General features: G+C 43.6%; 16 protein-coding genes and 1 long non-coding RNA gene across 42 annotated transcripts; 9 read left to right on the top strand and 8 right to left on the bottom strand.

The window, feature by feature from the left end:
• The first annotated feature begins 1,767 nt into the window (after window positions 1-1,767).
• LOC139421506 (uncharacterized) lies at window positions 1,768-5,844 on the top strand. Its single transcript, XR_011635639.1, has 5 exons — window positions 1,768-2,288; window positions 2,592-2,701; window positions 2,882-2,953; window positions 3,375-3,512; window positions 5,610-5,844. It is a non-coding gene; the product is annotated as an uncharacterized lncRNA (long non-coding RNA).
• Window positions 5,845-15,263: 9,419 nt separating this feature from the next.
• On the top strand, window positions 15,264-21,772 carry LOC139421499 (glutamate-rich WD repeat-containing protein 1-like). Its single transcript, XM_071172458.1, has 7 exons — window positions 15,264-15,510; window positions 15,713-15,830; window positions 16,029-16,194; window positions 16,349-16,559; window positions 16,848-16,993; window positions 17,204-17,395; window positions 21,288-21,772. The coding sequence occupies exons 1-7, from the start codon at window positions 15,297-15,299 to the stop codon at window positions 21,594-21,596; spliced, it is 1,356 nt and encodes a 451-aa protein (XP_071028559.1). The 5' UTR covers window positions 15,264-15,296; the 3' UTR covers window positions 21,597-21,772.
• Window positions 21,773-26,735: 4,963 nt separating this feature from the next.
• Window positions 26,736-31,476, bottom strand: LOC139421488 (uncharacterized). Of its 2 annotated transcripts, XR_011635637.1 has the most exons (3): window positions 31,333-31,476; window positions 28,655-30,062; window positions 26,736-28,610 (listed from the first exon to the last, which is right to left on the bottom strand). XR_011635637.1 is itself a non-coding variant. In XM_071172441.1 (2 exons), exons 1-2 carry the CDS (start codon window positions 31,382-31,384, stop codon window positions 29,092-29,094), a joined length of 1,023 nt encoding a protein of 340 aa, XP_071028542.1. In that variant the 5' UTR covers window positions 31,385-31,476; the 3' UTR covers window positions 26,736-29,091. The 2 variants fall into 2 exon arrangements, 1 of the variants encoding a protein (XP_071028542.1); XM_071172441.1 differs by having other exon boundaries at window positions 26,736-30,062.
• Window positions 31,477-34,150: 2,674 nt separating this feature from the next.
• Window positions 34,151-53,091, top strand: LOC139421410 (leukocyte receptor cluster member 8 homolog). Of its 2 annotated transcripts, none has more exons than XM_071172281.1 (16): window positions 34,151-34,473; window positions 37,334-37,475; window positions 41,609-41,764; window positions 42,047-42,130; window positions 42,789-43,242; window positions 43,395-43,551; window positions 43,775-43,945; window positions 44,777-45,022; window positions 45,300-45,464; window positions 45,814-46,105; window positions 46,203-46,304; window positions 46,406-46,474; window positions 46,605-46,734; window positions 46,858-47,065; window positions 47,185-49,987; window positions 50,030-53,091. In XM_071172281.1, the coding sequence occupies exons 1-15, from the start codon at window positions 34,433-34,435 to the stop codon at window positions 47,345-47,347; spliced, it is 2,580 nt and encodes an 859-aa protein (XP_071028382.1). In that variant the 5' UTR covers window positions 34,151-34,432; the 3' UTR covers window positions 47,348-49,987; window positions 50,030-53,091. The 2 variants fall into 2 exon arrangements, with proteins under 2 accessions (XP_071028382.1, XP_071028392.1); XM_071172291.1 differs by having other exon boundaries at window positions 34,172-34,473; window positions 47,185-48,015; window positions 51,482-53,091.
• A 4,884-nt stretch (window positions 53,092-57,975) lies between these two features.
• On the bottom strand, window positions 57,976-72,057 carry LOC139421421 (RNA binding protein fox-1 homolog 1-like). 16 transcript variants are annotated; one of them, XM_071172341.1, is made up of 12 exons: window positions 71,590-72,057; window positions 66,928-67,164; window positions 62,549-62,728; window positions 62,358-62,411; window positions 62,138-62,230; window positions 61,983-62,052; window positions 61,294-61,377; window positions 60,799-60,931; window positions 60,640-60,679; window positions 60,472-60,539; window positions 59,478-59,559; window positions 57,976-59,294 (listed from the first exon to the last, which is right to left on the bottom strand). In XM_071172341.1, the coding sequence occupies exons 1-12, from the start codon at window positions 71,674-71,676 to the stop codon at window positions 59,250-59,252; spliced, it is 1,173 nt and encodes a 390-aa protein (XP_071028442.1). In that variant the 5' UTR covers window positions 71,677-72,057; the 3' UTR covers window positions 57,976-59,249. The 16 variants fall into 16 exon arrangements, with proteins under 16 accessions (XP_071028442.1, XP_071028480.1, XP_071028455.1 ...); XM_071172379.1 differs by having other exon boundaries at window positions 61,318-61,377; XM_071172354.1 differs by having other exon boundaries at window positions 60,640-60,694; window positions 61,306-61,377; window positions 61,995-62,052.
• Window positions 72,058-72,584: 527 nt separating this feature from the next.
• Window positions 72,585-75,287, top strand: LOC139421401 (small ribosomal subunit protein uS4). The gene is made up of 5 exons (XM_071172269.1): window positions 72,585-72,841; window positions 73,468-73,579; window positions 73,675-73,797; window positions 74,134-74,320; window positions 75,054-75,287. The coding sequence occupies exons 2-5, from the start codon at window positions 73,483-73,485 to the stop codon at window positions 75,229-75,231; spliced, it is 585 nt and encodes a 194-aa protein (XP_071028370.1). The 5' UTR covers window positions 72,585-72,841; window positions 73,468-73,482; the 3' UTR covers window positions 75,232-75,287.
• Window positions 75,288-87,246: 11,959 nt separating this feature from the next.
• Window positions 87,247-90,434, top strand: LOC139379486 (leukocyte receptor cluster member 1 homolog). The gene is made up of 4 exons (XM_071122306.1): window positions 87,247-87,737; window positions 87,976-88,173; window positions 88,649-88,962; window positions 89,652-90,434. Exons 1-4 carry the CDS (start codon window positions 87,606-87,608, stop codon window positions 89,869-89,871), a joined length of 864 nt encoding a protein of 287 aa, XP_070978407.1. The 5' UTR covers window positions 87,247-87,605; the 3' UTR covers window positions 89,872-90,434.
• A 628-nt stretch (window positions 90,435-91,062) lies between these two features.
• LOC139419128 (uncharacterized) lies at window positions 91,063-131,573 on the top strand. Its single transcript, XM_071169083.1, has 18 exons — window positions 91,063-91,198; window positions 93,764-93,897; window positions 96,318-96,465; window positions 97,423-97,442; window positions 98,217-98,276; window positions 98,894-99,012; window positions 118,023-118,110; window positions 119,017-119,165; window positions 119,285-119,369; window positions 119,996-120,117; window positions 120,468-120,617; window positions 120,895-123,626; window positions 124,380-127,657; window positions 127,806-127,960; window positions 128,236-128,369; window positions 128,535-128,878; window positions 129,022-129,106; window positions 129,942-131,573. Exons 1-18 carry the CDS (start codon window positions 91,111-91,113, stop codon window positions 130,073-130,075), a joined length of 8,025 nt encoding a protein of 2,674 aa, XP_071025184.1. The 5' UTR covers window positions 91,063-91,110; the 3' UTR covers window positions 130,076-131,573.
• Window positions 131,574-132,040: 467 nt separating this feature from the next.
• LOC139421395 (U4/U6 small nuclear ribonucleoprotein Prp31) lies at window positions 132,041-136,401 on the top strand. Its single transcript, XM_071172258.1, has 13 exons — window positions 132,041-132,164; window positions 132,696-132,908; window positions 133,189-133,249; window positions 133,515-133,598; window positions 133,696-133,793; window positions 133,906-134,012; window positions 134,460-134,629; window positions 134,714-134,871; window positions 134,962-135,051; window positions 135,130-135,257; window positions 135,369-135,441; window positions 135,542-135,841; window positions 136,014-136,401. Exons 2-13 carry the CDS (start codon window positions 132,696-132,698, stop codon window positions 136,128-136,130), a joined length of 1,599 nt encoding a protein of 532 aa, XP_071028359.1. The 5' UTR covers window positions 132,041-132,164; the 3' UTR covers window positions 136,131-136,401.
• Window positions 136,402-139,628: 3,227 nt separating this feature from the next.
• LOC139421363 (CCR4-NOT transcription complex subunit 3-like) lies at window positions 139,629-150,784 on the bottom strand. 5 transcript variants are annotated; one of them, XM_071172172.1, is made up of 19 exons: window positions 150,636-150,784; window positions 150,055-150,109; window positions 149,813-149,880; window positions 149,639-149,713; window positions 149,415-149,504; window positions 145,948-146,076; window positions 145,699-145,794; window positions 144,925-145,222; window positions 144,525-144,658; window positions 144,339-144,395; window positions 143,333-144,218; window positions 143,114-143,219; window positions 142,893-143,034; window positions 142,260-142,373; window positions 141,521-141,620; window positions 141,143-141,341; window positions 140,916-141,048; window positions 140,688-140,813; window positions 139,629-140,564 (listed from the first exon to the last, which is right to left on the bottom strand). In XM_071172172.1, the coding sequence occupies exons 2-19, from the start codon at window positions 150,077-150,079 to the stop codon at window positions 140,466-140,468; spliced, it is 2,877 nt and encodes a 958-aa protein (XP_071028273.1). In that variant the 5' UTR covers window positions 150,080-150,109; window positions 150,636-150,784; the 3' UTR covers window positions 139,629-140,465. The 5 variants fall into 5 exon arrangements, with proteins under 5 accessions (XP_071028273.1, XP_071028293.1, XP_071028284.1 ...); XM_071172192.1 differs by having other exon boundaries at window positions 145,003-145,222; XM_071172183.1 differs by having other exon boundaries at window positions 144,925-145,216.
• A 155-nt stretch (window positions 150,785-150,939) lies between these two features.
• LOC139421381 (TCF3 fusion partner homolog) lies at window positions 150,940-153,804 on the bottom strand. Of its 2 annotated transcripts, none has more exons than XM_071172222.1 (7): window positions 153,696-153,804; window positions 153,092-153,193; window positions 152,702-152,848; window positions 152,257-152,327; window positions 152,057-152,126; window positions 151,645-151,797; window positions 150,940-151,372 (listed from the first exon to the last, which is right to left on the bottom strand). In XM_071172222.1, the coding sequence occupies exons 1-7, from the start codon at window positions 153,702-153,704 to the stop codon at window positions 151,298-151,300; spliced, it is 627 nt and encodes a 208-aa protein (XP_071028323.1). In that variant the 5' UTR covers window positions 153,705-153,804; the 3' UTR covers window positions 150,940-151,297. The 2 variants fall into 2 exon arrangements, with proteins under 2 accessions (XP_071028323.1, XP_071028334.1); XM_071172233.1 differs by lacking the exon at window positions 153,696-153,804 and adding an exon at window positions 153,398-153,576.
• LOC139421389 (NADH dehydrogenase [ubiquinone] 1 alpha subcomplex subunit 3-like) lies at window positions 153,720-155,280 on the top strand. Its single transcript, XM_071172245.1, has 4 exons — window positions 153,720-153,855; window positions 154,630-154,704; window positions 154,917-154,994; window positions 155,084-155,280. Exons 1-4 carry the CDS (start codon window positions 153,720-153,722, stop codon window positions 155,173-155,175), a joined length of 381 nt encoding a protein of 126 aa, XP_071028346.1. The 3' UTR covers window positions 155,176-155,280.
• Window positions 155,281-157,571: 2,291 nt separating this feature from the next.
• On the bottom strand, window positions 157,572-173,779 carry LOC139421355 (BAR/IMD domain-containing adapter protein 2-like). Of its 2 annotated transcripts, XM_071172148.1 has the most exons (15): window positions 173,192-173,779; window positions 169,471-169,600; window positions 169,208-169,283; window positions 168,898-168,984; window positions 165,283-165,344; window positions 165,122-165,193; window positions 164,843-164,980; window positions 163,041-163,193; window positions 162,779-162,955; window positions 161,911-162,565; window positions 161,590-161,794; window positions 161,368-161,433; window positions 160,532-160,787; window positions 160,403-160,443; window positions 157,572-160,259 (listed from the first exon to the last, which is right to left on the bottom strand). In XM_071172148.1, exons 2-15 carry the CDS (start codon window positions 169,516-169,518, stop codon window positions 160,187-160,189), a joined length of 2,109 nt encoding a protein of 702 aa, XP_071028249.1. In that variant the 5' UTR covers window positions 169,519-169,600; window positions 173,192-173,779; the 3' UTR covers window positions 157,572-160,186. The 2 variants fall into 2 exon arrangements, with proteins under 2 accessions (XP_071028249.1, XP_071028258.1); XM_071172157.1 differs by lacking the exon at window positions 173,192-173,779 and having other exon boundaries at window positions 163,041-163,166; window positions 169,471-169,602.
• Window positions 173,780-181,060: 7,281 nt separating this feature from the next.
• On the top strand, window positions 181,061-196,969 carry LOC139379464 (neuronal pentraxin-1-like). Of its 3 annotated transcripts, none has more exons than XM_071122296.1 (5): window positions 181,061-181,112; window positions 183,338-184,217; window positions 185,278-185,892; window positions 194,175-194,354; window positions 195,334-196,969. In XM_071122296.1, exons 2-5 carry the CDS (start codon window positions 183,531-183,533, stop codon window positions 195,541-195,543), a joined length of 1,692 nt encoding a protein of 563 aa, XP_070978397.1. In that variant the 5' UTR covers window positions 181,061-181,112; window positions 183,338-183,530; the 3' UTR covers window positions 195,544-196,969. The 3 variants fall into 3 exon arrangements, with proteins under 3 accessions (XP_070978397.1, XP_070978381.1, XP_070978389.1); XM_071122280.1 differs by having other exon boundaries at window positions 185,275-185,892; XM_071122288.1 differs by lacking the exon at window positions 181,061-181,112 and adding an exon at window positions 182,102-182,150 and having other exon boundaries at window positions 185,275-185,892.
• An 8,613-nt stretch (window positions 196,970-205,582) lies between these two features.
• On the bottom strand, window positions 205,583-211,343 carry LOC139421347 (cytohesin-2-like). Its single transcript, XM_071172136.1, has 12 exons — window positions 211,165-211,343; window positions 209,384-209,534; window positions 208,872-208,938; window positions 208,522-208,640; window positions 208,351-208,431; window positions 208,090-208,202; window positions 207,865-208,013; window positions 207,456-207,567; window positions 206,307-206,383; window positions 206,060-206,131; window positions 205,819-205,973; window positions 205,583-205,701 (listed from the first exon to the last, which is right to left on the bottom strand). The coding sequence occupies exons 1-12, from the start codon at window positions 211,229-211,231 to the stop codon at window positions 205,614-205,616; spliced, it is 1,251 nt and encodes a 416-aa protein (XP_071028237.1). The 5' UTR covers window positions 211,232-211,343; the 3' UTR covers window positions 205,583-205,613.
• A 7,655-nt stretch (window positions 211,344-218,998) lies between these two features.
• On the bottom strand, window positions 218,999-238,541 carry LOC139421340 (sphingosine kinase 2-like). The gene is made up of 8 exons (XM_071172122.1): window positions 238,441-238,541; window positions 230,494-232,191; window positions 226,345-226,494; window positions 225,487-225,581; window positions 225,284-225,399; window positions 222,882-223,085; window positions 220,415-222,026; window positions 218,999-220,010 (listed from the first exon to the last, which is right to left on the bottom strand). The coding sequence occupies exons 2-8, from the start codon at window positions 230,954-230,956 to the stop codon at window positions 219,948-219,950; spliced, it is 2,703 nt and encodes a 900-aa protein (XP_071028223.1). The 5' UTR covers window positions 230,957-232,191; window positions 238,441-238,541; the 3' UTR covers window positions 218,999-219,947.
• A 410-nt stretch (window positions 238,542-238,951) lies between these two features.
• Window positions 238,952-248,746, bottom strand: LOC139421333 (large ribosomal subunit protein eL18). The gene is made up of 7 exons (XM_071172110.1): window positions 248,680-248,746; window positions 247,866-247,952; window positions 247,548-247,655; window positions 241,642-241,740; window positions 241,146-241,269; window positions 240,762-240,831; window positions 238,952-239,084 (listed from the first exon to the last, which is right to left on the bottom strand). The coding sequence occupies exons 1-7, from the start codon at window positions 248,680-248,682 to the stop codon at window positions 239,009-239,011; spliced, it is 567 nt and encodes a 188-aa protein (XP_071028211.1). The 5' UTR covers window positions 248,683-248,746; the 3' UTR covers window positions 238,952-239,008.
• Between the last annotated feature and the right edge of the window lie 251 nt (window positions 248,747-248,997).

Genomic DNA, 248,997 nt, shown 5'->3' with positions numbered 1-248,997 from the left:
CAGTACCACGAGGCTTTGTTCAAATTCATGCCCTGTGTTTGTTTTTTTTACTGTGTATGTATATAATGATTGAGCAAATTAGGGAGTATTATAACATACATTTTTGTGTGTAGTTATACTTCTACTCTTGCACTGCATCTCAGTGCAAGAGGCGTCACTACAGTCCCTGGTTCGAATACAGGCTGTATCACATCCGGCCATAATTGGGAGTCCTATAGGGCGGCGCACAATTGGCCCAGCGTCGTCCTAGTTTGGCCGGGGTAGGCCGTCATTGTAAATAAGAATTTGTTATTAACTGACATGCCTAGTTAAATGAAGGTTAAACATTTTTAATTAAAGTTCTTTAGAAAGAGTGGGTGAAATTTGAGCTTTAAAAAATATAGAAATAGAATGTACCAGTGAATCATACCTACTTAAAGTGTGTTTTCAACACAGAACAAAGAAATACAGTTGGTTACACATGACCCAGTCGATGATTGATTTGATATTGTAAACTGTAGGCCAGCCCACTGGTGGAACGTTAGGTCATATAATATAGTAGAGTAGACAATAAAACAAAGTTACAGACGCAGAAATATCATACCCCCAAGAGATGCTAACCTCTCACCATTACAATAACATGGGAGGTTAGCATTTTATATCATACCCCCAAGACATGCTAACCTCTCACCATTACAATAACATGGGAGGTTGGCATTTTTGGGGTGTATGATATTTGTGCGTCTAACTTCCTCAATCATCATTATTTACAATTAATTCAGGATTATCCGGAATCATGGTAGCATCCACATTAATTTAGAAGTGTTTAGAAACATATTATATTCTTATTTACAATGGAAGTGACTCAATGAGACAAAACATTATTATTTGCCATTCGTTTCTATTGGGCACAAAATAATCTGAAACACAACCAAAACAAACCACAAATGCATCCAACAAGATCGTTAAGTCACAAGCTTGTAATCATTGAATGCAAAGAATATGGGACCAAATACTAAACTTTTGACTACTTTAATACACATAAGGGAATTTGTCCCAATACTTTTGGTCCCCTAAAATGGGGGGACTATATACAAAAAGTGCTGTAATTTCTAAACAGTTCACCCGATATGGAGGAAAATACCCACAAGTTAAAGCTGACAGTCTGCGCTTTAACCTCATAGTCATTGTATCATTTCAAATCCAAAGTGTTGGAGTATAGAGCCAAAAGAAAACATGCATCACTGATCCAATAATTACGGAGTGCACTGTATATACACTCTGGGTAGAAGCTCTTAGACACAGATCTAGGACCATCTTATCCTTACCACATCCTAACCTGAACCATAAATGAAGAATATGCTAAACTGACCTGAAGATAATTCTTGATTTATGAGATCCTCTGGTGACTCAACAGGGTGAGTATTACTAACTGGCTCACTGGAGACAAGGAGGCAGGCACACGCTCAGGCACACATAGGGGGGATTGAAAACATATGGCATGACTTAAACCTTCTGGGGACTCATTTGGATTGGGAGTGACAGAGAGAGAGGAACTTTTGTGAGTGTAATATTTACTGTTTATTTTGTATAGTTTACTTGACTTTTGTTTATCTATTTCACTTGCTTTGGCAATGTTAACATATGTTTCCCATGCCAATAAAATCCCTTGAATTTAATTTCATTTAATTGCGTGGGAGAGGGGGCTTGGTCAGTCAATAGGGAGGTGAAATGACTGGTGGTGGGAGGGGCTGAGAGATTTACAGGGAGCAGATATCAAGCACTTTCACTTTCAGGCTAGCCTCTGCCTGAGCTCACACAGACAGACTGCCCAGAGGGCGAGAGAGAGATAGTGGGTCTGTTTCTCTCACTCTGTCCATTAGCCATTTAAAGGGTGAGAAGAGAGTGAGGTCTGTAATATACTGGGTCAACAGGGGAGAGAGAGAGAGACTGACAGACAGACAGACAGAGAGAGAGGGAGGGGGAGAAAGAAAGGGAAAGGCTGCAGTTTGACAAACTGGGAGGTGGGAAAATCCAAAGTGAGAGCACAGTGCAGATTGAATGAGAGAAGGGGGTGTGGAGATTTGGAAAGTACCAGGGAGACAAAAGGAGGAATTCTAAAAAAAGAGGTCGACTAAGCTGGAGTCTCAACAGTAGAGGAAAAAGAAAAGACACACACTTGACGGAACCGCTGAGGAAACTTTGCCTAGTCAGACCAAAGGACTTATTTCAGCTGCGTATTGCATGCTTTCAAACACAGAAATGGAGAAGTGGCCTTTCTCATGAAGATAAAAGGATGTCACGATCAGGTAAGAGGAATTCAGTGATGACATAAATTCAGAGTATGCAAAAGTTAATTGATTGATTCGTGGATTTGTAATTGTTTAATTCATTTGACAACATTACCATTGTACTGTAATTCATATAGTGGTTCTGTAATTTGGATTTGTAGTTAATTTGCTCAAACTATTAATTAAAGCAACAAGTTAACATGAAGTCATGATGTTTCTCATTAAGCATGTGGCTGGAACCACATGGGCAGGACACATACATTTTTCATCCATTAACCTGCTGCATCTCTCTCTCTCTCTCTTTACTTCGATCTCTCACAGTTTTTCTGTTGCTATCAATATTGACACTCCAAGGTAGCGGATGTGATTACTTTTTGAGGGGGGTTGTCGATAATCTTCAAACCACCCTTAACTCAGACCACGCTGGATTTGTGAGTTGAACGTTGTGGCTATTCTTTTGTATCTGCATGCACCCTGAGTAATGACAGTGGTTTAAACAAATATGCGTTCACTTCCTAGTGGTTACATTTTTTTATCAATTCGATTTTTTGTCTATTGGCATAGATACTCTTGTGAATACTGTGATTCCTGAACCAGTTTTTTCCTCCAAGCGTAAGGTGTTCCCTAAAGACTATAGGATTTCCCACCACTACAATGTCAACCTGCTGTGCAACACTGATCCGGTGAGGCACCATCTATTGATTAAATGACACCATTTTAATAAATGATTTATTCTCGTGTTTTATACAAACATGTCACACTTAGTGTATCTGCTATGTCTATCATTAAATCCTTAATTCTGATTCTCTGTTGAGCAATGCGGGAGGACCGGCTCGTGGTAATGGCTGGAGCGGAGTTTGTGGAATGGTATCAACCATTCGCTCCCTTCCAAACATTTTATGAGCCGTCCTCCCCTCCGCAGCCTCCACTGGTTCCAGCACTCTAAAGTCTAAATTTGTGTTGTTGTCAGCGTTACTGGGCAGGATCATCAATAGCCTCTGATTAGCACAATGATGATCAGCTCTGTGTGGTGCTCCGTCTATTCAAATCATCAGCGTAACCTCTGTGTCTAAAATCCTGCTTCTGCCTCGGCTGTCCCTCCAGTGTTGTGTGTTCCGAGCTGCGACTGTTCTCTCTGACTCCTGGCTCCAGCTCCGCAGCCAGCTGTGGCCAGAGCATCATAGCTTCGAATTCATCTCCAACCTTATACAAGCCCTGGGTGACAGGGGTATGACAAAATGGGTAGGTATAACCTTACCATGTCGTGGACATACTCTAGTCATAGCCGCGGGATGTTTGGGGCCGAGGGTCCCCCCCACTTTTTTACTAAAGTCGTGCATTGGTCCTGTATTAGCGAAACAATATAGCCGTCTGTATTGCCGGAAAATCTTTCTTCCCCAAACTACTTTCCGAGGCTATGACTCTAGTAGTCTAAATGAACTGTTTTGGATAGATAGTGTACTGTAGGTTGCCAGTGGGGGTGAACAAGTAGCAGCATGTACTCAAAAGAGACGGACACAGCAGCCTTAAACATTTTGGACTAAGTTATGTAAAACATAAAACAACTATGCCCTAGCAAATGCAACAAAACACTATAAAGATGCCATGTTGTTGTAGTAAAAAAATGACAGAAAATGGTTAAAACAGGGGAGAATAACGTTTTTTCAAGGCTTAGCCAACCGTTCACATAACAGAATGCAGCACCCGACTGAAGAGAGAAGAGACAACAACCGGCAGGTTGGCAGGTTGCAAGTTCATTTACAGCAGCGCATCCCCTGAACGATAACGAGATGTAGGTGAGAAGCCTGACCACGGGGGTGAGAAGGTGATGAAGTGTACTTCATGAGCTGTAACCGAAAAACAACTGGTATTTGGAAAGTTTGAGGTGAGGGAGAAAGTGTGGTGAAACAAATATTTTAAGTATCTTGCTAACGTTAGCTGTATCGAATTACCCGTTAGCTAGCCAGGGAAATGTTGAGCAACATTAGCCAACTTAACTGATCAAATAATTGAGTTTATGGTGTGAAAATTAGCTGGCTAATGAAGTCAGACAGCTACAACATCAGATGAGCTAACGTTAGTAACCTAACCAGTTACCAGTATTAACTGGTAACTTTATACGACTCCTTGCCGTTCCTCAAGTTATAAAACGTTAGTTGCTTACTGGACTCTGGCAATTTGAAACGTTATCGTTAACTAGAAAACGAACTAACTACTATCTGTGAACTAATATTTTCCCTCTACAGTACAGTATGTGGTTAATTTTCAGAATAGGAGAATTAGGTGAAAATGAGGCGCTACTTGTTAATTAAGCAGTTAAGTGGAGCTGAAGCTGGGCCTGTTTTAAACTGGATGTCACTATAGAGGTGAATGGAACACCACACACTTTCTCACTTTTTCAATCCGGCGCCAGTGGATAAAAAGGGCTATGCCAGGTGTAGTACTCTGCCTGAAAGAGATCAATTATGCCAACAAAAGGTATCATGCTCTGCTGGCACATTGAAGAACAGATGTACTCAGGCAGAAAGTGTACAGTGTATTAATGTGCAGTGTAGCCCAAAGATATTGCTTTTGTTGTGTTGAATTTAACAGTAACAAACTGTGTGAGTGAGTGGGGATTATTTAATTTTTTACTCAGTGAACGTTATTTTTGCACACATGTAGCCTTGTGCACTGGATCAATGTCTACCATAGTGGCCGCTATAATAGAGCAAAAATAGAATGCCTGTTTGTTTCTTTCTATTTGTACTAAATATGTTTGTTTTTTTCCTAAGTGCAATGTTTAGATGTGTGTGTGGTCACAAGCATTCCATTATAAAGGCTGTCATGGCTAACTGCAATATTAGTATATTGTTTTTTTCTCAAGACTTAAGTGTCATTTGCAGTAAAGTCTAGGCAACAAATAACATTGGATTTCTTGCTTTACATTTTTTTAGCTGTGAGTTAGGTTCACTTTAACCACTTTTTTTATTTTGCACACAGTGACTGATCATGTAGATCATATTATTTGTTGTTTAATTAGTTTAAACCTGCATTTCCCCCCAGCAGGGATTTTTTTTGCATGTTTCAGGGAGGGGGGGAAAGTTTCACCTTTTTGGGCCCTCACCAGTTTGCATCCCTGTTTTTTTCCTGACCATGTGGCTTGACTATGCAATGACCGGTGCATAGTTTTCCTGTTTAGGTCACCTATAATGTATGCAATGTATATCACAGAGGTTAACTCCCCAGAGAACCGGCTATCAATCAATGACAGTGCTTGCACTGTATGTTTGTTTAATAACAACTCCTCTCCTCCCTTATCCCCCTTTCCTCTCCTCCCTTATCACATCCCTCTCACAGAGATTTGAGGATCCTGACCCTTCAGTTCTTCCCTCTGTCTCCTCCTCTCCAGAGAAACTTCTCAACTTCACTTCATCTGTTTTCTCCAAATGGCTGGAGCTGGGGTGCTCGACCCCGGTGGACACTTGTCCCTTCCCCACTCTGGCCTCTCCTGCTGGGGAGGAAGAAAGGGCAGCTCTGGAAAGTAAAAAAGTGAGGTTATTAACCACACGAGCAGTTCACATGGAGAATGAAGGGGAAATAGGGATGAGGTTACACACACCTCCACCAACCAATAGGAGCCCACCATCCAAAGGTGGGCTCCTATTAGTTCTTTCTGGATCTTTTTTTTTAAACCTTTATTTAACTAGTCAAGTCAATTAAGAACAAATTCTTACTTACAATGACGGCCTACATTGGAGCCTCCTGTTATGTGGACTGCCTGGATGCTACTGTAGAGCTGTTGCTAAAGTTACTGAAGTGGATCTCTAATGGCGCACACAAAATGGTTTGGAGCACTTGTTGGCTTTTTCTTCTCAATCTGTCCATTCTAGCTGTTCTAATACAGTAAGCTTTGTCAATCAAGTGACTGACATGCACACTTAATTGTTGCACTGAATGTACAACTGCAGTCAAGATTATGTATAGAATAACAACCTTTTAATTTACTGTCTGCACACCAGAGTTCTATTATCTCCATAATAAACCATTACGTACAGCATAGCCATATGTATAAAAAGCCATATTCTATGAAAGCTAACTAAACACTAACAAGTGTTTTATATTGAGCAAGATACAGAACATAAATTATTGTCCAATATTTCTGATCAAATTCATATGATGTTTACATTGCAGTGGAATTTGAATATTTGTTTGTTGGTCTTCAATGAATGTTTTTTTTTTCTATGAACTTTTGTACATACTGCATCTTGTAAATAAAAACCATGCAGCCGTTATGAGTTTCTCTGATGTAATCTTGTGTAGAGATCCCTGAGTGCTGACTGTTACCATCCCCAGTGTGGGGAGTATTTTGCAATTGCTGCAGAGCTGCACTGCTGTCTGATTCTCAACAGCTATCCTTTTTCTTTCTGTTTCCTACAGGAAGACTTCTGTCATAAGTAAGTTGTAGTTCAATTTAATATTTATGTCTGCAGCTACTGGGTAGGCCTACAACTGAGCCAAATCACTCATATTAATTACACACATCAACTATATGTACAGTGGAGCAAAAAAAGTATTTAGTCAGCCACCAATTGTGCAAGTTCTCCCACTTAAAAAGATGAGAGGCCTGTAATTTTCATCATAGGTACACTTCAACTATGACAGACAAAATGAGAAAAAAAAATCCAGAAAATCACATTGTAGGATTTTTAATGAATTTATTTGCAAATTATGGTGGAAAATAAGTATTTGGTCAATAACAAAAGTTTATCTCAATATTTTGTTATATACCCTTTGTTGGCAATGACAAGAGGTCAAACGTTTTCTGTAAGTCTTCACAAGGTTTTCACACACTGTTGCTGGTATTTTGGCCCATTCCTCCATGCAGATCTCCTCTAGAGCAGTGCTGTTTTGGGGCTGTTGCTGGGCAATACGGACTTTCAACTCCCTCCAAAGATTTTCTATGGGGTTGAGATCTGAAGACTGGCTAGGCCACTCCAGGACCTTGAAATGCTTCTTACGAAGCCACTCCTTCGTTTGCCCGGGCGGTGTGTTTGGGATCATTGTCATGCTGAAAGACCCAGCCACGTTTCATCTTCAATGCCCTTGCTGATGGAAGGAGGTTTTCACTCAAAATCTCACGACCCATTCATTCTTTCCTTTACACGGATCAGTCGTCCTGGTCCCTTTGCAGAAAAACAGCCCCAAAGCATGATATTTCCACCCCCATGCTTCACAGTAGGTGTGGTGTTCTTTGGATGCAACTCAGCATTCTTTGTCCTCCAAACACGACAAGTTGAGTTTTTACCAAAAAGTTATATTTTGGTTTCATCTGACCATATGACATTCTCCCAATCTTCTTTTGGATCATCCAAATGCTCTCTAGCAAACTTCAGACGGGCCTGGACATGTACTGGCTTAAGCAGGGGGACACGTCTGGCACTGCAGGATTTGAGTTCCTGGCGGCGTAGTGTGTTACTGATGGTAGGCTTTGTTACTTTGGTCCCAGCTCTCTGCAGGTCATTCACGAAGTCCCCCCGTGTGGTTCTTGGACTTTTGCTCACCGTTCTTGTGATCATTTTGACCCCACGGGGTGAGATCTTGTGTGGAGCCCCAGATCGAGGGAGATTATCAGTGGTCTTGTATGTCTTCCATTTCCTAATAATTGCTCCCACAGTTGATTTCTTCAAACCAAGCTGCTTACCTATTGCAGATTCAGTCTTCCCAGCCTGGTGCAGGTCTACAATTTTGTTTCTGGTGTCCTTTGACAGCTCTTTGGTCTTGGCCATAGTGGAGTTAGGAGTGTGACTGTTTGAGGTTGTGGACAGGTGTCTTTTATACTGATAACAAGTTCAAACAGGTCCATTAATACAGGTAACGAGTGGAGGACAGAGCAGCCTCTTAAAGAAGAAGTTACAGGCCTGTGAGAGCCAGAAATCTTGCTTGTTTGTAGGTGACCAAATACTTATTTCCCACCATAATTTGCAAATAAATTCATTAAAAATCCTACAAATGTGATTTTCTGGATTTTTTGTCATAGTTAAATATATGATGAAAATATGATGAAAATTACAGGCCTCTCTCATCTTTTTAAGTTGAGAACTTGCACAATTAGTGGCTGACTAAATACTTTTTTGCCCCACTGTATGTATGCCAATATATGCACACACACACTTTAGACAGAACACTTGCAAAATCTTTGATACAAAAAGAAGGGGCCCCTTTTTTCCTGCTGTTTAAGACAACTTCCATTAAACTCAGCCAGGTGCTTTCTTTAATGCACACAAACTTTTAAAAAACAAGGCTCAGAGACCAACAACAATACCCCCAAGGCATGTCTCACATCCTTTTGTAAATGGAGAGGTAGCAGAATGAGCATCAGCCTTTCTGAGAAACTATGATAAACCTCTGCAGACACAGTTGAGAGAGTAATGGTGAAGGTGTAAACTCGGCAGTAGAAAGCCTAAACAGTATATTTGACCTTTCAGCTTCCCTATCAAATCTAAAAATGTCAAACAGACAACCTCCTAGAAGTTGAAGTGAAATGTCTACTATTTGCTGATGATCTGGTACCCTTCTGTACCCAGTCAAGGAGGACCTACAGCAGCACCTAGATCTTCTGCACAGATCCTGTCAGACCTGGGCCCTGGCCTCCCGAGTGGCGCAGTGGTCTAAACTGTGCCACTAGAGATCCTGGTTAGAGTCCAAGCTCTGTCGCAGTCGGCCACAACCAGGCGACCCATTGGGCGGCGCACAATTGGCCCAGCGTCGTCCGGGTTAGGGGAAGGTCTGGCCGACAGGGACGTTCTTGTCCCATTGCGCACTACCGACTCCTGTGGCGGGCCGGGCGCAATGCACGCTGACACGGTTGCCAGGTGTTTCCTCCGTCACATTGGTGCGGCTGGCTTCTGGTTTAAGCGGCCGTTGTGTCAAGAAGCTGGGTTGTGTTTCGGATGACGCACGGCTCTCGACCTTCGCCTCTCCCGATGTGAAAAGACTGTAACTACCAATTGGATACCACGAAATTTGGGAGAAAAGGGGTTAAAAAAAGAAAGACTTGTGCCTTGACAGTACATTTCAGTAAAACAAAAATAATGGTGTTTTAAAGTAAGGTCCAGTTGCCAGGACCACAAATACATATTCCATCTAGACACTGTTGCCCAAGAGCAAACGAAAAACTATACCTACCTCAGCCTAAACATCAGCACCACAGGTAACTTCCACAAAGCTGTGAACGATCTGAGAGACAAGGCAAGAAGGGTCTTCTACGTCATCAAAATAACATACAATTCGACATCCCATTTATGATCAAGCTAAAAATTATTGAATCGGTTATAGAACCCATTGCCTTTCAATGTTGTGAGGTCGGGGTCTGCTCACCAACCAAGAATTCACTAAATGGGACTTTGCATGCAGAATTCTGCAAAAACATCCTCCATGTACAACGTAAAACACCAAATAATGCAGAATTAGGCCGTTACCCGCTAATGATTAAAATCCAGAAAAGAGCTGTTAAATTCTACAACCATCTAAAAGGAAGTGATTCCCAAACCTTCCATAACAAAGCTTTCACCTACATAGAGATTAAGGTAGAGAAGAGACCCCTAAGCAAGCTGGTCCTGGGGCATTGTTCACAAACACATACAGAAAACCACTTGTTCCTTTCCCACTCTGGATTCTCCTGCTTGTGAGTTGAACATTGTGGCTATCCTTTTGTACCTGCATACACCCTGAGTAATTGTCACACCCTGACCTGTTTCATCTGTCTTTGTGCTTGTCTCCACCCCACTCCAGGTGTCGTCCATCTTCCCATTATCTTGTGTGTATTTATCCCTGTATTCTCTGTTTGCCAGTTTGTCTTGTCTTGTCAGGTCTTACCAGCATTCTTTCTCACCTTCCTGTTCCTCTAGTTCTGTTTCCTAGTTTTTCCCGGTTATGACCATTCTGCCTGCCTTGACCCTGAGCCTTCCTAGCGTCCTGTATCTGCCTGACTCTAACCTGAACACAAACCGTGTTTCTAATGAATCATGTGAGAACTGTACTATCCGCCTCCCGTGTCTGCATCTGGGTCATATCCTGAGTCGTGATGAGTCGTACAAACTGGCCATGACTGACCTAGCAGACTCCGATCAGCTCCGCAACGCCATCTCCTCCCAGGGAGCCACCATTGGAAGACACTTCAAGAGTTACTTCAAGGTCTTATGGAAGGATTCTAGACCTTGGCGGAACGCCAGGATTGTGCCTTCAACATATTGCTGGAGCAATTCCGAGGATTGTCTGTGATGCAGCCCGCCACTACAGTAACCCCCCAGACTGTCAATTACCCCACTACCAGTGGCGTTTCTCCCCAATCTACCCTGCCTTCCCAAGAACCTCTCTTACCTCCTCCTGAGCACTATGCTGGAGATCCCGGAGATTGGCTTGGGAAAAACCTTAGCTCCACAGAATGAGTAGGGTGGGCTATAACTCCACAGACTGGCCCCTAGAATGAGTAGGGTGGGTTATAGCTCCATAGATCTCTCTGCCGTTCCCACGGAGTACCAGGACTTAAAGGAGGTTTTCAACACTGCCCAAGCCACATCTCTTCCACCGCATCAACCCTATGACTGTGCTATCAATCTTCTCCCGGGGCACCGCACCGCCTCGAGGGAGACTTTATTCCCTTTTGGGTCTAGAGACCAAGGCGATGGAGGGGTATATTGAGGACTCTCTCACTGCAGGAATATGCGTCCATCTTCCTCCACTGCCGGCGCAGGGTTCTTCTTTATGGAGAAGAAGGACAAGATCTTGTGTCCGAGTATCGACTACCGGGGTCTCAATGACATTATGGTTAAAAACCGTTACCTGCTACCACTCATCTCCTCAGATTTCGAGCCTCTCCAGGGGGCGATCATCTTCTCCAAGTTGGACCTTCGGAACGCCTACCATCTGGTTCAGCTACGGGAAGGAGATGAGTGGAAGACTGCCTTTAACATGGCTAGCGGGCACTATAAGTACCTGGTGATGCCATTTGGACTGACCAACTCTCACGCAGTGTTCCAGACCCTGGTCCGTGATGTGCTCCGAGACATGCTGTGAACCGATTTTTGTTTGTCTACCTCGACGACATCCTCATTTATTCACGGTCAGCTCAAGAGCACGTCCTCCATGTCCGACAGGTCCTCCAGCGTCTCCTGGAGAACCAGCTTTTCGTGAAGGCGGAGAAATGTGAGTTCCATCGCTCCACCATCTCCTTCCTAGGATACATCATCACTGCAGGGAATATTCAGATGGACCCTGACAAGGTGAGAGCGGTGGAAGATTGGCCTCAACCCACATCCAGAGTGCAGCCGCAACATTGACAAAACGCTGATAGGCTTGACGAGACAAAATGAACTGGCAACAGACAAACAGAGAATACATGTATAAATGCACCCGGAAGATGGGTGACACCCGGAGGGGGGCACAAAGACACGTGAAACAGATCAGGGTGTGACAGTGTCATTCTCTGCTCAGCTTCATGACTGATTCCTGTGAGTAACACACTGACTGAACAGTTGCAGCTGCAGAGCTGAAGAAAGGAGCTGTTGGGAAAGCACTTTGGATGGAATGTAGCTTCACAACTCAATTATAGGGGCTCTTCTCACACAAACACAAATCGCTCATGCCCATGCATGCACCCATCCTGACCCACCCAGACATGCACATGCACATACACACTTTAGACAGAATATTTGATACAAAAAGAAGGAGCCCCTTTTTTCCTGCTTAAGGCAGAACTCCCATTAAACTCAGCCAGGCGCTTTCTTTGCACAAAAACTTTAAAAAGCAAGGCTCAGAGACGGACAACAATACTCCCAAGGCATGTCTCACTTCCTTTTGTAAATGTAGAGGCAGCAGAATGAGCATCAGCCTTTCTGACAAGCTATGATAAACCTCTGCAGACACAGTTGAGAGAGAGAGAGACACAGTTGAGAGAGCGAGAGAGACAGAGAGAGAGAGAGGATGTTGCACAACATCGAAACAGACAGTGAGAGTCAAACAAACAGATGCACACAGATAATGTTTGCTGTCCTATTATGAGGAGAGGACAACCACAGAGAGGACAGAGAGAGAGTTTTCAGTTTTTCTTTCTGTTTTAATTAACTGTTTCATAGCCCCGGGTGTTGGGAAATAACATAAGACAGCAAAAATACACATTTACGAAAAATAAGGTCTGTGGTAAATACAGGCTTAGGAGATTTGATACATTTTGTTCTATGAGGTAATCTTCATCAGCTAACGGCACTTTTTGTGAATTTTGAAGCATTTATGTGATCAAAAATGCACTTCAAGCACATAAAAGACTTCATAATTCATAAAGGTTGTGTTAACTGACTGATATCTCATAGAACAAAAAGTATAAGATCTCTGATCTTCAAAGCTTGTGTTAACCTTATTTTCGGCATTTATTACAAAACCTTATCCTTTCCCCATTCATTTTCCCAATAGAAATGGCTCAAGGAACCTGAGGTAACTCATTTCTGTTTTTGAGGACTACAAGCTGGCGAGCTCTATGGCGCTGCCTGTGTTAATACAACCTTTTGGCCACTAGAAGCCTCAATCATTCTCCATGGTAAATACCCATCACCATTACACCAGAAGTAAACATGATGATACGTAGTATAGTATTGATATTGTATGACTGAAATTGCAATGATAATGCTCAGGCTCAGCAATGCAAGTGGCTGGAGTTTGGACAGGAGGCTCAGTGGCGATTTTAGTATGTAAATCTTGGTGGGGCAAACTCCCCAAAAATGTTTTTGATGCATGCCAGCAAAGCCACAACACTAACAATACATTCATTCCACTATAACGGTAACAAACGGTGCCACAAAAACTGTTAGGGCCTACATAAAGCTGTCCCAATAGCAGAGCCTTCCTTTCAGCACCATGGAGTGAATCCTTACGACCGTAACACCTGGCTATCAGCTGTGCCTTGTCTGGCAGCGAAGCAGTTAATTCAGCCTAATTTACTGCCTTTAAAAAAAACATAGCTGATATGGCTGACTTGTTTAAACAAATGTGGTTTCTACTGACAATTGAGATGTACAAACTATGGCATAAGGGAACGATAAGCGGATAAGAGGCTATGGTAATTTCGATTAAGACATTAATGAGTGAGCTAAGATGGATGTCATCAATATAACTATTTGTTCAGCAATTTTGAAATGAAGAGCCAAAGAATTCAGAACATGGGCCGTTCTTACAGTATTTTTCCTGTACACCAAGTCAGAACTGTAAGATAAATAAAGGGGGCATACTGTATAAGCAGACAATGAAAGCTCTTAAAATATTAAATGATTACATCTGTCTAAAACAGGCTATACACTACATGTGCACCACCAAGTCAGAACAGTAGGCTAAGTTATGAGGTGGAAAGGGACCAAGTTATTAGTGTGAAGCACATGGGCTGCTAACAGCTTACTACACAACATACACTTAGTATTACTTTCTTAGCTACAGTATACATATGTCCCTGTCATATTACATCATTTATGCAGCAGCATAAAATACATTTTTGGACTCACTATTATGCTGTGCTCACTTGAACAGGAAGGTGGCACGGGGGTCCTTCTTGTGGGCAAATCTTGTCTGGCATTCTCTGGATTTATGGTTCTTTCAAGACAACTGGGAACTCAGAAAAAAACAAGGTTGAATCAGGACGTCAGTGATCTTCAGGTCGGAGCTCCCGACATGGAATTGCGAGTTGGATGACCGTTCAAAACGTATTTTCCCAGTTGGAGCTTGTTTTTTTTCCCAGAGTTCCCAGTTGACTTGAACTCACTAAAGTCTGAGATTTCCCAGTTCCGAGTTTCCAGTTGTTTTGAACACGGCAGAAGTCATTCTGGATTGACAGCATGGACAATGTTTTCAGCCTTTTCTGGCCTATTGTGTTGCGTGTGAATGTTTATTCGTTTAAGTTTGGAAAAGATACTCTTAAACCCAGACTTGGACTACACACCCTCTCCAACAAATAGAAGGCTAGTGATTGCTTTGCAACACTTGCAGTTAGCCACTGATTCCTTCCAAACCACTCATTGTTGAATTTGCGATTTCCAACTTTCTGTGTAATGTTTATGTCCAATGGCCGATGAGCACTGATACGTTTTTTCTATAATTTCTCTTCATATGACAAGAATTGAAAAGGATTTGCCAGTAGATTGTCGACTTAATTAATGATGATGACTGCTTGTCTAACTTGCTAGCTAAGATTTTTTTAAAGTATGATGTTGATTTTTAAAGTATGATCAGTCCAATCAAAGCTGCGGTAGATATAACGTGATTTGACGTCATTTTATCTGTGGCCAAGTGAAACAGTATTACTTTAGACCGTCCCCTCGCCCATACCCGGGCTCAAACCAGGGACCCTCTGCACACATCAACAACAGTCACCCACGAAGCGTCGTTACCCATCGCTCCACAAATGTATGGCACCACCCAAGGGGCTTGAACTTTCTAGCTCTACCTGTAGCTTTTGTGGTGATGTAGTGTCCCTATGAGTGACAGAACACTGAGCAAATCATGGCACAACTAGAGAAGATTACCAACTCCTACGCTCTGGCTGCCCCTCCACCACACAAAGCACTAAGCTATGCTGAAACACCTGCATTTCTGATCTGCCTTACTCAAGAAAGCAAAAAAGAGACCATGTTTGTATTATTTTTTACACTGTTTGCAAACTGATATGTGACACGTAGTAATGACAAAATAACATGTGAAACAGGGGAACAAATATTTCAGCGAAACAGGTGGGGCTCAAAAACCCACCTGCCTTGAATGTTCGCTTTACATTTTGTAATACTTTTTGTTTATCCATAAGATTACAGTAATTCCTTCCTTGGTTAGATGCTTTTAGAATTAGTGGACTTTACTGGCAGTAGCAAGGGTCAGGAAAAATTCCAGGCTGTCTGCCAATGAGGTCAGGAATAGAGGGGGCTCATCAGCTGAATTATCGCAAATGAGCGAGCGAGAGACAAACCACGTGATCAATCCACCGGAAGTAAGCAAAGCCTGGCCCCTCTCAAAATGTCGGCGCCCGGAGAAGACACGCTTCCGAACGAAGATGGAGAGATGGAAGAAATGGAAGGGGGTGGCAGCGACGAAGACGAAATGGAAGAAGAGGGAAAGGATGGAGAACAGGAAACTCAAGTTTATGTCCCCGGAAAACAGCCTCTCCAACCCGGAGAGGAGCTCGAGATGGACCGGTCGGCTTACCGCATGTACCACGAGTGTCAGACAGGTTGGTCCAACAGTTAACTAGCTAATAGAGTTATTTTATTGCCCATCAAACAAATTAATTAGAATGTTTTAAACGTACAATGTCACGAACTGTTATTTCAAATGTATTGGATAGCTTGTTTGCTAACGTTATAGCATTAGTTTGTAATTCACCAAAGATTGATCTAGATGGGCACTTGCTGATTGTTTTGCTCTGTCACCAGGTGCTCCTTGCCTGAGCTTCGACGTGTTGAGAGATGCGAATGGAGACGGCAGGGAACAGTATCCCCTCTCTATGCTGCTCTGTGCAGGCACACAGGCTGACGCTGCCCTCAGCAACAGGTAGCTGTCACACCCACCGATCCATAACAATGACACTCAGCATACACTCAGATTGCCTTCCTATTGTGAGGCTGATGTGAAGGGATCCCCAAATACTTACATTGAATATACTTTTTGCACACCCCGCTATTGGTAGTCCTTCATTGCCCAGGCCTCATTGACTTATCCTACCATACCTTTTCTCCTCCTTCCTCTAAGACTGCTTCTCATACGCATGCACAACCTCCACGGTACTACAGAGAAAGTGAAGGAGGGGGACGAGAGCAGTGATGGAGAGAGTGATGAAGAGGATGATGATGAAGATAAGAAGCCACAGATGGAGTTGGCCATGATGCCTCACTACGGAGGGATCAACAGAGTCCGAGTGAGTTTAACTGTTCTCATTGTCTGAGAGTATCTGAATATCTCTTGCACCCTCAGTTTGTTCTTCTGTACATGCGCCCTGATTGGACTGTGTGTGATGTGAGGCAGCAGTGGTTTGAAAGGCTCAACATTAACGCTGTCTATTTTCCCACCAGGTGACCCATCGTGGAGATCAGTCATTGGCTGCTGTCTGGTCAGAGAAAGGTCAGGTGGAGATATTTGACCTCCGATCCCAGATGGAAGCCGTCCACAGTTCAGCTGCCATGTCAACCTTTGTTAAACAGCAGAAGGAAGCCACACCCCTCTTCAGTTTCTCGGGTCACATGAGTGAGGGCTTTGCCATTGATTGGTCGCCCAAAGTACCCGGTGAGTCGGTCCATTGCCACGTCTGATGTTTTGGTACGTCTAAAGCAGAGTGCATATTCCTCACCATCCGCTGTGTAGATACTGTTCTATGTATAAGGGGACGTCTACTATGTTGGCTTCCATCCGAAATTAATGAGAATGACTGGCTCAATCTAATTACCTTGATGATAAATTAGATTTTTTTTTGTACAGGACTAGTCTTAATGTGGTTCTGGGAAACTGTCCCTAAATAAATGTGAATACAAGAGTAGAATAATAAGCTCATTTATTAGTATGTTTTGTCTAAAGGTCGGCTGGTCAGTGGCGACTGCAAAAAGAACATCCATGTGTGGGAACCACAGGAGGGAGGGACTTCCTGGCAGATCGACCAACGGCCTTTCAGTTCTCACACCAAGTCCGTGGAGGACCTGCAGTGGTCACCCACAGAAGCCACGGTATGATGGGAGAAGCAGTGGGATGTTAGGCTGAGTGACAATATCAGTAGATGTAAAGAAACTTTACTTTTTTAATGTCAGAAGAAGCAGACATGAAATGAGGTCAGTTGCAGAATTATAGCTAAAACTGCAACTTTCTTTCTCGTTGTCATCTTTTTCTCCCTCCTCCCTCTTTTCTCCCTCCTCCCTCTCTTTCATCCTACCCCCAAGGTTTTTGCGTCCTGCTCTGTGGATCAGTCCATCCGGGTCTGGGACACCAGAGCCCCGCCCAACTCCATGCTCTGTGCCAAGGAGGCACACTCCTCAGACGTCAACGTCATCAGTTGGAACAGGACTGAACCATTCCTCCTGTCTGGCGGGGATGACGGACTTCTGAAAGTTTGGGACTTGAGGCAGTTCCAGGTAAGAACTGCAGTGGGGTTAATTTGCCCCTAGACTTAGACATTAGTCTAAGGTTGGGATTTAGGGAGAGTCAGCTGATCCTACGGTACCAACCAGGGCAAGTTTATTTTGGGAAACTGAAGGCTAAGTTTATCGTTAGAACCTTTGTAGGAGTATCATTACATCTCAGAGCTGTTTCCCAAAACCATCATTGCTAAAGTTGCACTTGAAAACATTTGTTATTTAGCATTTAAAGGCAGAGACCGTACAGGTGCATTAAAGCTGGGACTGAGAGACTGTAAAATAGCTGCTTTCTCTAGGCCATCAGACTGTTTAAATAGTCACCATTAGGGTTGCACATTTTAGGGAATATTCAGAGGTGAACATTTTCTGTGGGAATTAACAGAAATTAATATTAATACCATTTAAATGTAGATGTTTTTTTGCTTTGGATATACACTACCGTTCAAAAGTTTGGAGTCACTTAGAAATTTCCTTGTTGATGCTGGCCTTCTAGGCAGAGTTGCAAATAAAAATCCATATCTCAGACTGGCCAATAAAAATAAAATATTAAGATGGGTAAAAGAACAGACACTGGACAGAGGAACTTAGCATCCCCGAGTCGCCTCTTCACTGAAGCTGACAATTGGCGTCAGTACGCCTATGTAGATATTCAATTTACAACATTAACAATGTCTACACTGTATTTCTGATCAATTTAATATTATTTTAATGGACAAAAAAATTGCTTCTTTAAAAAAAACGAGGACATTTCTAAGTGACCCCAAACTTTTGAACAGTAGTGTATTTTCCATAAATGGAGACAGAAACATATACCTTTTACCTTATCATAAGTAGACATAATTGCAAATTATTAAATACTTCCAATAGACATTTTTAAAATGATTTAGTTGTGAATTGAACTTTTTAATTAAATGAGTTCACTGAATAACAAAAGAAAAGGAATATTTAATGGTCCCCAATGATCCATTGTAACCAAAAATGTTTTCAACATACATCTGTAAAATGATATTCTAGAAACAAAATCTTTGGTTGTCTTCCTCTCAGGCTTCCATCTCTTCTCCCTGAATCTCATCAATGTTCACCTCTTGAACATCAGACTGAGGCCTCATCTTCACTTTCACTTTCCAACCTTGTTGAGGATGGCTAGTTGTCAGGCTCAAAAAGCCTCGGATTTGCCTGGATGACCACCAATTTTTCAACCCTTGTATTGGTCAGCCTATTGCGTGCTTTGGTGTGTGTGTTCCCAAACAAGGACCAGTTGTGCTCTGAGGTGGCTGATGTTGGTGGGATTTGGAGTATGATGGAGGCAACAGGGGAAAGAGCCTCGGATCCACAAAGTCCCTTCCACCACGTGGCTGATGAGATATGTTGGCACGACTGCCATATTGCATCTCCATCCCAAAGCCCTTGCTTGGAAGTGTACTTCGCCAGACTGCCAAGAATCTTGCCCTCATCCAAGACAAGGTGGCGAGACACGGTAGTGATGACACCATAGGCCTTGTTGATCTCTGCACCAGACCAGATGCTCTTGCCAGTGTACTTGGGGTCTAACATGTACTCTGAGGCGAGTATGGGCTTCAGGCAGATGTCTTCACGCTTTTTAATGTATTTCAGAACTGCAGTTTCCTCTGCTTGGAGAAACAGTGAAGTGGGTAGGGCAGTGGATTTCTTCTCTTACATCTGCAAGCAGTCTGAACATCAGACAGGACGGCATTGTCTCCCTGAATCCGTGCAATGGCTTCTGCTATAGGTTTCAGGAGTTTCAAGCTGTTACCACCCTCTCCCAAAATACATAATCCAGCACGATCCTCTTGATGGGGCTTGTCCATATCGGCAGGCTGTGATATGGCCATTTCTTGGAGAGACTCCTTCCCCTCCAGGAGACTGTCAAACATGATGACAACACCAACGGGTGTTGCTGGGCAGCTTCAATGTGGTGCTCTCATTCTTATCACATTGCTTGGTGAGGTAGATTTCTGCTAAAACTTGATGACCCTTCACATACACTCTACAAGAGAGCCAAGGAAATGGTTAGGTATCTATTGTTTTCAATGCCATGGTGTCATTGAGGAGAAGCGAGGCGGCCATCTCTGTCGGCGCCGGAAGTATTTCAACCACCCATCAGAGATGATTGCAATAGTCTGCTTTCTCGATGATTTGCTTGACCTTCACTTGAACTCTGTTGAGCTCTGCATCCAGCAAATGAGTAGATAAAGCATGTCTGGTTGGGGGGGTGTATGCTGGGCAAAGAACATTCAGAAATCTCTTCTAAGACACATTGCCTGTGAGCATCAGAGGAACCAGTTGCATACACAGCTCGATCAAGACATTCATCAGCATTTCTCTGACTACGTTCCTCCATTGAGTCAAAAAAAACAAATGATTCCAGGAGGACCATGAGCTGTTGCTATCGGTAAGGTGTCTGATTCATAATTTTCACCTCAAATAGAAGTAGAGGGACTTTTGTCAACTGTTGCTTGTTGTGAGCGCTGAGAGAACTTTATGCACTTGGCCAGATGATTCTGCATCTTTGTTGCATTCTTCACATATGATTTGGCACAGTATTTGCAAATCTACACAGCTTTTTCTTCTTCATTAGCTGCAACTTTAAATAGCATTTCCGGGTTGAACAGGAATACCAGGATGGTTGCAATTTTCTCAAAGGTATTTTTAAAGATTTTCTGGAAAATATTGAACCCATAAAAAGTAATGGAAGGATGGCAAATACCGTAAATGCCATCTTTGCATCATTATTGCACCATCTGGGTTGGTTTGTTTGGGTTTAAAATGGCTGCAGTCCCAACACTCTTAACAGATTAATTGTCACTGCAGGCCACTGCTGCTGAACAATCACACACTGCCATCAATCTCTACCTGTGTTTTCTGTGCATCGGACAATAATCAAATACAATTTTATTGGTCACATACACATGGTTAGCAGATGTTAATGCAAGTGTAGTGAAATGCTTTTGCTTCTAGTTCTGACCGTGCAGTAATATCTAACAATTTCACAACAACTACCTTGTGCACACACAAGTGTGAAGGAATGAGTAAGAATATGTAAGTATAAATATATGGATGGCCGTGCGGCATAGGCAAGATGCAGTAGATGGTATAGAGTACAGTATATACATATGAGATGAGTAATGTAGGGTATGTAAACATTATATAAAGTGACTTGTAACACATTTATTACATCCAATTTTATATTATTAAAGTGGCTAGAGATTTGAGTCAGTATGTTGGCAGCTGCCACTCATTGTTAGTGATGGCTGATTAATATTCTGATGGCCTTGAGATAGAAGCTGTTTTTCAGTCTCTCGGTCCCAGCTTTGATGCACCTGTACTGACCTCGCCTTCTGGATGATAGCAAGGTGAACAGGCAGTGGCTTGGGTGGTTGTTGTCCTTGATTATCTTTTTGGCCTTCCTGTGACATCGGGTGGTGTAGGTGTCCTGGAGGGCAGGTTGTTTGCCCCTGGTGATGCGTTGTGTGATAAGTCCTCTGGTCTCCCCCGCCCCTTCTCTACACCCACGGCAATCCTGTCCTTTCCTGTATGATGGCATTTCAAGATGTGGGTGGAATGTAGAGGAAAAGTTGGCTCCCACACACTGGCCCTTTTATTTTATTTATTTTTAGCTTCGAGGTTTAGAGATTTGATATTTCTCTGAAGTGCTGGAGGAGCACCAAATCGACAGTGATTACATGGTCTGACTCGTATTGCGCTTTAGAACCCTTGGGAGGTCGCCCATGGGACTGGTCTGGGGTCAGTGTGTGTTTGACAAGGCAGATCTTAGAGATGGTTATGCAGTTATTCTAAACCAGAATGCACACAACGGAAGTGAGGAGAGATGATGCTAAACCGTAATATTATCTACCTGTGCTTTCAGTCGGGCCGGCCGGTGGCTAACTTCAAGCAGCACAGCGCGCCAGTGACATCAGTAGAATGGAACCCTGTGGACTCCAGCGTGTTCGCCGCCTCTGGAGCGGACGATGTAGTCAGCCAATGGGACCTATCAGTAGAGTCAAGTGATGTGGGTGCGAGGGCGGAGGGGGTGAAGGACCTGCCCCCCCAGCTGCTGTTCCTGCACCAGGGTCAGACAGAGGTCAAGGAAATCCACTGGCACCCGCAGATACCTGGAGTGATGGTCTCTACTGCTCTGTCAGGCTTCAATGTGTTCAGGACTATCTCTGTATAGTTGTGTGTGTGTGTGTGTGTGAGGGTCTAAGTGTGTGTGCCTGTGTTTTTTACTTCTCAGTCCCCTCACTGCTCTGTTGGCATGCATTTACCATGTACTGTGCATGTATGTTATTCCTTCTGGCCTTCACAAGTAGCATGTGTACCAACATGTTCAAAATAAAAGACTTTACCAAATTACTGTTTTGGTGTATATTTTTTCTCAACCCAACAAAATGCCTGTTGGTTGACATGAAGGAATGAGATCATGAGCTATTCATTTCCATTGATGTACGCCCCCCTATGTCTTTATTTCTAGAGTGATGCTAATATTACATTTTGCTTTTAGATCAAAGGGTTTAGTACAGTGTCACCTTTTATTTGAGGGTATTTTTATATTCAGCTGTGGAAAAGATGAAGAGACCACTGCAAAATGATCAGTTTCTCTGGTTTTACTATTTATAGGTGTGTGTTTGGGTAAAATTATTATTTTTTTGTTTTATTCTATAGTCTTCTGACAACATTTCTCCCAAATTCCCAATAAAAATAGAATTTAGAGCATTTATTTGCAGAAATGACAACTGGTCAAAATAACAAAAAGATGCAGTGTTGTCAGACCTCGAATAATGCAAAGAAAACAAGTTTGTAATCATTTTTAAACACCATACTAATGTTTTAATTTAGGAATATTTGGTGGAATAACCCTGATTTTAAATCACAGCTTTTATGCGTCTTGGCATGCTCTCCACCAGTCTTTCACATTGATGTTGGGTGACTTTTTTCCACTCCTGGCGCAAAAATTCAAGCAGCTTGGCTTGTGACCATCCATCTTCCTCTTGATCACATTCTTGATCTGGTGGTCCTCCATCCACACCTTGATTGACCTGGCTGTGTGGCATGGAGCATCGTCCTGCTGGAAAAACCAATCCTCAGAAACCAATCCTTGCATCACCGATCCTCCACCAAGTTTCACAGTGGGTGCGAGACCAGGAGAGGCCTACAAGCCACAGTGTCTCACACCCACTGTGAAATTTGGTGGAGGATCGGTGATGATCTGAGGGTGCTTCAGCAAGGCTGGAATCAGGGAGATTTATTTGTCTTAGTGAAGGACGCACGAATCAAGCCACGTACAAGGTTGTCCTGGAAGAAAACTTGCCTAATTCTGCTCTGACAATGTTCCCCAACTCTGAGGATTGTTTTTTCCAGCAGGACAATGCTCCATGCCATACAGCCAGGTCAATCAAGGTGTGGATGGAGGACCACCAGATCAAGACCCTGTCATAGCCAGCCCAATCTCCAGACCTGAACCCCATTGAAAACCTCTGGAATGTGATCAGGAGGAAGATGGATGGTCACAAGCCATCAAACAAAGCGAGCTGCTTGAATTTTTGTGTCAAGAGTGGCATAAAGTCACCCAACATTAATGTGAAAGTCTGGTGGCTAGCATGCCAAGATGCATGAAAGCTGTGATTGAAAATCAGGGTTATTCCACAAAATATTGATTTCTGAACTCTTCCCAAGTTAAAACATTAGTATTGTGTTTAAAAATTAATATGAACTTATTTTCTTGCATTATTCAAGGTCTGACAACACTGCATATTTTTTATTTTGACCAGTTGTCATTTTCTGTAAGCAAATGCTCTAAATGACAATATTTGTATTTTGGAAGAAATGTTGTCAGTAGTTTATAGAATAAAACAAAAATGCTCATTTTATTCAAACACATACCTATAAATAGTGACACTGATAATTTTGCAGTGGTCTCTTAATTTTTTCCAGAGCTGTATATGCACACAGTAGTCTTGTCCAAATACCCATAGTAGCATACTACATACTTAAACTCCATGCTATTCACTCACCGTTTCGTTCTATTTAGCATGTACCGTTTAGTAAAAAGTATGCAGTATGCCACAGCTGCAACTCAGTAGCGGCTCCTGATTGGCTGAATAGGTGGGGCGGGGCAGAATGTGGGTGGATTTTTTCCAAATTCAACAGACATGCATTACATTAACCAGCCTGATAATAGTTCATTTCCAATTTGATTCATTTCTCTAAACTCTGAATAAAATAGGAATGGAGTTATAGGCCTACTCAGGCTGGTTATAGGAAGACTCACATTTGACCTAGACCATATAGCTCATCTATCCTATTTAAGGACTGAAGACAAACTAATTTGGTTCCATTTCAACAAAGTGCTGTAACAGAAAATAATGAAATCAAACAGCCTAGTAGTACACACAAACGTTTAAAATGTTCAAATCAAAGGGCTATTGCACATAACACGTGGACAGTCGGGTGCATGCAAATTCAGAACTGCTGGACAGCACCATAAACTGAAGTTGGGCTGAGGCTTGATCCATTCATTAAATAGATAGCCACGCCTACAACACAAAAACAATCCATATGTTCAAATCAAAAGGCCTGATTAATATGACATCAATAACACAGCCACATACCAAGTCCCTGGTGCCTACACATTCACTAATCAAAAGATGGTTTAGTATTTAAAAGCACCGACGAAAGCCAAGAGAACAAGAAACACTTTTCAATTAGAAAACATAAATCCACGTAGTTTTTAAGGAGAAAAAAGTATACGATGCGATACTCGTGATCATTGTAAGAACAAAAACGGCATTTGAACACCACCGCAAACAACCTGGTCTCAGAGCATTTTGTAGTATTCTGTATTTAAAGCAGATACACTCCATTTAGAACGATGTTACGTTTCGTATTGTATGTATTAATTTTTGGATGTCCATTACACATTTCATAGCTTACGAATTTGCAAAACGTATGATATGTTACGAATTCTAGCTAGGTGGCTAATATTAGCTGGGATGGGCGTTCGGGTTAACAGAAGGGTTAGATAACATGCTAAGTAGTTGCAATGTAGCTCAAAAGTAGTTGAAAAGTTACTAGACGTTCACGTTATACGCCAACCCATCCTATCCACACGACCAACCACCCTCCTTTTGTTTTTGACTGAAGTAACCATCTGTCTTATGTAACCATACCAGACGTAACATATACTAAATGGAGTGTCCCGGATTTATATACACAATAATATCAAATGTTCTAAGACCAGGTTTCCGCAGAAGCTTGCTATTGGGCATCTTCCCAATTAATAATAGCCTAGTTTTGTTGAAAGAGAACTCGGGGCTTATCACTCGCAGCCCACCTCTTCCAATGCATTGTGGAAACGTGTGCATCGAATTCTACTATATGAAGAGCCAAAATTAGCATAACATATTGGCATTTAAACCATACACGATTTAAGAAAATTCACATAATATAAAACGTTCTATTGTCGCATAATGAGAATGCGTCATGCTGGACTGCATGGTTTCGCATTTGTGACTAATTTCGGTAGCACATCCCTATTGATTATCAGCTGTTGTCAAAGCCGAAATGAGTATGACATCTGCACATTTAAAGTATACTCGATTTTTGAAACGTCACATACTGTAAAAATATATATATATATATGCATACTCAAACGTCCTATTAGCAGTTGTGGAAAAAGTACCCAATAGCCATACTTGAGTAAAAGTAAAGATACCTTAATAGAAAATGACTCAAGTAAAAGTGAAAGTCACCCAGTAAAATACTACTTGAGTAAAAGTTTAAAAGTATTTGATTTTAAATATACTTAAGTATCAAAAGTAAATGTAATTGATAAAATGTACTTAAGAATCAAAGTAAAAGTATAAATAATTTCAAATGTCTTATATTAAGCAAAAGAGATGGTACCATTTAATTTTTTTATTTACTGATAGCCAGGGGCACACTCCAACACTCAACAGACAACATTTACAAACCAAGCATTTGCGTTTAGTGAGTCCGCCAGATCAGAGGTAGTAGGATGACCAGGGATGTTCTCTTGATAAGTGTTTGAATTCGATCATTTTATTGTCCTGCCAAGCATTCAAAATGTAACGAGATGTAACAACAACAACAACATGTAACAAAAATATAAATAGTAAAGTAAAGTACAGATACCCCAAAAAACTACTTTAAAGTATTTTTACTTAAGGATGAAGCAGTTATAGAATGCTTAGGCTCGTTGATATAGGCTGTAGCAAAAGCTAGCCGAAATATCAATTTTACTGGTTGAAGTATAATGCAGTGCATTTGCGATGATGACACAAACATTATATTAAGAAGGACATTCATACGAGCCTTAAAATCCAATCATAATCCAAAAGTAGTGTGAAAGGCACTCATAAACTACATGTAAATAGGCTTTTGTTTTTGCTGGTGTTCGATAAGAACTCCCCCTTGTTCTGCCACCAACTTGCACAGCATGCGCACAGCGCACTCATGCGGCACTATTTGTAAACACAGCTTGTTTTGGTTGTGTTTTGGATGATGTTTCTCCAATAGGAAGTGAATGGTGAATAATGTACTGTCATTTGAGACACTTTTATCGTAAGTTAAGGTGTTTGTGAACACCTACATGAATAAGAATGATACCATGATTATAGATATGTGAATGGTGAGTGAGAAAGTTAGAGGGATGAAAATCATACCCCCACCAAAAAATGCTCATCTCCCCCATTATTGGTAATGGTGACAGGTTTGCATGCTTTGTTGGAGCCTAACTTTCACACTCATTATTCATGAATGATTTTTCTTAATCATGGTATTATCAGGATTGATTTAGAAGTGTTCAGAAACATTGTATCTACTCACTTAGAAAATGACTCACGTCATCATTCAGTTTCTATTAGGCAAAACAAAAACAAAACAAACTGCAAATGCATCCAATGAGTTTGTAGTCACAATTTTGATGTAGTCAATATGTGCTAGGAATTCGGGACCAAATATTAAACTTTTGACTACTTTGGCAGACTAGAAGCGACATTTGTCCAAATGCTTGACATCTACAAATGAGGGGGGGGGGGGAGAGACTAGATCTATAAAGTGCTTTCATTTCTAAACAGTAAAATACCCTCAAATAAAAAGGTGACATTCTGTCCTGTCATCTCATATGAAACATTATCTCATATCCAAAATGCTGGAGAACATAGCCACATTTTAAAGGTTGGCATCCCTGTCCAAATACAGACGTAGTAGAGTGTTTTCTCGCATTAATATTCCTGCCATCTTTCCACATAAAGTTAACGAGTACACTGACACAAGGAAACACTTTGCTGAAACATTACGCTGTAAGGAAATATGTTTATTGAAGTAACCAGCATATCCAAGAGGATCCATCACGAGATAAAGAACATGTCCAGAGACAATTCTTTCCAGACCCCCTTCTCTTCTCCCTACAGCATTACTTGTAAGGGGAAAGGGGGATACCTAGTCAGTTGTACACCTGAATGCATTCAACCCAACCCCGTTGTACAATGTTGGTCCAAAAGAAGCATTAAATATAAGGTCATACATGCTTTGCAACTGAAATTCAAAACATGAGATGAAGCACATCAATTTCAGAGATTGTCAGTGGTTGTTAAAAACAAAACTAAGAACTTCTGTAATTTGACTACACAGGCTAAATGCATTCAAATAAAAATAGGCCTACATTGGATGTAATTTAGGTCAGAAAAATTCTGACGTGAGAAATTAAATATTGGAATGTGAACAGTTCACAGTTTTAAAAAAATAGGAATGACAGATTTATTTAATGAAAACACCATAGATATTAAAGCTCTAAATAAGAGGAAATTCTTAAAATGAGGTATCCATAAACAGAGTAGGGTTGTTCAATGAAATTAGTTGCTTTTGCATCCTTTGATATTTTAAGTAGAAATTGTGCACCAATATTGGATTTAAAAGCCTGTTATATTAAATGGCTATTAAGTAGATTCTATAAATCAGATTTTTTTTATGAATAAAATTCAGCATTGACATGTCCCTCTGTGCACTGACTTCTCAGAAGATTTTAACCCACTTCACCCCAAAATTGTAAAACCCTAGTTATTCTGTTGCTTTTCATTTCTGAAGATAATTTATTTATTGAGTTTAGTGATTCATTAAGGTAAAAAAAATAATTTAAATATTAAAAAAATAAATAAAGATAAGTCACTCATTTTAAGGTCAACCCTGTTACGTGAACTGAACTTGTCTTAATATCGTAAAACTACTCATTTTTAAATATTTTTTTCAAATAAACTAATAGTCAAATCATAGTGTAAACGAGAGCTGGTTTTACTCTTTTTGGCAATTTTCTGGTGTTTTGTGGTGAAAAACTGAGTGGGTCGAGCTTTAACTCGTCAACCCTGCTACAGGCTAATAATGTTTAACTTAATAAAATGTTTTGAACCTTGCATTCAATTGCCCCTCCCTTTTGCAAGCAACAAGCTTCCATTCCCCCTGTCACAAGGTGATTTATGGCTGATTTAAGATGAAATCATTAACCCTGTTACAGTCAACACTTATTTTATTTGGCAGTTATAGTATATTGAGCTGGGAAAACATGTTTTATTAAGTTGAAAATGTGCTCATCATTACAGAATGTAACATTTTTGGTGAAATATATATTTTTTAACCAAGTTACACTACCTTAAAAGGACTACTTTCGTGGAACAACCCAGTGGCATTTAACAATAAAATCACTCAGGAAAAAAACAACACTTTCCATGCATTAGGTGGAGAAACAGGTGGCAAAAAAATCTATATGTCCTAAAAAGGCTGATTCATTTAGTTTGTTTCTAAAGAGCATTAAGATGCAATGCAAAACGGACAACAAAGCAATTTGCTCTGAGCAAGACATGATATGAAAATACAACATAAAGAAGGAAGACATGGCTATGGTGAGTTAAAGCACAGGGATATGAACAATAACTCCCTTTAAGGCACCTTCAGCATAAGATACTAGTCTTTCTGTATCATATGCACTTTCTCTTAAGAAACACCTTTGACCTGGTAAAAACTAAAACATGTTAGTTAAAACACTTCAATTTGCCTTAATCATTGTCATTTAAAAAACAGTCATTATATTTTACTGAGCACTGATTTAACAGTAAAGCTTCCAGTTTCTTGAAATGAATTAAAGTGCTGCAAACTAGGCTATTTATTCACTGAAAACCTGCTTGGCCTAAAACAATACTAGGCTATTTATTCACTGAAAACCTGCTTGGCCTAAAACAATACTAGGCTATTCTTTGTATTTTCAATTGAGACATAATAAATTGAAGTACAGTGTCTGTTAAAAATGTAGCATTTCAAATCTGATGTCAATACATAGGTGGCTATTTCAAAGGTCATATTTTTCTGTCCATCAATTGGAGCTTATAAGATTGATTCAATGAAACGGATTCCTGTAGTAACTGTTTACTAACTGCATGTCTATGACTGAGGATCCAAAGGAGCAATTTGGTCCCAAAAAACATTTCAACAGAGACTCTTAAAATATCCAGTTCTTCTGAAATACTTAGCTTTGGTTAAACCTCCCTTTTGAAGGATAATTTGCAGAACAATGCATAGAGGAAGTAAACTGTACATAGTTCACAACCAACGAGGAACCATTTTATCCTCTCATTGATTGACGTAAGACACTCTTAGCACTCTTATAGGCCGATTTCATCATCAAAATCATCTTCAAATGTGTAGCCCCGTCCATTGTCTCCCCCTTCCTCCTCCTCCTCCTCGGAATCAGTCTCTGAGTGACAGTTGTCAACCCTCCTCCTGTCCAATGGGGTGACACCCTCATACCCTGAGCTGTGTGAGGAGGCGGGACTGGAAGGTGAATCCGCCTTGTGGTTGGTGGGCTGTACCTCTATTCCCATGATTGGCAAGCTGATGACGTTGTTCCCTCTCTCTCGATCTTCTTCGGTGGGACTCACATGCTCTTCCTCAACATCTAACCCCTGACCTTCCTCCTCTGACGCTTGGCGAATGATCTCCTCTCGTTTGTCGCTGAATCTCACCTTCGGCCTCTGGCCTTTGGCCTTGAGCCCTCCAGTCCCCTCTATTATCCTTCCATGTCCCACCTCATCTCCCTCGATCTCTAAAAGCTTCTTCTCATTCAGCTCGTTCCTTATGCTGACAGACTGATCCTCCGCCGCCATTTTAAAATTCTCCACTTCAACGACAAGACTTTTGCTTGGACTGGAGACGTCTTCCTCATTAGCGCGAGTCCTAGTCCAGTCTGAGTTCAGCCCCAGTCCATCCATCACCCCCAGCACATCACCCATGATGGATGGGCCCAGGTCGAAATCCATATCGAGTGTGAAAGACGACACCGACTCGGAATGCTGAAGCTCACTGTTCAGTGGGCTTCCGAAGCCATCCGTGACATCATCAGTGTGGTTAAGTGGCGTCTCGGAATCAACGGGCGCCATTGAGTCGTTTGTTGCCGTGGCACCCGGAGACCCAGGGTCAGGGCTGGGGCCGACGGTAGCCAGGAAGGAGGTGTCACCGAAAGCATCTCCGCCCCTCCCGATGTGCATGGTGTGGCGGAAGTCCCCCAGCGGAGCTGAGATCATGGTGGGGTCCAGGCGAGGCGCCTTGTGGGACGACTTGTGGAGTGGCATGACAGCTGAGAGAGGGAGAAAGAATTATGGAGAAAGGAGGCAAGAGGGAAAGAGAAGATGGGGTACAGAGGGAGAGAAAAAGTGGTGTAAAGAAGAGAGGGTGAGAAAAAATGAAAGAGTGACAGAAAGAAAGAATGAGGCCAGAGACGGGGAGAAAAGAAAACCAGTTGGGTGAGACAACACATCAAGCAGAAACACTTCTATGCATCAGAAAACAAAATGGCAGACTAAATGAAACTACTAACGACCTACCTTGATGTTCTTACTTTGACGTGATCTATTTATGCGGACACTGAGCCAAGTTCAGTCAGTGTGAGACAAATATCAACTCAATAAACCTATTTAGAAGACACATAACAGAAATAAAATACCTTCACAAAAAGGTATTTTGACAGTATATAAACCTACAGTGAACAGAGAAGTCCATTCTAGACTGTCAACATAGATAACAGAGAGAAAGTGAATGTGAGGGGCCCTGAGCCAAGCTGTCACTGAGGGGCCATTTCCCTTGATTAGTGTCACTGTACAGGGCAGACTTCTATGGTCTTATATACAGTGACCTGTCATGACAGGCCTACATGAAAACATCGCTGTTGTGCAAGAGTGTGAGAAACCAACTAGTCTTTGGCATTGATATTTATGCCAAGGCCATGCTGGGACTTGCAAGTGAAACATACTTCTGCCTGGATTCCTTCCCTCGGGGTAGGGGACTTTAAAGCCACAGACAAACACTATATAGGGCAATATTAAAAGCAATTACAATGATTCACTATTGCATTGAATTGAAAACTATATTGAAAATGGACTCAACCCGGTGTTACTGAGCTTTTAAAAACAATGAGGTAGCCTACATTTAAAAAGCAGTCTGTCATTAGTTTACTATTTACCAATAACTTCCATCAGAGGATGAAACAGTAAGCGGTTGAAAGTTAATTAGTCCCTATGTGCGTCCCCTTGTCCTTGCAGGTGATATGCCTAATCAAAGCAAAATCAAAAACTCCTCATAAAACTGATCGCTTTTATGCGGCAGGGCAGGCTACATTAATTATGTCAAACTTACTGCCAGCCATAGCTCGGGACCCCATTTCAACAAATAATAATGGCTGCTTATTGAACTCTAAAACGTATCATATAGATTGCCCAGGAGTACTAGTCTATGGAAGGCCATAATGAGTGATGTAGATGGGGAGGGAGGAAAGGGGACAAAACTTGCGCTCCGCCGATCAAGTTTCTGAGGGGAGTGTTTCCAAAGCAGAAAAAGTATGGAAAACTTACTTTGATTACGCTCGTGTTTCTCTTCCTCCCGCCTCACTATCCCTCTTTTCATCGGTCTTTTCTTCTTTATCCTTTATTCTGGCTTCTTCTCGCTCTTTCCCAGCGTCGTTCGTCCCTTTCTAATATTTCTTTTTCTAAGGGATTGGCAAGGAAGTGACGCGATATTTTATTAGGGAGTGTTTTATGGAGGGAGAATGACGGGGTCTAGGGTCCACATCAAGTGCACACATGATCAAACAATCAATAACTAAATGTTTTTGATACAAGGTTACAAGTATGTAGCATAAGGGGCTCCCGAGTAACGCAGCGGTCTAAGGCACTACATCTCAGTGCAAGAGGTGTCACTACAGTAACCTGGTTCGAATCCAGGCTGTATCACATGCGGCCGTGATTGGGAGTCCCATAGGGTGGCCCAGCGTCGTCCGGGCTTGGCCGGCGTGGGCCGTAATTGTAAATAAGAATTTGTTCTTAACTGACTTGCTTAGTTAAATAAAATACAAATAATTAAGCTACATTAATGAGAGATCTTCTCTCTCTCTCCTTCAGCCAACTCCCTTAAAGCTGAGGGTGGCAGTCAGAGGTTGGTGTCATTCCTTTACATGATAGAAACTTAGCTAATTACTATGGGTGTAAGAAATTGGCTACAATTCCTCCCTTTTCGGGAATGCTGTCAGGCAAGTCAGTCGTCATACTCAACCACTGAGCAGCACAACATGCTTTGTCCTACAGCGCACTGCCTGTGGTGTCTAACACTCAGTTCCTCTTCGCTAATTTGGGTCAGTCCCGCTATTATCCTTCTTGAAAGGGGACTTTGAGGAAATCCTGGATCTAGGTAATCAGAATGCTGACCGCTGCTGTAGGAAGACCTTCCGCTTGTTGTGGGACAAGAGAAACTATCTCTGAGCGCCCATTCAGCGCCATCTCATACTTCAGGGAATCACAGAATGGTGAGGCATGGAAGTGACTCACTGTTTTGTGGGATATCGTCACCCAAGGTTTACGTAGCTGTGGGAGGACGTGTCTAAAGGTTAAATTGAATGGGGGTCTTCTACTACTGTGAGGATTGAAAATATGCTTGGCCTATCATGAGGGTGTCTGTATGTTAAAAGCAACATTTTGCAACATATGATGTGACTAGCGGAAAGGCTGTGGCTGGCCTTGAGGTATAGGTAGTTATCATGAGTTGTGGGAGACACGTACAAGACGTAGGCAGTTAAACATACTGTATTTTGTTAGAACTCAAACTTAGCAGTAACAAGAACCAGAAGTGAGATAACGGTGAGCGCATAGATATTCTACCCAGAAACAACTACACCTGCCAATGGGAGCGCCCGGGGGCTGGGACCAGTTGGGGCGCCAACAATCAACATAGATTGAGTAAATTTAAACCACACTTGATCTCTTCTCTGACAGGCCAGCTCAGAAGCAGGAACTACTACTGTCAGAGTATTGTCAGAAGATATCTTTAGGGTGTTGGCCAGTTCTCTGTTTGCCCTGCGTGGTGTTACAGCGGACGCGCATATACGAAAATTGCATTTACCACTTATTACTTAGCTAATAAAAAATACATAGCATAAAATCGGTGACTCAGTGTCATACTTATCCTGATACCAGATTTGATCAGCGCAACCCTTTACACTACCCATCAAGTCCCAAATACAACCCCTGGATGAACCAGTAGACTAACAGGAACCAGTGAAGGTGCTTGTGGTCACACTGATGAGTGCCTATGGGAATGTTTTTATTTTTTTTATTTAACATTTATTTTACTTACAGTGCCTTGCGAAAGTATTCGGCCCCCTTGAACTTTGTGACCTTTTGCCACATTTCAGGCTTCAAACATAAAGATATAAAACTGTATTTTTGTGTGAAGAATCAACAACAAGTGGGACACAATCATGAAGTGGAACGACATTTATTGGATATTTCAAACTTTTTTAACAAATCAAAAACTGAAAAATTGGGCGTGCAAAATTATTCAGGGGCACCCTCAGCATACCTACTTCCCACAGCTATATGCAGATCAATTTCCCAAAACCTAATAATTATTATTTATTTGTAATTCAGGAACTCTGTCGGGGTCTTGAATTACTATTTAGAGTTAGAATAGTAGAATACACAAGGTGCAATTTCGAAATTTGGTTGTGGATCAGCAGTTTTTCTCTTGTCAAGTTAGTCACTACACAGTCACTCAATTAGCTCATGTCAGATAACATTTTTTAGATTGGTCAATTATTCGAGCCAGCTATCTAAACTTGAAGTAATCATGGTCGAATTACCGACTGGGCGGCCACCCACTCTCACTTAGGGCCCCCAAAAGGCTATGGCCGGCTCTGACTGCACGTGTGGGTATGGATCTGGGTACAAAGACCAGCAAGCTACTGCGCCCCTCATGATGAGTTCAGATTTTTTTGTGGCCCCCACTCCCATCAAAGTTGCCCATCCCTGGTTGAGACTATCTTATCACATTCACCTTGCTTGACAGTTATGTGGTGGAGGATGAAGAGTCTTTTTATATATATATATATATATATATATATATATATATATATATATATATATATATATATATATATATATATATTACTTGTAACAGCTTTTCACCAGCAGGGAGAGTAAAAACATGTTTTATTCAATATTATTCTGCAACATCAAGGGTTACAGTGTTTAACAGCAATAACTTAATTATGCAAGTGTAGGAGCAATAGTAGTAATTAGGAGGCAAAACTTACTTTGAAATCTAGGAACAAAGTTAAGTATTTTACTCCAATGAGAGGAGGCGAGGCAAAGGAAACGGAAGGCGAGGCATACTTTGTATATCTAATACAACTGCCATTTTGTTTTTCAGTTGAAGATCCAATGCAGCTACGGTTGTTCTTGTGAAAATGGCTTTATTCGACGTTTAGATATTGCTTTTAGTGTTTTTTTCTTAAATTGAAAAACTGTCTTGTTGAGAAGTAGTGGATGGTAGAGTAAAAGACCGAAGGACCAACTTTCCTTGTATATTGTGATTTAATTGTTCATGTTTACGTTAGGGTCTTCTGGCCTACAACGTTCTATTAGATTGGTACTGTAGCTAGCTAGTTATCTCGGTGGCAAAATGGCGGCGAATACGACCCAGACAGCTCCAGCTGCTAACTGGTAAGACCTACAATTATCAAGTTAAACATATCGAGCTTTCGAATATGTTCTCACTTTATTTTGACCTGTATTCTAGCTAGACATTAACATTTAACGTTCGAAGAAAGCCTGCGATTCGCAGAGTTCGTCTCGTTCCGTTAGTTAACGTAGCTAACTAGACAGTAAATTAACGTTAGCTAACTCCTACTTTCCTGCAGCTTCGTATCGGCTAGCCTTCTCTACTAGCAACACCACCAACTATGTAGTACGTAGTTATGATATACAAGGTAATTAGCTAACTGGGTCACAGTACAGTAACATCCATCCAATACTCTCACCAAGTTAACGTTATCTTCCTGGCCGGATCACAACAACTTCTAGTATCAACACGATTTTCATGTCTACGATGGGTCATCAAGAACCGGACCGGCCAGTTGAGCTTCTCTCTCAAGGCTTGGGCAGTATTGTCTAACTTGACAATGAATCACTTCTATAAGATTTGGAAATGGCCTAGCTAGTTGTCAGCAAGGTTACTGTCTCTTAAATAAAGGCAGGGCCAGGCGATGACTGTTTTATTTTGTACTAGCAGGGGTTATTGCTATTCATGTGGAGTCAAAGCACTCTTATTTTGAGATTCGCTCAACGTACCCTCTGCTAACAGAGACCACCAATGAGAATGTCCCATTTTATTTAGGGGCCACAGAAATAGCAGGCTTTGAACTTTATGTGTGTGGCAGGGCCATGCTCAAGCAGCTGAGATGCTCATTCAACAGGTTACCTTACTAAAATGTATTCATATGCACAAAGCAAAAATATGAACGCAACATGTAAAGTGTTGGTTTCATGAACTAAAATAAAAGATTCCAGAAATGTTCTGTATGCGCATAAAGCTTATTTATCTAAAATGTGCAAAAATTACATATGTTAGTCATCATTTTGCCTTTGCCAAGATAATCCATCCACCTGACAGGTGTGGCATATCAAGAAGCTGATTAAACAGCATGATCATTACACAGGTGCACCTTGTGCTGGGGGACAAAGGGTGACTCTAAAATGTGCAGTTTTGTCACACAACACAATACCACAGATGTGGGAAGTTTGGAGGGAATGTCCAACAGAGCTGTTTCCAAAGAATGTAATGTTTATTTCTTTACCATAAGCCACCTCCAATGTCGTTTTAGAGAATTTGACAGTAAGTCCAACGGCCTCACAAACGCACACCACGTGTAACCACGCCAGCCCAGGCTCTCCGCATCCGGCTTCTTCGTCTGCAGTATCGTCTGAGAACAGCCATCCGGACCGCTGATTAAACTGGGCTTGCACAAACTGTCAGAAGCTGTCTCAGGGAAGCGCATCTTCTTTTATGGTGTCATTTGGGCAAGTGATTTGCTGGTGTCAGCGTTGTGAACAGAGTGCCCCATGGTAGTGGTGGAGTTGTGGTATGGGCAGGACAACGAGCACAATTGCTTTTTATCGATGGCTGTTTCGATGCACAGAGATACCATGACGATATCCTGAGGCCCATTGTTGTGCCATTCATCTACCGCCATCACCTCAAGTTTCAGTATGATATTGCACGGCCCCATGTCGCAGGGGTCAATACACAATTCCTGGAAGCTGAAAATGACCCAGTTCTTCCATTGCCTGTATACTCACCAGACATGTCACCCATTGAGCATATTTGAGATGCTCTGGGTCGACGTGTATTACCGCGTCTTCCGGTCCCAGCCAATATACAGCGACTTCGCACAGCCATTGAAGAGGAGTGGGACAACATTCCACAGGCCACAATCACAGATCAACTCTCTGCAAAGGAGATGTGTTGTGCTGCATGAGGCAAATAGTGGGCACACCAGATACTGACTGGTTTTCTGATCCATTACTTTTTTTAAGGTGTCTGTGACCCAACAGATGCATATCTGTATTCCCAGTCATGTGAAATCCATAGATTAGGACCTAATACATTTATTTCGTTTTAGCTGCTGGGTTCCGTTTTAGCTCGTGGTGTTCTCAATTTTTATTAATCATCTGGGAAATGGGATGCAACCAGAAAAGTTGCATCTATATGCAGATAGTCTTACAGTTCCAGTCAAAAGTTTGGACACACCTACACATTCAAGGGTTTTTCTTTATTTTTACTATTTTCTACAGTGATGAATAATAGTGAAGACATCAACTGTGAAATAACACATGTGAAATCATGTAGTAATCAAAATATATTTTATGTTTGTCTTTATCGGAGTAGCCACCCTTTGCCTTGATGACGGCTTTGCACACTCTTGACATTCTCTTAACCAGCGGTTACCATACCTGGCCTGCTAGGTGGTTGCTACTTAGTCCCCAGGATATTTACAGTATTTGGCAAGACTGCCTTCTCGTCTTGTGCACCAGAGGCATGAAATAGTCTACAATCCATACTTCATCTAGATAAGTTAGTGCCACTGAATGAATTTTACATTTTGAAGGGAGTCTGTTACAATGGAGTGTAAAATGCATTTTAAAGCTGGATCATGTTGTGTTGTATGTTTTAATTTTGTGATGTATTGATTGTTGCTGCTGCCTTGGCCAGGACTCTGGATCTCAATGGGCTTTTCCTGGTTAAAAAATAATAACAAAAATAATACAAATTTCCTTTGAACTGTAACTCAGTAAAAGCTTTGAAATTGTTGCATTTATATTTTTATTCAGTGTAGTTACACATTTCCAAAAATAATCAATCTTATCTCTTGATTAAAGAATTGGTGTGCTGTAAATATTGCTGGTTTGGTGGTAGTATCTTCCAAGTTAACAAACCTGAAACTTGGTCATGTTAAATGTATCAGACAATTGTTTGGTTTCCGTACTGACTGACTGACAGTCACGTGTCTCCTGTCTGTTGTAGGTCGTATGACGCAGCAGCAGGTCCAGAGGGCCAGACAGTCTCGGAAAACCCAGAGTGGGAGAAGGCCAGACAGGCACTGGCCTCCATCAGCAAGACCCAGAGCGCCACCAAGACCGCTCAGGCCAACCGGACCACAGCACAGGTGTGTGTTTGCTTATGTGTCTGTTTTTTTGCTTCTCGGATGCTTTTGTTCACTTACTGTAATGCACATTACCTACGATAATGAAGTGAAATTCTGCTTATGAAGGGGTTTCATGTTTTGCAGATGGATGACAGTTCTATTAGTCTAATTCACAGGTTCCTAAACTGTTTTGGCCCGCGACCCCATTTTGATATACACTGCTCAAAAAAATAAAGGGAACACTTAAACAACACAATGTAACTCCAAGTCAATCACACTTCTGTGAAATCAAACTGTCCACTTAGGAAGCAACACTGATTGACAATAAATTTCACATGCTGTTGTGCAAATGGAATAGACAACAGGTGGAAATTATAGACAATTAGCAAGACACCCCCAATAAAGGAGTGGTTCTGCAGGTGGGGACCACAGACCACTTCTCAGTTCCTATGCTTCCTGGCTGATGTTTTGGTCACTTTTGAATGCTGGCGGTGCTTTCACTCTAGTGGTAGCATGAGACGGAGTCTACAACCCACACAAGTGGCTCAGGTAGTGCAGCTCATCCAGGATGGCACATCAATGCGGGCTGTGGCAAGGTTTGCTGTGTCTGTCAGCATAGTGTCCAGAGCATGGAGGCGCTAACAGGAGACAGGCCAGTACATCAGGAGACGTGGAGGAGGCCGTAGGAGGGCAACAACCCAGCAGCAGGACCGCTACCTCCGCCTTTGTGCAAGGAGGAGCACTCCCAGATCCCTGCGAAATGACCTCCAGCAGGCCACAAATGTGCATGTGTCTGCTCAAACGGTCAGAAACAGACTCCATGAGGGTGGTATGAGGGCCCGAGGTCCACAGGTGGGGGTTGTGCTTACAGCCCAACACCGTGCAGGACGTTTGGCATTTGCCAGAGAACACCAAGATTGGCAAATTCGCCACTGGCGCCCTGTGCTCTTCACAGATGAAAGCAGGTTCACACTGAGCACATGTGACAGACGTGACAGTCTGGAAACGCCGTGGAGAACGTTCTGCTGCCTGCAACATCCTCCAGCATGACCGGTTTGTCGGTGGGTCAGTCATGGTGTGTGGTGGCATTTCTTTGGGGGGCTGCACAGCCCTCCATGTGCTCGCCAGAGGTAGCCTGACTGCCATTAGGTACCGAGATGAGATCCTCAGACCCCTTGTGAGACCATATGCTGGTATGGTTGGCCCTGGGTTCCTCCTAATGCAAGACAATGTTAGACCTCATGTGGCTGGAGTGTGTCAGCAGTTCCTGCAAGAGGAAGGCATTGATGCTATGGACCGGCCCGCCCATTCCCCAGACCTGAATCCAATTGAGCACATCTGGGACATCATGTCTCACTCATCCACCAACAGACTGTCCAGGAGTTGGCGGATGCTTTAGTCCAGGTCTGGGAGGAGATCCCTCAGGAGAACATCCGCCACCTCATCAGGAGTATGCCCAGGCGTTGTAGGGAGGTCATACAGGCACGTGGAGGCCACACACACTACTGAGCCTCATTTTGACTTGTTTTAAGGACATTACATCAAAGTTGGATCGGCCTGTTGTGTGGTTTTCCACTTTAATTTTGAGTGTGACTCCAAATCCAGACCTCCATGGGTTGATACATTTGATTTCCATTGATCATTTTTGTGTGACTTTGTTGTCAGCACATTCAACTATGTAAAGAAAAAAGTATTTAATAAGAATATTTCATTCATTCAGATCTAGGATGTGTTATTTTAATGTTCCCTTTATTTTTTTGAGCAGTGTATATAAAAATGCGACCCAACCATGTAAAAAAAATGTTGCCATCAACGGCAAATGTTCACTTTTTAAATTGGGGCTATGACAGTCTATTACAATACAGTCTGACAGTACTTTTGACTAGGGATGCACAATATATTGGTGAACATATTGGAATCAGATGTTATTAGTTAAAAATGCCAACATCGGTATTGGCCCGATGTCTAGTTTAACGCCGATGTGCAAAACCAATGTCAAAGCTGATGCGCATACCTATATAACGTAGGTACATGACATAATGACGCCACGTAACATTTTGCACTACACGTTCAACACAGCATTCCTAACCTAGCCAACAATGTCTGCTGGTGTGGATTGAGCAGTCAACAAGTAGAGCAGTCATTTGAAAGAGTAAGAACATTTCAGAGAGAGAACTCAAAGGCGAAATCCATTTACGCCAAGATAATGGAATTCATTGCCCTTGACAATCAACTGTTCTCTGTCGTGGCTGATGTTGGCTTTCGCCGTTTGGTTGAGCACCGGTACACATGTTGCCCTACCGGAGTTACCCAGTAATGGCGTCACTGCTATTAGCTTCACGACGTACTATTGAACTCCGTTTGGGTCTTTTCATGTCAAAAAAGATGCACGTCAAATGACACTATTTGACGAGTCAAATGAGCTTTTAATTAGTGATGCACCGATATGACATTTTTGGCCGATACTGACATCTGATATTTTCTTTGCCAAAAAAACGATACTGATAACCGATGTTTAACATTTTTGTGGCCTTTTAAGCATTCTAGTACAGTTAAATAGTCAACACACACATGGACGCAGTGGTCTAAGGCACTGCATCTCAGTGCAAGAGGCGTCACTACAGTCCCTGGTTCGAATCCAGGCTGTATCACATCCGGCCGTGATTGAGAGTCCCATAGGGCGGCTCACAATTGGCCCAGTGTCGTCCGGGGTAGGCAGTCATTGTAAATAAGAATTTGTTCTTAACTGACTTGTCCAGTTAAATAAAGGTTACACACACACCAAACTGACCAAAACATTTATTTTGTTGGCATTTACCTATGTCTGTCTTTCCAGTAAAACATAATCAAAACCTATTTCTTTCACTTGCTGTGCTGTTTCGTTGTTCATTTGTTCAGTTGTTTCATTCTCAACCAGGATTTTTCATACTATGGAAAGCTGTTTGGGTCTTTGCGTGTCAAATAACACTATTTGACTTGTCAAATAAGCTTGTTGACAACTTGGAGTCATGCGATGATATGGTGTGTGGTCCACCCACTACAACTCGGGAAACCATGTAGTTTATTAGGCTACAGATGAAGTAAATTATGAAAGTGCACGCTGTGAGCTTGATTCTCCTTTACAGTCAATATCGAGGGTCTTTTTTTGAAAACTTTTTTTTATTTAACCAGGTAGGCAAGTTGAGAACAAGTTCTCATTTACAATTGCGACCTGGCAATAATGTAGACTATCCTACCTGCACAGCCTACCTGCACTGTATCTGTAAGCTGTTGGCTAGAGTGCATGTGCCAAGACCAGAATAGGAAAATGTGCTATTTAACGAAACAGTTTGTGACAAAACTATCGGTAGAGTTGAAGATGCAATGAAAACACACTGAACGTTTAATTTTTATTAGATATATGAAAACTTAAGTGAAAAATTACATTTTGTGTGCACTATGTCATAAAGCACAGATTTCTCCAACAAGTCCGTTTGGTGGAAACACACCACTGGAGGGAAAATGTGCATATTTTATTTGTGGATTTTAGAATATGCGCATTAAAATGTGTTGCCAATTGGATGGAAATCTAACTAGTGATGTGCTTTTTCCTCCAGTCTGATTTGGTGACTGTTGGTCCATTCTCTTATGAGTTCTGCGTGAGTTGTGGGCATTGTAGAGTGAAACAGAATACACATAAACCTCAGGAACATATATTTCAGTCATGGGGCCATAATATTTTGTAGCTTAAACCATTCCAAAAAAGAGCCATATTTATAGTCAAAAGACCTGAAGCAGCTCGGTTTCTTACAACCCCATTTAGCAGCTACTGAATGTTGCTGACGTAACCCCGGTTCTATGAACCAAGCACTTTTTTTTTTTTACTTGAACGTTTCTCCCGTGACCCCATTTTTAAATGAAATGCTTGTATCCACAAAGCGTCTCAAAGTAAGAGTGCTGATCTTGGATCAGGTCCCAACCTGTGTATGTAGTCTTATTGATTAAGATTCTAAAAGGCAAAACTGATCCTAGCTCAGCACTCCTAGTCTGAGGCTTTGTGGATACGGGCCCAGGTCTTCCTGGCTTTATACCCGAATATGATTCAAATGGACGAGTAGGCTTTCATTCTGATTTAATCTCTCATCACTTAGTAAGTTGTCTGTTTGTGTTTCCAGGCTGGTCAGTTTCAGCCTGCAGTTACTGAGTCCACAGCCATACAGCAGCAGCAACAGCAGCAGTACTACCAGCAGTGGTACCAACAGAACCAGCAGCAACCGTATCCTGGATACACCTACCCCTACAATTACTACTACCCCATGGCGCCGGGCCCTGTACGTGTACATATCCTCCACACCCTCCACATTTCAGATTAACTGTAATGTAGTCCTTGGTAATGATTTCCGCGACACTGATGCCGGCTTTATGCACTATAGCGTTTAGATAAGGAATTAGAATTGTTAGATTTAGCCTACACATTACAAAACCGGCACTTTGCAACTAAAAAATCTATGAACTGTTAATACATGATACCCCAACAGAATACACAACATAAAACCATTGGTTGAAGCCAAGCCAGTACCATATTTGAAGTGTGTTTTCCTCTGATTCTCCAGTATGGTGGTGGTGGCTATCCTCCTCAGGGCCAGTATGGTGTACCTCCAGGACCTTACCCCTCTCCCACCACTCCAACTGGACAGGTAACCATCAGAAAACTGCTACTGTTGCTACTTAAATCAAGTTTTCAGTTTACTTCACTCTTCCTCTATTGCAGTTTATGAATTATTGACTAAATGAGTCCCCAATGCCAGGCGTTTGTGTAAAAATGACTTTCTGTGTCCGGACAGAAGTGCGCCAAGGATCAAATGCATGAATTAAGATGCTATTGATGACTGGCATTTGAATAATGTTCTATTTCTACACTGACAAGCGTCACAAATTATCTCACACTGTAAGGTACAACCCTACACTGTTGATTGGTCAATGTGTCATGCTGCCTTGTTGACAAAATTACTGAGCGGCACAGATTACTGTTTGGTTTGAGAAGGGGCACAGATTACTGTTTGGTTTGAGAAGGGGCACAGATTATTGTTTGGTTTGAGAAGGACGCTCCTCCCTCCCCGCTTTCGACCGATGACGTAGCGGGCCTTTACCCGGTGCCTCGCGGCTCAGCATAATGTAATCCTCCCACTAAGAATATGTCTGGAGCTGAAGTCTGTTGCAGTTAGAATGTTTTGCTCTGCAGTTCTCCTTTCATATCGAGATATTCTCAGTTTTAAGTTTTTGGAATCTCTGCAGTTTATTACCTTTTTCACAAGTTTCTTTTCCCACATCTATTATTTGTCCCTACCTTCCCAGCCTCCATCCCTGCCCGTGATGGATGACCAGTCCTCCAGCTACCCCTCTCAGCCCCAACCCCCTCCTCCTGCTGCACCTCAACCACCCCCCCAGAGCCCCACCAGCTCTGAGCAGCCCCCACCCCCCCCTCCCCCAGCCATCCCTCCCCCTCCCAACTCCCAGTACCCCCTTCATCCAGGGCAGAACTCTTACAACCCCAACAACCCCATGCCCTACCCCAACAATGACCCCAACCAGATGAGAGGTTACAACCACAACCAGGGCAGGCCCAGCTATGGGCAGAGCTACCAGACTCAGAACTCGTACCAGCAGCAGCAGAATAACAACCAACACCAGCAACAAGGACAGGGTCAGTATGGACCAGGAGCTGGGAGAGGAGAGGCCAACAAAAACAAGAACCATCAACAACAACAGCCACAGCAACAAGGACCGCAGCTCTGGCACCGCATGAAACGTAAGTGTGTGAGGGTATTGAGTTGTGTGTGTGTGTGTGTGTGTGTGTGAGGGTATCTCAAGCATGTTTTTTTCTGTCAGCTTATCATTGTATTTGTTTCCCATCACTTGGTGTTATTTTCTTTGTTTCAATGCCTTCATTGTTTTCCACAGATGCACCTGGAGCAGGTGCGATGAAGTTCAACATTCCCAAGCGACCCTACGTCATGACCAATCAAAGTTTCCCTCCTGGGGAACAACCCACTGGATTGGCTGCTACTCCTTCCTCCCCAGCTGCTGCTCCTGCGACACCTGGCGGTGCCCAGACACGGTGAGGAGACAGCTACTAATGACACCAATATATCGGTCTTTACTATCCTTAATACCTACTGGGGAAGAATGAAGTATCTCTACTCATGATCAGAAGATGACAGGGGTTTAAAATCTGCATCCAATAGATTTCAGAAGTACCATGTCCCCCTAGTACTCCCAAACCAGTTTCCTTTCTCCCTGATTTACTGTTGCAGTGCTGATTATAAAAATTATTCCCTCAGGCCCCAGGACTGGCCCCAGGCGATGAAGGAGTATGTCCAGCGCTGCTTCACAGCCTGTGAGAATGAGGAGGACAAGGACCGCACCGAAAAGGGTCTGAAGGAGGTCCTACAGAAAAGACTACAGGATGGGTCTGCCTACACCATCGACTGGGACCGCGAGCCTCTGCCTGAGTGAGTGGAGCAGTTGTTCTTGAAAAAGCCTGATGTTTCACTGTCTAGGAACTTAGCCTGATGTTTCACTGTCTAGGAACTTAGCCTGATGTTTCACTGTCTTGGCACTTAGCCTGGGGTTTCACCGTCTAGGCACTTAGCCTGGGGTTTCACTGTCTAGGAACTTAGCCTGATGTTTCACTGTCTAGGAACTTAGCCTGATGTTTCACTGTCTAGGCACTTAGCCTGATGTTTCACTGTCTAGGCACTTAGCCTGATGTTTCACTGTCTAGGAACTTAGCCTAATGTTTCACTGTCTAGGCACTTAGCCTGATGTTTCACTGTCTAGGAACTTAGCCTAATGTTTCACTGTCTAGGCACTTAGCCTGGGGTTTCACCGTCTAGGCACTTAACCTGGGGTTTCACTGTCTTGGCACTTAGCCTGGGGTTTCACCGTCTAGGCACTTAGCCTGGGGTTTCACTGTCTTGGCACTTAGCCTGGGGTTTCACTGTCTTGGCACTTAGCCTGGGGTTTCACCGTCTAGGCACTTAGCCTGGGGTTTCACTGTCTTGGCACTTAGCCTGGGGTTTCACCGTCTAGGCACTTAGCCTGGGGTTTCACCGTCTAGGCACTTAGCCTGGGGTTTCACTGTCTAGGCACCTAGCCTGGGGTTTCACCGTCTAGGCACTTAGCCTGGGGTTTCACTGTCTAGGCACCTAGCCTGGGGTTTCACCGTCTAGGCACTTAGAAAGCCTGAATCCCCTTTTGGAGACCAAATGCCTAATTTCTGCCTAAGCCCTATCAAGAGGTGCTAGTCATCCTAATCCCTTCTATCCTCTCTCTCCGTCCAGACTGAAGGCCAAGCAGTCTCGCTGGGAGGCTGTACCCACCCAAAGGACTCTGGAGAGTTCTGTGGGCCGTGGTGGGGGTACAGGTGGGGCTACGCGTGGCAGGGGTGGTGGGGCCAGGCTGGGACACTACAGGAACGTCTTCTCCCAGAGAAGCCCCTCATCCAGCTCCTCAGGCTCCTCCTCTCGCTCCCCCTCTCCCTCCCACAACCGACACAGGGACCGCAATGGCCAGAGACACAGGCGCAGGTGAGAGACAGTGTGTTTGTATGTTTTGGGTTAGTCCAGTGATTATTATTATTGATTTATTTTCATAATTGTCTAGGTGTATTATTTGTCCCAACCTGCTTTGTTATAGGTCAAATATTCCCCTTAGTATACTATACTAAGGGGAATATTTGACCTATAACAAAGCAGGTTGGGACAAATAATACACCTAGACAATTAGTATAATCATAGCCACTCTAAAAAGAGAAAGTATGCTGTGTAGTTTTGTTGTAATGTCCTGTTCGTTCTCCTCTTCCAGTGACTCTGAGTCCCAGTCGGACAGCAGCATGTCCAGTGACCTCCGAACCCAGCTTCCCCGGCGCAATCAGAAAGGAGGGCGTGGCCGTGGGGGCGACAGGGACCGAGGCAGAGGGGGTGGAGAGAGGGGACGAGGAAGGGGCGGAAGAGGCAACAGAGGACGGAGGTAAACGAGCATGTTTTGGCCTAAAAAAAAATCCAGACTAAACGTTTTGCATGTCAGCAATCGAGTTTTCAAGATATGCAACTTTCAAAATACAGAAATATAGCCGGAATAATGCATTTTGCATCATATGATGCCAAACTTGGCTGTATTTTGAAAGTGATACATCTTGAAAACTTGATTGCTGACATGCAAAACATTCTGGGACTATATCAACAATGGACTAATGAAACAAATAATAAAAGCTAGTTTTGGGTGAGATCTTCTTTCAAGTCATTGGCCTTGACTCACCCACAGACTGATATTCACCTTTCCCTCATTGTGCTGATCACATTTTGGCTTCTCTTCTCAGAAACATGGATGACGCTAACTCCACCGTCCTGGGCAAGAAGAGGAAAGGTGGGAACGCCGGCCTGGACTTCCACGACCCCCACCGGGAGGCCAAGAAACAAAGCCGAGCGGCACGCTTCCACAACACCAAGATGCGCTCAGAGCCCCTGGTGCTGTCCATCAACAACCTGGAGCTGCCCAAGGAGGACCTGAGCTGGGACGACTGCCCCATCGTGGGCACCTGCCAAGAGATCACCAAGATCTACCTGAGACTCACCTGTGCCCCCGACCCTGCCACCGTGCGTCCCGTATCTGTGAGTATCGCCTGTCACGTGGAATGAGAGGATCCTTATTTGAGGCCTCCCTTCAGATTGTGTGATGTTTGTCTCCTAATCCCCTGTCTCTGGCCAGGTGCTGAGGAAGTCTCTGTTGGCTGTGAAGGCCCACTGGAAGACCCGTCAGGACTACCCCTACGCCTGTGAACAGATGAAGTCCATACGACAGGACCTCACGGTCAGTTTACTACATGTCCTTTTTAGTTGAGTCGAACAGGCACTTTGTCCTATCTCGGTATATGAGGATATGAAAACAGGAGGCGTCTCTCCTCCTTTCAGGTCCAAGGAGTTCGTACAGAGTTCACAGTGGAAGTATACGAGTGCCATGCACGCATCGCTCTGGAAAAGGTGAGAGGTCCTCTCCATACACTGTCCCCCTTCTCTACCTCGTATTTGCCGTCAGGCGTTGTATTTGAGTTTAAAGGTGCGGTGTCGTACTAGATGTGCATTCTTCTCTAAATGTTTGCGTTGTTACCAGGGCGACCATGCAGAGTTCAACCAGTGCCAGATGCAGCTGAAGGCCCTGTATAAGGACAACCCGTCAGAGAACATAGGGGAGTTCACTGCTTACAGACTACTCTACTATATCTTCACTAAAAACTCTGGAGGTAACTTACCACCTGCCTGATATTCCTCATCAATCATTATATTTCTGCATTGGATTTTGGCTCGCATAGAATTGAGCTTAATGTCCGGATTTTCTTGGTTACGTGTTTGCCCCCCACACACAGACATCACGACTGAGCTGGTGTACCTGACTGCGGCGCTGCGGGCGGATGAGTGTGTGTCCCACGCGCTCTCCCTCCGCGCCGCCTGGGCTCTGGGAAACTTCCACCGGTTTTTCCAGCTCTACCGGAGAGCCCCACGCATGGCATCCTACCTCATAGACAAGTTTGTAGAGAGGGAGAGGATGATCGCTCTCAGGGCCTTATTCAAAACGTACGCCAGAGGCCTTTCCTACAAACTCCATGGTTCCTAACAATTCATCATTTTATGTAATTGTATGTAGGATAGAAATGGTCCCACTTTAAATTGCCTCTCCCCCTCTGTTTTCCCAGATTCAGACCAGACTTGCCGGTGGAGTATGTGCAGTCCAGTCTGGGCTTCCTTTGTTTAGACTCTTGCATGGCCTTCCTCACAGGCCTGGGGGTCACCTTCTTCCCCTCTGACCCCAGCAAGATAGACTGCAAGATCAGCTCAGCCTGTCTGGCAGCCTCCTGAGGGGGTGGGGGGTTTACCGGGGAGGGGGGAAAGCACACTAAAGTGAGATAGACAGGGTCAGGAATGTACCCTACAGTTCTACTGCACTACACTTCAGGAGGGAGACTAGTGGTTAGACTGAAACTACAATTTAGTCCTGTAGAAAGAGGGAGATATGCACTAGGACCCACTAAATCACTTAGGGCTGAAATTCAGTGAGGATCCCACCCACAGATGCAATGTGCTCACAGATATGGACTGTATAACAAGAGTGGGGGAGATTATCTGCATACATGCTGCACATCAAAAACATTTAGAATAGCTTAGTCCCACATCTCTGATCAGCTCAAGATATGAATTATACCTTCGACTTAGAACATTTTAATGACGAACAGATGATGTTAGGCATTAGTTAAATTTAAGACCCGAAGATCAAGCGCCAACTCACACAGATCAGGGAACAGCGTAGCCTCAAGGTCTCCCATCCACTATCGCTCTCAGAAGTTTTAAGCTAACAGTGTTCTGTTATGTTTTTCCTTCCCTCAAGTCAACAGCCTCAAACTCATGCGAAGACAAGCCTTGAGAACCCAAGAGGGAGATGAAAACGAAATGAGCTAAAGTCATCCCTCAAGCCCTCATCCAACAGGCTGCTCATCCACTCCAAAACCAAACCATCAACCAGAGAAGAGGTTTGTCTGTTCAGGTGTTCGGCTCTAGAGACTGTGCTAGCCCTTTGCTGCTTTCAGGAAGCCTTTGTGATCCAGCGTCCAATCCGGGAGAGGAGGAGATGGTGGTTTGTATGTCCTGTCCCCCCTTCCCTCAAGCTGTCTACGATTGGCGATCAGGTGGGGAAAGTTACCCCCACTTCCTGTTCCTGCGTAGCCCTGCACACTTGTCACCCCTGAAAGGTATTGACTGAGAAATCTAAAGGTTCTGATTGGCTCCTTGCCCAGGTTGGCCACAGCCATCCTTACCCCACAGTTGTCCGCTACCCACAGTCCCCTGCTTCACCCTTCAACAGTCGTCACCCAGAGTTCACCAAAGTTTGACCACAAAGTTTACATCCCAGTTATATCTGCTTTAATATAGAAGATCTCCAAGCTTGGCGTCTAGTCCCTTCTGGTAGGCATTGACTTATAAAGTGTGATGGTGGATACAGTCCCCTAATATTTACCAAGAATGGCCTCTGCAATCCCTCGGTATGTGTCCAGGAGGCAGGATATCCACCTATAGTCCATCTATCCCCTGAGAGCAGACAAGGAGGCAGTCTCCCACCCCTTAAGAGTACCAAATAACCAAGTTGAGGCCCTGAGCGAGCCTGTGGTGTTTCCTGAGTTACCCGATCAACAGCCCCCTCAGCAGCATGGAATAGCAGTCGTCAAGCACTCCCATCACACAGGAAGAAGTCAGCTCCATCAAGATGGTGGCAAAGTCTTCACCTTCAAATATGGTGGCTGGATCAGTCCCGCCACACAACAGATGGAGATGAGATCGCTGTCTGTGCAGATGGCAGCAACGTCTGGGTTTGTATGCTCCACACTCCGTTCAATAAGGCTGAGTATGTATGTATGGCTGGTAAGAAAAATGACTCTTGGTGTGCTGGAAGGAGGTGGAGGACAGCACGGAAAAGATCACCTGGTATTCACTATTGGCTCATTCACAAACACTAACCATTGGTTTGGGTTAAGGTGTATGATATCAAGTTTATGGTAATTACTTAAATTCCATCCACATGATGATAGTGTGTCTGAAATTGTGATATAAAATTAAGGGTGCCAGTATTAACACCCCTCATTTTTAAAAGAATGATGAAGCCAAACTGTCAAATTATGCAGGTGCAGATACACAAATTCAGGTTTAAAAGGTAACTGTCCTCAATTGAAAATTGTCATTCTGCCACAAAACATTAGTTTAGGACATTAATGTTGACGGCTAAAGCATACAAGACTGCCTATCAAATGTTTGTCTGTAATCAAATAATCTGCTTATTTATTTAAAGCTAAGAAATCATGTGATATTTTTAAAACCCCATTGCAGACATTTTGGTTTTCAGTAAAGGCAGGTGAGAGTGAAGGATTGTAAGAGTAGTTTTGGGGTCCTATCCAGCAGTTATACATTAGGCTACATCCCTGTGTATACTCTTGATAAGATCTGATGCGAGGAGACTAGTGTGGAGAGTTAATTGTAAATCAACAATTGTCAATACATAAATAGAACCTAGAAATGGAACATGAGTTGGTGATATCAGTTGATCTAATATCAGCATATATACCCCTTGTTTTCAGGCATGACTTTGAAGGGTATTAACTTGATTCGCATCAAAGCTCGAGATATTTTAGTGAGTTCAGTTCCATTGCGGAGATATCAAATGTATTTGTCACATGCACTGAATACAACCGGTTCAGACTGAAATGCTTCCCTGCGAGCCCTTTCCCAACAATGCAGAGATAAAAAGTACGAAAAATTATATAAATACAAAAAGGATTTGGTAACACAATAAAATAACTAACGAGGCTATACACAAGATAGGACTCAACTTTCAGGATGAACAGAAGTCTGTGCTGTAACAAATGTCCTGTGTGCTCATCTATAGAGTAGATGTGTCAGTATCTAATGTACATTGTTATGGATTCAGTTGGCCTTGTTATGGATTCAGTTGGCCTTGTTATGGATTCAGTTGACATTGTTATGGATTCAGTTCGCCTTTATTCATTGGACATTTTGATATGTTTTATGTTTACCAGGGCAAGTGTAATTTTGACAAACGTATATGGTGAATGAGAAGCTGAAGCATTTTAGATATGGGTAATAAAAAATGTATTCTTAAGACAATTGATGTGAATATGTAAATTATAGTTACAAATCTAAAGTTGGATGATTTGGAATACATTGCCTGTTTTTGATATTGCCGTGGATTTAAATGGGGAATTGATAGTAACTGCTTTTTGTAGTGCCAACACTTGCGTGGTTTCTACTCTATATTTTTGACCGCTTATTCAATAAGTGTGATGGGCAGGTGTATATTTTGGGCTTTTACAGGGATTGAAAATGGGATATTTGCTGTATAAACCAAATATTTTTCTTGCCAAATTTCCCTTAGATATGCACACTTGGTTGACCACTTTCATTTCTTACTCATTTTTTAAAATGCTAATCTTTTGTAAACCATTTTTGTTTTTAGATTTGATTTACTGCATTTCTGTGTCATCTCAACCTTTCTGGCTTTCTGTACTCATGAACCTCTTGCGGTGGTATTCAAAGTCAGCATCGCGACCCATGAGGGAAATGCAAAAAACATTCATAGGTCATATTGTATGGGACAATATAGAAACGATTTTGAAAAGGATAATTTGAAAAATTCATTTTTATTGAGTAAATGTATTTATTGGTTTATTTTCATTTCGATGAGATGAACATGTAATGAATTGAAGGTACTATTTTTTTAAAGGGTGTCAGTAGGTTTGGAAATTCTTCTGGCCCAAAAAATAGTTCCCCAGAAATTCTGGTGGAAAAAAATGGTGTCCCCACTGAAAAAGTTTGAATATCACTGCCTTAGAGATAAGTAATGTACTAAAACCACTACACAACATCCTGATGGCAAGAGAAAGGTTTGGTTGAAGGCACTGCACTCCCATCAGCAAAGAAACAAACTTGTTGTGTTGCTCAAGTCTCCCGTTTGTCAATTTCTTTGGAAGTAGTTTGTCAAAGAGCAAACCCAGACATGTTTCAGATTAACAGTGACTTGGCTGGTGTGAGTCAGTGTTTTGATATGGGAACATATCAATATGGTATTGTCATTATGTTATTATTATTCTTAATGATTGGATTGAGAGCCTGTGAGAGAGAGAGAGAGAGATATATATATATATATATATATATATATATATATATATATATATATATATATATCGACTGCAGGATCCGTTTCAATATGAATGTCTGGATGAGTAATCAGTCTTCTCAGCTCAACTCAACTCGTCTACCCATTTATAGATCCCTTTGTTTCATTTGACTGGCACTATTTTGTGTGATATGTGCTCTTGTTTCGGTCTCTTCGGTCATTAATTTCAGCAGTTGTACTCATGACTCAACTTGTCCCTTCTCTCATCTTCTTATTCTCTGTCCCTCTTTACTTTGCCCCACTCCCGTCACCAGTTCCTTTCTCTTATTTTTCTTCTTGCAGTACTGCATTACAGGAGCAAAAGGAATGTGAAAAGAGAGCACCTCCCAGCCTCCAGAAGCAAGCTGGAGAGAGGGAAAAGTGTGAGAAATGCAAGACTTGATACTGCCAACTCAAGTTCAAGCCATTTTGTCAATATGACCTGAAATGTTGCTGTGTCTTATCCATGGGAGCCTGACTTCAATTGTTTTAGTCAAGTCTTTTCAATGTATTTTATTTGACTATTCTTAACTTGAATCAAGAAAACATTCAATGTCAGATTTTTTTCCACTCTAGTTTGCCAGAAACAATTTTGGAACACTGTTGCACGTTCTGTCTATAGTTAGGAAGGCCTATACCTCTAAACCATCATATGTGTTAATGTATACTGTTTGTCCAGAAACATTTGTATGTGTTCTTGTTTTTCATAACCAGGGTGTTCTCTAGAAATTGCTTTGTCATTATGTCAACTTCTCAAGTACAGATAAATATTTGGTATGGCAACCTTTTTTGGTCAGTGAATATTTGGCGTCTCTGTAACCTTGATGTATTTTTGTCAGCTGCCTCATGTGGTCTACCTGTAAATTAATTTGCCTGCATTTGGTATTTGTCGTAATACAATGGGAGTTATTTTAACTTAGAAACCCATTCATTGGTATCTCTAGCATGTAAACTACTTTTCGGGATTTGAAATGGATCTGGACATACAGCACACAATTTCCATTATATCAAGGAAAACACATTCTAGATATTTTTTTTCTTATCTGCTTATATTTGGTCACAGTCCTTTTAAGTTTTGAGTAGTCCGGTAGTAGTTGGCTCCCATATCAGAATGTTGCTCTGTCTTGCTCTGTACCTTTCCTAAACAGGATGCTTTTCTGTCTTGTCTCTGTTGATTTCAGACACCTCTTCAACAGTGAAGTCAAGTTGGTCAGATGTTTAACATTGCAGAACCTCTCATCTCACATTGATGCTTTAGTTCTGATACATTCATATTTTTTGTTCAATAATGGTTTATAACTGTACATTTCCATTTAACTAACAATGCTTCTCCTTTTTAAAATGTGCTGCTCCTTCTTACTCGCTCAACTGTTCCTTCTGACACCTGTAGGTTTGTTTTTTTCCCTCTCTTGAACTTCTTGAAGCCCATCACTGTAACTCCTGCCTCCATTTGTCCTATTAGACTGCACTTGAACAATTCCCTTTTACTTCAGCCTGATGCGCCGGTTCATTTTTAATTCTTCAATGTCTTTAGTGGATTTATTCTGTTGCTCCTTTTCTCTCCTCTTCTTACCTGCATGTGTCCCCTCCCTCTTCCCTTCTATCAGAATATCTCCTTTCTCCACCCTCTTCATGTTGAGTATCTGTTTGCTAGTGACTATTGTTGCTGAGTAACTATCCATTCTCGGTAGTAAGTATTGCTTCTACGCTGCTCAGGTGGTTTCTGTTGCAGCTAGCTGAAACTAAAGGATATACTTGCAAAATATCCCTCCTCCCCAGTCTCAACCCTCCCTGGATTGTATTTGAAATGAAATACTCCCGTTTTGTAAATACTGTGTACATATGTATTTTTTTCTTGAACCTAATAAAATACATTTAGAAATAAGTATTGTTTGAGTTATAGACATGACATGTTGCACTTCTACTTAATGTAAAAATTGTTGCTCAAGATTGATATTGTATCAAACCCAGACTACTCAAACTAAACATTGTTAAAGGCATTTTATTTTTTTTTAAATCCGAACTGAGAGACAGCAATGGACAATCATTACAGGGACAGTTCAGTGAGTTGATTGACGTCAAAATCCTGAAATTCTGGCTTTCATGTCACTGATTAACATTATTGCACTGTTTCTAGGGATTGGCACTGAACTTAAATTCAAGGAACAATATTAAATGTCAAAACAATGGCCGAAGTAAAAACATTAAAATAAATAGCTCCGTTTGACCAGAGAGCAGTTGGAAAAGACATGCAAAATAAGGAAGAGGAAATTGAGTAGGCTGAAGAAGCAACAAGCACTAAAGCTACAAGCCAAGGAATAGCTAACTACTAAAAGATGAAAGCAGTTTTTCACAGGAGCTAAGAAGTCAGGAAAGCATTCAGAACAGGTAAATGGAGAAGAAAAACAGCATAACAGATAAACTAAACACAAAGCTGAAAGAGGACCTAAAAGGGACAGAGTGGAGCAGTAGAAAAGAGGACCTAAAGAGGGGGATGAGAAGAGGACTAGAGGAGCAGAGGGAAAGAGGACCTAAAGAGGGGGATGAGAAGAGAGGACTAGAGGAGGAGCAGAGGGAAAGAGGACCTAAAGAGAGGACTAGAGGGAAAGAGGACCTAAAGAGGGGGATGAGAAGAGAGGACTAGAGGAGGAGCAGAGGGAAAGAGGACCTAAAGAGGGGGATGAGAAGAGAGGACTAGAGGAGGAGCAGAGGGAAAGAGGACCTAAAGAGGGGGCTGAGAAGAGGACTAGAGGAGGAGCAGAGGGAAAGAGGACCTAAAGAGGGGGATGAGAAGAGAGGACTAGAGGAGGAGCAGAGGGAAAGAGGACCTAAAGAGGGGGATGAGAAGAGAGGACTAGAGGAGGAGCAGAGGGAAAGAGGGACAGAGAGAAAGAGGAGGACCTAAAGAGGGATAGAGAGGAGCAGAGGGAAAGAGGAGGACCTGAAGAGGGGAGCAGAGGGAAAGAGGATGACCTGAAGAGGAGCAGAGGGAAAGAGCGGAGCAGAGGATGACCTGAAGAGGGTCAGAGGAGCAGAGGGAAAGAGGATGACCTGAAGAGGGACAGAGGAGCAGAGGGAAAGAGGATGACCTGAAGAGGAGCAGAGGGAAAGGGCGGAGCAGAGGATGACCTGAAGAGGGTCAGAGGAGCAGAGGGAAAGAGGATGATCTGAAGAGGGTCAGAGGAGCAGAGGGAAAGAGGATGACCTGAAGAGGGTCAGAGGAGCAGAGGGAAAGAGGAGGACCTGAAGAGGGTCAGAGGAGCAGAGGATGGCCTGAAGAGGGACATGGGAGCAGAGGGAAAGAAGAGGTAATAGAGAAACAAAAAATAGAAGAAATAGACAGCACAGTAGAGTGAAAGAAAGCAATGATAGCTGAGAAATAAAAGATGGACATAACATTTAGAAAACTTTAAAATTGGAAAGCAAAATAAAAGACAGAAAACAGAAAAAGAAGAAATTGGAAATGGCTTAAAGCAAACAGAAAAATAGAACTCACAAGTCAGGTAAAAGAATCAGGAGGTTGTAATGTTAGTATTAGGAAATAGTTCATGTTAATAGAGAAAGTATATACCAAAGTGTAGAGCGAAGCAGAATTACAGAAATGATCAAAGACAAAAAATGTAAAAGTGGCACAGCTAGATGACTACAAGACAGCGAAGAGGACAGTGTGTAAAAGTGGCACAGCTAGATGACTACAAGACAGCGAAGAGAACAGTGTGTAAAAGTGGCACAGCTAGATGACTACAAGACAGCGAAGAGGACAGTGTGTAAAAGTGGCACAGCTAGATGACTACAAGACAGCGAAGAGGACAGTGTGTAAAAGTGGCACAGCTAGATGACTACAAGACAGCGAAGAGGACAGTGTGTAAAAGTGGCACAGCTAGATGACTACAAGACAGCGAAGAGGACAGTGTGTAAAAGTGGCACAGCTAGAAGACTACAAGACAGCGAAGAGGACAGTGTGTAAAAGTGGCACAGCTAGATGACTACAAGACAGCGAAGAGAACAGTGTGTAAAAGTGGCACAGCTAGATGACTACAAGACAGCGAAGAGGACAGTGTGTAAAAGTGGCACAGCTAGATGACTACAAGACAGCGAAGAGAACAGTGTGTAAGTGGCACAGCTAGATGACTACAAGACAGCGAAGAGGACAGTGTGTAAAAGTGGCACAGCTAGATGACTACAAGACAGCGAAGAGGACAGTGTGTAAAAGTGGCACAGCTAGATGACTACAAGACAGCGAAGAGGACAGTGTGTAAAAGTGGCACAGCTAGATGACTACAAGACAGCGAAGAGAACAGTGTGTAAAAGTGGCACAGCTAGATGACTACAAGACAGCGAAGAGGACAGTGTGTAAAAGTGGCACAGCTAGATGACTACAAGACAGCGAAGAGGACAGTGTGTAAAAGTGGCACAGCTAGATGACTACAAGACAGCGAAGAGGACAGTGTGTAAAAGTGGCACAGCTAGATGACTACAAGACAGCGAAGAGAACAGTGTGTAAAAGTGGCACAGCTAGATGACTACAAGACAGCGAAGAGGACAGTGTGTAAAAGTGGCACAGCTAGATGACTACAAGACAGCGAAGAGGACAGTGTGTAAAAGTGGCACAGCTAGATGACTACAAGACAGCGAAGAGAACAGTGTGTAAAAGTGGCACAGCTAGATGACTACAAGACAGCGAAGAGGACAGTGTGTAAAAGTGGCACAGCTAGATGACTACAAGACAGCGAAGAGAACAGTGTGTAAGTGGCACAGCTAGATGACTACAAGACAGCGAAGAGGACAGTGTGTAAAAGTGGCACAGCTAGATGACTACAAGACAGCGAAGAGGACAGTGTGTAAAAGTGGCACAGCTAGATGACTACAAGACAGCGAAGAGGACAGTGTGTAAAAGTGGCACAGCTAGATGACTACAAGACAGCGAAGAGAACAGTGTGTAAAAGTGGCACAGCTAGATGACTACAAGACAGCGAAGAGGACAGTGTGTAAAAGTGGCACAGCTAGATGACTACAAGACAGCGAAGAGGACAGTGTGTAAAAGTGGCACAGCTAGATGACTACAAGACAGCGAAGAGGACAGTGTGTAAAAGTGGCACAGCTAGATGACTACAAGACAGCGAAGAGAACAGTGTGTAAAAGTGGCACAGCTAGATGACTACAAGACAGCGAAGAGGACAGTGTGTAAAAGTGGCACAGCTAGATGACTACAAGACAGCGAAGAGGACAGTGTGTAAAAGTGGCACAGCTAGATGACTACAAGACAGCGAAGAGGACAGTGTGTAAAAGTGGCACAGCTAGATGACTACAAGACAGCGAAGAGGACAGTGTGTAAAAGTGGCACAGCTAGATGACTACAAGACAGCGAAGAGGACAGTGTGTAAAAAGCAAAAGGAGAGTTTAGAAAGAAAGAGTCAATCTGAAACAAAGAGGAAAGAATTGCAGAATATCAGTAGCAGAGGAAAAGTGGAATAAAATTCAGAAACAGAAGTTGGGAAAAGAAAAAGCAATATTGTGTAAATAGAAGACAGCAAGAGGAAAAATTAACCTAGAAAAAGGACCATTTAGGGGAAAATAGAGAAGAGGACAGCAGAAGTAAGAGGCGAGGAAGGTAACATTACAGTGAAAGAAACTAGCGAATGTACAATTTAGAGAAATACATGATAAGATACAGAGTCAAGATGCTGAGGAAATGATTTTAAAGCGTCAAAGCAGAGAAATAAAGTTTAGAAAATGAAGATAAATGTGTCAGTAAAGAAGAAGACAAAGGGTGAAGAAAGAAAGCCATAAGATTAATACAGAAAAGGTGAAACGGATAAAGAGTGAAGAAACACGAGAAGAAATGAAGCTAAATAAGTTTAAAATTGCCATTAGATTGAAAGAAAGGGAAATTATAAATCTGAAAGCCATGCATAAAGAAAATAGAAAAATAACAGACTTGAAAGCAGAGGAGTTTGAAAGAGAGAGAGAGAGAGAGAACGAGAGATAGAGGACAGCAGAGTAGAAGTAAAAAGGCATATTATTCCATATTATACATTTTTACTAGATGTCAAAATACCCTGGTGAAGGCATCACAGTCAAACCGTTGTTGAAAGTGAATAATACCATGATAAAGTGTGACTTTAGTTTCTATTTCAAATTGACATTGTAGGCATGGTTATCCAACCCTCAATTGTATCTCGTAGGGTTAAGGTTAGGGTTAAGCTCCCCTTAGAAATAGTGAGAAAAAACAGAACAACAACAGTAAAGCTTGGAAAGAGAAGTCTTTTTCCACTTCATAGAAGATAGGAAAATGAAGCAGTAAAGAAAGAGGGGAAATTGGTATACAAAAACTAAAGCTGAACTTTGCATAAAGAAGAGGTTTAGCCCTTAGGTTGAAACACACGCAGTAAGACCACACACTACAGCAAGGCAGGCACAGGGCTGGGTGTCTAGGTAAAATACTGTTGCCCCCCTAGAACCACACATACAACATTTGAGATACTAAACTCAAATATGAAGTTATATGCGCTGATTTTAAGTTACGATTCAGTCCATACAGTACAAAGGTACTGAACCAGAAACAGTTGCATAAACATATGCAGACAGTCATTTCTGTAAAACATCCACAACCTTCTTGCACTGATATCAGTCAGCCTCAAAAAGTACAGTTATGTTGAGAAAAGGAACACTGAGAATATAAGTTTGAGCAGAAGAGTGAAGGACTGCAAAAAGAGGCATTGAAAAAGAGAAAGGAAAATGACATGAATCAAAGAGAGGAGAGGAAAGGGAAACAGAAACAATGTTTTATTGAGAGGTCAACAGCAAATAAACAACAGTGAAGCTTGAGTACAGGATGGAGAAGGAGAGATGACCCATAGAACTAGAACTCATCTGATTATTTCTATGGATGGAACACAGATCCTCAAACAGAATGGAGAGAAGCAGGCGAGAGAACAGGAAGAGGAAACCAGACAACGTCCTAGAGTTTAACAGGACAGAGGAAATAAGGGAAAGCACCATAGAGGTTACAGGCTCGTCAGGCAGAGCGAAGTAAAACCCAGAATGAGGCTGCCATAGAAAAATGATAAAGTGGGTTGAGCATTATGCAAAGCAGAGAGAATATAGATAGAAGCTCAACAATGAAAATAAGAAAACATGTTTTGTTACAGTTAATTAGTTGAGAGAAGTAATGGCTCCTGAATGCTTTTTTGACAAGTGAAACATTTTTAGAATCAGAGGTAGATTGTTAGGAAAGCAAAAACACACATACATTTTATGCAAATTATAGTTTTAGGGTTCTAGAAGCATTTCAAAAAAGATTACTGTGCACATTTACAATACCAGTGCCATTGCTGTCTCTCATAGCTTGTGCTTTGAGTATTGATGTCGTCACATACTCCCACACACAAGCACACACACACACACACACACACTTCAACGTCCTCAAACAGTGCTCTACATCATTGACAAAACCAGTGTCATCAAAACTAAGTAATTTAACTGTATAAAATGTCATTGTACTCTACAATTTGACTCTTGAAAAGTCAAAAGCTCAGACGTTGATCAAAAATGTTTTTTTTACAAAGGTCAACATGTAGAGAAACCAATATTGTTGTGCCACTTGAGTTGCAGTATTTCACCATGAAGTCCAGCCAATCAAAAATAAAATGGCTCACATTCAACTCTCTCTGTTAGAATAGTGAAAGAGTAGCTTATAACCCAGGTACGGAGGCAGAAATCTTTACATTCTTAAACCCTGGAACAAATCTGTGGCACAAACAATACAGATTAAGTGTAAAATAAAGATTTTAAATAACTGTCTATACATTAGATCAGGCTCTTTATCCTATATGTATTCTCTGATAGAATAAATAGTGAATAACTACTACAGTATTTACACGTCCAGTCGGTTGGATCGGTCTCCACGTGGAGGGAGTCAGACAGGAGGTGACACAGAGCTCAGTGATGTCATAACCTGTCCTGAGTTATTGTCCTGGGACTGGCCAATCCCGGATGAGGTGGCGGGGTCACAGAACGGCTTCCAGGCTCTCATTGGGCAGCTCAATAAGGGGTGAAGCGGTTGTATCCTCCTCTGTACAGACTGGCCTAGAAATAAGTAGAAGATATGATGGTGAATCGGTGCCCACTGGCGGGTTGAGACGGATTCCTTTTTGAGGCTCGATTAAAGTCTGGCTCGTGGCTAGAAACAATGGTCTGGATGACTTAGTGGGTAACATGAACACTTTAAACGTTGGAGAGGTACTGCTTATGAGTTTTAAAGAGGCTCACCATTGTTCCGACGCCGTATGTTGCCGTGGGTCCCACTGAATGGTGGTAGGGATCCGTTGCAGCAGCATAAACTCTGCCATATCTGATGGACAGACAAAACAAAACCCCAAATGAGAAAACATACTAAACCAGCATGGTCTCATAGACTAGACGTAACATAGTTAACAAAAATCCGGGACACTCAAATTAGTATGATATGTTACGTTTGGTACGGTTATATTTGACAGAAGGTTACTTAAGGCAAAAAGGAAAGGAGGGTGGGTGGTTCTGAGTGGCTGGGTGGGTGGTTCTGAGTGGCTGGGTGGGCGGTTCTGAGTGGCTGGGTGGGCGGTTCTGAGTGGCTGGGTGTGCGGTTCTGAGTGGCTGGGTGGGCGGTTCTGAGTGGCTGGGTGGGCGTTTAACGCAAACGTCATGTTCGAATTTCATTACGGTCAAATTTGGCATTTTAGCAAGAAACTTTGCAATTACTTATTACTTTTTAGCTACTTTGTAACTACTTTGCATGTTAGCTAACTCTTCCCCTAACCCTTTTAACATAACTCCTAAACCCTAACCTTAACCCTAGCCTTAACCCCTAGCCAATGTTAGCGACCTAGGTAGCGTTAGCCACCTAGCTAACGTTAGCCACAACAAATTGGAATTTGTGTCATACATATTGCAAATTCTTAACATATTGTCCAAATTGTTGTCATACGTAACATATCATACGAAATAGATGATGGACATCCACAAATGAATACATACCATTCCAAACGTAACATAACATTCTAATTTGAGTGTCCTGGATTTTATTTCACTATGTCCGTCCAGGTTACTAAACAGGTGTGCTAGTATTGTGTTAGAACTAACAGTGAGGCTCCATAGACCAGACTTGAAGACCACAGAACCTCAACATTAGAGTGCTGCTTATCTCAAGTCCCATTTGAAGGAAAAAGACCTTGAAATCCTCATACAAACAGAGTCACATTGTCAGTCATTGGGCGCTGCTGCTCACCCATCACTGTATGTTGCTGTGGCAGCGGATGGTGATTGGGCAACTCTGTACGCTGCAGGATACCCGCCCTGATAGGAAAAAAGACATTCAGAGACAAGATAAACTTTTAGCTAAACACAAGGTAGACAGCCTGAAATAAGCTGAATCAGAAGAAAAATGTCCACTTACATAGACTTCAGCCCCATATAATCCATCTTGATACAGCACACTGAAAGGAGACATTCTATCATTCACACAATAAACAGTGAAAATTCAATCATTTACACTCACAATGGAAATGGTTATTCATTTTTAAAATAGATTTATTGAAGATAGAAATGATCTTACCCAGGGTAGGCGGGCATGGCAGTGGGTGCGGCAGCTGAGCGAATTGTGTTGTAGACAGCCCGGCCCCGCCCACGCAGTGGTGAGCCCCGATAGGCCAGGGTGGGAGCAGCTACGGGGTAGGGGAAACTGGCAACTGAGGAGAGAGAGAAAGAGAGAGAGCTTACAGTACCCACTAGGATATGTACTGTAGCCACCCTGCCTTTAGAAGCAGGTTTATTGACTCCCCCAAGGGAACATGCTTTCTTGGAGCCATCGATAAGAGAGGTTGAGTATCACAGGTGGGATCTGAACCCGAGTCTCCTGCTTGGGAAACCCACGTCTTAACCATTAGACCTAAATAGTATTCCTCCTTGGTGATGAGGTAGCAAGGCCTCATCACAAGAGTCTGACTGACCTCCGCTACAAGGGGTCATGAATTCCGATTGGGTTTGATAGGGATACAGTACTAGAACATATATGACAAGGACAAGCTAATATTGAAGTAATCAAACTCACCCGAAAACTCACATTGAAACTCACCGGTGTAGAGTTCAGGTGCATACATCGCTCCCATGACAGGGTTGATCTTCCATCCAGGGGCTACAAAGAGAGAGAGAGAGAGAAGGAGAGAGAGCGAGAGTGAGTGAGAGAGAAGTTAAGAGAGAGAGAGAGAGCGAGAGTGAGAGAGAAGTTAAGAGAAAGAAGGAGAGAGAGAGAGAAGTTAAGAGAGATAAAGAGAGAGAGAGAGAGAGAGAGAGAGAAAGGGAGGGAGATGTTGAGAGAGAGAAGTTAAGAGAGAGAGAGAGAGAGAGAGAAAGGGAGGGAGATGTTGAGAGAGAGAAGGAGAGAGAGAACGGGAGGGAGATGTTGAGAGAGAGAAGGAGAGAGAGAGAGAGAGAGAGAAAGAGAGAGAAAGGGAGGGAGATGTTGAGAGAGAGAAGGAGAGAGAGAGAGAGAGAGAGAAAGGGAGGGAGATGTTGAGAGTAAGAAGGAGAGAGAGAGAGAGAGAGAGATGTTGAGAGAGAGAGAGAGAGAGATGTTGAGAGAAGGAGAAAGAGGTTAAACAACAAGTAAAGGAAGAAAGAGACAGTGGAGATCATGGAGAATAAAGGGAAAACACAGACACAGTTCAGAAGTACAGAGTGCATGTCCACCCCTCCCACATGCCACGGAAAGATGTGTCCAAATAACTTTAGGTATCTTACTTGAAACCTCACCATTCACAAGAGGTGTTTGGGGCTTCTTGGTGACTATTCTGGCTGTAGCATTGTTCACCTGCACAGACAATACAGTACAATTTCTCAGACAGACAGACAGACAGATATTCAAGATAACTATCTATAGTATGTCTATTCCTCACTTCAACCTTCCTCCCCTCAACGATCGTTCCGTTCAGTTTTTCCCTCGCTCGGTCTGCATCCATTGCGCTCTCAAAGGTCACGAACCCAAAACCCTGAGAGTTGGAAGGAGAAACATTTCTGATTGTCCAATTTGTCATTGTCTTGGTAAGGCAAAAAATAATAGGGCAACCAGGTTTAATTAGTTCAGTTTGTAATTTCTGATATTGAGTGGTCTCTCACCTTTGACCCTCTCTCATTAAAGATAATCTCCACATCCAGGATCTTGCCAAATTGCTGAAAGACAAAAACAGATCACAATCTTGTCCACAGGTTATCACTGAGGTTGTAAGAGATGACATAATGTTTCGTAGGATGACTTCATGTCTTGTAGGATAATAAACCTGGACATAACCACTGGTTGTGTCTCTCACCCCAAACATCTGTCTGAGGTCCGGGTCTCTGAAGCGGAAGGGGATGTTGGAAACGTGGAGACGCTTGGGCTGGGCCTTGCCTGACCCCTCCTCATCGCTACCACTTCCTGCTCCGCCCCCTGATGACACTGACATGCTCAGAGCTTGGGAGTCAGAGGTCACCGGAACCAGGGCATCGTCCTGGGGAGACAGAAGAGGAGGAGGAGAGGAGAGGAAGAGAGGAAAAAGAAGAGGAGGAAAATGAAGAATAGAGGAGATGAGGAGGAAAGAAAGGAAGTGAAGGAAGGGGAAAGGAAGGAGAGGAGTGAAGGAAGGAAGGAAGGAAGAAGAGGAGGAAGAGAATAGACAGAGGAAGAGCAGGAGAAGAAGAAAAATAAGGAGGAAAGTATGAGAAGAGGAGGAGGATAGGACAGAGAACAGGAGAAGAAGAAAAAGGAGGAAAGGATGGGGAGAGGAGGAGGATAGAAGGACAGAGAGCAGGAGAAGAAGAAAAAGAAGGAGGAAAGGATGAGGAGAGGAGGAGGATAGAAGGACAGAGAACAGGAGAAGAAGAAAAAGAAGGAGGAAAGGATGAGGATAGAAGGACAGAGAGCAGGAGAAGAAGAAAAAGAAGGAGGAAAGGATGAGGAGAGGAGGAGGATAGAAGGACAGAGAACAGGAGAAGAAGAAAAAGAAGGAGGAAAGGATGAGGAGAGGAGGAGGATAGAAGGACAGAGAACAGGAGAAGAAGAAAAAGAAGGAGGAAAGGATGAGGAGAGGAGGAGGATAGAAGGACAGAGAACAGGAGAAGAAGAAAAAGAAGGAGGAAGGGATGGGGAGAGGAGGAGGATAGAAGGACAGAGAACAGGAGAAGAAGGAGGAAAGGATGAGGAGAGGAGGAGGATAGAAGGACAGAGAACAAGAGAATAAGAAAAAGAAGGAGGAAAGGATGAGGAGAGGAGGATAGAAGGACAGAGAACAGGAGAAGAAGAAAAAGAAGGAGGAAAAGGATGAGGAGAGGAGGAGGATAGAAGGACAGAGAACAGAAGAAGAAAAAGAAGGAGGAAAGGATGAGGAGAGGAGGAGGATAGAAGGACAGAGAGCAGGAGAAGAAGGAAAGGATGAGGAGAGGAGGATAGAAGGACAGAGAACAGGAGAAGAAGAAAAAGAAGGAGGAAAAGGATGAGGAGAGGAGGAGGATAGAAGGACAGAGAACAGAAGAAGAAAAAGAAGGAGGAAAGGATGAGGAGAGGAGGAGGATAGAAGGACAGAGAGCAGGAGAAGAAGGAAAGGATGAGGAGAGGAGGAGGATAGAAGGACAGAGAGCAGGAGAAGAAGGAAAGGATGAGGAGAGGAGGAGGATAGAAGGACAGAGAGCAGGAGAAGAAGGAAAGGATGAGGAGAGGAGGAGGATAGAAGGACAGAGAGCAGGAGAAGAAGGAAAGGATGGGGAGAGGAGGAGGATAGAAGGACAGAGAGCAGGAGAAGGAGGAAAGGATGAGGAGAGGAGGAGGATAGAAGGACAGAGAACAGGAGAAGAAGGAAAGGATGAGGAGAGGAGGAGGAGAGGAGGAGGATAGAAGGACAGAGAGCAGGAGAAGAAGGAAAGGATGAGGAGAGGAGGAGGATAGAAGGACAGAGAGCAGGAGAAGGAGGAAAGGATGAGGAGAGGAGGAGGATAGAAGGACAGAGAACAGGAGAAGAAGGAAAGGATGAGGAGAGGAGGAGGATAGAAGGACAGAGAACAGGAGAAGAAGGAAAGGATGAGGAGAGGAGGAGGATAGAAGGACAGAGAGCAGGAGAAGAAGGAAAGGATGAGGAGAGGAGGAGGATAGAAGGACAGAGAACAGGAGAAGGATATAAAAAAGGTTTCAACGGAAAGGCAGAGAAAGAAGGGGGGAGATTACAGAGGAAACTAAGGACATGTTGCCAATTGGTCCATGCACTTGTACACCTCTGAATAGACAACTAATAAAATTCCATTGATTCTATTCCAGCCATTACAATGAGCCCGTCCTCTTATAGCTCCTGCCACCAGCCTCCTCTGCTGTACACTAACTAAATATTAGGCTACATAGTCATGTTGATTCAGTTATAACAACCAGCCAACACCGAAAGTAACAGCTTCCCCAACAGAAATACTTTGGAGGAACTGTAACTAAATACAATATCATACTGAACATAATTGTGATGAATTATACTTAGAAATTCATAATAACTAGGTAGTTCAGGTGACATAGATTATATAGACACATAAACAGTAAGCCTGCAGGAATACATTTTCATAATATAATCTCATTAAAGTGCCCCCATGCAAAACCATACAGGATATAGTAATGTGCTTCAAAACCAAAACATCCACTATCCCAAAATGCACCACGATGCCAGTGTCTGTCTATTGGTCCTCCAAAAACCAAGGGATTATATGAGTCCAAACAAGAAAATTAAGATGAAAAAAACATTACACAAAAAAATGAGTGAGCGAGAGCAGTGGGGGAGATAGGAGAGAGGGAGAGAGCAGTGGGGGAGATAGGAGAGAGGGAGATAGCAGTGGGGGAGATAGGAGAGAGGGAGATAGCAGTGGGGGAGATAGGAGAGAGGGAGCAGAGTGCAATGTGAAAGGAAGAATAAAATGGCAAAGAAAAAAATAGCAAAAGTGAAAAATATCTTTAAATTGAAAATCAAAGTGAATGCAGGCTTGAAAGAAGTCAGATAAATATTAATGCAAATCAAAATACAGATCCTAATATGCAGAAATGAAAACAGGTATTATTAGCATTATAATATAGGAAGGCTGATAGAAAGAAATGTGCACAATGTCCTCAGAGCAACGATAAGTAATAAATGAAACAAAAAGATAAAGTGAACAAGGCAGGAACTTGCGCAAAAAGCTTGGGTTGGGGTGAGGAGTGGGAGCTGGGAGGCATAGTGCCGGGCAGGGTCAAAGTTGAATGTTCTAAATGTCAGTTTGGGGTCACGGTGCTGCTTATTTCTGCCAAAGGTTAAAGATCATTACTCAAGATTCCGAGGGGGCATGTATTAATAAGTGGGGTAGAAACAGAGGGAGAGGGATAGAGAGACACATTCACACAGAGAGAGAGAGCGAGACAGCTTCACACAAACACATACAGTACATACAGGCTACTGCTGTGTTGTTATATACTGGCTTCCCATGGCAGCATGGTTCACACAAACACCACCTCCTCATCATCCTCACACACATACACATACCAGAAACATGGGAAGTGGGACAGTGAAGAGAGGGGAGGGGGCAGTGGAAGAAAGGGGTGGGTGGGTTGGGTTGGATGTTGGTGTCATGTCACGATGCAAAATTGATTTCTGAACCTGGCCAATATTTCGGAGGGGGAGGGGTCACCCGTTCGGCCTCCCCCGTTGACCCCACCTCCATGATGTGTGGCGGCGTCTCAACTTTCCCCGAAAATCAGGACGGACCTTGTAAGTCAGGGGCTCTAGTGATGGAATATATAAATGTGGCCATAAAAGTCAGTTATGACATCAGAAAGAGCTGCTGAGGCAGGGAAAAGGACTTCACAGTCACAATGCATTGACCTTGATTCACCATTCACCTCTGTCTTTGTCTAGAGTAATAAGCTACAGTATATAAAGCCTACCAGGACACTGGACATAAACATACTTGTACATGTTTTCCTCATTATAAGTTCAGAAACTAGGCCTTGTTCCTAATGAAACTACAGAAGATCCCATCAAATACATGTCATTTTGTGCTGTAGACTATATGAAAATAAATAGTAGGAAATATTGAACCTTGATAACTGACCTAATAACTTATGCCGTACAATATACCAAAATACATTTAAATTATAATCCTACATTTAAATACTGTGTTGTTCCATTCTCCTGTGTTTTTAACTTCTCCTTTCTCAACTTTCTTTACCCCGAACCCCTACCAGTAACCTCGGTGCATGATCTTACACAGACATACTGCATGTTAACGGCTTTGGGGTTACCTGCTCTATTTCCAGATAATGGGAGAGGGAAAGAGAGAGAGAGAGATGGGGGGGATTCACTTTCAAAAATGAATCTCCTCTCAGCTGCCCCTATCTGCTCTGCTGGGTGTCAGAGGAGATTCCCCTACATGGGCACAGGAGTGGAGTTGGGGAGCTAAATATAGAAGTAGGGTCCTCTGTGTGTGTGTGTGTTCCATTGTACTGACAAAGAATTTCCTCAAACTTTGTATGACATGTTGTTGTTGATTAGAATAACATCCCCTCCTAGAAATATGTTACAAACAACATGTGATTCCCCCATATACACATACAGTAGCTACATATCTTGATTACAAAGTATCTCTGTCTCTCTATCTTTCCTGGACACTACTTCTATAGTCCCACACCTCCAGTCTATCATGTTGTTCTTACCGTGCTAATGGCTGCCAGAGTGTCAGCCCCTTCGTGTTGCGGGCCCTGATAGACTCTGAGCTGGTGATGCTCCTGGTACTCTGAGTTGGGGTGGGCGGAACTATAGTCTAGAGGAGGAAGTCTGCCTGCAGGTGTGGGAGGAGCTTGTCCTGGTGGAGGGTATGAGGGAGGCTGGGCATAGACCTGTGGGAGGGTGGGGTCACCACTGCCGGGGCAGGCCTCCTGCCCAGGGCCTCCCTGGGATTGAATGAGAGAAGAGAATCAGTCAATAATCAATCAAAATAACATTGTCATAGTATCTATCCAACCTAGCTGTAGGATAAACCATATTGAAATTGTAATAGTGGTTGACACTTGTTATAAGAAACAAAATAATCAATTACTATCACCAGATTATTCATGAATTACATTAAAAATATACCTTTTTGATTCACAGCATACTGCCCATAGAATCATCTCTAATGTAAGCACAAAGACCTCGGGCTTCATAAAAGTCATAAAAGTCAAAAACTCTTCATAAGAGTCGTTGAGTCTAAAATATCACCTGGGAAATGTCTTATGGTTGAGTGGTGCTGGGCAGTTTAGATTTGCACAGCTGGTACAAAACTAGAGGACCTTAAGAAAGATCCACACAACAGACTCATACCTACAGTACAGCTCACTATGATAGGTATACCATTCCTTTTGAGTATTCATTCAGGATTCAGCATCCTTTGGAAAAGAGTATCTGGCAAATATCCATAATTTACCACTTATGCCAACTTAATTGTAATGAAAAATCAACTCAGCACAAAACTGATCTCAGACTAATACCTTCAACATCATCATAATCATCTAATCAATGTACCAAATCCATTCTAATCCATTGATTCTTCAATGTACCAAAATAAACAACAAGAAAGCAGAGTTCACACAGTGACGTGACCAATTCTCACACAATGAAAAGTGATAGTGGTGACACAGACACAACAGGAGAATAGATAGTCTTACCCCGTCACTGCATGTCTGATTCTCTGGTACATTGTCCAACAACTGCCACATGTTTTAATGCCGGCTTCCACCCGCCCACTACACCATAAGTTCTACTAAACCACCAATCACATGACAGGAGTGCTGGGGGGAGGTGGAGCTGGGGGGGGATATGCCAGCTGTGATCATTTGTACCTGTCAATCACTTTTAACCACCCCCCCCCTCCGCACAGAAACACACTAAAAACTTAGGAGCTACACAAAATGTGTAATTTCTACATTAAAAGCTAATACTGTAGTCGTATTTCAACTTGCCTACTAAAAGGTCACCTCTAAGAATACTATCCTTATTATTACCCTGTAATTGCTGACGTACTACCTTTTAAATATTCCTATGCCTTGTAAATATTCATATCATTCCAATATCTTATTTTTGACCAAACTCTTTGAAGAGACAAGCAGGCAGGAAATATTTGGGTAGTTTTATATCTTTCACATTAAAACACAGTAATAAACCCTTATATCTCTACTCTGAAACTGACCAGCGGTCAACCAGAAGATTGGCAGCGCCATTAGAAGATTTTTATGTTGTCCTTTACAGTTGTAAACATAGTAAGTGTCAAGGCCTATATATCAGACTGGCTGTAATTTAATACAGATTCATGTTGTTCTCTCCAACCTCGTCTCCTCCTCCTCCCCCTCTATCTGTCCATCAGCTGTTGCACTCATCGAATGGGTGAGATAGGACTGATGGTGAAATTGAAGAGGGCGAAGTGGAGGGAAGGTATGAAAGCTGATCTGATCATTAAACCTTGTATGATCAGCTGATTCTGATACGTAACGCAGGGAGAGTGTCCTACATTCTCATAGGTCTAAGAAGACAGTGTGGCTACTGCAGGTAAAACCGCAGCATCAAAGGTCTTACTATACTAAGATATGAACTAACACTCACACTTGTCTTTTCCTACTAGCACTGACTTTGCTGATAACTTCATTTATTGAGGAACAACGTAGTTGCTATAACTGTGATGTGTGGTTGTCCCATCTAGCTATCTTAAGATGAATGAACTCACTGTAAGTCACTCTGGATAAGAGCATCTGCTAAATGACTAACATGTAAATGTTATGTTAAATATAAGATATACTATCTTAGTTCACTAGGAGTGGAAAAGGAACACCTTGTCTGTGTAGGTCTCAGATTCTTCCTATCAAACATCAGGGGTTTCAGTACAAAGTACACGATTTCTCTTGACAGACCACACAGGTGTTCCTCCTATACCTCTGAATTCTTACTTTAGAAATTCCACCGGGAGATGGTCAGGAGTGAGACTGATACCATCTAGAATGTATTAGGTCTCTAGAATAGATTTACAGGCATATCATTTACAAGGTTAGTCATTTAGCGCATCATCTTACATATAGTGCTTTCAAATGGGCCAAAACAACAACCATGTAAAAAATCAGAGTAAAACCTTTAAAGATAATATGTTTTGACATGTACTACTCTGCATCCTGTCTGCTGATATTGGAAGGCATGTGTGTTGTATATCTGGGTTTATTCCAGGGTTGACGCATAATCATTCAGAAACTGTCCTTTCAGCTTTCACATGGCAGATCCTGGCAATCAGTACACACAGTAACTATGTTAGAGGACATGTCAACACCGACACACATGCCTGTATTGTGTCCCCCCCCCGCCCCACCTCACCCCCCAATATCTGACCTTCCCAAGCTCACACCATACATGGAGAGTGTCTGACAGGGGGAGATAATAGAATCTATTTGATACTAGCACTGGCCACCTTCACACACTCTCTCTCTCTCTCTTTGTCTCCCACTCCCAGTACAGTATTACATTGTCAACAAACAAACATTATACACAGTATCTCTCCATGTGTCTCAACTTTATTCCTTGCAGTCTTTTTTTGATTGCCATTTGTTCTCCTCTGTCCTGTCCTATTCAGCTGTCAGGACTCAGGGTCAAAGGTCACCGGCTCTGAGACAGGTGGTTGCTGGGACAGCTGCTGGAGGATTTACACTCCGAAGATGACAGGAAACTGCTGATGTGCCCTTTAAGAGAGCTCATAAAGCAGGGGATACAAACGCACAGACAAAAACACTCACACACCCTATGGTCTACTCTATTCAGTATGTTTACACTGAGTGTACAAAACATCTTTCCATGACATAGACTGACCAGGTGAATCCAGGTGAAAGCTATGCTACCTTATTGATGTCACCTGTTAAAACCACTTAAGTCAGGGTAAATGAAGGGAAGAAGACAGGACAAGGAAGGATTTGTAAGCCTTGGGACAACTGAGACATGGATTGTGTCGGTGTGCCATTCAGAGGGAGAATGGGCAAGACAAAATATTTAATAACGGGGTATGGTAGTAGGTGCCAGGCGCACAGGTTTGAGTGGGTCAAGAATCGCAACGCAGCTGGATTTCACGCTCAACAGTTTCCCATGTGTATCAAGAATGGTCGACCAACCAAAACACATCCAGCCAATTTGGTACAACTGTGGGAAGCACGGGAGTCAACATGGGCCAACATCCCTGTGGAATGCTTTTGACACCTTGTAGCGTCCATGCCCCGACAAATTAAGGCTGTTCTGAGGGAAAAGGGGGGTGCAACTCAATATTAGGAAGGTGTTCTTAATGATTTGTACACTTAGTGTATATTACATACAGTACAGTAATATGGAACAGGTAATATGATCATAAACACAGATCGTCAGACATTTTACTCCGCTGCTATGTTCTGATCATAGCACAGTACACTGGTCCTCATCCCCCTACTTAGGCTACACACTATCAGGATATCAGTGTCCCCCTTATCTGCATGACATGGGAGCCTTCTCTCTCTGTGTTAATCTACTTTTCAAGGAACAGGCTAAAAATACAGGGGCTGTGACACAGAGAGACAAGGAAGACAGATTCCAGACACACATCATATCTGTGCTGGCATTCACCAACGGGTTGTCAGGGACTCTGTCAAACACACACACACACACACACACACACACACCTCTGCTGGCACCACTGAGACCTGCAGATTAAATATAACTGCCAGTGTGTCATTGCAATTAAAACAAATGGGTTTGGCCCTATCAACAGTATTTAGGCCTAGATGCAGCTGTTTGCAATCTCATGACACAAATCTACACTGGCAACCAGTTGCTGTGAACAACCACGTCATTAAGCTGTGAACTACTCTGAACTAAACATCATAATTTGGATTATTTTGAAATCTAGTTCAATAAACCACTTTGCTATCATCACCATGACAAACACAAACAGTATCATTTCTAATGTGTAATACTGGGCCTGAATAGATTTAATCTGAATGTCCCTTTCCATTTCACAAACAGGCCCTCCAACCTGTTGTTTGTGTCATGATGACATGTCATTCCCCGGGCCAGTGATTCAGCATATCCAGTGACTCAAAACCAAACTATCTCAATGACGCTTGAGATGAGAGCCATGTATACAGAATTCAATGGGGGCCCATGTTCACACCAACAGCTATGCAGGATAGTTTGCCCATCACTGTATGTGGCTCTGGGTCTACTGACAGAGTACTAAGAAAGACATCCAATGCTACACACCCGGCCTAAAACATGGTAGGAACCAGGAGAGAGAAGGAAAAGGCAAACAGAGGGATTGAGAGACAGAGACAGAGGTAGATTACCTGTACTAGGCTGGGGTAACATTGGGCACCCTGGGGATAGACGGGCAGTCCGTAAGGCTGAAGAATCATTGTAGGAGAAGAGAGCATGGTGCATAGTCCGAAAACCACCAGGACAGAGGGAACGGTGGGGAGATGGGAGGACAATAGAGGGTGAAGGGGGAAAGGGAGAGAATGGTATGCTCAGAGGAGATGAAAAAAACAAGGCAGGAAAATCTAAGAAGTTTGAGTAGAATCCAAGTGATGAAAACACAGAAGGTCCAAGTGAATGAGAGGAAGAGCTGTAAAGTCAGAAGGATAACTGTCAACAGTCAACCTCTCAGCTTAAAACAATTAAAACAAACTCCCTGAACTAAGAAACAGTCAGCCTGTCTAGATAGGAAGACAGGAAGTGGCAGAGAAGTTAGAAATAACACTGCTGTGTGTCTGTCAGCCTGTCAGTTGGTCGGCCTGACAGACAGAAACACATGTAAAGGGTCCCGTTTCAGGGTGTTATAAATAGTCCCTCTCTCTCTCGCTCTTTCTCTCTGCCACCTCCACCCCCCCCCCCCCCCTCTCTCAATCTGTCAATTAGCCTATTACTAGGTACCATATGCACGCTCTTCTGTTGTGAGTGCACGTACAACATGTCGTTTGAGTGGGTGTGGTGGTTAGTAGGCTATCACTTTTCTAAAAGCATTAGCTACCCTTACAAAAATTAATGAATCAACACACTCAGACTGGTCCATTTGTTGTGTGTACATCTCTGCTCTCTGTCTCCCAGTAGCACTGACAGTGGTGGCTGTCGGAGATTTGTGACAGCTGGGTCTCTTACACTTACACTTACACACACACACACACACACACACACAGCCCCTACATAGGATCCCGGGCTAATACACATAACGTTACACGTTTTTTTTTTCGTTTTTTTTTCTAAACAATGTTCAATAACCAAACAGAGGCCTACACAACAGCTCACAAAATAATACATGGCATACCTAGGTGATCCAACGTTCATTCCGTGTAGTACACTAGACTAGATAGTTGTTTGAAAAGTTAGTTGTTCTTGTTCAGCAAGTAAACAGAAACGGTTTTAGTTTGACGAACAAAGCTGTAGTTGTAAAGTTGAACAACAGATGGAGGTATTTCACCAACTGCTGCTTTGAAGTGGTGTCGTCACATATTTTTGGGAAATGTAGTTCGCGGGATCCATATAAATATTGGAGAGCTCCAACTTGACTTCCTCTTTATCGTACTGGCCTGTGGGAGATAGGTAATAACGTATTATGCTCTTTAGTCTGTCTTGTTTTTCCATAGAAGTAGGGTCGCAATGTTGAGAAGTAATGTATTTATACGTTTAGTTGTGCAGTTCGGTTACACCGACCAACATCTTTTGTATATTTTTGGCTTAACTTCTGCCTTATTCGGTCATGTCAGTCGTCCACGCACTGTACAACGTGGTTAGCACGCTAACGTTAGCTAGCTAGTAAGAGTGAGCTAGCGCCGGCACGTTACTGTGCTGTAGTTATCTCTGCATCTTAAAAGCTTTACCCTTTATCAAACTACATTTACAATTTGAAGTTATGTAGGTTGGGAAACCAATTCCTTAATATAAATGTTATTTGACGCTAGTTAAATGGCTAACACGTTCCCACTTGGTTTCGCCAGCCAAATTACGGAGTACCACTATCGGAGCCTGTCAGTGAACCGACCCTGATCCATACAATTAAATTATATTTTGATAATAGCGTAACGGCCTTATTAAACATGTTAAGTATTAATGGGTGTATGACTTAAGATGGTCTGCAGAAAAGTTAACATGGGTTGGAATTCAGTATAATCACTTGTGTAATCGCAATGTTGGAACTGAACAGCCATATCAATTATTATATTCCTCAGGCACTTTGATCCACCATGCCCGTTGCCAGGAGTTGGGTTTGTCGCAAGACTTACGTCACACCCCGCCGCCCCTTCGAGAAGTCTCGTCTCGACCAGGAGCTTAAACTTATCGGTATGTGTGCAAATAGCAGGTTTTGGTTTATATTGCATCTGCTGGTCTCTAAATACCGTGTCATTTTTTTCATTAAATTAACTTTAATCTCTCAGGGGAGTATGGTCTGAGAAACAAGCGTGAGGTGTGGAGGGTGAAGTTCACCCTGGCCAAGATCCGCAAGGCCGCCAGAGAGCTGCTCACTCTGGATGAGAAGGACCCCAAGCGTCTTTTTGAAGGTACACCACAGCTAGATTGTTCTCTGAACTATATTTTGACTGTAGAAGTCCTTTGAGCTGTTAGCTAGTGCGATATCGGCCAATGATTTAAATATTCGATATTCAGATTGTCTGTGGTGTCAAGAATTCCTCGTGAATGAGGCCGTCAGTCAGATTTCCAGATGCCTTAAATCGGGAGTATTCAGATTTTACCTTAAAGAGGTCCAGATTACTGCTGGTTCTACCTGAATTAATTGCACCCACCTGGGGTTCCAGGTCTCAATCAGTCCCTAATTAGGGCCAGATTAACGGGCCCTACTTTGATCAGTGACTGAATTGCTGCATCCTGTCTCCTAGGTAATGCCCTGCTCAGGCGTCTGGTGAGGATCGGTGTGCTGGATGAGGGCAAGATGAAGCTCGATTACATCCTGGGCCTGAAGGTGGAGGACTTCTTGGAGAGGAGGCTCCAGACTCAGGTTTTCAAGTTGGGCCTTGCTAAGAGCATCCACCATGCCCGCGTTCTCATCCGCCAGAGGCACATCCGGTAAGCTGTTGATGTTCACTAGATGGCCATGCTAGAAAGGACAAGTCGATAGATCATTACATTGGTCTATTTTAAATAGGCTCTATGATGAACTTGAGTGGTTGTTAAACCATTTGTAACATGTACATTTCTAAAATTCTCTCGCCTATATTAACTGTTCAGGTAACTGAGGTGAAACTGCACAACTCACAAGTTACTTTCTCAATCCTTAGAGGGCCTCACAAACGATAGCTCACCCCTGGGTATGGTTTAACATTTCAGCAAGGTCAATTCGGTAACAAACCGTATACCTTGTCAATGACTGCCCAGGGCCAATCCTGCCCATCAAGAGTAGGCAAACCAGTTTCAGCAAGGTCAATGCAGTAACAGACTGTACCTCGTCTATAAGCCTGCCCAGAGCCAAGTGAGAGGCAGACTGCTACGGTCTTATTTGCTGACAGGTAATGTATGGAGGATTGCACCTCAAGCAGATGTGGACCAATGGTCACGGCAAACTGTCAAGTGTATTTGACTTGTCAGGCAATTGCATGGTCTTCAATTTAGTTTGGTTAGTACTTATCCTCATCAGGCAGGCCGATGATTACAATTAATATTCAGACTTCCTGTGGTGTCAAGAATTCCTCGTGAATGAGGCCTGTCATTGATGCCAAATTATTCCCATGTAGATGGTTATTTGTCTATGATATTAAGTGGGGAGGAACAAACCACTCATTGAGGTCTCCTTTCTCTCCAGTGTGCGCAAGCAGGTGGTCAACATCCCCTCCTTCGTGGTGCGCCTGGACAGCCAGAAGCACATTGACTTCTCCCTGCGTTCACCATACGGTGGCGGACGCCCCGGCCGTGTCAAGAGAAAGAATGCCAAGAAGGGCCAGGGTGGTGCTGGGGGAGCTGATGAGGAAGAGGAGGATTAAAATGGAGGCTGACTGACACTTCCTGTTTTTCAATAATAAAAACATTTGACCACAAATTTAAGTGATCATTTTTACTTGATATGTGGTGGAAACTAAGCTAGGTAAGGTCTCTGCACAATGATTGACTTCATGTAATGGCTACATTAATTTTGACTTTTGCTCAGTTGGCTATGGGAGTGACTAAACAGGTGTAGAGTAGACAAACTGAACTGCTTGCTTATGGACTGTTCCCAACAGTGGAGAGAAATAAATGAAAAGTAAACCTGGCTAACCATAACTTGACTAGAGACATGGTACCAGGTTGTGTGGGGCTATTAAGGAATTTAAGTAGATTGTAAGTGACTAGGCAATGGGATGAATAGTGACAAGTCAAGAGGACAAAAGGTGAATGCAGATCATCTATAGCTATTGGGGCGGCAGGTAGCCTAGTGGTTAGAGCGTTGGCCTGACTGCAGTTCTACGTTGTAACCGACCTAATGGCCACTGGCATGCCGGAGAAGTGTGCCCTTCATGGATGAATTCCGGTTTCAACTGTACTGGGCAGACTGCGTGTATGGCGTCATGTGGGCGAGCGGTTTGCTGATGTCAAGTTGTGAGCTGTGCCCCATGATGGTGGTGGGGTTATGGTATGGGCAGGCATAAACTGGAAAAATGAACTCAATTGCATTTTATACATGGCAATTTGAATGCACAGATATCATGAGGCCCATTGTGTTCAGTGTATTTCCATCAGGATCCAACATAAGCTTGTTTTATGCCATTGTAACCAATGTTAAACATTTCATATTATGGATATTTGTTCCTTGCATCCATAGCCGTCTGAATGAGTTTACATTTCTCCAGCCCCATAAAGGAGTGGGGGGATGACTGCTTTATCATTTTTACTGCAGATTGGCCTACATTTCAAGTGTCAAATTTATGAATCGTCAATCTAACTAGGCTGTATGATAAAACATGCATTTTACCTACATTTCTTCCCCATGAATCCACAATCTTATTGGAGTGTTATGGCAGACAAAGCACTTAGCCTGTGCTATTTGCTTATTCTTGAGACAGCCTACAGGGAGGTCAGATCTGGTAGTGTGGTGCCGGGACAACCTCAGCAAGACAAAGGAGCTGATCGTGGACTACAGGAAATGGAGGGCCGAGCATTCCCCCGTGCACATTGTTTTGGAGCAGGTCGAGAGCTTCAAGTTCCTTGGTGTCTACACACGTTGAAAAGGGCAGAACACCTCAGGTTGAAGAGATTTAGCATGGGCCCTCAGAACCTCAAAAAGTCCTACAGCTGCACCATTGAGAGCCTCTTGACTGGCTGCATCACCACTTGGTATGGGAACTGCTCAGCATCCAACTGCAAGGCGCTCGAGAGTAGTGCTTATGGCCCAGTACATAACTTGGGCTGAGCTCCCTGCCATCCAGGACCTCTAACCCAGGCGGTGTCAGAAGGCCCTAAAAATTAAGACTCCAGCCACCCAAGACAGTTCTGATAACATGGAGAACTGATGCACCAAGTCTGGAACCAACATGACACTGCACAGCTCCTACCCACCTGCTAGTTAACCAATTATTGTTTTTACCTTTAACTAGGCAAGTCAGTTAAGAACAAATTCTTATTTTCAATGACGTCCTAGGAACAGCAGGTTAACTGCCTTGTTCAGGGGCAGAACAGATTTGTACCTTGTCAGCTCTGGAATTCAAACTTGCAACCTTTCAACGCTACTGGTGACAAGCATGTGTCATTTTTTTTAGACATGTTAGGATGTGCATCTCTGTTCAAAGGATGTAGCTAAACTTCTAGAGTAAATGTACTCACGTTTAAAATCAGGCCGACATTCAATATAGTTAACAATCCCTGGAACAAATATTCAAGCACAGTGATGATTTGGTAAATCCCATTTCCTACTACCGCAACAACGTGTCAATCACAACCAAAACCCCGCCCATGGACACTGCCCACTCCATAAATGAAGGCAGTACACTTAAAAAAGAATCAATCATTCTGCTTGAAATGGTTTGGAATTTTACATTAATATAGAGAACCCATTGATTCTTGAGGAATATTACTTAATTTATCATAAGCTTTGTTCAGCTGTCATACCCAATGATACAGTATACACTGAACAGAAATATAAATCAATATGTAAAGTGTTGGTCCCGTGTTTCATGAGCTGAAATAAAAGATCCCTGAAATGTTCCAAAATGCTTTTCTATCAAATTTTGTGCACACAGTTGTTTATATCCGTTAGTGAGCATTTCTCCTTTACCAAGAAAATACATCCATCTGACAGTTGTGGCATATCAAGAAGCTAATTAAACAACTTTATCGTAACACTGGTGCGGAGTGTGCAACTGGCATGCTGACTGCAGAAATGTTCAATTGAGCTTTTGCCGGAGAATTGAATGTTCATTTCTCTACCATAAGCTGCCTCCAACATAGATTTATAGAATTTGGCAGTATGTCCAACAGGCCTCACAACCGCAGACCACATGTTGCCAGGCCAGCCCAGGACCTCACCAGCGGGATTGTCTGAGACCAGCTCATTAAACTTTTTTGTTTGTTGCAAACCTTAGACTTTCTGCACAAACTGTTAGAAACCGTCTCAGGGAAGATCATCTGCGTGCTTCATGATGTATAATAGGCCTATCTGCTCTGCTCTGAAGGTTCATTGTAAGTGAAATGTGTGTGGGTGTTATTGTTGCTGTAGGTCCTCCAGTGAAGCAAGAGCAGCTGGCGGTGAGACATTAGTGATGGGGGGGAAGAAATCCATGCAGTTACATACCGAGATATTATTTTTGACGATATGTTGTATCGTTTTGACAATATCGCAATGATTTTTTTGCACTGGTTGGCTGTATCTGCAACACAACTCCAGTATTTTTTCTTCATAACTTATTTTTAAATCCGGAGCCGATTTGTTTTCAGCACTTACTTCCATGACTGATTACAACTTGTGTTCTCAATGGCGGTCCCTTTGCAGCAGACATATGGTGAGAAGTACGTTTGGAACATTGAATCGCAAAAAAATCACATTATCGAATTGCAATACATATTGTATCAGCTCCAAAGTATCGATATAATATCTTATCGTGAGGTCCCTGGCAATTCCCAGCCCTAAGAGACATTATTCAAAATGTACAAATTATATACAGTTGAAGACAGAACCTTACATACACTTAGGTTGGGGTTATTAAAACTCGTTTTTCAACCACTCCACAATTTTCTTGTTAACAAACTATAGTTTTGGCAAGTCGGTTAGGACATCTACTTTGTGCAAGTCATTTTTCCAACAATTGTTTTCAGACAGATTATTTCACTTATAATTCACTGTATCAGAATTCCAGTGGGTCAGAAGTTTACATACACTAAGTTGACTGTGCCTTTAAGCAGCTTGGAAAATTCCAGAAAATGATGTCATGGCTTTAGAAGTTTCTGATAGGCTAATTCACAATATTTGAGTCAATTGGTGGTGTACCTGTGGATGTATTTCAAGGCCTACCTTCAAACTCAGTGCCTCTTTGCTTGACATCATGGGAAAATCAAAAAAAATCAGCCAAGACCCCAGAAAAAAAATTGTAGACCTCCACAAGTCTGGTTCATCCTTGGGAGAAATTTCCAAACGCCTGAAGATACCACGTTCACCTGTACAAACAATAGTCCCCAAGTATAAACACCATGGGACCACGCAGCCGTCATACCGCTTAGGAATGAGACACGTTCTGTCTCCTAGAGATGAACATACTTTGGTGCGAAAAGTGGAAATCAATCCCAGAACAACAGCAAGCAAAGGACCTTGTGAAGATGCTGGAGGAAACAGGTACAAAAGTATCTATATCCACAGTAAATTGAGTCCTATATCGACATAACCTGAAAGGCCGCTCAGCAAGAAAGAAGCCACTGCTCCAAAACCGCCATAAAAAAAGCCAGTCTACCATTAGCAACTGCACATGGGAGGACATTTTTTGGAGAAATGTCCTCTGGTCTGATGAAACAAAAATAGAACTGTTTGGCCATAATGACCATTGTTATGTTTGGAGGAAAAAGTTGGAGGCTTGCACGCTGAAGAACACCATCCAAACCGTGAAGCACGGGGGTGGCAGCATCGTGTTTTGGGGGTGCTTTGCTGCAGGAGGGACTGGTGCACTTCACAAAATAGATGGCATTGTGAGGTAGGAAAATGATGTGGATATATTGAAGCAACATCTCAAGACATCAGTTAAAGCTTGGTCGCAAACGGGTCTTCCAAATGTACAATGACCCCAAGCATACTTCCAAAGTTGTGGCAAATGGCTTAAGGACAACAAAGTCAAGGTATTGGAGTGACCATCACAAAGCCCTGACCTCAATCCCATAGAACATTTGTGGGCAGAACTGAAAAATCGTGTGCGAGCAAGGAGGCCTACAAACCTGACTCAGTTACACCAGCTCTGTCAGGAGGAATGGGCAAAAATTCACCCAACTTATTGTGGGAAGCTTGTGGAAGGCTATCTGAAATGTTTGACCCAAGTTAAACAATTTAAAGGCAATGTTACCAAATACTAATTGAGTGTATGTAAACTTCTGGCCCACTGGGAATGTGATGAAAGAAATAAAAGCTGAAAAATCATTCTCTCTACTATTATTCTGGCATTTCACATTCTTAAAATAAAGTGGTGATCCTAACTGACCTAAGACAGGGAATTTTTACTAGGATTAAATGTCAGGAATTGTGAAAAACTAAGTTTAAATGTATTTGGCTAAGGTGTATGTAAACTTCTGTATGTGACATATACAGAACTTAACTATATGCACTTGTTAATGCATACACAATCACCTCACATATAGGTTACGTTTTCCCAGGGCTTTCAGCAATATCTAAAAGGCCTCGGTTCCACACATTTCTACTGCATTGGGCTAAATGAGGGTCACATAGTGTTTCTTGGTAGTCTTAAACAAATCTCCTTTGAAACTAAAATACACACCTCATACACATGGTAATGGGCTTAAAAAACAAAGACCCTGTACCATGTCACGTAGGAGTTGAAATGTATTACATTCTGACATTGCATGCCATTATGTTATTTTTATTTAAATTAATTCTGAAAAATATGAATAACATTCCAGGGCTACTGTTGTAGTTAATTATGTTGCCTTCACATTCACAACATGGCCCTGTGACCCCTGTCTTTGCAGGACACTTTGGCGGTGGTGTCCAGTCCTACTTCATGTTCCTGCGCTTCCTGGTGGTGCTCAACTTCCTGTTGTTTTTGCTGATTGCTGGGTTCGTCCTCATCCCCAGTATCATGTTCAGATCCACCAGCACCAGTAACATGACAGTGGACAGCACTGGTAAGGCCAGCATTGGAGGATGCATTTTCAAACCAGGCCTATGATTGGTTAAAGGGTCATGGCATTGGAGTGACATTCACCATCTCTATTCCAGTCCAGTCTATTAACATTATTCTGTGTATCTCCAATATAAAACAATATCTTCTCACTGTTCCCTGTAGCAGTATCATAGCAACAGATCTGCCTTAAGAGGATGGGCTTTTAATTGAGGGATTAAAACTGCAAATATTGCAGCAGTTGTTACTGGTATTCTCTCACGGGTTTGAGAATGGAGTCCCTAACAAATTAGCAGATCATGGAACTGAGGTATTCGGTGCCAAGGCTGCGGTGGGAAACATGATCAAATGTGACCTTGGCTTATCTTCAAACAGCTGAGAATATGTGTGGTGTGTGTGTGTCTGTCTCAGGTCTAGAGGAGTGTAGGGTCTATGATCCAAATCTTCAAGGTCTGGTGGTGTTTTACCAGTACTTCCTGTACTTACTCTCTGGAACGGTGAGAAAACACAACATGTGTAATCTAGTCCTAGTCACTGGTTATAGATATACTGAATACAGCAGAGAACAATACTTTTCTGAAGATCATTATGCAAAACCATGCAGCTCTGTTTTAAGTGGCCTTTGCCTTTCACACACTTTTGTCTGTCTGTCTGCCTGCCTGTGTATGCTGGTGATTCTCGGCTCCACCTCTACGCAGACGACACCGTTCTGTATACATCTGGCCCTTCTTTGGATGCTGTGCTAACAAACCTCAAAACGAGCTTCAACGCCATACAACACTCCTTCCGTGGCCTCCAACTGCTTTTAAATGCTAAGTACATGCTCTTCAACCGATTGCTGCCCACATCCTCGCTCCCGACTAGCATCACTACTCTGGACGGTTCAGACCTAGAATATGTGGACAACTACAAATACCTAGGTGTCTGTTTAGACTGTAAACTCTCCTTCCAGACTCACATTAAGCATCTCCAATCCAAAATTACATCTAGAATCGGCTTCCTATTTCGCAACAAAGCCTCCTTCACTCATGCCGCCAAACAAACCCTCATAAAACTGACTATCCCACCGATCCTTGACTTCGGCGATGTCATTTACAAAATAGCCCCCAACACTCACTCTACTCAGAAAACTGGATGTAGTCTATCACAGTGCCATCTGTTTTATCACTAAAGCCCCATATACTACCCACCACTGCGACCTGTATGCTCTCGTTGGCTGGCCCTCACAACATATCCGTCGCCAAACCCACTGGCTCCAGGTCATCTATAAGTCTTTGCTAGGTAAAGCCCCACCTTATCTCAGCTCACTGGTCACCATAGCAACACCCGCCCATAGCACACATATTTCACTGGTCATCCCCAAAGCCAACACTTCCTTTGGCCGCCTTTCCTTCCAGTTGTCTGCTGCCAATGACTGGAACGAATTGCAGAAATCTTATATATATATATATATATATATATATATATATATACTGCTCAAAAAAGTAAAGGGAACACTTAAACAACACAGTGTAACTCCAAGTCAATCACACTTCTTTGAAATCAAACTGTCCACTTAGGAAGCAACACTGATTGCCAATACATTTCACATGCTGTTGTGGTCAGAAACAGACTCCATGAGGGTGGTATGAGGGCCCGACATCCACAGGTGGAGGTTGTGCTTGCAGCCCAACACCGTGCAGGACGTTTGGCATTTGCCAGAGAACACCAAGATTGGCAAATGAAAGCAGGTTCACACTGAGCACATGTGACAGACGTGACAGTCTGGAGACGCCGTGGAGAACGTTCTGCTGCCTGCAACATCCTCCAGCATGACCGGTTTGGCGGTGGGTCAGTCATGGTGTGGGGTGGCATTTCTTTGGGGGGCCGCACAGCCCTCCATGTGCTCGCCAGCCTGACTGCCATTAGGTACCGAGATGAGATCCTCAGACCCCTTGTGAGACCATATGCTGGTGCGGTTGGCCCTGGGTTCCTCCTAATGCAAGACAATGCTAGACCTCGTGGCTGGAGTGTGTCAGCAGTTCCTGCAAGAAGGCATTGATGCTATAGACTGGCCCGCCCGTTCCCCAGACCTGAATCCAATTGAGCACATCTGGGACATCATGTCTCGCTCCATCCACCAACGCCACGTTGCACCACAGACTGTCCAGGAGTTGGCGGATGCTTTAGTCCAGCTCTGGGAGGAGATCCCTCAGGAGACCATCCGCCACCTCATCAGGAGCATGCCCAGGCGTTGTAGGGAGGTCATACAGGCACGTGGAGGCCACACACACTACGGAGACTCATTTTTTAAATGTTTTTATTTTACCCCTTTTTTCTCCCCAATTTCGTGGTATCCAATTGTTGTAGTAGCTACTATCTTGTCTCATTGCTACAACTCCCGTACGGGCTTGGGAGAGACGAAGGCTGAATGTCATGCGTCCTCCGATACACAACCCAACCAGCCGTACTGCTTCTTAACACAGCGCGCATCCAACCCGGAAGCCAGCTGCACCAATGTGTCGGAGGCTACACCGTGCACCTGGCAACCTTGGCTAGCGCGCACTGCGCCCGGCCCGCCACAGGAGTCGCTGGTGCGCGATGAGACAAGGAGATCCCTACCGACCAATCCCTCCCTAACCCGGACGACGCTAGGCCAATTGTGCGTCGCCCCACGGACCTCCCGGTCGCGGCCGGTTACGACAGAGCCTGGGCGCGAACCCAGGGACTCTGATGGCACAGCTGGCGCTGCAGTACAGCACCCTTAACCACTGTGCCACCCGGGAGGCCCTGGAGCCTCATTTTGACTTGTTTTAAGGACATTACATCAAAGTTGGATCAGCCTGTAGTGTGGTTTTCCACTTTAATTTAGAGTGTGACTCCAAATCCAGACCTCCATGGGTTGATAAATTTGATTTCCATTGATAATTTTTGTGTGATTTTGTTGTCAGCACATTCAACTATGTTTAAAAAAAAAAGTATTTAATAATAATATTTCATTCATTCAGATCTAGGATGTGTTATTTTAGTGTTCCCTTTATTTTTTTGAGCAGTGTGTATATATATATTATTATTATTATTATTATATATGATTTTTTAAAACAATTTTTACCTTTATTTAACTAAGGCAAGTCAGTTAGGAACAAATTCTTATTTTCAATGACGGTCTAGGAACAGTGGGTTAACTGCCTGTTCAGGGGCAGAACGACATCTCCCTCAGTAACTTTAAGCATCAGCTGTCTGAGCAGCTTACCGATCACTGTGCCTGTACACAGCCAATCTGTAAATAGCACACCTCATCCCCATATTAATATTTACCCCTCTTTCTCTTTTGCACCCCAGTATCTCTACTTGCACATCATCTGCACATCTATCACTCCAGTATTAATGCTAAATTGTAATTATTTTCACCTCTAGGTCCTATTTATTGCCTACCTCCCTACTCTTCTACATTTGCACACACTGTACATCTATTTTTATTTGATGTTGTGTTATTGACTGTATGTTTGTTTGTAACTCTGTGTTGTTGTTTTTTGTTGCACTTCCTTTATCTTGTCCAGGTCGCAGTTGTAAATGAGAACTTGTTCTCAACTGGCCAACCTGTTTTAATAAAGGTGAAATAAAAAAATAACGTACAGTCTGTCTGCTTGTGGGTTTGTGTCATTTTGTGAGTTTATGCCAAGTCTGGTACACTTCTAGTCTAGTAGGCTCCACTCTCACCACTTCCCACCCTCCACCTATCTCCCTCTCCCAGGGTTTCATGGAGTACTCCTACATGTACTATGGTTACTATAACAACACTGTGGCAGAGCAGTGGCTTCCACTACAACCTGCCCCTGGCCTACCTCCTCACCTCCGTCTTCTACTTCGCCTTCTGTCTCATCTGCATCATCGCATGGTACCTTCTGGAATGCCCTACACTTCCATCTGCATAGAAATAAAATGGATAGAATGGACATTAACCCTAATGACTTACTGACCCCCCCCACCACCACCACTCTGATTGGTCCCTTATACAGCATGGGGAGTGCACTTCGCATTGCTGTGGCAACAGGCAGAGGTGCTGCCGGCAGTTACAGCAAGATGGTGTTCACTGGCTGGGACTACGGTTGCCAGGGAGACCTGGCCACCAAACTCAAACAGAAAAGCATCCACTACCAGCTACAGGTAGGAGCTGTGCCTCTTACTGCAGGGTCACTGAAGATGCACTCCTCTTTCCTCCCCTCTAATTTCTCTGTATGATCTCTCCCCTCTATTCTTCCCATCTCCACTCTCTCTCCCCTCCTCTATCTGTCTCCTCCCTCTGTCAGGTGGACCTGGAGGCTACAGAAAAAGGCTTTGTCTCTAACCTTAGGTCAGACAGTGGGTCTGTGTTCTCTACGCATCAAACTCATGCTCGTCTCCCTCGGTCCTCATAGGAGGAGCTTTCTTTGGCATTTTCAAGGCTACTGTCTTTAGCCAGGTAAGTCAAACACACAAAGAAACCAAACAAAAACTAATGATTGAATGTTTGTCCTTTCATCCTCTCCATGTCATATTGAGTAGGTACAGGGAGGTGGGTAACTCAACAAATCTGCATAGACTCATATGGTCAGCATGGGTTATTTCCATGTGTTCAGATTCCTGTACATAACATTCTGACTGTGTTTGTTGCATAAACATTGCTCTCCTCTGTCTCCCTGTCCTGATATTGTGGTGCTGTGTTACGTAGCAGCTCTAGCCGCAGTCTATGGAAAGAGTGTTGATCTGCTAAAAGCCCAGCTTAAACTGGTAAGTGATGGATGGGGAGAAGTCCTACATGACATGATACAAAAAATATATGTTTGAAACAAAACCAAGTCTATGGCCCATACTCAAGCTTAACCTTGTATAACAGTGTGTTCAACTCTAACAGGAGGGACGTGATAAGCAGCTCCTGGTCAAGCAGAATGAAGAGCTGAGTAGAGAGATGGGGGTTCCAACATTTGACACTGGTGCAGCAAACTGACTCAGACACCAGGCTCAAACCCACGGCCCATATCCCAGCGCAAGGCACTTCTTGCAGATTTGAAAGGCTTAGGTAGGTTTTGCATGTGGCAATAGCACAAAGCACATATCTACACCTTCACAAATCACTTTACAATTGTCACTCTCTAGTGTACGATAGCTACATTTGAGGCAAAGTTGTACTTATTATGATTGAGTGGTGGTTGTCTCACCTAGCTACGGTATCTTAAGATGAATGAACCAACTGTAAATCCATCTGGATAAGAGCTTCTGCTAAATGACTAATCTAAATAATATAATTTAGTTTGTCTATTTCTCTCTCATAATACCTGTAACATCAATTGCCATGTTCATTGCCTTTGCATTCTCTTCCTCACCTCTTGCCTAAACATCAGACTGTGACCGCGTTTACACAATGGTTATTCCGTGTGAAAGAAGTCGCCCTAAAAAAGAGGCAAGAGTCTCTACAAGCCAGAATGTTGAATACAATTATATTTACACTTATCGGTTGTCCGTCCTTTTGACGGTAGGAAGTGGAGATAAAATATCCACAGGAAAGACTTTTTGCCGCGACGGTAGGTTCTGTCGCTTGTATTTTCAATCTCCAGAGGCATTGTTGCACATTATGTAAACAGTAGCCGAACATTGTCGACCGAAGCACGTTCCCTCGCAGTCAGCTGGGTGTGATTTGTGGAACGTTCCAACAGGAATCTGTTCCAAAAAGTTCGTAAATAACAAGGTTGCCAGCAAACAACAGATACAAAATTGTATAGCGGCAGAATAAGATACCGGGTAGGAAGTGGGCTATTTCATTTAGTTTCTAACTCACCACGTTTATTCCGAAAAATGTCTGTCCTCACTCTGGTAGCCTATGGACAAACATTAAGAATAAGCTACGTGGTGAGTTGATGCCTATTCGGCAGCTAGTTAAATAGGTGAATTTATCATGCTACGTTGAAAACAACATTATACTTTACGAAGTTTTTGGAACAGATTCCTGTTGGAACGTTCCACAAATTGTACCCACCCATCAGCTAGAAGTGCTTGTGAAATTTGCCAGTTGATTGTGTGGGACATCGTTCGGTCTGTGATTCAGTTAAGCTCGGCCATTACTTGCATATTGTGCAAGTGTTTGTCATGTGCGAATTGTGCCAGTACTGAAAATACAAACGAATATGCAGACCAGTCCAGTGTATTGAAAGTTAGGTTAACACTTCCCTGTTGATATTTTGCCTGTTTTACTTCCCAAAATAAGAACACAATCAGCGGACAACAGGTAAAGCAAGTTGAAATAAAGATTATTCAACATTCGGACTTGTAATGGGACTGCTCGGGAATGCTGAACCTACATGTTCGATACAAGAGTGTAAGTCTTTCACTCTCGGATTCCAAAAGAGGATACCTCTACCCCACCTTTATAACATTAAATGTGTTTATTTTTCTAAATTGATTTAAATATTGTTTACATATATGTTTAATGTTCTTCAGTTTAACAAGTTCTCTCTCTCATATATATATATATATATATATATATATATATATATATATATATATATATATATATATATATATATCAGTATCTTGTGTATGTAGATCTCTGAAATAAATACAAAATTATAAGGAACAAAATGCTATTATTATTATTTCTGTCATGTGCAACGTGCGCCCCCTGCTGACCCGTGAGAGAACTTCTACAAAATCGATTTAGTTACGTAGACGTTATGACGTAATATTTTCGGGTGTATGTTTCCGGTTGTGGTTGAATAGCTCTTTTGTTGCTTGTTTACCTTTCAGATGTGTTAAATATATTTTCTTTGGTTTTATGCAAATATTTTATTCAGTCGGTAACAGCTGTACAAAACCCAGTGTCAGAATTACATCTCTGCGATTGAAATAGCTGTTAAAATGTTGTTGTTTTTACAGGAAATAGGTTAAGGCTAGCTAACGTTAGCTAGCTAGCGAACTGGAGTTACAGTAGAGATTGACTGAATTGCAAACAACAGAAGTCGGGTATGTTACGTTTTTGACACATTTTTATTTAACTGTACAAGCCCTGGTCAAAACAAACACTCAACTTCAGAAGAAAAATGAATATTCTACCAAAAAAGAGCTGGCATGTTCGCAACAAGGACAACGTCGCGCGCGTGCGCCGGGACGAGGCACAAGCCGCAGAAGAGGAGCGAGAGGTCCAACGCCGTGTGGAGCGAGCAGAGCAGGAGGTAACCATAGCAACGTTGCTTCCCCAAATTGATACATTCCTCATAATTGATTTAGCATGGTCTGAAGTGACAACCAAACTTTGTGTGATACGATGTATGACAGGTGCGATTTTTTAAAGAGAAGCGATGTAAGAGGCATTGTTATAATAGTATCAAGTCATAAAAGTGCATATAATGTGTATATATACTTCATTATTGCAATTGAATGTTATGTAGGTAAGTAACCTCTTTGCTGTAGGCGCGAACAGAGCACCTGAGACAGAAGTCACGAGCTGCACTTCAACAGTCTGGAGCATGGAAGGATGAAGGAGAGGGAGGTGAGAGAGGAGGGGAGGGGAGTGGAGGAGTGGTGGAACACCTCAATCTATTTCCTCTGGAGGAGTCATCTGAGAAGAAAGGAAATGCAGAGTACCTCAAAGACCAGAAAGATGAAAAGGTGACCTTCCTGTCATTCTGTTATGCTTTTCCCCCTTCACCTGTGTAGAAATCAAGTTTCTTTGTGCACATGGCTACTGTTTTTTTCATCACGCTCTAGGTAACACACTTCAAAGCTTTTCTCCAGTGGATCTAGCCAGCCAATGACAGTGCCTGGTTTATTTAGTCCAGAGACATTTCTAAACAGAGATTGGCCAATTCAGTTTAAGATTTTGAATGTAAATGGGTACCATGTTGGCAATTGAGAATGCATATTGGAATTTAAATATCATGGAGTGTTCGGTGCTAATATGGAAGATTTTTGAACAGATTTAATGGACTGATCCTTCAATGGAAGGATCAGAGAATGATCTGTGAATAAATGTATTGAACTTTCCAAATTGTAATAGCTGGTCCTGATTCCTCCCGTCACAGATCATTACTTTGAATGATAATATTCTACTTATTCTAATGCTATGGTGATTCTGTTTTTTTAGGAGCGCGAGGAGCGTGCTATTGGTCTGCTAGTGTCCCTAGGCCCCCAACCTGGGACAGAGGTAACTCCATGGTACATGAAAACAGGCCAGGAAGAAGAGAAAGGCGAAGAAAAGGAGAAAGAGAAAGACAACAAAGGAAAGAGACTGCCACTCAGTCAAGAGGAGAAGGAGAAGAGAGACAGACGACTGAAAGACATGCTGGACCCCTTGAAAGAGATGAAGAAAGCACTGGCGGTGAAGGATAGAAAAGAACAGAAGAGTAAGAAGAAGGAGAAGAGGGATAGAGGGGAGAGGAGAAGCAGTGGTGGAGAAAGGTGAGAAGTTTGAGTCTTTATCAAGACTAGGTGTCTTGTCTGTATGTCTGGGGGTGTTTTGTGTTTCTTTGATCAATCATAAGACCAATTAGCTTTGACCTAAAGGGGCAATCAGCAGTTGCTACATACATTTTTAGAATTCTAAATTAATGATGTGTACCAAATCATTCTTGAAGAATATAAGTTATAAATGCCTCATTAGCTTAGTTTAACTGTCATACCGCATCAGAACTCTGTTTGCAAACCAAGTATATGTAAACAAATACTATATTGCCCCAACTTTGTTATAACTATAATTTTGTGTATGGTCAGTCCTTGCATCCATAGCTCTGTCTATAATTTTGTGTATGGTCAGTCCTTGCATCCATAGCTCTGTCTATAATTTGAGTGGTTACATTTCTGTCTATAATTTTGTGTATGGTCAGTCCTTGCATCCATAGCTCTGTCTATAATTTTGTGTATGGTCAGTCCTTGCATCCATAGCTCTGTCTATAATTTGAGTGGTTACATTTCTTCAGCTTTTTACCGAAAAGGGCAGGGTGGCTCTTTGTTATTGTTGCAACTTCACTTGGATGCATATCCAAGAGACCAAGTACACAGAGCCAAGTGTACTAGAGCACAACCAAGTGTACTGAGCCTCTGGATAAACATGTATGGTTGATGGTAACCACCTCTTCTCTCTTTTCTAGCTCTATTGAAAGGTTGCGAGCGGAGCGACTGCAGAGAGAGGCGGAGGAGAAGAGGAGAGCCCAGGCTCTGCTGGACCAGAAGAATGGAACAGGGAAAGAGAAGGCGCAACCAAGGGAGACAGAGGAGAGGGAAATGCCGTACAACAGTGCTTATTTCCCAGAGCTGGCCCGCAAGAGACAGAGGAAAGACCGCAATGCCTGGAGAGATGGCATCTTTTGAAGTCATACATCATGCAGTCTCATTGTTTGGGCAACGGACAGAGAACATTGAGGCATTCAAGATACATTTATTAGTATGTGAAAGACGCCGAAGACTTCGACAAGGACTAGAGAGCCTGGAAGGTTATTCAGTTGTATCCTAAGCAGACTTATTAATGTTTGTTGTCATTGAATGAACAATGCTATTTCTAATGAGGTAGAAAAAGAAAGGAAACCAATCAAGAGATTTGGGACAGCTGAGTGTAGTGTTGGAGTCTGTCTGGCACCCTGCTCAAGTGTGAGACAATACAGAGATCATTTTGCTCCACAACACAAGACCACTGTTCAAGTTGGAGTGTGTTGGATGTTTTACTATTGATGGCAACATTGTGTCAATTCAAGTCTGTCAAGTCTTTTTTGTTTCTGATAATAGCATGTGCCAATTTAGGAGGTGTGTGTGTATATGGATCTGTTATATTTCACTATCTGATGTAGACAGAGTTTAGGGTGGTTGGCCCAACTATTATTGCACATTTTCCATTTCAATGAATTCAATAAAAATGTTAGGCCTGCCAAATAACAAAATCATGTTTTCTCCGTTATTTAGCTTATTTTATACATACCCCATATCCATGCACCACCCGAATGATTAACCTAAAACATTTGAATATAGCATTCCAATAGATTGTGCTACAAAACAGAGTTGCAGCGGTATAATACATTCATCTGTCTAGCAGGTGCATACAGACGCACAGCACCGCGAAATAAAACGGGCCCGAGACAGTAGAGTGTAGAAGCGAGACAGACGCACTCGTATGAAACCACGGGCGAACCATGATAATGCAAGCTCACTTTTGTCTGACGTAGCCGATGTTTAACGGGAGATAAATACTACAGTCGCCCTCATACTGGTGTCGGAGGGGAAAGAGCCGAAACGGGGAAAAATAGCGGATGGTTTGACCTCATTGGGGTTATTTGTTGTTTTCGTCGCCGTTTTTGTGGAGACCACTGATGTAACGGTTCTGGATTTGATGGGTTGGGTTGGCAGGACGGGATGCACAAAAGAGCGTCTCTTACACGGTGTTTAGTAGCGGACTAGGAGAGGGGGATCAAACGGAGGAGGGGAAGAGGGGAACACAACAACAAGGAGACGTTCTTTATTAGCGGGGGAAGACAGCGCCAGATCAGTATACGGTAGCGGAGAGAAGGAGAAGACCGAAAGCGTCGCTCGAATGATTGTGCCGTGGTGGATCCCGCGACGATGCGACGACACTGCTGGGTGATAGTGCTGGCGGGGATGTTGTCGTACTTCAACCCGGAGAGAGCCCTTGGAGCCCCGCAGAGAGAAGGTGAGTGGTGTTGGTGAGCTGGAATGATATTGATGCTGGGAGAAAGAAGAGAGGGGAGGTGGGAGAGGGGATAGATGAGAGGGTTATGAATAGGTACTCGGAAATATTACGGCCAAAACACACTGACACAGCCTCAACAATAATACGATATATTGTATCTTTCTAAACTGATATGATTAGGCTATGGTAGGCAATATGCCTTTATAACACTGGGGAGGAAATCAGAAAGACAATGGCCACATTATTATCATCAAGTAGCCAGGAGAATTCGGTAGGATCTGCGACCCTATTTCGGTGATATTTATCAATAGCCTCGATGGCATGTCAAAACGGAAATTCGCCCAATGAATATTAAATTAATCGCCACTGTATTATTCATGTGCATATCAAATCTATATTGTCCCACTTGGGTTTAATGATACAAATCTTTGAATTTCCATTTAAAATCCACAAAATCCGTTTTATTTTGTCCTCCTTTTATTGGGCATCGCAGTGTTTTGTTTGTGTATTGTCGTTTGCAGTCATGGTGTTCTGGTGTATTGTTTTGATAAGAGCCGTAAACTGGAGCTGGTGGAATAGGCCCCTGCTATTTGTACCTATTTATATGCAGTGTATGTCTGGACAGCTGTCTAGGGATAGAATAATATAATTGCCCAGGAATTGTGCATCTATACTGCCGATGGATAGGCTACATAAAATATTATTGTATTCTAAAATAGACGTATGTGAAAGAGTTTGGATTTCACATAGGCCAACATGTTTTTCCTATTTTAACAGTTTCCAATGTAATTCTACTGCCAGGCCATAGGCTTGCATAGGCTGCAGTCCAGTCCAGTACATAAGTCAACGAAATTATTACACATTTATGATGAGCCAATAATTCATGTATCTTTCTCAAATTCATACTCATGATTTTTAATAGCTTTTCTTACTTAGAATTTACACGTCACTCTTGAATGTGTTAGAATAACATGGACCATTATGTTTTTAGGCCTTCGTTGAGGTTTGAGTGTTTTTCTCATAAAACAGCTGTTGGAGGATGGAATCATACAACATATGAGCTCAAAACATCCTTAATGCTAATTACAATGTTCAATGTTCGATGATGTTATTTATATATTTTAAAGCAGTGCTCAAAGTGCTTCATAAATATATTTTTACAGGTAACTTGCATTTTCCACTCATGAATGATATATTCCAAAAAAAATATTCCATTGATCAGAAAAGCCTATTTGTGATTGGATTCCCTTTCAGTGTGTTATTGGACGTCTCTGTAAGATTTGTGTCTAGAGGGAGAGGCAGAGGAGAGGATGTGCCAAAATGGTTCATCACAGTTAAGCTTACACATTGATCTACCAATAGGGTAAACATCAATTAAAGCCTTTTGTTTGGACTATTATTGGACTGTTGATGCATCTTCACGCCATGCTTTCAGTAATCAATGAGCTCATGAAATGGATGGGGAAACGTACAGTTGGTTTTGCATTATTCATTACTGTGTCGTAATAGTGAGTCAATATCTAGAAGTAGTGATGAATACAGGGCATGATGGAATAGGATGAGCAGGGGAGAACAGAGTAGCTCTAGTACTTGCGTTTTCTGGTTCCAATGACACTGAAAATGCTCACACTGTGGTTGATATTCATAAGTACTGTACTGAATTGGCACTTGACCTGCAAGTGTATTGACAAGTATGTGTACTCAGAGGTTCACCTTCTGGAGTTGGAGAAGTGTTTTTGTAAAATTGTATATGAGGAAAAACAAATAATATTGACAACAAGTTCATCTAGAAATATGCATTTTTGATTGTGGCGATGCTGGTTTTGATTTGAGGGTTTAATATTTAAAGATACAACAAACAAGTAGTAGCCTACTGTTGTGAAGGGTTTTTAACCACCCTGCCCTCCCCCTTCTCTTTTTCACAGATGGTTCGCTCCTCACAAACGGCCAAGTTGAGGTACAAATATATAAAAAAACGCCCCAAACTCCTCCTTCTCACCTAGGTAGCCAACCTCCCTGATTTGAGTGATTATTTTCCAATTTTCCAACCCTCCCCCGGTAGCAATTTCCCCAAAATGACAACGCCACCCCTCCCTGCTTTTCAACTGTGTTTCCTGGAAGGAATGTTGTTTTTTTGGTACCCCCCTCCCTCCTCCCCCTCTTTCCTAACTGGAATGGTAGACTTCCCTGATTTTAACTTTAATTCTGATCTCTCCTCTCTTTTATTGATTCCGAAGATGGTTTCCTGACTTTCCTCCAAAGTTGATTTCCTTTTCCTGCTTCTCCCAAAACTCCAATGACAGTTGATCATTGGGGATCCTCCGCTTTGTCTCAAACGTACCTCTATTGAAACAATTCCAACGGTTTTCCTCCTCAATCTCAATATGTAACAATGACTTTGACACTTTTCAACCCAATTCTCTGAAGCCTCTCTTTCCCCCACTCATTCATCCACTCACCAACACTTCAACCTAACAACTGTGTGTTTCCTTCAGGAAGTACTACCTGGCCGATTAACCGTATTAACCTTTTCCTCTCCTCCTTTTCTCTCCCGCCATATCTCAGTCTCTCAATCCAGGGCTGCGTCTCTCTCTTCTCCGCCCTACGTCGTCATTCTCATCTCTTGCTCGGGGCTCGTCTCCTTTGTTTTGCTGCTCTTCACCTGTCTGTGCTGTAAGAAGGGAGGAGTGGGATTCAATGTAAGTCTCCATCATGTAAGAGACTTATTCACACGTCTTGTCTATTGTGTTGCGCTGTCTGCATGCATGTTGTGTACAGTCGAGGCCAAAAGTTTTGAGAATGACACAAATATTCATTTTCACAAAGTCTGCTGCCTCAGTTTGTATGATGTCAATTTGCATATACTCCAGAATGTTATGAAGAGTGATCAGATTAATTGCAAAGTCCCCCTTTGCCATGCAAATGAACTGAATCCCCCAAAAACATTTCCACTACATTTCAGCCCTGCCACAAAAGGACCAGCTGACATTATGTCAGTGATTCTCTCTTTAACACAGGTGTGAGTGTTGACGAGGACAAGGCTGGAGATCACTCTGTCATGCTGATTGAGTTCCAATAACAGACTGGAAGCTTCAAAAGGAGGATGTTGCTTGGAATCATTGTTCTTCCTCTGTCAACCATGGTTACCTCCAAGGAAACACATGCCATCATCATTGCTTTGCACAAAAAGGGCTTCACAGGCAAGGATATTGCTGCCAGTAAGATTGCACCTAAATCAACCATTTATTGGATCATCAAGAACTTCAAGGAGAGCAGTTCAATTGTTGTGAAGAAGGCTTCAGGGCGCCCAAGAAAGTCCAGCAAGCGCCAGGACGTCTCCTAAAGTTTATTCAGCTGCGGGATCGGGGCACCACCAGTACAGAGCTTGCTCAGGAATGGCAGCAGGCAGGTGTGAGTTTATCTGCATGCACAGTGAGGCAAAGACTTTTGGAGGATGGCCTGGTGTCAAGAAGGGCAGCAAATAAGCCACTTCTCTCCAGACAAAACATCAGGGACAGACTGATATTCTGCAAAAGGTACAGGGATTGGACTGCTGAGGACTGGGGTAAAGTCATTATCTCTGATGAATCTCCTTTCCGATTGTTTGGGGCATCCGGAAAAAAGCTTGTCCGGAGAAGACAAGGTGAGCGCTACCATCAGTCCTGTGTCATGCCAACAGTAAAGCATCCTGAGACCATTCATGTGTGAGGTTGCTTCTCAGCCAAGGGAGTGGGCTCACTCACAATTTTGCCTAAGAACACAGCCATGAATAAAGAATGGTACCAACACATCCTCCGAGAGCAACTTCTCCCAACCATCCAGGAACAGTTTGGTGACGAACAATGCCTTTTCCAGCATGATGCACCTTGCCATTAGGCAAAAGTGATAACTAAGTGGCTCGGGGAACAAAACATCGATATTTTGGGTCCATGGCCAGGAAACTCCCCAGACCTTAATCCCATTGAGAAATTGTGGTCAATCCTCAAGAGGTGGGTGGACAAACAAAAACCCACAAATTCTGACAACCTCAAGCATTGATTACGCAAGAATGGGCTGCCATCAGTCAGGATGTGGCCCAGAAGTTAATTGACAGCATGCCAGGGCGGATTGCAGAGGTCTTGAAAAAGAAGGGTCAACACTGCAAATATTGACTCTTTGCATCAACTTCATGTAATTGTCAATAAAAGCCTTTGACGCTTATGAAATGCTTGTAATTATACTTCAGTATTCCGTAGTAACATCTGACAAAAATATCTAAAGACACTGAAGCAGCAAACTTTGTGGAAATTAATATTTGTGTCATTCTCAAAACTTTTGGCCACGACTGTAGATCAATAGATATAGGCATCATATTACACATTGGCCCTTAGGGAAACTCTAAACATTGAGGGCTGTAACAATGTTAAAGCATATGGGAATGTCCTGATTTGTCATGGAAGGGCCCAGCACCACAGGGGCGGTGGGCATACACATAATTCAAACCCTCTATGAATCTATTGTCTTTGAATCTGTGATCTTTGGGATGGTTCATTGTCTCTTTGGCTGCATGTGCAGCACCACATTTTACCAGAAGTATTACAGATGTTGCATGGGCCAGAAAGCTTAGGGTCTGTTTACATTTAATAGATTTCCTCATATTAAATCCAGATCGGTCTTTCTTTGTGACATTTCAGCCAGCACACTGCGTGCATCTCAATTATCTAAAGTGGCTCCCCTCCTTCATCTTAACTAATGTGAAAACACAGGCAACAAGGGGAAAGTAATATGGTGTCTGCCCACCAGTTATTTGTTTACACTTGCCCAATTTCTTTAGAAACGTAAACCACTTTAGGGTATTGACCCACCCACTAGAAAAGCAGTCACCAACCCTCATCCTGGAGAGCTTCGGGTGTGTAGGGTTTTGTTCCAGGACAGGCCAGAACTAATAAACCGGATTCAACTAATCAACTACGGTAATAAACAAGAGTTTAATAAACTGAATCAGGTGTGTTGGTGCTGGGCTGGAACAAAAACATACAAGCCCTGTATCTCCCGGGACCAGGCTTGGTGATCACTGCTTTTCAAACTTACAATATCTCTAATGCTTCTACACTTCCTCTGTTCTTTCCTGTCAAATCAGGAGTTTGACAATGCAGAGGGGGAGGAGTGTTCTGGGGGTTCTAGCCCCGCCCAGGAGGACAGTCTGTCCTCTTGCCCCTCCCTCCCGGAGGTCTACACCCTCCCACTCAGGGACAGGGCTAACTGTCTCGCCCTGCAGGATGGCTCAGGTAACTAAGGCAGGCTCTCTGTAGCTGGAGCTGATGGCAGTATATACAGTGCCTTGCGAAAGTATTCGGCCCCCTTGAACTTTGCGACCTTTTGCCACATGTCAGGCTTCAAACATAAAGATATAAAACTGTATTTTTTTGTGAAGAATCAACAACAAGTGGGACACAATCATGAAGTGGAACGACATTTATTGGATATTTCAAACTTCTTTAACACATCAGAAATTGAAAAATTGGGCGTGCAAAATTATTCAGCCCCTTTACTTTCAGTGCAGCAAACTCTCTCCAGAAGTTCAGTGAGGATCTCTGAATGATCCAATGTTGACCTAAATGACTAATGATGATAAATACAATCCACCTGTGTGTAATCAAGTCTCCGTATAAATGCACCTGCACTGTGATAATCTCAGAGGTCCGTTAAAAGCGCAGAGAGCATCATGAAGAACAAGGAACACACCAGGCAGGTCCGAGATACTGTTGTGAAGAAGTTTAAAGCCGGATTTGGATACAAAAAGATTTCCCAAGCTTTAAACATCCCAAGGAGCACTGTGCAAGCGATAATATTGAAATGGAAGGAGTATCAGACCACTGCAAATCTACCAAGACCTGGCCGTCCCTCTAAACTTTCAGCTCATACAAGGAGAAGACTGATCAGAGATGCAGCCAAGAGGCCCATGATCACTCTGGATGAACTGCAGAGATCTACAGCTGAGGTGGGAGACTCTGTCCATAGGACAACAATCAGTCGTATATTGCACAAATCTGGCCTTTATGGAAGAGTGGCAAGAAGAAAGCCATTTCTTAAAGATATCCATAAAAAGTGTCGTTTAAAGTTTGCCACAAGCCACCTGGGAGACACACCAAACATGTTGAAGAAGGTGCTCTGGTCAGATGAAACCAAAATTGAACTTTTTGGCAACAATGCAAAACGTTATGTTTGGCGTAAAAGCAACACAGCTGAACACACCATCCCCACTGTCAAACATGGTGGTGGCAGCATCATGGTTTGGGCCTGCTTTTCTTCAGCAGGGACAGGGAAGATGGTTAAAATTGATGGGAAGATGGATGGAGCCAAATACAGGACCATTCTGGAAGAAAACCTGATGGAGTCTGCAAAAGACCTGAGACTGGGACGGAGATTTGTCTTCCAACAAGACAATGATCCAAAACATAAAGCAAAATCTACAATGGAATGGTTCAAAAATAAACATATCCAGGTGTTAGAATGGCCAAGTCAAAGTCCAGACCTGAATCCAATCGAGAATCTGTGGAAAGAACTGAAAACTGCTGTTCACAAATGCTCTCCATCCAACCTCACTGAGCTCGAGCTGTTTTGCAAGGAGGAATGGGAAAAAAATTCAGTCTCTCGATGTGCAAAACTGATAGAGACATACCCCGCAGCAAAAGGTGGCGCTACAAAGTATTAACTTAAGGGGGCTGAATAATTTTGCACGCCCAATTTTTCAGTTTTTGATTTGTTAAAAAAGTTTGAAATATCCAATAAATGTCGTTCCACTTCATGATTGTGTCCCACTTGTTGTTGATTCTTCACAAAAAAATACAGTTTTATATCTTTATGTTTGAAGCCTGAAATGTGGCAAAAGGTCGCAAAGTTCAAGGGGGCCGAATACTTTCGCAAGGCACTGTAGCACATGAATATTAGCAAACTTGATGGATATCAGAAAACCACAAATCATGTGTCTTTCTCTTTTCATCTCCTCTATTCTGTCTCTAAAGACTCTAAGTCGAAGAACTTCCGTAGGCACACTCTCAACTACCTTCAGGAAATAGGAAATGGCTGGTTTGGAAAGGTGAGATCACCAACTCATACCTCCACCCTCAGTTGTGACGTCATCATGTAATGGTGGTAGCTGGATCTGGCAGTTCTTCCAAATGTCTCTCAACCCCATGTTTCCTCTAAAAGACACATCCTTTTAACAGCTTATCAGTAAATCTAATATTGGCTTCCTACCAGCTCTCATGAGTTATGTCTTCTTCCTACACCACTATATTTCTGATCTCTCTCTCTCTCCCTCTCCCTATCCTCTCTCCCTCTCTCTCTCCTTCCTTCTCCTCTCTTTCCCCCTCTCCCCCTCTGTCCCACATCTCTTTCTCCTTCCGTCTCTCTCCCCTACCTCTCTCCCTCTCCTTTCCTCTCCTCTCTCTCCTGTCTGTCCCAAATCTCTCTTTCTCCTTACCTCCTTTTCCCTCTCTCTCTCTCCTCTCTCCCTCCTCTCTATCTCTCCTCCTGTCTGTCCCACATCTCTCTTTCTCCTTACCTAATTTTCCCTCTCTCTCTCCTTCTCTCTCCTGACTGTCCCACATCTCTCTTCTCCTTACCTCCTTCTCCCTCTCTCTCTCTCCTCTTCTCCCCCCCCCCTCTCTCTCTCTCTCTCTCCCTCCTTCCCTCTCTCTCTCCCTCCCTCAGGTGATCCTAGCGGAGGTGCTGTGTGACTGCAGCTCCTCCCAGGCCGTGGTGAAGGAGTTGCGGGTCAGTGCCAGCCCTCTGGAGCAGAGGAAGTTCTTGGCTGAGTCTGAGCCATACAGGTCAGAGAAACTGACATTTTGTGTCATCAGACACTTTTATTTAAGTTATTTGTTTTTGTGGTTTCCTGAGTGTACAAAACATTAGGAACACTTAACTTATATTGAGTTGCACCCTCTTTTTCCCTCAGAACAGCCTCAAGTCAGGGTATGGACTCTACAAGGTGTCAAAAGCGTTCCACAGGGATGCTGGCCCATGTTGACTCCAATGCTTCCCACAGTTGTATCAAGTTGGCTGGATTTTCCTTTGGGTGGGGGACCATTCTTGATACACACGGGAAGTTGTTGAGTGTGAAAAACCCAGCAGCTTTGCAGTTCTTGACACACTCAAACCAGTGTGCCTGACACCTACTACCATTCCCCATTCAAAGGCACTTAAATCTTGTGTCTTGCCCACTCACCCTCTGAATGGCACACATACACAATCCATGTCTCGATTGTCTGAACTTGTCTCTCCCCCTTCATCTACACTGATTGAAGTGGATTTCATAAGTGACATCAATAAAGGATCATAGCTTTCACCTGGATTCACCTGGTCTGTCTGTCATGTTACGAGCAGGTGTTCCTAATGTTTTGTTCATTCAGTGTATATAAATCACAGTTCTTGGGATTAACTTCACAGTTAACTCCCAACCTGTATTTCACTCTGGTTGATTTGGTGCTGTTTGAAAAAGATCTACATGGACCAAGTCACATCAGTAGATGTGTTTAATTGTCGTGTGTCATATTGAGATGCTGGTAGTTAGAGACTGCATGCAGCATACAAAGTGGTGCAGTGTTAGAACTGTAACATGGAGTGACAGATGACTACTGACCTATTTATTATGCTCAACTTAGATTAAAATGACACTTGGCCCGCCATCTCTCTCTCGCTCTCTCTCATACACACTTACAGTTGCCTCTTTCTCTGTCACATATAGAAACACATGTTTCTGTCTGTTTTCTATCGTCCTCTCCCCCTCTCTCTAGTTCTGTCTGTTTTCTATCATCCTCTCCCCCTCTCTCTAGTTCTGTCTGTTTTCTATCATCCTCTCCCCCTCTCTCTAGTTCTGTCTGTTTTCTATCATCCTCTCCCCCTCTCTCTAGTTCTGTCTGTTTTCTATCATCCTCTCCCCCTCTCTCTAGTTCTGTCTGTTTTCTATCGTCCTCTCCCCCTCTCTCTAGTTCTGTCTGTTTTCTATCGTCCTCTCCCCCTCTCTCTAGTTCTGTCTGTTTTCTATCATCCTCTCCCCCTCTCTCTAGTTCTGTCTGTTTTCTATCATCCTCTCCCCCTCTCTCTAGTTCTGTCTGTTTTCTATCATCCTCTCTCCCTCTCTCTAGTTCAGTCTGTTTTCTATCGTCCTCTCCCCCTCTCTCTAGTTCTGTCTGTTTTCTATCATCCTCTCCCCCTCTCTCTAGTTCTGTCTGTTTTCTATCGTCCTCTCCCCCTCTCTCTAGTTCTGTCTGTTTTCTATCATCCTCTCCCCCTCTCTCTAGTTCTGTCTGTTTTCTATCATCCTCTCCCCCTCTCTCTAGTTCTGTCTGTTTTCTATCATCCTCTCCCCCTCTCTCTAGCTCTGTCTGTTTTCTATTATCCTCTCCCCCTCTCTCTAGTTCTGTCTGTTTTCTATCGTCCTCTCCCCCTCTCTCTAGTTCTGTCTGTTTTCTATCGTCCTCTCCCCCTCTCTCTAGTTCTGTCTGTTTTCTATCGTCCTCTCCCCCTAGCTCTGTCTGTTTTCTTTCATCCTCTCCCCCTCTATCTAGTTCTGTCTGTTTTCTATCGTCCTCTCCCCCTCTCTCTAGTTCTGTCTGTTTTCTATCGTCCTCTCCCCCTAGCTCTGTCTGTTTTCTATCATCCTCTCCCCCTCTCTCTAGTTCTGTCTGTTTTCTATCGTCCTCTCCCCCTCTCTCTAGCTCTGTCTGTTTTCTATCATCCTCTCTCCCTCTCTCTAGTTCTGTCTGTTTTCTATCGTCCTCTCCCCCTCTCTCTAGCTCTGTCTGTTTTCTATTATCCTCTCCCCCTCTCTCTAGTTCTGTCTGTTTTCTATCGTCCTCTCCCCCTAGCTCTGTCTGTTTTCTATCGTCCTCTCCCCCTCTCCCCCTAGCTCTGTCTGTTTTCTATCATCCTCTCCCCCTCTCTCTAGTTCTGTCTGTTTTCTATCGTCCTCTCCCCCTCTCTCTAGTTCTGTCTGTTTTCTATCATCCTCTCCCCCTCTCTCTAGTTCTGTCTGTTTTCTATCATCCTCTCCCCCTCTCTCTAGTTCTGTCTGTTTTCTATCATCCTCTCCCCCTCTCTCTAGTTCTGTCTGTTTTCTATCGTCCTCTCCCCCTCTCTCTAGTTCTGTCTGTTTTCTATCGTCCTCTCCCCCTCTCTCTAGTTCTGTCTGTTTTCTATCGTCCTCTCCCCCTAGCTCTGTCTGTTTTCTATCATCCTCTCCCCCTCTCTCTAGTTCTGTCTGTTTTCTATCATCCTCTCCCCCTAGCTCTGTCTTTTTTCTATCATCCTCTCCCCCTCTCTCTAGTTCTGTCTGTTTTCTATCATCCTCTCCCCCTCTCTCTAGTTCTGTCTGTTTTCTATCGTCCTCTCCCCCTCTCTCTAGTTCTGTCTGTTTTCTATCATCCTCTCCCCTCTCTCTAGTTCTGTCTGTTTTCTATCGTCCTCTCCCCCTCTCTCTAGTTATGTCTGTTTTCTATCGTCCTCTCCCCCTCTCCCCCTAGCTCTGTCTGTTTTCTATCATCCTCTCCCCCTCTCTCTAGTTCTGTCTGTTTTCTATCATCCTCTCCCCCTAGCTCTGTCTGTTTTCTATCGTCCTCTCCCCCTCTCTCTAGTTCTGTCTGTTTTCTTTCATCCTCTCCCCCTCTCTCTAGTTCTGTCTGTTTTCTATCATCCTCTCCACCTCTCTCTAGTTCTGTCTGTTTTCTATCGTCCTCTCCCCCTCTCTCTAGTTCTGTCTGTTTTCTATCGTCCTCTCCCCCTCTCTCTAGTTCTGTCTGTTTTCTATCGTCCTCTCCCCCTAGCTCTGTCTGTTTTCTATCATCCTCTCCCCCTCTCTCTAGTTCTGTCTGTTTTCTATCGTCCTCTCCCCCTAGCTCTGTCTGTTTTCTATCATCCTCTCCCCCTCTCTCTAGTTCTGTCTGTTTTCTATCATCCTCTCCCCCTCTCTCTAGTTCTGTCTGTTTTCTATCATCCTCTCCCCCTCTCTCTAGTTCTGTCTGTTTTCTATCATCCTCTCCCCCTCTCTCTAGTTCTGTCTGTTTTCTATCGTCCTCTCCCCCTCTCTCTAGTTCTGTCTGTTTTCTATCATCCTCTCCCCCTCTCTCTAGTTCTGTCTGTTTTCTATCATCCTCTCCCCCTCTCTCTAGTTCTGTTTCTTTTCTATCATCCTCTCCCCCTCTCTCTAGTTCTGTCTGTTTTCTATCATCCTCTCCCCCTCTCTCTAGTTCTGTCTCTTTTCTTTCATCCTCTCCCCCTCTCTCTAGCTCTGTATGTTTTCTTTCATCCTCTCCCCCTCTCTCTAGTTCTGTCTGTTTTCTATCGTCCTCTCCCCCTCTCTCTAGTTCTGTCTGTTTTCTATCGTCCTCTCCCCCTAGCTCTGTCTGTTTTCTATCATCCTCTCCCCCTCTCTCTAGTTCTGTCTGTTTTCTATCATCCTCTCCCCCTCTCTCTAGTTCTGTCTGTTTTCTATCATCCTCTCCCCAACTCTCTAGTTCTGTCTGTTTTCTATCATCCTCTCCCCCTCGCTCTAGTTCTGTCTGTTTTCTATCGTCCTCTCCCCCTCTCTCTAGTTCTGTCTGTTTTCTATCATCCTCTCCCCCTCTCTCTAGTTCTGTCTGTTTTCTATCATCCTCTCCCCCTCTCTCTAGTTCTGTTTCTTTTCTTTCATCCTCTCCCCCTCTCTCTAGTTCTGTCTGTTTTCTATCATCCTCTCCCCCTCTCTCTAGTTCTGTCTCTTTTCTTTCATCCTCTCCCCCTCTCTCTAGCTCTGTATGTTTTCTTTCATCCTCTCCCCCTCTCTCTAGTTCTGTCTGTTTTCTATCATCCTCTCCCCCTAGCTCTGTCTGTTTTCTATCGTCCTCACCCCCTCTCTCTAGTTCTGTCTGTTTTCTATCGTCCTCTCCCCCTAGCTCTGTCTGTTTTCTATCATCCACTCCCCCTCTCTCTAGTTCTGTCTGTTTTCTATCGTCCTCTCTCCCTCTCTCTAGTTCTGTCTGTTTTCTATCGTCCTCTCCCCCTCTCTCTAGTTCTGTCTGTTTTCTATCGTCCTCTCCCCCTCTCTCTAGTTCTGTCTGTTTTCTATCGTCCTCTCCCCCTCTCTCTAGCTCTGTCTGTTTTCTATCGTCCTCTCCCCCTCTCTCTAGTTCTGTCTGTTTTCTATCGTCCTCTCCCCCTCTCTCTAGTTCTGTTTGTTTTCTTTCATCCTCTCCCCCTCTCTCTAGTTCTGTCTGTTTTCTATCGTCCTCTCCCCCTAGCTCTAGTTCTGTCTGTTTTCTATCATCCTCTCCCCCTCTCTCTAGTTCTGTCTGTTTTCTATCATCCTCTCCCCCTCTCTCTAGTTCTGTTTCTTTTCTTTCATCCTCTCCCCCTCTCTCTAGTTCTGTCTGTTTTCTATCATCCTCTCCCCCTCTCTCTAGTTCTGTCTCTTTTCTTTCATCCTCTCCCCCTCTCTCTAGCTCTGTATGTTTTCTTTCATCCTCTCCCCCTCTCTCTAGTTCTGTCTGTTTTCTATCGTCCTCTCCGCCTCTCTCTAGTTCTGTCTGTTTTCTATCGTCCTCTCCCACTAGCTCTGTCTGTTTTCTATCATCCTCTCCCCCTCTCTCTAGTTCTGTCTGTTTTCTATCATCCTCTCCCCCTCTCTCTAGTTCTGTCTGTTTTCTATCATCCTCTCCCCCTCTCTCTAGTTCTGTCTGTTTTCTATCATCCTCTCCCCCTCTCTCTAGTTCTGTCTGTTTTCTATCGTCCTCTCCCCCTCTCTCTAGTTCTGTCTGTTTTCTATCATCCTCTCCCCCTCTCTCTAGTTCTGTCTGTTTTCTATCATCCTCTCCCCCTCTCTCTTGTTCTGTTTCTTTTCTTTCATCCTCTCCCCCTCTCTCTAGTTCTGTCTGTTTTCTATCATCCTCTCCCCCTCTCTCTAGTTCTGTCTCTTTTCTTTCATCCTCTCCCCCTCTCTCTAGCTCTGTATGTTTTCTTTCATCCTCTCCCCCTCTCTCTAGTTCTGTCTGTTTTCTATCGTCCTCTCCCCCTAGCTCTGTCTGTTTTCTATCGTCCTCACCCCCTCTCTCTAGTTCTGTCTGTTTTCTATCGTCCTCTCCCCCTAGCTCTGTCTGTTTTCTATCATCCACTCCCCCTCTCTCTAGTTCTGTCTGTTTTCTATCGTCCTCTCCCCCTCTCTCTAGTTCTGTCTGTTTTCTATCGTCCTCTCCCCCTCTCTCTAGTTCTGTCTGTTTTCTATCGTCCTCTCCCCCTCTCTCTAGTTCTGTCTGTTTTCTATCGTCCTCTCCCCCTCTCTCTAGCTCTGTCTGTTTTCTATCGTCCTCTCCCCCTCTCTCTAGTTCTGTCTGTTTTCTATCGTCCTCTCCCCCTCTCTCTAGTTCTGTTTGTTTTCTTTCATCCTCTCCCCCTCTCTCTAGTTCTGTCTGTTTTCTATCGTCCTCTCCCCCTAGCTCTGTCTGTTTTCTATCATCCTCTCCCCCTCTCTCTAGTTCTGTCTGTTTTCTATCGTCCTCTCCCCCTAGCTCTGTCTGTTTTCTATCGTCCTCTCCCCCTCTCTCTAGTTCTGTCTGTTTTCTATCGTCCTCTCCCCCTCACTCTAGTTCTGTCTGTTTTCTATCATCCTCTCCCCTTCTCTCTAGTTCTGTCTGTTTTCTATCGTCCTCTCCCCCTAGCTCTGTCTGTTTTCTATCATCCTCTCCCCCTCTCTCTAGTTCTGTCTGTTTTCTATCGTCCTCTCCCCCTCTCTCTAGTTCTGTCTGTTTTCTATCGTCCTCTCCCCCTAGCTCTGTCTGTTTTCTATCGTCCTCTCCCCCTCACTCTAGTTCTGTCTGTTTTCTATTATCCTCTCCCCCTCTCTCTAGTTCTGTCTGTTTTCTATCGTCCTCTCCCCCTAGCTCTGTCTGTTTTCTATCATCCTCTCCCCCTTTATCTAGTTCTGTCTGTTTTCTATCGTCCTCTCCCCCTCCCTCTAGTTCTGTCTCTTTTCTTTCATCCTCTCCCCCTCTCTCTAGTTCTGTCTGTTTTCTTTCGTCCTCTCCCCCTCTCTCTAGTTCTGTCTGTTTTCTATCGTCCTCTCCCCCTAGCTCTGTCTGTTTTCTATCATCCTCTCCCCCTCTCTCTAGTTCTGTCTGTTTTCTTTCGTCCTCTCCCCCTCTCTCTAGTTCTGTCTGTTTTCTATCGTCCTCTCCCCCTAGCTCTGTCTGTTTTCTATCATCCTCTCCCCCTTTATCTAGTTCTGTCTGTTTTCTATCGTCCTCTCCCCCTCCCTCTAGTTCTGTCTCTTTTCTTTCATCCTCTCCCCCTCTCTCTAGTTCTGTCTGTTTTCTTTCGTCCTCTCCCCCTCTCTCTAGTTCTGTCTGTTTTCTTTCGTCCTCTCCCCCTCTCTCTAGTTCTGTCTGTTTTCTATCGTCCTCTCCCCCTAGCTCTGTCTGTTTTCTATCATCCTCTCCCCCTCTCTCTAGTTCTGTCTGTTTTCTTTCGTCCTCTCCCCCTCTCTCTAGTTCTGTCTGTTTTCTATCGTCCTCTCCCCCTAGCTCTGTCTGTTTTCTATCGTCCTCTCCCCCTCTCTCTAGTTCTGTCTGTTTTCTATCATCCTCTCCCCCTCTATCTAGTTCTGTCTGTTTTCTATCATCCTCTCCCCCTCTCTCTAGTTCTGTCTGTTTTCTATCATCCTCTCCCCCTCTCTCTAGTTCTGTCTGTTTTCTATCGTCCTCTCCCCCTCTCTCTAGTTCTGTCTGTTTTCTATCGTCCTCTCCCCCTCTCTCTAGTTCTGTCTGTTTTCTATCATCCTCTCCCCCTCTCTCTAGTTCTGTCTGTTTTCTATCGTCCTCTCCCCCTAGCTCTGTCTGTTTTCTATCATCCTCTCCCCCTCTCTCTAGTTCTGTCTGTTTTCTATCATCCTCTCCCCCTCTATCTAGTTCTGTCTGTTTTCTATCGTCCTCTCCCCCTCTCTCTAGTTCTGTCTGTTTTCTATCGTCCTCTCCCCCTCTCTCTAGTTCTGTCTGTTTTCTATCGTCCTCTCCCCCTTTCTCTAGTTCTGTCTCTTTTCTTTCATCCTCTCCCCCTCTCTCTAGTTCTGTCTGTTTTCTATTGTCCTCTCCCCCTCTCTCTAGTTCTGTCTGTTTTCTTTCGTCCTCTCCCCCTCTCTCTAGTTCTGTCTGTTTTCTATCGTCCTCTCCCCCTAGCTCTGTCTGTTTTCTATCATCCTCTCCCCCTCTCTCTAGTTCTGTCTGTTTTCTTTCGTCCTCTCCCCCTCTCTCTAGTTCTGTCTGTTTTCTATCGTCCTCTCCCCCTAGCTCTGTCTGTTTTCTATCATCCTCTCCCCCTCTCTCTAGTTCTGTCTGTTTTCTATCATCCTCTCCCCCTCTATCTAGTTCTGTCTGTTTTCTATCATCCTCTCCCCCTCTCTCTAGTTCTGTCCGTTTTCTATCGTCCTCTCCCCCTCTCTCTAGTTCTGTCTGTTTTCTATCGTCCTCTCCCCCTCTCTCTAGTTCTGTCTGTTTTCTATCATCCTCTCCCCCTCTCTCTAGTTCTGTCTGTTTTCTATCATCCTCTCCCCCTCTCTCTAGTTCTGTCTGTTTTCTATCATCCTCTCCCCCTCTCTCTAGTTCTGTCTGTTTTCTATCATCCTCTCCCCCTCTCTCTAGTTCTGTCTGTTTTCTATCGTCCTCTCCCCCTCTCTCTAGTTCTGTCTGTTTTCTATCATCCTCTCCCCCTCTCTCTAGTTCTGTCTGTTTTCTATCGTCCTCTCCCCCTAGCTCTGTCTGTTTTCTATCATCCTCTCCCCCTCTCTCTAGTTCTGTCTGTTTTCTATCATCCTCTCCCCCTAGCTCTGTCTTTTTTCTATCATCCTCTCCCCCTCTCTCTAGTTCTGTCTGTTTTCTATCATCCTCTCCCCCTCTCTCTAGTTCTGTCTGTTTTCTATCGTCCTCTCCCCCTCTCTCTAGTTCTGTCTGTTTTCTATCATCCTCTCCCCCTCTCTCTAGTTCTGTCTGTTTTCTATCGTCCTCTCCCCCTCTCTCTAGTTATGTCTGTTTTCTATCGTCCTCTCCCCCTCTCCCCCTTGCTCTGTCTGTTTTCTATCATCCTCTCCCCCTCTCTCTAGTTCTGTCTGTTTTCTATCATCCTCTCCCCCTAGCTCTGTCTGTTTTCTATCGTCCTCTCCCCCTCTCTCTAGTTCTGTCTGTTTTCTTTCATCCTCTACCCCTCTCTCTAGTTCTGTCTGTTTTCTATCATCCTCTCCCCCTCTCTCTAGTTCTGTCTGTTTTCTATCGTCCTCTCCCCCTCTCTCTAGTTCTGTCTGTTTTCTATCGTCCTCTCCCCCTCTCTCTAGTTCTGTCTGTTTTCTATCGTCCTCTCCCCCTAGCTCTGTCTGTTTTCTATCATCCTCTCCCCCTCTCTCTAGTTCTGTCTGTTTTCTATCGTCCTCTCCCCCTAGCTCTGTCTGTTTTCTATCATCCTCTCCCCCTCTCTCTAGTTCTGTCTGTTTTCTATCATCCTCTCCCCCTCTCTCTAGTTCTGTCTGTTTTCTATCATCCTCTCCCCCTCTCTCTAGTTCTGTCTGTTTTCTATCATCCTCTCCCCCTCTCTCTAGTTCTGTCTGTTTTCTATCGTCCTCTCCCCCTCTCTCTAGTTCTGTCTGTTTTCTATCATCCTCTCCCCCTCTCTCTAGTTCTGTCTGTTTTCTATCATCCTCTCCCCCTCTCTCTAGTTCTGTTTCTTTTCTTTCATCCTCTCCCCCTCTCTCTAGTTCTGTCTGTTTTCTATCATCCTCTCCCCCTCTCTCTAGTTCTGTCTCTTTTCTTTCATCCTCTCCCCCTCTCTCTAGCTCTGTATGTTTTCTTTCATCCTCTCCCCCTCTCTCTAGTTCTGTCTGTTTTCTATCGTCCTCTCCCCCTCTCTCTAGTTCTGTCTGTTTTCTATCGTCCTCTCCCCCTAGCTCTGTCTGTTTTCTATCATTCTCTCCCCCTCTCTCTAGTTCTGTCTGTTTTCTATCATCCTCTCCCCCTCTCTCTAGTTCTGTCTGTTTTCTATCATCCTCTCCCCCTCTCTCTAGTTCTGTCTGTTTTCTATCATCCTCTCCCCCTCTCTCTAGTTCTGTCTGTTTTCTATCGTCCTCTCCCCCTCTCTTTAGTTCTGTCTGTTTTCTATCATCCTCTCCCCCTCTCTCTAGTTCTGTCTGTTTTCTATCATCCTCTCCCCCTCTCTCTAGTTCTGTTTCTTTTCTTTCATCCTCTCCCCCTCTCTCTAGTTCTGTCTGTTTTCTATCATCCTCTCCCCCTCTCTCTAGTTCTGTCTCTTTTCTTTCATCCTCTCCCCCTCTCTCTAGCTCTGTATGTTTTCTTTCATCCTCTCCCCCTCTCTCTAGTTCTGTCTGTTTTCTATCATCCTCTCCCCCTAGCTCTGTCTGTTTTCTATCGTCCTCACCCCCTCTCTCTAGTTCTGTCTGTTTTCTATCGTCCTCTCCCCCTCTCTCTAGTTCTGTCTGTTTTCTATCGTCCTCTCCCCCTCTCTCTAGTTCTGTCTGTTTTCTATCGTCCTCTCCCCCTCTCTCTAGTTCTGTCTGTTTTCTATCGTCCTCTCCCCCTCTCTCTAGCTCTGTCTGTTTTCTATCGTCCTCTCCCCCTCTCTCTAGTTCTGTCTGTTTTCTATCGTCCTCTCCCCCTCTCTCTAGTTCTGTTTGTTTTCTTTCATCCTCTCCCCCTCTCTCTAGTTCTGTCTGTTTTCTATCGTCCTCTCCCCCTAGCTCTAGTTCTGTCTGTTTTCTATCATCCTCTCCCCCTCTCTCTAGTTCTGTCTGTTTTCTATCATCCTCTCCCCCTCTCTCTAGTTCTGTTTCTTTTCTTTCATCCTCTCCCCCTCTCTCTAGTTCTGTCTGTTTTCTATCATCCTCTCCCCCTCTCTGTAGTTCTGTCTGTTTTCTATCATCCTCTCCCCCTCTCTCTAGTTCTGTTTCTTTTCTTTCATCCTCTCCCCCTCTCTCTAGCTCTGTATGTTTTCTTTCATCCTCTCCCCCTCTCTCTAGTTCTGTCTGTTTTCTATCGTCCTCTCCCCCTCTCTCTAGTTCTGTCTGTTTTCTATCGTCCTCTCCCCCTAGCTCTGTCTGTTTTCTATCGTCCTCTCCCCCTAGCTCTGTCTGTTTTCTATCATCCACTCCCCCTCTCTCTAGTTCTGTCTGTTTTCTATCGTCCTCTCCCCCTCTCTCTAGTTCTGTCTGTTTTCTATCGTCCTCTCCCCCTCTCTCTAGTTCTGTTTGTTTTCTTTCATCCTCTCCCCCTCTCTCTAGTTCTGTCTGTTTTCTATCGTCCTCTCCCCCTAGCTCTAGTTCTGTCTGTTTTCTATCATCCTCTCCCCCTCTCTCTAGTTCTGTCTGTTTTCTATCATCCTCTCCCCCTCTCTCTAGTTCTGTTTCTTTTCTTTCATCCTCTCCCCCTCTCTCTAGTTCTGTCTGTTTTCTATCATCCTCTCCCCCTCTCTCTAGTTCTGTCTCTTTTCTTTCATCCTCTCCCCCTCTCTCTAGCTCTGTATGTTTTCTTTCATCCTCTCCCCCTCTCTCTAGTTCTGTCTGTTTTCTATCGTCCTCTCCCCCTTTCTCTAGTTCTGTCTGTTTTCTATCGTCCTCTCCCCCTAGCTCTGTCTGTTTTCTATCGTCCTCTCCCCCTAGCTCTGTCTGTTTTCTATCATCCACTCCCCCTCTCTCTAGTTCTGTCTGTTTTCTATCGTCCTCTCCCCCTCTCTCTAGTTCTGTCTCTTTTCTTTCATCCTCTCCCCCTCTCTCTAGCTCTGTATGTTTTCTTTCATCCTCTCCCCCTCTCTCTAGTTCTGTCTGTTTTCTATCATCCTCTCCCCCTAGCTCTGTCTGTTTTCTATCGTCCTCACCCCCTCTCTCTAGTTCTGTCTGTTTTCTATCGTCCTCTCCCCCTAGCTCTGTCTGTTTTCTATCATCCACTCCCCCTCTCTCTAGTTCTGTCTGTTTTCTATCATCCTCTCCCCCTCTCTGTAGTTCTGTCTGTTTTCTATCATCCTCTCCCCCTCTCTCTAGTTCTGTTTCTTTTCTTTCATCCTCTCCCCCTCTCTCTAGCTCTGTATGTTTTCTTTCATCCTCTCCCCCTCTCTCTAGTTCTGTCTGTTTTCTATCGTCCTCTCCCCCTCTCTCTAGTTCTGTCTGTTTTCTATCGTCCTCTCCCCCTAGCTCTGTCTGTTTTCTATCGTCCTCTCCCCCTAGCTCTGTCTGTTTTCTATCATCCACTCCCCCTCTCTCTAGTTCTGTCTGTTTTCTATCGTCCTCTCCCCCTCTCTCTAGTTCTGTCTGTTTTCTATCGTCCTCTCCCCCTCTCTCTAGTTCTGTTTGTTTTCTTTCATCCTCTCCCCCTCTCTCTAGTTCTGTCTGTTTTCTATCGTCCTCTCCCCCTAGCTCTAGTTCTGTCTGTTTTCTATCATCCTCTCCCCCTCTCTCTAGTTCTGTCTGTTTTCTATCATCCTCTCCCCCTCTCTCTAGTTCTGTTTCTTTTCTTTCATCCTCTCCCCCTCTCTCTAGTTCTGTCTGTTTTCTATCATCCTCTCCCCCTCTCTCTAGTTCTGTCTCTTTTCTTTCATCCTCTCCCCCTCTCTCTAGCTCTGTATGTTTTCTTTCATCCTCTCCCCCTCTCTCTAGTTCTGTCTGTTTTCTATCGTCCTCTCCCCCTTTCTCTAGTTCTGTCTGTTTTCTATCGTCCTCTCCCCCTAGCTCTGTCTGTTTTCTATCGTCCTCTCCCCCTAGCTCTGTCTGTTTTCTATCATCCACTCCCCCTCTCTCTAGTTCTGTCTGTTTTCTATCGTCCTCTCCCCCTCTCTCTAGTTCTGTCTGTTTTCTATCGTCCTCTCCCCCTCTCTCTAGTTCTGTCTGTTTTCTATCGTCCTCTCCCCCTCTCTCTAGTTCTGTCTGTTTTCTATCGTCCTCTCCCCCTCTCTCTAGCTCTGTCTGTTTTCTATCGTCCTCTCCCCCTCTCTCTAGTTCTGTCTGTTTTCTATCGTCCTCTCCCCCTCTCTCTAGTTCTGTTTGTTTTCTTTCATCCTCTCCCCCTCTCTCTAGTTCTGTCTGTTTTCTATCGTCCTCTCCCCCTAGCTCTAGTTCTGTCTGTTTTCTATCATCCTCTCCCCCTCTCTCTAGTTCTGTCTGTTTTCTATCATCCTCTCCCCCTCTCTCTAGTTCTGTCTGTTTTCTATCGTCCTCTCCCCCTCTCTCTAGTTCTGTCTGTTTTCTATCGTCCTCTCCCCCTCTCTCTAGCTCTGTCTGTTTTCTATCGTCCTCTCCCCCTCTCTCTAGTTCTGTCTGTTTTCTATCGTCCTCTCCCCCTCTCTCTAGTTCTGTTTGTTTTCTTTCATCCTCTCCCCCTCTCTCTAGTTCTGTCTGTTTTCTATCGTCCTCTCCCCCTAGCTCTAGTTCTGTCTGTTTTCTATCATCCTCTCCCCCTCTCTCTAGTTCTGTCTGTTTTCTATCATCCTCTCCCCCTCTCTCTAGTTCTGTTTCTTTTCTTTCATCCTCTCCCCCTCTCTCTAGTTCTGTCTGTTTTCTATCATCCTCTCCCCCTCTCTCTAGTTCTGTCTCTTTTCTGTCCTCCTCTCCCCCTCTCTCTAGCTCTGTATGTTTTCTTTCATCCTCTCCCCCTCTCTCTAGTTCTGTCTGTTTTCTATCGTCCTCTCCCCCTCTCTCTAGTTCTGTCTGTTTTCTATCGTCCTCTCCCCCTAGCTCTGTCTGTTTTCTATCGTCCTCTCCCCCTAGCTCTGTCTGTTTTCTATCGTCCTCTCCCCCTCTCTCTAGTTCTGTCTGTTTTCTATCGTCCTCTCCCCCTCTCTCTAGCTCTGTCTGTTTTCTATCATCCTCTCCCCCTCTCTCTAGTTCTGTCTGTTTTCTATCGTCCTCTCCCCCTCTCTCTAGTTCTGTCTGTTTTCTATCGTCCTCTCCCCCTAGCTCTGTCTGTTTTCTATCGTCCTCTCCCCCTCACTCTAGTTCTGTCTGTTTTCTATTATCCTCTCCCCCTCTCTCTAGTTCTGTCTGTTTTCTATCGTCCTCTCCCCCTAGCTCTGTCTGTTTTCTATCATCCTCTCCCCCTTTATCTAGTTCTGTCTGTTTTCTATCGTCCTCTCCCCCTCCCTCTAGTTCTGTCTCTTTTCTTTCATCCTCTCCCCCTCTCTCTAGTTCTGTCTGTTTTCTTTCGTCCTCTCCCCCTCTCTCTAGTTCTGTCTGTTTTCTATCGTCCTCTCCCCCTAGCTCTGTCTGTTTTCTATCATCCTCTCCCCCTCTCTCTAGTTCTGTCTGTTTTCTTTCGTCCTCTCCCCCTCTCTCTAGTTCTGTCTGTTTTCTATCGTCCTCTCCCCCTAGCTCTGTCTGTTTTCTATCATCCTCTCCCCCTCTCTCTAGTTCTGTCTGTTTTCTATCATCCTCTCCCCCTCTATCTAGTTCTGTCTGTTTTCTATCATCCTCTCCCCCTCTCTCTAGTTCTGTCTGTTTTCTATCATCCTCTCCCCCTCTCTCTAGTTCTGTCTGTTTTCTATCGTCCTCTCCCCCTCTCTCTAGTTCTGTCTGTTTTCTATCATCCTCTCCCCCTCTATCTAGTTCTGTCTGTTTTCTATCGTCCTCTCCCCCTCTCTCTAGTTCTGTCTGTTTTCTATCGTCCTCTCCCCCTCTCTCTAGTTCTGTCTGTTTTCTATCGTCCTCTCCCCCTAGCTCTGTCTGTTTTCTATCATCCTCTCCCCCTCTCTCTAGTTCTGTCTGTTTTCTATCATCCTCTCCCCCTCTATCTAGTTCTGTCTGTTTTCTATCGTCCTCTCCCCCTCTCTCTAGTTCTGTCTGTTTTCTATCGTCCTCTCCCCCTCTCTCTAGTTCTGTCTGTTTTCTATCGTCCTCTCCCCCTCTCTCTAGTTCTGTCTCTTTTCTTTCATCCTCTCCCCCTCTCTCTAGTTCTGTCTGTTTTCTATTGTCCTCTCCCCCTCTCTCTAGTTCTGTCTGTTTTCTTTCGTCCTCTCCCCCTCTCTCTAGTTCTGTCTGTTTTCTATCGTCCTCTCCCCCTAGCTCTGTCTGTTTTCTATCATCCTCTCCCCCTCTCTCTAGTTCTGTCTGTTTTCTTTCGTCCTCTCCCCCTCTCTCTAGTTCTGTCTGTTTTCTATCGTCCTCTCCCCCTAGCTCTGTCTGTTTTCTATCATCCTCTCCCCCTCTCTCTAGTTCTGTCTGTTTTCTATCATCCTCTCCCCCTCTATCTAGTTCTGTCTGTTTTCTATCATCCTCTCCCCCTCTCTCTAGTTCTGTCTGTTTTCTATTGTCCTCTCCCCCTAGCTCTGTCTGTTTTCTATCATCCTCTCCCCCTCTCTCTAGTTCTGTCTGTTTTCTATTGTCCTCTCCCCCTAGCTCTGTCTGTTTTCTATCATCCTGTCTCCCTCTCTCTAGTTCTGTCTGTTTTCTATCATCCTCTCCCCCTCTATCTAGTTCTGTCTGTTTTCTATCATCCTCTCCCCCTCTCTCTAGTTCTGTCTGTTTTCTATCATCCTCTCCCCCTCTCTCTAGTTCTGTCTGTTTTCTATCGTCCTCTCCCCCTCTCTCTAGCTCTGTCTGTTTTCTATCGTCCTCTCCCCCTCTCTCTAGTTCTGTCTGTTTTCTATCATCCTCTCCCCCTCTCTCTAGTTCTGTCTGTTTTCTATCATCCTCTCCCCCTCTCTCTAGTTCTGTCTGTTTTCTATCATCCTCTCCCCCTCTCTCTAGTTCTGTCTGTTTTCTATCGTCCTCTCCCCCTCTCTCTAGTTCTGTCTGTTTTCTATCGTCCTCTCCACCTCTCTCTAGTTCTGTCTGTTTTCTATCATCCTCTCCCCCTCTCTCTAGTTCTGTCTGTTTTCTATCGTCCTCTCCCCCTAGCTCTGTCTGTTTTCTATCATCCTCTCCCCCTCTCTCTAGTTCTGTCTGTTTTCTATCATCCTCTCCCCCTCTATCTAGTTCTGTCTCTTTTCTTTCATCCTCTCCCCCTCTCTCTAGTTCTGTCTGTTTTCTATTGTCCTCTCCCCCTCTCTCTAGTTCTGTCTGTTTTCTTTCGTCCTCTCCCCCTCTCTCTAGTTCTGTCTGTTTTCTATTGTCCTCTCCCCCTCTCTCTAGTTCTGTCTGTTTTCTTTCGTCCTCTCCCCCTCTCTCTAGTTCTGTCTGTTTTCTATTGTCCTCTCCCCCTCTCTCTAGTTCTGTCTGTTTTCTTTCGTCCTCTCCCCCTCTCTCTAGTTCTGTCTGTTTTCTATCGTCCTCTCCCCCTAGCTCTGTCTGTTTTCTATCATCCTCTCCCCCTCTCTCTAGTTCTGTCTGTTTTCTATCGTCCTCTCCCCCTCTCTCTAGTTCTGTCTGTTTTCTATCGTCCTCTCCCCCTAGCTCTGTCTGTTTTCTATCATCCTCTCCCCCTCTCTCTAGTTCTGTCTGTTTTCTATCATCCTCTCCCCCTCTCTCTAGTTCTGTTTCTTTTCTTTCATCCTCTCCCCCTCTCTCTAGTTCTGCCTGTTTTCTATCATCCTCTCCCCCTCTCTCTAGTTCTGTCTCTTTTCTTTCATCCTCTCCCCCTCTCTCTAGCTCTGTATGTTTTCTTTCATCCTCTCCCCCTCTCTCTAGTTCTGTCTGTTTTCTATCGTCCTCTCCCCCTCTCTCTAGTTCTGTCTGTTTTCTATCGTCCTCTCCCCCTCTCTCTAGTTCTGTCTGTTTTCTATCATCCTCTCCCCCTCTCTCTAGTTCTGTCTGTTTTCTATCATCCTCTCCCCCTCTCTCTAGTTCTGTTTCTTTTCTTTCATCCTCTCCCCCTCTCTCTAGTTCTGTCTGTTTTCTATCATCCTCTCCCCCTCTCTCTAGTTCTGTCTCTTTTCTTTCATCCTCTCCCCCTCTCTCTAGCTCTGTATGTTTTCTTTCATCCTCTCCCCCTCTCTCTAGTTCTGTCTGTTTTCTATCGTCCTCTCCCCCTAGCTCTGTCTGTTTTCTATCGTCCTCACCCCCTCTCTCTAGTTCTGTCTGTTTTCTATCGTCCTCTCCCCCTAGCTCTGTCTGTTTTCTATCGTCCTCTCCCCCTAGCTCTGTCTGTTTTCTATCATCCACTCCCCCTCTCTCTAGTTCTGTCTGTTTTCTATCGTCCTCTCCCCCTCTCTCTAGTTCTGTCTGTTTTCTATCGTCCTCTCCCCCTCTCTCTAGTTCTGTCTGTTTTCTATCGTCCTCTCCCCCTCTCTCTAGCTCTGTCTGTTTTCTATCGTCCTCTCCCCCTCTCTCTAGTTCTGTCTGTTTTCTATCGTCCTCTCCCCCTCTCTCTAGTTCTGTTTGTTTTCTTTCATCCTCTCCCCCTCTCTCTAGTTCTGTCTGTTTTCTATCGTCCTCTCCCCCTAGCTCTGTCTGTTTTCTATCATCCTCTCCCCCTCTCTCTAGTTCTGTCTGTTTTCTATCGTCCTCTCCCCCTAGCTCTGTCTGTTTTCTATCATCCTCTCCCCCTCTCTCTAGTTCTGTCTGTTTTCTATCATCCTCTCCCCCTCTCTCTAGTTCTGTCTGTTTTCTATCGTCCTCTCCCCCTCTCTCTAGCTCTGTCTGTTTTCTATCGTCCTCTCCCCCTCTCTCTAGTTCTGTCTGTTTTCTATCATCCTCTCCCCCTCTCTCTAGTTCTGTCTGTTTTCTATCATCCTCTCCCCCTCTCTCTAGTTCTGTCTGTTTTCTATCGTCCTCTCCCCCTCTCTCTAGTTCTGTCTGTTTTCTATCGTCCTCTCCCCCTCTCTCTAGTTCTGTCTCTTTTCTTTCATCCTCTCCCCCTCTCTCTAGTTCTGTCTGTTTTCTTTCGTCCTCTCCCCCTCTCTCTAGTTCTGTCTGTTTTCTATCGTCCTCTCCCCCTAGCTCTGTCTGTTTTCTATCATCCTCTCCCCCTCTCTCTAGTTCTGTCTGTTTTCTTTCGTCCTCTCCCCCTCTCTCTAGTTCTGTCTGTTTTCTATCGTCCTCTCCCCCTAGCTCTGTCTGTTTTCTATCATCCTCTCCCCCTCTCTCTAGTTCTGTCTGTTTTCTATCATCCTCTCCCCCTCTATCTAGTTCTGTCTGTTTTCTATCATCCTCTCCCCCTCTCACTAGTTCTGTCTGTTTTCTATCGTCCTCTCCCCCTCTCTCTAGTTCTGTCTGTTTTCTATCGTCCTCTCCCCCTCTCTCTAGCTCTGTCTGGTTTCTATCGTCCTCTCCCCCTCTCTCTAGTTCTGTCTGTTTTCTATTGTCCTCTCCCCCTCTCTCTAGCTCTGTCTGTTTTCTATCGTCCTCTCCCCCTCTCTCTAGTTCTGTCTGTTTTCTATCGTCCTCTCCCCCTCTCTCTAGTTCTGTCTGTTTTCTATCATCCTCTCCCCCTCTCTCTAGTTCTGTCTGTTTTCTTTCGTCCTCTCCCCCTCTCTCTAGTTCTGTCTGTTTTCTATCGTCCTCTCCCCCTAGCTCTGTCTGTTTTCTATCATCCTCTCCCCCTCTCTCTAGTTCTGTCTGTTTTCTATCGTCCTCTCCCCCTAGCTCTGTCTGTTTTCTATCATCCTCTCCCCCTCTCTGTAGTTCTGTCTGTTTTCTATCATCCTCTCCCCCTCTCTCTAGTTCTGTCTGTTTTCTATCATCCTCTCCCCCTCTCTCTAGTTCTGTCTGTTTTCTATTGTCCTCTCCCCCTAGCTCTGTCTGTTTTCTATCATCCTCTCCCCCTCTCTCTAGTTCTGTCTGTTTTCTATTGTCCTCTCCCCCTAGCTCTGTCTGTTTTCTATCATCCTGTCTCCCTCTCTCTAGTTCTGTCTGTTTTCTATCATCCTCTCCCCCTCTATCTAGTTCTGTCTGTTTTCTATCATCCTCTCCCCCTCGCTCTAGTTCTGTCTGTTTTCTATCATCCTCTCCCCCTCTCTCTAGTTCTGTCTGTTTTCTATCGTCCTCTCCCCCTCTCTCTAGCTCTGTCTGTTTTCTATCGTCCTCTCCCCCTCTCTCTAGTTCTGTCTGTTTACTATCATCCTCTCCCCCTCTCTCTAGCTCTGTCTGTTTTCTATCATCCTCTCCCCCTCTCTCTAGTTCTGTCTGTTTTCTATCGTCCTCTCCCCCTCTCTCTAGTTCTGTCTGTTTTCTATCGTCCTCTCCCCCTCTCTCTAGTTCTGTCTGTTTTCTATCGTCCTCTCCCCCTCTCTCTAGTTCTGTCTGTTTTCTTTCATCCTCTCCCCCTCTCTCTAGTTCTGTCTGTTTTCTTTCATCCTCTCCCCCTCTCTCTAGTTCTGTCTGTTTTCTATCATCCTCTCCCCCTCTCTCTAGTTCTGTCTGTTTTCTATCGTCCTCTCCCCCTCTCTCTAGTTCTGTCTGTTTTCTATAGTCCTCTCCCCCTCTCTCTAGTTCTGTCTGTTTTCTATCATCCTCTCCCCCTCTCTCTAGTTCTGTCTGTTTTCTATCGTCCTCTCCCCCTCTCTCTAGTTCTGTCTGTTTTCTATCGTCCTCTCCCCCTCTCTCTAGTTCTGTCTGTTTTCTATTGTCCTCTCCCCCTCTCTCTAGTTCTGTCTGTTTTCTTTCATCCTCTCCCCCTCTCTCTAGTTCTGTCTGTTTTCTTTCATCCTCTCCCCTTCTCTCTAGCTCTGTCTGTTTTCTTTCGTCCTCTCCACTTTCTCACTAACAAACCCACCTAAGTAAACCTACACAAACAAATGTGTCCAGATGTTATCCCCCTCTCTCCTCTTCCCTCGCTCACTTTAACTGCATATACTCTGCTGCATTGCCTCTCTCGTTTCATCATCTTTCTCTCTCTCCCCTCTCTCTCTCCCCCTCTCTTTCCCCCCTCTCTCTCCCTCTCTATTTTCTTGCCTTCAGGAGTCTCCAACATCCCAACATCCTTCAGTGTTTGGGCCAATGCAGCGAGAGCATTCCCTTCCTGCTGGTCATGGAGTTCTGTCAGTTGGTGAGGGCCATGTTGTTTTAACTACTATTATTGGATGGAGAAGAAGAGGAGGGCACATTGTAGAGGAGATCCAAAGAGAGGCCATTTTGTTTTGGAAAGGATACATTTACTCCATTCCTCTAGGATTGTTTTCTCTCATCATTGTGTTTCTATCAGAGACTGATTGATACCTGAGCAACCAGCTGATTGGACAATGGATGATTCAAATGGATCAATTAAGTGACAAACACCAGACTATAGCTTCCGTACATGGAAACATATGTTTGGTTAGTTTCCTTCCCCCCATCGAATAACCTTGTAAATACTTGGTGACGTGATGTTATGCCAGTTGTTTCCAGCTCCAACACTCAACACCTGCTGCCTCTGTTTGTTTGCTTTCATTCTTGCTCTTTAATCAAAGACCGATTGAGACCTGAAATCCCAAGTGATTGGACTCTCTGGCCAATCAATGACTCAAACAGATCAATGAACGACCAGGGACGGGAGAGAAACACTACCGCAGCCCTTTACCAGAATAACATAAGCTATAAATCCTTTGTACATTGAAACATACATCTTTTTGTCATTTGAAGTATCTTATTCTCCTGTCCCACCACCAGTACAACCTCTCTCTCTCTAGTGATATTAACTCATTACCAATTCCCCTTCTGCCTTTGAGGACCTTCAGGTTCAGGAAAACACTTAGGAGAGGGTATTTCTCCAGCATAAATGTACAAATGTACTTGATATATAGCTCAATATGTCTGGTCAAAGTTATAAACTATGTTAATTGTTCTTCTGATTGTTTTAAGTATCACATACTGTACATGATATTGGTAATGCTCATTGATGGTGTAATAAATTAATGATATTGGTAACACTCATTGATGTTGTAATAAATTAATTATATTTGTGATGTGTTACCAGGGTGACCTGAAGAGGTACCTGAGAGCCCAGAGGAAGTCAGATGGGATGACCCCTGACCTTCTGACCCGGGAAATGCTGACCCTGCAGAGGATGGCGTTTGAAATCACCTCTGGCCTGCTGCACCTCCACGAGAATAACTACATCCACAGGTCTGTGAGGTCATATCCTGGCTCTCTCTGGCTCCAGTGGGGTTCCAATAGCTCCAGTGATTGATTGGTTGGTAATTGAGTGATTGATAGTAAAGGGATTATGATTGTTTTCTCTCCAGTGATCTGGCTTTGAGGAACTGTCTCCTTACCTCTGACCTCACTGTCAGAATCGGAGACTATGGGCTGTCTCATAACCACTACAAGGTATGTTTGAGTGTGTGTGGGGGCGTGTGCGCTTACCCATGTACTTTGCTTGAACCACCACAACCTGGAGACAAGTTATACCACTTTATACCACGGCATTGTTGAATAATCGTTTCTGATAGGCTTGTAGGGCATTCTAGAGAGGGCATTCTTTCCCTATAATCCACAGTATATCTGCACGATAGAATTCCATGGGTATAGTTATTACATGTTCTATGCTTGAGCTGCATTTGAAAGCAAAAGTTGAAAACACTATTGGCATTGTTGGATTCGATTTTCATAATAGCAAGCTAGGACTCAAATTTGGTTAGCTAAACTAGCAGGTCTGTTTGTTTGGTTACCATGGCAACTACGGTCTCTATATAGTAAACTTGCTAGGTACTTCAGTGGATGTTGAACACATTTTCTACCTGCAAATGAACACATCTCTATGCGTTCTCTGCAAAATAATGCAACTCCGTGGAAGGTCAGTTCTGCTCCTTTAGCGTGTCATGGAACACACCTTCCAGGTGGTTGATTATCTTCCAGAAAACACATAGCCCCTTGTTGATTATCCCTAACGTATTGGATGTCCCTAATGGCTTATCTTCAAGTCCATGCATCCCTCTGTGTGTTTATCTGTGTAGGATGACTATTACCTAACATCAGACAAGCTGTGGATTCCCCTGAGGTGGATAGCGCCAGAGCTTCTGGAGGAGTACAGAGGATCTCTGATCGTCACTGACCAGACCAAGACCAGCAATCTGTGGTACGTACCATAACACAACCTGCCTCTAAAATGGACAAATAAACAACTGAATATTTCAATAAGCTGTATTCTGTATTTCTTATCTCATTTAATTATTTCTCTATCCTCCAACTCTCTCTCTCTACTCCTATTTTCTATCTCTCCCCTCTCTTTCCCCTCTATCCCACTTCTCTCCCATCTCTCTCCACTTCTCTCTCCTCTCGCTCCCCTCTCTCTCCGACTTCCCTCTCCTCTCTCTCTTACTTCTCTCCCCTCTCTCCCCTCTCTCTCCAACTTCCCTCTCCTCTCTTTCTCCCATTTCTCTCCCACTCTCTCCCATTTCTCTCCCCTCTCTCTTCCTTTTCTACCAGGTCTCTGGGGGTGGTGATCTGGGAGCTGTTTGAGTTTGGTTCTCAGCCTCACAGGCACCTGAGTGATGAGGAAGTGTTGACCTTTGTCATCAGAGAGAGACAGATCACCCTGGCCCAGCCACGGCTCAAACTCTCCCACGCTGACTACTGGTCAGTGGGCCATTTCCTGACTTTTGGTTCTCTAATGATATCTGCATTTGATGAAGAAAGTAGTCGATTACAGATGTGTTATTTTAAAGGCCTACTTTGTCAATAGATCATTAAGGTCAAAGCTAATATATGCAATCCCCTCAAACCTCTCTTTTGTTGTGGAGGTAGATTAGCTTTAATACTGCAGATAGATTGTAGCTTCCATCAATGTAATTGTCTGTGTCCTTTCCAATCCCCCTTATCTTTGTGTTTGTCTTTCCTGTCTTTCCTCTTCCAGGTATGAGATCATGCAGTCCTGCTGGCTCCCTCCTTCCCAACGCCCCTCCATCGCTGAGGTATTCCTCCTCCTCTCCTCCCTTCTGGCTGCTGAGCGAGGGATGTCCCGAAGGAGTGTGGGAGAGGGCGAGGAGGATGAGGACGAGGAGTATGAGAAAGGGAGAGGAAGAAGAGGAGAGAGCGATGAGTCATTTGAAAGACGGTGGGATTCTCTCCGTCCTCCAGCCTTCCAGGCTGCAGCGAGTGAACGACAGAGAGAGAGGGAGTATGGGAGGGATGACAGGGGGAACTCCTACCCTCTACTGGAAGCCGTGGGGAACTGCATCACCCCATCCTCCACAGAACTCGATGACATCCTGACAGTCACGGAGACCAGTAAAGGGTTAAATTTTGAGTACTTCTGGGAGAAAGCCCATGCGAAGCGGGGCTACCAACCACTTCCTCCTCCCCAGCCAATCCCGACGGTCAACCCCTCCCACAGACAATCCCTGGACACACCCACTGTTGTCCCTGTGATAAGTGCACGTAGCCCCTCCCTCGCCAGCGAGTACTTCATTCGATTGGAGGAGCACACCCCTCAGGATAAGTCCCCATCTCTTAAAGGGAAAGCGCATTCTTTCCGTTCTGACTCATTGTGTCCTGGAGATCTGGAGCTAGTGGAGATACGCAGCGGAATGCTGGGCAAAGAACGCACACCGTACAGTTCTGATGAGGAGTACACTGGGCGAGGAGGGAAATCCATCCAGACCATCCGATCCAGCGAGGTCCAGATAAGGGTCCACAACACTGGGGTGGCAGAGTTCAAAGACACCTCCAGTAGGGTGACTGACTTCTCTGTGGTGGATTTAGGAGATGATGAGGAGGAGGAGGGGGGTGAAGGAGACAGTAGGTCATCCACTGGTTCTCAGGCCCCTGTCCTGCCTCCCAAGCCATGTTCTATGTCAACCTCCTCGGGCAACCACCTCCACTCGCGCCCCCTCCCTGTGCCTCCGTTGGGCTACCACCGAGTAGGACTTGGGCTGGGTCACTATTCCATGAGTGGTAAGATAGAAACGATGGACCCTCTGACGGGCAGCTGCCTGCCATCATCATATGATCACTTAGGGTTCCACCGTCCTCGTCAGACCATGCCCCCCTCCCCGTCACTGTCCCCCTCCCTACCCCAGTCCAGCCACCCCATCTACCCCACTCCCCAAACATGTCCTCCCCCTCTCCCACCCCACTACAAGCCCCAAAGGGGCCTGTATCACAGCTATGGTGTAGGTAGCTACTCCAGATACAGTAAGCCCCAGATGTACTCTCAAAGAGAGCCACTATCCTGTGACGACTCAGACCGACAAGGTGGTGTACGGCGCACAGCATCCTTGCACAACACAAAGAGAACATCCAATTTCCGCTCAAAAGACTTTGACTCTCCCGTACGACGCCAGAACGTATTTCGCCCTGTTTACCGCAACATCTCCCACTCCGAGTCCGGGGGCCCCAGAATTGAGAGGCACTCGTCCTCCAGTCCCACCTATTCAGATGAGGATGACTCCCCCTTTATGTCCCCTGAGAAACCCAGTGGGGGAGGGACAACCGTCCCGACTTCTAGTTTGTCAGAGGATGTGGATCCGGCCACAGCCGAGCTCTTCTCCAGGGGTATGAAGAGGACCCAGTCGCGCCTCGCCACCATCCTGCCTGCCATCTGGAGGGAGGACGCGGAACTGCAGGCGGATAGCGTAACTGACGCCAAGAAATCCCCCATGCACCTGTTTCTGACTGAGATCTCTAGTGTGTCAGAGTCAAATGATGCCAAGTCCAAGGAGGGGAGGATCTCATGGGAGGGAGAGACAGAGCGGGAGAAGAAAAGGGATGGGGAGAGGTCAGGGAACTTCCTTCAGCCCTTGAGAGGGGGGATGCGTCGGTCCCGGTCGCTGGCCACAGAGCTGGTCTCTACAGAACAGACATTGGGGCCAGACAGAAACACACAGATGGGGACAGAGGTGGAGAGGGTGAGGAAAGGCTCCATCCAGAGAGATCTATTCCTCACTGAGATCTCAAACACAGGAAGGATGGATGCAGGCATGGAGAGAGATCCGGTGAAGTTCCTCCACCCTCCTGGCTCCCAATCGCGTCCCTACACCTACACCTGCGCCCCCGGCCTCCCGTCCTACGCTGAGGCCGAGGAGGCATACTCCAGGGGCATGAGGAGATCCCGATCCCTCCTCTCTGAAATCACAGTGGGGAGGCAGGAGTCACAAGAAAATGAGAAGGAGACCGAGAAGGGACAGATGACCAGAGAGGAGTTCCTGAAGGAGATCCAATCAGCAGAGACCTTTTTGACGGAGATCATATCCAGACAAAATGCAACCGCCTCCAATAAGCATTGCGAGGACTTGTCTCAGTCACCCACTCCAATGTCACCAGAATACGAGTCAATATGCATAGATCCTGACTCCTCTCAGACCATCCGTTTCCAATCAGAGAGTTCCATACGTACATCAAACAGAGGCAAAGACGATGTAGCACCGGAGGCCATTTACGCCCAAGTGACTAAACGGGCAAAAAAGAGTGAGATAAAGGTCACTATACGGCCTGAGATTCCAGTACTGCAAATAGGATCAAATAAACAGTCTGTCAAACAGGAAGAGGGATGTCCCACAGACATAACCTGCTTCAAGGACTCACCCAGCTCACTCACAGATCCCACCGCTGACACCAACTCTCACCCAGACTCTCAGCCCCGGCCTGGTGACTTTGTGTTCTCAGAGATAATGCCAAAAAATGGCCTCCTCCTTTACCAAACATTCCCCAGTACAAAAACAGAGGAGGACGTTTCAGAAGGTCCAGCCTTACCTGTAAGAGAAACACAGAGAGTCAGAGAAAGGGTTGAGCTCTCAAGACAAGCTCAAGTTCAGTCTTTATCTCAAGACAGTGTTACTGGAGGAGTGGAAGACTCTGAAAAGAAACCCTGTGATGACGAGTTACCTATTTATGTAGATGAGAAAGAGAGCAGGGGTCAGAATAATGTTGGGGAAAGGAATTGTGAGAGAATGAAAGGTGATGCTGAGGTCAGAGATACAGGGCAAGGATGTCAGAAGCAGGAAGTTGTTGATGACATTTTACATGACTTAACAACAGGGACATCTGAAACAGATAGAGCATGTCAAATTGAATCTAAAGATCACAAGGAAGAAGGGTCAGAGAGTTCAAAAGGTTGGGACAGTCAAATGAAGAACAACACATCACATTCAAATCAAATCAAATCAAATTGTTCTAATGCTCAGTCACATAACCCAAATGTTGAAAGCTATTTACAAATCAACAAACAGAATTCACAGATCAACCAAGAAGGAAGGTCAGACCCAAGTCAAAAGAGCCCTGCAGCTGTTCCCACCACCCCAGACTGGGAACCATCCTCTGACCTCTCTCTCTCCACAATGACCCCCTCAGACTCATTCCTTTCATCTTTGACCCCAAGTTCAGCTGACTGTCTGACCCCAGGTGACCCGTGTGTTGGAGGTGAAGGACCAGGTGGTTGGAGGGTGCTGGGGACAGAAACCCCCCACAGAGACTCTGCCTACTTCTCTGACAGTGACTGGGAAGGGGAGGGGCTTGGCAGGAAGGGCAGTGATGGACTGAGCGTGACCAGACCCGGCAGTGGACGAGGCGGAGAGAGGGGGACGCTGACAGGAATAGAAGAGAAGACAGAATTAGAGGATGAGGGAGAAACCGGGGGAAAGAGTCTCTTGAAGAGGATTTCAAATAAGGGAATTGACATTGAGAGGGAAAAGGAGACCGTTCTTGAACAGAATGCTCATGTGCAGGATATCTCTCAAAACAGTGATGATGGATATAAAGACATGTCAAGTATTCAGGAGAACGATCTCAGTCTGAAAGAAGTAGAACATAAAACAGGGGTAGAATCAGAACAGAGAGAAGACTCTGGAATGTTCCACAATGAGAGTGGAGAGTCAGATGAAAAGGGACTAGTCCATCTGGGACTCCTGTCTGATAACTCACAGACCAAGGAGAACAATGAGTTTATAGCTAAGCTGTTCTCTAACTTAGATGATGCACCTCTCAAAGGGTTCTCTTACAATGATGGAACTCAAATTTGTAATCATTACACAGAAGGTGTGATTTCTCATGTGGAGTCGGATGATTTTAGATTCCATGACTCCACAGACAAAGTCTTGACATTGCCTTCTAATAGTACCACTAAGACAGATTGCTTGAAATTAATATCTGCCATTCAGACAAAGGATAACAAACTTGAGAATGAAGAACTCCCAGGTATTGAAGAGAGAGAAAATGATAATTCCATGAAAGACACTACGGAACCAGTGACGGCGTTACATGGCGACCATGATAACAGAGAATCAAGGCTATCTAGGTTCTACGGTATTCAAACCAGCGAGGTCAAACTCAGTGACGATATTCCAGTAGTACTGGATCCCAACGACGGAGAGAGCACCAATGACGAAGAGAGCAAACTGGCCTCTTCTTTCTGGGCAGAGGGGGTCACTGAGGTGTCTGAAAGAGAAGACGGGCAAGATCTGGAGATTCAACACACCGACGCCAATGAGCTTGGCCTGAGAAACTTGTGTTACTCAGAAGAAAGCGAAGACGAGAGGGCCAAGGCCAAATCAGAGACAGAGAAACAGCTTGCCGCTGGAGAGCTGTGTAACGCCATGAAGGAGAAATCTCCTCAGAGAGGACCAGTGATGGGTAGCCAGAGTGGGTCTTTGAGCAGGGATGGATCTGCTGAGACTGTGGACAGGGAGTCATCTAAGGATCTGGAGATGAAGGCTAAAGAGCTGTGGAACACTCTGGAGGAGGGGGAGGGGAGAGGGGAAGGAGTGGTGAGGGGCGAATTCGACTGTCACCGTTTCCAGCAGGGAGACCTGCACCTGTGGCCATCAGAGAACGACCAGTGGGCCTCGTCGGAGAACAGAAGCCAGGAAGCTGAACTCGGATTGGAATTCTTCTCAGCGTTCGGAAAGACCTGGGAGGAGAGGGAGCAGCTGGTGGTAGGCCGGGAATTCTGGGAGGCTGAGGAGAACGATGAACTGGCGGGGAGTGAGCCTCATCCAGCCGTCCTCCAAGATAGTGAAGATACTTCTAATGACGAGAGGCAGGGACGGGTAGCCTACCTGGAAATAAAGGGAGAGTTGTCCCAGAAACAGGTTCTCTCCAGTAGCATTGACAGTCAGCTATCCCAGGCACTGGATGTACAGCAAGAGGAAAATATAGAAAATCCAGATAGGTTTGATGATGATGATGAGCAAAATGTTGAAGGTGATCAGCTAGTGGTTGAGGTGGAAAACCGAGAAATCCCAGAGCATGAGACCAATGCAAGAGGGAGGGAGCAGTTCAGGTCACTCACTGAGATGGGTGGAGACAGTGAAAGTCAAACTGCATCTCTTCTAAACGACTTGGATGGAAACATTGCTCAAGATGAGGGAAATCAGAACTTCAACAGGTTGAATCATCTCAGTGAAATCCAAATGGAAGAAGGGGCAATGGCCGAAAATCACATAGAAAAAGAACAGGACTTTGAATTAGACAACCATCTTGCTCCCACAGTAAAGAGTATATATTTGGGTGTATCTATCTGCCTTACTGGAGTACCACAGGTAGATTTATCAGGATTACAACATATTGAGCCAAGCATGCACATTGAAGAAGCTGACTCTACTCGCCAGCTTGTGGGGGAAGACAGAGAAGGGGGAGTAGACATTGTAAACACAAGTGAGGATTTGAGAGACATATCTCTTCTATGCGACCTGGTGTCTTATCCCAATGATAATGACTTGGAGGATATAGCCTCTTGTACAGATCTGTCTGGTTCACATGGAGGCAACTTTCAGTTCAGTTCTGTAGACTTTCCCAGCCCTCCTCCTAGCATAGATCTTGATATGCAAGAAGACAGGTTGCAGAGTTTAGATGATTATTTTCCTAGTCCCCCACCTTCTGTCATAGAAATAGACGATGATCGCGGTCTTATAAACCTTGATTATTTAGGCTCAGATTTCATTACCAGTGCTGAGAGAGACCCAACAATGCCCTCCACTCCTCACACTGATATCCCAGAGCCGCTCCCCTTACCACCCGCCACAACCCACAGCAGAGGGATCTCTGCAAACCTCGACCTTTCACCTGTACATCCAACACTTCCATTATTCTCAGGTGAAAGCCAGAACCAGAGCCGCCTTACATCAAACATATCCGAGGATGACAGAAATAACCTGTCCCAGAAAAACACAACCACCACACTCCCGTCATTCCTCCAGAGTCCCCTCAACACCATCCCAGAGCTGTTGATCTCTGAGTGGAAGGATTTGGACGAGGAGCCTCTGGAAGATTTTGAGAAACTGGAGCAGCTGTGTTGCATATCTGGGGATGAGGAGGACACCCTGGGTGACCTCTTCCTGGGGAATCTGGAGCTGTTGGAGTCTATGAAGAAGACGCCTGAGCAGAAAGCTAAGGGTTCTGGAGAGAGCGATAAAGGTGAAGAGACCTGTGGGACCTCCATGCCTGAGGGGAAGAGGAGAGTGGAACTGAAAGAGGACGTTGACGGAATCTCTGAGAGCGCTGACTGGCTGGCCAGGTTGGTTCCATCGGCGGTCCAGGACATCCCAACTGGGGCTAAACTTTCACCTCAGGCGGAGAGGCATGAACTACAGTTCCCATCAGCCCTTTCACCATGTCATTCTCCTGACTCCAAGGACCAGAGGTCACTTTCAAAGATGCCCACTAAAAATGGCCTAATGATGCAGGTGAGCATTAGCCTTGCATTTTAACCCCAAATTGCACAACTTTGTAGATGTATGAAAGTATATGCCTACACAATTTACAATATCCATTTTCCTGAATATGTTTAAACATTTATTCCCCTATTATCTTCTTCTGTTTCCCTTTCTTCAGGTGTGTGAGGAGAGACTGCAGTTCTCGCTCTGTGAGAACGTTAAAACGAACGTCCTCCGGGGGGCGACAGTGAGCGACAGCATCATTCTCCGCCCATGGGGGGACCAGTCCTTTGATGGGGGCGGAGACGCAGTCAGTGTGAAGGATGTAGGAAGGTATGCTCTCTCTATCACAGGAGGTTGGTGGCACTTTAATTTGGGAGGAGGGGCTCGTGGTAAGGGATGGAACAGAATCGGTGGAATGTCATCAAATACATCAAACACATGGTTTGATGCCAATCCATTGGCTCCGTTTCATCCATTGTCATGGGTTGTCCTCCCCTCAGTAACCTCCACTGCCCTCTATGTATTTTGAGATTTATCAAACTGTTGTGTTGAATGATGGCAGGTAGACAGATAATAAAAGAAGAGATCTTTTTTTCTGTTCTTAGCGAAGAGGAGCCGGACACCGAACCCAATTCTGAACCCCAGAGTGAGTCTGATGCGACTGACAGTGAACCACTGACTGTGATCCAGCAGCCAGAAGTTACACCCCCTCAGCCTGTGGCAAACCAAGCAATGAAAGGTACCTCCAGACCTTTTTTGTGTGAAAATGTGTATGAATAGGATGCATTGTTGACATTCACCCACTCTGCAGGTGTGTAAATGACATGTTCTAATGGATAGATTGGTGCTTTCTGACACCATCTTTCATGTCTGACTTGATCTATTCCTCTCTTTTCTTTCACAGCCAAACTGGCTCGCTTGTCCCTCTCCCTCTCCCTCCCTCCTCTCCCTCTTGCTCTCCCTCTCTCCTCCAGTCCCAAGGGAGGGTTCAGAGAGGGCGGGCTACACAGAGACAGGAGTGGGAGACGGAGGGGTGCGTCCCCAGGAAGTGACCCCGATGAGGATGAGGAAGAAGAACAGGAAGACGAAGGCTCCAGAAGGGTGATTGTTGTCACTGAAACAGACGTTGGCAAAAGGGTGGGGCTCAGGAGTCTGCTGAAGTCGCCAAGGGAACCGATAGACAAAGAGAAAGACAGAGGGAGAAACGTGTCCTTTTTTGATGATGTCACTGTCTATCTCTTTGATCAGGTGTTTGTTTAGTTTCCCCCCCCCCCTCATATATTGAGTCCCATGTTACTCTTGGGCTTTTAACACTTTCACTATATTGGATGTACATGTACTGTCTCTGCTCCTTTTCAGTCCCTGACTCTTCCTCTCTGTTTCTGAAACAGGAAACTCCAACCAGTGAGCTGAGTAGTTCCACCTGCACCAGTCCAGCTCCAGCTCCTAACAAAAGCACTAAATTTGATTTACATGGTACGTACTACGTATGCATGCATGTTGCTATTAGAAACCATATAACGATCCTGTACATCATTCCCTTCTGTGAGCCAATAAAAAGCTTTTGATGAAATTACTACAATAACAAACATCCATTGGACAGCTCCCATCTGATCCCCACTCACTGAAATTGAGAACCCCTCACACCAACCCCTTTTCTAAATATGCACCCCCAAAATGTATCTCTTGTAATTATACCCCACACGCTGTGACATGGGGAATGGAGTGGGGACATAAATCTGGTGCTCAACAATGCACGTCTAAGATGTGTTTTCCACCCTGTCTCCAGAAGCCGTCCACTCTCAGTCTCTCCCACTGATCGCTTCATTTCACAGAATAATGAGAGCTTTGGCTGATCCCCTCTGGGTGTTTTGAATAGACTGTATATAGAAAAGCATCAACACCAAAATAATCTACTTTCATGATCTCTGTCAGCCTGCAGAGTTGAACAGTTCAAAGCTTTGCATGGAGAGAAAGTGTATTTTTAACTTGGGAGTGTGGGCCTTTTTGTGCTTCGGTTCTACAAGAGGATGTTTGTACACACGTATAGAGTATATTAACCAATGATATACCATTTGTGTAATGTTTTTATCGTACATATATATTTTTAATAACATTTACAGTTGTATGCTTTTGTTTATGTCTTGTGCCGCATGGGTCAATTTGATTTCATGAAATGTGTTAGAATGTATCCCCTGAATTCAAATAGTATTTACTCCAACCCTAGTACAGTGTGTTTGTGTATGGCATAGTTGTAGTGTAGTAATTCCTTAATTCCCTTACTTACACCATGCTCCTGTCTTTCTACCAGGAGCAAACAGCAAAGGCAAAGACTCCAAAAGAAAAGGGGACTTGTCAGTCAAAGCGAGGTCGCCCGTGGGGACCAACCCAGTGACATCCTCGCGTTTTACCGTCAGCCCAGCCGATGACCCCCACTTGGTGTGAGGCAGGGTTCCGGAATCCTCTGAGTTGTTCTGTAACCCTCAGAACAGGGACCTTCTGAGAGTGGCCAGTGGATTCCCCTCCAACCATAACCATTCTCAGAGGCTATTTTTTTATCGATCAGGCAACGGAAAGAAAAGACCCCCGTTCTAAAAGCTGGACACATTCCAGGTTTAACCAGCTACCAGTCCTTGTACCAGAAAGGTTGTTGATATAATAACTCCTCTCTTTGCCACTGAATCCTAGGGTCGATTTATAGACACTGGCTGGAAGTGGTTGATGGCAAAGGCAGTTTGTCCTAGGCGAAGAACAGTCTGGAGCTTTGTCAAATCTGAAACGGATTGACGGCTATGCAATGGGAGTCATTGTGTACCAGCTTACCTTCTCTTTACCTGCTTCTTTCGGTTGTCTTTACCCAGTATGTACTGGGGGATGCACTTTCTTTTAGTCATGTATCTGTCTATGTGGAAGCTTGGATTGAAATCTTAACTTTGTAAAAACGATTTTCATTGCAGTCAGTCGTACTTGTAGGCAGCAGTTGGGGCCAGAAAACAATCTTAACTCCTGTATTTGAGAGTACTCATTCAACATTTGTATAAAGATAGTGTATACAATATAATTTTAGAGCTGTTTAATTTAGATGTATTCTTAGACTGCACGAAAAGATGAAAACAAGCTATGTTTCTCTATACTTTTATTCTAAAAGACTTATGTCTAGCTATTATTTATTTAATGTATTCATTATTTATTTAAAAAATATTTCCATGCTTTGTAAATATTGTTTATTTATTTTGGTGCAATTAATGTATCTCTCAGAATTGTTTGGGACAAAATGCATCTAAGTAATAGCTTCTCGATTTAATTATTCTTCATAACAAATAAAGCAAGATATTTTCCCCAACCCCCAAAAATATTGAGTATAATTTTATGTCTTTATAACTGCCATCCTGTGCTTAACTTATGTCCTCAACTTGTAGGGTTTCCCAAACTGGGTCCTGGGCCCCCCCCCCCTGGGTACATGTTTTGGTTTTGTCCCAGCACTACACAGCTGATTCAAATAACCAACTCAACATCAAGCATTGATGACTTTAATCAGCTGTGTAGTGCTAGGGAAAAGGGGGGGGTGGCAGGACTGAGTTCGGAAAACCCTGCTCTAATATATATATAACATGTTTAATTATTTTCTAATATGATTCAATGTATAGTTGTCTTGTCATAATTTTACTTTGTTTGAGGACAATTGATGTATCTTAGCATGATAAAACGGAAGCTTCTCATCGGTAAATATCTCCAAAGTTCATGTATTTGTTGATTTACATTCATTTTCTACTAATAGCAACCCATCATGCAGTCAAGCTCCAACTAGTCCCTTTGTTTAGTCTGTTTCAACATCTGTTTAAAACCTGTATTGTTTAAAGAATGGGTTTCATGGGATGCTGTATAAAACCAGGGGAAATGAAAACAACATAAAAACTGTGAAACATTTATTGAACTGTTTGATGAAAATAAATTGTACTGTCTTATATTCTTAAATCAGAGTATTCCTTTTGCTGTCAAAGGAGACTGGACTGGTGTTCAAATTTTTTTTCTGAAATGATGGATCAAACTACTGTATTATGTAGCTAACAATGGATGGCTCAAGGGATGTTGCATAACAATAGCTAATCTTATTTCCCATCCCCCATCTCTGGTTATGAAGGCCTGATGCTTATTATGAAATTGGACCAAAGGATGGTCAATAATGGGTGAATAACTAATCTCCAAAATACTCTACCCAAAGTAAATCGCGGAATGTCTAGCCATTGAATATAGAATGCATTAAGACTGGAAATATGAGTGAGATAAAGACCATTCACATTTATCCAGGTCTGATACTGGCCTATACTACGGATAAAAACAGCAATTCCCATAAAGCCTTGCTCAAGGCTCAACGTTACAAACGTTAGATCATTTATAGTGATGCCTTTCGTCTGCGACTCGCTATAGAGGCGACGTTGATAACGCAAGCAAATATTTTTTAACGTCGAACGTATTTCGAAAGTTGTTGGATTTGTAGGGTTTCTTTTGACGGTAGGAGTTTCGAACTCCGAAGGTAAGTTCTCATAAATTTGTGCCGTATAATTTCAGCTAACTTGCGAACGTTTCCCTAGACTTAGCTAGCTAACTGCTGTTATAGCCACGGTTATCCAGCGAGGCCAGCTTTGAATTATTATTTTTTTCAACCTTTATTTAACTAGGCAAGTCAGTTAATTAAGAACTAATTATTATTTACAATGACGGCCTAACCGGGACGACGCTGGGCCAATTGTGCACCACCTTATGGGACTTCCAATCACGGCCGGTTGTGATACAGCCTGGACTCGAACCAGGGTCTATAGTGACGCCTCTAGCACTGAGATGCGCCACAGCTAACGTTAGCTAGCTACAAATTAATCAATGAACCATAACCAATTGTTTTTATGGTAAAGATTATATAGATTCTCACATTTAGACATTGCACACGTTTTCACTCTAGGTCATTTACACACGTGTGCGTGCTCAGCTGTGGGCTAGCTAGGAATTGACTTCATATCCCTCCCCATGTCACACAGCCTTGTCCCACATTGTTGTTCCTTTCCTGCAGATGTCTCTGGCCGATGAGCTCCTGGCTGATCTGGAGGAGGCGGGGGATGAGGGGGAGGATGGGCTGTACCCGGGGGAAGAGGGGGAGAGTGATGGGGAGGCAGGGGAGGGACAGGTAGAGGGAGGTTTGGAGGACATTCCAGAGGAGATGGAGGTGGACTACAGCGGAGCTGAGAGTGTGTCGTCCATCGCTAAACTACGCAACAGCAAACAGGTCAGGACACTGTGTGTGGAGCTGTGCGCAGTCAATATACTAGAACAGGGTTTCCCAAACTGGGTCCTGGAGCCCCCCGTGGGTACATATTTGAGTTTTGCCCTAGCACTGATTCAAATAACCAACTCAGCAAGCTTTGATGATTTAATCAGCTCTGTAGTTCTAAGGTAAAAACAAAAACATGCTCCCAGGGGGGGCCCAGGACTGGGAAACCCTGTTCTAGAACATATAAGCTATTTCCAAGGTTTGTTTTGAAAACCCACAATTTGTTTGTTTACAGTTCTCAGAGATCATGGACAAAATTGCAATCTATGTCGAGAAGCAGCGCAAGAACTCTGAAGGTGATTGTTGACTGTTTCTATGTTTTTGTTGTCACATACACCGGATAGGGTTGTTTTACTGGGTCAGTTACTTTGCCAATGCTCTAACCTCTAGGCTACATGGCGCCCTATTGAAGACACAGCACTTCTATAATTGGCTGTTTGGATGTCTCGTTCTGTGGTTTATGTTCCACTCTGAATACAATGGATACTGATTCTACTTCAATGGTTTCTGAACCTCCATCTTGTGGTTTTACTGACTCTCCTCTCTTCCCTTTCTCTTCAGTCTCCGGTCCGGTGGAGGCAGACCCAGAATACAAGCTCATCGTTGCTGCCAATAACCTCACAGTAGAAATTGAGAACGAACTGAGTGAGTCCACTATGTTCATAAGTGATTGTGTCAATATGCTGCTGTAATTTGCTTGCATTGCGTTATGTCTAATGGCGTCTTTGTTTGTCTTTGTCAGACATCATTCACAAGTTTGTACGCGACAAGTATTCTAAGAGGTTCCCTGAGTTGGAATCCCTGGTGCCCAACTCTCTGGATTATGTCCGCACTGTCAAGGTGAGCTGATGTTAGAGGAGAATTCTCTTCCACATCAAAATGTGTCTACATTGTTTTAAACTGTTGTCTACTATTCATGTCCCTGCTGTTGGGCTGAACACTGTGTGTGTAGGAGCTGGGGAACAACCTGGACAAGTGTAAGAACAACGAGAATCTGCAGCAGATCCTGACCAACGCCACCATCATGGTGGTCAGCGTCACAGCCTCCACCACACAGGGGTAAGAGCAGGGACACATCACAGCCTCCACCACGCAGGGGTAAGAGCAGGGACGCGTCACAGCCTCCACCACGCAGGGGTAAGAGCAGGGACGCGTCACAGCCTCCACCACGCAGGGGTAAGAGCAGGGACACGTCACAGCCTCCACCACGCAGGGGTAAGAGCAGGGACACGTCACAGCCTCCACCACGCAGGGGTACGAGCAGGGACACGTCACAGCCTCCACCACGCAGGGGTAAGAGCAGGGACACCTGGGTTGATTTAGTTGGAGAGGTCCACCAATGGGAGTGAACTTATTTGGTGGAGCAGACATTTACAGAATGTTCAGATAGAAATATGATCAATAGACCTTACATTATCTACACAACAGGGAACCGTAACATCCATTTGGTTGCAGACCACCTTTCCATCTCAATGATGTTGGAATATCAACATGACTTGTTTCCAGGACGATGCTGGGTGAGGATGAACTGAAGAGGTTGGAGGAGGCCTGTGACATGGCGCTAGAGCTGAACCAATCAAAACACAGGATCTATGAATATGTGGAGTCCAGGATGTCATTCATTGCTCCTAATCTGTCAGTCATCGTTGGAGCCTCGACTGCAGCCAAGATCATGGGTCAGTGATTATAATGATTTAGTTTTTTATATAATTTACAGGATTCTCCCAATCATACGGTCGTCTTCCTCCCTGTGGTGGTAGGTATTGCTGGGGGCCTGACCAACCTGTCTAAGATGCCAGCCTGTAACCTGATGCTACTGGGAACCCAGAAGAGGACCCTGTCAGGGTTCAGCAGCACTGCTTTGCTCCCACACACCGGCTACATCTACCACTGTGATGTGGTCCAGACTCTACCCCCGGTCAGTGCACCACACTTGGCGCTGTGTTCCCAAGAGCTTTGTTTGACTGTGGCTTTACCTAAGCTAACAAGAGTTATCCCTGTGTTGTAGGACCTGAGGAGAAAGGCAGCACGCCTGGTTTCAGCTAAGTGCACCCTGGCATCCCGAGTGGACAGCTTCCACGAGAGTGCAGACGGCAAGGTGAGAACTGGAACAGGGAAGAAAGGGGTAAATAAACGTCTGTTACATATTAACTCTGGTCTTATTCTCTCTGTGCAGGTGGGCTACGACCTGAAAGAGGAGATCGAGAAGAAGTTTGATAAATGGCAGGAGCCTCCACCAGTGAAGACTGTCAAACCCCTGCCAGCACCGTTGGACGGACAGAGGAAGAAGAGAGGAGGGCGGAGGTATTTACTTTAGGGATGTGTAGATAACTGGTCCTGAGTTGTCATTTTTTTCAAAGTGCAATGTTAAACAGTATTTATTGATGGTCTCATTTTTTGTCTGTCCTTGTCCAGGTATCGTAAGATGAAGGAGCGTCTGGGTCTGACAGAGATCAGGAAACATGCCAACAGGATGACCTTCGCAGAGGTCAGAACAGCTAATCTGTCTTTCAGGACAGCTGTTACTATATTTTACTATGTGTAATTACAATAAATATTTTTAACCAACCACCCTCTGTTTCTCTCAGATTGAGGATGATGCGTACCAGGAGGACCTGGGTTTCAGTCTGGGCCAGCTGGGGAAGTCGGGCAGCGGACGCGTCAGACAGGCTCAGGTCAACGAGGCCACCAAGGCCAGGATATCCAAGTCCCTACAGAGGAAGCTGCAGAAGCAGAACATGACATACGGCGGCAGGTCCACGGTCGGCGGCAGGTCCACAGTCGGCAGCAGGTCCACAGTCGGCGGGAGGTCCACAGTCGGCGGGAGGTCCTCGGTCAGAGACAACTCCTCAGGAACAAGTTCCAGCGTAGCCTTCACTCCACTACAGGTAGGCCTAATTGGTTTTTGTTTTCACATGAAAAAAAGCTACATGTATTTGATTTTATTATGTCAACAAATGAAGCACTTCATCACCAGTAACGTTCGCATTTACCAGCAGGGGTGGCCTCCTTGTTTCTGTTTGTTGTGGAATTGAACTTGAACTGAACTCTGTTCCTCAGGGACTGGAGATCGTGAACCCGCATGCAGCAGAGAAGAAGGTGGCTGAGGCCAACCAGAAATACTTCTCCAACATGGCAGAGTTCCTCAAGGTCAAGAAGGAGGGAGAGGGAAAGTGAGGAGTACACATACAATTTATCATACACTTACACACAGGAGAGACTGATATACAGACATACCAACTTGTATTTCAAAATGAATGCATATTGAGTGAAATGCATTCACACTGACTGATTGATCAGGCGTCATTGCATAACCATGGGGAGAAGATCGACCATAACAGTGAAGAACATATATTTAGATTGTATATTTGTTTTAGAGCATGTTGTGCTTTTTGAAAAACGTTTTGACTCCATTTTGTTCCATTTTAATAAAATTAAACTAATACTTCCTTGTCTCATTACTGAAAAGTGCTTTCGAAAAGTATTGAGACCCCTTGACTTTTTCCAAATTTTGTTACGTTACTTATTCTAAAATTGTTTTTCCACTCAATTTAATCACTACCCCAGAATGACAAAGCAGAAATGGGTTTTTGCAAATGTATGTCTGTGTACGCACACACACACACACACACAGAGTACCAGTCAAGTTTGGACACCTACTCATTCAAGGGTTTTTCTTTATTTTGACTATTTTCTAACATTGTAGAATAATAATGAAGACATCAAAACTATGAATTAACACATGGAATCATGTAGTAACCAAAAAAGGGTTTAACAAATCAAAATATATTTTAGATTTGAGATTCTTCAAAGTAGCCACCCTTTCCCTTGATGACAACTGCACACTCTTGGCTACTTTGAATAATATAAAATGTCTTGATTTTAATTTTTATCATTACATGATTCCATATGTGTTATTTCATAGTTTGTCTTCACTATTATACAAAGTAGAAAATAAAGAACAAGTTGGTGTCAACCTTTGACTGGTACTATACACACTGCTCAAAAAAAAAGGAAGAGTAAAATAACATCCTAGATCTCAATGAAATATTCTTATAAAATACTTATTTTTTTACATAGTTGAATGTGCTGACAACAAAATAACACAAATTATCAATGGAAATCAAATTTATCAACCCATGGAGGTCTGGCTTTGGAGTCACACTCAAAATTAAAGTGGAAAACCACACTACAGGCTGATCCAACTTTGATGTAATGTCCTTAAAACAAGTCAAAATGAGGCTTCGTAGTGTGTGTGGCCTCCACGTGCCTGTATGACCTCTCTACAACGCCTGGGCATGCTCCTGATGAGGTGGCCAAGTCCTGGACAGTCTGTGGTGCAATGGAGCAAGACATGATGTCCCAGATGTGCTCAATTGGATTCAGGTCTGGGGAATGGGCGGGCCAGTCCATAGCATCAATGCCTTCCTCTTGCAGGAACTGCTGACACACTCCAGCCACATGAGGTCTAGCATTGTCTTGCATTAGGAGGAACCCAGGACCAACCGCACCAGCATATGGTCTCACAAGGGGTCTGAGGATCTCATCTCGCTACCTAATGGCAGTCAGGCTACCTCTGGCGAGCACATAGAGGGCTGTGCGGCCCCCCAAAGAAATGCCACCCCACACCATGACTGACCCACCGCCAAACCGGTCATGCTGGAGGATGTTGCAGGCAGCAGAACGTTCTCCGCGGCGTCTCCAGACTGTCACATGTGCTCAGTGGCGAATTTGCCAATCTTGGTGTTCTCTGGCAAATGCCAAACGTCCTGCACGGTGTTGGGCTGTAAGCACAACCCCCACCTGTGGACGTCGGGCCCTCATACCACCCTCACGGAGTCTGTTTCTGACCGTTTGAGCAGACACATGCACATTTGTGGCCTGCTGGAAGTCATTTTGCTGGGCTCTGGCAGTGCTCCTCCTTGCACAAAGGCGGAGATAGCGGTCCTGCTGCTGGGTTGTTGCCCTCCTACGGCCTCCTCCACGTCTCCTGATGTACTGTCCTGTCTCCTGGTAGCGCGTCCATTCTCTGGACACTACGCTGACAGACACAGCAAACCTTCTTGCCACAGCTCGCATTGATGTGTCATCCTGGATGAGCTGCACTACTTGAGCCACTTGTGTGGGTTGTAGACTCCGTCTCATGCTACCACTAGTGAAAGCACCGGCAGCATTCAAAAGTGACCAAAACATCAGCCAGGAAGCATAGGAACTGAGAAGTGGTCTGTGGTCCCCACCTGCAAAACCACTCCTTTATTGGGGGTGTCTTGCTAATTGCCTATAATTTCCACCTGTTTTCTATTCCATTTGCACAACAGCATATGAAATTTATTGTCAATCAGTGTTGCTTCCTAAGTGGACAGTTTGATTTCACAGAAGTGTGATTAACTTGGAGTTACATTGTGTTTGTTTTCCCTTTATTTTTTTGAGCAGTGTATTACAAAACTGTTTTCGCTTTGTCTTTATGGGATGTTGTGTGCTGAGTGATAATTTGTATTTAGTCCATTTTAGAATAAGGCTTTAATGTAACAATGTGGAAAAGGGGAAGGGGTGTGAATGCTTTCTGAATGCACTATAGCATTGGATTGCTTTGTTTAAAAAAAATGTATTTAACCTTTAACTAGGCAAGTCAATTAACACATTCTTATTTACAATGATGTAAATAATAACGACCATATGTTGCTTTGAGCAACATCGAAGTGTTTTTAGGAATTTGCTATTTATGAAATAGGTTTATGGATCTTCTAATACAAAATAATTGTTACATATGACATTTATAGTCATCACAATTTCAGAAAAGTATTTTATTGAAATTTTACAATCCTGTTTTTACCCCAACATGACATCTCCTATGCATAAACGTGACAACTTAATTTGATAAAACAGCCTGTAAATAGTGTATTTTCTTGAGACATTCACATTTCAGCCTTCCCTTTTTCAAAAATAGAATTTATAAAAGGCAAAACTCAACTTCTCTCGATTCCTTTTTCCAAAAATCTCTTTCAGGAAAGAACTGAAATGTCTATCTCATGGACAACCTCTAAATGAACTAAATCACTGGAGACCGCTCATGATAGTTTAACCATACACAATTGATTCATCCATCTAACCAAGTTAAATTCACCAACAGCTTTTTCAGAACATTCTAGGTTGAATGGTTGATGCATGCTTCATATTCTATGCAACAGTATTTCAGTAAACAATTTAACTTGGTATAAACGAGTAGTAAATTGAATGCAGTGTTGCAATCAGTGAATTAAGCTCTATTCAAATCTACCACTGAAGTGTTACGAATTGCGCAATAAAAACGTAAAAGTAATTCCGATTGTCAACGCGGGAACATTACCTTTACATTTTCAAACTCTAGCGCTGAACTTTTGAGATACGGATTGAACAGAGCCCTGAATGGCAGAATCAGGTTTTGTTAAACGGTCTTTTGGAAGCGATTTAAAATAACGAATAAAATTGAGTTGAACAGATTACTACATGCAAGGCTGAGAACTGTTGACACCCTTTTGAGTAAATATACACCGACTCAAAGGGAATTATCCTATTTCTACTGTTCTCATCCTTCCACTAGTAGTTATACTTTGAAGGGCAATAGTGGCTGGTGCTTCATGGTATAGAAACCATGAACATCATCATGCAAACTTTATGTCAACACAACTCTGCTTCTTTCAGGTACAAATCCTTTATTAGCTAATCTCACAAACATAATGCCCCAATGACGATGCGTTTCCTTTCACAGTTAAACTTTAAAATATTTTATTTGTAAAGAGAGAGGGAGGCAGAGACCAGTTCAATTGCATAGCAATTTAATCCAATGTCCAATAATGCCTCTCTATCCCCATCAAAAGGAAGAGGCCATGTGGTCATTCTCAATCAGAGCGTTTTATCGACCAAGACAACATCAATAAAACTATTGATAATCACTCACTATCTCTAATAGTGAACTTAATCAACAGGCATCATAACATCTTAAAAGGAGCCCTGTCTGCTGGCTAGCTAGACAACTGTATGTCTCCATTCTAAACCACTAATTACAGTCAATTCAAGCAAGATGGGCTTTTTTCACTTGTAACCAAATCCAATGTATGTTTGCTTGTTGTTTAGTCCAAGGCTTCTATACTCCAGTTGGGGGCAGTACAGAGTTTGTTGTTGTTGAAACAGAAAGAAAAACAAAAACAACATGGGGAACATGCATGGAGCTTCCTAATGTAATGCCACATACTGAGTGTTCAGACAGGCACAGATCTGTGACGACTCCCTACTCCCCCCTAGTACACTACTTCTGACCAGAGCCCGTTATAGGTAGGGAGTTCTATTCCCCACTACTAGGGCTTTGGGCCGGAGTAGTACACTGTGGGGAGTAGGGTGCCATTAGACGCTGCCTATACAGACAACATCCTCCATTTTAGGAGCAGGGTTCTACTACACATCACAATCTCTATCCACAGCATGGAGTTAGGTCAGTCTCGGAATGTCAACAGCAGCACGTTTCTCCTCCCTCTGTCACTGCAGGTCTCGGTCTTCCAGGTACCTGTACTCAAAGGTGAACCCCTCCTTCTTCCTCTGACCCCACTTCTCATAGTCAAAGTAGATGTAAGTGCCCTGAGGGAGGAGGACAGTATTAATCACTCACTCTATGTTGGCTCATCAATGGCTCATTGTTCTATACAGACCCATGGTGCCTCCAACAATAACAGCACAGGAGGTACCAAGGTTCTACTGTACCTGTTCAAACTCATCAGTGATAGTCTTGGGTTCTTCGTGCCTCTGGAACCACATCATGTACTTGGTGTGGAACCTCCACGACTGCTTCTTCAGAGCCTTGGCTGACAGGTACTGAGCTTTAGTGCCCTGAGAGAGAGTAAACGAGAAACAAAGAAAGGAGAGAGTGAGCAATTGGACCCTACAGTGACAAGGCAAGAGCGGACAGATAGGGGATGGTGTGTGTGTTACCTCCAGGTAGTAGAAGATGAAGAAGAGCGTCTCTGTGGACAGTCTCTGGTAGAACTCTATAGAGTCTGAGTGGTGGGGGGGCATCTGATGATGGAATGGCAGGGTGGGGCATGGGTTCCTCATCAGGTATTGCCTACAGGAGAGAGTAGCACAGACGTGCATGTTAATATCTCCTCAGAGAAAGCCCAGTGTCTACACCCCAGTATTCCAGCGGACGGCGTTGTTACCTGATCCTCTCGGAGTCTGAGGGGTGTGGCATGTGTGTCCAAGCAGACTCCTGCATGGTCTGTTGGTACACCTGGTCCTTGGAGAGTGGAGTGGGACCCAGGGGACACACCCCCAGGGAAGGGGGGATGCTCACCTCCGACAGGGAGGGCTGGGGGGCCGCGGGCGTGCCGGGGGCAGCCGACGAACCAGAGAAGATGTCTGAGGAGAGACAGGAGGGGATTGGTTGAGTTACAGCTGGTGGGGATATCATCAACAGACAGACAATTAGAAATGATGTCACCTGCAACTGGCATGTGCTTTGTCAAATTGCATGACTGTTTATTTGTGTAATGCCTTCAAGATGTGATTTTAAACTTGTTAATTGAGTTGATTCTTACCTCTGTCTGTGAGGTGCAGGTTGGGGATCTCTCCATCCAGACCTGATCCTAATGCTGCTCTCTCAGCCATCGCCTTCAGAGAACTCAGAGGCTCCGGGGCCTGAGGGAAGGAGGGAGGGAGGAGAGATGGATGGAACAGAGAGAGAGAGAGTGGGGTGAGGGGGAGTTTGGAAGAGCAAGGGTCAAAGATAACAGAATTTATGAAAACCAATACACAATTCAACAGTTCTTCCACCATGAGATACTAGTAGAAGCCTGGTACCAGTCCACCATCCATTCCCTGTATGGTGTGAAGCAACACACTCCTACCTGCAACTAGAACCCCCACGGCCAGCCACAATGACTGCACCAACAATGACCAAATAAACCTGCCAATTCAAGATCCTATGGAGTCCTTACTAATTCAACACTATACACAATCTTTACAAATACAGGCTCTTCAATCATATATCTTGTATGTTCTTGGTGTGTGGTGGAGGAACTAATCCAGCCACTTGGCAATGTCAATTTCCCTGTGACACAGATGTTTTTTTGGCTAGCACTGATATCTGACTACCTCAACCTTCTTTCTATATTTTTGGTGTGTAAGCGTGTCTGTGTCAGAGTTAGAGATTGTGTGTATTTAAATCTGTGTCACCTTTCGGTTTCCTGTGTTAGTGGCTTTGTGGATGTGTTTAGGAGTGAGTGTGTGTAAGTCGAGTATGAATGTGTATATTTCCGTGTGTGTGTGGGTCTCTACCTGACACTGCTTTCTCTTTCGTGTGTTAGTGGCTGTAGCCATGGCCCCTGGCGGCTCTGGGACCTGCGCTGACATTCTGGTCTCCATCAGTATCTGACGGAGGTCTGTAGGAAGCTGGGGACAGAGGGCAGTCTCTACAGGTTATTCTAACCTTATTACAATGCTATTATACATGTTAATTAACTAAGAAATAACAGAAAAAAAGGTCATTTAGGAGATGCTTCATCATTGGAAATCTCCCGAATAGCTGACAAAATTTGTTGTGAATGGTGTGGGAGTTGTGATCTACAGCACATTTTGTGAATTTCTTTTTCTTTATGCGGAGAAAGTTTTGAAAATTGTGTTAATTTCTAAACTATCAGTATTTTTGTGAGTTTGTTTGTTTCCAAGTTGTATTCGTATTATAGACAACCACGGTCAAAATGGCTGCCGTGGAGGTTCTAGTGTTCACCAAACACTGTGTTCTCATACTGTTAAATGGCCAACTGTCTCCATCCCTCTGTTGAACTGTATAAAACCTCTCCGAGCCGAAGGGAAACAGTGGTAGGAGAGGAGGCCATTTAAGAACATCAGGACAAAGTGCTCATCTCTCAGCCTCACATCTGTCTGTCCTTCCCCTCCATCTCCCCTCACCTTGAGGCCCTCAGAGGCCTGTGTGTAGGAGTGGGGTCCGTTGAGGAGACTCCCTCCACCGGTGATACTGTCGGAAAACGAGGGGGACGGAGAGCTGGGGGGCAAGGTGATGGAGCTGATGAGGCTGGGACCGTTGTCCATACTGAGGGAGAGAGAAGACATAAGGACATTTTTATCATCGAAAAAAATGAATGGTCTTGGATGAATTTGATATCACTTACTGCTGACTGGCTGAGGAGGTCAGCGAGGAAGGCTGGCTGCTCTGTGATTGGCTGGGTGTGCTGAAGGCGGACTCTGCTGTGCTCTCTGCCACCACAGCACTGTAACCTGGGCCATGGGAAAGACGGTGGAAACATTACTACTAATGCTCAATCCCACATCCAGAAAAGGTACATAAAGAAACAGACAAACCCAGACAGCCACACAGACAGTGAACATACTTGTGCTTCCGTTCTGCTTCAGTCCACTGGGCGGTCTGGCAGGGGCTGCGTTCGACCCAACTACTCCTCCGATTGGCCCCATGCTTCCTCCGTTTCCTCCCATCATCCCCACTGCCCCCCCAGGGGCAGCACCGACCGGGCTGAGAGGGATCAGAGGGGGCCCAGGGATCACACTCTGCCCAGACACCAGGCCCAGGATCCCCCCAGTCAGGGAGCCGTGTGCTGGGCTGGACCCCAGCAGGCCCAGGCCTGTCCCAGCCCCGTTGGTGGTCACTCCACTGGAGCAAGAGGTGGGGATGGAGGAGCTCTCCACTGAGACACTGGACTGGGTAGTGGTACTCAGACCCAGGCCTCCCAACGCGGCTGCCTGGGCGTAAGGGGCATGGGTGGACCCAGAGAGCAGGCCTGCCATGGTGTTCAGAGAGGCAGACATCCCAGTCAGGCCAAGACCAGACATTGAGTTGGCACTGCTTGTCCCCGTCATGCCAACTTTACCCAGGCCCAACCCAAGGCCTAGGCTGGAGTTGAGGATATGACCAGGCAAGACCTGGGGCAGGGAGTTTGGGGAGGCTGAGATGGGTGTGGTGGGTGTGGGGAGAGAGGGGGCGGTGGAGAGAAGGGGGTGGCTGGGTGGGCTGGGGGTGCAAGGTTTTGTTTGGGGTTGTTGTGGTTGTTGCAGTGGCTGCAGGACTGGTTGCTGTGGAGGTTGAGGCTGATGTTGTTGTACGGCGCTGCTGAAGCTTCCTATTAGACTGTTGCTTGTGGGAACCCCAGGGTTGCCTCCGACAATGGCGGCCATGGATACAAGAGAGGAGGAAGAAGAGGACCCGGAATTGGCGGACGAGGAAAAGGACAACAAGGAGGAAGTGCCGTTCTTCGCAGGAGACTGAAAATGACACAGCATCAGTTTAGTACAAACAGAACAGGGAAACAGAAAAACTACATTTCTGAAGAAATCCAGTTCTCTATTGAGCTATAAACATATATTGTAGAAGCTCGGTCTCACCTGACTAACGTCACTGTCTGTCGACCGCCCTCTCTTCTTATCGTCCTCAGAGTTCTCCTGCAGAACCCATGCAGGCACAAACAGTGCATGTGTAAGTATCAATGTACTGTACTTTTATGACACTGATCAAGTAAGTGATTGTAGTTTCTATACAAACAACCAATCAGTGAAGGCAGATGTGCTTACAGCAGTGCAGGTGGCCGGGGATGGAGGGATGGGGGAAGAGGAGGTGGTGGAGGTGGGAGTGCTGCTCGAGTGGAGGAACATCTCATCCTCTATGTTCCCCATGCCCGTTGGAGAGGTGGCCACCAGCGCTGCAGCTAGAGGGGAAGAGAGAGGGAGAGAAAGAGTGAAGGGCATAAATCAGGGAGAAAAGGCTACTGGTTTATTTCAATGATAAGATTTTCAGGGGAAATCTAATATATAAATGTTGTTTTTAACAATCATCAACATCCAGAGCCACAGAAACACCACAGATCAAGCTCTTCTAAACCGACTGTCAACCCAGCTAACAGATGTTGATTAGAGAACATCCATCCACCCAGACCCAACAGACGTTCATGAGGGACCATTCATCCAGACCCACAGCTGATAGCATGAGCATCATCATCATGATCATCCCAGGACTCGTCATCGAGCTCCTGGCTGTCCATGGGCGACTCACGGATGTCCTCCAGATCCAGGTCGTCGTAAATGAACTCGTTCTCCTCAAAGTCTGGGTCCTGTGACGACTCCATGTAGTACTCCACGTCGTCCTTGATCTTCTGGATGGAGTCCACCTGCACCGAGTCGTTGTCTAGCATGCGCAGGATGGTCTCCAGCATGCGAATGTGGTACCTATGCCTTTCTATAAACCTCTTTAGCTCCTCAATGCGATCCTGCTTCTACGAGACAGCCAGAGAAACAGGCACACGTGGTTATAAACTGTTCAGGTGACTTTTGTAATGCAGGTAGAAGTCTTTCTTAGGCACAGATGTCGGATCAACTTGCCTTCCCCAAATCCTTTTAGGGGGAAATGCAAGACTGACCTTAGATCAGAGTCTAGGAGCAACATCATCCAACCCAATATCTGATTCATTATTATAAACTGGGTGGTTTGAGCCCTGAATACTGATGGGCTGACAGCTGTGGTATATCAGACCGTATACCACGGGTATGACAAAACATGTATTTTTACTGTTCTAATTACATTGGTTACCAGTTTATAATAGCAATAAGGCACCTTGGGGGTTTGGGTTTGTAAGAACAGCCCTTAGCCATGGTATATTGGCCATATACCACACCCCGGGCCTTATTGCTTAATTAGACTACATACACAGAAAAAGTTAATGTATAGGGAATGAGATGGAAGGAGACTGACCTCTTTCTCTCCTTTCTTCTTCCTTGTTTGAATGAAGAGGGATTCCACCTCACTCTCAAACTGGTCCACCTGCATATTTAGAGTGTCTATCGTATTCTGGGGGAAAAAAAGAGAGAATGGGGAAAAAGAAGAACAGATCACCACCCAGAAAACAAGGCAGAGCCAGTGTGAACCATCCACCCGACCCATCGTTCAGGAGACACTACCACTATGCATGAGTCAAAATACCAACGGCCCAGAGGCTGTTACCGTTAGCCAGTTTCCCGTCTCTTCTTTCTCCCTCTGAGCTGGGTCCACTTTCAGGGCGAGCCCCAGGCCTTCTTTAGAGTAGGCCTTCGTCTTTGTCTCCCGCTCTACCACCTTAAACCGCTCCATTTGCTAAGGAGAGAATGTCAGATGTTATGTCAGACAGGATCGCATACCCTCTCCATGAGCACTGAGATGAGTTGAAAGTAGGGTTGTGATGATACCAATAGCACACCATTTTTCCATGGCAAAAATATTAAAAACTAAAGCAGACCAAACTCTGTTCAAATCAAATTTTATTTGTCACATGCGCCGAATACAACGGGTGTAGACTTTTCATAAAATGCTTGCTTTACGGGCAATTCTCAATGATGCAGAGTTGAAAAATAATAATAAAATAGTAACACAGGAGGAATAAAATACACAAGAATGAAGCTACAGTACATGACCAGAAGTGTGTGGACACCTACTCATTGAACGTCTCATTCCAAAACCATGAGCATTAATATGGAGTTGGTCCCCCCTTTGCTGCTATAACAGCCTCCACTCTTCTGGGAAGGCTTCTCACTAGTGTTGGAACATTGCTGCGGGGACTTGCTCCCATTCAGCCCAAAGGTGGTCGATGGGGTTGAGGTTAGGGCTGTGCACGCCAGTCAAGTTCTTCCACACCGATCTTGACAAACCATTTCTGTACGGACGTTAATTTGTGCAAGGAGTCATTATCTTGCTGAAACAGGAAAGGGCCTTCCCCAAACTGTTGCCACAAAGTTGGAAGTCTAGAATGTCATTGTATGCTGTAGTATTAAGATTTCAATTTACTGGAACTAAGGGGCCAAGCCCAAACCATAAAAACAGCCCAGACCATTATTCCTCCACCATCAAAACTTTACAATTGGCACTATGCATTGGGGCAGGTAGCGTTCTCCTGCCATCCGCCAAACTCAGCAGATTAGTCTGTCAGACTGCCAAATGTTGAAGCGTGATTCATCACTCCAGAGAACGTGTTCCACTGCTCCAGAGTCCAATGGCGGCAAGCTTTACCACTCCAGCCAACGCTTAACATTGCACATAGTGAGCTTAGGCTTGTGTGCGGCTGCTTGGCCATGGAAACCCATTTCAAGAAGCTCCAGACGAACAGTTCTTGTGCCGATGTTGCTTCCAGAGGTAGTTTGGAACTTGATAGTTAGTGTTGCAACCAACGACAGACGATTTTTACCAATTGGCGGTCCCGTTCTGTGAGCTTGTGTGGCCTACCACTTCACGGCTGAGCCGTTGTTGCTCTTAGACGTTTCCACTTCACAATAACAGCACTTACAGTTGCCCGGGGCAGCTCTAGCAGGTCAGAAATGTGACGAACTGACTTGTTGAAATGTCACTGAGCTCTTCAGTAAGGCCATTCTACTGCCAATGTTTGTCTATGGAGATTGCATGGCAGTGTTCGACTTTATACACCTATCAGCAGCTGGTGTGGCTGAAATAGCTGAATCCATTCATTTGAATGGGTGCCCAAATACTTTTGTATATATAGTGCATATACAGGGAGTACCAGATCAATGTGCAGGGGTACAGTACAAGGTATTTGAGATAGATGTGTACAGAAAATGCAAAGTGACTAGGCATCAGAATAGATAATAGTAAGAAAAAGGAACAGAGTAGCAGCAGCAAATGATGGGTGTGAAAGTGTGTTATGTTGGTATGTGTGCGTATGTAGTGTATGTGAATGTGTTTGTGCTGTGTGAGTGTAGTGTATATACACTGAGCGTACAAAACATTAGGAACAGATGCTCTTTCCATGACAGACCAGGTGAATGCTATGATCCCTTATTGATGTCACCTGTTAAATCCCCTTGAAATCAGTGTCGATGAAGGGGAGGGAGACAGGTTAAAGAAAGATTTTTAAACCTTGAGACTGATTGTGTATGTGTGCCATTCAGAGGGACAGCGGGCAAGACAAAAGCTTTAAGTGCCTTTGAACAGGGTATGGTAGTAAGTGCCAGACGCACCGGTTTGAGTGTGCACCGGTTTGAGTGTGTCAAGAACTGCAACGCTGCTGGGTTTGTCACACTAAAGGTTTTCCTGTGTGTATCAAGAATGGTCCCCCACCCAAAGAACATCCAGCCAACTTGACAACTGTGGGAAGCATTGGAGTCAACATTGGCCAGCATCCCTGTGAAACCCTGACACCTTGTAGAGTCCATGCCTGAAAAATGTAGGCTGTTCTGAGGGCAAAAGGGGGTACAACTCAATATTAGGAAGGTGTTCCTAATGTTTTGTACACTCAGTGTATAGTGCGTATATATAGTCTTGTGAGTGTGCATAGTCAGTGCAAGATAATATCAGTTAACCAATAGCTACCGGACTATCTGCATTGATCCTTTTGCACTAACTCTTTCGACCCAACACATACGCTGCTGTTACTGTTTATTATATATCCTGTTGCCTAGTCATTCAATAATTTCTAATATTTTACTAAGCTACAGTTCATATAAGGAAATCAGTCAATTGATATGAATTCATTAGGTCCTAATCTATGGATTTCACATGACTGGGCAGTGGTGAAGCCGCGGTTGGGCACAGGCCCACCCATTTGGCAGCCAGGCCCACCCACTGGGGAGCCAGGACCAGCCAATCAGAATAAGTTTTTCCCCATTAAAAGGGCTTCATTAGTGACTGAAATACCTTGGGTTGCCTTTTATTGTACCCAGCACAAGGTGCACCTGTGTAATCATACTGTTTAATCAGCCTCTTGATATGCCACACCTGTCAGGTGGATGGATTATCTTGGCAAAGGAGAAAAGCTCACTAACAGGGATATAAACAAATTTGTGCTCAAAATTTGAAAGAAATAAGCTTTATGTGCGTATGGAACATTTGTGGGATTTTTTTTTATTTCAGCTCATAAAACACAGGACCAACACTTTATATGGTGTATTTATACTTTTGTTCAGTGTATATGGTTGTACACATCAACCTCAATTACCTCATACCCCTACACATACTCATGTACATAGCTAAGTTATTGTTACCTATTGTGTATTTATTCCTCATGTTATTATTTTTCTACACTTTCTCTCTGCACTGTTAGTCTACACTGATTGTTCACAAAGCATGTGCCAAATAGAATTGGGATTTGAGATAGGGTTAATGCAGATAGTCCATAGAACCATTTAATTAACTATTTAGCAGTCTTATGGCTATGGTCCTTTAAAACACTGCTGTATGTAAAATAGTGTGTGCTATAGCTTGGAAAATAAATAAAATGTCCCTCTGGACAACATAATGATATACAGTATATATATATATATATATATATATTATTTTATCCGCTTCGTGTTTTGTTTCCTTGCCACGGTATCGCAACACTGGTATCGTCCTGGCCCTAGTTGAAAGGTAAACACAATATGGTGGAGACCTAATCGCCCTTTTCTCCTATCAGTGTTAAACAAAGAAGCTATTTTGGAGAGTATTACCGTCTCTATGACCTTGCGATTATCCACTAGCTGCCTTTTGTCTTTGATCTCATTTGATGCCACCCATGTTTTTATCTGATCCCTCAATCGCTGCAGGAGAGATGACAAGAAAACAACAATTAGAACTTAAGTAAAGACCCATAGCTTTATCAGTGTGAGCAGACAACATGGGATATTAAGACGGCTTCATATATTGCTTACTATTAGTAGGCAATTAGTCTTACCTGTAGCTTTTTAATCTCTTTTTTAAGGTCTGCCTCATATTTTTCCTTTTGGTTGGCATTGGCTGCATTGTGAAGCTGTGAAACAAAGTGACAAAGATCAGTTTGTTTGATAGAAGACAAATCATTGTTTCATGCACAGTGAATATGCAATGCATAGTGTTAAGGAGTCCTCACCTTCTGCCAAATGTCTTCAAACTGTTCTACGCCTTCAGCTACCTTTTTCAAACATCTGTCAATTTCACCTGGGGAGAGGAAAGAAAGAGGTCATTATGAAAATATGCCAATATATTTTACTGGACTAACATATTACATTGAATCTCAAAGATTAATCCAATAATTTAAATAACTGATAGTCGAAAGTGTGTGTGAGGTCAGTCTCCAGTCCATTACGTCCATCATCGCTCTATGCTAGTTACCTTGGAGTTTTCTCTTATCAGCCATGGCTTCACTACGACAATGTCCTCATACCGTCTTTCATTGAGAGAAGGAGATAACAGATTAACGTTAGCTAAAAACAATGCAAACAGACTAAATGAACATTGATTGCATTGTATCTAAGTCCCTAGCTAGCTTCATAGCATCTAGTAGCTACAGATTATACAAACACTTGCAGCGAAATGTACCTCGGTTTAGCAAAGAATTAACATGCGGGTAATTTTAGCGTACATCACTATTTTCATCAATCGTAAAACAGTTCAATAGATGTCTAGCTGGAAATGTCAGCAACATTAGCCAGCTAGCTAACGTAGCCAATTCACATGCTGTTTGGCAGGTTTCGACAACTCATTTCAATGCAATTGCTATTCGATGCATTATTATGCATGAAGTGTATATATTGCAATTATATTTTGGGCACAGTTGACGTTATGTTGGTAATTGTTATAATGCTAGCAAATGTAGCTAGCTACTGCAATCACAATGCTAGCTAGCTGGTAATTTATGAAAATTAGGGAAACTGTGTCAACCAGCTAAATTCACATTTGTTTTAGACATTTACCTAGGGTTTGGGCTTTTCGTTTGTCTCTTTCAATTAGAACTCAAAACTATTTCCCCAGTCTTCTTTACTTCCAATTTGTGTTTTCTTTTCGTCAATCTGGCTGTACAGTACACTAAAGATGGACGGTAGATAAATCCCACCCACAAAATGTGGATTCTGGCCTAAACCCTACCTCCAAGCTATGATAGGACCAAATTCTCCACCGTCGTTGGACAACTTCCGCAGGTATACTTTCCTGTGATTGGTTTATCAGATGATTGATGGGTCAATGATAAAATATATAAAAAACTGAATCCTGAAGTTCTGAATAAACATTTTATACAGAACATTTAGTAAGCGTCACGTCGACAAACAATCATAAAACATGTTCAGAGTATCCTGATAAAAGGTTCACATCAATACATGTACTGTCAATGTAACTTCCGCAAGGACCGGACCATGCATTCTCTACTCGAGCAGAATGGGTGGGTGGATTACCATGGTCAAGACCTTCAGCCATTTCCAGACCATAGTTGTGCATAAATTATAATCTTATCCACTATGTTTTTCATTACAGCCCTGGCTGTATGCGTTTCAGTGACATCACGTCTGGGGAAGTGGGAGGCCAAGCAACAGAATGCTGCTTCATTTCTCCTCCCACTAGCAGCCGGCCATTCCCCTGGTCAGTGAGACAAAGCGGTTGGGCTGGGAAAGTCACAGAACTGCGACTCTGACAACATGGAGAGGTCTGCTTCAGTCTGTGGAGAGGAGTGAAGATGGTGTTAACAACAGAACCACTGTAGGGAAACAGACTGACAGATCTGTCGTCTGCCAGATTGGAGAACGCTGGAGTGCAATCTGTTCCATATGCACAGAATAGAATACGCAATACACTGTCAGTGTAAAGGAGAAGCCGTCACCTTTCTCTGCACATAGTTGCACAAACATTTCACCATTACAGTCTTTGTTCATTCATTTAGTTTGGGTGTACACGTTAATTTCACACTCAAGGTTTATGAGTGCGTCTCACCTGTGGGTCTTTCTCCTGTTTTGGAACTCGATGCCTCTTCTTCTTGGATCCCACTGTGGATTGGAAAGGGACAGAGGGGGAGGAGCTAGGAAGGTCATTCAGCCTATCATCTTCTACTCCAGGGCTGATGTCTAAATGGGCACCAGACTCTTCCTGAAACAACAACAGTGTTACTTTTAGTATAAAGATATAGTATGTGGGGGGGGAAACTCAGTTTCAGAAGAGTTCTCCAGTTTCATGCCAACAGAAAACCACCCAGTTGACATCTTCTACATCACCATCAAAGTTAATGGTGAAAGATTGAATAACGAATCGTTGTTACATTTCAATATACTATAACTGTATATCATGGAACTCTACTGGTTTATTATTAAAGAAACACTTTTTAACTTTTTGAAAATATTATTCTCACCTCAAGCGATATGGTGAGCTGTGCATTTCTATAGTCATCTCCATGGGCGTCGAGGGTCTTCATTAGGAACCTACAGTAGGGAAGTTCAGTTGCTGTTGTAGTTGAGCTAGCCTGTATTTACAATGGACAGGCCAATAGACCATAGACTGAAAAAGACATGAACCAATGAAAGGACAGACAGAGCTTCAGTCCTTTTTTACCTTCTCTCTTTCTTCATGCGACGTGTTAGTCTTTGTACCTGGTGAAGGCGACCAAGGATCTTCTCATTCACCTGCAGAGAAAATGGTGAAAGGATTAGGGGTGCAAAGTTCCTGGAACGGTCAATAAATGCCCTGGTTTGCGGATTCCCGGATTCAGGAGGGAATAAGCAGGAAATCCAGAAACCTCCAACCAGGATTTCTGGAAAACCAGAAAATGTATTGAACATTTTGCAACCCTAGAAAGGATTCATTACCATGCATTTCTTTATGCCACATGTATGCACTGGCATTACCAACAGCAAACTATATGTTCACAGATGCTCATCCATATAACTTGGTTCTTAAATAGAGCACTACCTGAAGATACGATAGTAAAGGCGCAATAAAAATCCACACTTGGCAGGGTCGTACAATCACACACACAAATGATTCCCCAGTCACTCACCTGTTCGATCTCCTTACACCTCTTGATCAAAGCCAGGTACTTCCTCTTCTCCAATTCTCTCCTCTCCTCCTGCTGCTGCTCTGGCCTTGCTCCTGACCCTTGACCTCTGCCCTCTAGCAACTCGCTGACCCCAGGGCCAAGCTCTACCTAATGATAAACTGTCATTTAGCACACACCATTTTTGTTTCTTTCATCATTCCCCTCTAAGCAGGGACTGAATTAGACCTTGGACACCTGGGGTGTGCAATTCATTATCAGGTAGAACAAAAAAACAGCAGATTCTGGACCTCGTTGAGTAAGAGTTGAATACCCCGGCTCTAGCACCATATTCAATTTCCAACCAACCGAGCCACTGGATTCATAATAGTCTGACTCAGAACTCTTACTTACCTCCCCTGGGCCCAGTTCCACCCCACCTGGCTCCAGCTCTGCTTCCAGGATGTGGCCCCCAAAGAGAGGCGGCAGGGCCAGGCCGGAGAAATCCTCCATCATCTGTGTGAGGGGTGGAAGGAGGAATAAGATCGTTCACCCCCTCATAAATCACCCCTTAGACGGTGTCACGAATCTACACTACATTTGACAAACAGGTAGGGTTAATTCCTTGACTCAACCTGACAGCATATTTTCTTTAGCCCTACACTAAAGGACGCCTCGTCCTATGTGGGGCTAATCTTTAGGAATGTTATAGCTAGTTACCATAATAACTAATTGCTTGCAGACAGCGTTAGCTAATCAGCTACACCGTCCTCAACTCCAAATAAAACTACATTTAGGTGACCTAAGTTTGATTTGGTTGACGAAATCACAACTCGTTAACGTGAGCTTTTCTTGAAAACGATTAAACCGAGATGACAACACATTCGACTAGCTAATGTTAGCCTAACTTTCTAACGACGTTACTGAAAAGCATCTAACATGCGCAGCATTATTTTGAAGATTTACGACTAACTACTGTATCTGGATGGTCTGACTGACACTTTAAACATATGTTTACCCGATCCATTGACCGCAGCGGTCAATGCATCACCGCAGATTTCACGCTGTCAAACAACCTTTTTGTGTTGTTGCAACTGGCGCAATAATTATACGACATTATGTAGACTACAGTTCCCATGTTCCCCAGCCCGGCAATACTACAAACAGCAACATGGCAGGTGGGTGAACTTTGCTATTAGCGAGCTAGCTGTTTCGTTTTATGCTTGATCCCTCTGTCAATCAAACACTGGTGTTCTGATAATGCTAGTGTATGATTAATTGTAACAAAATATTGTATTCAACTCTAATTTAGTATGCATATTTTAATTTACCATGCCAAACGAAATGTGTGACCTTGGACCAACATAGAGTTAGCCGATTTGTTTTAGCTGCATGTCGCGTCTCCACTTCATTCTTTACCTAACCTTTTTTAGGTAAAAGCTCAAATCAGAATGTAGTAGTTTGATCATTAAATATCTCCAATCTGAATCGCTTGCATTCCGCAGTCCACCGCTCTCTTCTGACTGAGCTGAGTGTAAACCTGGGCCACGTTCAGTTGTCGAACTTTGCAGATAGAAATCCCATTAATTAGAGCTGATGTGATTCTTATTCTACATGTCAGAGAGGCATGTTTGTTGTATATAGCGTATTTCTATCTGAACGTTCCCAAACGTTGTGTCCTGCTTACCCTTGTGTAAACAGAGCAGTTGGATAGGGTTGATCTTCTAGCTTCATCTTCAGTATTTATCTGCGCAATGCTGTCATGTTTACAATACTGTATAGACTCAAACTAATGGGTATATGACATGTAGTTTCGAGTCATATAAGCCCAGCAAGCTATTTGTATCTAGCTATATCCTTAAAACATTCATCAATCACTGGATCATAGATCATCCATAACACAGTGCATTTGTGCCACTGTAACTTAAATGTCTGTTTGCTTCTCCTGCCAGGAATTGGAGCTTTCCTGAAGAATGCATGGAATAAGGAGCCAGTGGTATTGGCCGCCTGTGCAATTGGACTTCTCGGTCAGTACATCTCTCAAAGTATACATCACACAGGTTGTAATGCTCATATCTTACAATATGCTAAATTCAACTGTAGTTACACCTTATGGATTCTGACATTACATGATACACATAAAATAAACTTGTGTGCACTGCCCTTCAGCCCTCCCTGAATTGAGTTGTGTGTTCACTTGGTGTAACATATCATTGATATTTCATGTATTTCTTCCCAGCCGTTACTGTTCCATTAGTGAGTCCCTTAACGAAGTACTCAGGCATGATGAATGCAGCTGTGCCATACAACTACCCAGGTAAGCCATTAAACCATTATGAGCAAATCATTAAGTCTGGCCCTAGACAGTTGATGGCATAAACAAAACCTTTTTCCTCTCTCCCCCAGTCCCTGTGCGAAACAATGGCAAGATGGACGATGTCCCCAGCCACCCTTGTGACCCTAAAGGACCAAACCTGGACTGGATTAAAAGCCTGTAACCGTCCACATTCTCTTCCCTGTACAGATCACAGCCCGTTGTTCCTGTCTCTCTGTGTCTGCTTCTCAGTAGATGGCCCTCAATAAAGATGATCTATTTAATACCACCAACTTTGCTCTTGGATTCTGTTGGGATGTTGTTTGATGTCAATATGATTTGGCCATTTTTATGAATATTGTAGCATGTGTATTGTATCTTGAAACACAACACATATTTCCTTTTAAATAAAATTACTTATTCAAAAGGTATTCACAACCTCATTGGATTAATACACCCTTGATTCAATTCAGAAATTAATGTTAGGAAAACTACTAATATACAATGTGTACTGCATTAACCTATTGTGTACTTTTATACAATAGGCAACAGACTTTAGAACTACAAGCTACTAGCCCTACACACACACAAGAAATGTCTGGCAGTCAAGTGGATGTGAGATGGTGGATGACCACAAAAAAAGGGGTGGGAAATTATAATTTTAAATGTGGCTTTGACATCCAGAAAATGTATTTAAAAATCAAATCAGATTACAAAGCCCTCTGATATCATCCCCCATTTGGGAAGTATTGGTTAATTATGGGACCTTTGGTCTGTGCTTTGTGTCCATAAAGCTCTCTGCTCTCTTATCTATTGGTCTCCTGGGGGTGTCTGTGTTCAGGTTACACCTCTTCCTCACAGGGCTGAGGACCCCTTTATAAACCAACCTCAGGTCACTGAGGAACTCACATAACTCTTGGAAACACAGAGAAAGCTTGAAATTAACACCTGCTCCAAATCTAGAATCTCCAATCACTTGTTCTCTTTTCTCCTGGGATATGATGTGGAAAGCAGTGGTACTAGCGTGTATCTGCTGGTGGCTGGGCTGCAGGCGATAGACAGAAAAACATATAGAGTGTCGCTGTGTGGTTGAGAGTTCATTCCAGTGGTCATCTTCACCTGTGGAGGAAGACGGTCACTCAGTGCAGATGAGGCATGCTGCTGGCTGGAGAAGCTTTATCTCAGCTGGCTTATAGCTCAGTGTTTCTAAGTGTTGCACATTTTATTCTAGCCCAACACTAATACACCAGATGCAGCTAATCAGTGGCTGTACATGTTTAGTTGAGTAGCTGAATCAGGTGTGTTGGGCTGGAACAGAAGTGGTGCAACTCTAACTGACTACCTATTAGTGGAACTGGAATACTGGAATACAGTATCTGACTGTACCTATTAGTGGAACTGGAATACTGGAATACAGTATCTGACTACCTATTAGTGGAACTGGAATACTGGAATACAGTATCTGACTGTACCTATTAGTGGAACTGGAATACTGGAATACAGTATCTGACTGTACCTATTACATCCTGTTAGACAGTTAACTGGTGTGATGAAAGAAGTTTGAATGCTGATCCAGCTAGTTTTTAGTTACGGAATTACAGCAATCTTTGAGTTTTGAGCAGTATGAGAAACAGTCAAGATGCTACACTGTATTTCAGGAGACTTCCCTCAAGACCCCTTCAGCTCCCATGATGAGGACTCATCTGAAGGCTGGAACCCAGACTTGGCCCCACGGGGTCCCTTCCAGCAGGCCACCTCCTTGGGGGCCCCTGGCTGGTCCAGAGAGTTCCAGGAGGCTGGGATGTTCAGCAGTCCAGCCCACACCCTTATCTCAGAGGAGGTGCTGGTGGCTCTTCGTACATCTGACTTTCTATGTTTCCCCACCAGCCACATATATGGCCACACTTATTAAGAATTAAATCTGTTTATAAAATACATTAAATAGATTACATTAGAAAAATGTTATTGTCCATGCAATGTGGAAATGTGCTTTTACACATAAAAACATAATCGGCATAGGAATGCTTTATCATCAAGAACATAGACTACTGGGGCCTCCCGAGTGGCGCAGTGGTCTAGCTGCCTAGCTGTGCCACTAGAGTCCAGGCTCTGTCGCAGCCGGCCGTGACCGGGAGACCCATAGGGCGGTGCACAATTGGCCCAGCGTCGTTCGGGCTAGCGGAGGGTTTGGCCGGCAGAGATGTTCTTGTCCCATTGCGCTCTAGCGACTCCTGTGGCAGGCCGGGCACAACGCACGATGCAGTGTTTCCTCCGACACATTGTTGCGGCTGATTAAGCGGGTAATTGTGACAAGAAACAGTGCGGCTGGGTTGTGTTTCGGAGTCCGTACGGGAGTTGCAGCGATGGGATAAGACTAACTACCAATTGGATACCGTAAAATCAAATAAATACAACTGAAACTATTGCCTACAGTAAAATTGTACTAATTATGTGCATAGGGTCTTATGGATTAAGGAGTATAAGGCATTTGTGGCCACTCAATTCCACTGAAGCCGAGGAGATTTTAAATCAAATACCAGCAAAATGGTTTGGTTGTTCAATGCGAAGATGAACACTGGGTATAATGATTAACATGTTTATTAAAGTATTCATTTGAAAGAAATACAATAACAGTGGTATCAGGAATGTGTGTGTATTTGTTTTATACTGTGACCATGATTGTTGTGTGTCTCGGAAAGGCAATGCTGTTTTAAAGAGAAAAAAAAGCTACAGATGAAGTAACAAAATAATGATATAACAAAACAAATTAAAAGACGGAAATAAAAGTAGGGGCAGAGGCAATTGTTTCGTTCTTAAACACGTAGTTAAGACAATCCTACTAACAGAGGCATCCTGAATATAAGATCCTGAATAGTCACCACAGCATCACCTTTCTTTTGCCTTTTACAACTGGATCCCATTCTCATATAGCTAGATTGACATTGGAAGGTCATATTTTGAAGAAGGTTAGGACGGTGAAAAGGTGCAAGGTTAAGGAATAACAAAGTTAAACAAGATCAAAAACGTTTTTTTTTGTGTGCAATTTGTACAAACATAAGTAAACTTCAACTATGTGATTTCACTATACTCAGTATTTAAATCAACAGAAATGTTTTTTATTGTGTGTTAGAATTACCATAGCAAGAAAGTCAATCATTTCACAGGCTAGGTTAGAGATGCAAGTTAATACGATACAGAAACATGGAGAGAAGGAACTATACACTGTAAGGGCCGGAAATCAGAATAAAGATCATAAAGAGAAACTCCATTTTCCCAGCCACATATTTCCACCCTAAATCTCTCAACTACAGTTTTCTAGATGACAGAGACACCAGCGAGATACCAGATGACAGACTAGAGAGACACCAGACATGGAGAAAGTGAGAGAAATATACTACTTTCTACATCTAGTTTACCATTGACACTTGCTCACACACTGTTCCACTTTCCAAATACTTTCCTCAACACTTTCAAAGTTAGACTTCATAAACACAACCAGTCTTCGCCCTTTAAATAAGGTTCTGTACGGTTTGCAATTGGTAAACGTGCAGCTAAAATCTGCTAGATGTGAACAATCTGTTGGAGTCGAATTCTAAATCAATCGAGAAGACACTAGTAAAAACAAATGAGCTGAATCCATCTCTTTTCTTATACTTTTATCCCTCAACACAATGCCAATTTCTCAAACCTACTGTCCAGGAAAGCCCCTCCTCCAAACCCTCCACTGTTTCTTTCCTCTTCTACCTGTCCAATACAAATGGAAGTACAGTTCACCCCACAGGGATGCATTGTTACAGATGTAAGATCTTCATTTTAGCCAGTTGCAGGAAAATAATCCTGCAGCAACAAGAAATGTAAATTAATCTACATTTTTATAGGGGTTGATAGACACACTTTAGAAGCCTTTTTAAAACTAAAATACACTACAAGTTTGCATTTCCTGCTACGCAGGGACATTCTCACCAACAAAAGAGTGATCAAATAAAGATCCTACATCTGTACGGTTGCTCCTTCTTACTTCTATTAATAAGTTTGTCGATAACAGAGACTCTTGAAGGTAAACGTTCAATACAATCTACACATAGCAGCAATAGCTTTGCAATGCAACATATTTCTGTGTATAACATATCACATCAATTGCCTTTGTAAATTGATCACTTGATCTTAAAAATATAATTCCTTATACAAATCCTACCGCACATTAAAACAAATTATTAAAAAAATATTGGTGTTTAAACTTATTCCTACCCAGCATTGTGCTGATGACATCAGTAAGCAACATCAATACACTTTTCTTTAAATCTCCATACAGAGAACATGTAAATTAAGTTGTACAACGTGATTGGTAGGTCTGCATCTATCGTGGAACTACATCTGCCTAGCTAACAATGTGTTTAAACATACTCTTATTGAATCCCAACAATGAAAAACATTTTATGACAATTCTTCAACATGTTTGGATTTTCCTGGATCATACACACATATCTCTGCACAACTCTCTTCTCAAAAATCCTCCTTGATGAAAATACTGATAAAACAGGAGCCTGTCCTTTAAGACAATTCCTAATGGTACAAGTAAAGTATGCTATAATTCACTAAACTATTACCCAACTACAGGCTGCTACCAGGAACCAGTCCCTGAAAGGGTACAGACAAAAAAACACAAAACATCTTCTACCAAGGTTACTTTTAGAAAAGTGTTGTAAAATGAAAATAACATTATAAAATTATCAGTAATGCCCAGGGCTCAAATGTTAATGTTGGACATTCCGACAAAATGGCCCTCATCTGTTTGTGTTTTTACTAACATCACAGAGCTTTTCAAATTCCAACTCACACATCTTTTTACTCTATAATTCTCAAATACTATGGTAGATTTTTATTCAAGTTCTCATTTTGTCCAAAGGGTCTTTAACAATTACGGTTGTCACTCAAATTTCAGCTTTGATTCTTCTATCTTCAAAATAACACCACATAAGTGTCTGTATTTTGACTTAGGCCTGATTAATACACATCTAAATCAGCACTTGTAAATAACCAACATGAACAGAAAGGTTTACTTAAGGCTTTCTCTTAAGGCTAAACAGTTGAGAACTCAACCAACACAGTTACTGGACTCTGAGAACAAATTCAAAACACATGAATGTTTCCTATTAACACCTCTCCATTGGATGCCTGTTCAAGGAGACCATGTCCTATTCGATGATGGGTGCAGAGCGATCGTTGGTCACCGTCTTTCTGAGCCGGACATGGGCAAATGGGTTGGTCCTGCCAGGGAGACAATGTGCATATCAGGCATGACAGGAGCTTAGACACGTTTATCGACAGTCATCTATCTAAAGTGGACAAGGGTTGGTGACTACTGCAATGCAGTATGTCTACTGTATAAATAATATAATGAATGCATTTACCAGGTTGGGGAGGGTGGAGGAGAGGCGAAGTCTGAGGAGAGCTGTAGTAAAAGCGAAGAAGATCCTAGTGTTATTAACCCATTACATATCATATCTACATTATATTCTGTCATTATAAGCCATCTATACCTCTTGCATCAGCATTGACAGAGCCGGTCGGTCAGGGGGCCCTGCCCACTCTACCCCTTCACCTCTGACCTTCGGCCTCAGGCTGACCTGGTTGGAGTCGGCCATGCTGTATGGGCGCGGGCGGAAGGTGCTGACCCTCTGAGGGGGGAACGAGCGCTCCTCCTCAGACTCAGGGGTCAGGGCAGGCAGGCCAGGGGAGACCAGCTTGTCTAACTGACCCGTACTGGTACTGTTGACCTTAGAGAGGAGCGGGGAGCTGGAGAGAAAGTGTCTTGCTCAACTCAATATCCTTAATGACAATCGCAGGCATATTGTTCTGACATTTCAGACTGAGGATAAATGGAGGAAAGTGGTCATGCTAACTCATCAACTGTACTGTTGATCTTGGAGAGCAAAGGGGACCTACGAGGTGGTAGAAGATTAGGACGGAGCTTAGGTAGATGGAAAGAATCATGGTCATTAATTTTTATTCCTCTCTAAAGGCCCGGTCTCTTTGCTTGGCATGGACACATCAAAACGACAATGACACTTAGAGGAAAAAAACAGCATATGTGTGTCAAAGTGTCAGTGATCTCTCTCAGCTTCCTGTGAATAAGCCAAAGTCATCACTGCCAGTTTGTAGACATCGTACTGACAGACAATGTTGTTGACAACGCTGCAGCTAGGCTGTTAGATCAGTCAATACAGGGAAGGGTGGAGAGCATAGCGGAAGGATTTCTAGAGTTAGTGTCAAGATTTAATCATAACCCTACAAGTTAACTTCCATTTAAGACAATAACATTTTGAGGAATGAAATGACAATATCATAACAGTTTCTTGTTTCTATGGTGACGGACCTGCTGTCGAGGGGATCCAAGGTGTTGGGGTAGGGTTGAGTGTAGGAGAAAGGGAACCAGCCTTTCCTGTAAGGGAGAGAGGGGGGAATTGTTTTGGTATTATCTGTATATAACCTAGAAAACCCATGGATTGCCTGAATATGTAATTTCAGAACAGTCCTCAGTTGGTGTTTGAAGAATTGTAGGATTTTGTACAGCTGAATGGTGGGTTCTAACTCTTACCGTCCCGTCCGTTCGTTCTGACCATAGTGCCACCCGTCTCTGGGCTCAGAGATGAGGAGGCTGAGAGCGTCGCCTGGCAGGAAGTGAAGTAAGCAGGCCCCGCCCACTCCACTGCCCTCTGAACCCCCAGGAGCGTGGGCAAATATGGCTTCCACACGAGACGGGCTGGAGAGAGGGAGAACTCGGTCTCTGGGCAGAGTGGAACCTGAAAGATAGAGAGGGACAGAGGAGAGAGGGAATGTGAAATTAATTAAATAGACATCACATTGGGAAAGAAATGGACAAGATGGCAAATAAGTGAAGGGGGGTATCAAAACCTACCCATAAACCCTCCCACCCGGGCCTCGCTGACTGGTTTCCTTGGCAACGGCAGTGTAGACGTTCCATACATCTCTGCTGCCTTCATCAGCATGGGATTATGGGACCGCAATGGTGTGTTCCCTCCTCCTAGCACTCCCTGGTGATGCAGCGAGGGGGTTATGGCTCTGGAAAGAGGTGCACTGTGGGGTAGTGGAGGACTGTGAGGGGCACTGAGGGACAACGGCAGGGCCAGGCCCTGTAGGGAGGAGTAGGATGGGGAGCCCTGGCTGAGAGAAAGCACAGTGGAGGGGATCAGACTAGGAGAAAGGCTGGAGGTGCTGGTGGCCAGGAGAAGAGAGGTCTGCTGGGCTTGGCTGGAGCCAACCGTGGAGGAGGTGGATGAAGTGATGGGAGTGTTAGCAGTAGTGATAGCATTAGCACTTGTGTTGTTGTTAGCATTGGGGCTAGCTGAGACACTAATAGGCGTGCTGATCTGCTGAGGGGAGCCTGCCCCACTCCCTCCAATAGCCCCTCCAGTGGCAGCGAGGGAGCGGAAGGTCTGGGGTCCGGGGGAATGTTGGGGAGGGGGGATGTCACTCTGGGAAGAAGAGGGGATGGGTCTCTGCTGCTTGGAGCCACCATTCAACAAGGGAGGCACCTCCTGTACTGACAGCCTCTGAAAGAGAGAAATGGTAAGAGAGAGAGAGATAAGACAGAGAGATGAGAAGAAACAATGGAATTTTGCTAAATGACTGAAAACCATCTGAATGCTGTCTAAATAACAGAATACCCTAATCTTATAATAACTTCACTTTATCTTCTGAAGTACATGTAATTCAGACATTTGTCTGTGAATTCCTACTAATGAACTGAAACCCCTTGCCCTCACCTGTTCTGGCTGTGCAGCGCCCAGCTTGGCATGTCGGAGGAGCTCAGCTATCCCAGATGCCCCAGAGCCCTGAGGGGCGGTGTGACGCAGCAGGTTGAGCGCCCGTTCAGGTAGTCTGGTTGGCTGGGAGCATGACTGTTGCCATGAGGACAGCTTCTGTGACAGGAGCTCTCTCACCTGGACACAGGGAGGAAGGAGAGGCAGGTTGGCAGTTGGATGGGGGTCAGGGACCGTGAGTGTGTGTGTGTGTGTGTGTGTGTACCTTGCAGTGGTAGTTGATGAGCAGCTTGGTGACTGAACACTGGCGGTCCACAAGGAAGCAGTATCGTCTCCTCTCCTCCGTCAGCGCCGAGCGGTAACCCACAGCAACCAGCGTGTCCAGCTCAGCCTGACGACGACTCATTAGCTCCACATACTGACAGAGGTTAGTAAACACACACATAAAAACAAATGCAGCATAACAGAGAAAGGCTCTGGAGCAACGAACCGCCCTTGCCATCTCTGCTTGGCCGGTTCCCCTCTCTCCACTGGGATTCTCTGCCTCTAACCCTCTTACAGGGGCTGAGTTACTGGTGCTCTTCCATGCCGTCCCTAGGAGGGGTGCGTCACTTGAGTGGGTTGAGTCACTGACGTGATCTTCCTGTCTGGGTTGGCGCCCCCCCTTGGGTTGTGCTGTGGCGGAGATCTTTGTGGGCTATACTCGGCCTTGTCTCATGATGGTAAGTTGGTGATTGAAGATATCCCTCTAGTGGTGTGGGGGCTGTGCTTTGGCAAAGTGGGTGGGGTTATATCCTTCCTGTTTGGCCCTGTCCGGGGGTATCATCGGATGGGGCCACAGTGTCTCCTGACCCCTCCTATCTCAGCCTCCAGTATTTATGCTGCAGTAGTTTGTGTCGGGGGGCTAGGGTCAGTTGGTTATATCTGGAGTACTTCTCCTGTCTTATCCGGTGTCCTGTGTGGATTTAAGTATGCTCTCTCTAATTCTCTCTTTCTTTCTCTCGGAGGAGGACCTGAGCCCTAGGACCATGCCTCAGGACTACCTGGCATGATGACTCCTTGCTGTCCCCAGTCCACCTGGCCATGCTGCTGCTCCAGTTTCAACTGTTCTGCCTGCGGCTATGGAATCCTGACCTGTTCACCGGACATGCTACCTGTCCCAGACCTTCTGTTTTCAACTCTCTAGAGACAGCAGGAGTGGTAGAGATACTCTTAATGATCGGCTATGAAAAGCCAACTGACATTTACTCCTGAGGTGCTGACTTGCTGCACCCTCGACAACTACTGTGATTATTATTATTTGACCATGCTGGTCATTTATGAACATTTGAACATCTTGGCCATGTTCTGTTATAATCTCCACCCGGCACAGCCAGAAGAGGACTGGCCACCCCTCATAGCCTGGTTCCTCTCTAGGTTTCTTCCTAGGTTTTGACCTTTCTAGGGAGTTTTTCCTAGCCATCGTGCTTCTACACCTGCATTGCTTGCTGTTTGGTGTTTTAGGCTGGGTTTCTGTACAGCACTTTGAGATATCAGCTGATGTACGAAGGGCTATATAAATAAATTAGATTTGAACAGAGGCAGAGGAGTAGGAGATATGTGACCTTTAGAATACACTGTAGGGAGAGAGGCTCATCGGAGGGACCAAAAGGAAGAAGTGACATCATATCCTGTCTGCTGAGCAGCGATAAACTAAATCCTAATCACAAAATATTATCCCTCACCTTCCTTAACCTTTTCTTCCATTGTCCACCCCTTCTTATTTCCTGTTTTCTCATTCCAAAGATTTCTCCTCTTTCTCTTCCAAATCAGCTGAGCCAAATTGCTGTTTAATCTCATCCATACTTCCGCACACAGACGGTACATACACACACACACAAACACTTAACTGTGCCTTGTAATGCTGAGTAAGATGATTTAGTCTGGTGGTGTTTCCAAGAAAATCCCACACAAATCTCAAGTGTCAAAACACAATTGTAAGTGTTTCAAAAATACACAAATGGCATCGTTGAAACCTTACACTCAAAGCACTACTGACACAAAATGGTGTTGTTGGATGCTAGTTACCTGCATCTCCCTATCTCCATACTTGTTGGGGTGGCGACTGCCCTGGCTCTTCCTGCGCAGCTTCTTGAGCTGTGATTGGCAGCACTCGATAGATTCCGACTTCGACTTGCGCTCACTCTGATATTTCTTCAACGTGGCCTGAGATCGAGAGAGAACGGGAGCGAGAACACCCGATTGAGAGAGAGACAGAGCAACAGATAGAAAAATAGTTAGTCAGAAAAGTGGTTGTGCTGTAGAGAGAAGGAAATATGTTAACGTAAAATGCATAGATAAACTCACGGTAAGATATTTAATGTCCAACTCCAGCTTTTGCTCCAACTGGGACAGCAGCTCAGAATGGAACAGCTTCAACTGTAGATCATATTCCACCATCATTCATACAGCATCACAATAGTTAACAATCATATCACCACACACACACACACACGGTAAACACTCACCACGTCCTCCAGTTGAACCTGAATCTGCCTGTGCACCTCGGCCATCTGGAATAACGTGTCTCCTGGAATCCCCAAGAAGACACAGGGATACATAGAATACGTCATCAACACAGGATACAGAGAATACGTCATCAACACAGGGATACAGAGAATACGTTATCAACACAGGATACAGAGAATACGTTATCAACACAGGATACAGAGAATACGTCATCAACACAGGGATACAGAGAATACGTCATCAACACAGGATACAGAGAATACATCATCAACACAGGGATACGGCATCAACACAGGATACAGAGAATACGTCATCAACACAGGGATACAGAGAATACGTCATCAACACAGGGATACAGAGAATACGTCATCAACACAGGGATACAGAGAATACGTCATCAACACAGGGATACAGAGAATACGTCATCAACACAGGATACAGAGAATACGTCATCAACACAGGATACAGAGAATACGTCATCAACACAGGATACAGAGGATACGTCATCAACACAGGGATACAGAGAATACGTCATCAACACAGGATACAGAGAATACGTCATCAACACAGGGATACAGAGAATACGTCATCAACACAGGATACAGAGAATACGTCATCAACACAGGGATACAGAGAATACGTTATCAACACAGGGATACAGAGAATACGTTATCAACACAGGATACGTCATCAACACAGGAATACAGAGAATACATCATCAACACAGGGATACAGAGAATACATCATCAACACAGGATACGTCATCAACACAGGAATACAGAGAATACATCATCAACACAGGATACGTCATCAACACAGGGATACAGAGAATACGTCATCAACACAGGATACAGAGAACACGTCATCAACACAGGATACAGAGAACACGTCATCAACACAGGGATACAGAGAATACGTCATCAACACAGGATACAGAGAATAAGTCATCAACACAGGATACAGAGAATACGTCATCAACACAGGGATACAGAGAATACGTTATCAACACAGGGATACAGAGAATACGTTATCAACACAGGATACGTCATCAACACAGGAATACAGAGAATACATCATCAACACAGGATACGTCATCAACACAGGGATACAGAGAATACGTCATCAACACAGGATACAGAGAACACGTCATCAACACAGGGATACAGAGAACACGTCATCAACACAGGGATACAGAGAATACGTCATCAACACAGGATACAGAGAATAAGTCATCAACACAGGGATACAGAGAACACGTCATCAACACAGGGATACAGAGAATACGTCATCAACACAGGATACAGAGAATACGTCATCAACACAGGATACAGAGAATACGTCATCAACACAGGATACAGAGAATACGTCATCAACACAGGATACAGAGAATACGTCATCAACACAGGATACAGAGAATACGTCATCAACACAGGATACAGAGGATACGTCATCAACACAGGGATACAGAGAATACGTCATCAACACAGGATACAGAGAATACGTCATCAACACAGGGATACAGAGAATACGTCATCAACACAGGATACAGAGAATACGTCATCAACACAGGGATACAGAGAATACGTTATCAACACAGGGATACAGAGAATACGTTATCAACACAGGATACGTCATCAACACAGGAATACAGAGAATACATCATCAACACAGGGATACAGAGAATACATCATCAACACAGGATACGTCATCAACACAGGAATACAGAGAATACATCATCAACACAGGATACGTCATCAACACAGGGATACAGAGAATACGTCATCAACACAGGATACAGAGAACACGTCATCAACACAGGATACAGAGAACACGTCATCAACACAGGGATACAGAGAATACGTCATCAACACAGGATACAGAGAATAAGTCATCAACACAGGATACAGAGAATACGTCATCAACACAGGGATACAGAGAATACGTTATCAACACAGGGATACAGAGAATACGTTATCAACACAGGATACGTCATCAACACAGGAATACAGAGAATACATCATCAACACAGGATACGTCATCAACACAGGGATACAGAGAATACGTCATCAACACAGGATACAGAGAACACGTCATCAACACAGGGATACAGAGAACACGTCATCAACACAGGGATACAGAGAATACGTCATCAACACAGGATACAGAGAATAAGTCATCAACACAGGGATACAGAGAACACGTCATCAACACAGGGATACAGAGAACACGTCATCAACACAGGATACAGAGAATACGTCATCAACACAGGATACAGAGAATACGTCATCAACACAGGGATACAGAGAATACGTTATCAACACAGGGATACAGAGAATACGTTATCAACACAGGATACGTCATCAACACAGGAATACAGAGAATACATCATCAACACAGGATACGTCATCAACACAGGGATACAGAGAATACGTCATCAACACAGGATACAGAGAACACGTCATCAACACAGGGATACAGAGAACACGTCATCAACACAGGGATACAGAGAATACGTCATCAACACAGGATACAGAGAATAAGTCATCAACACAGGGATACAGAGAACACGTCATCAACACAGGGATACAGAGAATACGTCATCAACACAGGATACAGAGAATACGTCATCAACACAGGATACAGAGAATACGTCATCAACACAGGGATACAGAGAATACGTCATCAACACAGGATACAGAGAATACGTCATCAACACAGGATACAGAGGATACGTCATCAACACAGGATACAGAGAATACGTTATCAACACAGGATACAGAGAATACGTCATCAACACAGGGATACAGAGAATACGTCATCAACACAGGATACAGAGAACACGTCATCAACACAGGATACAGAGAACACGTCATCAACACAGGATACAGAGAACACGTCATCAACACAGGATACAGAGAACACGTCATCAACACAGGATACAGAGAATACGTTATCAACACAGGGATACAGAGAATACGTCATCAACACAGGATACAGAGAATACGTCATCAACACAGGGATACAGAGAATACGTCATCAACACAGGGATACAGAGAATACGTCATCAACACAGGGATACAGAGCGGGATAAAAGGGCTGGGAAAAAAACACTTGTTGTGACTTCACGTTGTCTGTATGTGCAATATTGTGTCTGAGGTGTCGGATCAATAAAGTAGTATCTTATCTCACCTGTAGCTGTTCACTGACTGAATGATTGTATCTCTCAACTTCTCAGCCTATGATGTCAGCTGTGAATCTGCCAATGTGGTAAAGGCTGTGTGTGTCTCTCCCACAGCACAGTCGTTTGTGGTGTCTGGCATCTCTTCCTCCCTCCCTCCCGACTGTTTGCAGCATTACAATGAGATCATGTGGTGTTGTTAATCTCTCAACAATCACCCCACTCTCTCCCTCTCCCTCAGTTCCCTCACGCTCGCTCTCACTCTCAGCTCCCTCCCTCACTCCCTACTTTCTCTTGTTCCTCCACTCTCTAGCTCGCTTCTTCTCCCATAGTCCCTTAGTGTTTCTCACCCCACCCACCTGTCTCTCTCACCCACCCAGTCACCCACCCAGTCACTCACCCAGTCACCCACCCAGTCACCCACCCAGTCACTCACCCAGTTCTTTGGACCCTTGGCTGTCGCTGGCCAGTTCTCCCAGTTTGACCAGACCATCGAAGTATCCCTTGGCTGCTACCGTCACTCCTGAGAGGAAAACACCTTTCAGTGAGGGGCACCATGTAACAAAGACCCTCTAAATGGGCTTTAGGATTGGGCCTGGGTGGAATGCAGCTTCTATGCCAGAAACCAGAGAGCCATCATTAAAATGTCCAAACAAACATGGCCTACCAACTTGCCCACCCAACGCCACTAGATATGCTATACCACACATTATACAGTATACTGTGTGCACACCACTCTCTCTCACCTGTCAGGGCTTTCTCATAGTGTTTCCCCATGGTCACAAAGTTCTTCAGACTGGGGTTGAACTGGTCCAGAATCCCCTACAAAACACATGACAACAAGAGACAATATTCATGTCTCCTCTTCAACTTACCACTTAGTCACAGTCTGTGATCATTGCTGCTAGCAGACTGAGTTTCAACAAAAGTGTTATGTAGAGCACTCGCCTGACTACATCTACAGACTAATTCATTGCTCTTGGAGGCAACAAACCTACACACACTGTACCTTATACACGTTTTCTGTCATCTTGTTGACCTCGTCTGAATGAGACATGGTGTTTCAGAATGTTTATGTATTGTAGTCTCCTCCCCTGTATCTGAGGGTATTAGGCTTTACAACAGCAGACTGAAGTCCCCTGGAAACACAAAGATGGAGAAAAACAAGTGTTGGCAGGTAGCCTAGCGGTTAAGAGTGTTGGGTCAGCAACCAACACACAACTGGTTCAAATCCCAGAACAGACTAGGTGAAGAATCTGTTGATGTGCCCTTGAGCAAGGCACTTATCCATAGGAACATACAGGAACAATTAGGGTTAAGAGTGTCTGTTAAATGACCGAAATGTACAATTAATTCAAGTATAAAGAACTTCTATGAGAGGTCTAACCAGACACCCAAGAGAGGTATTCAGGCCGAGGTGTTTGGAGGTGACCTGGCAAATCACACTCACCCATACAGAGTGAGATGGAGGGTTTCATCAGTGGTCTATGATCCATACAGGAGGCACTGACCAGACAGCTTATCCCTACACTACCACCCAACATGCTTGTGCTGTGCTGTAAAGTCTATTCCCAAGACTTCTAGCAGTCCTATGCCGTAACCCAAGAGGAATAAACCACAGCCCACCAGTAGGTCCGGAGCCAGTCTTTGGGAACCCCGGCTGCTCCTCATCAAGAGGGTGACCTTCCAGAGCTAACGACTGGAAATGTTGACTTTATGTCCTGCTCCATTATCCGATATGGGTCAACATTTTTCATGTAATCTCTGTAGGATAACAAAGGAAGTAAGGGGAAAACTGAGTTGAGCGTGACTTTAGCCATTTAATCCAGGGGGGAATTCTGTCACCGAACAGCTTGGTCAGTTCAGCAACGGTTCTCTCTCTGTGGTCCAATGTTGATTCAGTGCCATGACACTTGTGCCTGGTGTTGGAAAAGTCCATTGTTCTTATCTGAGGGGTTATGAATGGTCTGAAACAAACTGATAGCAGAAACATTTGGGTTGCCCTAATGTAGGGTAGTGATAAAGTAATTGGTGGACTCAATCGCAAAAGTTAAGAAGTGTTGTGTTATTCACATCCTTATGGAAGCAGGAAATACAACCTCATAGCCTGGAATCAAAGGAGGGTCTGACTGCTGTTTTAAGACACGTTTTGGTAATAATGTTTTTTTTTACTTCATAACTCAGACACAGAAGTAATAACAGACGTCCAGATGTATCACAGATCACATGACCTAAGCAAAATATACCAGACCAGGGTATCCCTGTATAATACATGGTGTGCTCCACCACTGCAGACCTACTGGAAAAAACAGCATTTCTTAATCTAACATATAATCCAATCAAATCAAAGTATGTCACATGCACAGGATACAGCACGTTTAAACGGTACAGTGAAATGCTTACTTGCAAGCGACAGCACACTGAGTAACAGGCCATTCAAATGGTTCCACTATAATGCCTAACTTATTACATGACACAATCAGAAGATTGGTAATATAGACCACTTTAGGCAATACTTCATTACATGGGTTGGTGGAAATAGAGTGGGCAGAATAGACATAGTTCTGATACGGTATTATAGAACGTCTCAGAAATAATTCTAGTCATTCAAGTTCTATTCTGTAAACCTACAGTACTCTAGCCATGATGAATGTACAGTGGCTGTCACACAAGCCTCTTCTCTCTAGTGTTACACCACGGTGGTCCTCGTGTGGGACAACACACACACATCTGACCTCACTCTACACTAAGGCTCACACATGCTCCTTTCAGACAACATCCTGTGTGTGTGGCATTCTGCAGCATGTCATGCATTGGCTCACTTGTTGATGTCAGTGGATGGTCATTGGGCAGACAGACATGTGTTGGGTAACACTGACCGGTCAGGCTGCTGTTGAATAGACCTGACGACATCATTTGATTCCACAGATGTATGGGTTACAGCCCTGTACAGTACAACTGACCTCCTGTGGACTTTTTGCATTGTTACCTATGTTCAAGGAGGCTCTGAGCTTGTTAAAGGCGTCCTCTAGCAATTTGACGTTTTCCTGTTGAATATCCCAAGTATAAATACAGTAATGTACATACACTTGAGGGGAGCAAAATAGTGTTTTTTTTAGACACAACTGCAAACGTCAAGGAGTTATTACCCTTACAGAAAAAAACACGTCTAAAATCTTGATTTCAAGTGAAATTTCACATATGAAATCATGTGAAAATGTGTTTTTGGAACACTTCAAATGTGATCACGTTTTCACATGTATGTTATCACATACTGCTTTCCATGTTGTCACACGTTATCGCATTAACTTCCCAATTCACATGTGATCACGTTTTCACATGTATAGTTTCATGTTATCACATATTGCTTTCCATGTTGTCACACGTTATCGCATTAACTTCCCAATTCACATGTGATCACGTGAAATTCATGTGGTTTTTCCTGTAAGGGTTGGTCTGATGTGATGTCATTGGCCTCCCCCCTTGTTTGAGGAGCAATAGTGAACCAAAGAGGAAAGGCCCACACCCCACTTGTGTCATGTTATACCTGGACCACCTATTGAGATGTGCCTTTTGGTAAGTAAATCAGGTGTGTGGGGGGGAAATTAGACTGGAGTAAGACTAATTGGGTAAGCAGAAGTGCACAAAGAACTGTTATCAATATCTAAAGAAATCCAATGAAGAATTTCCTTGATCAATATCCTATTGTTGACCGGGCAGAAACACATTTTTTGGGGTGTCAGGTAGCCTAGTGGTTAGAGCATTGGGCCAGTAACTGAAAGTGTTGCAGGATCGAATCCTGAGCTGACAAGGTAAAAATCGGTCTTTCTGCCCCTGAACAAGGCAGTTATTAACCTATTGTTCCCTGGTAGGCCGTCATTGTAAATAAGAATTTGTTCTTATTAACTGACTTGCCTAGTTAAATAAAGGTTAAATTAAAAACCCAGGACTTCTTTCTAGCCAACTCAACACACTACCTCTGGTTCCCCATGAGAGCTGATCTACAATCAGTTATGCTTGTTATGTCCTGATGGTTAAGATTGGGGTTTGGTAAACTGACCGTTAATCTGCAGATTGAGGCACATTCTCAAGGTCCAATTTAAGTGGTTAATTAATTTCTTGTTATTCAAACCAGGTTGGTCAATTGGGAACCAATTTTCATGCGCAATGACAACATAGCCAAATATAGAATTACACAGCAAAACTATAATCAATGTACTAAAATGGCTTTTGTAATATAGGTATTGAAATACAATTTTTACATTTTGTTGCCAAAGATGTTTCAGAAACAGCTACTAGGCCTACATAACGTCAACAACTGAAAACTGTTGACAAGCTCTGCAGGAGTTTAAGTGATTACACTGGTTTTGGCAACAATTACAAGTGTGACAGAGATGTAACATCATAGGTGAAAAATATCATAAACAAATGTCTGTGAAACAGGAACGTTATAAACAGATTGGAGGATTTGAGGTTGTGTTTATCACTTCGACTCTTATTGGCATACATAACTAAAATACGAAACATCTTCTCTAAACCAAGTTAAACGAATTATCGAGATGTGAAAAAGGACGAAATGAGAGACATTACTCTCTCAGCAAATCAGTATCACCAGTCTATAGCCTTAATTCAGCAACACCTGTTGATCTCTAGGCCGACATATAAAACTCAGCGCAATTCATTCAAAGTTAGATAAGCAGCAAAATAGTTGATACAAAGTGGAATTGTACCTTTTCTGAGCTCATTGTTGGGAGAAAAAAAAAACAGATGACCGAAACGCCGTTTGCCTTTTGTCTTTTTTTCCTTTTCTTCTATTGCTTTCCCCTTCGTTAGTGGGGGTTGTTTCACCCAGCAGTGCACTAAATCTCAATCTCCCCCCGCCTTCGCTCTCTCTCTCCCTTTTTTTATTATTACTCACACAAATCGGCGTCAGACTTTTGGTGCGGTTCTGTACCTCTACTCACTGTTGAGCCGATTAGCAACATGCCTTCACGCACCACCCCCGACAGAACATTCACCGCGAATAAACCCCGACCGCTGCATCAAACTCCCTACCGTTAGAAACCTCAGGTCTCTTCCGTTCTCTGTCTCTCTTTACCACTCTCCTTTTGTCTCACAATGTCCTCACTCCCGTTCACCCTCTCGCTCACTATCCCTCTCTTTCTCCCTCTCTCATTCACTCACTCGGGCAGAATAACAATGAGCAAACGGGACCCGGGATGAATAGCGGTAGAGAGAATAATGACTAGAAACTTTTTAAAGCAAGGATGGCAGACCCCGAAGTCACGTATCATTGGCCTACATCCGCCACCCCCTTCTCACATTCCCTCCATTCATTCTCTTAAGTGGGCAGTAGCCCTTTGGTTTATTATTCACATAATATTAAATATGTTGCCTATAGCCTATTACTTTAAACATGTTTTTGGGTGAGAGTGATAAATCAATAGGAGTAAAAAATATTTGGCTAAAACGTTATAAAATGTAAAAAATGTTTTTACAAAAACATGTAATACTTCTCAGGTGATTCATCTATTTGGTATGTCAAGGGGTTGAGCCAGGGTTGAAGATCGGTCGAAAGCAAAGGTTAGTGTTAGGGTTATGCCAAGATTATGGTTAGAGTTAGGGTTACGCAAGGCTAGGGGAGGGATCCCATTTCCCTGTGCTGCCCTCAGGAGGTAATTTCTTGAGTGAAATCCAATCCAGAAAAAAAGTGAATCATTATGCCAAGATTAGGGTTATGGTTATACCAAAATGGGTTAGGATTAGGGTTAGTGTTAGGGTTGTGGTTGAGGCTAGGGTTAAACATATAGTTTTGGGTCAGTTTAATTGGGTTGTAGTAGTAACCACTGACCAACAGATGGCAGTTGTGTGACGATAATCAGTGCAGTGCAACAAGCAGAACAGAAGCTGCTGATGAATTGGTCCCTTTGGTAACTACAGTGGGAATTGATGTGAAACTGGGTGGTTCTGTGTCATTGGGTCTAGCTCTATGGAGGTGTTGGCCTGCTAGTATAGGTGGTTGATTGGTCTCGTGAGCCGGTGCCCTGGCACCTTGTATCTGAGCTGTAAAGCGGTTTGTCTCTGTTCACTTCCTCAGGCCTACTTTAAGACTGATTGACGCACAACATATTGACAAACGGCAGCACTACTGGCCTAATAAACACCAGAATAACTCATCTAGATCTCTCTTTCTCTCGAGGTCCCTCACAGTCTCTCTCTCTCTCTGTCCTTTTCTTGCTCTTTCTACCTCTGTCTATTTCTTATTCAATTCAGTTCAAAGGGCTTTATTGGCATGGGAAACATATGTTTACATTACCAAAGCAGGTGAAATAGATAATAAACAAAAGTGAAATAAACTATATAAAACGAACAGTAAATATTACACTCACAAAGGTTCCAAAGGAATAGAGACATTTCAAATGTCCTATTATGGCTATGTACAGTACAGTGTTGTAAAGATGTGCAAATAGTTAAAGTACAAAAGGGAAAATAAATAAACATAAATATGGGTTGTATTTACAATGGTGTTTGTTCTTCATTGGTTGCCCTTTTCTTGTGGCAACAGGTCACAAATCTCGCTGCTGTGATGGCAGACTGTGGTATTTCACTCAATAGATATGGGAGTTTATCAAAATTGGATTTGCTTTTGAATTCTTTGTGGGTCTGAGTATGTCTCTCTCTCTATCTAGCTCTTACTAGCTTGTAATTATTAAGGCGCCCTCTGTCCCTCTCTCGGTCACATCCTGATCGCACACATCCGCTGCATCAGTGTCACGTTCTACTGAGGCTGACTTCTTTCTTGGAACTTGAAGGAAGTCTACCATGTGTGGCGCTAGATGTGGGTCACCTAGAGCTGTTTTCCTGGACAATGTCCCAGTGGGTCAAATGTGCACCTAAGGCCAAACTCAGGTATCTTGGATCAAACAGTCAATTATTATAAAGCCACATTTAGAGGGTGGGGTCAATGTTCAAACCAAAGCGGGGGGGGGGGGGGACTCCACATGATTATTGCATTTCCATTCTGGGTTTCTTACGGTATGTTGTGTTTACATTCAACAGCAGCAAGGCATCACATGATTATGTATAATGTTGACGTCAGACAGAAGGACCAAGGACACAGATGGTAAACACATGATCCTGCCAGTGTCTGTCGGTGCTGTTGAGTATCTTCAACTAAAATGTTAGACTCAACGTTCCTATTTGTTGATAATATTGGCGTCAGACTGCTGAAGGCACATGGACACATGGCACATGGACAGCGATGGTTGCTGTTATCGTATCCTTTAACTTCCTGATGTTGTGAGATTCTCTCTGGTGTTTACAAAACACTGGTGCTGTGAGATCAGATACCAGGGCAGGCTTAGAGAAGAAGTTGTAGCAGTGGTACTTCTATCCTTGAGGTGTTCTTGTCTATTAATGTTCTGTATTATGTCATGTTTCATGTTTTGTGTGGACCCCAGGAAGAGTAGCTGCTGCTTTAGCAGGTGATCCTAATAAAAAATACTAAATACTCATTATATCACACAATCACCAGTATGTCTGACCCGGGGTGAGAGTTGTATCGAAGGACATGATCTAACAGTCTGTTATTATAAGGTGGAGGGTAAAGAAGACCAAAACAAACACAGGGCCAAATGTAGCACCTCAGACACTATAAATACCACACAGGCCTCAGATTGTGAATTTGTCAAGATGCAGTAGATGGTATAGAGTACAGTATATACATATGAGGTGAGTAATGTAGGGTATGTAAATATTATATAAAGTGGCATTGTTTAAAGTGACTAGTGATACATTTATTACATCCAATTTTTAATTATTAAAGTGGCTAGAGATTTGAGTCAGTATGTTGACCGCAGCCACTCAATGTTAGTGATGGCTGTTTAACAGTCTGATGGCCTTGATGCACCTGTACTGACCTCGCCTTCTGGATGATAGCGGGGTGAACAGGCAGTGGCTCGGGTGGTTGTTGTCCTTGATGATCTTTTTGGCCTTCCTGTGACATCGGGTGGTGTAGGTGTCCTGGAGGTCAGGTAGTTTGCCCCCGGTGATGCGTTGTGCAGACCTCACTATCCTCTGGAGAGCCTTGCGGTTGTGGGCGGAGCAGTTGCCGTACCAGGCGGTGATACAGCCCGACAGGATGCTCTCGGGTTGTGCATCTGTAAAAGTTTGTGAATGTTTTTGGTGACAAGACAAATTTCTTCAGCCTCCTGAGGTTGAAGAGGCGCTGTTGCGTCTTCTTCACCACACTGTCTGTGTGGGTGGACTATTTCAGTTTGTCTGTGATGTGTACGCTGAGGAACTTAAAACTTTCCACCTTCTCCACTACTGTCCCGTCGATGTGGATAGGGGGGTGCTCCGTCTGCTGTTTCCTGCAGTCCACAATCATCTCCTTTGTTTTGTTGACATTGAGTATCTGTAAGTATGTAACCAGGTATTCATCTCTTATTATGTAAGGAGATCAGAGTGACTTATCGCTTCACACTGGGACTGACTCGTTGGGTTATATGTACGAAGTTCTATGACAGAATTCCACCAGGGATATTTTATGGCAGAATTGTCATGGTGTTCCAGAATTCTCATGATGTTCTATGGCAGAATTGTCATGGTGTTCCATAATTCTCATGATGTTCTATGGCCGAATTCTCATGGTGTTCAAGAATTCTCATGATGTTCTATGGCAGAATTGTCATGGTGTTCCAGAATTCTCATGATGTTCTTTGGCAGAATTGTCATGGTGTTCCAGAATTCTCATGATGTTCTATGGCCGAATTCTCATGGTGTTCAAGAATTCTCATGATGTTCTTTGGCAGAATTGTCATGGTGTTTCAGAATTCTCATGATGTTCTATGGCAGAATTCTCATGGTGTTCCAGAATTCTCATGATGTTCTATGGCAGAAATGATATCATGTGCTTATAGGTGTGTGTGTGTCTCTCTCTTTTTCGGTTACAGTCCTCTGTGACAGTGCAGTGTCGTGTGTGCCTGTTTACAGTGCAATGTCGTGTGTGTCTGTGTAACAGTGCAGTGTGTGTGTGTCTGTGTATGTCTTTGTCTGTCTGTGACAGTGCAGAGTGTGAGGTATTTCCTGAACAGTCACCCTGAGTGTGCCATGTGTTGGAGGATAATACAAGCTAACCAGGTTGTTCACCACCTCTCAGAGAGGGATTCTGCTTCAATCTGCCTAATCTGATCAAATGGGAAATGATTAAGTGTGAGCGCTGGCACGGTGTCTCAACGCCAGCTGGCCTGACCAGATGGCATCTTATATAGTAAGGCATCTACAGAATTCTACTTTCATGTGGATCAAACTCTGTAATTATTAGATACAAATCAACCTGGGTCTCTATTGGATATGTGAAATGTGAATTCAGTTTGAATTAAGCACCTCTCCAATTCTATGATTAATTATCATTATAGTTCAATTCTACCCTATTATGTATTCCAGTGAATGACAACAGTCGGGGCAGTCAGGACGTCAACATCATCATCAGTTAGAACTCTAATAAATGTTTACTTGTTGAAGACTAATCTCGGTTAACCCAGAGCTAAAATCTTGCGTAATTTGGTCAGATGCACAGTTTATGTTTAGTCTGTCCACAAGATATTAGTTGAAGGCCAAGAGTTTAACATGGCCAGGGTGCTAGTTGAGTGTATAGACTCTCGTATTTAACTACAGTGCATTTGGAAAGTATTCAGAACCCTTGACCTTTTCCACATTTTGTTGCGTTACAGACTTATTCTAAAACATATTAATAAAACAAATTCCCTCATCAATCTACACACAATACCCATAGCAAAAAAATAAAAAACAGAAATTCCTTATTTACATAAGTATTCAGATCCTTTACTATGAAACTCAAAATTGAGCTCAGGTGCATCCTGTTTCCATTGATCATCCTGGAGATGTTTCTACAACTTGATTGGAGTCCATCTATGGTAAATGTAATTGATTGGACATGATTTGGAAAGGCACACACCTGCCTATATAAGGGCTCACAGTTGACAGTGCATGTCAGAGCAAAAACCAAGGAATTGTCCGTAGAGCTCCGAGACAGGATTGTGTCGAGGCACAGATCTGGGGAAGGGTACCAAAAAATGTCTGCAGCATTGAAGATCCCCAAGAACACAGTGGCCTCCATCATTCTTAAAATGGAAGAAGTTTGGATCCACCAAGACTCTTCCTAGAGCTGGTAGCCTGGCCAAACTAAGCAATCGAGTGAGAAGGGCCTTGGTGACCAAGAACCTGATGGTCACTCTGACAGAGCTCCAGAGTTCCTCTGTGGAGATGGGAGAACCTTCCAGAAGGACAACCGTCTCTGCAGCACTCCACCAATCAGGCCTTTGTGGTAGAGTGGCCAGACGGAAGCTACTCCTCAATAAAAACCACATGACAGCATGCTTGGAGTTTGCCAAAAGGCACATAAAGAACTCTCACACCATGAGAAACAAGATTCTCTGGTCTGATGAAACCAAGATTGAACTCTTTGGCCTGAATGCCAAGCGTCACGTCTGGAGGAAACCTGGCACCATCCCTACGGTGAAGCATGGTGGTGGTGAAGCATGGGGATGTTTTACAGGGGCAGGGACTGGGAGACTAGTCCGGATCAAGGGAAAGATGAATGGAGCAAAGTACAGAGAGATCCTTGATGAAAACCTGCTCTAATATATATATATATATATATATATATATATATATATATATATATATATATATATATATATCTATTATATTGCTCCGTTCATCTTTCCCTCGATCCGGACTAGTCTCCCAGTCCCTGCCGCTGTAAAACATCCCCACAGCATGATTCTGACACCACCATGCTTCACCGTAGGGATGGTGCCAGGTTTCCTCCAGACGTGATGCTTGGCATTCAGGCCAAAGAGTTCAGTATATATATATTTGTTTTTATACACTACCGGTCAAAAGTTTTAGAACACCTACTCATTAAAGGGTTTTTCTTTGTTTTTACAATTTTATACATTGTAGAAAAACAATGAAGACATCAAACTATGAAATAACACATATGGAATCATGTAGTAACCCCAAAAGTGTTAAACAAATCATAATTTAAAAAATCTTCAAATATCCACCCTTTGCCTTGATGACAGCTTTGCACACTCTTGGCATTCTCTCAACAAGCTTCACCTGGAATGCTTTTCTAGCAGTCTTGAAGGAGCTCCCACATATGCTGAGGCCAGGTCATCTGATGCAGCACTCCATAACTCTCCTTCTTTGTCAAATAGCCCTACATAACCTGGAGGTGTGTTGGGTCACTGTCCTGTTGAAAAACAAATGATAGTCCCACTAAGCCCAAACCAGATGGGATGGCGTATCGCTGCAGAATGCTGTGGTAGCCATGCTGGTTAAGTGATGAAGTGCTGCATCAGATGACCTGGCCTCCACAATCACCTAACCTCAACCCAATTGAGATGGTTTGGTATGAGTTGGACTGCAGAGTGAAGGAAAAGCAGCCAACAAGTGCTCAGCATATGTGGGAACTCCTTCAAGACTGTTGGAAAAGCATTCCAGCTGAATCTGGTTGAGAGAATGCCAAGAGTGTGCAAAGCTGTCATTAGAGCAAAGGGTGGCTACTTTGAAGAAGCTAAAATCTAAAATACATTTTGATTTGTCAACCCTTTTTTGGTTACTACATGATTCCATATCTGTTATTTAATAGTTGTTATGTCTTCACTGTTATTTTACAGTTTAGAATATAGTCAAATGAAGAAAAACCCTTGTCCAAACGTTTGACTGGTACTGTAAGTAGTAATTTAAATTATTTTTACTTAAGTACTTTACACCACTGGATTTTATTTGGTTTGAGTGTATATCTGGCCTTTGCCTGAGTCTTGTTTGTGTGTGCTGAGCGTGTTCCTCTAATTGACCTGAATACGAGCAGCCATCTGTTGGTCTGAAGGCTCTGTGCTGGACAGGGCTGGGCTATAGGCTGCCAGTCAGACTGCCTGGAGTATACAGGCAGATTAATCAGGCCAATTATCCTGTTAAGATGTAGGTGAACCACCGCCTGTGGCAGTGAAGATAGCAGAGTGTGTGTATGTGTTAGTGTTTGTGGATGAGTACATGGTCAATTTCAAGGATTGACAATCTGTAAAGTTGACAGCGGAAATGAGAAATGCAGCAGGTGTCTTCTGAGCATAATGCAATGTATCACCAGTGTTGTTGGGGTTATTTCCATTTCAACTACAAACTTAACAAACTAACTCAATTCCTAAATTGAAAATCCATATTGATTAATTAAATGTAATTGCCTTTTCAATTACTGGTATGAACTTTCCAGAATTTACAGAATCTAAATGGAATTGATCCCAACCCTGCAGCATGTAGTATAGCCTACAGAGAAAGAGACTGGAAAGGTTGGGGTGAGCCGAGAGAGAGAGAGAGAGAGAGAGAGAGAGAGAGAGAGAGAGAGAGAGAGAGAGAGAGAGAGAGAGAGAGAGAGAGAGAGAGAGAGAGAGAGAGAGAGAGAGAGAGAGAGAGAGAGAGAGAGAGAGAGAGAGAGAGAGAGAGAGAGAGAGAGAGGTGTTAACACACTCCCCTGGAGTAAATCTCCCAATCTGATCAGTGTATGTGGTGAGGTGGATTTACTAACTGACCAACAGAACAGAAGCAGGACACACAGGTTCTCAGGTAAGGACACTTTCTTTCTGTTCAACAATGTGTAGATTATGACTATTCACGTTGGATTTATTGACTTTCATTCCAAGATTAATTAGATTATTTCAAGTTCAGTTTGATGTTAGATACAGGTGTATTTCTCTCCAAGGTGATGCTTTCTATCCATTACTAAAAGCGTTTCTATGGGTCTCTGTCATTACATTCTGACTGACCGACTCAATTGATATTAATTTTACCCATTTATCAGATATACTCTGGTTGTGCTGTGTAGAGGCCAGGATTGGGGTCAATTGTTCTTCAATCTAGGAGAAGACTGGAATTTATTATTTTTTTAATCCTCAATTAGATTGGAATTGACAACCCATCCCTGGAAATTATATTGTCATGCTTCGGTGGTCTCCTTCTGGCTTTGGTAAACTCCACTTAATTGCAAACGTAGCCACCATATGAGGAGATATTAGGTTTTTGTTGGTCAGCCCTTTTCTAATTAGTGTTAAAGGTGCCCGTCAGCTTTAAATGTATCTGTAATCACTGACTTCAATGCCCACTTAAACCATATGGTGCCCGTAGGCCTACTATAAAGTAAAGCCCCCCCCCCCACACACACACACACACAGCAGAGGAAAACGTTCTTGTCTCTCGACTCTGTCAGCCTAATAGGTATTTGTAATTAGGTTAATTGGAAGATCTGTGAAAGATAATAAAGGTAGGGCTAAAAAGGCCAAAGAATTGAGATTGGGTGAAACAGGGTTGCGTGGCTCGACAATCTGGCTCTCCTCTAAGCCAGTGTTTCCTAAACTCGGTCCTGGGGCCGCCCCTGGGTACATGTTTTGGTTTTTGCCCTAGCACTACACAGCTGATTCAAGTCACAAACTCATCTTCAAGTTTATATTATATTAGATATTATCTCTCTCTCTCTTTATGGCCATATGAATGACTGTCAGTTGAACTCTGCAGTTGAACTGGGTGGAACAATGTCTGGATTGGGAGCGACAGGTGGCCATCACGGTTTTAACTGTCACCCCACGTGCCCACACATCTTTATTTACGGTACCGTAAAAATACATCCAATGGTGATTAGATGTGATTAGGAGTGTCTGATTGCTATGGTAGACCGTAACACCACAATAGATCATTGCCAACCTTTCCCCTTGCGAGGGAAGTAGCGTAGAAAACCTTAGATCGGGCTGGTCATAGAAATAAGAGCAGCAGATGCTTGAACTTACATGACAAGGTGTGAGTGATCATCAAGAGATTTCTTAAGCAGCCAGTAAAAACAACATTATAATTTCAGAACATACTCTATTCTTAATAATGTGAAGGCTTAGATGCTCACTTTATTTCTTACTGATTTACTTATTTTTTTGTGTTTTTGTTATGATGATCTGGTGTGCGTGCTATCGGTACTCTGTGATTTGGTTTTATTCCAGGCCAATCCCTTGATTAATCTCTCAAAAGCCAATGAATGCATCAACCCTGCAGATGGAATACTGCACTACAGTCAGGCACATGCGTGTAAAAAACAAACAAACAATGACTCTTTATTTTATTTAGTCTATTCTCTCTCTTGTAACTTCAAATGCAACGAATTGCCTATCGGTTTACAATGAGTACCGCCAGTAGTAGGTTAGTAGCACGTGTTGCCTCACGGTCAGGGACAGGGACAGGGACAGGGACAGGGACAGGGAAGGGACAGGGAAGGGGGCGACTGCAGTTTGACTGTTTGTTAGCCGAACAAATTCAAATCAAGTAAAGACTAGCTTGTTTTGACAGCATAGCCTAGCTAACTAGCTGATCCATCTAGTCTACATCAGCAATTATCAGATACTATATAGACCGCGGTAGTGGTTCTAGCAAGATAATCAACTAACTTCCTTTCATCTTTGAGCTGGCTTAGTCTACAATGTACGATGAGTGAGTGTGTTGTGGTAGAAAAGTAAAGCCTATGTTAAAACAAATCATGGAGAATTTGGCTACAGGAGCAGTAGAAAAATATAAATGGAATGACGGTCATTTTGGAAGGGGGCACCCTTTTTCTCACTTAGAGACCACCAAAGATCTGTGTATGGCCCTGCCTAGAGTACAGTACTGGCTTCCATACCTACAACTGCAGCCTTGTAGTCTTCCAAACAGCATCCACAGCAATAGAAGGGGAACTACCGGTCCCTGCTACTTCGTGTGCTGTCCTAGACCAAAAGTTACTCAGCTGCATTCTAAACCTCATACTTTTCTTGCAGGTGCTTTCCACAACAGCTCTGGTTCTCCCACACCATAAAATAAGAAACTTTCAGAGGTATCAGACCACAGAGCTATTGGAAAATAGCTTTTCTGGGACATGCTGCTTTTAATTCAAAAGAGTTAAACTTACTCACATCAGACAGGTTGAAGTCTATTTATTCAACCTCAAACCATACTCAAAGAGTGCTGAAAATGGGACACAAGTGCACCTCTAAACCCTCGCCGTTACAAACACTCATCCTCTCCACCATCCTCCTCTTCATCTCCCCTACCACTGCCATGCCAGGGCCTGACTATGGAGGCCACCCGCGGTTCATCTGCATTCCCGTCCCTGCTGATACCGACCCTGCCTGCTTCCCCTCTGGGGGGCCAGTCATGGGGCCTAGCGGGGCAGGGCACCACGGGCCTCCTGTAGGGCCCCCGAACAATAATGGCTGGTGGGGAATGACAGAGGAGGCTAAAACCAGTATTTTACACCTGAGAGAGAGCCTGGTGCAGCAGAAAGAGACCATCCTGGATATGAGAGAGACCATCAGGGAGCTAACCGCCAAGCTCACCCTGTGTGAGGGCTCTGGGCCAGGCATCGGGGGTCACAACGACCACCATGGACCTCCAACTCATCATGGAGGGGCTGTCAGCCAACTGCCTTACGCTGACAACGGTCACCATGGCAACCAGCAGGGTCACCATGGAAACAACAACCATGCCTTGGATGCAGCCGGACACTACCCTGGGAATGGGGAGCACCGGTCAGACAGTGGGCATAACAACAGGGGGAAGGATAAACACGCAACACCAGAGGATATGATATCATCAAAATCGCCGGAGGAACTGGGCAGGATGCTGCAGGCCCTTAAAGAGAGAATGGATAACCTGCAGGTGAGAGAGAGTTCTGTTTAGTACAGAAAATAGATAATAGAGATAGGATGGGGTCATGACGAAAGAGATAAAAGAATGACAGAGGGATGAGAGACAGATACTAAAATCAGGATTAAGGGATTACTTTAAATTGTTTTGGACAAAAGCGTCTGCTAAATAGCAGATTACTATATTATAATGCGAGAGAGAGAAAGAGAGAGAGCGAGAGAAGAAGTGGGGTGTAATGTGTTTCCACGTGTCACTTCCTTGTCTTGTCTCAGGTCAGGTGATGCACATGCCATTGGATTGTTTGGTCAAATAAACAAATCAAGCTGAATAAGAGCTCGGGATATTTACATCTGTTAATCAGTTAATCACATGAAAGTACCACGCTGCCATGCGAGACAGAATTCTACATCCTGTTTTCTGGCATCAAAATCCTTTATTTGTAAAAACAACCCAGGAACACCATTGTCCCTTTCCTCTGCTACACTGCCAGCCCTGTCTGACTGTCTGGAGCAGAACAGTGGGGTTGGATGATCACCCTGTCTAAGTCAAAATGGGCACACTAGACAAGGTTATTGAGCACTGACGGTTTAAATGGATTCTGCTTGAGTACGCTTGGTAGGGTTTGGTATGGTTGGGTGGCTTTGAGATGAGCAGGGCAGAGCTAGCTGGGTGAGTTTAAGATTGGTAGAGATAGTTAGGTTAGCTTGGTAGATGGGTAAAATTAGTGTAGCTGGATGGAGCTGGGCAGGGCAGATCATTCCTACCTGTTCTCTCTCTCTTGCTTTCTCTCGTAATTCAGGCTTTGTCGTCCGGGTTTGTGGCCTGATTATTAGGCTGTAAGTGGAGATCATGATAATTGACACTGATCTCAGATCTGTACCCTCTGCTGCCCGTGCCATCTGTCTATCGTCACGGTCCCACAGAGAGACCACAAGTCAACGACGTAAAAACGGTCAAATAGCAATACTTATCTCTCAATCTGTTTCTCAATCACAACCATAATTAAAAAAGGAATGTATGTACTATAGTCAACAGTAAATAAGGGTAGTGTTTGTGTCTCCCTCCCCAGCAGTCAAGGAACACCTCCACCACCTACTCCAGCTCTCTGAAGGAGCTCCTCCAGAGGAAGATCAGTGCTCTGGAACAGCAGATGCACCACACCGCTGCTGCCCTCAGCAGCAGCCCCAATCACCATGACGACAGCGATCACCACGATGACGGGCACCATGAAGACCACGACGATGACGGGCATCACGACGACAGTCATCATGACGACCACCCCGATGATCACCATGACGATGGGCAACACGACAACGAGGCAGATAGCCATGGTTACCTGCAGAGAACGGGTTATCGCATACCAGGGCCCAGGGCTGGCCTGCACTCCAACAACAAACTGGACTCTCTACTGAATAACCTGCACCACACAGGTACCAACAGCAGGAAGAAGACCAAGACCCCTGATGCCTTCCAGATCGGCTTCCCCATGAGAACCAACTACATGTACGGGAAGGTGAAGATGACCCTCCTCCACGAGATCTTTGCCCTCACCCTGTGTCTGTGGATAAAGGGGGGCGCAGGCCCCGGGCTGGGGACCCCCTTCTCTTACTCTGTTCCAGGACAGGCCAACGAACTGGTGCTGATCGAGTGGGGCAACAACCCCATGGAGCTGTTGGTGGATGACAAGGTGAGATGGGGAGAGAGAGCGTTGAGTAGAGAGTGGCCATGTCTGAATACCCATCCTAGTGTATTACATACCTAAACTGCATACTCATTTTGGTGTTTGGTCTAGTGGAATTCACTCGTCTTTTCATCTTTTCCAACATGTTTGACAACAGCTGATAATCATAGAAATTGACGTGCTGTACCAAAATTAACGAAATGTGGGAGTCTATTTGGGAAATGTCAGTCTATTTATAAAACAATATATTTTTCTGCATACTATTTACACTGAACAAAAATATAAACACAACGTGTAAAGTGTTGGTCCCATGTTTCATGAGCTGAAATAAAAGATACCCATACATTTTCCACTCACAAAAAGCTTATTTCTCTCAACTTTTGTGCAGAAATTTGTTTACATCCCTGTTAGTGAGAATCTTTCCTTTGCAAAGATCATTGATCCGCCTGACAGGTGTAGCTTAACAAGAAGCTGATTAAACAGCATGATCATTACACAGGTGCACCTTGTGCTAGGGACAATAATAGGCCACTCTAAAATGTGCAGTTTTGTCACACAACACAATGCCACAGATGTCTCAAGTTTAGAGGGAGCATGCAATTGGCATGCTGACTGCAGGATAGTCCACCTGAGCTGTTTAATTTCTCTACCATAAGCCGCCTCCAACATTGTTTGAAAGAATTTGGCAGTACCTCCAACCGGCCTCACAACCACAGACCACATGTATGGCATCGTGTGGGCGAGCAGTTTTCTGATGTCAACGTTGTGAACAGAGTGCCCCATGGTGGTGGTGGGGTCATGGTATGGGCAGGCAGAAGCTACAGACAACAAACACAATTGCATTTTATTAATGGCAATTTGAATGCACAGAAATACTGTGATGAGATCCTGAGGCCCATTGTCGTGCCATTCATCCGCAGCCAAGGATCTGTACACAATACCTGGTAGCTGAAAATGTTCCAGTTCTTCCATGGCCTGCATACTCAGACATGTCACCCATTGAGCATGTTTGGGATGCTCTGCATCGACGTTTACGACAGCGTGTTCCAGTTCCTGCCAATATTCAGCAACTTCGCACAGCCATTGAAGAGGAGAGGGACAACATTCCACAAGGCCACAATCAACTGTCTGATCAACTCTATGCGAAGGAGATGTCGCACTGGATGAGGCAAATGGTGGTCACACCAGATACTGACTGGTTTTCTAATCCACACCCCTACCTTTTTTTAAGGTATCTGTGACCAACAGATGCATATCTGTATTCCCAGTTGTGAAATCCATAGATTAGGGCCGAATGAATTCATTTCAATTGACTGATTTCCTTATATGAAGTGTAAATCAGTAAAATAATTGAAATTGTTGCATGTTGCGTTTATATTTTTGTTCAGTATAGTATGCTAGAACGGGTATTCGGACATGGGCAGAGGGGATGCTATATAACTCTCTTGGCTTTAACACTTCAGCTGTGAGGATAAAAGCCACGTAAGCCACGTCTCTGTAGCCAAAGGTTTAGCCCAGAAGGCCTGTTGGACTCAGTAGCTCAGAAGCTCAGTATATAATAACTAGGCTACACTGAAGAGCATTGTAACTCCGAAGGTTAACCGAATGGACTTTCTGACACAAAGTGATCCGTCTTAATGGCGTGACAATGACGTCAGAGAGCAGCTTACTTAGACAGCAGGTGGAGAGAGTCTTAGCCAGAGTGTGAATTACACCATGGTTTTCGTGGGTCTCTATCAATTAAAACAAAAATGTATGTGACTAATATTAAAGGCATCATTTAAACTGTAAAAAATGTATTACCTTTTAATGTGGCATTAACACAACCAGTCATGATATTTTCATCTGATTGTCAAACAAATCACTTCAAAAAGTAGGGTACCTATGCGTGTTCATCCACTCCAAAATAATTCCTGCATCCAAACTGCATGTACAGTTGAAGTCGGAAGTTTCCATACACCTTAGACAAATGCATTTAAACTCAGTTTTTCACAATTCCTGACATTTAATCCTAGTAAAAATTCCCTGTCTTAGGTCAGTTAGGATCCCCACTTTATTTGAAGAATGTGAAATGTCAGAATAATAGTAGAGAATGATTTATTTCAGCTTTTATTTCTTTCATCACATTCCCAGTGAGTCAGACATGTACATACACTCAATTAGTATTTGGTAGCATTGCCTTTAAATTGTTTAACTTGAGTTAAACGTTTCGGGTAGCCTTCCACAAGCTCCCACAATAACTTGGGTGAATTTTGGCCCATTCCTCCTGACAGAGCTGGTGTAACTGAGTCAGGTTTGTAGGCCTCCTTGCTCACACACGCTTTTTCAGTTCTGCCCACAAATTTTCTATAGGATTGAGGTCAGGGCTTTGTGATGGCCACTCCAATACCTTGACTTTGTTGTCCTTAAGCCATTTTGCCACAACTTTGGAAGTATGCTTGGGGTCATCGTCCATTTGGAAGATCCATTTGCGATCAAGCTTTAACTTCCTGACTGATGTCTTAAGATGTTGCTTCAGTAATATATCCACATAATTGTCCTCCTCATGATGCCATCTATTTTGTGAAGGGCACCAGTCCCACCTGCAGCAAAGCACCCCCACAACATGATGCTGCCACCCCTGTGTTTCACAGTTGGGATGGTGTTCTTTGTCTTGCAAGCCTCCCTCTTTTTCCTCCAAACATAATGATAATGATCATGGCCAAACAGTTCTATTTTTGTTTCATCAGACCAGAGGACATTTCTCCAAAAATTACAATCTTTGTCCCCATGTGCAGTTGCAAACCGTCATCTGGCTTTTTTTATTGTGGTTTTGGAGCAGTGGCTTATTCCTTGCTGAGCGGCATTTCAGGTTATGTCGATATAGGACTTTTACAGTTGATATTGATACTTTTGTACCTGTTTCCTCCAGCATCTTCACACGGTCCTTTGCTGTTGTTCTGGGATTGATTTGCACTTTTCACACCAAAGTACGTTCATCTCCAGGAGACAGAACGCGTCTCCTTCCTCAGCGGTATGACGGCTGCGCGGTCCCATTGTGTTTATACTTGTGTACTATTGTTTGTACAGATGAACATGATACCTTCAGGCGTTTGGAAATTGCTTCCAAGGATGAACCAGACTTGTGGAGGTCTGCAATTTTCTTTCTGAGGTCGTGGCTGATTTCTTTTGATTTTCCCATGATGTCAAGCTAAGAGGCACTGAGTTTGAAGGTAGGCCTTGAAATACATCCACAGGTACACCTCCAATTGACTCATATGATGTCAATTAGCCTATCAGAAGCTTCTAAAGCCATGACATCATTTTCTGGAATTTTCCAAGCTGTTTAAAGGCACAGTCAACTTAGTGTATGTAAACCCACTGGAATTGTGATACAGTGAATTACGTGAAAGTGAAATAATCTGTCTGTAAACAATTGTTAGAAAAAATATCTGTGCAAGAAGTAGATGTCCTAACCGACTTGCCAATGTATGTAAACTTCCGACTTCAACTGTATACTCGCGCCACTTGATGAATGGAAATAGACATGTGTTACAAAACACCAAGAAGTGTGCCTATTGAAATTCAGCCATTGCCATTGATTAGGCCTACATTAATTGATGCTTCTTGCTGACAAATGGACCTTTTTTGTAGCCTGAAAAGTCTGGACACCTGATAAACAGGATGGTCTGGTCATCCTAACACACAGTGAACTTACCAGACTAGGCTACAACGTGTAAGCCTATTACCATGAACTTCAAATAGATCTACCGGTAGACAGTTATGTAGTGTGTTAAAAGTAATGCTCCCTATACATTCAGTTGTTTTTACCTTCCAGTAGGCTTACATCACTTCTGTTAGCCTACCTTTTACCTTCCGGTAGGCTTACATCACTTCTGTTAGCCTACCTTTTACCTTCCGGTAGGCTTACATCACTTCTGTTAGCCTACCTTTTACCTTCCGGTAGGCTTACATCACTTCAGTTAGCCTACCTTTTACCTTCCGGTAGGCTTACATCACTTCTGTTAGCCTACCTTTTACCTTCCGGTAGGCTTACATCACTTCAGTTAGCCTACCTTTTACCTTCCGGTAGGCTTACATCACTTCTGTTAGCCTACCTTTTACCTTCCGGTAGGCTTACATCACTTCTGTTAGCCTACCTTTTACCTTCCGGTAGGCTTACATCACTTCTGTTAGCCTACCTTCTCAGCAGAGGCAATTTTACACACATGAACACACACAGAACCGGTAGCCTACATCCAATATATTACATGAGTTAAATTAATCAAAACATGTTTTACACCCTTGTTCATGAGTTAGTCCATAGTTAATGAGTTAATGCTTGGAGTGCTCACAGATCATGTGACATAAAACACTTCCTTTCTGTCCTTACATTGATGAAAATGATGACAGTGTTATTTATCATTATTAAGCATTTAACAATTGAATTAGAACATTGAACGTTAATCATTTATCCTCTTCTAACTAAAGAGTCACCTTGTAGGCCTACTGTCATTAACGTATAGCCTACTTGTTGGATGGATTGGATGCACATTGGTGTCTAGCTGGAGACTAGTTGTCTAGTGATATTGTCTACCATCATCAGTTGATCCAGGAAAGAAAACAAATATTGATAGAAATAATAAAGCGAAATAAATGGTCTACTATATTTGGCCACGGATGGCACAGAGAAACCGAGGTCAAGACAGTTTCAAGTTGAATATTCAAGGGATATTTGCGCTTCCAAACCTCAATAGCTTTCAAACCACTTGAGCCACAGACTCCAAATAAGTATCATGATGTTGGAAAAATTACGCACAACATTGCGCATGTCTTATTTTCACGATTTGGATATTAATTCGCTTTCCAAAGCTCATAAACGTGGAGATGTGAACAGCATTTTGTATTCCTAGTTGAATTAGTTAGGGAGCGTAAACAAAGTACAAACTTTTTTCAGAATTCAGTGGCCCTACACATTGCACACCCTTTAGTTTATCCATTTTCCTTGCTCGATTTTACATAAATGTCTCAAACTTTCTCATTTCAATAGCTCCTTGGTCATGTGACCTACTGGACTCAAACAAGGTTCAGAATGTCCACTGACTACCCTTCTATTTTGCACACACTTTGGTTTGTCTGTTTTCATCTCACACGTTTTTACATTAATTTAGTAAACTTTTGAATTTCAATAGCTCCTTGGTCATGTGACCTACTGACCTCAAACAAGGTTCAGAATGTACACTCGGTGGGCCTACACATTGCACACCCTTTAGTTTGTCATTTTCATCTCACAAGATTTTGCATACATTTTTCAAACTTTCTAATTTGTTACCTACTGACCTCAAACTACTTTCAGAATGTCCACGGACTGGCGGAGACGGGCGCCGCGAGGCATCCAGTGCGGTAACGCAACCAATCCCGGAGAAGCTGGCGGGAACCCCGGGGAGAGTTTTATTTTCTTTGAGAAGGGCAGCGCTCGCCGGCCCTGTTCGCGCTGGGTCTCCGGCGGGTCGCATCAGCCGGCGCCTAGCAGCTGACTTAGAACTGGTGCGGACCAGGAGAATCCGACTGTTTAATTAAAACAAAGCATTGCGAAGGCCCGTGTTGATGTTATGTGATTTCTGCCCAGTGCTCAGAATGTCAAAGTGAAGAAATTCAATGAAGCGTGAGTAAACGGCGGGAGTAACTATGACTCTCTTAAAGAGTCCTTAGCCTTAGTAAGGAAGATAACGAGGTAGCCTTCTAGCAGGGCTCTTCCAATCCCTCCCTGTATGTCACCTGTTTTCAGGTGTCGCTAACGATGCAAACCAAACGGGAGTTACCTTGGTACTAGTCCGTACACAAAGAGAGTCTTGCAGATGGTGACGGCTGTTGATCGTTAACGGAAGGCGGCAGAGGGTCCTGGAATATGGGGCTTTCGGTCAAGCATGAAAATGTGAGGGCGGTTCCACCAAACTCAATGATTTGCTGCGGGACTCTTGTAAACAAATTCTGACCTTGACAGGAAGCCAATTGGAGAATGACGGCTCGAACGCATCCCTGGCTTTGGCTGGGAGGGGGGAGTTATGTCCTGGGAGAAGGCTGATGAAAGTGTACCACTCGCATCAGTCTGATCACAGAGCGGCTATGGTGAAACATTTAAACACACGTCCCCCGTATACTTAGCTAACTGTAAACCGCAACGGTTTGAATCGAACGCTGGCTTCGGCTGGATATTCTGACACCAGTTTGAGGGTTGTAGGTCACATGACCAAGGAGCTATTGACATTTGAAAGTAAGAAATGTATGTAAAATCATTTGACATGAGAATGGAAAAACAAAAGGGTGTGCAATATATTAGGCTTGTCAGTTGATATTCTGACAGCAGTTTGAGGGTTGTAGGTCACATGACCAGAGAGCTATTGAAATTCAAAACAATGAAAAACAGAACAATTCATTTAAATTCACCTGAGATGAAAATGGACGAACTAATGGGTGTGCAATATATAAGGCTAGTGACTGGATGTTCTGAAAGTAGTTTAAGGGTTGTAGGTCACATGACCAAGGAGCTATTGAAATTAGAAACATTGACAAACATTGAAAATATATGTAAAATTGTGTGAGATGAAAATGTACAAACAAAAGGTTGTGCTACATATAAGGCTATTCGGTGGATATTCTGAAAGTAGTTTGAGGGTTGTAGGTCATAAGACTAAGAGAAGCTATTGAAATTTGAATCTTTAAAATATTCTTGTGAAATCTCATGAGATGCAAATGGACAAACAAAAGGGTGTGCAATGTGTAGGCCCACTGAGTGTACATCAAACCTTGTTTGAGGTTAAAATAAATAATTTTAAATAGTGTGAGATACAAACCAACAAAAAAACAAGTGTGTGTAATGTGTGTCTATGCCATGGAGTTAGCTACAACCCGTGTTGAAAGTTTTAGGAGAAATGGTTAAAGAGCTATTGAAATGTGAAAAATTTGATTTGTCACTATGTTGATGGTCTCTAACTGCTATTGGTGGATGTAAGGAAAACGACAGGCAAATATCCATTGAATATCCGACATGAATCTGTTTTTACCTCGGTCACAGAGAACACCAGTACCCACACGCACCTGAAAAACAATGAATGAGCCTCTAAACAGCTGACTGACAAAAGCAAACAATGATAAATCAACGGATAAATCTAACGATTGGAATAAAGGCCATTTTTTTTATCAAGGACACATGGCAAACAAATGGCGTAAATTAGGGTTAGGAAAATCTATGTGTAAAGGAACTTAGTCCGAAATTCAGCACTACAGAGTGGACAGTGCTGCCACATATAAATAAATGGTTTAAACCATGACAGAGAGGTGGGGGTATTTGTTTCATTTGGAAACATTTATTTACATATTTACCCCGATAAAACATATTTACCACTACATTTTAAACAAACAGGAGAGTAGTGAATTAGCATAATTTTGAGACTTCCCCAGTAATTCACAACCTTGGTCTCAGCCCTCATGAAGAAATACTACAGAGTTACTACTCAGCAATACTACACAAGATCTACACAACCCTACTGGTTTTACTGTTTGATTGCTGTTGAGATGTGTAGTAAACCAGTAGTGATTAATGTAGTCATTTAAATAGTAAATGAGTGACAAATTGGGACTTTCATCACTGGTGAACAATGCATATTTCCTATTTAAATCACTTCTGTGTAACTTCTGAACTTTTGGGTATTTACTACTTAAAACCTACACATACCTACACAATTCCTACATGTTCACTATTGATTTACTACACAAAGCCTACTGCTGTATGCCTACTCAATCCCTATTGAATTTCTACTGCCATTTGTGCGTGTAGTGTCACCACTACTGAATTTCTCCTGATCCTTTTTCATTTCCTAATAAGTTATATAAACGGCTAAACAACGACATGAAAGTATTCATAAAACTTAAAGGAACTGGTGTCAGCATGAGGGCTAACGATGAAAGACAGGACGACGAAGGATGGGAGAGGATTACATTCAGGATGGGCTAGCTAACAACAGCCAACTACTTCCTGTCTTGTCTTTGGTGGTCACGAAAAGCCGGTGTTGTCTTCCTGTAGTGTGACCACTTATTTACTACCAACATCAAGTAGTAAAAAGTCTACTTGACTACTATTGACAAGCCTGTGTAGTAAAGCTGTAGTGTTTTAACTACTTATTTACTACCAACATCAAGTCATCAAGTAGTACAAATCTTTACCTGTTTACTACTGTAAACACACAAGTTATCTCCTTGTGCTGTCAACCTGGTGGTACTCAATCCCTACTCTCCTCCCTTCCCCCCAGGCAGTGACTCTGCCCCTTTCTATCAGCGATGGAAAGTGGCACCATGTGTGTGTGACGTGGTCGACTAGGGACGGTGAGTGGGAGGCGTACCAGGACGGGGTGAAGAGGGGCTCTGGGGAGAACCTGTCCGCATGGCATCCCATCAAACCTGGAGGGGTCTTCATCCTCGGACAGGAACAGGTAATCTTCAAATTCTTTCAGTTGGTTATTGAGTGTCTACAAAAAGCTTCTGCATTACACAAGACAAAAAAAGTGCACACTAAGCCATTTTCCCTGCGACCTCACTCATTAACCCCTTGAGCAAGGCAGTTAACAACAACAAACTGCTCCCAGGCAGCCCATCGCGCTTCTCTGATTCATAGGGGTTGGGTTAAATGCGGAAGCCACATTTCAGTTGAATGCATTCAGTTGTGCAACTGACTAGGTATCCCCTTTCCCTTCCTTCCTTCCCTTCTCAGCCCATAATTTCACCTATTATTGACTGAGTCCCTTATCCTAGTATAGCCTCCCTTTATGTATCACGCCACGACTGTCTAGAACTCTAAGGCTATGTTTACACAGGCACACCAATTCTGATCTTTTTTTTTTTTACCACTAATTGGTCTTTTCAGCTATTTACAATAATTGGGCAATATATCAGAATTGGGCCACCAGTGTAAACAAAGCCAAAGCAGTGTTTTAGTGTTGTGCACTGTTGTGCACTCTCCCTTAACCAACCACAAAAGCAGTCACTTTGCTAGCATGGGCTTTCTCTCAGAAACAGTGATCGTGGTTGGGGTTAAGGTCAGAGTCATTACTGTGTAATCCTGGCCTCTGACCTCTGAACCCTGACCTTGTCTCGTTTAGAGCAGCAGATAGGTTTTGTCATATAATGAAGGCAGACTACCACCTACTACTGCACACCATACATACAACGCACAGGTTGGAGAGGACAGGCTCGTGGTAATGGCTGGAGCGGAATAGGTGGAATGGTATCAAGTACATCAAACACATGCCATTCCATTAGCTCCGTTCCGGACATTATTGTGAGACGTTCTTCCTTCAGCAGCATCCTGTGATCCAAAGCTAGCCACAAACAAACCCCATTATTTAGTTTAAATGCATTTATGGCTCCTTTCTTAAGTCCAAATCCTAACATTACCTTGTCTCTCTCCTCCAGGACACTCTGGGAGGTCGTTTCGACGCCACGCAGGCGTTTATGGGGGACATCTCTGACCTCCAGATGTGGGCTAATGTCCTCACGGCCCATGACATCTACAGCCTGGCCTCCTGCAACAGCCACCTCAGCGGGGACGTCATCACCTGGTCCGAGAACGTGGTGGAGCTCCACGGAGGGGTCACCAAGTACCCCTTCGACCCCTGTCACTAAGGGCAACCAACTATTATGACATTACCAATGGATCCATATCACACACATACTTAAAAGTACTCCTATCGAAGAAGGATTTTTTTCCGATCCAGAGGGGGTATGAGATCACACGGGATAGAGAATCCACTCCACTTAATATTACCACCTGACTAAAACTATGCCTTCCTTTTAGTCTGAAAGACTGAAGAGCCCCATTCCCAGAGACTGTGTTATGACTATTATGGAATTAAATGTTTTGATAATGAAATGGACTATATATACAGTGCCTTCAGAAAGTATTCACACCCCTTGACTTATTCCACATTTTGATGTGTTACAGCCTCAATTCTAAATGTATTAAATTATAACAAACGTTCACCCATCTACACATAATACCCCATAATGACAAAGTGAAAACATGTTTTTACATGTATTGAAAATAAAATACAGAAATAACCATTTACACAAGTATTCACACCCCTGAGTTAATTCTTTGTAGAAGCAACTTTGGCAGTGATTACAGCTATGAGTCTTTCTGGGTAAGTCTCTAAGAGCTTTCCAGACCTGGATTGTGCAATAATTCTTCAAGCTCTGTCAAATTGGTTGTTGATCATAGACAACCATTTTCCGGTCTTACCATAGATTTTCAAGTAGAGTTAAGTCAAAACCATAAATTGACCACTCAGGAACATTCCAATCTGCTTGGTAAACAACTCCAGTGTAGATTTGGTCTTGTGTTTTAGGTTATTTGTTCTGCTGAAATGTGAATTAATTTCCCAGTGTCTGTTGGAAAGCAGACTGAAACAAGTTTTCCTCTAGGATATTGCCTGTGCTTAGATCTATTCCATTTATTTTTAATCCTGAAAAACTCCCCAGTCCTGAACGATTACAAGCATACCCATAACATGATGCAGCCACCACTGTGCTTGAAAATATGGAGAGTGGTATTCAGTAATGTTCTGTATTGGATTTGCTCCAAACATAACACTTTATATTCAGGACAACAAGTTAATTGCTTAGCAACATTTTTAGCAGTATTACTTTAGTGCCTTGTTCCAAAGAGGATTCATGTTTTGGAATATTTTTATTCTGTACAGGCTTCCTTCTTTTCACTCTGTCAATTAGATTTGCATTGTGGTGTAACTACAATGTTGTTGATCCATCCTCAATTTTCTCCTGTCACAGCCAAATTCACTGCTTGACTGTGAGGGACCTTACAGATAATTGTATGTGTCGGGAACAGAGATGAGGTAGTCATTCAAAAAGAACGTTAAACACTATTATTGCACACAAAGTCCATGCAACTTATGTGACTTTTTAAGCAAAATTGTACTTATTCTAACGTGCCATAACAAAGGGGTTGAATATTGATTGACTTAAGACATTTCAGCTTTTCATTTTTTATTAATTTGACATTATTGGGTATTGTGTGTAGGCCAGTGACCAAACATCTAAATGTAATAAACGTTTTATTCAGGCTGTAACACAACAAATGTAGAATAAGTCAAGTGGTGTGAATACTTTCTGAAGGCTCTGTATATGTATCTATTTTTCTAGCTTCTATTTGACCCTTTATTAGTGTTTTAACTGCTGTTTTAATGTCACAACAAGGATAATATGACATATTGTCATATAGTTGATGAAGATCAATAGATATTGTTGTTACGGTACACAGCATCCTTATAGTGGGCCCGTATCATTGACTTTGAAAGTGGTTACATAAGTAGAAGGAGAGCGTGAGGTTGACCAATGGATTCACTTTGAAAGAAGATCCATTGAAACATACAGCTACTAAACCAAAGAAACCAAAGAAAAGTTAGATTAATTCATTTGTTTAGTCTTTTTATTTTTTTTCCTGTTTTCCTGTGATATAAGTACATTGAGTACATTTCCTTAAAGCCGGAGTCCTTAGTTGTTACATTCATTTTTGGACTTATAAATTAATGACATATACCCATTTATTCTTGAAGAATATAACTTAGAAATGAATCATGAGCTTAGTTCAAATGTCATACCATATCAGAACCCAAAATATAAGCTTGTTTTACTCCAATATTTGTAAACAATGCAAATGTAAACTAACACTGTATAGCCTCCAAACATGGTTAAAACTGATCATGTTGATATCATGGGTGGTCAGTCTTTGCATCCACAGCTCTGTCTATGAATTTAAGAGTGGTTACATTTCTCCAGGCCCATATCTCAGCTTTATACCCAACCGGAGGTGGGGTGACCTCTTTGTTATGGTTTCAATTCAGGATTCTAGCTTTGTGTTATTGTTTTGATTTCAGAAAAATGTTTCAATGATTTACCTGAGACATGAATTCCCAGCAAAGAAATGTGCTTTATGAGTCTTTATATGTATACTGAACAAAAATATAAAGGCAACATGCAACAATTTCAAAGATTTTACTGAGTTACAGTGTATATAAGGAAATCAGTCAATTGAAAGAAATTAATTACGCCTTAATCTAAGGATTTCACATGACTGAGCAGGGGCGCAGCCATGGGTGGGCCAAGGAGGGCCTAGGCCCACCCACTTGGGAGTCAGGTCCGCCCACTGGGGAGCCAAGCACAGCCAATCAGAATGAGTTTTTCCCCACAAAAAGGCTTTATTTCAGACAGAAATACTCCTCAGCCCTCAGCGACTTATGGTAGAGAAACTAACATTCAATTCTCTGGCAACAGCTCTGTTGGACATTCCTGCAGTCAGCATGCCAATTGCATGCTCCCTCTAAACTTGAGACATCTGTGGCATTGTGTTGTGACAAAATTGTACATTTTAGAGTGACCTTTTATTGTCCCCAGCACAAGGTGCACCTGTGTAATGATCATGCTGTTTAATCAGTTTCCATCCACCTGCCACACCTGTCAGGTGGATGGATTATCTTGGCAAAGGGGAAATGTTCACTAACAGTGATGTAAAAAAACGTGTGTACAAAATTTGAGAGAAAAAGCTTTTTGTGCGTATGGAACATTTCCGGGATCTTTTATTTCAGCTCATGAAACATGGGACCAACACTTTACATGTTGAGTTCATATTTTTGTTCAGTACACATACAACACATTTTAAAGCTACGTAGGGGAGTGAAAATGTAAGGGAGTTACCCCACATTTCTCTTTATCTCTCTTTTTAATGTAGGAGTCAGGTTTCACCCCTAGACCAAGAATCAGACAAGCAACAGATGTATGATTTTATTTACAAGGCACTTTGTATTTAGCAGGTAAGAAAGTTCCACTGAAATTGAGTTCTTGTTATTTAGCGATATTGAACAGAAGTGTGTGTTCATTTGTACTACTTTATTTGTCAATGTATGTACCTTTTTATTTGAAAACGTGTTGTTGTTTGATGGCCAAATTTATAAAACATTTCTCAAATTCCTTTTTTATCCAAATGTTATATTAGGCTAATATAACATATGCTGTAATAACATTGTGGCTTTGGAAATGTTTGATCTGGCTGTGTTTCTATCAGTAGACGTTGTCTGTGGATACTGCACACGTATCAGAAACTATTTGATACTATTTGTAAATAAAAACCTTGATGTGGCTGTTTGAATGTTTGTTAACTAATCAATTTATGTTCTTGAATCCCATTCTAACCTCAGACTGCAGTTGACGTCTTGTTTGACCTGTCTGCTTCCCTCACTGCTGATAGCCTGTTACTAACAACCAGCACATACAATCAATCTCTCAGCAACCCAATGTGGCCACACTACAGTACCCACAGGTCACCACACTAGAGATGGGGTGGTCTATACCAGTGGAGGGACCCCATTTTACCTTGTTATCCATGATGGCATGCACGCACTCATAGCTCAGGTGTGAACTTAGACCACACATTTCAAATCAAAATCAAATCAAATGTATTTATATAGCCCTTCTTACATCAGCTGATATCTCAAAGTGCTGTACAGAAACACAGCCTAAAACCCCAAACAGCAAGCAATGCAGGTGTAGAAGCACGGTGGCTAGGAAAAACTCCCTAGAAAGGCCAAAACCTAAGAAGAAACCTAGAGAGGAACCAGGCTATGAGGGGTGGCCAGTCCTCTTCTGGCTGTGCCGGGTGAAGATTATAACAGAACATGGCCAAGATGTTCAAATGTTCATAAATGACCAGCACGGTCAAATAATAATAATCACAGGAGTTGTCGAGGGTGCAGCAAGTCAGCATCTCAGGAGTAAATGTCAGTTGGCTTTTCATAGCCGATCATTAAGAGTATCTCTACCACTCCTGCTGTCTCTAGAGAGTTGAAAACAGCAGGTCTGGGACAGGTAGCACGTCCGGTGAACAGGTCAGGGTTCCATAGCCGCAGGCAGAACAGTTGAAACTGGAGCAGCAGCATGGCCAGGTGGACTGGGGACAGCAAGGAGTCATCATGCCAGGTAGTCCTGAGGCATGGTCCTAGGGCTCAGGTCCTCCGAGAGAGAGAAAGAAAGAGAGAATTAGAGAGAGCATACTTAAATTCACACAGGACACCGGATAAGACAGGAGAAGTACTCGAGATATAACAAACTAACCCTAGCCCCCCGACACATAAACTACTGCAGCATAAATACTAGAGGCTGAAGCATTTCATATACATTGTTTGTCTTCAGGAAGGCAGTGAGTTGCTGCGCAAAAGCTTTTTCAAAATGTTTTGAGAGGAATGGAAGATTCGATAAATGCCGATAGTTTTTTATATTTTCTGGGTCAAGGTTTGTCTTTTTCAAGAGAGGCTTTATTACTGCCACTTTTAGTGAGTTTGTTACACATCCGGTGGATAGAGAGCCGTTTATTATGTTCAACATAGGAGGGCCAAGCACAGGAAGCAGCTCTTTCAGTAGTTTAGTTGGAATAGGGTCCAGTATGCAGCTTGAAGGTTTAGAGGCCATGATTATTTTCATCATTGTGTCAAGAGATATAGTACTAAAACACTTGAGTGTCTCTCTTGATCCTAGGTCCTGGCAGAGTTGTGCAGACTCAGGACAACTGAGCTTTGGAGGAATAAGCAGATTTAAAGAGGAGTCCGTAATTTTCTTTCTAATAATCATGATCTTTTCCTCAAAGAAGTTCATGAATTTAGTACTGCTGAAGTGAAAGCCATCCTCTCTTGGGGAATGCTGCTTTTTAGTTAGCTTTGCGACAGTATCAAAAAGGTATTTTGGATTGTTCTTATTTTCCTCAATTAAGTTGGAAAAATAGGATGATCGAGCAGCAGTGAGGGCTCTTCGATACTGCACGGTACTGTCTTTCCAAGCTAGTCGGAAGACTTCCAGTTTGGTGTGGCGCCATTTCCGTTCCAATTTTCTGGAAGCTTGCTTCAGAGCTCAGGTATTTTCTGTATACCAGGGAGCTTGTTTCTAATGACAAATGTTTTTGTTTTTTAGGGGTGCAACTGCATCTAGGGTATTGCGCAAGGTTAAATTGAGTTCCTCAGTTAGGTGGTTAACTGATTTGTGTCCTCTGATGTCCTTGGGTAGGCAGAGGGAGTGTGGAAGGGCATCAAGGAATCTTTGTGTTGTTTGAGAATTTATAGCACGACTTTTGATGCTCCTTGGTTGGGGTCTGAGCAGATTATTTGTTGCGATTGCAAACGTAATAAAATGGTGGTCCGATTGTCCAGGATTATGAGGAAAAACATTAAGATCCACAACATTTATTCCATGGGACAAAACTAGGTCCAGAGTATGACTGTGACAGTGAGTAGGTCCAGAGACATGTTGGACAAAACCCACTGAGTCGATGATGCCTCCGAAAGCCTTTTGGAGTGGGTCTAGGGACTTTTCCATGTGAATATTAAAATCACCCAAAATTTAAACATGATCTGCTATGACTACAAGGTCCGATAGGAATTCAGGGAACTCAGTGAGGAATGCTGTATATGGCCCAACAGTAGCTATAAAAAGTGATTGAGTAGGCTGCATAGATTTCATGACTAGAAGCTCAAAAGACAAAAACGTCTTTTTTTTTTTTTTGTAAATTGAAATTTGCTATCGTAAATGTTAGCAACACCTCCGCCTTTGCGGGATGCACGGGGGATATGGTCATTAGTGTAACCAGGAGGTGAGGCCTCATTTAACACAGTGTCCACACTGCCACCTGTACTGTGTTGTTAAAACAGATATAAAGCCAAGGTTGGCGATTTACTGTCACCTGCAGTTATGGAATGCTCGCTCACGAGTATAATTCATTGGCTGATCCCACGTGATTACCCAGATGGAATCATGTAATCCTTCCTTAACCCATAGAAAGTCCCACCCAGTTGACTACTTCAAAATGGTGAAAGTCTTCAATGGTGCCACCCATGCTAAAACGACCTTTAGGGCCCTAGAGTCATTCTCTATGGGTCACGCAAACACTTGGGCTATAAGTGGGTAACAATTAGGGTTGCAAAATTCCAGGAACTTTCAATAAATTCCTTGGTGTTCCATAAATCCTTGTTGGATTTCCTGCTTATTCTGGGAAATCTCCAACCGGAATCTCAGGAAAACCAGGGAATTTATTGAAAGTTCCCAGAATTTTGCAACCCTAGTCACAATGGAAAAAAGGTCTGGGTAATACTGTTCACTGTAATAAAAACATTTAGAATTTGATCTGCCGACATCTGTAAACTAAGTCTAATAATAATCACTCAAACACACAGGAGTATTGTCTCAGTTCACTTTTTATTGTTTCACAACAGTTGACTGGCACCCGTGTACCGTGGTTTTGTTTTTGCTACATATAGCACAGATGACCTATCCATCTTTACATTGCTGTAAAACAAAAATAAATAATAAATCAAACACTATCCCAGGAAGTAGTGGTGGTGGTGGGGTCTGGGGGACAGAAGTAGTGATGGTGGGGTCTGGGGGACAGAAGTAGTGGTGGTGGGGTCTGGGGGACAGAAGTAGTGGTGTTGGGGTCTGGGGGACAGAAGTAGTGATGGTGGGGTCTGGGGGACAGAAGTAGTGATGGTGGGGTCTGGGGGACAGAAGTAGTGATGTTGGGGTCTGGGGGACAGAAGTAGTGATGTTGGGGTCTGGGGGACAGAAGTAGTGATGTTGGGGTCTGGGGGACAGAAGTAGTGGTGGTGGGGTCTGGGGGACAGAAGTAGTGGTGTTGGGGTCTGGGGGACAGAAGTAGTGATGTTGGGGTCTGGGGGACAGAAGTAGTGGTGTTGGGGTCTGGGGGACAGAAGTAGTGGTGGTGGGGTCTGGGGGACAGAAGTAGTGATGTTGGGGTCTGGGGGACAGAAGTAGTGGTGTTGGGGTCTGGGGGACAGAAGTAGTGATGTTGGGGTCTGGGGGACAGAAGTAGTGGTGGTGGGGTCTGGGGGACAGAAGTAGTGGTGGTGGGGTCTGGGGGACAGAAGTAGTGGTGGTGGGGTCTGGGGGACAGAAGTAGTGATGTTGGGGTCTGGGGGACAGAAGTAGTGGTGGTGGGGTCTGGGGGACAGAAGTAGTGGTGGTGGGGTCTGGGGGACAGAAGTAGTGGTGGTGGGGTCTGGGGGACAGAAGTAGTGATGTTGGGGTCTGGGGGACAGAAGTAGTGATGGTGGGGTCTGGGGGACAGAAGTAGTGATGTTGGGGTCTGGGGGACAGAAGTAGTGGTGGTGGGGTCTGGGGGACAGAAGTAGTGGTGGTGGGGTCTGGGGGACAGAAATAGTGGTGGTGGGGTCTGGGGGACAGAAGTAGTGGTGTTGGGGTCTGGGGGACAGAAGTAGTGGTGGTGGGGTCTGGGGGACAGAAGTAGTGGTGGTGGGGTCTGGGGGACAGAAGTAGTGGTGGTGGGGTCTGGGGGACAGAAGTAGTGATGTTGGGGTCTGGGGGACAGAAGTAGTGGTGGTGGGGTCTGGGGGACAGAAGTAGTGGTGGTGGGGTCTGAGGGACAGAAGTAGTGATGTTGGGGTCTGGGGGACAGAAGTAGTGGTGGTGGGGTCTGGGGGACAGAAATATTCATTAGTGTCCTTTCTCACAAAAGTCTGTCTCTTTGTTGAGTTGGAACAGTGTGACGTCCCAACTCCATTTTGGCAACTTTGCACTTCAAGAATACCCAGACAGGTCTGTGTTTCAGTGTCGTGTAGTGTACAGCAGCCCTGCCTGTAGGTTGGCTCACTGCTGTGTGTCTATAACACCACACACTCAGAGAATAACTAGAGAAGACTAAGAGATCATTTTTTTGTACCTAGACTTTCCTATGTAAACAACATTTAGAGTAAAACTTCTATAGTTGTCAGAGCTGGAAGTGATCAAAATATGGACTTGTGAAGCCTTCATCACAACCAGCGAGGATGATGCAGGACAGCCTGGCCACCACTGGAGGCTACTACAGATAGTTAGTATTGCCAATCTAAAAGGTACAGCTCTTTAAAGCCTGTATAATGCTTAAATATTGATAAAGTGCAGCAGACAATCCTAATTCTGCATTTTCCATATTCAGTCTAATGAAATGTTAATCCAATGACAAATGAAAATATCTACGAGTCAATTCGGGCTTAATGTATCATTAGACATGTATCCTTAACATTGTTATTCATTCAATACATTTTAATATTTCAGCAATGACATAATATTGAAAGATATATTAGTGCTCCATGTTTGTTGTCCTTTTCAATTCCATCACATTAAGAGGAATCTGATGCCTTTTCCTGGCTTGACTGATGATTCAACTTCAGAACCATCATTTCAGATTTCAGTTCTCATATTAGACAGGTCGTTTCAGACTTATCATAGGGTGATGTCCCAATAACCACCCATGGCTTGCTTTTCTTTTAGGTCACAGATCTGACAGGATTGGATGGGCATCAGTATTATGAAGGACCCCTATCCAGCCCTTTCATATATCCATGATGGTTATGGCTGAAAGAAAGCCATTACAGGCATCTGGGACACCTGTTTCTGCTTCAGTGAGCCTCATTCATTCAGGCTCTTAGAGGATAATAGAGGTTCCTTCAGGACAGTGCAACATTATCAACAGTACAGATAGAAATAGAATGTATAGAACTGACAGGATTCCCTGTTCCATACCACAGAACCATGCCTTTTCTATACTAAACATTTCTATCCAAAAAGTTTTGTGATGTCATCACTCTCCTGTCCTGAATATTCTAAATGTTCCAATTGGAGGTTGATTCTATTGTGTCAACAGGGAACACTAACAATCTTTCTCAAATGTACCCAACACTAACACGAGTCTGGTCCATCTGTGTGTATGGAGGATTAACCCTCATCTCCACATGCAGTTCTACAGTAGCTCTTACAAAACAAAAGATGTAACAAACAAAAATAAACAATAAATTAAATCTATGTGTGTTGTAAACAATATTCTAACAAGTATTTACAAATAAATGAAGTATACATTGTAATAAGCTGCCATTGTAACTTCTTAAAACCCACTGTAGCGTATTATAGAGTTGGGTTTAACAGTTTACGTGTCTGTATGAGGGAGTTTATTAACAGTCTTGTGAAGGAAACGCCAGTGGTCATTGACAAGAGTCGTCGGCTTTAGTGTTCACTGCTCAATTGTTGCCGTATTGGTCAGTTTTTCTGGGAACATTTCCCGTAGATTGTTGATCATAACAAATTTAACATGAATGACATTTTTATGGTCTAAGCAGTAAGGACCAGCGTCATCTCCTTCACAGAGGCTACAGTATTAAAGTGGCACTTTGATAATGCTGATATAGACATGCTAACCTGGAGCCAAGATGTTAGAGTAAAGTACAGCAGACAACTAGGGCTGCATCTTAGCAGGTTAAAGTGGCTTCCTCAGCCGCCGGGCAGTCTGTCCTTCACACAGTGACCGGTTAGAACTGGACCGTTGCCCCAATGTTAGATCGGTTACAGGTGGAGAGGAAGTCACTTCAGACTGATGAGTTGCAGCCTGTTTGTGATGGAAGGTTCAGTTGCCCTGCTTGCTACCCTGAATAAAATACATATTTATTTCACAGTTCACTTCTGAACTGCCTGTTTGTGCTGGCCAGTCTCTTAAACAGGATAGCAACAAATCCTCCTCACAAAGAAAGAGGGAAAAAAAGTGAGGAATGGAATGAATCTAGGGAGGAAAGAAAGGCTTGTGTCCCATGTTGGAATGAGAGATGAAGAGGAGAGAGGAAGAAGGGAATGTTCTACGGTTGTTCCTCATTCTTCTTTAACGATATGCGTTTCTTCCTGGCAGCCAGCATCTCATAGAAGGGGTCCACGCTGACCGCAGAGCTGGAGAGAGAGATGGAAGAAACAGAATAGAAGAATGTTAGTCTGATGCATTTCTAAATGTATCCATCCATACACCCTACTCTCCCTTCATGCCTGCCTGCCTCCCTCCCTACGTACTTGATGTGGTGGATCCATTCGTCTTTCTCCTCAGGTGTGGGGGCAGAGATGCGGTACACGTTGTGGTTCCCCTCCACCACTCTGCCGTCTGCCTCCGTCTTACAGGCCTTGATCAGCTGACCACGGTTGTTGGGGATGTACAGCTCAAAGCAGTTCTGGGAGGGAAGAGCGGGAGTCAGGAGAAATGGTGCAGTGATCATGTCCTATGTTGACATTCTAAATGTATTGATAACAAACTCACAGGTTTCCTGGGGTCTTCAACCTCCCGGATACTCAGGTTCTCTAGGGGAATGATACCTCTGGGCTCCTTATCCTGAACACACACATTATACACACTGTAGCACAGAACACTGATCCACGTTACAATGTTCTGTTACATAGCTCTGTTACATAGCTCTGTTACATAGCTCTTTACTCTCTCTGTAATGGATTACATTTCCATCACATTGCTCTACAGTGGCACTTTGGCAGCTACAATGTTGACTTACTGTAGTATACTCAAAGTAGTAAAGGCAGTTGTCTGTGAGAATGAACCATCTTCTTTTCCAGGTCTTCACCCGTCCTCCTGAAATACGAACAGACCAATAGAGGCATGAGACAGGGTGGTATCTGGAGGTCAGCAGAATACCAACTGGACTGGAGAAACTCATTCCACTTGACTGCTCCACATACTGAAGTAAATACTCCATTACTACACATCACCTTCAGGATATTACAGTTATTCAGACAGCTTGTCTAGCCTTACATGTCCAATGCCTTTGCATGCCAATTCATCTCACACGGTAATATGTGACGTCTAATGTCTGACAAAAGGCATATGTGGACAATAACTTTTCTTCTATATGCCGGTTGGCCATTTTGGTTCCATAAGAATGATATTGTTTCTCATGGACCCATTCTCCCAGTACATACCTCCTGAGAAACAAGCGGCAGCAGCAGAGTGTGGAAATCACAGGGAGAAGCAGAGACAACAGGGACCAGAGGTTTTGGGGGAGGGAGGGAGAGAAGGGTCGGGAGGGAGAAGACGGCAGAGATATTAGTGACAAACAGATCACAGACCCCACCATGCAAGAGGAGACGGTTCAGACTGCCATGATGCAAGAGGGTGAGGTACTGAGGGAAGCTCCATGTAGCAGTCGCTCATAGACACATATCTAGGATCAGTTTACTGTGCCCCAATCCTAATCTTAACATAGCGGAGAAAACACAAACTGATCTTATATGAGAATCAAGGGCAGCTCCCTCAGTATGGACAATTGTGTCTATTTACCCATCATGCAATGGCAGTCTTGAGATCATAATACATGGACAATGTTTTAGGCAACATTGCTGGACAACAAGTCTGGCAATATTGCCTCAGAACATTGGCGGTGTATCATTATCTTTAGTGTAAACTTGAGAGAGAAGGAAGCAGGCACATAACAGCACAAAGCCTTAGGAGAGAGAGCACACAAGTTTACGCTCACTATCCAAAAACCCTGGGGCTGATCAGGACCGTTACAGACATTACAGAATGTTAATATGTTTTTAAGCCATCCAAATAATCCATATTTGGTTTTGAAACTACCTTGAGGTGATCGGCAGAGAGAAGCTGCAGTACCCGCTCCCACCACCCGGCGTTGCCACGGCCAACTCACCTAGTTTGAGGAGCCAGCCCTCTCTGTCAGGGTTGAAGAAGGTGTGTGTCAGGTCGTTCCCATCATCCTCAGGGATCTTGAAGGGCTCGTTCTTGATGCTGTCATAAAGATTCTATGGTAGACAGAGACGTTCCAGAGGGGTTGGGTTAAATGCAAAAGACAGATTTCAGTTGAATGCATTCAGTTGTACAACTGATTAGGTATCCCCCTTTCCTTTCCATTGAGGAGAGACAAACAGCAGGGAGATTCACTATAACACACTGATATTTTATCTGAACTAGAGCTTCATTCTGAACCCCTCCAAACTGATGAAAAAAAGATGAACAATCACTCAGTCAACGACACCTCACTTCCACAGAAACTCCCCTAGCCCCTCCCCATAGCTCCTAGGTTCCCCTCCCTTACTCACTCTGAGCAGGTCCTCTGGCAGGTCTCCACCCTCGTTGATGCCTCTGTTCATGGAGATGAAGCGGTCCAATCCAGGCTTGTCTCTCACGTTGGGGTTGTGGAGGCTGGTGTTCAGCATGATGATAGCAAACGACAGCACATAGCACGTATCTGAGGAGAGAGCGGAACCATAGGATGAGAAGTGGCTAGTAGACCTCTGTGTTGTAACAACGGTAAGTGTGTGTACCAGTGCTCTGGAAGACCCCAGGGTTGCAGTGACAGTATCTCTGTGCAAAGGCCTCCATCATCCTGTCAATCTTTTGAGCCTCGCCAGGCAGACGGAAACTCCACAGGAACTGCCTGCAGGGGTCACACAAAGGTCAGAGAGAGCACTGGCTGCCATGGTAACAAAGACGCTGATGTAGTGTTTTTATCCTCTAGACTTTGAAATTGATGTACTGTTTTTTATTAAATGTCAGAGCTTATCATAGAGGACACCCCAGCTTACCTGAGAGCCTGGACCAGGTTGAGATCAGTGAACTCATGAAGGTCAACAAACGCCTGCAGAACCTTGAGATTAAAGTCCTCCCTACAGGAGAGAAGAGGAACGTAGACTTCTGATGCTGTTCAGCCCAACAATAACAAAGACAATAGCAAGGTAGAGAGAGGGAATGGTTACCTCTCTCCCAGGTAGTCTCCTATCGCAGTCTTGTTGAGTCCCTCTCCTTTGTACAGGAACTGGGCAACATCCTCTTGAGTGTGTCTGAGCAACTCATTCTCCACCAGGAACACAATACCCTACACACACACACACACACACACACACACACACACACACACACACACACACACACACACACACACACACACACACACACACACACACACACACACACACACAGAGAGGGTAACTACAATCAAAAGAGAGTAAACGCTCAAGAGATTGATGAGAAGACAGACAGTAAAAGAGAGGTGCTGGGTATAGAGTGAAGATCAGATTTATGTATCCATTCCATGTCCCCTTTTCACCTTTTTGGGGTCCATGTTAAACTTCTTCCTTCCCATGGCCACATGCCTGTTCTTCTGTAGAGTTTTACTGCAGGGAGGGAAGACAAGGAGTGGATCTCATTCAACACAATACCTCTCCATCAATTATACATACAGTTAGAGGGTAATGGAGAGGACAGGGAAGACAAACTAAAATTGCTCTTAGAAATGCTATATTGACTGAAAACACAATCTCATTTTCAGCTATGACCCGGGGAAGTTGCCGGGGAGAGGAGAATAGTCGAAGAAGCCAATAGGAAGCTATATATTTTTACATAAACTTCAAAGTGAAGTTGCCATAGATGCAATATTGAGTAAATGCAGAGGTAACCTGAATGCATAGGAAGTTATTTTGGGAAACACGGCTGTCACATGGACTCTCTCTAATCATCCCATTATAATTCAACTTCAGATATACCAGGGAAGAGGGACTGTGCTACACACTGAATAATGGAACTGAAATATTCAGGGGACCATCTGTGTGTTTTTCTCACCTGCCCTCTGTGCTGGTCTCTAGTCCTTCCACCTCTATGATGGCCTCTCTGAGCTCGTCTCTGAGCCTCTGGATCTCCTGCAGCAGAGCTCCCTTCCTCCGACGGATGTCCTCCAGCTCAGAGCGCTCCTCTGGACTCAGGTCTACCGGGACTGTAGGGAAGGAGGGAGAAGAGGGGTGAGAGAATAAAGAGATGGATGGGGATAGAAAAAAAGGGAGCATGGAAATGGGAGACAATGGGAAAATGGTGGGGACAGAGGGAACAAGTTAAAATTGACCTGAAACATGACAGTATTCAAAGTCTGTTTGCTACTGTGCATTTCCAAGATGCTTGGAGTTTCTTACTGAAAACAATAAGAAGTTTGAGTAAAAGCTGTGTTTTCCAAAACACAAAACTAATCATATCCAATCCCATGTTCCAAACCATTGTTCAATTTCCTCTGTCTCTCCCCTCTCTATTCTTGCTTGTTTCTCCACTCACTGACCTGTACCTAATTCCTCAATTTTTCTTGTCTAGTCAAATGGAAACGTGTGGAAAATTAGGCGGTTGATGACGTGCGTCTCATTGCAGCCTTGATATACTGGAGCACTCAACCTTACAGCCTATTCATTGATAAAGAACAGTTCACAGAGCTCAGAAAACCAACTAGTCTTGCACAGAAGTAGCCTATCCACACAGAACAGAAGTACTGTAGATAAGAGGAAAAACAAGTTTAAAATCAAATAAGACGAAAAACTGGCTTCAGGGCTTTCACTCCGAAACATTCCATGGAATCCTGACAATCTCTAATGTGACAGCGGGAGTGGTTAGACATGACAAATACTAGTTGGGGACAGAGATAAGAGATCTGCATAAAAAAAATGTTGTTTACTGTTGGCGCTGCATATGTGAACTATGCAGGACAATTTGTAAAAAAACGTATTCATTCCAAATGACACTTCTCTCTAGCTACTGTCAAGCCTCAGATGTTTTCAACTAAAGTAACTAAATGGATTCGGCGTGTTATCAGTGCTGCACTGATTTTTGTAGCCTCTTCGCTGAGAGGATATTTTTTTTCTTCTAACACAGCACTCACTAACACACCTGTTTAGACTAATTATCAAGCCACTATCTAATTAGTTGTATAAGGTCAGGTGTGTTAGTGCTGGAACAACGATGTGCAGCCCCCTGGGTCCCCAGCCTGGACTGGAGTTACAAAAATAGAGGCGACAGTATCGCTGCAAACCACAATACTACCTCGGTACAGTGACCAGCCACTACAGTGCCACGATCAGGTTAATGTGTTTAGGATGCTAAATGACATCTGCAAGTCAACAACCCCGTCCCTCCGAATGAGGTGAATAACTAACGAGCTAGCTAAGTTATTCAATGTTTTGATTCTTGACGGACAGTGGGTAGGTTTAACGTGAAATAGTAACCAATACTGTAATGAATAACGTTAGCTAGCTATTTGGATGAGTGGTCAAACTACAAGAAGTAGTTAGCTACAACTAGTTACCAAGTAAGCCTAAAAAGAGTTAGCTAGCTTGCTAACTAGCGAGCTAACGTTAGCCAGTACTGTATTATTAGCTTACGTCGACTGCGGTTGTATGGGACTCTCGTATGAGAAACATTGTATAACAAACAAAGATGACAACCATGTAGTATATTATAATGCATACAACGTTAATATTGTTTAGTGACAACTGTGCTCTAATTGTGTAGTGTAATACCTGCTGTTATAACTAGCTGGCTAGCTGAGTGTGTTATTATAAGCGAAGCGTTAGTGTAGCGATACTTACTGTAGTCCAGGTCATCCATTTTTGGCGCTTTGCTTTTAGGCATAAATATTTCAGAGTCGACTGTCATTCAATAAATGAAAAAGTAATGGATATATATGAAAATATATCCTCCAAATAAAAAGGAAATAAATAAATAACCAGCCTTGCGTACCGAAACCTGGGGCACAGACAAAGGAGGTGGTGGTACAGGAAGTGACGCTAACTTTTTGTTATAAATAAACACGTCCTCACTTTCGACCATGTTTGTAAGGAACTTTTGAACCCAGAAAGAAGCCACACAACCAAAGACACTGATAACAAGGCATTTTCATCCGTGACACAAACATCTGAGGTTGTTTGGCCAATATAGTAGAACTTGGTTTCTTTCCCAATAACTGCCTGGAAAAGGGGCCACTGCATGTTTTCTTATTAAAGGTTCCATGCAGCCGATTTTATCTCAATATCAAATTTAAATCAAATCAAATTTGATTGGTCACATACACATTTGTAGCAGATTTTATTGTGGGTGTAGTGAAATGCTTGTGTTCCTATCTCCAACAGTGCAGTAGTATCTAACAATTCACAACAATACACTCAAACATTAAAGTAAAATAATGAAATTAAGAAATATATAAATATTTGATCGAGCAATGTTGGAGTGGCATTGACTAAATTACAGTAGAATAGAATACAGTATATACAGTGCCTTGCGAAAGTATTCGGCCCCCTTGAACTTTGCGACCTTTTGCCACATTTCAGGCTTCAAACATAAAGATATAAAACTATTTTTTTTGTGAAGAATCAACAACAAGTGGGACACAATCATGAAGTGGAACGACATTTATTGGATATTTCAAACTTTTTTAACAAATCAAAAACTGAAAAATTGGGCGTGCAAAATTATTCAGCCCCCTTAAGTTAATAATTTGTAGCGCCACCTTTTGCTGCGATTACAGCTGTAAGTCGCTTGGGGTATGTCTCTATCAGTTTTGCACATCAAGAGACTGACATTTTTTCCCATTCCTCCTTGCAAAACAGCTTGAGCTCAGTGAGGTTGGATGGAGAACATTTGTGAACAGCAGTTTTCAATTCTTTCCACAGATTCTCAATTGGATTCAGGTCTGGACTTTGACTTGGCCATTCTAACACCTGGATATGTTTATTTTTGAACCATTCCATTGTAGATTTTGCTTTATGTTTTGGATCATTGTCTTGTTGGAAGACAAATCTCCGTCCCAGTCTCAGGTCTTTTGCAGACTCCATCAGGTTTTCTTCCAGAATGGTCCTGTATTTGGCTCCATCCATCTTCCCATCAATTTTAACCATCTTCCCTGTCCCTGCTGAAGAAAAGCAGGCCCAAACCATGATGCTGCCATCACCATGTTTGACAGTGGGGATGGTGTGTTCAGCTGTGTTGCTTTTACGCCAAACATAACGTTTTGCATTGTTGCCAAAAAGTTCAATTTTGGTTTCATCTGACCAGAGCACCTTCTTCCACATGTTTGGTGTGTCTCCCAGGTGGCTTGTGGCAAACTTTAAATGACACTTTTTATGGATATCTTTAAGAAATGGCTTTCTTCTTGCCACTCTTCCATAAAGGCCAGATTTGTGCAATATACGACTGATTGTTGTCCTATGGACAGAGTCTCCCACCTCAGCTGTAGATCTCTGCATCCAGAATGATCATGGGCCTCTTGGCTGCATCTCTGATCAGTCTTCTCCTTGTATGAGCTGAAAGTTTAGAGGGACGGCCAGGTCTTGGTAGATTTGCAGTGGTCTGATACTCCTTCCATTTCAATATTATCGCTTGCACAGTGCTCCTTGGGATGTTTAAAGCTTGGGAAATCTTTTTGTATCCAAATCCGGCTTTAAACTTCTTCACAACAGTATCTCGGACCTGCCTGGTGTGTTCCTTGTTCTTCATGATGCTCTCTGCGCTTTTAACGGACCTCTGAGACTATCACAGTGCAGGTGCATTTATACGGAGACTTGATTACACACAGGTGGATTGTATTTATCATCATTAGTCATTTAGGTCAACATTGGATCATTCAGAGATCCTCACTGAACTTCTGGAGAGAGTTTGCTGCACTGAAAGTAAAGGGGCTGAATAATTTTGCACGCCCAATTTTTCAGTTTTTGATTTGTTAAAAAAGTTTGAAATATCCAATAAATGTCGTTCCACTTCATGATTGTGTCCCACTTGTTGTTGATTCTTCACAAAAAAATACAGTTTTATATCTTTATGTTTGAAGCCTGAAATGTGGCAAAAGGTCGCAAAGTTCAAGGGGGCCGAATACTTTCGCAAGGCACTGTACATTTGAGATTAGTATATTAAGTGGTTTACTGTGATTATTTTAGATCATTTTAATTGAAAACAAACTAAAATAACTTTTTAGCAAAGAGTCATTTCACAAACAAGAATTTGGCTTGGACTTTCTGGGAGGGGTCTGAGTGGGGCAGAATAAAAAAAAAACTTGCTGTTATTGGCAAAAAAGTTTGGAACTCTCTTTCTTATTGATCTTTCTTGTTAAGATTGAAGCCTACTACACCGCTCATCGGATGTGGTAGGACTTGAAAAATATTACGGACTACAAAGGTAAACCCAGACGCGAGCTGCCCAGTGACGCAAGACTACCAGACGAGCTAAATGCCTTTTATGCTCACTTCGAGGCAAGCAACACTGAAGCAAGCACGAGAGCACCAGCTGTTCTGGACGACTGTATGATAACGCTCTCGATAGCCGATGTGAGCAAGACCTTTAAACAGGTCAACATTCTCAAAGCCACGGGGCCAGACGAATTACTAGGACGTGTACTCATAGCATGCGCAGACCAACTGGCAAGTGTCTTCACTGACATTTTCAACCTCTCCCTGACCGAGTCTGTAATACCTACATGTTTCAAGCAGACCACCATAGTCCCTGTGCCCAGGAAGAGAAGGTAACCTGCCTAAATGATTACCACCCCATAGCACCCACATTAGTAGCCATGAAGTGTTTTAAAAGGCTGGTCATAGCTCACATCAACAGCATCCTCCCGGATACCCAAGACCTACTCCAATTCGCATACCGCCCCAATTGCACTCCACAATGCCCTTTCCCACCTGGACAAAAGGAACACCTATTTGAGAATGCTGTTCATTGACTACAGCTCAGTGTTCAACACCATAGTGCCCACAAAGCTCATCACTAAGCAAAGGACCCTGGGACTAAACATCTCCCTCTGCCACATTGATCCTCAACACTGGGGCCCCTCAGGGGTGTGTACTTAGTCCCCTCCTGTACTCCCTGTTCACCCATGACTGCTTGGCCAAGCACGACTCCAACACCATCATTAAGTTTGCTGATGACACAACAGTGGTAGGCCTGATCACCGACAACGATGAGACAGCCTATAAGGAGGTCAGAGACCTGGCAGTGGTGCCAGGACCACAACCTCTCCCTCAATGTGAGCAAGACAAAGGAGATGATCGTGGACTACAGGAAAAGGCGGGCCAAATAGGCCCCCATTAACATCGACGGAGCTGTAGTGGAGCGGGTCGAGAGTTTCAAGTTCCTTGGTGTCCACATCACCAACAAACTATCATGGTCCAAACACACCAAGACAGTTGTGAAGAGGGCACGACAACACCTTTTCCCTCTCACGAGACTGAAAAGGTTTGGCATGGGGTCCCCAGATCCTCAAAAAGTTCTGACACCCTACAATTGTTTTGTACACTGTTGCTTCTCGCTGTTTATTATCTATGCATAGTCACTTCACCCCTCCCTACATGTACAAATTACCTCAACTAACCTGTACCCCCGCACATAGACTAGGTACCGGTACCCCCTGTATATAGCCTCGCTGTTGTTATTTTGTGTTTTTTTTATTTTTTATTACTTTAGTTTATTTGGCAAATATTTTCTTAATTTTTTCTTGAACTACACTGTTGGTTAAGGGCTTGTAAGTAAGAATTTCACGGTAAGGTCTACACTTGTTGTATTCGGTGCATGTGACAAATAAAGTTCGATTTTGATTTGTCTATTAACTAATTTACCACATGGTGACGTCACCATGGAAAGGCCAAAGCTCCATCCCACCAAAACAGGCTGAATTGTTTTGCAGTATTTTCAAATAGCTTTCACTAAAAGGGCATTATCCAAATTTTGACAGTATTATTCCAACTTCAGCGTGGAAATATATGTAAAACACCGAAAAATCTAGCTTTTGACTGCACTCGGCCTTTAATGATTAGGTGAGTGACAATGTTCAGCACTTACTTCCTTATCATCACTGAGAAAAGGTCAGGAGAGGTGACCTCTCACAGGGCAGACCTGTAGATCACATGGGCAGCTACATGATTATGTAATGTACTCTGGAGTGTCAAATAACTCCTAATAGAATTTGGACCTAGGGAAAACATATGCCAGGTTTTTGCCTGACAAATGTCCAACACAAAAGGATGAGACATTGGTCTTTATAAAGACCACCATGGATGAGTGTCAAGGAAGGGAAAATGCATCCTTTCTCCTCCCTTTCTTCAGGTGGTCCAGAAATTATCGTATTGTGAGAAGGCAAGGTTCCCTCCCTGTCACATGTTTGCAATCCAACCTTGTCAATTCAGTGATTACCTAAGGAAGGTAGCATTTCAATATATGAGATGCAACAAAGACAGACATATGAGTTTCTGGCTGGTTCAGGGATCAGATATCAAAAGGAAGGAGAGCCTACTTCAAAGAAGAGAGGAAGGAGGGAGGCCATTGGAAGAGGAGGAGGAGCCATGGGGTGGCAATAACAAGACACTGTGGCAGGGGTAGATTAGTCAGAGGAGAGGGAGAGAGGGGGATGGAGGAAAAGGTTCTGAGGCATCAGCTTCCTTGTTTATCAGCGGACTGAGACTTATTAAATCAGTGGACAGGCACTAGGGCTAGACTTTGTTATTAAGTCACATTTCAAACAATGGTCTTCCAGATAAATATGCTAAGAATGTTGTCGGTGATGTTATTTTTCCTCTGTTAAAGCAAATCAATGCCACGTGTACTAAACAGATACGCAGTCTTTCCATAAACAATAAAAACATGTTGGGTACTCCTGAGGGGTGGGGGGGGGGGGGGGGGTCGATGCAAGGAAAATAACATTTTGTAGAGGTAGACAAGTTTACAAGATACATTTATTATTTTAAGGAAAAAACATTTTAAAAACAATATATAACTATATATAACTAACTGTACATTATATGTATATATTTTCATTTTAGTAATAATTACAAGTTTATTATAGGCCAATCCATCTATAGACAATACATCTTACTGGCATTAGCAAGGGGTCACACCTCGGGTTGCAAAATTCAGTTAACCAGGGAATTTATTGAAAGTTTTCCTGAAATCCCAGTTGTAGGACGCTGGTCACAGACACTGAGCAGTACAGCAGGTTTCAATTGTCACAGCGAGTCTCTAAAAATTGAGAGTGAATATTTTGTAATTATTTGTCATAATGCACTGACACCAGCCCGATAACCACCATCCAGTCTTGTGAAATGTTTTATCCTCAGGCCATAGAAGGAAGCATGGTGTATATCCTGTCAACTTACTTTGCATGACCAGGGATGGACAGCTTTGGTCTAGGGACCAAGGCCCCGTTTGAAATGAAATATTTTCCTTAAAGTAATCACTGATAAACTAACTGATTAGCGACACTGCATCAGCAAGGATTATATCACATAGCCTTCACCTATCAAGTCTTGTGATATCAGGGATTACTAAGAAGGAGTAAAGGTTAAATAAAAAAATTAAGGAAAGGCTGCATCTGAAGTATTTGAACAGGGCCCAAAATTAGCAGACAAGAGAACACAGAGGCCTTGAATTACTCAGACATGACTAATCCATATCAAGCGGCAGGGGTACTGTGGACCAAACAGCCCCAAGCAGTCAAACATGGCATAACTGATTGATACATGCTCATGAGATTAAATTCCAGACATATTAAATTTGTTCCAGTCACAAATACATAAGAATCATGTTTTTGAGGTTAACAAAAACACCCGTTCAACATAGACATACTAGGTACAGTTGAAGTCGGAAGTTTACATACACCTTAGCCAAATACATTTAAACTCAGTTTTTCACAATTCCTGACATTGAATCCTAGTAAAAATTCCCTGGTTTTAGGTCAGTTAGGATCACCACTTTATTTTAAGAATGTGAAATGTCATAAAAATAGTAGAGAGAATGATTTATTTCAGCTTTTATTTCTTTCATCACATTCCCAATGGGTCAGAAGTTTACATACACTCAATTAGTATTTGGTAGCATTGCCTTTAAATTTGGGAACTTGGGTCAAAACGTTTCGGATAGCCTTCCACAAGCTTCCCACAATAAGTTGGGTGAATTTTGGCCCATTCCTCCTGACAGAGCTGCCACAACTTTTGTTGTATGCTTGGGGTCATTGTCCACTTGGAAGCCCCATTTGTTGCTTCAATATATCCACATAATTTTCCATTCTCATGATGCCATCTATTTTGTGAAGTGCACCTGTCCCTCCTGCAGCAAAGCACCCCCTCAACATGATGCTGCCACCCCATGCTTCACGGTTGGGATGGTGTTCTTCGGCTTGCAAGCATCCCAAACCTCCCCTTTTAGGACTCGTTCTACTGTGGATATAGATACTTTTGTACCGGTTTCCTCCAGCATCTTCACATGGTCCTTTGCTTCTGTTCTGGGATTGATTTGCACTTTTCCCACCTTCCTGAGCAGTATGATTGCTGCGTGGTCCCATAGTGTTTATACTTGCATAGTATTGTTTGTACAGATGAACGTGGTACCTTCAAGCATTTGGAAATTGCTCCCAAGGATGAATCAGACTTGTGGAGGTCTACAATTTCTTTCTGAGGTCTTGGCTGATTTCTTTAGATTTTCCCATGCTGTCAAGAAAAGAGGCACTGAGTTTGAAGGTAGGCCTTGAAATACATCCAAAGGTACACTTCCACTTGACTCAAATTATGTCAATTAGCCTATCAGAAGCTTCTAAAGCCATGACATTATTTTCAGTACAGTCAACTTAGTGTATGTAAACTTCTGACCCACTGGAATTGTGATACAGTGAATTATAAGTGAAATAATCTGTCTGTAAACAATTGTTGGAAAACTATAGTTTGTTAACAAGAAATTTGTGGAGTGGTTGAAAAACTAATTTTAATGACTCCAACCTAAGTGTATGTAAACTTCCGACTTCAACTGTATAGGCTACACCCCATTGAGAAATCAATTTCTGAAATGTAAGCTATGATTTGAGTTGAGAGGCACAGCCTCATCTGTGATTAGCTAAATCCTCAAGATGGTAATCAATCATTTACTGAGTTTATGTTGTCTGTTTAAGATTATAACTGTCTCCTATGGAAACGATCTGCTTGTCATGTGGTAAATAACACCAGCAAGACAAGTACATCTTGTTCCTTTCAACAGCAATCTTTATCTAAGAGATAGAATACAATCGAGTGTTGATTTTCTGCAGCTGCATAACACTTCAGAATCTACTCACAATTATATCAATTAAAACGGACTACAACAGAGGTATGTAAAAAGGCAGTTTACACATGTGGAACTAGTGACGATTTGCTGAAAACAACCAGCATTCTGGGTCTTTGTGAGACTTTGAGGATTCCGTGACAACATACATGAAACTTGATCAAGCAACAGTCTCGTGTTCACTCTGTTGCAACTTCATAATCTAGCATCATCATCATGCACCCTTTTTGCTAAGAAAAACAGGCAAATGCACTATAACCCATGATGGCTAATGTTCAACAGTCCCGTCTATCCTTCTGTTGTGGAATACCCGTGTAAAAGGACTCAATGAGCTTTATATTTATTTCAGTGTTGATCTAACTTTACTGGTTTATTCTAGGAGTAATCATCTCCATGGGATTGCTAATAAAATTCATTTGTTCACAGATATTTCATACACACCAATACAAACTTAAGACCACAGTATGCTCATCAGCTTTGCTTTGTTTTTCCTGTAGTGGACGGTTCCTTCTGATATACCTGGATGGCAGAGGAGGCTGGTGGGAGGAGCTATAGGAGGACGGGCTCATGGCTGGAATGGAATAAATAGAACGGAGTCAAACATGTGGTTTTGTATCGGTTTGATACCGTTCCATTAATTATATTCCAGTCTTTACAATGAGCCCGCCCTCCTATAGCTCCTCCCACCAGCCTCTGGTGAATGGAGATTTGTGGAGTCGCAGGTTTAGGCTTCTTATATAAGACAGAAAGGGCAAAGTCACAGGAGTTGTACTTTAAGGCATTACAGGGAAGGACAGAGGTTCCAATACGGAAGGGGATCTACATTTGCATGAGGGTGTGGCTCCCTCTGAAATAGTTCTAGAACTAGAACTGTTCTAGGACAGCTTTGATAGAGAACAAAGACATCTGAAATGTGCATCTCTGCATGCCATTTATGCATACTAGAATGTATACACTACACACATGCACCAAATACACACTCCCCCATACACATTCAACTTGTCCCCCCCCCCTATTTTGCTCCCATGGCTATGCAGGTACAGGCTTCTCAGGATAAACGGAGTGTAATCCAACAGCTGTGCAACAAAGCTCGTTTTCATCCGTTTTTAAAATTCTCTATTAATCCCTCGGCTTGCGTCCTGCACCGCCGCTCTGCTCAGCAGGTGATCCCTTCCATTAAACCCCAGAAATTATTTGCTCTATTTTCAGTCTCTGAGGCTTTTTTCTCCTCTTTCTCTGTGAACATAGATGGCAATTGGAGAGAGCGCCGTATCAGCTGATCTGGTCAGCCAATCCCTTGTCAGAATCGGGTGATCTTCACTCCAGAGTCGCCGACAATGAGCCGGGACATGGAGGGATGGACCTGAGGGAGACAAACCGATAGAGTGATTAGTAGAATACTTTAGAGAAGGGAACTAAAGATAGGTATTAGAAGTGTATAATGTGGTTATTAATATACCAGAGAAAAGTCTAACAGCTTTTGTTGCACTGAAGTGATAGGTCATCATCAAGGGTTTAATATAATACAGGCAGAATACAGAGGGTAACATCGTACCAAAGACAATACACCAGTTCAGTACTATAGATGTGGAGTGGATTTACATGCACTTACGAGCTGGGATTGTTAGTGAAAATATTTATTTAAAAAAAGCTTTCGAAATCAGTTTTAAAATCTTAGCAACTGCTTTTATCTTCCAGTGTACATACACTTTACACACTCCCTCCAGCCCTCCCCACTCCACTTTCTCACTCCATCGCTCTCTCTACCTGTGCCTGCAGCGGGCCGTATGGCACCAGTTCCCCGTCCACAGTGAGTGTTCCTCGTGGGGAGAGGGGCTGCAGCCTGAAGGCCCTGGCTGGGACGTGGCTCACATAGGGGGAGCTGAGAGACAGGTGTGCTCCCCTCTCCATGGCCAGGAACAGACGAAGCAGGGTGGCTCTGGAGATCCCTGCCCGCACAAACGTCAGGTGGATCAGCCCATCGTCAAACCTGGCTTGGGGGGCGGCATGGAGGTCTGCCCCGAGATGGGACTGGTAGATGGCCAGCACAAGCACAAAGTCCCCCTCGATGGTCACCCAGTCCCGGGTCGGCAGGGCCTGGTCCAAGGGAGGCAGGAGGTCATCCCTCGGAGGGTTGAAAGGGAGTGAGACAGGGGGGCGGTTCTTGAGGGGTCCGGCAGGCTCTGCAATGTCAAAGGTAAAGGAGGGGGAGGGGGACTGGAGAGACGGGGAAGGGGAGGTGGAGTTGGGGGTGTTGGGGCGCGGAACGAGGTAGGAGGAGGAGTGGGGGGAGGCACAGGACGGGGAGGAAGGGGGCGTGGGAGAGAGGGAGAGGGACAGGGAGGGGAGTTTAGGGGGTAGGGAGTTGGAGTGGGGGTGGTGGAGGAGGGATAGGGGTCTGGGGCGGGATGTGTCCAGAGATTTGGGCTTGAAGGAGAAAGGAGAGTGTCTGAAGGGAGAGGATATGGTGAGAGCTCTCTCTCGGGCGATGTCTAGTGGGTAAGCTTCTTTCTGGAAGTATGTTTCGTTCAGATCCATCTCTTCTGCCCTGTACGAGGCTCCAGACATGGGGTCAGCCTCCTGGCTGAGGGGCTGGCTAAAGAAGGCGTTAGCTATCTGGCTGGAAGGGGCAGAGTTCTTCCTTAGAGCCAGTCTGGTCTGCTGGAGGTTGTCAGGGTACGAGTAACACCCCTCTAGGTCCTCGTTGGGCTCTCGCCCCATGTCCCCCCCGTACTCCTCTCCAACCTCCTTTGCTTCCATCACTCCATCCATTGAGCCGCTGCTACCTTCCCCATTCCTCACTCTCTCCTCTATATCCTCTATCACCCCTGAGTCCTGCTCCATCGTTCCGTCTTCTCTTTCCTCATCTGGCCTTTCTTCCATGTTCCCCGTCATCCCATCCTCCCTTCCCATCCTGCAATCTTCCCTTTCATTCAACTCCGAACTCGTCCCAGATCTCTCCGAACTTGTCCCTGACCTCCCCGCCTCACCCTCCATCTCTCTCTCTCTATCTTCTGCCAAGCTACTCGCCCTGACCACCCCTGTTCCCCCTCCCCTGGCCCTCTCCCTCCTCCTCTCCCTCTCTCTCTGCCTCTCCATCTCTCTCTCCCTCTCCCTCTCCGTGTCTACCCTCCTCAGACTCCTCTGTTCGCTGAGGCCCATGTCAGAGCTGGTGCGTTGGATGGGGGTGTGGCAGAAGCCCTCCAGGCCCTCAGTGATGCTGCGGGACAGTGGTCTGCGCAGGGGCGGAGGGATGGCGTCTGGGGATGTGGCGACTATGGAGGGGGGCAGGTAGGACAGACGGCCCTTATAGGAGCGCAGGGAGGCCAGGCGGACCAGAGTGCCCAGGGTGAACCGTGCCGACCCCAGACCCCGGTACCTGCAACATCACACCATTACAGCATTTAGTTACCAGGGCAACAACAGAGAACATAACACAATACTTATTCATTAGGAATAAGAGTGATCAAGGAGGTACAGTGAAAGATTGCATGTACTTAATTTAAGGATGAGTGACCAAAGGCAAGTGCCCTGTCCCGTCACCCTGGAAGCCTCTTCCCCAGAGTTAAAGAACCGAATCACGTTCTGCCCATGTGTTAGTTTACACACATCCACCTCCCTTCACATTTCTCACTTTACGCAGCCTCTTCTGAACCCTTCCTATCAACCTTTTTGATAGACATGGTAGAGCCTACATCTCTGCCTCAAATTTCTGAACAGCTGATGTAAAACCTGCAGCTATTTGAACCAACATTCCAAATAAATATAAATATTTATAGTATGTTAATTTAGGATATAGGCTACAACTTTGTCTGTTGTAACTAAGGATATTGCAGTAGCACGTAGGAAGCTGTCTACACATTGTATTGGGGCAAAAACAATCTGCATTTCAATCCACAAATCACATACAAGTGTAATTTCGCTTCTCAATGATCATGCAAGTACTGCACGATTTGACAATGACTGAAATTTGCCTGAGTAGCCTGTTCCACTTCTGGGCAGCCGACCATTCAACTACTACGTTGACTGCCTCCTGCTTAGCCAATGTTCGCAATGATGATGGAAAAAACAGCCCTTCAGTGTACTGCTTGTGTTTGATAAGCTGTGTCAGCAGAGGGAGCAGTAAAATAGAGAATCCCGCACATGTGCAGAAGCTTCGGCTGTTTAGCTAATCGGGAAGAGGACTCCAGATTACTCGGCACCGCAACCACGCCATTAACTTAAACACACACACCTCTCACTCTCAATGTCCACGTCCGACACAAAGCCCCAGGCCACAGATAGGAAGGAGAACATCCTTCTGGGAAGACCGGGGCGGCCATTTTGAGAAGGGGCGGGGCTGGTTGTCACAGAGACCAAATCCATGGGCTTGACTCCACCACGGCAGAGCTGAAAACAGCAGTTGAGGAGGAGAGGCTCCCGAAGGCACATGTCATAACTAGGATGAAGAGAAAAGTAAGAGGGAAACAGTGGATGGAAGAGAATTGAGAAAGGGTGAGAATGTGGAGAGGGAGAGGAATGGAAAATACAGAGAGGAAAGGTGAGAGGAGAGAGGAAATTAATACTGTGTAAAATAAGTTAACATAATGTTTATGACATACACTATCAGTGAATGTTACGTAGGTGGCCAAAAAAAACATCATAAAGAAAACACAAGAGATAACGAGAGAGAGATGAAAGAACAGACTGTACTATATCGACTGGACTCATTTATCGATGTGTCTTCCAGAGACAAAGGAGAGAAATCTAGAAATAACAGGACATGAAGAGAGGGAGGGAAAAGTGGGGGTAGGAGAAAGAGGGAAGGAGTTGGGGGCAGGAGAGAAAGGGAGGGAAGAGAGAATTTCTCTATCAGTCTCAGTCTCGATGATTCGTTGAAACAGCTGATACAACAATATGAGCGGCATAAGGATTAGTTGAAGATGCTAAAGTCTACAGTACTTTAATAAGGCCAACATCAAGAAACTGAAATCTACTACTGCAATGTAATAGGGCCAATGGGCTGTACATCAAGAAACTAAAGTCTAAAGGTTGACCGTAATTAGAATTAAGGTTGGGTGATATTTGGGGAGACCTCTTCTGCGATATGCTACTCCAAATATTGTGATATCCGATATAATCGTTTGCCGACTTTATTTTTTAAATTTCCTCTTTTTTATTTAACCTTTAACTTTTGGGGCGGCAGGTAGCCTAGTGATTAGTGTTGGGCCAACCGAAAGGTTGCTGGATCGAATCCCCGAGCTGACACGGTAAAAGTCTGTCGTTCTGCCCCTGACCAAGGCAGTTAACCCACTGTTCCCTGGTAGGCCATCATTGTAAATAAGAATTTGTTCTTAACTGACTTGCCTAGTTAAATAAAGGTTAATTTAAAAAATGTGTCAAGTCAGTTAAGAACAAATTCTTATATACAATGACGGTCTACCCCAGACAAATCCTCCCAACCCGGACGACGCTGGGCTATTGTGCACCGCCCTATGGAACTTCCGATCACGGCCGGTTGTGATACAGCCTGGAATCGAACCACTCGGGAGCCACCAATATTGACTAGATAATTCCAGACTGTGCAAGTTTTGTCCTTATATGATTTTCTAGTCACATTCTCATTAAATAACCTTAGTAAGGCCAAAAAATGTCTTCATTTATTTAGACTTCATTATCAACATATTGTTGCAGCCTAACTTATAAGACTGCACCGTTCGATTTTTAAAGTTCAAATACAGATCTTGCATATTCCGATATACCTACCATCTTGGACTTCACGATATACCTACCATCTTGGACTTCACGATATACCTACCATCTTGGACTTCACGATATACCTACCATCTTGGACTTCACAATATACCTACCATCTTGGACTTCACAATATACCTACCATCTTGGACTTCACAATATACCTACCATCTTGGACTTCACAATATACCTACCATCTTGGACTTCACAATATACCTACCATCTTGGACTTCACAATATACCTACCATCTTGGACTTCACAATATACCTACCATCTTGGACTTCACAATATACCTACCATCTTGGACTTCACAATATACCTACCATCTTGGACTTCACAATATACCTACCATCTTGGACTTCACAATATACCTACCATCTTGGACTTCACAATATACCTACCATCTTGGACTTCACAATATACCTACCATCTTGGTCTTCACAATATACCTACCATCTTGGACTTCACAATATACCTACCATCTTGGACTTCACATATTCGGCAATGTCAAACATCCCGATATTCGATAGAATCATATCGGCCCAATGCTAATTAGACTGCACACCTTTTATTTCCAATGAAAACTACTGTGGGTGTGTGTGTTACTGTAAAGGTGCGTGTTTATCTACATCAGAATTGAGAAATGTATCAAGTGGTAGAGGAATGAATTTGAGGCTGAGGGAAATTATTAATTCAATCCAGACACACCATGGGACCAGAACTCTGAACTGGAATAACCTATTCATTCATTTCAATGCTTCTACTAATATCTCCAGCATTCTCACCATTGATCGAACAAGACATTCTAAAATATTGCATGTTTATGTTTGAATCAGTCTCATATCTCTGGTCAAGTCATCACATGTGTCACATAGCTGGTTGGATGTGTGTGTGTGACCCACCCCGCATGGTGGTTGATGGAGCCAGCCAGGGCATTTCCAGAGCCACAGGGAAGGATACCTACAGGTGTCTTTATTGCTAGTTCCCAGTCTGGACGCTCCATCAAACCATTGATCACCTGGAGAGAGAAAAGCAGAGCAGAGTCAGACACACACACACACACACCCCCACCCCCCCCCCACACACACATACACCCCCCCCACACCTCGTGCAGCAGGCCATCTCCAGAGACGATGATGATGCCGTCCCACTGTAGCAGGGAGATCTCTTTGATCAACTCTCTGGCATGGTTCTGTCGCTCTGAGAAGAAAAGGAGATGTGTTGTTAGGAGGTTGTACCCATGTGTGTGATACCGGTTAACGGCTGAGGTTGCAGAGCTGATGTTACGGTGTGTGTTACCTGTCAGTATCAGGTTGTAGCTAACGTTACGGTGTGTGTTACCTGTCTGTCTCAGGATGCAGCTGACGTTACGGTGTGTGTTACCTGTCTGTATCAGGTTGTAGCTAACGTTACGGTGTGTGTTACCTGTCTGTATCAGGTTGTAGCTGATGTGTGTGTTACCTGTCTGTATCAGGTTGTAGCTGACGTTAGAGTGTTACCTGTCTGTATCAGGTTGTAGCTGATGTTACGGTGTGTGTTACCGGTCTGTTTCAGGTTGCAGAGCTGACGTTACGGTGTGTGTTACCGGTCTGTATCTGGTTGCAGAGCTGACGTTACGGTGTGTGTTACCTGTCTGTATCAGGTTGTAGCTGACGTTACGGTGTGTGTTACCTATCTGTATCAGGTTGCAGCTGACGTTACGGTGTGTGTTACCTGTCTGTATCAGGTTGCAGCTGACGTTACGGTGTGTGTTACCTGTCTGTATCAGGTTGTAGCTGATGTTACAGTGTGTTACCTGTCTGTATCAGGTTGTAGAGCTGACATTACGGTGTGTTTTACCTGTCTGTATCAGGTTGTAGCTGACGTTACAGTATGTTACCTGTCTGTATCAGGTTGTAGCTGACATTACGGTGTGTGTTACCTGTCTGTATCAGGCTGTAGCTGACGTTATGGTGTGTGTTACCTGTCTGTATCAGGTTGTAGCTGATGTTAGCCTCCCTGATCATTGGCAGTATGTGTGTCTGACACCACTGCATAGCCTGGCCTCTCCCACTGAAGGGGTTCACCAATAGCAGCAGCCTTCGAGGACGGGGCAGTAGACGTTTGACAATTTCTGAGGGAAAGCAGCCAATCATTAGAAACAAATTGATTGATTGTTCTATCAAAAATACAAGGCTTCATCTTGTGTACAAGAGAACAACAAACGTACGTGATGCCATAAAGCTGGGTTTCCCAAACTCAGTCCTGGGACCCCCTCCGGGTGCATGTTTTAGTTTTGTCCTAGCACTACACAGCTGATTCAAATAACCAACTCAAGCTTTGATTATTTGGGGAGGACCGAGTTTGGGAAACCCTGCCATAAAGCACAGTGTTTCCCACCCTTAGACCTTGAGTGTATCTGTGACAAGGCAAACCTCTTTCAGCTCATCTCAAAGGGACTATCGCTGACCAGATAAGTAATAATGATTCCATTTGACTAATGGCTCTACATAATTTAATCTTGAAGAATGAAAAGGCCCTCAAGGCCCAGGACAGGAAACAAGGTACTAACTGAACACGTCAGTGTTTAGTCTTCCACAAAACACCTGGCAATAACAAGCAGAGCCCTATCTACACAGCAGCACCTACTGTATAGGGTTGAAGTGGACCAAACTGACTAAAGCCATTATAGAAGCAGAACCAGCAGCTAGGAGGTTGTCTAATTCACAATGCAGAGGAGAGCAACAGACTAGACAGAGTACAAGGAGTTAGAGAGATAAGGAGAGAGAGATAAGAGTGGAGACAGACTTACAGACAGACATACAGAGTGGAGAAAGAGTTAGACAGAGAGAGAGTAGACAGAGTTACAGACATACAGAGTGGAGAAAGAGTTAGACAGAGAGAGTAGACAGAGTTAGACAGACATACAGAGTGGAGACAGTTACAGAGTGTGTGATAAATAGAGCAGGAGAGTGAGAGAGAGCAGGAGAGAGAGCAAGAGAGAGCGAGCAGGAGAGAGGGGACAGAGTGAGAAAGGGGTAGTAACTGGGAAAGGAGAAAGAGGGAGGACATTGAAAGAGGAAGATAAAGAAATGCAGACAGCAGGAAGGAAGGAGGTACAAAACAAAAGAGGACAGAGGGCAGATAGATGGATGAGAGGAGACAGGAGGAGGAGAGGAGAATGAAAAAGGTGTAAAGACAGCAAGGATGAAAGACTATGGGGGGAGGATGCACAGGCAGACACTGAGGGTGTAGACTAATGCACAGAGACAGTGAGAAAAGAAGAGTGTTTGGGAGAGAGGAAGGAGACAAGACAGAGAGAGATAATGAGCGAGGGAGAGTCAAAACAAATGTAAGAAAAGGGAATGTTGAAATGGATAATAGATGGGCTTTACGTAGGCCTTGGGGTTCTTCCAGGTCCTCAAAGTGCTAAAACAAGACAGCGATGTGAGAAAGGCTGACGATGGAAAAAGCAAAAAGGAGAGTGCAAGACAGAGGGACAGAGAGAGAGAAAGAAGGAGAGCATATACTGTATATAGATAGAAAGGACCACACAGGCCGTGGATAAACAGTGGTGTTGCTATTTGGGCAGAACAGGAGTTAGTGGGAAGGGAGGGAAGCCGTGTTAGTGAGGGGTGGGAGTTAGTGGGAAGAGAGGGAGGCAGTGTTGGTGAGGGGTGGGAGTTAGTGGGAAGAGAGGGAGGCCGTGTTGGTGAGGGGTGGGAGTTAGTGGGAAGAGAGGGAGGCCGTGTTGGTGAGGGGTGGGAGTTAGTGGGAAGAGAGGGAGGCCGTGTTGGTGAGGGGTGGGAGTGAGAAGAGAGGGAGGCCGTGTTGGTGAGGGGTGGGAGTGAGAAGAGAGGGAGGCCGTGTTGGTGAGGGGTGGGAGTTAGTTGGAAGGGAGGGAGGCCGTGTTGGTGAGGGGTGGGAGTTAGTTGGAAGGGAGGGAGGCCGTGTTGGTGAGGGGTGGGAGTTAGTTGGAAGGGAGGCCTTGTTGGTGAGGGGTGGGAGTTAGTTGGAAGGGAGGGAGGCCATGTTGGTGAGGGGTGGGAGTTAGTTGGAAGGGAGGGAGGTAGGCCATGTTGGTAAGGGGTGGGAGTTAGTTGGAAGGGAGGGAGGCCATGTTGGTGAGGGGTGGGAGTTAGTTGGAAGGGAGGGAGGCCATGTTGGTGAGGGGTGGGAGTTAGTGGGAAGGGAGGGAAGCCGTGTTAGTGAGGGGTGGGAGTTAGTGGGAAGAGAGGGAGGCAGTGTTGGTGAGGGGTGGGAGTTAGTGGGAAGAGAGGGAGGCCGTGTTGGTGAGGGGTGGGAGTTAGTGGGAAGAGAGGGAGGCCGTGTTGGTGAGGGGTGGGAGTTAGTGGGAAGAGAGGGAGGCCGTGTTGGTGAGGGGTGGGAGTGAGAAGAGAGGGAGGCCGTGTTGGTGAGGGGTGGGAGTGAGAAGAGAGGGAGGCCGTGTTGGTGAGGGGTGGGAGTGAGAAGAGAGGGAGGCCGTGTTGGTGAGGGGTGGGAGTGAGAAGAGAGGGAGGCCGTGTTGGTGAGGGGTGGGAGTGAGAAGAGAGGGAGGCCGTGTTGGTGAGGGGTGGGAGTTAGTTGGAAGGGAGGGAGGCCGTGTTGGTGAGGGGTGGGAGTTAGTTGGAAGGGAGGGAGGCCGTGTTGGTGAGGGGTGGGAGTTAGTTGGAAGGGAGGGAGGCCGTGTTGGTGAGGGGTGGGAGTTAGTTGGAAGGGAGGCCATGTTGGTGAGGGGTGGGAGTTAGTTGGAAGGGAGGGAGGCCATGTTGGTGAGGGGTGGGAGTTAGTTGGAAGGGAGGGAGGTAGGCCATGTTGGTAAGGGGTGGGAGTTAGTTGGAAGGGAGGGAGGCCATGTTGGTGAGGGGTGGGAGTTAGTTGGAAGGGAGGGAGGCCATGTTGGTGAGGGGTGGGAGTTAGTGGGAAGGGAGGGAGGCCGTGTTGGTAAGTGAGGGGTGGGAGTTAGTTGGAAGGGAGGGAGGCCATGTTGGTGAGGGGTGGGAGTTAGTGAAAAGAGAGGGAGGCCGTGTTGGTGAGGGGGGGAGTTAGTTGGAAGGGAGGGAGGCTGTGTTGGTGAAGGGTGGAGGGAGGCCATGTTGGTGAGGGGTGGGAGTTAGTGGGAAGGGAGGCTGTCTTGGTGAGGGGTGGGAGTTAGTTGGAAGGGAGGGAGGCTGTGTTGGTGAGGGGTGGGAGTTAGTTGGAAGGGAGGGAGGCTGTGTTGGTGAGGGGTGGGAGTTAGTTGGAAGGGAGGGAGGCCATGTTGGTGAGGGGTGGGAGTTAGTTGGAAGGGAGGGAGGTTGTGTTGGTGAGGGGTGGGAGTTAGTTGGAAGGGAGGGATGCTGTGTTGGTTAGACGCTGAATGATACAGACCGTGTGTGCAGGACAGATAAGAGCAGAGACAGAGAAAGTAGAGGAAATTAAGTGTTAAAGGGATAACCTAGCCCACACACACACACAGCCAAGAAAGATTAAATAACATGTTGGTTCACATGCATGAATGAACCCTTAAACAATACTTTAGCCTTTTAATAGTCAGGCCTCCTGACTGAACATAGCATGCTGTACGTACAACAGCATTGGCCTATAGCCATTCATTCCTTATCACATGGCCATTATACAGTTTCCTACAGCCATTATGCAGTAGCCTATATCTAGTATGGTCAGAAATGAACTGAACTAGCCTGTATCTGTTAGAACATGCATGGTATGGTATTCATACAGTAGCCTAGGCCTATATTCCCTTGTATCCTCTGGTCTCCTACATCAAAAGGACCTCAGATCACCCAGTATGACTCCAGTTAACAATAACTAACATAAACGCTCCCAGTAATGTAAACAAACTTTAGGGAGTGAATGGTGCTCATAAAGTTAATGAAGGCACAGTTAAAGTCTGTACACAGGACAGGAAGTAGTCGACGCCAAACGCCATAACGAGTGCTGATTTGGTTTCATTCTCTCTCATGGTGACACTGTGCCAGTCTTTATGATGGGCATTAGGGAACATCAGACTGATTCCAACAACTGGGATGTTACAATAACCTCAGAACCTACACATAGTGTGCCTGGACTGTAACATAGCATACAAACAGACAAGATAACTGATTGTAGCTGTGTTAGTGGAACACACACTCACCCGTGTCAGCAGTGATGGCGACTCCCCTGAGCAGACATTGTATAGCAGTGGACCACCTCTCAGCCTCCACCCTGGCCTCAGCCAGGTACACCCTCACCTGCCTCCTCCTGGATACCCCCTTCCTCCGCCTCCCCGGGGGATACCAGTATAGAACCAGCAAGGGGGGAGCAGGGGCGCGGGGACAGCTGCACCCTGCCAGCTCTGACAGGGGTAGTATTAGACGTGCCTCTTTACCAGGGCGGGGGGCCAGGCGCTGGACGTGGATGTGGGAAGGGGTGAGGGTCAAGGCATAGCTGGAGGCAGGAGAGGGGCTGGGGGAGGGAGAAGGGGACGACAGACCCCCAGGACCTCCAGGGCTGTTGGGGCAGCTGTTGTTGCAGCTGCTGCCCGTTCCCCAGCCCCCGAACTGGCAGTGGAGTAGGGCCTCAGCTGGGGATGGGATGGGGGGCTCTGGGGAACGCATCCTTAGTGTGGGGGGCTTGACGGGGAGCGGACTTCCAACCCTCAAGTTTAGGGTAGATAAGGTCTGTTTCCTGACAGGTGGACGGTGTGTGAGTGTTTCATGCAGTTGGCAGTTTGTTGGATGGAATAAGTCTGTTTAAATTCAGGTAGTGATACAACATGTCAGTTCATTTGGCCACTGATGGCCACCTTAAAAAGGAGAATCAAATGGAAGCACCTCTCCTTAGGATCTGCTAGGAAGATGAAAATAAAACTATAGACCTGTCAGTCTTTCTTAAAAACACAAGTTATTTATCCCTGAAACGTCCTTAAAATCATTCTTCCACTTCAGTGCTTGAATTGCAAAGGCAACGCCACAAAAGCACCTCTGAGTTTGACGTGTGAAATCCATCTGCACTCAAAGGAGTATTGTACGATCCAAGAAAAATAACTCCCACTGGTCTTCAGATGGAGATTATTCTCTTTAGTGTGTCAATCCAACAGAGGAACATAAAAACACCAGCCTTCACAACGCAAATGTCCGAAGACAAGGATTGATCTTAGATCTGTCAATTAAAGATTATGTCTGCCTTGTCCTTAAATGCTATCAGATTCTAGATTTGTCCAAAACAAAAACGATATACTTTCCAGTTTAAAATTAAAACAGAACATATACACCCCGAAAGATTAAAAATATATATATAACTCAAAGATATGCTTAAATTACAGTTTGAAATATCGTAGTGATGATATTTATCAATAAAGTGCAGCTTAGAAAAGACGGCTGGCTACATGTCAAACAAGAGTTTAAATAACATAAAATAAAACAAATCCTAAAACTATGAATCAGACAAAAATGAACACACCTTGGTCTTGCAAGGAGGCTATAGCAATTTAATTAGCACTAGATTGCAGTGGAATATTGTGTGGTAAGTGCTGACGTCAAGCGTCCCGGTCTTCCACAGAAATGAGAGATATGTGGAAGCAGGAGAAAGGTGTGTCAAGGTAGAATTTAAATATCACTCTTCAAGAGACAAGCAGGCTTTACAGTAGTGAGATAGCTACGCGATCAATGTCCAATTCTAAGTGTCATCCGAATGAAAAATGCCACGTAATCATAGTTAATTTCCATCAAAGAGAAATGGAAAACCAAACAGAAAAAAACTCTAATTTTACTAGATTGTGCCGGGGGGAGGGGGTTGTCATTCCTTGAGTTCAAGGGTCCATGTTCATGTTCCTTCACATAGATAAGTATACCTAAAGAGAAACACTGGTATTAGTAATCTATTAGCTTCCAATGTGTCCCAGCAGAAAATACTCACGTCTATGTATTCAAGTGCTGAAGAAGCATAAAGGAAATGACTAGTATCAATTTAATTTTACCTTTATCTAACTAGACAAGTCAGTTAAGAACAAATTCTTATTTTCAATGACGGCCTAGGAACAGTGGGTTAACTGCCTTGTTCAGGGGCAGAACGACAGATTTTTACCTTGTCAGCTTGGATCTTGCTCGGTTACAAGTCCAACACTAACCACTAGGCTACCTGCCTCCCTCCATTAAAAATGTCCCTTTAAAAATAGTACTACTAGTTTGATGGTTGTAGCCATCAATTGTCCGATTAACAATCACCCATATTAGCAAACTTATTTCATTTCAAACTCCACATTTCTCTAGTATAGGCTAGTACTAATCATAATGAACAAAATCAGTAAAATGCCTGCGATAAGTGATTGGTGTCAATAATTTTAATAATTATCCCTAACCCTGAAATTTCCATCCCTAACTATAACATTTTCCGCCAAGTTGGAACTGCCAAAGGGGACGGGGTTGCAATCTACTGCAGAGATAGCCTGCAGAGTTCTGTCTTACTATCCAGGTCAGTACCAAAACAATTCGAGCTTCTACTTCTAAAAGTTCCCCGTTCCAGAAGCAAGTCTCTCACCATTGCCGCTTGCTATAGGCCACCCTCTGCCCCCAGCTGTGCCCTGGACACCATATGTGAATTGATTGCCCCCCATCTATCTTCTGAGCTCGTGCTGCTAGATGACCTAAACTGGGACATGCTTAGCAGCATTTTCACTTTTGGATAAATAGCATGCCCAATTTCAACTTCCTGCTACTCATGCCAAGAATATAAGATATGCATATTATTAGTAGATTTGGATAGAAAACACTCTGAAGTTTCTAAAACTGTTTGAATCATGTCTGTGAGTAGAACAGAACTTATGTTGCAGGCAAAACCCAGAGGACTAACCGTTCAGAATTTTTTTTTTTTAGGTCTCTGTCTGTTCAGTGAGTTCTCATTGGGAAATTAGGCACTTGTTTTCAGTTCCTACTGCTTCCACTGGATGTCACCAGGCTTTGGAATTTGGTTGAGGTTATTCCTTTGTGCAATGAAGAAGTACGGCCATCTAGGAAATGGGTAACACTGTTGAGAGTTGCGCAATACTTGAAAAGTAGCATTAGTTTCCTCTTGTCCTCTATTGAAAACAGATAGGCCCGTCTTCAATTTGATCGATTATTAACGTTTAAAAATACCTAAAGTTTTATTACAAAAGTAGTTTGAAATGTTTTGGCAAAGTTTACAGGCAACTTGAGATATTTTGTAGTGACGTTGCGCAATTTGGAAGCTGTTTTTTCCTGGATCAAACACGCCAAATAAATTGACATTTTGGATATATATGGATGGAATTAATCGAACAAAAGGACCAATTGTGATGTTTATGGGACATATTGGAGTGCCAACAAAAGAAGCTCATCAAAGGTAAGGCATGTTTTATTTCTGCGTTTTGTGTAGCGCCTGCAGGGTTGAAATATGCTACTCTTTGTTTACTGTTGTGCTATCATCAGATAATAGCTTCTTATGCTTTCGCCGAAAAGCCTTTTTAAAATCTGACATGTTGGCTGGATTCACAACGAGTGTAGCTTTAATTTAGTATCTTACATGTGTGATTTAATGAAAGTTTGATTTTTATATAATTTTATTTGAATTTGCCGCGCTGCATTTTCCCTGGCTTTTGGCCAAGTGGGACGCAAGCGTCCCCTATACCATAAGAAGTTAACACCCCGGCCATCCTACAATCTAAGCTTGATGCCCTCAATCTCACACAAATGATCAATGAACCTACCAGGTACAACCCCAAATCTGTAAACACGGGCACCATCATAGATATCATCCTAACTAACTCCAAATACACCTCCGCTGTTTTCAACCAAGATCTCAGCGATCACTGCCTCATTGCCTGCATCCGCAATGGGTCTGCGGTCAAACGACCACCCCTCATCACTGTCAACCTCTCCCTAAAACACTTCAGTGAACAGGCCTTTCTAATCATCCTGGAATGACATTGACCTCATCCCGTCAGTAGAGGATGCCTGGTTATTCTTTAAAAGTGACATCCTCAGCATCTTAAATAAGCATGCTCCATTCAAAAATGTAGAACTAGGAATAGATATAGCCCTTGGTTCACTCCAGACCTGTCTGCCATTGACCAGCACAAAAACATCCTGTGGCCTTCTGCATTAGCATCGAATAGCCCCCGTGATATGCAACTTTTCAGGGAAGTTAGGAACCAATATACACAGGCAGTTAGGAAAGCTAAGGCTATCTTTTTCAAACAGAAATTTGCATCCTGTAGTACTAACTCAAAAAAGTTATGGCACATTGTAAAGTCAATGGAGAATAAGAGCACCTCCTCCCAGCTGCCCACTGCACTGAGGCTAGAAAACACTGTCACTACCAATAAATCCACAATAATTGAGAATTTCTATAAGCATTTTTCTACGGCTGGCTATGCTTTCCACCTGGCTACCCCTACCCCGGTCAACAGCCCTGCGCTCCCCACAGCAACTCGCCCAAACCTCCACCACTTCTCCTTCACCCAAATCCAGATAGCTGATGTTCTGAAACAGCTGCAGAATCTGGACCCCTACAAATCAGCTGGGCTAGACTGTCTGGACCCTCTCTAAAATGATCTGTTGAAATTGTTGCAACCCCTATTACTAGCCTGTTCAACCTCTTTCGTATCATCTGAGATCCTGATAGATTGGAAAGCTGCCGCAGTCATCCCCCTCTTCAAATGGGGAGACACTAGACCTATATCTATTCTACCCTGCCTTTAAGGTTTTTGAAAGCCAAGTTAACAAACAGATTACCAAACATTTAGAATCTCACCGTACCTTCTCCGCTATGTAATCTGGTTTCAGAGCTGGTCATGGGTGCACCTCAGCCACGCTCAAGGTCCTAAACAATAGCATAACCGCCATCGATAAGAGACATTACTGTGCAGCCGTATTCATTGACCTGGCTAAGGCTTTCAGCTCTGTCAGTCACAACATTCTTATTGGCAGACTCAACAGCCTTAGTTTCTCAAATGATTGCCTCGCTTGGTTCACCAACTACTTCTCCGATAGAGTTCAGTGTGTCAAATCGGAGGGCCTGTTGTCCGGACCTCTGGCAGTCTCTATGGGGGTGCCACAGGGTTCAATTCTCGGCCCGACTCTCTTCTGCTGGTGATTCTTTGATCCACCTCAACGCAGACGCCACCATTCTGTATATCTCTGGCCCTTCGTTGGACACTGTGTTAACTAACCTCCAGATGAGCTTCAATGCCATACAACTCTCCTTCCGTGGCCTCCAACTGCTCTTAAATGCAAGTAAAACTAAATGCATGCTCTTCAACCGATCGCTGCCCGCCCATTCAGCCTCACTACCCTGGACAGTTCTGATATGTGGACAACTACAAATAGCTAGGTGTCTGGTTAGACTTTCAAATCACCTTCCAGACTCACATTAAGCATCTCCAATACACAATTAAATCTAGTATCGGCTTCCTATTTCACAACAAAGCATCCTTCACTCATGCTGCCAAACATACCCCCATAAAACTGACTATCCTATCGATCCTCGAGTTTGGCGATGTCATCTATAAAATAGCCTCCAACACTCTACTCAACAAATTGGATGCAGTCTATCACAGTGCCATCCATTTTGTCACCAAAGTCCCATATACTACCCACCACTGCAACCTGTACACTCGTTGGCTGGCCCTCGCTTCATACTCATCGCCAAACCCACTGGCTCCAGGTCATCTACAAGTCTCTGCTAGGGAAAGCCCCGCCTTATCTCAGCTCACTGGTCACCATAGCAGCACCCACCCATATACCCGCTGGAGCGCGTGCTCTCTCACTGGTCACCCCCAAAGCCAATTCCTACTTTGGCCGCCTCTCCTTCCAGTTCTCTGCTGCCAATGACTGGAACGAACTGCAAAAATCTCTGAAGCTGGAGACTCTTACCTCCCTCACTAGCTTTAAGCACCAGCTGACAGAGCAGCTCACAGATCACTGCACCTGTACATAACTCACCTGTAAATAGCCCATCCAATCTACCTTATCCCCATACTGTATTTATTTATCTTGCTCCTTTGCACCCCAGTATCTAACTTGCACATTCATCTTCTGTACATCCTACAATTTCAGTGTTTAATTGCTATATTGTAATTAATTTGCCACCATGGCCTATTTATTGCCTTTACCTCCCTTATCCTACCTCATTTGCACATGCTATATATAGATTTTTCTACTGTATTATTGACTGTATGTTTGTTTATTCCATGTGTAGCTCTGTGTTGTTGTGTGTGTCGAACTGCTTTGCTTTATCTTGGCCAGATCGCAATTGCAAATTAGAACTTGTTCTCAACTAGCCTACCTGGTTAAATAAAGGTTTAATAAAATTCAGTTTATCGTCCCAGCTCTAGTATCAATGGCACTCTACCCAAAAGTACCTTCATGTTTCGTTGACAAAAACATGTGCAGTAGCACCTTGTAAGGCAGTCATTATGAAAACAATAGAACAGTAGAAAACGAGGAAATTACTTTCAAATAAACTTTTCCAACAATCCAGCCGAGTGACTGAGACAGGCTCCCTCACCATGTCCTCTCCACATGTCCTGCTTCTAAGTTTAGAGTGGTGCCTATGCGTGTTTCACAGTCGATACAGTTTTATATTGTTCCAAAAGGTGAGTGACTCTTTGGCCAGTTGCAGAAGTGAAAGCAGGGCAGCAAACTCGTGAGAGACTGTGGTTCAAACTGGATTAGGCAATCTGTGTGCATGCATTATCCCCATGTCCAGGATTCCTTGAAGTCATGCCATGATGGCTAAACCACGCTGATTTAGAATCACACGTTCCTGACATCTGTGCTCACTGATGCGACAACCTAATTTGGGTAAATGAATTACCACATATGCCTAATGAAATTAACAGAGTTTGGTGGACACAATGACGGATGGCGTTAATCCAGACAGTTTTGAGTCTACTTACTCTCTTTCACAATTTGTAACCGGTGGAAATATGATTCATTGACGGATTAGCCTACTAGACAGATTCTTGCCCAGGACTGGTTTCGGCAGGCATAACTTGTAGTGACCTTCAAATATAGTTTACTCAGTCATCACCAATTGCTTCTTTACATTGTTACTAGTGAATTACTATGGACTGAAAACACAATGTGCTGGTTAACATGTAACCTGGAAAACCTTAATTCGAGGAAAGTGTCTATCATTCAGATTCAGCCATCATAGGCTATATAAAACAAAACGGACCCATAAGAGGCTTCCCTTTAAGTATTAATTGTTATGTTCAGTCTATAACTTGTATCTAAGGTGGTGGCACAATCAAGACTTGGCAGATATGCAGCCTCTGATTAAAGAAAAATGCATTTGCTCGTGCGGGTACCTTGGTGCATTTTGCAGGGTGGCGGGTATCGCCGCTCTAATTTGGTTTTACTATGACCGTGCTCGGAACATTTAGGATCCATTTGGCAGTTTTCACACAACATTGTTTAGAAATGTGTGATCCTTTCTCAAGTGGCTAGCTAGTATGATAGCGCGACTGACAAATAACGTTGGCTTAGAATGAAGCCATCGAGCTACTAGTTTCGAAGCGATCTAACGTTAGCAAATGACAAGCGTTAACTACAGTTAGATAGTTAACGTTAGTTAGGAATATTGATCATTGCTCAGCAGTCTGTGTGTAACTCTTACAAGCTAGTTAGCTACTTCGGACGTTTCAAAATGTTATAGTTACCCATGTTGTGTTGAATGGTCGCTACAGTAGCCATCGCCAGGGAATACAGTATACAAAGCAGTTAACGTTCAATTGGGGTTAGCAGCAAACTAGACAATATAAGATATCCAAACTTGTTACAGTAGTGGATAGCATGCTAGCCAACAATGCTGTTGAAAATCATTTATTGGCTAGCTATAACGTTATAAACGCAACTGGTTGTTTATCCTGGCTAAAAACTCGGTCTAGCCACAATATCTAACGTTAGCAGCGAGGCGCTAGCCATCATTTTGTCATTAGCTAGCTAAACAATGTCATTTCACTAACGTCGGCTAGCAACAATATGCTGGCTAGCTAGGAGGTAACGTAGCTATTTAACACTCAATTGGTAAAATAATAACCGTGGGAATATTAACTGTATAGACTTAAACTCGTAATTACCTCATTCTACCTCCCCGGCTTGCTTGTTCCGTAGAACGCCTGTGTATATCCTCCAGGAAGCGTATGAAACACCGGAGGACTGGATAGTTTGAGCGGCGGGGAGGAAGTCCAATCCTGATAAGGAAAGACATTCTGGACCTACCGACATTCTCCAATAGTTAACTGCGCCAGTGCACCGCATTGTGGAGGCCACATATAGTGAGTGTCATGATCGACTGAAAGTTACTGAGGACAAGACTGGACTCAATCAGTCTAGTCAATACGGTCTAGGCTAGACTGTCCATGCTTCCAATGCACTCATCACCTGTCTAAATAAAAAATATTACACAAGACATTGAAAAACAATTATTAGTAGTACTACATGTTATAAAACGGTCTAGGAGTGAATAGTAATAGTAGCTTGATTCAAGTTGTCCATGAGGTTTGCACAAGAAAATGTCTACCTAGTGAAGTACTATGCAAGTGCAACAAAGCTCTGAAAAAAAAAAAAAAAAATGGACAGAGACATTGCTTCATTTTATATCGCTATCTTTATTTGTAGCAGATTCCATGGAAAACAAAAAAGACTTTAGGCCTTGTATCCACGGCTGGATCTGCGCCCACGAGCACGCTCAAACTTCCTGCCCTTGGAGCGAATGTAGGGCCTGAGGGAGAGAAGAGATATGCCATTAATTCAGCGTTTCAAACAACTTCCTAGATTCTGCAGATTTGCATTATGTGCATTGTCCAACTCAATGTAAAACAAAGCAATAGTCTGGGGACAAAACTAGCAAAATACAGCTAGGCCTAATGTATTTAAATTATGCATTTTTCCTTCTCCGTTCCTTGAAGTAATCACTGATATGATATAACTGGGTTGGAGAAAGTGAATCTAGTGGAACCCAGGCGTATACAAATTTCTCTACACCAATGAATGTTTTATTTGGATCAGAATGATCCGGATTCTGGAATCCTCCGTTTTAGAATTCAAGATCAATCTGGACATTTTTGAAAAATAAATCAGATGGATCATTCTGCTCAAGACGCCACAACTTCAAGATCACTGAATCCAGATGTTCAGTGCTTTGAACAGGCCTACCTACCCCTCGCCATCTACTGGACAGGTTATGGCACTACCACTAAACTGTCATAGGGAACCCGAGAGGATTAAACTAATGTATATAGTGCCATTTGTATTTATATAAGATTTGTGCTATTTGTACCGTAAGATTTTCACTGTATCCTGCAATTACACCTGCAACCCCTGAGGTGACGATTAAACACGGAATCAAAAAGGTACATGCATTTACTTGCAGGGACGCAAACTGGCGAGGGCCCAAAAACACGACAACATTTTTGTTACTTGTGATTTTCAACGATGTAAAGTCGCACGCGTGACTTTCTCCTTTATGGTAGTGTCTCTCAGTCTACATAACCGCAAAGCCTAGTCAGACTGGCCTGTGCTCTTACAAGCGAAATTAAAAGATGAATTAATCCAACATAATAGAAGGACCATCACTGTCTTCACACCGCAACTCACCATCGCGGCTAACATGTATACCCCCCCCAAAATTTAGTTCAGATCTACATGATTCACGTGGTTGACCTATTTTGAAATCATCCCCGTATTTGACACTTCTCAATACAAACAAATTGCCGCATTCAGTACCTATACTGCAGTCAAATTAATTCAGATGTAAGAGTATTTTAAACCCCCTCACCTTAGTTATATTGACATATCTTGGTTGTAGTGCCTTTTACCTTTATAAACCCACCCTGAATGCACCCTTCCAGTGGGATCAGGATTATCGCCATCTAAAACAACCCTAATCACTACCTTTTGAGTTTTGAAAAATGCAAAAACAAATTATCCTGATTAAAGGTCAGATTTGATTACAAAATCCAAATCCCTATACAGAGGATCCAAATCTCATTTACCAGTTTTGAAATACTAAATTCTAACAATTCAATCCGATTGCCGTTTTTTAACACTGGGCTCAGGGGCTAATTCAGTCAGGTGCAACATATAGATTAGAACACTGCAGACAAACTGACAATTGTTTCTACATGACAAGAGAAACATGGTTGTCCTTCTCTACACAATGCACATCTAGTATCCTCATTCTAAGGGCTCTCCACAACAAGCCCCTGTACTAACAAAACATCTTATCGAAGTTCTCAATATTCAGAAAGTGTCCTCCGTTTAAAAACATTGGTGATTTTCAGTGAAAACCAAACTGGAACGAACTTGTCAAACAATTTTGAAAAAATTCTCTAAATTGATAGATATTGAATGAAACCCTAGGAGAGCAGCAATCTCATGAAAGGGGTACAATACTCACTTGGTGTGACTGTGGGGGGTTCCACAGGCTTTTCCAAAATGCCTATACACCTCTCTGCCCTTGCGGGGTCCTGAAAGAAGGAAAACAAGTGAGTTTCAGACCAGAGTAACAGGGCTGTCACTCCTCAATAGCCACAAAGCCAAAATCGCCTATGATGTAAAAATGAATGAATACAAAATTAGCTTTTTGGCCTTAATTTAGGCAGATTTAGGTTAGCAGTATGGTTACGGTTAGATTTAAGAGAAATTGTAGAAATAGGCATGGTTTAGCAATAATCTGACTGTGGAGGTGATAACAGTAACAGGACTGTAGAGCAAAGGTACAACAGAATATTCCCAGCATAACTTTAAACTTTGAACATTGTTAAACTAGTAGTGTTCTTACCTGACAGCAGCACGGTGCCCTGTCCTTTGGGGGCAGCCAGAGCCAGCTGGTCAAAGGTCATGACCTGGCCTCCGGCCTTCAGGATCCTGCGGCGAGCGCCGTCAGTCACCTTCAGAGCGCACACCTGAGGGAAGGGAGAACAGAACACGTTTAGCAACTCATGTTAGTACTTAATTCATTTTCAGTGAAGTAGTCTAACCCTAGTGCGGAAGAGCTACCCAGTTACAGGGTGGGAAGGCTTTTGTTGTAGCCCAACACCAGGTCAAAATAGTCAGGGGTGTATTTACTCCACCGATTGCTGCGAAACATTTCTTAAAATGGAAGCAAAGGGAATGGGAAGCGACCTCCCTGACTTGTCCAATAAAAATGCAAGTTTTGCTTCGATTTGGCTCTTAAACATTTTCCGCAAAAAATACACCGAAGGTTAAACCAGGTGTTAGTGCTAGAGCAAAAGCCTGACCCAAACAGGCATCTAGTAAGTTAAAACAACCTTTACCTTGAGCTTGGGGATATCCTGAATTCTGACATCATCAGTGACGGTTCCCACGACAACTGCGGTTCTGTTCTCACGTCCAGGAAGTTTCATCTTACGGATCTGAAAAGGACGGCAAATAGTTCAGAAGAGGGACAACCGCCACACAGTAAAGATAAATACTAAGATGCTATCACTTAGCTGTGTTTTCATATCAATAAATCTGGAAGGACATTGTCCCGGTTTCCCGATAGCAATGGAACTTGGGCTAACAAGGGTTAATTGATGCATCGTTCCTACAAACTGGCGAATATGTAACACGAGTATCCCAAAAACACCACGCTGAGAGAACGTTTGCAAAGTGCATGGTTGGAGCTGCCTCAATACTGATCGGAACGAAAGAAAGGCAGTGCAGCTCTCAGATCAACTTTCTTCATTCAAATCATACTGATGACAGATCAGATCCTAGTGGGATATTACCACTTGACTACAAATATTTAGACAGTTTTGTCTAATGCTAACCCAATACTAATGCACCAAATAAGATGTCAACATTGCACACGTTACACATGAAATATCGAGGCAAAAGCCTACAACTATAAAAATATAACTAATTGATCAAATAAATTTAGCTGACTGAAATAGGCATATGTTTTATACGCGTTTAATCTTATCCTGTGTGACTGGTTAGACTCAAGCCTGGGGGGGGGTACAGTTCAAACACATACAGAGTATTAATATATTAGACAAGGCTCTTTGATTTACATATATTCTTATAATGTCCCAGAGACCCGCTAGAGTCTAGCCCGTTGTCATAGTCCTGGAGGGCCGATGACACGCTTTCCATAGTCAACAAATCCATGACTTCCATGCTGAAGCACTGTGGTTTACACTCTCTCCAATAGAGGTCAACCGATTAATCAGAATGGCCAATTAATTAGGGCCAATTTCAAGTTTTCATAACAATTGGAAATCAGTATTTTTGGGTGGCGATTTTTTTTTATACCTTTATTTAACTAGGCAAGTCAGTTAATTAAGAACACATTCTTATTTTCAATGACAGCCTAGGAACGGTGGGTTAACTTCCTTGTTCAGGGGCAGAACAGACAGATTTTTACCTTGTCATCTCGGGGGATCCAATCTTGCAACCTTACATATATTTAACTAGTCCAACGCAATAACCACCTGCCTCTCGTTGCACTCCACAAGGAGACTGCCTGCCTAGACTTAGGGATGCCACCCGTTAGATAAAATACAGAACGGTTCCGTATTTAACTGAAATAATAATAAACGTTATGTTTTCGAAATTATAGTTTCCGGATTCGACCATATTAATGACCAAAGGCTCGTATTTCTGTGTGTTTATTATAATTAAGTCTATGATTTGATAGAGCAGTCTGACTGAGCGATGGTAGGCAGCAGCAAGCTCGTAAGCATTCATTCAAACAGCACTTTCGTGCGTTTTGCCAGCAGCTCTTCATGACTTCAAGCCTATCAGCCTAATGGCTGGTGTAACCGATGTGAAATGGCTAGCTAGTTAGCGGGGTGCGCGCTAATAGTGTTTCAAACGTCACTCGCTCTGAGACTTGGAGTAGTTATTCCCCTTGCTCTGCAAGGGCCGTGTCTTTTGTGGAGCAATGGGTAACGCTGCTTCGAGTGTGGCTGTTGTCGATGTGTTCCTGGTTCGAGCCCAGGTAGGGGTGAGGAGAGGGACGGAAGCTATACTGTTACACTGGCAATACTATAGTGCCTATAAGAACATCCAATAGTCAAAGGCATATGAAATACAAATGGTATAGAGAGAAATAGTCCTATAAATACTATATTAACTACAACCTAAAACCTCTTACCTTGGAATATTGAAGTCTCATGTTAAAAGGAACCACCAACTTTCATATGTTCTCATGTTGAGCAAGGAACTTAAACGTTAGCTTTAAAAAAAATACATGGCACATATTGCACTTTTACTTCTCCACCACTTTGTTTTTGCATTATTTAAACCAAATTGAACATGTTTCATTATTTATTTGAGGCTAAATTGATTTTATTGATGTATTATATTAAGTTAAAATAAGTGTTCATCCAGCATTGTTGTAATGGTCATTATTACAAATACGTTTAAAAAAATTGGCCGATTAATCAATATCGGCTTTTTTTGTCCTCCAATAATTGGCATCGGCGTTGAAAAATCATAATCGGTCGACCTCTCCAATTCAGAAATATTGTTGGTTTGACTGATAGGAAGGCCAGTACAGTGATATGTTGCGTGGTTCTAGATTGGATATTGTCCACCCTACTTCCTAGCAGTCACACTAAAGGACAGACAACATATCTACCGCAGTCCAAAATCTTTTGACAGCTGGACATTTCCATAAAATTTGTGTTTGTGTACCAACCTCATGCCAACACAATTCTGAAAGGCTTTGATCCATTTTTAAAAAACCTGTGAGGTGTAATATAAGCCTATGTAAGACCATTGGAATAATTTTATACCTGACTAGGAACCCAAACCGGCTGCGCGCGTGCGCCATCGTGCATACATTTATTTTGTCCCCCTAAACCAAATACGATCACGACACGCAGGTAAAAATAGCAAAAGCAACTCTGAACCAATGACATTAATTTGGGGACAGGTCGAAAAGCATTAAACATGTATGGCAATTTAGCTAGTTAGCTTGCACCTGCTAGCTAATTTGTCCTATTTAGGTAGCTTGCTGTTGCTAGCTAATTTGTCCTGGGATATAAACATTGAGTTGTTATTTTACCTGAAATGCACAAGCTCCTCTACTCCGCCAATTAATCCACACATAAAACGGCCAATCAAATCGTTTCTAGTCATCTCTCCTCCTTCCAGGCTTTTTCATCTTTGAATTTATACGGTGATTGGCATATAAACTTTCATAGTATTACCACGACTACCGGCAAAACAGTTAGTCTTTCAATCACCCACGTGGGTATAACCAATAAGGAGATGGCACATGGGCACCTGCTTCTATAAACCAATGAGATGGGAGAGGCAGGACTTTCAGCACGATCTACATCAGAAATAGAAAGGAGTTCTATTTTAGACCTTGGCATCGCTCGTTGGCGCACGCAAGCAGTGTGGGTGCAATAATTGAATAACATGGATTTCTAAATTTATTTGGAACGCACGCAACGTGTCCGGTCTGCATGTTACAGTTGGATATCAATGTTTTTCCATATCGCATCCCACTCTACTGCGGTGAGAGATACACACAAGTCCTGTTCCCAATGTGACAGAGTAGGGATGTTGCTGTTTGGGGAGGAGAGACCAACCAGCTTGTATAAGGTGGAAACCATTCCTTTCCCATTAGCAGCACCCCTTAGTTTGTTGTCCATCACTTTTAGATCCCACATCAACACCACGAGGAAATAGATTATTGATTTGAGTTGCAAATAAGGTAGAAATGCCCAAGCCAAACTCTGCTATCAACTCTTTAAAATGGTTTGACATCACCATCCCTTACGACTTGCCCCACCTGACTGATGTTTTGGCATAGCCAGGTAATATTAGCCAATGTCTTTCTCCCTGTAGTAAACAAGGGGTTGTTCCATACTGGACATGAGGGATGCTTCATAGATAACCTTTATGAAGTATCTTTGCCACGTCACATGAAAACTCAAGTGGCTTATCTTACAGTAGCACTTGGGGTAATACCATAATGATGATATAGAGATCAAATTACTGTCACAAGACAAGTAATACAAATAAACAGGAACAGCTAATCCACACTTGCTTCTTGACATGGACAGTTTATGGTTAATTATTGGTTTCTTATCTTTCCACAAGAATCCAGAAAATAAACTACACATCTCTTTAAACCAGTACTGAGGGAATTGAAGGGGAGCAGCATTTTCACTTTTGGATGAAAAGCATGCCCTGAGTAAACTGCCTCCTACGCAGTCCCAGATGCTAATATATGCATATTGTTATTCGTATTGGATAGAAAACACTGAAGTTTCTAAAACTGTTTGAATGATGCTTGTGAGTATAACAGAAGTCATATGGCAGGCAAAAACCTGAGAAGAAATCAAAACAGGAAGTGGGAACTCTTGAGGTTTGTAGTTTTTTAACTCAGCCCCTATCGAATAGTGGGATATGGGCCATTTTGCAATTCCTAAGGGTTCCACTAGATGTCAACAGTCTTTAGAACGTCGTTTCAGGCCTCTATTGTGAAGGGGGGCCGAATGAGAGCTGATTGAGTCAGAGGTCTGGCAGCAGCCTCGATCTCAGTCACGTGCATTCACACGAGGTAGGTAGCTCTCGTTCCATTGCTTTTCTACAGACAATGGAATTCTCTGGTTGGAACATTATTGAGCATTTATGATAAAAACATCCTAAAGATTGATTCTATACTTAGTTTGACAAGTTTCTACGACCTGTAATATAACTTTTTTAACCTTTCGTCCGACGTTCGGCTGGACTTGAACGCGCGTTTGGATTTGTTTACCAAACGCCCGAACAAAAGAAGCTATTAGGACAAAGTATGAACTTTATCGAACAAATCAAACATTTATTGTAGAACTGGGATTCCTGAGAGTGCATTCTGATGAAGATCAAAGGTAAGTGAATATTTATAATGCCATTTCTGACTAATGTTGACTGCGCAACATGGCGGATATTTATTTTGACAAAACATACATGTATTGTGTAACATGAAGTCCTATGAGTGTCATCTGATGAAGATCAAAGGTTAGTGATTCATTTTATCTCTATTTTTGCTTTTTGTGACTCCTCTTTGGCTGGAAAAATGGCTGGGTTTTTCTGTGACTTGGTGGTGACCTAACAATCGTTTATGGAGCTTTCGCTTTAAAGCATTTTTGAAACCAGACACTGTGGCTGGATTAACGAGAATTTTATCTTTAAAATGGTGCCTAATACTTGTATGTTTGAGAAATTGGATTTATGAGAGTTCTATTGATTTGTATTTGGCGCCCTGCAATTTCATTGGCTGTTGGCGAGGGGTTCCACTAGTGGAACCAGGTTAACATCATCCCTAATGAGCTATAGGACCCTTGGTATCGTACAGCTGGGACTTGACAGTGTTAGTATGATATCGTCAGCGTTTAAGTTGGTTTTGAAGTCATGACCACTCAGTGATTCCACTTATATCCCCCTTAGCCTGTTTTAATGCGGTCATCTCGGTTTCCATTGTAAGATTTAAAAAAAATCCTTTGCTCATTTGTAACAATAAAGACATTTGCAACTTTGTATTTGTAGTCAACTTTGTTCTGAAGTTATCTGCGGTCAGAAACATCTAGATTCCATGTTTAGCTGGAGATCTTGTGTATAAAGTGACGCAGATGGGCAAAAAAAAGCATCCAACAACGGCCACTGTAAATAACGAGCAGTTTCAAGCCCAATTTTAGTAACGACGGTTTTGGGTCTTAAGATGCATTTGGGAAACTGGGCCATTAGATTTAAATCATTTAGCAGATGCTGTTATTCAGAGACTTTTCAGAGACTGCATGACAGACTTTTCACCTAGTGGGCTTGGAACCAGCGACTTTTCGGTTAATGGCCCAATGCTCTTAAATTACTAGGCTGCCTGCCACCCCAACTGGGACATGTTCAAGAAGCCACGTAAGAGGTGGAAAGATCTGCAGCTCACTGAAAAGGTACCAAATCATCAGAAATGAAATTAACCATGACATAGGAGTCAACGGTCAAAAGAGAATCATAACTAGAATGTTTGAGCAAGGAAGTGTAAAAAAACCAAAACAATAAAGCATTGTAGCGCAACAGGCATAAGCAGGAGTACCAGCTGAAGTTGTCCTCCCACTTGTACTGTTGCCCTCTTAGGTCTTTGAATCTGTGAATTTGACTGCCATTCAATTGAGTTGATTGTAGCAATTTGATTCTGTAGTAGGTTAAAAACACAGCAAAGGGACGGATTGATGTAACTCACCATGCGGGACACTGATATCGGAGGCCTGTGGGTCCTGCTCATGAAAAGCCTCCTGAGGACCACCTTGTTGAAGGGAGCAGTGGAGCGACGGGCCAGGAATCTGTAAAGCTGTGGGGACAAGAACATAAACATTTATTAAGTATAAAGTATTGACTACTCAATGTAAAATGTTCACAAGGGTTACTCTGAGCCATGTGCTGCATAGATTTTACAATTAACCAAAAAAGGTCTAACATCAAGATGGGAAATCAACAACTTAGTTGTCGGACTACTTGTTTACATGACAATGCCTTAATGTATAAAGGTTGCGACACTTACCTTGACCAGGAGCCTCAGGTAGATATCCTGACTCTTGGGCTCCTTTCTGTGCACCTTACGGTCCTTGTTGTGTCGGATGTCAACTCCCTGTGAATAGATGGTGCAGGTAAATACATGAGAACTTGCCATTCGCGCACCGATCAATTAAAAACAGAATTATTAGTTACACAGTGTTAATGTCATTGCTGATCACTGTGCCATGAAAATGTACCTTTGCATGCTTCTGAACCCTATGCTTTATGGCTAGACCTCAAACGATAAGACCACGTCTACTAACGTTACAGTGTAACTCATACCTAAACAGCACCCAAATCATTCACACCCAACTTGAATTTGGCAGCATACCGTGAAGCATAACGTTGCAGTCTCATACACAGCGGCTAACTAGCGATCCAGCGAAGTAACGATAAGTAGCATAGTTCACCAACACTGGTCAAATGGCACGTTTTCAATTAGGGCCATCTACCTAGTCAGGTAGCCGATACAATCTATTTTGGAGAAGTCTCAAAACGAAGGTACAAAAGTTACCGACATTTCTCGAAAAGCAGTACCAGTATTTCAATATCTTTTGTCTAAGTTACACGCTGTCTTTCGGGAATTAGTGAGAATACCCGGTAGCAAAACTACTGTGACGCTAACCACCGGTAGTGAAGGACGTTAAAACGCCAAATAGTATGTCAATACCATCCGGAATTCAAACCAAAGACACCAAGGCAATTAGATACATGGAAATGGTTGAGTTGTGCTACTGTAAAAGTGAGGATGGACTCAGATTATCAAGTCAGTTAACGATGTTTTCATAAACTGTACCTACCATCTTGGACTCAGAGTGGAAAGGGAAAAGGAAGAGTCGCTGTCTCGCGATAAAGACTTCTCCGCGATTGCGGAGGTCACACGCGTTTTCGTTGGCTGTTTTGCTATTACTTCCTGTGTGATCATCACGTCGTCAAAAAGTCATTATATTTATATTTTATATGATTCTATTCGTTAATTAATTTAATCCATTCATCATTTGTGTATAGGCTAGTGTGAAGTGACTTTCTAACCAATAAATACACTATGTGGAAAACAAATTAAATTTCAAAATACTGTCTATTCTATTTTATCATGTGATTTACATACAATTAATAAT

This window comes from Oncorhynchus clarkii, chromosome 2 (genome assembly GCF_045791955.1).
Source record: "Oncorhynchus clarkii lewisi isolate Uvic-CL-2024 chromosome 2, UVic_Ocla_1.0, whole genome shotgun sequence".
NCBI classification, from domain to species: Eukaryota; Metazoa; Chordata; class Actinopteri; order Salmoniformes; family Salmonidae; genus Oncorhynchus; species Oncorhynchus clarkii.
This window is presented reverse-complemented; position numbering and strand designations above follow the sequence as displayed.

Coding starts and splice junctions, on each gene's coding strand:
- LOC139421499 (XM_071172458.1), top strand. CDS start 15,297: ATGTCGGCGCCCGGAGAAGACACGCTTCCGAACGAAGATGGAGAGATG. Junction 15,511..15,712: donor GTACCACGAGTGTCAGACAG/GTTGGTCCAACA, acceptor CTCTGTCACCAG/GTGCTCCTTGCCTGAGCTTC. Junction 16,994..17,203: donor GGTCACCCACAGAAGCCACG/GTATGATGGGAG, acceptor CCTACCCCCAAG/GTTTTTGCGTCCTGCTCTGT.
- LOC139421488 (XM_071172441.1), bottom strand. CDS start 31,384: ATGAAAAGAGGGATAGTGAGGCGGGAGGAAGAGAAACACGAGCGTAAT. Junction 30,063..31,332: donor GAAACACGAGCGTAATCAAA/GTAAGTTTTCCA, acceptor TCCCTCTCTCAG/CTGTCATGCCACTCCACAAG.
- LOC139421410 (XM_071172281.1), top strand. CDS start 34,433: ATGGCGGCGAATACGACCCAGACAGCTCCAGCTGCTAACTG. Junction 41,765..42,046: donor ACCCCATGGCGCCGGGCCCT/GTACGTGTACAT, acceptor CTGATTCTCCAG/TATGGTGGTGGTGGCTATCC. Junction 45,465..45,813: donor AGAGGCAACAGAGGACGGAG/GTAAACGAGCAT, acceptor TTCTCTTCTCAG/AAACATGGATGACGCTAACT.
- LOC139421421 (XM_071172311.1), bottom strand. CDS start 71,676: ATGCTCTCTTCTCCTACAATGATTCTTCAGCCTTACGGACTGCCCGTC. Junction 67,165..71,589: donor GTTACCCCAGCCTAGTACAG/GTAATCTACCTC, acceptor ATTCAATCCCAG/GGAGGCCCTGGGCAGGAGGC. Junction 62,231..62,357: donor TTAATGAGAGAGGGTCAAAG/GTGAGAGACCAC, acceptor TCCAACTCTCAG/GGTTTTGGGTTCGTGACCTT.
- LOC139421401 (XM_071172269.1), top strand. CDS start 73,483: ATGCCCGTTGCCAGGAGTTGGGTTTGTCGCAAGACTTACGTCACACCC. Junction 73,798..74,133: donor CCCCAAGCGTCTTTTTGAAG/GTACACCACAGC, acceptor CCTGTCTCCTAG/GTAATGCCCTGCTCAGGCGT. Junction 74,321..75,053: donor ATCCGCCAGAGGCACATCCG/GTAAGCTGTTGA, acceptor CTTTCTCTCCAG/TGTGCGCAAGCAGGTGGTCA.
- LOC139379486 (XM_071122306.1), top strand. CDS start 87,606: ATGAATATTCTACCAAAAAAGAGCTGGCATGTTCGCAACAAGGACAAC. Junction 87,738..87,975: donor TGGAGCGAGCAGAGCAGGAG/GTAACCATAGCA, acceptor TCTTTGCTGTAG/GCGCGAACAGAGCACCTGAG. Junction 88,174..88,648: donor AAGACCAGAAAGATGAAAAG/GTGACCTTCCTG, acceptor CTGTTTTTTTAG/GAGCGCGAGGAGCGTGCTAT.
- LOC139419128 (XM_071169083.1), top strand. CDS start 91,111: ATGCGACGACACTGCTGGGTGATAGTGCTGGCGGGGATGTTGTCGTAC. Junction 118,111..119,016: donor TCATGGAGTTCTGTCAGTTG/GTGAGGGCCATG, acceptor ATGTGTTACCAG/GGTGACCTGAAGAGGTACCT. Junction 119,370..119,995: donor TGTCTCATAACCACTACAAG/GTATGTTTGAGT, acceptor TTATCTGTGTAG/GATGACTATTACCTAACATC.
- LOC139421395 (XM_071172258.1), top strand. CDS start 132,696: ATGTCTCTGGCCGATGAGCTCCTGGCTGATCTGGAGGAGGCGGGGGAT. Junction 132,909..133,188: donor AACTACGCAACAGCAAACAG/GTCAGGACACTG, acceptor GTTTGTTTACAG/TTCTCAGAGATCATGGACAA. Junction 133,599..133,695: donor AGAAATTGAGAACGAACTGA/GTGAGTCCACTA, acceptor TGTCTTTGTCAG/ACATCATTCACAAGTTTGTA.
- LOC139421363 (XM_071172172.1), bottom strand. CDS start 150,079: ATGGCTGATAAGAGAAAACTCCAAG. Junction 149,714..149,812: donor TTGAAGACATTTGGCAGAAG/GTGAGGACTCCT, acceptor TTTGTTTCACAG/CTTCACAATGCAGCCAATGC. Junction 144,659..144,924: donor TGATGCTCATGCTATCAGCT/GTGGGTCTGGAT, acceptor CTTCCCCTCTAG/CTGCAGCGCTGGTGGCCACC.
- LOC139421381 (XM_071172222.1), bottom strand. Junction 152,849..153,091: donor TGGAACTGGGCCCAGGGGAG/GTAAGTAAGAGT, acceptor GTTTATCATTAG/GTAGAGCTTGGCCCTGGGGT. Junction 151,798..152,056: donor AGCTCACCATATCGCTTGAG/GTGAGAATAATA, acceptor TTGTTGTTTCAG/GAAGAGTCTGGTGCCCATTT.
- LOC139421389 (XM_071172245.1), top strand. CDS start 153,720: ATGCATCACCGCAGATTTCACGCTGTCAAACAACCTTTTTGTGTTGTT. Junction 153,856..154,629: donor TACAAACAGCAACATGGCAG/GTGGGTGAACTT, acceptor TTCTCCTGCCAG/GAATTGGAGCTTTCCTGAAG. Junction 154,705..154,916: donor CTGTGCAATTGGACTTCTCG/GTCAGTACATCT, acceptor ATTTCTTCCCAG/CCGTTACTGTTCCATTAGTG.
- LOC139421355 (XM_071172148.1), bottom strand. CDS start 169,518: ATGTCTCATTCAGACGAGGTCAACAAGATGACAGAAAACGTGTATAAG. Junction 164,981..165,121: donor TGGACATTAAATATCTTACC/GTGAGTTTATCT, acceptor TCTCGATCTCAG/GCCACGTTGAAGAAATATCA. Junction 162,956..163,040: donor TCATCAACTACCACTGCAAG/GTACACACACAC, acceptor CCCTGTGTCCAG/GTGAGAGAGCTCCTGTCACA.
- LOC139379464 (XM_071122280.1), top strand. CDS start 183,531: ATGGGACACAAGTGCACCTCTAAACCCTCGCCGTTACAAACACTCATC. Junction 185,893..194,174: donor AGCTGTTGGTGGATGACAAG/GTGAGATGGGGA, acceptor CCTTCCCCCCAG/GCAGTGACTCTGCCCCTTTC. Junction 194,355..195,333: donor TCATCCTCGGACAGGAACAG/GTAATCTTCAAA, acceptor TCTCTCCTCCAG/GACACTCTGGGAGGTCGTTT.
- LOC139421347 (XM_071172136.1), bottom strand. CDS start 211,231: ATGACAGTCGACTCTGAAATATTTATGCCTAAAAGCAAAGCGCCAAAA. Junction 209,535..211,164: donor AATGGATGACCTGGACTACA/GTAAGTATCGCT, acceptor CCTTCCCTACAG/TCCCGGTAGACCTGAGTCCA. Junction 208,641..208,871: donor TTAACATGGACCCCAAAAAG/GTGAAAAGGGGA, acceptor GTGTGTGTGTAG/GGTATTGTGTTCCTGGTGGA.
- LOC139421340 (XM_071172122.1), bottom strand. CDS start 230,956: ATGCGTTCCCCAGAGCCCCCCATCCCATCCCCAGCTGAGGCCCTACTC. Junction 226,495..230,493: donor CGCCATCACTGCTGACACGG/GTGAGTGTGTGT, acceptor GCTTTCCCTCAG/AAATTGTCAAACGTCTACTG. Junction 225,582..226,344: donor CTACAACCTGATACAGACAG/GTAACACACACC, acceptor TTTTCTTCTCAG/AGCGACAGAACCATGCCAGA.
- LOC139421333 (XM_071172110.1), bottom strand. Junction 241,741..247,547: donor CGATATCAGTGTCCCGCATG/GTGAGTTACATC, acceptor CGTCCTTTTCAG/ATCCGTAAGATGAAACTTCC. Junction 240,832..241,145: donor GGGCACCGTGCTGCTGTCAG/GTAAGAACACTA, acceptor TCCTTCTTTCAG/GACCCCGCAAGGGCAGAGAG.